The sequence below is a fragment of the Muntiacus reevesi genome, chromosome 4 (assembly GCF_963930625.1).
Source record: "Muntiacus reevesi chromosome 4, mMunRee1.1, whole genome shotgun sequence".
Taxonomy (NCBI): domain Eukaryota; kingdom Metazoa; phylum Chordata; class Mammalia; order Artiodactyla; family Cervidae; genus Muntiacus; species Muntiacus reevesi.
In genome coordinates this window covers 153,487,979-153,731,771 of record NC_089252.1, presented here as the reverse complement: position 1 = coordinate 153,731,771, position 243,793 = coordinate 153,487,979, and the positions used below count along the sequence as shown (strand labels likewise).

Here is a 243,793-nt window from a genome sequence, read left to right as displayed (position 1 = left end):
CTGGATGCCAAGCCTTGCCCTATCCAGGGGTGAGTACAGGGGATGCTGTTGACTGCTGGTTTTCCTATTGGATTCAGGTCTGCCCTCCCAGGGCCCACCAGCTTTCCCCACACCAGCACATGTGGGTGGCTCTGCCGCTATGCCTCAGGTACTATTTCACACAAGCTAGTGGGGCAAGTGGATGTGCAGGAGTCTAACGCCGGTCTGTTAATGATAGAACAGCAAGGCTAGTCAGAGCAAAATGAACGTGATCTGGATGTGTCTGAAGAGCTCTTGTTCAGAAAGGTCATTTGTTATTGATTAAGCATTTATTAAATACCTTCCGAAAGGTCTGAGATACCACTAGGACACTAAGTTAGGACTGAAACATAGGGCGAGAATGACCCATATCGAAGTACTAGCTTGTCAGTTCAAACCCAATGTAATTCCCCCTCGAAACAGAACCCCAGATTAACTTTAAGTAGCCAGCAGCACAGAATCCTCTAATTTAAAGATTTTAAAAACATAACCAGAAGGCCAACAAATGAGCTGGAAGGGGAGGGGGGTGAAAAGGAATCAACCTACAAAGCACTCTGCCACAGAGAGCAGATCCTTGTAGTTTTTTGGTCTCTTTCTTTGAGATAATCACTACCTTGCTGAAAACGGGAAAGGCACCCCCTGCCATCCCCAACGGGAAAAAAATATTCACCCAAACAGCTTCTCCTTGTTTTTAACCATATATTCCAGGGGTATGTGTGGGGAGATTATTTTTGTTTGTTTTTACATTTATACAGTTTACATTGCTTGACCCATAAATAACACGTGTAAGATTAATAGGGCCATAGTTTTAAAGAGTATTTACATAGCCCCACCATGCATACAGAGCCTTTTTAATGTTGAAAAATTGAAAAAAAAAAAAAAAAAGAACTTTCCATCGCTAGGCAATATAAATTTGACCATCTAAACTTATAAACCCTGACTAAGATACAAGCAATCATTTCATCCATAAATGCTGTTTCTGGTTCCCTAACAAATCTAGCACTGCAGTGTAACAAACATCTTACATTTCAGGGATATAAAAATATCAGCTTTAAAATCTGAACTGTACAGTATGTACATTAATATTTGCACCGTTAAATTAGGAATACACTTAAGTCTATGAAATACTACATTATAAATAGCAATGTTCTTTTCCATCTGTAGCTGGAGCTAATATGTTTACCTGGCTAATAAGGGCTGGAAGGGGATGAGGTGGCCTTGCACAGTGGGACGCACAGTGTTGGCTGGGTCACATGACTACGTGCATGCCACACGACTGGACAGACTGTCAGGACCTGGGTCAACCTGGTGCAGACGAACGACAAACACTACTGCTTGACAAAGGTGGCTCAAGTTCTCCTTGGCTGAAAATCAACACCCCCATCCAATCACCTCTCAACAGCTTCTCGCGGATCTCTCGAGGTTTGGAGACCAAAGCAGCTGTGTCAAATTGCGATGCACCCAACAGACACACGAGGTCATGTCTACCTGGCACCATCCAAGGAGGGTAAGTGGAGAAATCACACCTTCCAAAGGTTAAATCTGACACTGTAAACAGCAGTCGGGGTCTCATGTACATGGGCAAAGCACTTGAATCTATTTTAGCAACTTTCCTATGGAAGAAAAAAGATATGATTTAAGATGGTTAATGGCTAAGTTTAAATACAATCTCCGCAGCTACCACATTAAGAAATAATACAGTTTTTGCCCTTGTGTCCCTTTTTCTTCTTGGATTTAGTTGTCCTCTGACCAAACTGAGGCGTGGGGAGTGCAGAAGTTGGACTAGAAAGGTCGTCTGTATAGTAGGCGTATCTCTGTGGCCGGGGCTGAGGAATTGGTTGTCCAAGAAAATACCCTTCTTCTTCTGAGTCAGAGGAGGAGGAGGTGGAGGAGGAGCACCAGGAGTCGTCGTCCTCCCCGTAGAGGCCTAGAAATCGCGGCCCTCCCGGGTTCTGCAAGGCGTAGTCAGAAGTGGCGTGGGTGTACTGCCCATAGAGGTCAGCATTCTGGATGTAGGCCTGGATTTCCCGGGCACTCTTATTCTGGATAAACTTTTCATAGTTATCGGGGGTGTAGAGCCGCAGCCTGTCCTTGGGAGAGTATTTTCTTTCTGTGACAAGGTTCAGGGCATTGTCTGAGCGGGACTTCCTACTTCTGCGGCGATGGTGATGTGACCTGGGTCCTCTCTCTTCAAAATGGTACACCCGTCTCCGAGTTCTCTCACTCATTGGTGGCTGCCGGATTTCGATATTCTCGTAGCTTCCATTGTCAATGACATCATCTGAAAACTTGACCTGCTGTGGCCTGGACTGAGACTTGGACCTTCGGAGCACTGGCAGGTGAAGTGGTTTCTCCTCGGGCAGGATCTTTTCTGGACACAACTCTGAACTGAGGCTCTTCAAGGACTCTGTGCTCCTGTGCAGCATGGAAGAGTTCAAAGTCCCCATGTTGCTCATTTTCTCACAGTCTTCTGTCTCTATTTCCTCAAAGTTTTGCAGAGAATACAATGACGGCCTCGGCTTGCTTTCTCCATCCACTGACGCCCCTAAAAGAAAAGCCAAGACAAGACATGACCGTTAATAACCCTAACACTCTGACAGTTATTACCAACAAGCTTTAGAAGCATTTTGAAGTGAAGTTCCTTGAATTTCAATATCTGATGAACAATCACTGGGCAAAACCAACGGACATATATACTTAATCGAGAAGAGGTTATGAATTTTATCATTGAAACAAGAGGCCCAGTATCTCTTATGAGCCCCAGGCATTTGGGGGCCAAACATGAGTTACAGCCCATGGGATGAGCAGCCAAACTAAAAGCTCTTCATAACAGTTCTGTCATTAATTTATGAACATGTGAGACACACAGAAGCTTCTGTCTCTCAACCCATTAATGCCAGCTGTTTCATCTGAATCTCTCTCAAAGCAGTCCTTCCCTTTGCATGCACATGGCCACCATTATGGCTCTCTTCTTGAGCCAAGACTAGTCTTCTCTTATACCTGGACTGGTAGTCAAACGGCCCAAGGGCCAGATCCAGCCCACAGCCTACGTGTGGATACAGTTTCACTGGGCCAGATATATCTGTTTGCTTCTCTGCTGCTTATGGTTTTTTCACAGTGTAGAGTTGAGTAGTTACAACAAAGACTATAACGTCCCAACAAAGTCCTAGCTAGCCTTTTATGGAAAAAGTTTGCCAAACCCCTGACCCCAGGCCTTTATCCAATCTTCTGCTCTGTCAACCCATAAACTTCCACTTCCAGGTTAATTCTATTTTAAAACTTTGCTCAAAACCGATGATGTTGCGCTCCTTGTTATAACAGGGCTCAGACAAGTTAAGAGAAATGGACATAACCCAGCTGACATGTCTTAAGCAACAACAGGGAGTGCTGTGAACTGCTGTCAACTGGTGACTACATAGCTTCCCAATTTCTAAATAAAGCCTATTTTTGAGCTGATTGTTGTCAAGAAAAGTCAGCAATAACAAGACGTATACCAAATGTTGTCCATTTTTGATATTTAAATGTTGAAACACCTATCAGAGGGCCTAGCAAACAGGAGGCGCTTAGTATTTAGTCTTAGCCACCATTCCTTAAGTTCCCCTAAATTATAGGCTTTAATGTTGCCAAGCCCAACCAAAGTCAGGAGGGTAGCTGTCTTAACTCTCTGTGCCCAGCACCTGGCCTGGGGCCCTCCTGGCAGCTGCTCAAGCCTCTCCTGCCTATGTTACAATGTAATGTAACCTTTATGAAAGGACTAGTGTCATTGGTTGATCTATGAAACTAACCAAGCAACAATAGTACCCAAAAACTTGTGGCAAATGTAAGATTCAGGAGGGTTGGGTTCTAGGATCAACCTTATCTTTAAATACTTATATAAAGTTGGGCATTTAGCTTCTTGGTTTTTTTGGTGTTCTGGTTTTGTATTTTTGATCATGCCATGTGGCTTGCAGGATCTTAGTTCCTCAACTAGGGACTGAACCCGGGTCATGGAAATGAAAGCGCAGAGTCCTAACCACAGGACCGCCAGGGAATTCCCTAGTCTCTTGGTAATTGAACTTTCCACATTTGTAAAATGCAATAATATCCACTCTCTCAGGGTCATTGTAAGGATGAAATGTAGATACTGACACCAAAGTGTTTTGAAAACATTAAAGTGAAATTATTTTATAATCTGGGTTAAAAAAAAAACTTAGCTAATTTTGAACTGTCTATTGCCACAGGGCAATTCAGGAAAATAAAAAAATGTCCTGTGCTTATGGAGTATGCATGTTGATTTTAATATCTTTAATTAATACAGAATGATCCAAAGAGTCCAATATCTTTCAAATACAGATGTAGACTCCATCATCCAAATAAATTGATCTCTTCAAAACAGGGATAACAATACCTGTCCCCAAAGACTGTACTGAAAGTTTATTTTATATGTATGCTTACATGTATGCGAGTGTTTGCTTTGCTATCTGTTCTGTTCAGTCACTAAATTGTGTCCAACTCTGTGACTCCACAGACTGCAGCATGCCAGGCTTCCCTGTCCATCACCATCTTCTGGAGTTTGCTCAAACTCATGTCCATGGAGTTGATGATGCCATTTGACCATCTCATCCTCTGCCCCCTTCTCCTCCTGCCTTCAATCTTCCCTAGCATAAGGGTCTTTCCCAATGAGTCAGCTCCTCATGTCAGATGGCCCAAGTATGGAGCTTCAGCTTCAGCATTAATCCTGCCAATGAATACTCAGGATTGATTTCCGTTAGGATTGACTGATTTGATTTCCCTGCTGTCCAAGGAACTCTCAAGAGTCTTCTCCAATATCACAATTCGAAAGCATCAGTTCTTCGGTGCTCAGCCTTCTTTATGATCCAGCTCTCACATCTATACATGACTACTGGAAAAACCATAGCTTTGATGCTACAGACTTTTGTCAGCAAAGTGGTGTCTCTGCTGTTTAATACACTGTTGTTTTGCTACAGTGTTTAGCATTTAACTGAAACTCCTTCTTTCCCATGGTCTACAGTTTTAAAAATCATAGCCCCCCCCCCCCAAAAAAAAAACATAGACCCTACTGTTGATGAACTGTAACTTTTGGCATAAACTTTTTAGTAGCTCCTTTTTCAAATACCCCATAATCCCTAGATTACATACCTGTGATATTAGACAAAGCCAAAGAATCCATAGAATCCCGAACACTTTGCTCTGGTTTCAGGTCTGACAAACACTCCAGGGAATCTTCATACCACTGTGTTTGATCGTGATTGTATCCTGAAGCCCCATGGTCCAGATCCAATTCCTGGAGTCTTCGACTGCTCGCAGGGCCTGGGTGGCTGCCATAAGCAGAATCTCCCAGTCCATCTTGTGACTGTGCCCAATACATATCAGATTGGTATTTTTTACTTGCAAGGCTCTGGTTGTTTTGCTTTAACTCGGTCTTATTTTTAACCATGTTATCAGCTATCCAGTGCTCACTGGCTCGAATGTCCATCTCACTGGGCTGCTGCTGAAAGAGACTTTTATCACCAAACTTGAGGAGGAGCTGTGTCATATAATCTTCATGCTCTGCCCATTCTTCAGGGTCTTCTGGGGTTTCGTGCTCTACTCTGCCTTTCCAAAATTCTTCATTGACAAAACTTGCTCCTTGCCTGGAAAGGCTCAGATCATCCAGCTTCCGAGATAGGGTGTCGTCAGCATTGCCCGACAGGCCGGGAAACTTGTAGTTCAGAGCAGGGGACAGAAGGAGTGATTGACGACACTGATCTGCTGACCGGCTGCTCTTGCCCATCCGGACACTTCTCCTGGAGTCTCTTGACCGAGCCGACTGGAACGCAGAGTCGGAGGAATCGGAGGCATGCACGTCTTCACCAAGGCTGCATGTCTTCGAGCAATAAATCTGGCCTTGTTTGGGGAGGAAGGGGCATCCCAGCAGAGAGGTTTTGCACTGGGCACAGGAAAAGCAGGCCTCTGTGGCATGCCAGTGCTGCCCGTCATAGGTCATCTGCGCGTGGTCTACACCTGTTTCGAGAAAGGAAAGAATCACAAGTTATGGTTCCGCCCTGACACAGAGGAAGAAGAAAAGACAGACTATGGGCATAAGGGAACCTTTGAGGGTGAGGAGACTGTCCTGGATCTTGACAGAGCTGGGACTTACACAGGTGCAGTTCATTCTCATTCATAAATTGATCTATTAAATTTCCTGTTAGCTCCAAAATCAATCCTTGCAGAGTCACTTGCAGACATGTGCAAAGTGGCCAAAAATCTGAGTCAAGTGATGCTGCTGCAGCCCAGCAGAGGTGAAAGGGGGGCCTCCTGTGTCAGTGCTCACACCTCACACAGGCCCGTTTTCTTTCCCACGTCTGTACTTTCTCTTAGTGACTTTGTTGTTTAAAATGGCCCGAGTGCACAGCTGAATGCTCTCTAGTGTGGCTCAGCACAAAGACTGTGATGTGCCTCACAGAAGCAACCACGGGGTGGATGAGCTTTGTCCAACCAGGTGGGACAGGGCTGTTGACTGGGAGTTCAATTTAATGAATCAACAACATATATTAAATAAGTGTCTTTAAACCAAAATACACAGGAAATAAGATTATCTGTTTGACTGCTTTATGACACTGTTTCAACCAGAGGCTCACAGGAACTAACTCACTGTATCTCCAGGAGCAATGGCTAGGTATTGGATAATCACGTTCATGGGGACTTAACAGATCACAACTGCCAGGAGTGATGAGAATCCAATCTACACCCGTTCATCAAAATTCATCAAACCGAAACACTTAAATCTTTCAGACTTCACTGTACATAAACTATACCTCCATCAAAAACAAAAATAAAGAACAAAACACTGGAGAATCAGAGACAGAGTGACGGCCGAGTGACAAAGCGGCAGGCTGGGCCACAACGCACCGATGTGCTCCCCGCACGTCTCGCAGTACTCCGCATAGAGGGACTCGAAGCAGCCGCAGCAGAAGGGGCGGCCGTCCTTCATGATGTACCTCTGTCCCCCCAGGACCGTCTCGCACTCCAGGCAGCAGAAGTGTTTCATGTGCCAATGACGGCCCTCAGCTTCCGTGCACTCGTCAGCAAAGATTATCTTTAACGAGAAACAAGAAACCACAGCATGAAGGAAAATCAATGTGAATGATTTTAAAGGCCAAGTAACTGCGTGTTTTCTGGGCAACTGACAGGCACTGGATCTTTGTTTCTTACAGCCTCAAGCTTACATGTAACTTGGTGTAGCTACAGAACAAGAACAGAGATTGAAAACATTGAATAAGAGAAAATAAGTGCATGCTAACACTTTAAAAGAAAACACAGAATTCTGCATTGGAGGTAATACACTTGGTCATATTGCTGCTCCCCAATCACACTTTGTAGGCATAATGTGGCAAAGAACACATTAACCCTGAAGTAATTTAGTGGCCTGTGCACCTTTTAATAGTAAAAAAAAAAAAAAAGAACTTCATTAAAGTGGCTGTGAGTCACCAGTTACAGCGATCTGGGGGCTGGACAAGTGAGCAGCACTTAACGCAGATGATGCTTCCTCTGACCTGATGGCCATCTCCAGATTAAGGGCTTTTTGATTTTTCCATATTTTTGGTTTCAAAAACTTTTCAAATAGCACATCATAGAAGAAATTTAAATATACAAAAGTAAAAAACTGGAAGTTTACTATTACTGATTGAAGCAGACTAGGGAGATATAATGCAAAAATGCAATGAGGTTCCTTGGATGGGGTGTCAGAATAAAACACAGACATGAGTAGAAAAACTGAGGAAATCTAAACAAAGTCTATGATTTAGTTAAAATATTATAACAATGTTAATTTCTTAGTTTTGATGCATATACCATGATTACATAAGATAATTAACAAGCTAGGAGAAGGGTATACAGGGACTCTCCGTGATATTTTTGCAACTCTTCTGTAAATCTAAAAATTCCTTAAAAATAAAAAGCCTACGGTAGAAAAACTTCATTTTGCACCACCAGCCCTTCCCACACATGCTCCAGGATTAACCACTGTGAGCTCAGTATACATCTTTACACGCTGTTTCTGAGTGGTTACAACTATGTATACAGTCTTGTTCTTCCCCCCTTTTAACAAAAATAAGATCAATCTTTACACACTCTTCTTGCAACTTGCTTTTTTCTCATAATCCATCAGTGCACAAAGATACCAGCTGCATTTTCTTCATTAGCTGCATAGGATTCCATTATACCAGTGTACAGGGTCATCTTAAAACTACATACACACAGCACATGCAGTGGAGATTTCTATTTGGCTGAGGTGTGAACAGTGGAATATTGGCTGACTAGAAGCTTATTTTTCCCGGTGTTAATGGGTGAACTTTTTTACCTCATCACATGCTGAACACCGGGGTTTGAGCAGCTCAGCATGGTGCCGGCCACAGTGAATTTTTCCATCCTGATAAAAATAGATGAGGTCGACCAGCAGCTCACTGCACGTGAAGCAGACAAAACAGGATGGGTGCCAGCACACTCCCGGGCCCGCTCGAGAGGCAAACACTGCAATTTCACCTCCGTTTATCTTCAGCCCACACTAAAAACAAAAGGATTTAGATTTAAAACGATGCTTCTTCAATGACTGCAGTTCTGCCTTTTCCACTTAACACCCAATCCCAGATCTATCAGGGAGACTTTCTGATCCCTCCTGCTAGTGGTTAAACAACTCTTCACTGTGGAACTGTCATTCTCCACTGGAGTGAACACGCCTCGGCTTTACTACCTACCACGCTGGACTGCTCGCTGAGAACACTCGAGGTGGTCTTCCAGGGGCAGGCTCCTGTTGGATCTATTCTTGCTCTGAGAATGACCACTAAGGCCCTGAACGTCTGTATCATGTCCCTGCGTTTCTGAACATGAGGCACACCCCAGCCGCGCCCTCCATGCCAGGACCTCAGGATTTCACCCCATGTTTACTTAAGGGGCTGCCTCCCCCATACACACAGCAGTGTGGCCAGTTACGAACAGGAATCCCCATTTAATATGAAGCTATGTTGCTTTTCTTATAGTTTTTGGAGGTTTTTAGGGCTCACACCAATGCTGGCCTGGCCATCCGCTCCCTCCCACCTCTCCCCCTCAGCTGATCCAAGACATCACCACCCTTCCATCCAGAACTCGCTACCTGCTCGCACACGGCGTGCATTACTGCTCTGGACAGAAGTTTAATTGTTCCTCTTCCTAGCGCTTCTTTCTTCCGCTGCGCACTGAACACTTGCAGTTCTTTTTTCTCCTCCTCACTCAAAGTCTGGCAGTACCGCACCTTCACAGAAGGAAACAGAAGCACCCTCTGAGGCACACAGCCTCCCTCACCAATTCTTTATTTCCAGAACTGAGTTTCGGGAAATAAAACAGCAAGTGTAGCTGGTCTGCTCTCCTGAATCCCCAGTTTAAAAATGACCCCATACCTTTAAAAAGACACAAGATCTTGCAGCCTCTCTAGCAAAAGTGAAATGCAATCTGAAGGAATAGTCTTCCCTTTTTTTGGCCACACCATGCAGCACGTGGGATCTTAGTTCCTCAACCAGGGATTGAACCCATACCCCTTGCATTGGAAGCATGGAGTCTTAACCACTGGACTGCTACAGAAGTCCTTCTTTGTTTTTAAAAAAAAGGATGAAAAGTTTAAATTTTATCAACAGAGATGCTAAAAAAAACAAAACCTAAGGCATTAACCTTTCTTCAAAAGGCTTAAACTGGTTAACTGCCACCTTCATTATACATTCTACAGGCCTTCAAGCCCACTGCAGGCCCAAAGCCCCATAAAGCTCTGACTGGGCGGAGGGGTGGAGAAACTGCAGGAACCTGTAGGTTCCTGGTAACTGGTGGGTGGCTGCAAACACTATAAAAAACCAACTTGTGTTAAGTTTATTGCACTGACACCCTTTTCTCTCTTCAAGAATGGAGAGCTGTATTCTCCAGCCCAATTTTACCTGAAGAAAGGCAAGAGTCTGAAGTTTATGGGAGGCATCACAACACTGAGGGTGGATTTTTTTTTTCCTAATTAGCCTTCTTCCTGTTATTTTACCTCATTATCATGTGGTGGCAACTGGTACAAAAGCTGTTTAATTCGGTGCTTCTCTCCAGGGCTGTTAACATAAGGAACCTTTTCCTCTGGTAAGCAAGCAAAATAGAGCTGGATCTGAGGGAGAGAGGGAGGAGGACGTCAGCACACAGGAAGCGAACACTTCAGCTCAGTCCATCCCGAGAAGTTACCCTGCCCTTTAGGTAGGGCTCCAGCCTCTGACAGGATGTGGCTGCTGGCCACTAACGAGAAGAGCAGCTGAGCCAGGCCAGCAGAAGCGCAAACCCCCAGCTAGCTAGCACCCAGCTGCTAAAGGGCTCTCCAGGAATGTAATTTGTAGTAACAACCAGGGGCATCATAAATTATGCACCATAAAATATGCACATTTAATGCTACCATTGCTTAGTGATCTCCCTAGGGTCAGCCAAGAGAATTCTGAGTGAACTGGAAGTGACCACACAGGCTGTGTGACACTGTCCACAATCCAGCCACTACACAAACACCCTGGATTTGCTCTCTGAATTTCACACGTCGCAAAGACAAAAGCTGTTCTGTTAAACTTTGGAAACTCTCCCTTATCAGGTTCTCTCAAGCTTCCGCCTTCTTTGCTTCCATGGGTGCTGTTTCCTAAATACCTGGAGTCAATTTCCCCCAGGAAACTGGAGGGACACTATAATGAGCTGTACTTAGTGCATTTTGAAAGGAGAACTCAAGTTTTGTTTGAATTTTTTTTTTCTTTCTGTTTTATCTAAAGGAAACCCCTTAATGAATACTGCAAAGGATGCTGCAGTGCTGAGGAAGAATGAAAATGATTCAAGCAATGAGAAGACTAGAATCTGGGGCCTGTCTGCTTCAATATTTCAAGATCTCACAAACCAACTCACCAAAGCTGCAGGAAGGGTTCTCTCTTAAAGGTCGGTCGAAACACGGCCTTCCTACCTGGAGCCCAGGTCCTCCCCGTGTCCCACTGTATCGGCCACCGGAGCTTGTATGGTTGCAAATGCTAAACACCAGCTATGTGTGCCAGGCGGTGGGTGAGGCCCAGGATGAGTCGGAAACCCCTCTTCTCAAGGGGTGCCCACCAGACGGGAAGCACAACCATAACTCAGGAGCCCAACGGCTCCCCTAGTTTCAAACTACCTTGGTCCTTGTGTCTGTCACCAGCAGTTTTTTAACAAGTTCATCATTGTAAGGATATTGGGAAGATAAAAACAGGCACACACAATGTTCTCATCTTCCTTAAAATAACAATACAACAAAGCACAAAACTGGCTCTTTAATTTTTTTTTCCGATTCACATGGTGTGGTGACAGACTCTTTCCTGTGCAAGGTTATCAGAGATCTATCTAAGCAGTGGCACTGAAATGGTCTCAGAGCTCTGTCTCCTCTCTCCCAAAGCCAAGGCACTGCAGAGAATTGCCACAGAAACCTTCCCCTTTCATCACCTTTTTGTTGTTACTGAAGTTTTTCAAAAGGTTAGTAAGTTCCTCCCACTCTCTCCAAAGGGACAGCTAAGTCAGAAATCCATATAACAAAGGCAAAGGCAGCACTCTGGGTTTCACTCATCAGGGAAAAAATAGCATCCTTCTGGACCCAAGAGTATGAAAGTGGCTGGAGACTTTCACTGAGAAACTGTGACTTAAAAAAGCAGAACCATCCGAAGAAGAGTAAGGCCTGAGGACACAGCATGTCACTGAGGCAGTGATGTCTGATCACTAAAAGACAGAACACCGAAGACCTTAAATCACGCTGAAAACCAGAAAGGTGGACGATGTGGTTCCCACCTGCTCGGGTCTGAGGCCTGGGGGCACCCAGGCGTACTCCTCCAGCGCGCAGCCCGAGTCATCATCCGATGTGGAGCTCCGCTGGCATCCAAAGGCAAGTTTGCTCATTTTGGGCTCCATCTCCAAAGGCATCATAACAGAGTCAACAGCTGGCTTCTCAGTCACAGGACATCAGACCGTGGCTGCTGTGGACAATATAAGACAACCAAAGAGAAGAACCTGAAGTCATGAGTCTTACCCTCCGAGCGCTTTTATTGAACACATACGTACACACATCGGGGCCCGGAGAAAGGGGCCAAATGACCAGTGTCACCGCCCCCAGGCCCCGGATCTTAAAAACTAGGGCTGTACCATGCAGAAAGGGGCCCGTTAGCAGCTAAGCATTTGAGAAAATGCCACCCAAACTAGTTTATCTCCAGATGCCTTTAAAAGGTACTTCTCTACACACTGGTCATTACAAAAGTTCTCAAGAAAATTGCGCTGCTAACTTCCCGCAAATGAAATCCCTGCGGAGCCCCAGGAGTTGTACGAAGAAGCTGGGCTCGAGCCTCCCGCCTTGTCCACGCCTATGTGCTGTGAAAGGATTGCTCCAGTCACCCGCGTTGGTCCCCAGCATCTCCTGACCCATCTTCCCAGCGGAGGCATGCTGCCTGCCAGTACAAGTGGGTCGGCTGGGCCACACTGCTTAGGTTTCAGGTTTCCAATAAAGTCCGAGAGGCACTGAACTTCGTTTACTCAGGGAGAAGAAACACCACAGTTAAGTCCTTACACAGCACATTAAATTCACAAGCCTTTATATCCATGGGCTACAGGCGGCCAGACATTCATTAATGAGTTCCTTCATAAGAAAGTCACTGAATTTGAGCATTAGGTTAAAATAAAATCAAGTGCAGTGACTATTAGCATTGAACTGTGTTAATGGCAGGCTTTCAGTGAAAAGGTCTGCAGTACCTGGAGGCTCATCAGTAAAGAATCTGCCTGCCAATGCAGGAGACCTGGGTTCAAGCCCTGGGTCAGGAAGATTCCCCTGGAAAAGGAAATGGCAACCCGCTCCAGTATTCCTGCCTGGAAAATGCTATGAACACGTGGTGGGCTACAGTCCACGGAGTTGCAAAAGAGTGGGACATAACTTAGTGACTAAACTACCACACCACCACCCACCTCGTGTGTGACATGCTCTCAACCTGCTGCTGGACACAAGAGGTAAAAACCCAGCTCTGAAAAGTTTCATCCGATGAAAGCCGATGAGTGTTTAGACAATAGTCCTGACATACAGCCTAAGAACTTTGTTATCACCATGCATGTTCCTTCTGAGTTACTTCTGGTTCTTAAAAATCATCCCCCGTTCCCAGTCATGAAGGCAAAAAAAAGAAGACTTTCAGGATCAGATGCAGCTTTTTATACTTCCCTCCAACAAAAAAAAAAGAGAGAAATTTACAGATAAGTTCAGTTGCTCAGTCGTGTCTGACTCTTTGCGACCCCATGGACTGCAGCACGCCAGGATTCCCTGTCCATCACCAACTCTTGGAGCTTGCTCAAACTCATGTCCATCGAGTTGGTGATGCCATCCAACCATCTCATCCTCTGTCGTCCCCTTCTCCTCCTGCCTTCAATCTTTCCCAGCATCAGGGTCTTTTCCAACAAGTCAGTTCTTTGCATCAGGTGGCCAAAGTATTGGAGTTTCAGCTTCAGGATCAGTCCTTTCAGTGAACATTTTAGGAAATGACTTGCCCAAGGTCACACAGCTAAAACCCAGAGTCTAGTCACACTGCAGCATGTCTAACACATCAGACTTTCGAAAATTCTTCTGCTTTAAATAATCCTCTCATTTGCTTCAACAGGTAGGAAAAACACTGTCAGCCCAATAGTCATGTCAGTGACTCTCTCAGTGCAATGCTAAATACTTGAAAGTGTTAGAACATGTTACCTATTAAGTTCTATGAGCACGAAATCTTATGACTTTTCTTTGATGAATCAAAGGACACTAAAACTTTAAAATTCTAACAGTTCACAAAAGGGGGGCCAAACATCCAAAAGCTACAATCTTTACTAGAAAATGGAGTAATGCCACACAGAAGGTAGTATTCCAACTAATAAACTTAACTTTCATTCACCCTGAACAAAAAGTAAAGTTGACCTCATTTCCTGCCTCACCACTGGGGGGAACTGACCTTTTACACAAGACATCATTTCACGCAGGTGCATTTCATTCATGTCTCAACTGAGGGGAGGCTTTCAAAACATTGACACATTTCTCTTACTAATCAATATAAAAGGATGTGTTAATGAAAGTCAGAGCACTTCTTGGATCTACTCTTTCCCTTTTGTTTTGAAAAAAAATTACACCTGCATATCGAAGGGAGAAAAACAGAGGTTAAGAATTTAATTCACAACTCAAACACCCCCACCAGGAGAAAGGGTGCCTTCAATGCTGTTGAACCCAAATCATGAAATATACACGTCTGTCCTTTGCCAAGTATGGCTGAAAAGGGAGACTTGAAGGTACCTGCTCTGCACAGACTTTACCAAGAACATAAATATTAAGCAGAACCTAAAAATTAAATGTCACTGTATTTTAAAACAAGAGAAAACACCACAAATTAAGGCAAATGAATTTTCCATGCAAGCACAAAGATGCAGATTGCCAAAGAGCTGAATTACACTTATGGCTACATTCCTGGATCAGCCTTTGGTGGCAACTGTACAGTAAATGCCTATACTAAGCAATCAGCACTGGATGCCATGGTCCCCGTGCTCCCAGTCACCTGGGCGTGCTGGCCGTGTCTCCGGCCGGCACCTCCCACAGCCATATCAGCCTCGCCTCAAACTGTGCTGCAAACTGTCATTCCGCACTCACGGGTGAAGTGATGCGCTGAAGAAATGCGAGTGATATGGGTGTGGCTTTCCGTGTCCTTTGCTGGCACTCTGACAGCTAACTCACTCCTCTGCACCCAGCCTGGCATGATCAGTGATGTGACATCTGATCACCACCACATCAAACAACCCCATGAGGGCGTATCTGCTGAAAACTGAAGGGCAAACCGAGTCTCAGAGTGATCGGCCATGGGTCACCTGTCCAAGGGCAGCTGCCTTAGAACACAGTTCATCTGTGACCTTAAACCCCTGCAACCCCGCGCTGCCTCCTGGGCAGAACTTTTTCATTTGTGAAGTAGTCAGACATGCCTGATGACACCGCCGGGCCCATCCACCTCCCCCAGAGAGGGCGTTTCAAGGAGAACGTAGAGTCAAGAGGATCATAAAAATTCAATGGCCTCATGAACTGTTGCTTCAGAGCTTTTAATTTGGAGAATGTCTTTTTCCTTTATATCAGAGGATAATTACTTAAAATGACAAAACATGACATGTACTAGTAAGTTCTAAGAGCTGTCAAAAAACAAATATTAAAAAAATACAACTTAGCCAGGTGACCTCCTACTTACCAGTCAGTGCTAGAGATGCTGTATTGCCATAGCTCCTTTTTCTCTGCTTCACAGTGTAACAACTTTAAGTCAGATTTGTCTTTTATAAATGACCTGCGCTTGTCAGCAGACCCAGAAAGTGTACTGTTAAGTATATCACTGTCTCAGACTACAGCACATGTAAGAAACTGACTGCTGAGGACAGTTCTTATACATATAAGAATATATAAAATAACAAAAATCACAGAAATGTGATCGCATAAATATCCCTTATGTAGACATTTACATTACTGCATGGTATGTACTTTGCAGCACAAAAGAAGGAAGCCTGGCCATTGCTTATGCTCTGGGTGATGAGCAAGGGTCTTCCAATGACATCTTCATGTGGTTGCATTTGCTTTTTGCCAAAATACTATTAAATATCTTTTAGGCCAAACATGAAACCATCACTGAATTAGATCTAATAGGAAAATCCTATTCAGTCTATTTCCAGGTATTGTCTCTTAAGATTGATCATGTGAAACAGAATCAACAAATTAAATCTGCAAGTAAGTTGAATAATAATTGAAATAGGACGTTCCTGGTGGTTAAGTAGTTCAGAACTCACCTTTCAATGAAGGGGATGTAGGTTCTATCCCTCGTAGGGGAACTAAGATCCCACACGCTGAGCTGCACAAGAAGACCTGACAACTAAGACTCGACACAGCCAAGTAAATGAATAAATAAATATTTTTTAAAAACTGAATTTTCAGGTTTGATATAAAGTGAAACTTTTTTTTGGCAGAACCACAGTTACACGGACAAGGCTGGCCCTATCCTGTGTCTCCTATTATTTACTTTTGTAAATTTTTATATTGATGTAATTTCAAACTTCAGAGAAGTTGTGAGAAGAGTAAGGAACAAACTTGCTGCTGCTGCTAAGTCCCTTCAGTCGTGTCCAACTCTGTGCGACCCCATAGACGGCAGCCCACCAGGCTCCCCCGTCCCTGGGATTCTCCAGGCAAGAACAGTGGAGTGGGTTGCCATTTCCTTCTCCAATGAGTGAAAGTGAAGTCGCTCAGTCGTATCCGACTCTTAGCGACCCCATGGACTGCAGCCTACCAGGCTCCTCCGTCCATGGGATTTTCCAGGCAAGAGTACTGGAGTGGGGTGCCATTGCCTTCTTCGAAGGAACAAACTTAGGCAGTCTTTTACCCAGACTCATCAACTGCTTACATTATGCTTCATCTCCACACACGTACACACATGCTTTTGTGGGAACCATTTGAAAATGTTTTTTACATTCTCTTACTTAACCACAATTAAACATGGTATCTTAAAGTTTATTTAAAAAAAATAAAACTATGTGCAAGACACCACGTTAGATGCCAGAAATAAACTGAATAAGAAGCCAGAATAGCTCAAACCATCAGTATTCTGTGCTTATTCTGAGGCAGGTTTCTTGTCCTGGTCTTGAAACGCTGCAATAAACGGAATGAACTCAATCACAAGTGAATGGCAATCGTGCATTAACCAATTCTGCGTCAGGTTTGCCCCTGTTAGGGAAATGAACCGGTAGCGGCCCTACCTCTCCAATGTCTTTATGATTCTGGATGTAAATAAGTCTGATCAGGCAGAGAAAAGAAGCAAAACAGTGAGTCTGACCATGAAGGAAATGTGTAGGGGAAGCAACATCTTAAAGCTAATAACACGTCAAAGAGGCCCGAGGCTGGGTAAGGAGAGATGAGATGCTTATTCCTAGAAAGATGAGGATTCTAAAGTGGAAGAATCCCATTTCCCCTGCTTTGTCCTTTCTTTTCCTTCTTCCTTCAAGGTAGTTGAATAGCTACTGCTCACCATTTAAAAAGATTCAGAGACAAACAGCTCGCAGATGTCTGACTTCTCAATCATCATATAGTTGTCAAAAGAACACCTGACCCCGGGGACAGGAGCGGAGCTGAGGGAAGGCAACTTGTTGCCCCGGGCATTCAGAAAGCGCCTCCCCCAAATCCCCAGGCTATTGTGGGGCCTGGTTCTCTCAAACAGCATCTCTTTTCCTTCCAAAGATGGCCTAAGGACGAGATAGTTTTAAAGAATAAAATAATTAAATAAATACAAAGAATTAAAGTTATCACCGACATATGCCAATTGGTACTTTCACTCTGATTACATACACCTGGAAGCTGACCAGGACATCCAAAATAAGAACACGTTAGTAACAAAGGCTGAATGCTGACAGGGGAGTTTCATCTTCTTTCTGAGTTCAGGGCACTCCAGCCTCCTGAAGGGCGAACAGTATTAATTATTGGCCACCATTCTCAGCTCCCTTGGCATGAGGTCGGAGTAACCAGTCCCTCCATAAAACCTCTGGCAGGCAGACACTAAGACAGAGACACACACACTGCATGTGTAAGCAGTCTATGGAACATGGCAGGATCTTTCCAGATGTCTTACACAGAGCAGAAATTGGGAGCCCCCAATGGTGCTATGAGGCTGTGAGCTGGCACTTGTTCCCCAAATTCAATCATTTAAGGAGGAGTCCCTTATGAAATTTATTTTCCAGATTCACTTACTCCACTCGTTCATTCATCCTTATATTTAAGGACCATTATTGAACCGTTCTGAGAAACATCAAAAAACAAGGCAACTGACATTCATTCCATTAAAAGCTAGAACTTTTTTTTTTAAGTACCTGCTGTGATAAGAATGTTTCCAAATTTCATTTGGAATTTCCTTGCTTTCTTTAATAGTGGTGGTGTGTGTAAACTATGTATGATTTAGCCTTTGGCTGATCATTTGTTTTCATTTTGAGTAGAAGATGAACAGTGTAAAGAACACTGGCTTTAAGAGTTTAAAACAAAAGGAGTTCTAAGTCAGCCATCCAGCTGGGAACAGCCTGGGAACCATCCTCAACGAGAAGCTGAGGACTATCTCACAATGCAGAGCTGATGTCCAGAATTGCATGGCTCCATACACATGACTTTAATTTGTTGCTTTCAATATTCTATAAATTAGGCAATTACAGTTTGAAAAGTTTGTCCACAGGTATATAGAATAATTATGCTGTAAATTATTATTATTATTATTATGCTGTCCATTATTATATGGACAAGGGCTTAAGCATTCCTCCCATAAGCACAGCAATCACTGTTTAAGATAACATACAGTATGTGAAGGTGTTATTCAAACCAAAAAACTGCCTTATTATTTTACTATGCTATTTTGGCCACTTGGAGATCATTTATTTTCTACTGAACTGTATGCTGCATCCAGGATAGTTAAGGATTATTATTTTGATTCATCTTGACCTATACATAAGTGAGCCTTTACTATTTTTCCCTAAAAATCTTAACAAGTCAACATAGTATATGAAAGTCTAGAGGCAGTAAAGGGTCAATGTTTTGCTGAAAGAGATATTATTCCCAGATGACAATGGTACCACTGAATAATTGCATATCTCAAGCAGAAGAGATTTTGGACTGAACTCTATAGGCAAGGAAAAGAACTAAAGGCAGATAAGAAGGAAGGTTCCCCTCCTGGTCTTACAATTAATATGACAGTGATGGTCAGAAAAGAGAAAAGGAACCTGGGAGGGCCCTACTAGCCCACTGTCATCAAGAGAGCCTAAAGGTAGTGGCTTGCGAAGAGAAAGTAAAAGGAACGATTAAGAAAGAGGAAAACTGGGTCAAAGAGGGTTCTGAGTCCTGGGCAGTTGAAAACCGATGCACCAATATGGAAATACTGTCTAGGCAAGTCAGCAGGGAGTGAGGATTTGAGAGCATTGAGATGAATGAGTTCAATCAGATTCACATTGAGGTTATAACTGTACATCAGTGCTGGTATGGTTCCTATTAGTCATCATTTTCTTGGACCAACTCAACGAATCAAATCAAAATCATGCAAATAGAAAACAGAATAATTTTCAGTGCCAGCCATTGACTAATGAAGTCTAAGGTCATACCCTTAATTACAAATACTTTTCCTAATAAAATTCCACTTTAGTTCCTATGAGAAGACTACCCGCAGCACTGCAGGATCCTTAGGAAAGAGTTATTTCTGGTGTGGACATGCCCAGGAAAGTTAGAAGTCCTTTGATCACCAGAAACCAGAACAGATACTGATTTGTGAAGTCAGTTGGGCTAACATTCCCTAAGCGTCCCCTGCCGCTAAGTGTCATCCTGTGGGCCACAAGCTGCTTAACAGCTTCTTTGTTAAACTGCTTGTTAACAAGGCCTTTGTACATAGAAGACTGGGGTCACACACACCCACTCAAGATCTGCTCTAATTCAGCCAGGCTAAATATGCAGGTGAGTTAAATTTAACTACAGACTCATTTGGTAGTAGGGAATCCTGTAACACTTCCATTCTTTACACACACACACACACCCAAGCACGCTCATGCGTGCGCACACACACATATATATACCCTAGTTTTATGGTGTCCTTAGCTTAAAAAAGTCAGAGGTCTACAAAAGCCACAGGTCTCAAAACCATTACAATCAAGATTTGAATTTCATAGCAAACGTCACTAAACTGTAATCTCTTTAAAGTTTTCACATAAAGAGCACTCAAGCCTATTGTCGGCTAAAGACAATAAGCAAGTCCTGGCCAACACAGCCCAACCCAATTGTACTTATTCTGAAATGAATCACAATAACTGTAAAATAAAAACAATGAAGATATTTGCTTATGAAACATTCCTTGACTAAAAGGACTTCACACCAGCAATTAGTGACATTAGGCCATGCGCCCTTTGGCCTTTTCTGTATTTTCCAGGGAAGCCTCCATCCAGCTGGTACATTTTCCGACAGCTGAGTGGCCCGACAGGCACCACACCATTGCCAAGCAGTTATCTATTTTTCCAAGAGGAAATGTGGAACTCTGCAGGGTTTCAAAGCAGGCTAATTTCATGCACAAATACATTCCACGACAGTAAGACAGACTGCTTAACAAAAGGAGGAAACCTGATGACAAAGCAGAGTCCTTTGCCAGGGCGGCGCTTTGGGGGCAGGTTACTTGGCTGTAAGCCGGCCTGCGAGGCGGAATCCAGAGGGCAGGCTACGGTGTGAGGCTGAGGCGGGCGGCGCGAGGCGCTGTCTCATGAATTCATTGTTTTCCATAATGGGGGACGCAGATATTTTCTCAAAATCGTATTCAAGTCTCCTATTGACTTTCTGAATTTCCATTTTCAACGGCGGCCCAAGGAAACGGCAGCCAGACTTGACTCCAATGTACACACAGACTCGGGTTTCACCCCGTCACCTGTTGGCTCCTGAACAACACTCCTCTTTGTGAGACGCACAGCCCTCATTGGAAACAAGTTTCCAGAGAAAACACTTCAAGAAAGTGTTTGAGAAGTCACAAGACTCGAGTTGTAAAAACAAATTCCACACATAGCCTGGCTTATACGGACACAGATTAATGCGAAAACCCGAGGTTTTTAAAAAGGCCGCGGGAGAGGAGTCGAGGAAGGGGTATCACCCCGTCCTTCCGAAAAACGCCGCGGGCTAATTCGAGGTGGGCCGCGGGGCACGGGCTGCGGGGCTCCGCCGGGCCCCCCGCGTCAGCCTCAGGGACGCCCGGAGTCGGAGCCCGCGCCCGCGGCCCGCAAGCCCACCCTCCGCGCGGCGCCGGCTGCTCGGGCCGCCAGGGGGCGCCCGGGCCGCGGGTCCGCCTCGGGCCTGGGCTCCTCCGCCTCCGCGGCCTCCCGCACTTAGACGCCCAGCTCCAGACCCCGAGGCGAGGAGACGAGCCCTTCACGGCGCCGGCGAGAGCCCCGCGAGGGCAGCTCCTCGACGCCCGGAGCCTTCGAGGCCCCCGCGCCGCCCTCGGGGCAGCGTGATCTTCTCACCCGCACTCGCTCCACCGCTCGACCGCCGGTCCCCGCGTCTGTCCCCAGATTCCAACGCGAAACCCTCCCCGTAGCCTCAGCATTCAGTCCCCGCGGCCCACCGCCATCGAGCCCCGGAACCCAGACGGCGGCTCCCCACCTGCGGCCGCGGGGCCGAACGCGGCCTGCAGCCCCTCCGCGGAGCCCTTGGCGCGCACTCGCCGTCCCCAGTTCTGCGACCGGCCGCGGCTAGCGGCCCGGCGCGGGCGCTCCCGCAGGAAAACAGGGCTGGGGGTCCCTAGGGTCATCCGCGCCCACCCCTTTCCGGACGAGACCCCAGCAGGACGCGCGCCGAGGGGCAGGGGCAGCGAGCGCGGGGGCCCCGTCGCCGCGCAGTGTCAGCCCCGCCCGGCCAGCGAGGGGTCGCCCCCGCCCCGCAGTGACGCGCGGTCCGCCGGCCGGTCCTGTGAGTCCCCTTTCGGTGCAACGCGGCGATCCTCAGCCGCGGCCGCCGTCTAACCTGCCGTGAGGGGGCCGGCAAGAAGTCCCCCAGCTTTCCAGAGACCCTTCGTCCCCGCCGGCGTCGCCGACTCTGCTCCCCAGTGTTGGAGTCGCCTCGCCCAGGCCACCGCATCCCCCACGCCTCAGCTCCGCGTCTCTCCAGGATACGCCACCGCGGAAAGAAAAAACCCGTCTCCCCTCTGCTCTTGGGCCCGCGATCTTCAAAAGTAACCAGAGCCCGCATTTAAAAAAAAAAAAAAAGAAAGTAACCATTTCGCTTCCTGACGGTCCCACCCTCCCTGCGGCGCTGCGGGCCGGCCGCCGGGCTGGCGATCCCCGCCCAACTCCGCTCCCCGCTCCCGTCCGCAGGAGGAGCCTACCCGGCCAGATCCCGCTGCCACCCGCTTTCCAGGAACTGTCACTGCTGACCGTGCGCCTGGCAGGTCTCCACAAGGTCCCGCGCACGAACGATTCCTCGAAGAGTTACCCACCCACTTGGCCAGCCTCGTGGCTCAAGCTCCTACCTCGGTCCGCCCGCTCCATTCCTGAGAGCCCTAGTGAGTGTTAAAGCCGAGATGCAAATACCCCAGGACGCTTATGTAAACTTCCCCCTCCCGCAGGTGCACGCGCGGGCCAGAAAACGCTGGGAGCATGTGCAAGGACACCTCTCAGAGAAATCATCTCCTCTCTGCCCATAACAATGATGTCAGCAAATGGCACGTTTAACCAAGTTCTCACTTGGAAGGGCTCATTAACATATGAATTCTCCTCTTAGGACTTGCCTTGCATTTCGGAGAGGTTCCTACTGCTTTTAGCGCAGATTTATTTTTATCAGTAAATAACATCCAAAGAAACCAGGTCATCACGGGATGCACTCAATCAAGTACATGAATAAGAGTTGTTAAGTGAATATAATTATTCAAACACAAGAACTATGCTCATACTCATGGCTAATCTTGTTTCTGAGCTGTTAATATTTCTAGGTACACTAAGGAAAGTGAAGCTTGGCATTAGTTGCCTACCGATAGGACGAAGAGAAGCAAAAACAACCTCAAGGCAAGCCCAGGAAGAAACTACAATCTGCAGCAGAAGACTGAGTCACTTCAAAACTACAAACTTTAATTTCTACAATAGCCTCCTTATCACAAGGCAATATGCCAAAAGAAGAGAGAGAAAAAGATGCAATATTTAAGAGCTTTATCAGTTTATAAAATGCAACTTAAAATGGTCACCAGTTCCTTGGGTATCCTACCTCTTTTTCAGGTTATATTAGAAAAAAAAATCCTTGTACCATCAAGATTCCTTGGAAGTAATTTGCAACATATATGTTTCTACAGTATACAACTGAACAATAGCCCATTGTAACTGTGATTTAAAAATACACAAACAAGTTGCTATAAATAGAGCAGTCAAGTGAATAACTCTGTGGCCAATTTCTGTTATCTCTGCTGCAAAGCAAGGCAGCTGAGAAGCTGCTTTTTTTTAAGTTACTTTTTTAAAGTGGCAGAGGCCCCCCCAAAAGGTAATGGCTCTGCTGGTAGACTAGCTTGGAAACACTGCAACAGGATCTGTTATTGAAATATACTCTATGTTGGTAAATCTAGAACACAAGTTGTGAAGATGGTTCCCAAACAGTTCTAATGTAGATCTCCTCTGCCTTCAGGTTGTATGGAGATTGGTGAGAGGGCAGGGGTGGACTTCAAAGATGACCACTTTCCTCTGTGGAGCTGTGAAATGAGTCGTGAATACCTAGGTCAGATTTCCTTTTTCCTATTTCATTTCTGTTTGGACTTTCTCACGGAAGTCATCAGCTGACAGTGTGCAGTCCATTACTGACTTAAATCAACCCCCAAACTATCATATCATTATAATGCAGAGTATCAGCAGGCCAATGCTTTTTGCCAGGTGGATCCTTTTTGAAAGCTTTTAATGGAGAGCTACACCTTAGCCAAGGCCCCAGAACCCTCCCAACTACAAGCCATAGCAACACTTAAAAGTATTAAATGTCTGCCATTCTAAGTGTGCTTCTTCTCATGCAGTTATTGGTAAATACTGTTTGTTACATTTTCAACAGTTACTGTCCGCTTTATTGCCTATTGTGTTTTCAGTGATGAAGTGGGTTTGGAGACAGTTAAAAACTTCCTACTAAAGTTCAATCTGAATGTAACAAACCTTAGTGGGGTCTGAAAGACATTGTTATTGTCAAGGGTGAACTTATGCAGGATGGAGAGCAAGGCCCCCAACCAGCATCCTTTTGTTTTAGCGGGGAGGAATATTCATTGCCTGGAAATCACACTTGCCAGGAGGCTGAGAAAGGAAGCCCAGAAATTCACAGGACTTGGTTCCCTCTAGCCAGCAAGGTCTCTGCTCTACTCTCATTCAGAGTGGCCTTTTCCAGCTGCCCATCCCAAATATCACCCACGTCCCATCCCCCCCCCCCCCACCGCCTTATTTGTGTTGTCTTCACAGCACTCTTGCTTGACATTCTATTTGTTCATGTTTGCTGTCTGTCTTCTTCCCTAGCCTTTGGGGGTTCATTACTATACTCTCAGCACTAAGATTCATGCCCCGCACTTAGTAGACAAGTTCAATAAGCAGGAGTTGAATGAACGAATGATTTTTGGACATTCTCCTCAGGCCTTCATTGCCATACCATACCTGAACAAGGGACTTTGTTTCTAACCTAAAGCCAGACAGAATTCCAGTGTCTTAATGGAGGAGACTGAGAAAGAAAGAAAAACGCCAAGGGCAGAGAAATAAAGAGAGAGCATTTTGGTTGTCAAATGCCTGTCAGCTTTATTGGGTCTGGGAGAAAGAGATAAACGTACAAAATATAAAGCACAACTGAGTTCTATTCCTTGGTTCTCCTATGATTTGTATATGGTGACCTTGAGGTCTTTTCTGCTCCTTGCTTCTATTTTTTCATTTGTTAAACAGACCTACTTTACTGAAGAGTAAGAGTTGCTTTTGGTCTCAGCTATGTGGAAGGATTTATAACTAAAAGTCAGTCATCTAGGAAGAGTCTATTTAAATGATTGAATGTCTACGTTTCTGAATAGAAAAGAGAGATCAAGGACTCCGAAATTCATCAAATGACATTTCACTCACTAAATTTAAGGGGCGATTGGCATAGGGAATGTTAAGTAGGGTGACAGTTTTCAGGACAGCAATTGGGTAGTGCTGACTATGTAGAGATAGGTAACTAAAAGAATCACAACATCTGTAATGTTGGATGCAATTTCTAATGAAAATAGCTTAAAAAATAAATCAGAGTCAGACAATGCTAGAGTTGACAACAACCTGTAGGATTCTACATCTTGTCCAGAAAAAAACCAAGGTCCAGAAAAACAATAATAATCATAATTCTTCAAGTCTGTTACCAAATTTGCTACCACTAAGTACTTATGTAAAGTGTTTTACCTTCTTTTTGACTCTAACATTGGTGTTGTATCTCCGATTGGGCAGTATATCCCGATGGCTAACTGATCACGTGCAAATTCTAGGGTCAGCTGAGTCCTCAGCAGCCCCAGGGAAGGGCCTGAAGGCAGTATCAGCTCTTCCGAGAGTTAATAGGCTGGATGTTGTTTTATAATAGGTTGCAGTTTCTCTAGGTCTCCAATTACTTTCTTTCCGCCTTTGATTATATTTAAAGCGATGTGATTAGACAGCACTGGTTCTTTAACATTTTCTACACCCAGTCCCTCTTTAGATTTACAACTCCGATCCTCCCAGCCAGCCATCCCCTCCCCCAACTCCTAACTCCTTTGAGGGTAAGGTAAATCCTCTCTGCAAAATATCCCCGATGCGCTGGGTTTGGAGTTAGGAGACTTAAAAGTCTATTCTCCGTTAACTATTAGGCTCAGGGACAAATCACTTCTATAAGGTATTAGGTTGTTTTTTTTTTTTTTTTTTTCATTTCTAAAAATGCTATGTCAGTGGTTAGAACCTCTAAGGAGGGAACACAGTCTATTTTTCAACTAAAATAGGAATCAGTATTGAAACTGATGAAAGTAAAACTGCCCTATTGAAGTCCTGGGTTGGTTTCTTCCCAAACCCTTCCCACAATTACTTCCTCAAACCCAGTCTTCCAACTTGGATCTCAGGCTTCACCATCTCAAACTAGATGCTTCCAGAGACTCCACCAGTTCTAGTATTTTTTGAGTCTCTTAAAATTTGATAGCTGGTTGTGACAATACCAGGCAGGTGTCTTGAGTCTATAGCCCAGGCTGGGTGGGAGAATACAGGGTCAGATCCTTCCATTTGACTCTCACTCAGAGTTACGACTTCTAGTAAAAACCCACCACTCACTCCCTGCTGCTCTGAAATAACCCTTTCCCAGTCCAGGAAATGTCTCTTTCCATGGAACAGGTAATTAAACCAGTATTTCTTCAGAACGTAAACTTTCCTTAAGTTGTTCAACTTTCTCTATTCCTGTAGATCTGTGGTTTAATACAACATACTTCAGACTTCATTGCTGAAAAACTGCCAACGTGTTAAAAAATAAAGAGTAAATCTTCCAATAAATATTGGGACATCTAGGGGGCTTTCCTGGTGGCTACGTGGTGAAGAATCTGCCTACCAGTGCGGGAGAACAGGTTCTACTCCTGGTGTGGGAAGCTCCCGCATGTCGCAGGGCAACTAAGCCATGTGCCACGACTAAACCTGTGCTCCAGACCCTGGAAGCCGCAACTACGGGAGCCTGAGCGCCCTACAGCCCATGCATGTTCCACAATGAGAGAGACCAAGCACCCAAACTAAACAGTAGCACTGGCTTCCACAGCTAGAGAAAAGCCCTCGCAGAACATCTATAAATAAAGTTATTAAATATTGAGAGATCTATACATGAAAAGATAGGATAATATGGAGATGCAAATCCCAATACATAGTATGATCACATTATTATAGCTAATAATATATGGGTTAATGTATGCATAGCAAAACTACTTAGAGGAATATAATTACTGAATCATTAATATGATTTCTAGAGAAGGGCAGATGGAAACTTTCACTTTTGAACTTACAGGTAACCCTTGAGCAATGTGGGGGTGAATCTGTGTGTAACTCCCTATCCTTGGTTCCTCTGCATCCAAAGGTTCACAGACAGTGCAGCACTGTAGCACTTTTTTTTTTTTTTGGTAGGTTTTTGTTGTAGTTTTTTGTAGTTTTTACTTTCAAGTGTAAGTGAACCTGTGTAGTTCAAACCTGTGTTGTTCAAGGTCAACTGCTTATTTGTAAAATAATCGTACCTTTGTATCTTCACACTATTTACAACCTTTTTCTTTTTCATAATGCTCATATAAAACTTTTATAAAAATGGTTTAAGAAACATTAAAGAAAATATTCTACAATGTTAATATAAGGAAGAAAAGCTCACAAGCAGAAAATGATTTCTTGATTTGTTATTAGTTGATACAGAAAGATATATGAATACAAAATTCCTCCCCGTGCTATCTTCTGCTCATTCACAAACTTGAAGGGTGAAATCTCTGCTGCAGTCACCAGTCCCACATTTCCATGGAGCCAGACATATTGGAACAAGAGCTGCCTGAGCTGATGCTTCATGAATTCATCCATTGATTTACTGATAGATTCTTTGGTTAAATCAAAAGATATTTAATTCAGAGCAGCTCTATTAGACCTACACCCTCCCCTTAAGGACTTCATAGAATATGAAATTTAAATATGAAGTCCTAAAGGGGAGGGTGTAGGTCTAATTTAAATTTCATATTCTATTTATATCTTGATAAAATAGAAGGCATAGGAAAACACATAAGATGAGTGGGGAAAATTAACAATTGTTCTAATTTTCCAAAACACCTAAGAAACCATGGTATGTTGTGATTATACTACAATTGAGGTATGGCTAAAATTCTAATATAGGAGTATGAGGAAATGTTGATCGATCAATTCTGGTTAGAAGATGAGAATCCAGGAAGGTGGGGTGACACCTGAGCTGGGCCTGAAAGGATTTGAAGTAGGTGATCAGGGTAATCAGAGGAGCTGGGAGTAGGATCCAGGGCCCAGGCTGGGCCCGTCAAAGCCTGAGGGCCGAACGAGTGAGCTTCCCTTAGAAAACCCACAGTGATGTGCTGGAGCACAGAGGGGAGGCAGGTCCAGACTCTAAATGGCTGTGTGTGCCAGGGCTGTTCAGCTATCCCAGGGCTACGGGGAGTCACAGAGCCTTCAAGAAGAGCGAAATGACTGTTTCTTTGCCCTCATTAGACGGAGGGCAGAGAGAACAGTGCAGGGAAACCAGATGGAAAGAGCCTGAAAGCCATTCCGGGAGTCAAGGGCAGCGTGTCTGAGGGTGGAGAGACTGGACTGCGGTGGCCCAGCAGGGACTGTGAGAGCTGAGGGTGCTGGCAGATGGGGCCACCATTTCTTAAGTCAGCATTCCCATGGTGTACTGGAAAGGCAATCAACGATTCAGCCCTGATATGAGAGCTCCAGCTTGAAACTGCAGATATTTTTCACTGTCCATGAAAGATAAAACTCAAGGTAACCCCAAGTGTTGATATTTATGTTTCTAAGTTCAAACTTTATCTTCCTGTTGGAATCCACTCTTAAAATATAGCATTGGCATCCTCCAGTGTTTGAGCTCAGAGTCCATCATTATGGAAGGAGACAGGAACAGGACACTAAGGTTGGAGGATTATGTAGAACTACCCAACCAAGCCTGCTGCAGAGATGAAACAGAAAGTGGAAACTTCGTGTGTTAGGTGAGGGCTGCAACCTCGCAGTTTGTATTCTGTGCAAAACATGTAAATAATAAATACTGTTTTGTCTTCAAAATGAAAATTATAGAGCATTTGCTGCTTTGCTTCATGAACTACATGCTCAAAGCTATTTAGCTCACCTTTGTATTTTTCATGCTATCTAAATTCTCCACTACCTAGGACGGTTGATTTTCCACAAGGAAAAATCTGGGCCAACGAAGGCGGGCCAGCTTTTAACAACTACCATGTACAATAACGTTCTTACAGAGGTGTCAGCAAAGAATTATTTCAAGCAGCCTGTTGCCAAAAACAAAAGGTCGGCCAAGCTTTCCATAACGTTTCTTTACCTTATCTAAGATACCACGTCCCCTTCTGGAACTGTGGGAATTTACACAAGGTGATTTTGTAGTGGGGACTGGTTTACCAGCTTTCCTAGGTTGGGCCAGGGCCAGGAGTTGGAATTCCAATTGTTATATTGGATCAAATCACATAACTCTAAGTTAGTAACTATCTTCTGACGAAAGTTACTTTTAATATTTCCTTTGTCTTTTATGCTTGGAGGGCTCATCTCTTCAGCATTGTATCTGCATTGAATTATAGAGGGGCTAAGGGAAGGGATGCTGCCTATTTTGTTTAGCAATGAATCTATCCCAAGTGCTTAGATACTCAGGCCTGCCTCATTGGGTACTTTGCCTGCTACATAGAGTTTTCTCTAGGAATTTGCTGAGTACTCAGTGACTGGTTCACATGTGACCCTCCACAGACCCTGACTCAGACCTTAATAAGCACTCTTATGTTATCTCAATTATCAATCCATTGATTTTGTTTTCTCTATTTTTATTTGGATAAAAAAGTGAGTCAACTAATTTAATGTTCAATTCTCTAGTTTTAATATGTAAAGGAACCTCATGAAATTTATCTTTTACATTATTCTTTTTAGCATGTAAGATCTGATATGAACTTAAACCAATTGGCTAAAGTGAAATCTCTTTAGCAAGCTCAAATTGCTAAATGATATGCTCCACCCACCTCCAGACCAACAATCCTCCTTCCTCTCTTCCCGGTCTGTTTATGGTACCTACCGCCCGTGCTCCCAGTAAGCCAGATGCCTGACCATCAGAGGCGCCTCCTTCACCAAGCGCCCTTCTTCCTGCCTGCCCTCATTCGGGGACTTACTGCATCTTTGCATCTTTTCCATTTTCTGTCTCACCCTGTCCCCCATCCTGGGATGCTACAGCAGCCGAGCCTCGGGGCTTCTCTTCCCTACATACCCATTTTCCCTCACTTGACCACTACAAACCTATATCATCCTTCTACTTTAAAAATCCCTTCTTCAGTTTTTCTGGCACCTCCATGGGATGAGTGAAGGTCCTTCATTTCCAGCCCCCATTGATCCCTCCGACTGTATCTCCATCACTTGTCATACCTCACCTCTGGCTCCAGAACTTGTGGTTTCCAAGTATATCACGTTGTTTCATGACCCTTTGCCTAATCCTGCTGTTTCCTCTACGTCCAACTGTCTAGCCACACATTTTTATCTGCCTGGCTGACTCTTATTTCAGGACTTCATTTGGGATGGATCCAGGAATGTTCCATGAGGTCCCATTACACCAGAGGTTTCTATGCTGCAGGTCCATTCCTCCAAGACTCTCCACTAGCCCCAGGACTTCCATCTTATTCAGACCTCCACCAAAATTACTGCCTATTTTCTTTCTCAAATAGAAATCCTTTTAACTTAACAGACAGCTTCTCTTCCTCTGTGCACAGAGCTTTCGGACAGCCCAGAAACTCAAACTTTCCACTTGGCAGTTACACCAATAAGGATAAGCTACAGTCACTATTTTGTTTAATATTAGTGATTGGAAGAGATGTATTTTGAGAAACAGACTTTCTGATGTTTCTGGTTCCTTAAAAGAGCTTTCTCAAGCAAAATGCAGTGATATGATCCCATGATGATCATGGTGAGGAAGCTGTCTGTGAGGATAAAAGTGCAGTCTGGGTGGATCTGGATGTAATGAGCATCCTAGTGTCCTTTGAGGAAAGAGTACACTGTCTCAAAGCAGGCCACCCAGTACCGGATACAGGGCCTTCCTTTCAATGAACATGCAGTGACCTAAAGACAGGGGTGGCATCAGCATAGAATAAGGGGTCAAGTATGTATTAGCATTGTGCATCATCTTGGACATATAGCATGTTACTACATTTTATTTGGTGACACGCTAAGAATATAATAATGCCAAGTGAACCTCCATCACTATTATTATTGCTATTATGTAGCTATAACATCTGGAGTACTTGTAGGCTAGGCCTTGTGTTAAATCCTGTATATTAAAAAAAAATTCTTATAACATGATAGTGTAGATCTTATATTCCTCATTTTACAAATGAGACATGTTAAGTTGCTCCATCATCTAATCATTAGCTAATTAGTGCAAGAGTCTGGATTCAGAACTAGGTCTGACATCAAAGCCTATGGTCTTCTACCACTATGTTATTTGCTTTTAAAGCAGAGCTTCTTACAAATAGCAAAATAACATGCTTTGCTTGCCCCAGCTGGTGACTCAGCAATATTACCAGGAAGTAGGAAGGATAATTCTAGAATTTTCATACCACATTATTTCATCTAGAAATGAAGCAATGCACTCAGTGACAACAAACTGGCTGCCCTGACCTCTAGGACCGAAATGTTGCACGGCTCAAAGGAGTGGGGTCACCCGCAGCTCCCAATCCTGGCGGTCCTCAGACAGATGAGGCACTGAGCTTTTGGAAGCAGTTCACTGCATTTTTAGCTTCCATAGATACAAAGTCATTTATTGTCCAAATACAACAAAACTGGCCTGTATCTGAAGATCATTCATATAACAGTTGCTCTGATGCAACTATTCATTATTAGAGTATCAGGGTGTGCTAAGCTCTTACTCAAGTAAGGGTATCAGTCTCAGATGGAGCCCAACCATCAGCTCCTCGATTTAGAGGCAGATTATGCTGAACAAAGGGCAAACCACGAGAATGGTTCGGTTTATAGCTTATGTGTGACCCATTCAACTGAATGTATCTCACGTGACATCCTGAAGGCAAAAAGGCACTGCAGTAATAATGCAGCCATTAATAAGCCTGTCAGACAAAATTGATTACAGCTCAACTCCCAGGACCATAATACATTATTATTGTTGTTTTACTAAGGTCCTTCAGTTCAGTTGCAGCAAATGAATAAAAAGAAAAAAAAAAAAGACAATAGACTTAATAGTCTGGCAGCATTTCTTGGCTATTGTAATTGCCAAAATATCCCCCAACAAAAATCTGTTGCAGATGAGCTCAAATAAAAGAAACTATTAAGACTCATATAATATCACTCATACCATATAATATAAGCAGGCTTGTAAAAGACAATCTGCTTCTTACAGAAGGGCACACATATTTTACTTATCACAAACTAAGATTACTGACTGCATTGCTGCTAATACAATAGAACAAACCTCATTTCCATTATCGGCCATTTCTAAAGTCTTTAGCTTCTCTTTCAATAGATTCTAACAAGATTCCAGGAATCTCTGAAATGCTTCTCTCCACCTTTTGGATAGGTATGTTTGGGAGCGGGAAGCAACTTAGTGAAGACTGAAAATATCATTAGAAAAATAGTTTTATGACATATCATGCTTTTAGGATCTAAAGAGTCAAAAATTTTGGGAAAGAATCCAATGACATGGGTAGATAACCTCTTTAAATGGAGTCACCATTCAAAGGATAGAAGAGGAGGGCCAATTCCTACACAAGCAACATTTCTAATCATCTTCTTGTCTTTTCCTATTTTATAATGACTTTTCTGAATGTACAACTATCTGATTCCTAAGAATACCTTTTATGAAGTGCAGCTTTTCTTTTCACAATCAGACAATTGAAGTCTACAAAAAATGCTTGTCACTCTATAGGAAAATATTTCTCATGCCTAATTAAGAAAATTCTTAGGGAGAATAAATATGATGTTCATCTACATAAATATTTGGGATCCTTGAAAGCCTGTAATAGGAACATCTGGGCATTTTGATGCTGATGCTGCGTAATAAGAAATTTCATTTGTAGTGAAATTATTAGGGGAAAAATAAAGTGACCTCTACTGTGCTAACTAGGCAGCACGTTTTCTGTGCATTGTGAGGAAAACATTCACTGTCCATTAACAGCACTAGGACAAACTGGGAAAAAGTGGGCTAGGGCCTCTGCCATGTCACTGCCAGAGGCCTGCCGGCAAGAATGGCAGCTATGACCCTCTGCGTAGATTCTTGGTTGCAGTTTTTGTTTTGAGTAGGGGAGGAACGGAAAGTTAAAGAATGGCTTGGGAATGCCTGGACATTTACAGATCTGTTCATTCCCAGATAGTTTTATGCTTTAGATAATTCTTAAAGAGCAAATATAGAGGCTACTTACTCAAGGTACTTAATAGGTATGATTTTTTTTTTTTTTTTTAAGTATTTGCCTTTCTGCTCCTTTATACTGCCAACCATCAGGGACCCACATTTTATACTGGAATGTATTTTCAGGGCAGATGGGGAAAAAGGGCCAAGTTTCAGACATCTCTTTTCTCTGTTTCTTTCCTTCACTGTAAAGTTTGCTTTATGGAGCTTTCAGTCTTAGGTTTCCATAACCTCCTAATGCAAAACAGGCTAAGAAGAGCCATGAATGTAACAAACCACATGTTGCCTTGCTTTCCTTTTTTTTTTGAGGAGTAAAAATTCAGCTTACAAAAAAAAAGAATATGCAAACTTACCAGTTCACCAAAATTAAAGATGTTTTAAAGGTTTCTTAAACTCAGTCTTGGCCATCTTGTAATACTTTAAAATATAAATTAAAACATATGATTGTGATAAACTCTGATTTTACTGAAAAGCGAAAAGAAGATGCTAAGACCATGGATAATAGTCTACAAAATTAATTTTGACTTATGGGGCGATCTGAATATTTTCACCTCAACCAAAGATAAGTCACACACACACACAAAATTAACTGTAAGGATTTCATTGTGAAATCGGACACTAGCACTTTCTGCATCCTGGAAACTTGCATAAATTATTCAAAAATTTTACGGCTCAATTCAGCTGTCAAAGAGAAGAGCCTTGTGACAACACCTCACACCTGTTACTCATCTGGAACAGTCTTGGGCTTAGTGAGTCCCACCTGGATGAGCATGCCCAGACGTTCCTCACACTCATTTTACACAGGGGGATGGATTCTTTGCCATGCTGGGTAGTAAAGAAATTAAGACACACACTAAAATCCCTGGAATTTTCCCAAATGGACTATCACGATACAGATCTTAACTAAAGTAACCATGGAAAAGAGCACAGACCTTACAAAATCATGAGACGTTCCATTTAGAGCTCTTCCATGGAACATGACCACAAAACACAATTAAGGGCCACAGACTTCAATATCTGTTGTTAGGAAAGCACCATCCAACCAAAAAAAAAAAAAAAAAAAAATAGTAACAAATTATGAAAGCTGGTTTTTCTTCTAGGTCTTACTGTCATAGGAAATGCAAATGTCCCAAATAAATTCTCATCAGAGTATTCCCTGCCTCTGGGGTAATTCCCAGCTGTGGAAATCTTTATCCCCACACCTTCTTCCTTCCCTAACTCAATTCGCATGATAAAGGGACAAAGCCTAAGTCAAGTGTGAGGTTCCTACAGCCTCCAAAGTCCCTCCCTGTGGTCCTCCCATCGTGAAGCTGCATGCAATTCAAAAAGGGGTCTTGGTTATTTAATTAAGTGACAAAAGGGATTCTTGGGGAAAAGAGGTCTGAGACAAACATTTAGTTTAAATTTTGCATCTGTGGCAAAGACAGACAAAACCCCACTTCCTCACAAAAATCATACACGAATTTTAGAAGTTCTAAAATCTGCTGAGGGTTTTTAAAAAAGGGAAATGAAGAAAAGTGGGGTCCAAGGAAAAAAATAACAAGGGTGCTTAAAAAGCAGGGGATGTTAGACACTAAAGGCAGTTTTCTGAAAACAGAGCCAGAGAAAGCTCAGGGGTGTGTCTCCTGGACAGGCGTCCTGGGAGTGGAGCCAGGAAAGGAAATTCTTGTTCAGGGAAATCTGGTGGGCAGAGTACCGGGGACTATTAGCTATATAATTCAAGGGTCTTGAAAAGAGAATGTCCTGACGATGAACAAAAGTGTTTTTGCCTCCAAAATGGGCATATCTGGGCAGAAAATCTGAATGGGGTCACCCTGGACCGATTCCACAGGTGGGCTCCTTCTCCTTTCCTCCTTGCCTTGTGGTGGCATCCAAGGGTGCTAAGTACATCAGGGAACTGTGTTGTGCAAACTGGGCTGAGTTGAAATAATGAGGTTTGTAACAGGACTATTTTGTAAGTAACAGAACCCAGACTAATTTAAGGAGAAAAAGGGTGGGGAATGATCATTTAACAGATGGAGACATAGGCCTGTGTCTCAGGCAACACACAGCGGGACTGCAGCTGAGCTTCAGAAAATGACCACAATTCAGTAAGAGAAAGACTTAGAAACAGACAGAACCCTTTCCTCCCCTAGCCTTCTGCCTGATTCTTTCTGGTTTAACACTTTGTGCTTACGTTCCTGCAGACAGGCCTTTGTGACTCCTCAGTCTGTGAGGTTAAAAAACAGCCCCCTCCCAGGGCTGGGGTTGAGATCCAACATCACCGCCAAGGGCCCACTCCTTGACCATATATCCACTTAGTCAGATGGATGAGGGCTTCTGTGTTTTACAGGCTATAGGCCAATAATTCCCAGTGAAGGCGGAACTGTTTTGTCCTGCAGAGATACTCCAAAAGTGTCTATTAAATGAATTTTAAAAATTCTAGTTGTACAATGGGGTAAGAACTTGCTCTTAGATATTATGGATGGGCATTGTCCCTAACAACAGTTAGCCAAGAGCAACTGATGCTGCACTGGTTCTCAGGGTAAGAATCACTTACACTGATTCTCTCCCACCAGAGAGGGACTTATCCAGTGGTCCAGTGGTCCAGTGGTTACGATTCTGCCTTTCAATGCAGCGGACTCAGGTTCAATTCCTGATTGGGGAACTAAGATCCCACATGCCTTGGGACAATTAAACCTTCGAGCTGCAGCAACTAGAGTAGCCAACACACCACAACTACTGAGTCCATGTGCTCTAGAAGCTGTGCTCCACAACAAGAGAAGCCCACACCTGCAAAAAGACCCAGTGCAGCCAAAAGAAAAGAATCACCTGGAAAGTCTCAGCTCAGCTCAGCTCACTCGCTCAGTCGTGTCAGACTCTTTGCGATCCCATGAATCGCAGCACGCCAGGCCTCCCTGTCCATCACCAACTCCCGGAGTTTACTGAAACTCATGTCCATCCAGTCAGTGATGCCATCCAGCCATCTCATCCTCTGTCGTCCCCTTCTCCTCCTGCCCCCAATCCCTCCCAGCATCAGGGTCTTTTCCAATGAGTCAACTCTTTGCATGAGGTGGCCAAAGTATTGGAGTTTCCGCTTCAGCATCAGTCCTTCCAATGAACACCTAGGACTGGTCTCCTTCAGGATGGACTGGTTGGATCTCTTTGCAGTTCAAGGGACTCTCAAGAGTCTTCTCCAACACCACAGTTCAAAAGCATCAATTTTTTGGTGCTCAGCTTTCTTCACAGTCCAACTCCCACATCCATACACAACCACCATAGCCTTGACGAGACGGACCTTTGTTGGCAAAGTAATGTCTCTGCTGTGTGTGTGTGTGTGTGTGTGTGTGTGTGTGTCTGCTTTTTAATATGCTGTCTAGGTTGGTCATAACTTTCCTTCCAAGGAGTAAGTGTCTTTTATTTTATTTTTTTGCGTCTTTTAATTTCATGGCTGCAATCACCATCTGCAGTGATTTTGGAGCCCCAAAAAAATAAAGTCTAAAAACATATAAATGCCTGAACCACATCCCTATAGATTTTAATTCAGTAAGTCTGAGTTAAGCGTTTCCCTGGTGGCTTAGTGCTAAGGAGTCCTTCTGCTAATGCAGGAGATAGGGGTTCAATCCCTGGTCTGGAAAGATCCCACATGTCATGGAGCAACTAAGCCCTCGCACCACAGCTGCTGAGCCTGGGAGCTGCAATTACCGAGCCCACATGCCGCAGAAGCCCCAGTGCCCTGGAGCTGTGCTGGGCAACAAGAGAAGCCACTGCAATCAGAAGCCCATGTAACCGCAAGTGGAGAGTAGCCCCCGCTGGCTGCAACTAGAGAATGCCTGTGCAGCAAAGAAGACCCACCAAGGCCAAAAATAAACAAAAATTTAAAAAGAAGTCTGAGTTAGGAGCCAGAAATTTACATTTCATACAGTTTTCCTAGGTAACTGCAACTTCTAACTGGGTTTAGGAACCATGCATTGGTCTACAGACACAATTCACTTTGGTTACTAGCTCTCCTAAGACAGTGATAAATTTGTGTGAGGAGAAAGAGGAGCTACTTCAAGTTTTCATTGAGTAGCTGGTCAAAGCAAAATTCTACCCAGACACTCCAAGGTCTTCAATATTGCTTATGAAGCAGGCATGCTGCTAAGTAAATCCCAGATCTCTTTCATGAAAAGTTCTAAACGGATAGATGTCATTTTGGGGATCTGACCTATGTTGGTTAAGATATCTTGCTCAAGTGACAGTGAACTTCTCTTTTGTTACATTAGGTGAAACTATTCTTTGGATGTGGCTTTGTGGTGCTGGTTTTAATCCACAGCACCTTTGAAAACATAGTTTTCTAAGTTTTCTCATGAATTGTTAGAATAGGTTTTTAAAAAAGCATGAAATGAGAACTGTAGAAATCAGAGCCATTTAATACCTAACATTTAAACCCATTCAATTTAAATTTAAATTAAATCGGGGGCCATGCAATGCTTAATTTTAATTATGCACAGTTTGTCATTTCAGCACATTTCCTCTGCAAAGGCTCCACTTACAGGATGCTTCTGAGGCAAGTGCTGCTCCCACTGATTTAAAGGAACGGCTGTCCTGCTGGGTAAGATTGCTGGAACCTGAAGGCTGCTGGGCATCTGCTGTCGCCCTGGGCTCTGAGTGTTCTTTAGCTTCCCAGAATGTGGACACAAAGCAAGCAGATGACATGTCGTTTCGGGGGTCAGGGGATATTTACTGAAAATACTAAGAAGATCAAGGTGGGACTTCCCCTGGTCCAGTGGTTACGAATCTGCCTGCCAATGTAGGGAACACAGGTTCGATCCCTGTTCTGGGAAGATCTCACATTCAGCAGAGCAACTGCTGAAGCCCGTGCACCCAGAGACCATGCTCTGCAACAAGAGAACCCACCACAATGAGAAGCAGGCACGACCGCAGCTACAGAGTCGCTAGCCGCAACTTGAGAAAGCTCAAGAAGAGCAACAAAGATCCAGCACAGTCAGGGGGAAAGAAAAAAAGATCAAGGTGTGTGTAGACAAAGCAGAAAATCAATAAATCACGTGACTCTCAAAGACATAAGCTGGGAAGGTGTTTGAACCAGAGGATAGAAAGACTTCCCCTAGCCCACAGTTTGCTGTTGTTCCAAAGTGACAATAAATGATTCAATCTGTTTACAACTGTATCTCTTGCTCTTCTCTGGCATAGGATTAATACTTTCTTTTCCTTCTCACACCAGGTTTTTTCCTGTTTAGTCTTCTCATTTGCTTTATTGCATGGAAGATTTTCCCCCCTCCAGTTATTATTAATATTACGGTAAGAAAGAATTCTTGGGGAGGAACTAACCTCCAGTCCCCATTACACCATCAATGAAGGCTACACCGCACTGAGCAGACAGCAGAGCCTAAATGAAGCTGATGGACATTTCCAAAGCCAACACATCTGTGTTGACTTAATGCAGGGAAATAGAAGATGACCACGGCTAGTCATGTGACAGATGACATAGAAGCTTATCACCAGGCTGAATCGCAGTATTGACAGGATTAATTTTTCCTCATTAGCCAGAGAACAAGATAAATACATATCTGAGGATACAGAGTAGGATAGGATTACAACTCCTGTTCCTGTGTGATTTTTATCAGGATGTGAAATGCAATTACGTCAATCTTATTTGAATTAATCTATCAATTTGTCACTTTGGGGTTTTACAAAAGTTAACTGTATAAATAAACAAAAGTGAAAATATATTTTAATGACAACTGAGAACACTGCTTTCACATTTTTTCAAAAATCATGAAAAGATATTCATCCTCCTTTTGTAATGGTTAGAGTGGAAAATGAAAAGTATGAAGAAGTGGCTCTGCAGAGGAAGGAGGGAACGGGAAAAGGGGAAGGAGGTGGAATGTTCCTCCTAGAGTAAGTATTTTTATAAAGGATCCTCCACACTCATGCAGCTTAAGGGCACTAAGAACTTTACTATATGGCAATAATCTTAGCACAATGTACTTTCCTGTTAGAATATCCTGTACCATGGACTTTTCTGGCTGAAAACTGAAGTATGCCTGAACATTATGTGTAACGTAATTCCCACAAATAAGCTACTGTTTGGGGGAAAAAAAAGGCAAATGGTAATAAATCTGTAAATCCCTACCGCAGTTTTCAGGATAACCTTTATTGGTCTGGTTTCAACAGTTTTATACACGGGTATATAACATATACTAAATTAGAAATTCATCAACAGAATTCATTGATAAAAAGCTGTTGCATAAATAGCTTTATTCTTTAGAGTTTTGTTTATTACTTAGAGAGCTATATAAATAGCATTATTATTTTGTTGTTTAAAGAAAAAAAACATGGAGAGACGTTTGGGTTAGGTCAAATGTGGGAAATAGCTCACAACTGCGTGACTTCAAACACAGATGGGCAGAAAGGTCCTGGAAGTGGTGAGAATGGAAAGGCGAGATGGAGATGGATGGAGTGCACTCTCGGGGTCCTGGGAATGGTGGTGTGGAGCTGCACTCTGGGTGTCGGATGGAGAGGAGGGCAGAGCTTGTCATGGTGGTCCTGCTTCTGCCAGTAACTGGCTAGAAGACCTTTACTCTCTGGGCCTTAGTTTTTCATCCACAAAATGGTAGATGATCTTTAAGGTCTTGAGGTTGTGAAATCCTCTAACTCTTTGATTTCTTCAGTCTAGGAAACCCAGGAACAGAGGTCGGCTGTATACACAGGGGCCCTTTTAACCAAAGGCTGTCTTAACATTTGTTGCCACCCCCAGGGTGGTGGAGTAGACTTGCTGTCCTGGGGAGGGCAGCAATCAGACAGAGAAGTCCACCCGCATTGATGAGCCTGATCACCTGGGCAGCCACACAGACCCTCATCTCTCCGGGGTTTAGACAGTACAAAGCTTCCAATGAAAGTTCCCAGGCATGTACCCTAAATTTGCCATCTCATCTGCAGCTCCTTAGTCTGAATGGAAAGTTCTATTCTGGGAAACCATCTGAGATGCATTCAGGCTAACCTGAAGGAAAAGTTGGAAAGCAAACTCAGACATAAAACACAAACCCTCAAAGAACTTTAAAAAGGGGAAATGAGATTCTTTCTTTAAAGCATCCTCCAAAATAAAGTTCTAAAGGAAAGACTGAAGAAGAATGTTCCACAGCACCTGTCACTTCCCACAACCTTCAGCTCACTCTTCAGTCATCCGTGTGATGCTGGGGTCTCTGATGGGCTGGAAGACTCGTGTAGACGGACAGCGAGACAGCCTTGCTCAGTGATGCCCCCAAAAACGAGCCTCATGCCTGTCACACCATCAGGACTCACAAAGGATTGTTGAGTGACTTAATGCCAGAATGATGCATACTGTTCATTTCAGGAGAATATCTGAGATGTGGAACATCTGGGATATTAAAATAAAAATGATTACCATGGAGCCAATTTTTCTACTTTCTGTCCTACCAACGACCTTTATGAAGAAAAGTTGTGAATGCCATTTGGTCTGAAAGATAATCAAGATCATTTTTAGTCAGAAACTTAACATTTTTCTTGAAAAAGTCTTTTGAGTTTCATTTGCATTTTGCTCCTGGTACAATTAATCTTTTTGTTCTGAGTAAATCCCCCAAATTGATGCTATTTCTCAAAAATCTTCATTGAGATAGGCAATTGGAAGGTCTGCTTCGTTGTCAAAAAGGAGCCTAAATCCTAGTCTGTGTCATTACTGAAGAGCCTGAAAAGCTTTTATTTACCTGCCTAGCAAGGACACTAACCTGTTCCATTCAGAGCACTAATAAAAAGTGTGATAAAAACGACAAGGCTTGCTTATCTTGAAAGATTCTTCCTAGTTCAAAGGGTCAGTTTCACACCAGGGTCCCAAGTCTTATCAGCTGGCTCTTCAGAGCCTTGCCATTGTAAAACAAAGAATTCCTCCCACTGGCATGACAATGGTACAATCCAGCAGACACTTCAAAAGGAGCAGGCACTGCACAGAAGATGCCCCAGCTTACCCCTCACTGAGATGTTTACACACAGGTTCCAATGGCTCATCCCCGGCACAGGCGGGATAGTCAAGGGCATCACACCCGCAGCATAGTCAAGGACTGTGTTTTACCAGTAAAGCAGGGAAAACTTCAGTTTAAACAACATTTACTCCCAATACTGAGTTCTCAAAAGTCAGGGTCTCATTATTTCACTGGGCGAGGAAGCTGCCAAGGGATGGCAGCTGTGGCCTAGCAAATAGTCAGAGAGAGAGAAGGAGAGAGAGAGAGAGAAAGAGAGAGAGAAAGAGAAAGAAGTGTGTCTGCAAATAACCCAGGATCATCTGCAGGCATCCACATGAAATTTGCAGATGAGGATAAAAATAAGAATAAAAGCCCATAATGGCTCTGCAGGATGCAAAGAGAAAGCCTTACAGGTACTAAGTTAACAGGAAAAAAAAATTTACTGAATTCTCTCTGAAGGTCTGACTTGTGATGGGAGCTCTGATCTGTTGGCCTTATTTGCTTAACTTCACTGAAAATCAAACACCAACTTTCCCAAATCAAGTTCCACAGGAAAATGAGTATGGAAATGATTGGAAAACTTACCTTTGAGGTTCCCCAGCCCTTTCTTATAGCTGTGCATTAGAGACATGTATAAATAATATTATTTCAAAGAAATCCAGACACTTAGATATGGAAGCAGGAGGCCTAATAAGGAACAGCTTCATTTTGTTGACATCAAACAGTAAGTTATAAGGTTTTCTTTATTTCTCAGAGCCTGTGCTTTATACTTCCTAGGATATCAAGGATGTTTTTAAAAACAAGCAAATAACCTCCCATTATTATAGGGAACCCTGTCTACTTTGCAGTGAGCCTGGTGGCCTTGCTAAAGACCACTGTTCTGTGGAGTCTGGGCAGCCAGGATCTGAATCTGATCCTCCTCTGTCATCGCTCCACCCCTCACCAGGGCAACCTCACCGGAGTTCTTTTCAGGTTCCCGTCTTTGCTCCAACTGGGTGGAAAACTGTGTGTGCTGGACACTGGGCTATAAAGAGGAGCTCAACAGCTCAATAACAGCTGCTCTTTGCCCTGAAGCAACTCACTATCTATTCCTTGTATTTATATATATACACACACACTGTCAATTCTTTCCTCATTTTTTAAGTCTCTCTTAAAGCTTAAATGTGTCTCTATTACAAAATTATAATATTATACAGTAAGGGGCTTCCCTGCTGACTCAGGGGTGAAGAATTCGCCTGCCAATGCAGGAGACATGGGTTCGAATCCTTGAAGATCCCACATGCCACACGGACTAAGCCCACGTCCCACAAGTACTGAGCCTCTGCTCTCGAGCCTGGGGGCCACAGCTACTGAGCCCACGTGCCCGAGAGCCTGTGCTCCAGAACAAAAGCCACCACGGCGAGGAGCCCGAGCGCTACAAGCAAGGGCAGCCCCACTCTCCGCAACTAAAGAAAAGCCCACGCAGCAATGAAGACCCTGCACAGCCAAAATTAAATAAATAAATAAAATTATTAACCAAACTTATTACACAATAAAAATGGGTATAATTTCATTGTATATTAGGGAGAGGTTCCATTTAGTATACACAGGAGCCCCAAAACTATTCCAATATACATTTGTTGCCTTCAAAAATCCTTTGAGGTGTCTTCACTGCAATAAAATGGTCCAACGGTTGTATGGTATACAAATATATCCCCCAATCATGAAACATTAATGATCTAATAAAAGCAATTCGTTTCAGGTTGCAGCAACTGAAACTATGTCTTCTGTTTTGGGGTTTCAGATCCTTTTATTTTCTGCATTTCATATTTTCCAGTGTGTGTGCTGGCAAACTATTAAACCCCCTACCAGACATATCTCTTACCTTATGGTTATTTGGGGGAAGAATGATCTTTTTTTTTTTTTTTCCTTTTCTGAATTTCTTGCCAGTGTTGTTATAAGAAGTAGACATCCAAATACAGCTTAATTTTTGTTATGAACGAACGACTGCATGCAGACCAACAGAAATGCCTTGGGAAACTCGTGGACTAATGAGCTATTAAATCTGAACCATTTATCTATTATCCATTGTCAAATGAATAATAGATACTGAAACTGAAAGATCAACGTTATCAAACTAAAATGGAAGCAAAGTTTCTTTGCCCATCCTGGCCTGTTCCATTTTCCAAGTTTCTTTCTTAAAATTTCATTTCATGGAAAATATACAGTATATAGTTTAAAAATCAAACAATTCTAAAATTCTTTTTTTTAAATAGCTGTTGTCATGAAACATGTTTTTCTTCCTCTCTGAAAAGTTATAGGACCTTTTATATTTCTAGCATTCAAAATTCCCTGATGATGTCCTTCATATTGACTCTACTTTCCAACACTGCACAGGGTATTTGGTGGGTCTTCCAATCCAGAAATTCATGTCCTTCAGTTCGGGAAAATTTGTGGAATGATTTGTTTGATGATATTCTTCCTTCTGTTTTCTCTTCCTATTTAGATGTTGGCTCCCTGGACCTGATTTCCCATTTCCTCACCTCCTCTCTCATATTTAACATTTCTCAGTGTTTTAAAGTTTACATTCTAGAAGATTTTCTATTACTACAACTTTCAAGGCTTCTAGTGAATGGTTTTTCATTTCTTCTTTTTAATTTTCAAGAGCTGCTTTGTTTGCCCATGAAAGTTCCTTCTTTTGTAGCATTCTGTTCTTGTTTACTGGGTACACTAACTTCTCCTTTCTCAGATAACACTAATTTTATATGTATCTATATCTATATCTATATCATCTCCCTGGGTAGTATCTATTCTATCTGCCCTCCCTCTCTATGTTCACTTCATAATAGATATTTCTTTCGATGTCAGCTATCTGTTCATTTTTCAGGTGAGAAACTAAAAAGCTGACTGGATGCTGTCTATATTTCAGAGAATGAGGTCCAGGGAAGGAAGCTTTTTGACTCTGTCCTCACTCTAGACTAACATCATAGAAAGTCAAACTAGTTATCTCTAGTTTTGTTTTCATCTTTTGTCTCCTTTTGGCTAACTGCATTCTCCAGAGAACGCCTGCCATCTGCTTACAGGGTGATACCTGGCTAAATGATGCGGAAGGCAAGTTGAGGCATGTTATCTGATTCCTCTGGTTCTGGTCAGGGACCCCTGTATGGTCAGGCCATCCAAAATGGCTGTTCCCTTGCTTTCTCTACAGACCCTGCTCCACCAGTATCTGCTTTAGTGACACCCTACTCACCTGACTGACCTTCCAACATACTTGCCCCCAGTCCAGGTGGTGACTGTCCTTATCAAAGGGGCAGTAAGGGCTGCACCCCTCTGCCAGTTCCCCTGGCAACCAGTGAGACAACCTGATGTCAATTCCTTGATAACTGGTAATTGCCCCTTCTCCCCAGTAGCGAAGACAGCCAACAAGATCTGTCCATTGCCCGCTGCACACAGTGGGGTCTTGCTTCAGATGTATAAGCTGCTACTGTAGACTAAACTACTGATGTTTCTGTTGCTGACTCCCAGCTCTTTGTTCAGTCTTGAAGCTGGGCAAGCACAGGCCTAGTGGGCCTGTGGGGTGCAGCTCAACAGCCCTTCCCTCAATCGTGCCTGGCGCCCCATAGCTAGAGCCTCTGTTCTACTGTCACCCAAGGATAAACCTTCTTGAGCCTTTTGGGAGGTCTATGGTACAACTCAGCCTGCATCTCAACTTTCTCTTCTACTAGATTAGGATCTACCTACTTGGGTCCTCGTAGTCAGCCACCAATTACAGTCATCTCTTGGTGTCCGCAAGGGACTGGTTCCAGGACCCCCCCTTCCCCAGAACCAACATTCAAAGATGCTCAAATCCCTCATTGTCAGCTCTCTGTATGCAAGGATGCAGAACTCATGGATATGGAGGGTGACTGCAATCCTGCCTCCAAAATATGTTATTTTCTTATTTTCCATTCTCATCTTCATGGGTTTTCTCCTTTTAAAAAGTAATTTATTTACTGTCATCTTAGTGAAATTCTGAAAGAGGATAAAGCTAAATGTGCATATTCAATCTGCCATCTTTAACCAGAGGTTCTTATTTCATTTTTTCCATTTTTAAGGTCATCCTCAAATACCAGCCTCACTGTCTCCTCCCAGCTCAAGGCCACCTTGCAGCTCCTGAGGTCTGAGTTTAAGGCAAAGGAGAGGAATTTCAGTTGATAAAAGACAAATGTATCCTTAAGTACTTAGCTGGACACTTAACAGGAAGAGTGGGGACTTTAGTAGTCTGAAAGATGTTTTTCTCTACATAATAGATAGGTTTCTTTCTGCACACCAGAAAGATAAGACTTTCTGGAGCATGAAGCGGGAACTAAAAGGTCTCAGGATGTCTCTTTTAGATGTGAGTTTATAATTCTAAAAATAAGAGAATTAAAAACCCAGCCTAATTCAATGCCTTCATTCCATTAGCAAGAAATCTTACTGTAAAATTTAGCTAAATTAAAAGCATCAAAAAATTTTAAGGACAGGTATCTTGTTTAACACTATGATTGCTTGCCTGCTAACAACAACTTTTTATACACCTGGAGAATGTCTCATTTTTTTTCAACTCATGTGCCTTTCCCTAATAAGCACAAATAATAAATATACAATATGCTGAAATCCATATGTTGTGGATTTATTTTTTAATGAAGCAAAGTTATTTAAGTTCTGACAAAACAACAGCTGTCAAGTTAATTCAAAAATGTTAAAAATAGCTCAGGGGTCCTTAATTTTTCTATATTTGTCCTGCATCTGTCTTCTAATTTTAAAACAAAGGCACAAGTGAATTCACTCATATAAAAGTTATAAGATGAATTTTAATCCCGTTTTTATTTAAAACTGAACTGTATTCAATATTAGCATCCAGTTAAATGATCCTGAAACTTATTTGGCAATAATTACTTGTTGAAACAGGAAAAATACATCTTATATTTCTCAAAAAAACCCTAGCAATAATATCCCTACAGTCTTCCAATAGACTATAAATTGCCCTTATTAACAAGATAACCTTGGAGCTTTGGTTCCTATGACAGCTTTGCCACTCACTGATTGTGCTGCCTCTCTTTGCCTCTATTTCCTATTCTCTAAAATGGGAGCAATAATAGCACCTACAGCACAATGGTGTTGATGTGGGCAACAAAAATAATTCATGTCAAGTACCAGGCCTTCCATGGCATCATAATTGATAAACTGTGCTTTACTTAGGAAAGTTAGTCAGACCTGAAATGTTGAAAAGAATGGTTACCTTATTTCTCTCTCATATACATAACCCTCAGAAGTAATCACTGTCATCTTTAATACTGAAAAAACGTCTTCAACATGAACAATTGTTAAATAGCACTCAGGGAACTAAACTACTGCCTCCGTTCTGGTTTTTGGGGTTTTTTTTGTTTGTTTTTGTTTTTAGTTATATCATGTGGCGTAAGGGCTCAAAGTTCCCTGAACAAGGATTGAACCCGTGCCCCCTGCAGTGGAAACGCAGAATCTGAACCACTGGACCGCCAGGGAAGTCCCTCCCCTGTGTTATTAATAGGCATTTTCTGAATTTTTCAGCTCTAGCTTTAGACTTTTAGCAAAGAGAAGGAATACTTCAGACTTTTGTGGCTTAATGTACCTGATCATACCAAAACAGCATTCCGACACTTAGTAAAATGGCCTATTCTTTTGATTAACCCACAGCTGGATGACCATTTACAAAAGAGTGCTTTACAGAATTCTAGACCAGTGATGGGGTAGGTAAGAAAACACCTCTGAATTGCCTAAAAGGAGTGGAGAGCGGGGAAAGTTGGGCAGTTTGAAAACAAAGCAGAACTCTCCCATGGCTTTGAGTATTTTAATCCAGTGTTTACTCAGCAAATTAAAGTAACATTAAAAAATAATAATAACATTAAAGGAAGACCTCTGTGCTTGGCAGCACAGGCATGTAATTTTAAAAATCATTGAGAAATACTCCTCTAAACCAGAATTTCTCCATCTTCTTTGTCCTGAGATGGAGTATTTCAACCTACAGCATTGCTTCCCCACACTCCTGATACAGCACGCACACACACACACACACAGCACACACACACACACCACACGCACACACACACACACCACACACACACACACACTGCACACACACACACATACATACACACACATGCACACACACACACACAGCACGCACACACACATACATACACACGCGCACACACACGCACACAGCACGCACACACACATACATACACACGCACACACACGCACACAGCACGCGCGTGCACACACACACACACACACACACACACCCTGCAATGCTGCTTTTATGTACCAGAACCACAGACCCCATTTTGATTTGGAAAATCTTAGTTCGTGCCTCTTTTTCCATGTACAGTTATTGACAGCAATTCTTTACTCCTCTTAAGTGATGGGTTTGGATGAAAAATGATATATCTACGGGTTCCCAGATCTATAGTGAATGTGGAGTCCTGGAAGTAAGAGGGTGACATGGAATCTGCAAGAGATTCCATGAGTGCAAGAGTGCACGGAGTCTCAAGAGAACAGAGTTGCCGATACACCCTGGCAACTAAACCTGTCACCAGGCTCTTCCAACATAACCAGCCGAACATGTGGCAGAGAAAGACACAGGGCCTTGCTGGGCATTGTACATGAGGAAGAATTTTAACAGACAATGGGCTCTGCCAAAGGATAGCCCTGAATCGGACTGCCGCCTCTCCCATTTTGCGATGGGGGCAAATCATTTCATGCTCTCTTAACTTCATTTTCTTCCACTATACAATGGAAATGTAAAATTTCCTTCATCAAGTTGTGATGGGGATTAAATGAGATGATGCATGAAAAGTGCTTAGCACAGTGAGGAGATACTGTGACTAAGATCCATGCCAAATAGTCCTTTATACTGTTTTAATTTGATTAAGGCTTCACTTTATGTGTTGTCTATATAACCTAACAACACGCTTTTAATTCAAAAGGTTTTTAACTTAAAAAAAAAAGTTGTTTAATTTAGGCAGAGCCTCAAGTTGTTGACTGAATTCAGCTGGTTAACAATACCCACAGTGAGGTGCTGCAAATCAGAATGTAAGCTTCAAAGAAATTTCGCTATGTGCACAATTTGAATCAGATGCAGTATCATTGTATCATGACGTGGGTACTGTATATGTACCTCTACTGATAGAAGGATAAATGAGTTAATCGAGGCAATTTATATTGCATTAATACAAATGTTGATTATATAATCGAAAGTCAAAATAGTGATGGCAAAAAAACTTTAAAACCTTCTTTTGAGGAACATTATATCTCTTTAATAATTACACAATTAATGGATGAAGAGAAACACTTTTAAAATCACAGTGTAATTCAATTTCAAAATGGCTGTGAATGGAATATACAGTCAAAAGTGATTAACAGTAGAAATTAACCAACCAGTCAAAATTCAAAAGAAATTGTCTTGTGCAAGCTGTTCCATTTCTCCTATGAAGAATGTCTCCTATGAAGACACTACCTGTATAAACCAACAGTGACGAGTGAGACAACTACCTTCAGCACAACCTAATTTGGTTTTAGTTATACAAATATTTCAAGTCAAATCAGGGATTTTTTTACTTTGTACTGCCATTTTCTATGTTGCTTCTACAACTAGAATAACGTGGAATTAAATGACTACAGTCCTTTTGCAATAGAACCAGATCAAAGTAGACAAGTTTTACTGAGTTTTACTCAGATAATGCAAGCTGTATTTTGGTCTTGCGATGTGCCAATTTGGTACAGTAAACCCTTGTTTCTAAATTATACCACAGCAAGTCCACAGAATTACCATCTAATTGTGACATGAGAAAGTATATGTATCTGACAATGTATCTTGTTTTAATACATGTAGCAAACAGTAAAAAAAAAAAAAAAAACAAACACCTAAATATCTGGAAATGAGAGCAGTGTACATCTGGTGGGGTTTGGGTCTTAGCCACAGTAATGCTCCTTTCCTTAGCACACCACGTGGCATTTTGCCATGGGAAGCCCACCACTGCACCAAGCAGGGTTTATTACTGTGGTGTCTGGGCAAAGTTTAGTTTTTTTCCATTAACAGAAAGAATCTTTCTTTAGCACAAGATACTGGCAAAGTTATTTTTAAAGTGGATATGTTACATAAATTTGACCTTAAGGAATCTAGGAATTTTCAGTGAACTCTCATAAAGAAAGCAAGCTTTGTGATACTCCATCCATTTTACCCTTTAGCCTCCTTGATATAAAGGCTGCCCATGTCCCAAAGCAGTTCATGTTAGCTGAAAGGTGATTCTAAAAAAAGGTGGTTTTTTTTTTTTTTTTTTTTTAAGTCCCTTTGAAACTTGGAGTAGGCATTTAAAGGTTAATCAAGATGCTCATTTTCAGAATTTTCCTCTAGCAAAGCAGGTGGGGGGGGGGCACCCCTTGAATTGTGAACAAGACACAGGGAACTAGGTCTTTTAATGGCTACTTTACAAAGAAGTCACTGGGTAAATAGTTCAGTAAACTATTTTTCACACAAATGCATCTGTTCCCAACCTTATTTGAAACGATAGATTGATACTAATCACCTTTATTGACTCTTCAAACAACCAAGAAAGGAAAGAAAAAAGACAGGGAGAAGCAATGGATTTTTTCATGCATGTCTTTTGCGTCCTCAGATGGCTCAAGGAATTTCCAATTATAAATATGAACCCTGTTGGCATTTTAAAGTGTAAGAATATGGGGGTTACATTACCTAGCATAGGTGGAAATACATCTACAAACAATGTCAACACAGGTGATTTGTATAAACTTGCAACTTTTATCTACATGCAAACTTAACCAGTAGGACTCTCCTATCCTGTACTTAAATGAAATTAAACCCTGTCAACCACAAATATCAGGCTAAAGATCTTTGATGTCAAACACTATATTCTGAAGCAAATTTTTATTAACTATGCATTTTGTAAATAACATTTATCTTCAAAGTACCAAACACAATACTCATTTCCAGGTAAATAGCAAGTGCCAAGGAACAACTGTGTTGAGTTAATTTATGAGCCTAAACATTCTTTCCTCTGAAATATATTTTAACACTTTAATTGATTTGACCATGGCTTCATTGAGCTAATAAAAGGCACTTCCTATCTTTAAGCTAATTTTATTTCCATTAAAATGGCCTAGGCAACACAGGTAATTCGAAACAGCAAGTACATCTATAATACTACAGCTCTGCAAAATGTTGTTTTGTATAAAAAGTTTGATTATGAAAATCAAGGCTATTCTGAAACACTGCAAATTATAGAAAAACAAAGGACCAGTAAGTTCAAGCACCTAAATTTTAGTTATGGAACCCTTTTAAATTTTTTCCCTACTAACCCAATAGTAGATTTAAAGTTTTCCTGAAATAAAAGAAAATTAAAGTTAAAATTATTGAATAAAAATTATTGGTAATAATTCCTGTCAAAATTTTTATATTTATCTTAAAGTTCACCCACATCAGTTATGATCCTTTTTTGAAGAGATGTTTTTTGTTTGGAAGACAGTGAGGCACAGAAGTTAAGAACACGGCTTCTAGAATCATCAAGACTTGGTTCATATGGCAGCTCTGCCACTCACCACTGAAGCCACCTCCCTGGCCTCCACTCCCTATTCTCTAAAGCTGGGACAATAATGCACCTGCTTCAATAGCACCAATGAAAGTGATAATTCATACAAAGCGCCATGCCTGCGACACAATAAGTGCTCAACAGATGTTAAATGTCACCAATGGACCCAAGTCCGTCACAAAGGACAGTTAAGGGATGAATACCTCTTGCAAAGAAATCCGGTTGTTCTCCTATCTAGAGGGCAGTGAGAAGCTCTGGGGTAAAGCAGAGAGTGCAAGTGCAAACTCATGGACAGAGAGGTCTGCAGGGTGGGCTGGGGCCACTTTGTAAGGGCCTTGCATGTGAACTCTTGTGAGGAGTGATCCATTGGTATATTTCTGCAGGGCCAGACCATGAGCAGAAGTGCCTTGTAGAACAGTGGCCACTGACTGCAGTGTAGAAAATGGCTCTAAGGGATGCAGACAGAGGCTGAGGCAGAAAGACCAGCTGGGAAGCTGTTCTGTAGTCACGGTGCCTAACGTGTGGGGATGAGAATGAGAGGAAGGCTTGGATTTCAGGGTGAGTTCCCAGGGAGACCCAGCAGTTTGTGGTGCTGCTTTTTATAGGAGCCATTGTGAGATGATCTTGTCAAGGATGATGTGTCCAACATCAAACATGGACCAGCACCATCATCTCCACAGATTCAGATGACTAAATGGTAAGAAAGGAGAAGTGAGGAAGTCAGATTGGGTTATTGGGAAAACGTAGAATCCAAGGGTGTGTTTTCCTAAAGGAAAACTGCCTCCTCCTCTCCTTCCAAACTCAAGATGCAACTCAAGACTCATTAAGCAGGCAACAAGAACTACAGGAGGGCCCATCTCATGACCAGGACGACTTGTCATGAAAAGACTTTACTGAAAGCCCACGAAGACATGGCTGGTGTCTGGCATGCAGAGGGCACAAAACGTACATCCATTGAATTTCACAATAGGAAGTGAATAGAACAGTGGGCTGGGTCTCAAAATCACCTAAATCTTCTAACTCTTGTGTTTTGATTTTCTCATTTATAAAATGGAAATGAAAATGTTAGGTATTAAACAAAGAAAATTCTTAAAAATAAGTAAGGCATGATCAAGAAGTAGTGATGTTGGGAAAGAATAACTGCCCAAGTTCCATATCTAATGATCAATACAATCTATTAATTTTAGAGGTTTCCTTGGTGGCTCAGTGGTAAAGAATCTGCCTGCCAATGCAGGAAACATGGGTTAGATCCCTGATTCGGGAAGATCCCACATGCCATGGGGCAACTAAGCTCATGTGCCGTAACGTTAAAGCCTGCATACCTATAGCCATGCTCCACAACAGGGAAGGCCACCGCGATGAGAAGCCGGAGCACTGCAACGAGAGAGTGGCCCCCTCCCTCCACAACTAAAGAAAAGTCTGCACAGCAACGAAGACTCAGCACAGCCAAAAATAAATACATAAAATTATATTACGAAAAGAAATCTGGATCTATAAAAAGAAACAGAATATGAAAAATGTTAAATATGTGGATAAATACAACTAAAAAAATTTATATATACTCTATACTCATGCGAAGAGCTGACTCATTGGAAAAGACCCTGATGCTGGGAAGGGTTGGGGGCAGGAGGAGAAGGGGATGACAGAGGATGAGATGGCTAGATGGCATCACCACCTCGATGGGCATGGGTTTGGGTAGACTCCGGGAGTTGGTGATGGACAGGGAGGCCTGGTGTGCTGCGATTCATGGGGTCGCAAAGAGTCGGACACGACTGAGCGACTGAACTTTACTAATACTCTTTAATGTCTATCTAAAATGTTATTGTCTATCTTTTTTGCCGTAAAGCAATTAAGCAAATAAAATGAAGTGTAAGCATTCTCAAATTTACATGAGAAAGCTAAATTTGTGTGAAAGTTTCACTGTGGCAAGGAAAAAACTCTGTTTAAGGAAAGTTCTTCTTCACAAACTTATGGTTACTAGGGGGGAGGGATGGGGAAGGATAGTTAGGGAGTTTGGGATTGACATGTTGTTGTTGTTTAGTTGCTAAGTCGTGTCCAACTCTTTTATGACCCCATGGACTGTAGCCCGCCAGACTCCTCTGTCCTTGGGATTTCCCAGGCAAGAATACTGGAGTGGGCTGCCATTTCCTTCTCGAGGGGCTCTTCCCAACCCAGGGATTGAACCTGGGTCTCCTGCTTGGCAGGTGGATTCTTTACCAATGAGCCACCTGGGAAGCTGAGATTGACAAGTTGTATACACTGCTGTATTTAAAATGGATAACCAACAATGACCTACTATGAAGCACAAGGAATGCTGCTCAATATCCTGTAACAACCTAAATGGGAAAAGAACTTGAAAAAGAATAGTTACATGAATATGTATAACTGAGTCACTTTATGGTACACCTGAAACTTATACAACATTGTTAATCAACTACACTCCACTATAAAATTTAAAAAGGTCATCAAAAGAAGAATTCTTCTTCAGTTTTGAGAAAAACATTTGCAAGAAGTCTTCATATTTTTAAAGGTAAGAACATAATACTTAAGCTTGATTTTACATCTATCTTTAAATGTCATTTCATAATAAAATATCACTATTTTAAAAATCTTGGGTATTATGAAAAATTCTAATGTATTGAATTTGAATTGCTGGAAATGTTTATATTCCATCAGTCAGGCAGGATTTGATATATTTAGGAATATGACAGTGAGACTCTATTTGATATTCTCACAGTTGCTCAAAAAATATCCAGTGGCATACTTATTAGAATGGCCAAAGTTCAGAACACTGACAACACTAAATGCCACTGAGGATGTGGAACAACAGGAATGCTCAATCATTGTTGGCAGGAATACAAAACGGCAGAGCCATTTTGAGAGGCGGTATGGCGGTTTCTTATATAACTAATCATACTCTTACCATAGGATCTAGCAATTACCCTCTTTTGGAATTTGCCCAAAGGAATCGAAAACTTGTTGTTCAGTCGCTCAGTTGTGTCTGACTGTTTGTGACCCTATGGACTGCAGCATGCCAGGCTTCCCTGTCCTCTGCCATCTCCCAGAGTTTGCTCAGACTCATGTCCATTGAGTCGGTGATACCATTCAACCATCTCATCCTCTGTCATTCCCCTTCTCCTCTTATGCTTACACAAATATGGATGTGGATCAAACCCGGGTCTCCTGCATTGCAGGCAGATTCTTTACCCTCTGAGCCACCAGGAAAGCCCATGGATGTTTATAACAGCTTTATTCATAACTGTAAAAATTTGAAAGCAACTATGATATCCTTCAATAGGTAAATGCGTAAATAAACTGTGGTACATCCAGATAATGCAATATTATTCAGTACTAAAAGAGAGGAGCTATGGGGCCATTAAAGATATGGAGGAAACTTAAATGAATATTACTAAAAAGTCAATCAGAAAAGTCTACATACTGTATGATTCCAACAATACGACCTTCTGGGAAAGGTAAAACTTTGGAGACAGTAATAAGGTGAGCGGTTGCCAAGAGTTGGGGGAAGGTGGAGCACAGATCTTTACGGCAGAGAAAATACTCTGCATATGACAACGATGTATGGTTATATCCCATACAACGTACAACACCAAGAATGAGCCGTAATGTGAACTATGGGCTTAGGGTGATTATGATCTGCTAATGTAGGTTCATCACTTGTGATTAATGGATCATTCTGGTGAGAAATGTTGATAGTGCGGGAGGCCACGGATGTGTGGGGGCGGGCAGAAGGTATGTTGAAAATCTGTGTATCTTCCTCTCACTTTTACTGTGAACCTAAAACTGTTCTAAATTTTTTTTTAATCCACTGAGTATGGATAAAATCAAGAAATAATAATCATATACCTAATATGGATGTGAAATCCATATGATGGATGTGTGAATGAGCTGTGTTAATTTTTTAAAAGGACTGCATAGCCTCTTCTCTCTCACAGAAAACAGTCCTTGTAGCATCTAAAATCTTCATGTGGGAACCCGAAGATGGCTCTTGGCCTCTATAGTACCACCACTAAAGGCAACTTCCCTTGAAAACAGCCCGTCTCCCTCTGTACCTCTTTTAAGTGAATGGGTGTGTCAGATTTAGACTTTCTGCTCTGGGGCACTACATATGGAAACACTTACAAAATTACACTAAGAAAATGGCAGTTTTTTTTTTTTTTTAATTAGGAAAAATTTCTAGTCCTTCAAAACTAGATATCTGATTTTATTTGTAATCAAAATATTTCTCTGGAAGCATTTTCTGTAGTCTTAATTACTTAATTAAACATCTTCCTATGGGACTTTTATATCACCACTGTATGATAATCCTGCAGATGGCAAAGATTTAATGTGGAATTAAACTAAGCTATTAATTATATACACAAGTTAAAAGAAATTTAAATGAATGACCTTTAAAAATGTTTTTCATACTTCTAATGGGCAGAATGGCAGCTACTTTCCTACTTAACTGGGAGAAGCAAGAGTCAATCCAGTCAAGGACGAAGCACTTATACTTTGCTACTTGTTTTTATGAAATAAAATACTAACTTCTTATTTAAAATGCCACCATGGGATAAAAATGTGACTCTTAGAGAAGCCAGGTCATTTCAGATCTTTTACTGATATATCTGATCAAAAATTGACAACTATCCCAAGCTAGTACATGGTGTGTTTTCATGTTTGCTCAATGAGAGGCAGACAGAGAAGTCTCTAAAAGATGGTCTTCACTGAAGACTCATTTTAAAGTAAATAAATGGAGAACCTCTCTTTTGCAATCTGATGGCAAGATGGAAAGTGATCACTCCAAGTTAGAAATAATTGTTATGTAAATATTTTATCTTGGATGATCACCTCCTCTGGAGGGAAGACAAAGCGACTAAGTAACAATTCAAAATGTACAAATAGTAGAGTCTTACATAACATTATCTTCAGGAAGTAAAAACTCATTTTTTTTGTAGTTTTGAATACTGTTCTAATGAAAATCTGACTTTTCTTCTTCCCTCACTCATAAGGAGAAAAATCCAGCTTGGAGTTTCTGCTTCATGGAGGTAGGGTTAGGGCTACATCTTCAAATTCATTAGCTCCAAATTTAGGAAAAAGAAAGAATTTGCTAAGCTGGATTAAATTATGGGTTTTTATTTCTGCTTCTTCAGTTGGTACACAATGTAATTCATTATTTTAAATGAAACACTGACAGAGAACCTGAAAGTCATTATTTTATGTTTTAGAAACACCATGAATCATTCCCCCTAAATTATATTCAAGTCACTGTTTAGTTCAATAAATCCTCAATAATGCTAACTTGCCTAGTCAAACATAAGTTCTCTTTCTTGAATTGGCATTTTCTTTACCATTCCTCTGGGGAAACAAAATAGAGTTCAGTAGCTCCTGAAGACTCCTGACATTTTCCCTAAAACTCCCTGAGACACTAGAGAAAAAAATACAACATGCAAAGATCCTAAGGAAGGAAGGCTTCACAGAGGATCTACTGGCCACGTGATGGAAAAAAATTCAGTGTATTTTGTCCACTTACTATTACAAGAAAAGCACAACTGTTTTCATTGAAAATATGTCATATTGCTAAATATCCTAAGGCTTCGTTTTCAATGTACAATAAATAGTGTTAAGGCTTCCCGGGTGGCACTAATGGTAAAGAACCCTCCTCTTCTGCAGGAGACATAAGAGATGTGGGTTCAATCCCTGGTTTGGGAAGATTCCCCGGAGAAGGGAATGGCTACCCACTTCAGTATCCTTGCCTGGAAAATCCCGTGAACAGAGGAGCCTGGCAGGCTACAGTCCATAGGGTCACAGAGTCAGAAAATGATTGAAGCAACTTTGCATTCATTGGGACAACAAATAGTGTTAAATAATTGTACCTTTCCAGCAATGATAGATCAAATACTCAGGGTCTCTGATAAAGGATCTTGTAGGCTCACAGCCCCTTCCCCCTTCACATCATGTAGTTTTACAAATATAAATCAGAAAGGCTTAAAAATCTATACATTGTTAACTTTTTCCATTTCATGATTGTCTACAATCAACAGCCGAGAAAGTGTACGTGTTTTAATTTAGGAAGAAGAATAATGCTGAGTCCAACCCTTAACCCTTTGCAATCCACAAAAAACATGAAAATTCAGAGGTGACTTTTCAAAGACAATTCAGTCATAGTTAACGCTGATTTATCTGAATATAGTTGACATGGCGTTTTTGATTCAAGGCAAATGGTTAATAATCAGAAGCATATCTTTCTCTATAAAGAGAATGATAACACAGTGAGAAGCAAAAGCATTATTTTTTACTTCTTCATTTATTTATAATATCATTTCTCATTTAAAAAGTTCTGTTCTCCCAGGATTTCTACTTCTATCAAGAAATCCTAAGGAAATAATCACAGATGTGTAAGAAGATTTATATACAGGGTATCCAAAGAGTAATTTTTAATATTGAAAAACAAGAACCACCTTAAAGATTCAACATGATGGGATCAAGAATTGGTTAAATAATTACAAAATCATGTGGTATAAAATCATGCAGCTATTAAATGATGCTATAGAGCCAGTGCTGTCCAACAGAAATAAGAGCACAAGTGATATTTGTAAGTTTAAAAGTAGATGCATGAGAAAAAAGTTTTTTAAAAAGTGAAACTAATTTTATTAATATATCTTATTTAACCCAGTATTTCATTAGGTAATCAATATAAAAATCAATAATGAGGAATTCCCCCACCCCTTTGTGTTTGGTACTGCCTCTGAAATTTGATGAGTTTTTTGTGGTTACAGGATATCTTAATTCTAACTAGGCACAATTTCAGTGCTCAACAGCCCATGCTGCTGTGGTGACAGTACTGAACAGTGCAGTTACAGACAATATTTAGATTTAGAAAGTAGTTAATAATGTACGAAAATTTAAAAACGAATTATATGACATATGTACAGTATGATTCTAATTGTATGCTTTAGAAATTCATGAATGGGAGGAAAAAACATAGGAAGGTACATGACAAAATGTTTACAATGCTCTTCTAGGAAACAGGATTATAGTTGTTTTATTTCTTTTTTCTTTTCTGTATTTCCTAAGTGTTTGAAAATAAACCTGTATTATTTTGAAGTTAAATAAATGATTCTGTTAATATGCTCCAATCAGCACTGATTAGATCTGTGATGACCTTAGACATTCAATTATTTCTAAGAATTTGATCCCTGAAAAGTAACTGTGTTTGTCTTTGTTTCGTATTTCATACTAGTGAATACAAATTTTATTGTCCATAGAGAAGAATTCACATTTCAAACAGGACTTATATTTTGAACATGAACTCTAACATTTGCCCCTTAAATGTGGTATGTGTAATTACAGTATAATAACTGTGAGTAAATTATTTCATTGTCTATTAAATAACCATTTGTTAAGTCTAGATAACAATCATAAATAGCCATTACTTATAAAGTTTCCATTCAAAGTACTCAGGGGATTGTATTATTAATAGACAGTATCTATTATCAATAGACAGTGTGACCAGTACCTCCTTGCACCTCCAAATCACACCACAGAAAGAGAGAGAATATATAAAATTGACAAAGATGCTAAATACAGACAAAATCCACTTTGAAAAAGTGAGACTAAACTGAAATGAATGTTGCATGCTTGGCATCCACCTTCATGGAGCAGACAGCTTTTTCTGCTCACCCTTTTCATCACTGTACCTCCGACTCCCCACAGAAGGCTCTTACGACAAACCAGCTTATGTTTCCTTTTCAACCATCTCTCTCAATATTCCCCATCACTAGCTCCATACTGTCCAGCTCTCTGGCATTCATTGTATCCTCAACAAAATTACTATGACCCTTAAGTAGGTCCAGAAAACATCTGACATTAATCTCTTTTACTGAGAAGTATTTATGAGCTCCTACTTACTGCCTAAAGTGGGGCTTACATCAGTTAGGAGAAATACACAAAAACATAAAAATACAAAAATAATTTAAAACGGTGTTAAGGAAAATAAAGGAAGAGAGTGCTATGAAAGAAAATAATAATTGGGGCTTGGAGCAGGAAGGGTTGGTGGTTAAGAAAGGCCTCTCCAATGATGAAGGACAAAGTCATTGATTCTGAGATCTGATGGATGAGAGAAAGTGGGAAGAAGTGCCTTCCTGCAGATGTGCCTGTCCTGGCCCCGGGTAGATGGGGGGTCAGGTGAATTCAGGAATCCAAGGTTGGCTGGGTTAGGGTTAGGGAAGGGAAGAAGGTTGGAGCCACTTCAACTCATGGGAGGCTAGCAGAGGGGCCAGCAACAGTGTGTAAGCATGATCATCATTATTATTAATAAGAACAGCAACAGATAAAATGTATTAAGCATTTTTGATGAGCCAGGTCCATGCTAAGAGCTCTGCGTACAATCAGGGACTGACTCCTCACAGCAGTCCTGTGAGGTGTGGATGATTAAGCACTTGAGAGGTTAGTACCGGTAGGAAGTGACATGACTTTATAAAGCCCAGAGCAGGGTCTGGGGACACAGTACCCTCTGTGATGAATTGCCTCTCCATCCATGTTCTGTCCCCAGATGTCCACTGCCCCCAGAGTTACGGGCAAAGGCACAGTATTTTGGAAGAGGATACTGGAAAAAGACAAAGAAACACATGTCTGTTTCTAGAAGGATAAACCTACCTTATGAACACAAAAGACCAAATTCACTCATGTCTAAACCATGGAGGAAGGACAGAAAAAAGTACATATAGCACACTATGGTAGATACCTACAGGTTTTGTCTTCCTGACATGCATTTTCATTTTTTTTTCTTATAAAAACTGTTTTCTTTAGGCAGCTCTCCCTCCCCTCCCCTCAGTCAACAGTGGTTTTGGTAGGACAGACACTACTCCTGGCTTTAGGACCGAGCATTAAGACCCTTTCACACCCTGGCAACTGGAATATTTCATTTCCTTGGCCAGTTTCTGGCTCTGAGATGGTGTATGACTGATGGCATATGAGCTCCATCTGGGACTTTTCTAAATGAGAAAGAGGTAAAGTTACAACTGTTGGTGTGCATACAGGTCCATAGTGAATGATACTGCACGGGAATGAACCCACCAAGGAGAAAAATATGCCAAAAGATGAAGAGGTAGAGTCCTCAGGAATCACTGAGCACAAATGTTCAGACAAACTAGGAACAAGCAAGACTGCAGATTCACTCCTAGACTTTCCGGCTGAATGAACCAACAAGTTCTCAGAGAAGCTATTTTGAGCTGGATTTCTCAACCAACAAAGAACCTAGTAAGGATCAGAGTCCAAGCAGACTGGAGAAAAATGAGGGCCAGAGTAAGGTCAGTATTAGACATAATGGCACATGCCCACTGAGATAACGGAGACATTCAGAAGGCTGGAGGAAAACGGCCCCTCCTCCCCGGCAGCAGGCAGCCATCTCAGCACAGCTCTGAGATGTAGGTGGAAAGAGTTAGCAGTCAATAAAGAGCTATGGGCTGCTTGAGGTGCACCAGACTCGGTGCTGGGAGCAGGAACATGCCAATTCCCGAGACACAGCCCCTTTCTGCCTGGGCGTTCACAGCTACTCCAGAGGGCAAGAGAAGGAAGCACAGGTTAGCAAATCCACATCATAATTTACCTACAAACTGAACACAGGCAGTAAAAGAGCATCTGATTAAAAAGAGTCCTGGTCTAGACATAAACATCGTCCAGTGAACTATATAATGAAAGGTTCAAACGTGCAGAGGCCAAAAGACAAGGAGACCGGGACGATGAGACCAGCATGGGGAGGAGTAGCAGCTATGGGCAGAAAGGCACAGAATCAGGGCTGTGGGAGTCTAAGTGAACTCTGGTCTGTTTCCAGAAAGAAAGATGCTGAAGAAAGAAATCAAACTAGGAATTGAGAAAAGAATGTTGGTGGTGGGTGGTGCTCACCACAAAGAGCCAAGGTGAAAAATGCCTCCAGCTGCTACAAACGACAGAGCCCGGCAAAATTTTCCTGGCCTTTACCAGCCTAAAAGATGATGTTGTGAAAGTGCTGCACTCAACATGCCAGCAAATGTGGAAAACTCAGCAGTGGCCACAGGACTGGAAAAGGTCAGTTTTCATGCCAATCCCAAAGAAAGGCAATGCAAAAGAATGTTCAAACTATTGCACAATTGCACTCATCTCACACGCTAGCAAAGTCATGCTCAAAATTCTCCAAGCTAGGCTTCAATAGTACATGAACTGAAAACTTCCAAATGTTCAAGCTGGATTTAGAAAAGGCAGAGGAACCAGAGATCAAATTGCCAACATCTAGTGGATCATAGAAAAAGCAAGAGAATTCCAGAAAAACATCTACTTCTGATTTATTGGCGTTTTTGTGAAACGCCAAAGCATTTCACAGTTTGACAAAAAACTGTGAAAAATTCTTAAAGAGATGGGAATACCAGACCAACTTACCTGCCTCCTGAGAAATCTGTATGCAAGTCAGGAAGCTATAAGTTAGAACTGGACATGGAAAAATGGACTGCTTCCAAATTGGGAAAGGAGTATGTCAAGGCTGTATATTGTCACCCTGTTTATTTAACTTCAGAGTACATTATGTGGAATGCTAGGCTGGATGAAGCACAAGCTGGAATCAAGATTGCCAGGAGAAATATCAATAACCTCAGATATGCAGATGACACCACCCTTATGGCAGAAAGGGTAAAGGAACTAAAGAGTCTCTTGATAAAAGTGAAAGAGGAGAGTGAAAAGGCTGACTTAAAACTCACCATTCAAAAAGCTAAGATATTGGCATCTGGTCCCATCACTTCATGGCAAATAGATGGGAAAACAATGGAAACAGTGACAGACTTTATTTTCTTGGGCTCCAAAATCACTGCAGATGGTGATTTCAGCCATGAAATTAAAAGATGCTTGCTCTCTGGATGAAAAGTTATGACCAACCTAGATATCATATTAAAAAGTAGAGACATTACTTTGGTGACAAAGGTCCTTCTAGTCCAAGCTATGGCTTTTTCCAGCAGTCATATATGGATGTGAGAGTTGGACCATAAAGAAACTGGAGTGTCGAGGAATTGATGCTTTGAACTGTAGTATTGGAGAACACTCTTGAGAGTCCCTTGTACTACAAGGAGGTCAAACCAGTCAGTTGTAAAGGAAATCAGTCCTGAATATTCATTGGAAGGACTGATGCTGAAGCTGAAGCTCCAATACTTTGGCCACCTGATGCAAAGAACTGACTTACTAGAAAAGACCCTGATGCTGGGAAAGACTGAAGGCAAGAGAAGAAGGGGACGGCAGAGGATGAGGTGATTGGATGGCATCACCGACTCAATGGACATGAGTTTGGGTAAACTCCAGGAGTTGGTGATGGACAGGCAAGTCTGGAGTGCTGTAGTCTGTGGGGTCACAAAGAGTCGGACATGACTGAGTGATTGAACTGAACTGAACTTACCAGCCTAGCTCATCTCTGCTCTGACCAATTACTATATTTACCTGATCAGTTTCACATCTGACTCCCTCCTCATTGAGGCTGGACATGAACTGTCCTCCTGAACACAAGATCCAGGGCCCCAGAACTAACCCAGAACTCCCAGCTTCTGGTTTCTCACGTTCCAGTGTTTCCAGCCTTCAAATGGGACCTCTTCCCAATCTGCAGTGCAGGTGTATAGGTTTTTCATCCCATTTGCTATGAAGACTCATTAAGTTTCATGCCCAAAATCATGGATTTAACTCATATTTATTGCAGATAAATGTTCTTAAATTAACTGTTTGGTAAAACTACATGTAGTCCACCTAAAGAGTTATTTTGGTCCTTCTCCATTCTTGTATACATATTCCTTCTATACACTCCACTCCTATATTTATAAAATCTCAGCATAAAGATCCCATTTGGGTGTTACCAAATCAAAACAACTCACTCAACACAAATATGACCCTTAATTATCTGTTTTACATTACATAGGGCCTGAGGGGAAACTATTCTTGAATAAATACACCAAGGAACAACAGAAAAAAAAACCCAGTAACACAGAGCAAGTAAATGGACTTGATACCAACTTTGGAGATTTGAGGAGACATTAAAGCATCACACTGATTCACTCGTGCAACAAATTTATAGTGTTTACTGTGATGGCATCACCAACTTGATGGACATGAGTTTGAGCAGGCTCCGCAAGTTGGTGATGGACATGGAAGCCTGGCGTGCTGCTGTTCATGGGGTTGCAGAGTCAGACATGACTGAGTGACGGAACTGGCTGGACTGTGATGGGGCTTCCCAGGTGGCGCGAGGGGTAAAGTCTATGGTCAAGTCTCCGGTGCAGGGGACTTAAGAGACACAGGTTTATCCCTGGGTTGGGAAGATCCTCTGGAGTAGGAAATGGCAATCCACTCCAGCACTCTTGCCTGGAGAATCCCATGGACAGAGGGGCCTGGCGGGCTACAGTCCGTGGGTTGCAAAGAAACAGACACAACTGAAGTGAATGAGCATACAAGCATTTGTATATCAGACAAGAGATCCAGGCTCTGGGGATAAAACAGGACAAGTTGTATGTGCTGAGTACCGAACTATGCTCTCCTCCTTTGAGGAACCCACCACTTGATAAACACATCTTTCCTTCCTGCTTTGATGATTCCGCCCAGGTTAAACTCTTAAAAATGGCATGTCCACTTCAAGATTCAGTTGTTCAAAGAAACATTCTTTCAACAAAAGCAGTCTTGTGACAGTAATACTAAGTAACACACATAAAACCGCACCAAAAAACCCCTTCAAGATCATCTAATTCAACTCATCACCTACAGATGACAAAACTGAGGCAAAGTAAATTAAGGGTTCTTTCCCACCGTGGTCCATATCATTAGTGTTGGAACAAGAATTAAATCTTTTGTTTTTCATCCAGTGCTTTCTTCTCCTGCACTGTCCAATACTTCAGCCACTAGCTTCATGTGGCTATTTAAGTTTAAATTTAGAATTAAAACTTTAGTTCCTCAGCTCTACTCCCTCCATTTTAAGTGCTCAATAGTCCTACAAGCTCAGTTCAGTTCAGTTCCTCAGTCGTGTCCAACTCTTTGTAACCCTACGGATTGCAGCACACCAGGCCTCCCTGTCCATCACCAATTCCTGGAGTTTACTCAAACTCATGTCCACTGAGTCGGTGATGCCATCAACCATCTCATCCTCCCCCTTCTCCTCCTGCCCTCAATCTTTCCCAGCATCAGGGTATTTTCAACTGAGTTAGCTTTTCCCATCAGCTGGCCAAAGTACTGGAGTTTCAGCTTCAACATCAGTCCTTCTACATAAGCTAACGGCTCCACATAATACAAGTGGCTCTTGTATTAGGCAGTGAAGAAAATAGACTATTTTCAACATAGAAAAGTTGTTGGACAGTGTTGTAGGGTCTAAAAACACACTGCCTGCATTATTCCAGCTGAGCACTTCTCAAACTTCAATAGGTGTAGCACTCCTCTGGGGATCTTATGAAAATGCTGATTCTGAGACCATAGGTCAGGATAGGGCCTGACATTACACAGTCCTCATAAGCTTCCAGGAACAGAGCTGCTGCGCATCTGAGGATCACACTTGGGGGACATAGTATCATGATTCTGGCTCATTACTGCAGTTAAGACAGAAAGGGCCAGTGTCCTAACAGTTTAATGTGTATGATGTTTTTATCTTTCCCACGAGATTTTAAGTCCTTTAGACAGAGCACCTGGAGAAGGAAATGGCAACCCACTCCAGTGTTCTTGCCTGGAGAATCCCAGGGAAGGGAGAGCCTGGTGGGCTGCCGTCTATGGGTCACACAGAGTTGGACACGACTGAAGTGACTTAGCAGCAGCAGAAAGAGCACCACATCTTATTCTTCCCACCTCTTCATGACTGCAGAGCGTAGCGTTACACCAGGAGCAAGTTCTCTTACCTGTAAGTGCATTACATTTGGCTTAAGTTACCACCATGCTCTCCAGTATTCTTGCTGAGAAAATTTCACGGACAGAGGGGCCTGGTGGGCTACAGCCCATGGGGTTGCAAAGAGTCAGACAGGACTGAGTGATTGAGCATGCACTGCAATGCTACACATGAAGAGTTTCTTTCCCGCCCACCCCCTCCTTTTTTTAAAACCACACCATGCAGTTTGTGGGATCTTAATTCCCTGACCAGGAATTGAACCCGGCCTTCAACAGTGAGAGCATGGAGTCCCAACCACTGGATGACCATGGAATTCCTTCCTTTTCTTGTTATAAGACACCACATTCATTGTCTCTGATCTCTCAAAAGTGAGATACTGGTAGTTGTACTATGTCAACTTCAAGAAAACACATGGGAATTAGTTGTGCTTTGTGGTTTTAAAATAAACTGTGAATTTTACTAAAGGATACATACTTAAAATAATATTTAAATTGTTAAGAAAAAAGATATAAGGTATTTTGATAGCTTGAAGGGACGCTAAATAGTACAAATATTTGAATATTCAAATTCTATCATTAGAAAATGATTAAAATGTTTCCAAAAATAATACAATCAGAAATTTTTATCTGTATCTTTATATTACTGTGGTCTTATTTCCTGCCCTGGAAGCAGAGCGCACCCTTTCTTAATGGGACAGCTGACAGCTGTCTTGGTATGAGCAGGCACCTCTATAATCCTTATCATAGTCTTCCATCAGCAATTTCCATTTTCCTAGAAATTTCCGTGATTACTCTATGTATGTAGTCAGTTATTAAGAACTTTGCATTAGGTTTAAGAGATCAGTCACTTTTGCATCTGAAAGTCACCTATTTATACATTACGTTTTTAAAGAAATGAGTCCTTTGTGCCTTTCTAAATGTATTCCTTACAGAGCAACAAGAAAAAAAAGTTTTATTAATGCATAAGACTGAAAGAAATGTCAAGTATGCTAGAGTTCTGGTTTTGATTTTGGACTTCAGAGGAAGCAAAGAAGCAGTGGAACAGAAGAGCCCTTTAATTACAATCCAACGTCCTAGAGAAGAATATTTGATATCTCTTCCAGTTGGCAGTTGAGCCGGGGTAAGAAAATCAACTGCAATGAGGACAACATAAAACCATCCCACCTCGTCAAGTTAATCAGAAATTACATCGTATGTCATAAACCTCCCTGGGTTTTGTTTAAGACATTCTTGGACACATTAAAAGATGGAAATGTTTCAAGAGTTAAATCAATAAATTTATTTACACAACCGAAGCCAATAAAAGTTTGTTCTAAGATTACTCAAACTCCACTTCACTTTGGAGAGGGTAACTAAAGGAGCATTTTTTTTCTCCCAGGACAGCAGACTGTTCTGACAGGAAGATGGCAGCAGTCTGATGGTTCAGAGTCTGAGTCTGGAGTCATTGGCTGCACATAGATTCTCTACTCTGCCTCCTCATCGTGTAGACCTTAGGAAAATTAGCTCTCTCTCTAAGACTCAGTTTCTTCATCTGTAAAATGGGAATAAGAATAAGATTGTTGGGAGCATTTAATGCAGTACTGATCATATGTCACTTGACATAGTAACTAAGCATTTAGCACAAAGTATGCTTTAAATGAATGTCAATTATTTTTATTAGTTCTGAAAAGGATTTATCATAGCTCAGTGGCCATGAAATATTTTCCTTCACTCTCATCAAGCTCCTTTAAGGCCCCTTACTTTGTGTTTGTATTTAGAAATCTTCCTTTAAGACATAAAAATATCTGTTTATGAGAAAAATAAAAGAGATATTTGGGGATTTGTTTTTTAAAAACAAGTATGTTATCTCCTCACCTGGAAATGTTTGATAGCCCCCATTCAGAGATAAAATGACTCAAAGACACGGAAGTACAATATCAAGAAATATAGTATTGAATCAGTAACATTAGATTCACTTTTCCAGAAGAAAACTTTCAGTCATGGGGTTGCTGAAGTGAGGTCCAAGTAGCTTAGAACAAAGAAGAAGCAGACAATTGAATATGTACTTTATATTGCATAGGAGGAAAATCTGACTTACTTCGTAAAGAGGACTGTTTTGGTCCTTCGTTATCTAGTTTGATTGTTATCTACACAAAAACCGGGCCAACTCCTCTGTTCTCTTACTAAGCGCAGAACGGACTGAGGAAGAACAAGAACCTTTCTCCTCATTAGGGACAAGAAACCGTGATGCCAGAAACAATCACGCAGGCTGAAGCTCCCGTCACCCCAAAGGGCTTGTGCACCAGCACAGCCCAGGAGAGCAGGAGCCTGATGGGTACAGCCTCTGCAGCAGGCTGACCGTCCTCTGCAGGGACGGGGTGGAGACAGCCCCATTTAAGACGCTGATGACAGTACTCATCAATAACAGAACCCAGGCTCCCTGCCGTCCTGGGGGTGTGTGGGGGTGGGGTGGAGCAAGGAAGAGAAACGGGCTTGACACCGCCCCATGCACACAGCACTGTCCCATCCACAAGGTCAAAACAGAGCCCACTGACCACAGTCCTCATGAAGCTGCACAGTTATTTATCTTATCAAGAAATGCAGCTCTGAAGGAATGATGGCGTGCCCAGGAAAACCAGCAACACGGCAGAGGTGGGAACTCCATCCATGTCACTCATGGGCAGATAGAGAGAAAAGAGGGGAGCGGGATCACTGAGAACTCAGCTGTGACAGCCCTAGGCTTCACCAAGGCAAGCTTCCTGTGGCCTTTGGTTTTCTCTTCTATGAGGTCAAAGTTAGTAAGGTAATAAAATGAAGGTTTTTAGTAACATAATTTTTCATAATATCAGCAAGTATTTAATCTCTATTCAAAGATTTCAGTTTGTTTTTTAAATGCTTTTGCTTTTTTTTTTTGGTGGGGGAGGGAGGGATTTTTTTTTTTTTTTGGCTGAGCTGCATAGCTTGTGGAAGGTCAGTTCTCTGACCAGGGATTAAACCCAGGTTATGGCAGCCCACTCCAGTCCTCTTGCTGGAAAATCCCCTGGATGGAGGAGCCTGGTGGGCTGCAGTCCATGGGGTCACTAAGAGTCAGACTCGACTGAGCAACTTCGCTTTCACTTTTCACTTTCATGCATTGGAGAAGGAAATGGCAACCCACTCCAGTGTTCTTGCCTGGAGAATCCCGGGGACGGGGGAGCCTGGTGGGCTGCCGTCTATGGGGTCGCACAGGGTCGGACACGACTGAAGCGACTCAGCAGCAAGACACTGAAAGCGCCAGGTTCTAACCACTGGACTGCCGGGGAAGTCCCTAAAAGGTTTTAAAAGCAGCTTTTCTCCCACCTAACCAGCATCCAATCAAAGTGGTACACTGCTTTTGATCACTAGGTTCCTTTAGCCTTTTTAGCCAATAGTAGTGTCCTTACTATTTTTTAAAATCACATTGGCTTTTTAAAGCATCATAGCTGTTGTCTTGTGGAACGGCCACATTCTGGATTTGGTTTTTGCTTACATTGTCTTTTAACATCTTCTGCTAGCCCCTCAATTTCCTGTAACCTGTGTTAGGTTTGATTGGATTCAGGTTAATTATCCTTGGAAAGAAAATTTCGCTGGCGGTGGTGTGTACTTCATATTGTTTCACATCAAAAAACATCAGCTTGCCCCCCTGTTACTGAATTTCAGAGTGATTACTAGTTAAGCCAGTGAGCACCATATTTCTCCATTATAAAAGTGGGTTTTGTTTTGATCGATGGTTAGTATATATAATTTTTTGGTCCTGTGTCTATATGTATAGTATATTCCTCAATAACTTCTCAATTTTTGTAGCTATTTTTTATGTCTATAAATCTATCGTGTTTTACTAATTAAAATTTCCCTGGCAACATTCAGTTTTTGGGTTGGGAATCTGGTGAGGCCAGATCTCCCCCACTCCCATCTCCCAGTTACACTGATAAACCAACCCCAGATGCAGGTCTTTTTCTCCACCTGCCAAGTGAAGATGGTGGGCTCCACCCTCTGCAGGGCAGGACAGTTCCATCAGGATTCAGACAGAATTCAACCACTACCCAAAGCTCTAAGAACCATGCTAACCATCAGGTAAAATTTGTTATCACTCTGAAAATGGTTATTTTTATCGACATTATATATAAAAATACACACACACACACACACACACACACACACACACACAGATTTTTTTAAAAAGCAAAATAGTGCTGAAAGGCTTACAACAGCAACAGTAGTCGTTTGGCCACCCTTGGCCAACAGAGTCATCCACTTTTAACTCTTGCAGTTATTTCTTCTACTACTTTAGATCTCTATATTTTCATATAATATGCAGAACCGTTACATTTAATTTAAAAATTCTAGTCATTATCTCTGACTACTTCTTACAGAAGGTGAGGATTAGCTACTTTTCCTACTTCAAGCTCTGGAGGAGAAGTGAACATGAACTCCTAGGGCTACTACACTGAATTTTGATAGCAACCAGCACAGGGTAAGTGGGCCTTAAAAACACTGTTGCATGTCACTGGATGAATGACATAGATATCCAAATGCATAAAGTCAGGATGCAGCATGCAGTCTCATAGCAAGTATGCATTGAACAGAACGTAGGAGAAATACCTAATCTCCCCAAATCACATACATTGTTTATCTGTATCTTGTTTTAGTATGTTCTTAGAAAATATTAAAATTCAACACATTAAAATAATTTTAAAGGAGGAATGTCATGAAACTAATTCAAAGGACTCAGTAAAAAATAATCTCTGCACCCCAAAGATTTTTTTCTTCTAGATATTCTTAATTGGCAGTAGAGAAAATAATCTTTCTTACTTCATATGTGAGAAAGTAATCTTTTCTGAACAATGATGAGCAAACACTCTTGAAAATATATGAGAGACCTTCTCTGGAGTCATGTGGACTCAGAATTCAGCCCTTTGCCCCACAGAATTTAAAGTCTGATGCTAAGCCAAAAAAAGAAAAAAGGTCTAAGTTATGAATACCCTGAAAAGACTCCCACCTCATTAATATGTCTCCAAACATGTTGCTTAAGGGTAAAGTTAATTAAATCACAGTACGCATAAATTTGAAGTGAACCGGTAATCAATCACAGGCAAAATTATGTTATACAGAGACAAAATGGGCGTAGTGGACATTAATATAAGTTAAATGAAAACAGAGTCACACAATGGAAGGACGTTTCCACCTGACTTGCTGCTGCTCTTTGTACTGTCCAACTTTCAGGAATATCTGAGGCAAACTGATGAAAGAATTAAATATTCTTCTTCACTTGGAGCCCTTTAAAGTGGTAAATCTTCCATCCAGTACTCTAGGGGAGTTTCTCAAGCTGACTTCAACGAGCATCAGATTTTCTAACAATGAAATAAAACCCTTAAATTTACTGGCTGAATTATGTAGCTTTGTGAATTTCCCAAGAACTCTGTGTTCTGTTGTTGTGTGTCTTTGGACCTTTCGTTTTTACTGCATTTCAACTATTTTGCAAGAAGGGAAAAGAAAAGAAAGAAATTCAAACCAGCCATTTTGACTACTTGTTAACAGTTCTCACAAAATATACCCTGAATTGTTTTTCTGTAACTAACTGCAGGTGACAAATATTCATGTATTATTATTAACAGGAGCAATTCGGAGAAGATTTCATTTTCTGTAGCTGCAATAATGTCTACCCCCTGTAATATTACTTCCCTTATATGCCTAGCTTTTACAACATTAAATCTTAGACTGGGGAGGTCTTAGAATGAGCTACTTTCAAAACTCCGCCTGAAGCATATTCCTAGCAAGTGCTTATAACAGGAAGTGCTTCATGGTGGGCAAAAGAGTAAGGGACTGGCAGACAGTTTTAACCATTTCTAATCGAGTCTAACGACAGATATCCAGGAAGTACTTGAGCAGTTATATAATGTAACACACACTAGAGTTAGTAACAGTGCAATGGACAGAACTCCAGGATCTGCAGGTGGAGTTTTGTTTCGGAACAGGTTATCTATCTTCTCTAAGGCCCAGTTTCCCCATCTATCAAATGGAAAAAATAACACACCTACTTCACAATGTTATTTTTCTAAACCAAATGGGATAAAATGCATGAGCTACCATTATTGGAACAATTTAGATTATAACTGGGAACTAGATAAACCTACCTTCAAGGTTCTCAGATTAACAGTATTATGTACCTAAAGAAGACAACTATGTTTATAACTGACGGTTTTAACTTATGAGAGAAGAATATGAAGGTAAAATTTCACAGTACATGTAGTAGAAAAAATATCTTGTACATATTAACACAAAAATACGTATGGTGGTTTCCAAGCATAAGCGTAATATTGTTATTGTTGTTCAGTCGCTAAGTCGTGTCTGACTCTTTGCAACCCTATGGACTACAGCACGCCAGGCTCCTCTGTCCTCAACTGTCTCCCGGAGTTTGCTCAAATTCCTGTCTACTAAGTTGGTGATGCTATCTAACCATCTCATCCTCTGCCACCCCCTACTCCTTTTGCCTTCAATCTTTCCCAGAATCAGGGTCTTTTCCAATGAGTCATCTCTTTGCATCAGGTGGTCAAAGTATTGGAGCTTCAGCATCAGTCTTTCCATTGAATACTCAGGATTGACTTTCTTTAGGATTGACTGGTTTGATCTCCTTGCAGTAAAAGGACTCTCAGGAGTCTTCCCCAGCCAATAATTTGCAAGCATTAAGCATAATATACAAGAAACAAAGAGGACAATCCAGGGTGCTCCCCCAAAGACAGTCCATCAAGAAGCACACCAAATAACTAAGTACACAAGACCATATGAGCTGAATGGTGAATAAGAGGTCCGAATAATAAATTCCAAGGAGCAAGGGCTGGCGCCCTTTCAGGAGGCGCAGTCAAAGTGGGAGAAAGGGGAATTTGAGCTGGTCCTTAAAGGCCCATATTCAGAGAGGAGGCATGGAAGATGAAGGTTATTATTTCAGACAGAAAGAATGTGCTGTCCTGTCCAACCCCCACCTACAATTTAAACTAATGATAAAGCTGCAAACCAGAGTCTCAGAAAGTTCCACGATTTGGAGTAAGAAGAAGTGAGGGCACTTGGACCACTTATAACTTTCTAGATAAGGTCGCCTCTCCCCATTGGAAGTTAGAATAAAGGTATGAGGAGTAATGTTAAGCAACAGTTGGTACCCATGTCAGTCTTCCTCATGCCCCAGGGTTCGCAGGCCCCCTCGGCATCAGGTGGCCCTCCTGAAGTTGAGTCAGGGTAAGAACATACATCCAACAGCCGCAGCAGAATCACACTAAATTGGGCTTTGTGAGAATGCAAAATAGTGTAAGAAAGACAAGGGGTTAAAATACTTATTGTTGTTAAGTTTATCATAGTTTCACGAGTCTACAGTGTCTCAAAGTCTCCTTTATGCACTGGGGCCATGTAATGCCCTCCCTCTCCACCATCTCCTCTTGGGCTCAAGGCACCCTTTCCCTTCCCCTTTCACAGTTCCCCTTCTCCTAGGATGTGCACACCTCCTCCCAACAGTGCTGTGAACCAGAAACTGAAGCTCCCCATGGACTTCTGTCTCTTCCCAGACTCTGTAATGGAGGGGTCACCATCTCCCCAGTCTGGTCTCAGTTCATCTAATCTGTCCATTCTCTAGACTGCTGCCACCAAGAGTATTAGCTGTAGGATAAAAATCTCAACTCTTCTTTAGCGAGTTAGAAAAGGGCATCATTATCTGGCCCCAGCCAACCAGTCTGACCTGAGCTTCCAACACGTCCCTTGAAATTTGCATCCTGGCAACATCTAATTACCGGAGAGCCCAGAATCCATTCTGCTTTGGGGCCTCCCTGAGTTGCACACACCCTTCCCTCCCACTATGCTGACAACTTGGAACATTTCTATTCAGCCTTCTAGCCTTGGCTCAAGTCTTTCTCCGCTCTGACTCTTTCCTGACACCTGCCCATATGCTGAAGTGCTCCCTATCCATGTATCTGCTAACACAGTGATAATTCACAATGTCTTCATACCTGCTCTGTAAGCTCCTTGAAATTGATCAAAAGTCTTTTTCCTTCCCGCCCTAGCATCTTGCACACAGTAGCCCACCCAAACAAAACTTTGTTAAGCAAATGTCTAAATTTTAAAATGAAAGAGAAGGAAAAAAAATAAAAAATAAAAAAAATGAAAGAGAAGAACTGACATTACATAGTTAAAATCAACAAATTTGAAGAAATTCACTGCAAACATTAGTCAACTTAACTGGGGGGGGGGGGGGGCTTGCATGGGAATATTCCTTATATCAGTTTTATCTTTCTTTTGAAACTGCCAAGCCAATGATATAGCCTCTCACATGTTGTATGACAGGGCAAGGAAGCAAAGAAGCATTAATTTAAAAGAAATGACCTCTGCGGTACTACCTGAATTTACAGAGTTTGGGAACTCTTTTTCTTCCCTCCAGTACTCAAATTTATCTAGAATATTTTCAACCCTTTGTCCACTACCAAAACAACAAAAATAGGCCGAAAAGTATACCACAAAAATTTAGAACCAGCCAGTCAATAGAGATTTAGCATCAGCTTAGCTTTGGGAACCCTCGAAATTACTTTTAAAGCCTCCCTATGAAATGGGAGATGTTATGAAATTGTCTGCATCCCCTGAAACAAACGGTGACACACAGACTTATGCCAGAGGTCACAGGACTGAACTCTAAAATCCTCCAGTTTTGAATATTTGGTTAATTGCAATCATTTACTTTCCTTGGGAATTAACAGAAACCATCTGCTTAATGATAAAGCTGAGCTCTGCAATTATTTGAGGAAAAATGTGCCACAGTCAGCATAAGAGAGTCTTACGGAGGAAGCCTGCTAGGCATACATATTTCTTTTCAATAATTAAAGCCAATCTCATTCATTAACTAAAATTTTTTTATTTATCAGCACCCTCGTTAATATACACCTATGCAACCTTCAATTTCAAACTTACAGTAGGTTAAGTAAGCATAATTATTAAATAAGCATAATAATAAGTACAGATGGCTGCTTTCATACACCAGAAAGTTGAGGCGATCATGAGAAAAAATAGAGATGAGAAATAAATGTCTGCCCTGAGCCACATATCCGGCTCTGGGTCTCATACCTGTATGCCACGGGGGATGCTTTCCTCTCCCAGCAAATAGAAAAATGGCTGGGAGTGCTCCAAACAAAATGCCTTTGAACTGGCCATCTCTCAAAGCTTCTGCTAATTTTAACTGCAGTCCTGCCAGCAGATGTGAAGAAAAACAGGCAACTTTTGTTACACGGCAGCCTACAGAATGGGTAGAGTCCTCTGAATGGCTGTAAATATTGATCCACCTGTGAAGAATAAGGGTGCCATCTCTGTATGGTGGCAAATAAATAAAGCAGGGACAGGACATGTTGGAAAGGGAAACACATGTTGGGCCAACAGCTTCAAGCTTGTTTCTTCTCTGTGTGTGTGGCCCGAGGGAGGAGGAGATGTTTATTTGGACATCCTCCCTTCCGAAAAGCAGCCAGCTGACTGTCTGCTTTTGTATGAGTATGATGCTGGAGCCCAGTTATTAATACTTTCATAAGCAGAAGCCATCCAGTTTTAAACCAGTGTTATGAAGCATTTGAATTTTTAAAGCCAGTTGGTAAGAAGCAGCTGATTCTCACCACCCCAGCCCACCAAAACCCCCACTTTGGTTCTACAATGTTTAACTAGTTATTGTTGCTTAGTTACTCAGTCGTGTCCAACTCTTTGTAACCCTGTGAATGTAGCCTGCCAGGATCCTCTGGCCATGGGATTTTCCAGCAAGAATACTGGAGTGAGTTGCCACTTCCTTCTCCAGGGAATGTTCCCGACCCAAGGACTGAACTCATGTCTCTTGCATTGGCAGGCGGGTTCTTTTACGGCTGAGCCACCATTTAAATAGTAATCATTATGGACTTTAAATTACAGAACAGCAGAGAGGTTAAGAAGACAGGTTTTGCAAAGTGTGAGAGATACTGATTGAAATCTCTATTAGCCATTCACCACCTGTATACATTCAAGAAAGTTACTTAATGTCATTATAACTATTTCTATAAAATAGAAAAAGTAATAGTGTCTACCATAGAGGGCTGTGAAATCAAATAAGACAGTGTATAGAAAGTGTTTAGTCCAGGGCCTCGAACAGAGAAAGTGCTCCATAAACGTGAGTTATCTTTGTTATTTCCATTCTTATCATTATGGCCAGCCTCATAGTAGAAACTAGAAGGAAGACTCAGGGGATCCGGAATATTCCTGAGGAATCTCTGCCAGGGGGCACTGCTGCCAGGAAGAAGGCATCCTTTCTTTTCTTTTGAAAAGGAACCCAGACAGGGAAGAAATTAAGAGTTGGGCTTGGGTAACTCTGAGCAGTACCGTAAGCAGCCATTCTCTCAGAAATGTGCACCCCAGTTTTAAAGGTGAGCAAACACAACAAGTCTTCTGGCAAAGAGGGAAGTGGTGTTCTAGAATATGAGTGTCTGTATGCCACCTTTGGTTTCTTTTTTAAAAATTTTCAAACAAGTATGTTCACTGCATTATGCTACTGAAAGGTACACAGGCTCTAGAACCAGAAGAACCAGAGTGCCTCCTCATGCCGCCATCTACCAGCTTTCTCACCTAGAGCAAGTTACTTAATCTCTGTCGGCTCCAGCTTCATCTGTGAAGCAGAGATAAGATCAGGCAATCTGAATGGGACAGAAGGAAAGATATCTCCCCAGATATGCTAAAGAGAATGGGTTACACCGTTGTACCACCTGGGTTCAGGCCTGGCTCTGCCACTTACCCAAGAGGACCTGGGGCAAATCACTTGAATGTCTGCCTCAGTTTCCTCCTTTGAAAAGTGATGATAATAAATATACTCATCAAGTTATGTAAACATTAAATAAGTGGATACTACAATGGGTCCTAGAACTGAATTACTTACTATTGTAAAGATTAAAAGAGATAATGCATGTAAGCCTTGTATGTATTAAGTGCTCATCACCTCAGTAGTTATCATTCTTACTATAAAGAAATCAGAAGAAAAAAAATCAGAAGATACAAATGAACAAAAAAGAAAAAAAGTAAAAGAACTCAATTTTTAAATGGAAACTTTTAGAATTAAACAGTAAAAAAATACCCAGAATTGTGGCTGGAGAAAGACACTTTTTCTAAGAAAACCATGGAAATTTATTCCCCAATTATCTATTAAAAAGGAGTCTGGACGAGGACATTCCAAAGCTGGTGGATGACATCTGTATTTCCCTTTAAGACACATTAACAATTCACAAGTTGTTCAATAGAGGGACTAGAAACCTGTAAGACAGAAAAAGCATCACACAGGGTGAGGCAAGTGCCTATTAAAAAGGGCAATTTTTAGGTTCAAAAAAGTCTTTTAGCAAAACCCAAGAGAAGAAGAGGAATGCATTTACTAACGCCAACAAATCCAACTTCTATTCAGGGTGGAGATTTTAAAACAAGGAACTTTTCCCTTAAAACTCAGGTTCAAGTTCCCTTCATGAACTTTTTCCCTAAGGCACTGAACAATAATGGGTATTAATATGAAAGTTCCTCTAGTCTGAATCACATAGGATGGAGAATGGACCTAGATCCTTTTTTAACCCAGAGTACCATACTAGATGGGCTTCCCAGGTAGCACTAATGGTACAGAGCCTGCCTGCCAATACAGGAGATATAAGAGACATGGGTTTGATCCCTGAGTCAGGAAGATCCCCTGGAGGAGGACAAGGCAAACCACTCTAGCATTCTTTTTTTTTTTTTTGCCCCAAAGAGCATCTTTATTCACAGCGAAGGACCTCACCATAGCAACACACGTCAATTCCCTGAGGACTCTTCTCTTATCGTTCACTTTCCTAGCTGTCTTACAGAAAGAAAAACAGAAGGCAAAACACACCTCACTGGTCAGGTGTGCTGAGCTGGGCTGGGAGGAGACAGGTTCTGTGATGGAGGTGGGCAGGGAGGGACCAGATATCATGACACAGAAATACACAGAGTGTTAGACATTTCCATCAGCGTTAACAACAAAGATTATCCCAAATTTGGCTTCTGCTTTTTCTGATCCACAGAAAAGGTAACACCTTCCCCAAGCCCCACTCTAATATTCTTGCCTGGAGAACCCCATGGACAGGAGTCTGGCAGACTACAGTCCATGGGGTCACAAGAGTCAGACACGACTGAAGTGACTCAGCATGCACGCACCATACCAGACAGCGTTAATACAGACACCTGGATGGGATGGTCCACTTAGAAGTACTACTTTGGGTGAGCAGCTTTAAACTTTTTTTAAAAACTTTTTTAGAATACACAAATTCCGTTAGCCTGTAAAGGAAAAATAGAATAAATTAAGCCCAAATATTCTGGGAGGTTTTAGCTGTACTACTGTGTTTAAACATGCTGAAGACAATAATCATTCTGTGGGAATGTAAAATCAGTTTAGAAATGTTTCTTTGCTTTTCTTTTCTTATCCCCATCTCTAAAATTTTAAAGCTTTGACAACATATATTTACAACAGTTCTTGCTCAGTCACTTCAGTCGTGTCCGACTCTCTGCGACCCCATGGACCACAGCCCGCCAGGCTCCCCTGTCCATGGGATTCTCCAGGCAAGAATTCTGGAGTGGGTTGCCATTTCCTTCTCCAGTGACAGTACTACATACATATAATTATTTTCTAAATAAGAATGTACAGAAATAATTATTTCCAATGTATTTTCAAGTTTCAAGTGACATAAGAGTTCAGGGTTGAAATTTTTCTCATGGTTTTTTTTTAATGGTTTAACAACATAATTTTTAAATATGACAAATGGATATTTGTAAGTTATAATACATTCTAAATATTTTAATTTTTAATTTTAATTAAAAAAGAGGAAATAAAGCTAACTTATTAAAGAACAGCTTTTTAAAACCATTCCTCTAGAATATTTCTAGAATAATAGGAATATCTATACAGTATTTTCTTTATCTGTTACTTGGTTACTCACAATTAGCAACAACCTTACTCTAATTCCCAGAGCATATAAACCTTTCATTGTTCTTGGGAGCCCAGGAAGTAAAAAGAATTACACCTTTTAGCATTTAATCACTAAATTTGATTTTCTTTACAAATAGCCTGAAGGTAGGTCTGTAATATCATGTATCTCTTAATTCCACTTGGAAGGTAAGCAAACACTTACCACCCCACTTGGTTCCTGGATACAATCTGTATTCTTTTCTGTGGTTCAGACATAAAGCCCTATTGATTATATTCAAGTGGCTACTTACAATGGTGCCTTAAACAAGTGCTTGTTGAATTCACTGAAGGAGGTTCTCCGGCCTTGGCAGAGGCAGAAAGCTGCAGATAGACTTCATTACCACCCTCCCCCAGCTTTAAAGGTTTTGATGGCTTCCCAGGGAGGAGAATGAAGCCCCAAATTGGGAGACTTGGCCTTCTGACCTGTCCAGCTTCATCTCACAACATACTCGCCTTTGGTCTTTCTAATAACCACCAACAGTAATAACTACCCACACAGGATCTGAGCACTGGATACAAAGTAATTAATTTCATCCTTACAACAACCTTTGAGTGGAGGGACTAATATTACCCCCACTTTCAGAAGAGGTTAAATGACCTGCGTGAGATCATCCAGCTAGTAAGTATGGCAGCCCAGATTCAGACAAGAGCAGTGTGGCTCCCGGTCTGAGTTCTCCTATCTGAACCCTGACTCAGAAATAAAGTCTGGCACAAAGTAGGACCTCAATAAACCTTTATTAAATGACTGGACAAATGACTTCTACAATTAGTCAAGAAGTCAATACAGGCAGTCTTGACTTCTTTAATATCTACACACAACTGCATTCTGGGTTTCAAAGAAGGATTTAAATGGATACACAGAAATTTTTTCAACAAATATTTCCGAACACCTACAAGGTGCCAGACCCCCAGGCTAGAAGGAGACACTGGCCCCCAAGGACTGACAGCCCAGTGTAGGACACAGTCCAAGAACAGTGCACTAATTTCACCAGAGTGGGGACTGCTGGGTGCTACAGAGTCACAGAAAATCTTGTCCAAGCTGCACAGAGCTAAGCCTTGGGAAGAGTACAAGACAACAGTGAATGTTCTATAAATAAAGTCAGTTTATGCAACACATATTCATTCTGCTTTAACCTTCTGTGAGCTGGCCCAGCACAGCGCCTGGGCTGAGGAGCAATGCAACTGCTGTTTACGAAGTGGATGAAGAAAGGGACAAGTGAAAGAAGCAAGCCAATTGTGACAGGTCACATAATTTGTCCTGGAAAATGTGTTTCAGAGTCTAACTAAACTTGCAAACTCAAGTAGCTTAGGTCTTTCATGACCTAGGAGAGGAGCCACAGTTTGCAAGCTCCTGCCCCCCTAAAAATGGGGGTGGAGGTGGTGTTAAATCAATAATCAAAAAGGCAAACAAACTCCAGATTTTATATCACCTATTCACATACCACCCTCTCTTCCTATCTGCCAATGCTTTTTTTCTTTTTTTTTTTTTACCACGTTGAACAGCTTTCAGGATCTTAGTTCCCTGAAGAGGGATGAACCCAGACAGCTGTAAATGTGCCTACTCCTACTGGACCACTAGGGGATCCCTCAAATGCTCTATTTTTTTTTTTTTTTTTTTTTTGCTTTTTTAATGTAGCAGCTTTACTGATACATAACACATATGCCATTAAATTCACTCAGAGTATACAGGTCAATGGTTTTTAGTATTAAATATATTCAGAGTTGTGTAACCATCACCAAAATCAATTTTAAAATACTTTTATCATCCAAAAAGAAATCCCTTCAGTGGTCATTTTCCATTCTTCCCCAACACTAGACAAACACTAATCAGCTTTCTATCTCCATAGATTTAGCTATTCTGGACATTTCATATAAATGGAGTCATATACATTATATTGTTTTTTGCGACTGGCTTTCTTCACTGAGACTGGTGTTTTGAGAGTTCATTCATGTCATAGCATATATCATTATTTCATTTCCTTGTATTGCTGAATAATAGTCCATTATAGGAATATAGCACATTTTGTTCATTCATCAATTGCTGGACATTTAAGCTGTTCCTACTTTTTTTTTTTACTATAATGAGTAATGGTGCTATGAATATTCATGTATAAATTTTTGTGTGAATGTAAGTTTTAATTTCTCTTGAGTATGTATCTAAGAGTCAAATTACTGCATCATATGATAACTATGTTTAACCTTTTGAGGAACTGCCAGATTTTTTTCGAAAGTAGCTATACCATTTTACATTTCCATTAGCTATGCATGAGGGTTCAAATTACTCCACATCCTTGCCACCATTTGCTATCATTTATATTTTTTATTATAGTGACAATTTCTAATTTAATAGTATCTAATTTTTCAAATTCATCAGGGAAAAGTTCAGCTATTGTACCTTCTTAATGCAAAAAGTGAAAGATGGGAAAAAAAGTCCATCTTGATTTTTTAATTCAACTCTATTGAATTAAGAAATTATATCTTACAAAGATGATTTTTTAATCTATATTGATAAGAGTATCTTTTTATTATATCTGCCATTCTTTATTATCAGGAAACAGAAGGTAACTATTACTAAAGTCAGGAATTTGTGTCATGCTTTTTCTTATCTCTGATGGTTTATTTGAACAGTATTTTTTGCTTTAGTATATGTTTGAAATGATGTACTTAAAATTCATGTCTATATGTGGAATTCTCACTTTTCTTTTTTTTTTTTTTTTTTTTTTCAGTGGGTTTTGTCATACATTGACATGAATCAGCCATATAGTTACATGTATTCCCCATCCCGATCCCCCCTCCCACCTCCCTCCACACCCGACTCCTCAGGGTCCTCCCAGTGCACCAGGCCCGAGCACCTGACTCATGTATCCCACCTGGGCTGGTGGTCCGTTTCACCATAGATAATATACATGCTGTTCTTTCAAAACATCCCACCCTCACGTTCTCCCCCAGAGTTCAAAAGTCTGTTCTGTATTTCTGTGTCTCTTTTTCTGTTTTGCATATAGGGTTATCGCCACCATTTATCTAAATTCCGTATATATGTGTTAGTATGCTGTAATGTTCTTTATCTTTCTGGCTTACTTCACTCTGTATAATGGGCTCCAGTTTCATCCATCTCATTAGAACTGATTCAAATGAATTCTTTTTAACGGCTGAGTAATATTCCATGGTGTATATGTACCACAGCTTCCTTATCCATTCATCTGCTGATGGGCATCTAGGTTGCTTCCATGTCCTGGCTATTATAAACAGTGCTGCGCTCTATTTTTAAAGATGTTGATGTTTGTTTAAAAGGTGCTTTAGGAACTGGAAGGGGCTTCCCTCATAGTTCAATAGTTCAGTTGGTAAAGAATCTGCCTGCAGTGCAGGAGACCCCAGTTCGATTCCTGGGTCAGGGAGATCCCCTGGAGAAGGGATAGGCTACCCACTCCAGTATTCTTGGGCTTCCCTGGTGGCCCAGCTGGTAAAAAATCCACCCGTAATGTGGGAGACCTGGGTTCGATCCCTGGGTTGGGAAGATCCCCTGGAGAAGGGAAAGGCTACCCATTTAGGAACGGGAAGGGCTAGATCCCTCCGAATATCAGCTATGACACACAATTTGTAGAATACTTGAGTTATTACAATTCTGAGCTTTCTGTGGGAGTCATTTTGTTTTTATAAAAACTAGCGAGTCAGAATTCTAGGTTTCATGACTGTTTTATGGAACCATGCAGTTTTTCTCCCCATACAAAAAAGGCTCCTCTCATACACTAAATTACTTATTCCAAAACCATCACAATTTTTTTCAATCAAAAAGTGAACAGCTTTGACATTTTAAAATAAGAAACTGTCACTTTCAGAATTTGATTAAACTATTCTAATAGCAGGCTGGAGTCATTAAAATTGGCTTTTAGAGAGATACTTCACATGCTTAGTAACTGGCATATTGTAGTGATGACAGTCTCCAAATCAAGCTTCCAAGTAAGACAGTGTCTCCGAAGACTGGATAAAGGCAGGTCACACACAAGCTACTCATTACAAGTGTGTTTCAATCTTGTTTAATCAGACAAATGCTATATGTTCATAATAAAGCAACGGGGTTTTACAAAAATAAAATGTTTATACTTTGGGTGTTGTTTAGTTGTTAAGTTGTGTCTGACTCTTTTGCGACCCCATGGACTGTAGCCTGTCAGGTTCCTCTGTCCATGGGATTCTCCAGGCAAGAACACTGGAGTGGGTGGCCATTTCCTCCTCCAGGGGATCTTCCCAACCCTGGGATCGAACCTACTTCTCTTGCGCTGCTGAGCCACTAGGGAAGCCCCTAATATTTATAATGTAGTGCACACATATTCTTATGTAAGAAATGGAAAGATATTCTGCAAAATATCTATACCACCTTAACTCAAAAGTAACATCCAGGGACCTCCCTGGTGGTCCAGCAGTTAAGACTCCACGCTTCCAATGCAGAGGATACAGGTTTGATTCCTGGTCCGGGAACTAAGATCCCACATGCTGCAAAGCTCAGCCAAAAATTTTAAAAAATGAATAAAAAAATTAAAAAGGTAACATACAAAAGAGCATTTCATAATTCTTCTCTTTGTCCATTGTTACCATAATTCTTCTCTTTGTCCATTATTACCATTAAGGGTGAAAAAGGGAGGGAACACCCAATAATTTGTTAATGGTTTAGGAGAGAAATTAATTAAAACAAAAAAGGCACAATGTTTCCTAAGATTTACTACCATTTTATTGAAGGGCAAACTTTCTTTAAAATTCCAGATGTGAAAGTGCCTTAGGAAAATTCCAATGCTGTTGTGGAAAATGCAGTGACGGTCTCCAACAGGACGTGGCTTGTCTGGGTCCCCAGCAGCTCTCCTGGGGCCAGCAGATGCCAGCCGGGGGTGGGAGCTGGACCACAGGCTCACAGGACAAGCATCACTGTTGCCTTTAGGTCACTAAGCTACAAAGAAACACTCTGTTTTAAAAGTCCTCTTATAGAAAGTAATAAAGTGCTATTTCTTGGCTTTTATGACCTTATATTCTTTTAAAGAACTTCATTTTCCCATAGAGGAGCCAGAGTTGATGTACATGGTTGATATGGTATGAACCACAGCCAAGGGAAGCTGTGCTGAGAAGGGAGAATACGCCGCTGGCAATGCAAGTATATTGAAATAGTTAATTTTCTTAGCAGTCTAATAGCTACCAAACAGACAGGATTTCTTTCTTTCTTTTTTAATCTGATACCTAACCAGGCATACTGAATTGCATGATTTATTTTATACATTTTTTTTTTCAATTGTGAGATGTCCTAGCTTTTAGGTTGCAGTGTAGAGGATACATTTCTATAGAAAATTGAGAAATTGTGAGCAGTAGAGTCTGAAAAAAAAAAAAAGAAAATCAAAGGACAATGAGTTCAGGCCTCTGTGAAGTGCTAGACATGCACTGAAACTCCTACAAAAAAACCACTTTTTCTTCTTTGTCACTAATATCATCTCTCATTTCAACTCTGTTTCCTAGTGACTTTTAGAAAATAACATTAACCTACATAATCCATTTAGCTGTCAGAGATCTTTTAACCTGAAGAGTTATTTTGATGTCAAGATGTTTAAACGCTCCTTCCTAATCAAAATGCACCAAAATAAAACTTACTTAAGATTTTTCATGTGAAGGGAAAGATCTTGATCTCTCTTCCCTCAGAGACAGGCTACCAACCTGCCTTTGGCTCCAGTATTGATTCAACCTGATTTGAGTGATCACAATTAAACAGGTTTTTCCTCCATTCTCCCAGCAGGGGAAGGACACTCCAGGTGCAGTCTGGAGTCTGTGCTGAAGGCATTCTACAAACACAAAACATTGGCGAGTAAAACAACTGTATCCATGCTCCCTAAATACTGCTTCACAAAATTAATGTGCTAACCAATAACAGGTCTATATGCTCTGGAAAAGAAACAAATAGGCACAAGTTCTTCAAACAAAGTATAGAAGTAAAATTTTAGATACCACAGATAAAACAGGAGATCATTCAACATTTAGATATTCTTGGTCTTTGACTCAATATTTAAACTTATTTAATACCATTTCTATTGTCTGAGACTCTTTGTTGAAGAGTGCAGGAAAAAATGCCAGAGACAGAAAGTGTGGGAGACAGTAAGTGATCCAATTTTCCATTAAAAGCAAGCATCTGTTATTTCTATATTTTATTTGAACTAGGCAGTTATTTAGTTACATCTGCCCTTTGCCTTGGCTAAAGCCAGCAGTCCCAACCCCGGACAGTCATTTCAGACAAGGCCACTACTGTTCACAAGCAATGACAGGCAAGAATGAATGTGCATCTGATTCTGGAAAAAATACCCCTTCATCCTGGTAAGTCAAAGGCACCATCTTTATGCAAGAAACACATGTACCACTGGCAGTCCCGAAAATCAGTAATAATATTGCTAATTCATGTTAATAGTAAAACAATATTAATAGAATCCTGTCCCCTAGGAGAACAAAAAATGTCTTCCAGGATCTGTGATGCCTGAGATGCTATAAATCTCTGAAGACAGGTTATATCCTTCCCACTTCCCTGAGGCATTTGTCACATTGCCAGACAAGATTAGAACCAGATAAGCCTCAGACACTTTTTGAAGATATTAGAAAGATCATGTTAGGGAAGTGGCTTAGGGGTTATACTTTATCAAACCAACATCCTTCAAATGCCTCCTACTAATAATAGAGTGTCATCTGCTACAGCAAGATGGCGGTCACTGAGGCAACAAGGGGACTATATATTTAGTAATAACCTTTTTTCCGCTTTCCTTTGGTGTGTGTTTGTGAGGGAAAGATCTATTAAAAAAATAATAACACAATAGAAAAGTCTCCAGCAGCCAAAGGCATTTTTCATTATGAAAGCCCTTTTTAACCACTCCCAGTCACTTCTCTTGACCTTCTTTTTTCTACTAAACTTTCCTGTTACTCCACCCAGATTTTTCTCCTGAATACTATTTTTTTCCCTACCCCATTAGACTCACAGCTTTCTAACACTCATAGAATAGCTTACTACTGGCATCTATTAATATCTTCGGTGAATATGTGTCTCAAGTGCAATATTTACAGTAGAAAATTAGCTCTGTTCTAAGAATTAATGATCTAATTTGGTTTAAATGGAAAGATCATACTTTAGAAGTCCACAAATGTTTTTGAATTGCAGGTAAATACATATGTTACAAATCCTCACTAGAGATTTTATCAGGATACATAATGAAATTCATCTTATTTTCCATTTGAGATATCTGTTTTCAGAGAAAATGATTCAACATGTATGTAGAATAACTATGAAAATGTATGTAAAACATGTATGTAAAATAACTAAGAAAGGTCAAGATATATTGCTAATTCAAAATCACTGTGAGAAATTTATCAGTCATTAAACTGTCATCTTATGGCTGTTCTCAGACAAATAGGTGAAAATGTAATGTCTCACTCCCCATTTTCAAATCAATCAAAAGGCAAAGATATCTTATCTCATTTATTGTATTAGAAAATTAAAATATATGTGCTAACATGGTGAGATTACAAAGGGAAAGATTAAGAGGGGGAGGGAAACCTCACTAGAGATTGTCTAAAAGAGTGAAACCCATTTTGAAGATGTAAAAGATGTTGATAGCAGACAAAGTGTATTATACACATAATAGAGCTAAAGGAAATTAAGAAAAGTTGCTAGTGTACTTGAAATGTTCCTGAAATCAGCTGAAGTTAATTCTGAAAATAAAGCATCTCTGGAAGATACCTTAAAAATAAATTTAAAAAAAAGAAAAAAAAAAAAAAAGAACTAGCAATGAAAAAAATGAGAAGTGAATAAATGAATGAATATATGTAAGAAATACCAAAGGTGTAAGGATTCACCATGAAATGGATGAGAAAGAACCAAGGCAAGACAAAGACCAGCAGATAAAACTTAAATATCAACTTCATGATGTGGAGAAGAGATGGGAACAGAGTGACTTCAGTACCCTAAATCACAGATGGAAAAGAGAAAAAAATGAATGATATACCGGTGGAAGAAACTTTGCTGCTAAGACAGCTGGTGGAAATCACTGGCCAGAAACACTGGATCACCAACAAAGATGTAACTTGCATTCCAATTTTAGTGGATTTAATTACAATCTTAAAATTGTGATCCAGACAGTTTCACAGCTCTGGAAAATACAGAGCTAAGTTACTGCCACAATTAGAAACTTGCCTGTGGCAAGCCAAATTCAAGCAGGGTGAGTAAGAATACTGACTGCTTCTTTCTCAAACTACATTTAAATATTGGGGTTTTTTAGAGCCCAGTATTTTTTTCCCCCATTTTTCTGAAAAACTTAATTACAGACAAACAAAAATCCCAATCAATTGTTTGATAATTAAATAAAATCAGTTAGGAGAACCTATGATTTATCATGCAAATCAGGACACTTTTTGAGGGCAATTAATAACAATGTTGGGACAACATATATAAACCGATATGCACAGTCACGCTAAATACAGCACAATTCTAAAGTGAGATAACATAAAAAAACCTTGAACTCATCACCTCACCCTTTTCCCAATTTCCACTTTTGGAAAGGGAAAAATGTACCTTTCCAAAATACTATCAAAATTTTTCTGGAGGTCATATTTTAAAATGTAGGAATAACATTTCCCAAACTTCACAGCAGAATTCAAAGAAATATCCTTGGAAGGGCTGGCTGTAAAAGGATTTAATTTTTGTCACTTTCAGAATTATTTGGATTCCAAAGTCCTAGTGGAATGTAAACAAAAGCAGAAGGATACATTTACTGAAATGCGTCCAGATGTAGAGCTCCATGTCACTGGTAATAAAGAGTCATAATTCAATTATTACAAAAAGGATTAGCTTGTATTTAGTTTGCATTTATTTAAACACATTTTTTGGGGGGGGGGTAAGAACAGGAACACTAGAAAACTGAAAGTAAACAAAGAATCCCAAAAGGAGTTAACAGTTGATACCACCTGCTTGGAAATATCATTCATAAATATCTGAGTCAGTGCGCTCAAGGTCAAATACAAATACTACCATCTCAGTCGGGGTTGCCAGATTCAGGGACATCTGGGTTGCCGCTGGATATCACCAGCTTTCTGGGAACAGCCGCTCTCTTGGCACTGAGGAACATTCAAGTTGCATAGCAGGACTCAGAGGAGAGGCCATCAGCGCAGCAAGTTTTTTAAAACGGGATCCTTCCTTCCAGACTCTCATCAACCATGCAAGCTGGAGAGAGGTGGGAGGGAAGGAAACCAGCGGGTGGGGTTGCCTTGAGAACCAGAGGCTCTGGGAAGTATCCAGAAGGGGTGTGTTCTAAGGGTGGATAGAGCAGGGGCATGGGGAGTACCTGGCCCACCTCAACCTCCCTCCAGACCCCACCCCCAAAGTGGTACTTTTCCAGATGCCGTTTATAAAGACCCTGGACTTGGCATTTAATAAAGCAGCACAGAATGTAGGATGGGATCCTTCAGGGACACAAGGACAGAGAAAAAAAGGTAAAAAGGGAGTCCTTTTCAATGGGTTTCCTCCCCACCATAGCCAAAGCAGCACCTCATCTTTAGTGGCAGAGCCTGGCCAATGTTGTGGAGGCTCTTTTTTTTTTTTTTTTCCCCCGGCCATAGGGCTTGGCCACAGGAATTCCCCAAACCTGCAGTTTTATCCATTTGTTCTGTATGTTTGTTTGCATCTGCTTTTTTTGTTTTTGTTTTTTTGGCTAGTTACTTTTCAACCACAGCCAGTTTCCCTAGTTTCCTTTTTTCTTTTTTTATTTATTTTTATTTTTTTATTTTATTTTTTTCCTTTTTTAAACCAGCACCAACCTCATGATCCCAGAAGCTGGGGAGAGGAGGGCGCTGGAGAAGGACTGGGCTAAAGGAACTGATAGAAGAGCTACAACTCCCTTCCAAGGTCTCTGCTTTGAGGCCTGATTCTATGGCTACTATACTTACCTACAATGAGCCAGAATGAGGATCTGGGGGTGGAAGGAGGAAAAATGTGGCTCTACCCTGGAAAGAGACCACCTGTGTTGCTAGATGGCTAAAGGCAAAGGAGAAACCCTACAGATATGTTTACAGGGTGGGCTCAAGAGCCAGCCCATAGAGGAGTCACGGGAGAAGCACCATTTGAATGAAGCGGATCCCTCTAGTAATTTCCTGGCGGTGCAGTAGTCAGGACTTCACACTTTTACTGCCAAGGGCGCAGATTCAGTGCCTAGTCAGAGAACTAAGATCCCACAAATTGTGCTCACGGTGTATTCAAAAAAGGAAAAAAGGATCGCTCTGCAGTGTGAGGGAGGAGGACGAGTCCAGAAACCTGATGATGGATTAGTGAATGAAGACGAACAAGTGAACCTTGGAGAGAAAAGGATGATGGCTGTCTCAGAAAGGTCTGAGAGGTAAATGAGATGGGACTTGTGGTTGAAGGAATGTGAAAAAGAGGAATCAAGGATAACATCCAGGTTTCTAACTTGGACAACTAGGTGATTTTTGAAGTTACTAACTTAGCACATATATGGATGGTGGCGAAGGTTTGAGGATGCACAGTGGCCAGCAGAGCGGCCGGCCGGAGAGGTGACAGGGGTGTCTCAGCTCAGATAGTCTGTGAGCTGGCCTCCAGCAAACTAGGGCAGAGCGCACTGGATCGTGCAGGATGTCTGGATTCTAGTCTGGTGCAAACATTTGGTAACTGTGTGACTCACAGTGATTCTCTGAACCGTATGGAACCTGATTCTGCATTATCAAATGAGACAACTGACCCACAGTTTGCTACCAGGATTAAAGGAGAATGTGTGTAGAAGTATTTTCAATATCGAAGCTTCAATTAAATCTAAGAACTCTTCCAACTCTCCATAGCCACCCAAATTCATCAAACATTTGGTACCATTTTCAGCCAGGCACCAGAGGTACAGAAGTGGCCAGTGATCTCATGGGGCTGACACAGTCCTCAGGACCTGGGGCCCCAACCTTGGCTTTTTGCTTGAGAAACATTTATTTATTCATCAAGTAAAAAATTTTGAGCCCCTGCTTTTAGCTTATTCTAAAAATAAAAACATGAGTATCAATTGTTTTCCTTAAGGCCCCCAAACTTCAGGGTGTAGAAGATAAACTATCCCAAGTTTCAGGGTGCAGAAGATAAACTATAAAGAGATGAATTACAATATGTGCTCAGCACTGTGTAATACAAGTTTGAGGCTGAATGAACAGGACGCATTTGCACACTGTCTTTGCCAATTCCAATTTCTGTATATGAGGGGCAAAAGGATTACTATTACTATTTTGTTTTAATTTTTGATTGAAGTATAGTTGATTTACAATCAACCAGGGATTGAACCCATGTCTCTTATGTTTCCTGCACTGGCAGGTGGATTCTTTACCACTAGCGCCATCTGGGAAGCCCTCTTAGAGATTATACACTTAATAAAAAAGTCTTTAGAGAAGTGTTTTGGTGAGGTCTAAATCTGTTGGACATTTCATTATGTTGATGCCTACAAGCCAGTTAGCTTCACTGCAAATAATAATTTAAAATACTAAAATAGTAATAATATGGAAGAAATTACCGACCCAAATGATTTGTTGTATACTAAAAATGCCCTTGATACACATAGTCAGTTGATGAACAAATATGTATGGAATACATTTTCTGTATTAGACATTCTATTAAGTGCAAGAAAGACTTTATAATAATCTGTAATGCAAATGGTGACTGTAGTCATGAAACTAAAAGACACTTGCTTCTTGGAAGAATAGCTATGTTAGCTATGTCAAACCTAGACAGTGTTTTAAAAAGCAGAGACATCACTCTGCTGACCAAGGTCCATATATTCAAAGCTATGGTTTTCCCAGTAGTCACATATGGATGTGAGAGTTGGACCATAAAGAAGGCTGAGCGCTGAATTGACACTTTTGAACTGTGGTGCTGGGGAAGAGTGTTGAGAGTACCTTAGACAGCAAGGAGATCACACCAGTGAATCCTAAAGGAAATCAGCCCTGAATATTCACTGAAAGAGTTGATGCTAAAGCTGAAACTTCAATACTTTGGCCACCTGATGCAAAGAGTGGACTCACTAGAAAAGACCCTGATGCTGGGAAAAACTGAGGGCAAGAGGAGAAGGGGGCAACAGAGGATAAGATGGCTGGGTGGCATCACTGACTCAGTGGACATGAGTTTGAGCAAACTCAGGGAGATAGTAATGGAGAGAGAAGCCTGGTGTGCTGCAGTCCATGGGGTCATAGAGTCGGACATGACTTAGTGACTAAACAACAACAACATCTCCCAAAAGTCTAAACCAGCAATCTGAAACTGTTTTGACACCAGGGACCAGTTTCATGGAAAAAAATTTTTCCAAGGACAGAGAGGGGGAGGGATGGTTTTGGAATAATTGTCATAGGAGTCAGCAACATAGATCCCTCGCATGTGCAGTTCACAGTAGGGTTCACGCTCCTATGAGAATCTAATGCCGCTGCTGATTTGACAGGAGGCGGAGCTCAGGTGGTAATGTGACCAGTGGGGAGCAGCTGTAAACACAGATGAAGTTTCACTCACTCCTTGGCCACTCACCTCCTGCTGTGCAGCCTGGTTCCTAACCAACCATCAACCGGTACTGGTCTGTGGCCCAGGGGGTGGGGGCCCCTGGTCAAACTGACCCCTTCTGAATGGAATTGTAAGCCTTTGTGAGCCTATTTTTAAAAAGCTATTAGAAGACAATCTGGTATAGAAATTTTCAGTCTTGCCAGACTCTTGCTGGGGTATTTCCCAAAGAGAAACACTTGGGGATATTTTTATTTTTTAAAAAATACTTCACCTATTTTTTAATCACACTTTTTTTCACCTCATAACAGATAATTAACTTCTAATGACATCATTATCCAAGACAGAAAGGTGAGAAGTATAAGTGTTATTGTCTTTAGGTGGAATACACATTCCTCTTAAAATACACACACATACACACACACATATACACAAGGAATAGCACAAAAAGAAACTCATTACAACCCCTGCAAAGCTTCACCTCCAATCTTATAACCCAATGACGGCAATTTCTAATAATACTTGATGTATGGATGGATCTTTGGAGCTTAATTAGTTGTGTTCATTGTGAATGCAATCTGGCCCAATATAAACACAGAAACTTTCCTTCAGATCTGTGTAAAGTTTGCTAGTAAGTATAGCATAATTTTCACTATACCTTGGAACATGGGAACATTTTTTTGGTAATATCTTAAACAATGAAAATCTCACAGTATAAATATTAGGTTGGTGCAAAAGTCATTGCAGTTTGCATTGTTGAACTTTGCCATTTGATGCTGGAATACATTCTTGAATGTCATTATGATATACATCATTTTAATGTGAATTTCTTACTTTATGTTTTTTGCTAATGAATTATTACTTGCTGTTTATTTTCTATGTATTTTAGACTATGGAAATGATGTTAGACAAAAAGCAAATTCGAGCAATCTTCTTATTTGAGTTCAAAATGGGTCATAAAGCAGTGAAGACAACTCGCAACATTAACAAAACATTTGGCACAGGAACTGCTAATGTGCGTACAGTGCAGTGGTGGTTCAAGAAATTTTGCAGAGGAGATGAGAGCCCTGAAGATGAGGAGCATAGTGACCGGCCATGGGAAGTTGACAACAACCATCTGAGAGCACCATCAGGGCTGATCCTCTTACAGCTACACGAGAAGCTGACCAAAACTCAGTGTCCACCATTCTACTGTCATTTGGCATTTGAAACAAATTGGAAAGGTGAAAAGCTTGATAAGTGGGTGCCTCATGAGCTGACCACAAATCAAAAAAATTGTCGTTTCGAAGTGCTGTCTTCTCTTATTCTATGCAACCACAAACCATTTCTTGATCAGATTGTGATGTGCGATGAAAAGTGGGTTTTATATGAGAACCAGCAATGACCAAGTCAGTGGTTGGACAGAGAAGAAGCTCCAAAGCACTTTCCAAAGCCAAACTTAAACCAAAAAAAAGATCATGGTCACAGGTGATCTGCTGCCCATCTGATCCACTACAGCTTTCTGAATCCTGGCAAAACCATTACATCTGAGAAGTATGCTCAGCAAATTGATGAGATGCATGGAAAACTGCAGGGCCTGCAGCTAGCATTGGTCAACAGAAAAGGCCCAATTCTTCTCTGTGATAACGCGTGACTGTACATACAAAATTTTGCGTTATCCACCATATTCATCTGACCTCTTGCCAACTGGCTACCGCTTTTTCAAGCTTCTTGACAACTTTTTGCAGGAAAAATGCTTCCACAATCAGCAGTATGCAGAAGACGCTTTCCAAGAGTTTGTTCAATCCTGAAGCATGGATTTTTATGCTACAAAAATAAACAAACTTATTTCTCGTTGGGAAAAAAGTATTGATTGTAATGGTTCCTATTTTGATTAATAAAGACGTATTTGAGCCTAGTTATAATGATTTAAAATTCAGGGTCAGAAACTGCTATTGCTTTTGCACCAACCTAATACTATTAACCTTACAACACGGAAAAGCACACGAGGTAAGGTGGAAAATACACTTACAGAAAAAGTGAAGTGACAGTTAAGTAGTATTTTCAAGAAGCTCATCTTAGCTTAGGGAAGCAATTTTACTCTACTGTGTGCATTTTTAAAACTATTGTAATGTTCATGGCATTCGGCTCCATTACTTCATGGCAAACAGAAGGGGAAAAAATGAAAGCAGTGAGAGATTTTATTTTCTTGGGCTCCAAAATCACTGCAGACAGTGACTGCAGCCATGAAATTAAAAGACACTTACTCTTTGGAAGGAAAGCTATGATAAACCTAGACTGCATATTAAAAAGCAGAGAAATCACTTTGCTGATAAAGGTTCATATAGTGAAAGCTATGGTTTTATCAGCAATTGTGTATGGATGTGAGTTGGTCCGTAAAAAAGGATGACTGCTGAAGAACTGATGCTTTCAAATTGTGGTGCTAGAGAAGACTCTTGAGAGTCCCTTGGACAGCAAGGAGAGCAAACCAGTCAGTCCTAAAGGAAATCAACCCTAAATATTTCCTGAAAGGACTGATGCTGAAGTTGAAGCTCTAATACTTTGGCCACCTGATGTGAAGAGCGGACTTGCTGGAAAAGACCCTGATGCTGGGAAGGATTGAAAACAAAAGGGGAAGTGGGCAGCAGAGGATGAAGTGGTTGGATAGCATCACCTAGTCAATGGACATGTTTGAGCAAACTCCAGGAGGTAGTGGAGGACAGAGGAGCCTGGCGTGCTGCAGTCCGTGGGGTCACAAAGAGTCGGACACAACTTAGCAATTGAACAACATCAACAACAACCACAAACTAAGGTAAGTGCTCTGAGCATATTTAAAGTAGGCCGAGGTAAGCTATCACATCCAGCAAGGTAGGTGAACTACATGCATCTTCAACTATGAAACTGTCAATTTACAAAGAGTTTATTGGGTTAACTAACCTTTAGATTGAGCAAGATTTATATATAGAATACTTTTCCATATCAAAAGCAAAATTTTATAGTGGGATATTAAACTTCATAATGCCCCTGGATTTTCACGTTCCTTTGAACAGAAGTGACTGCTTTTAGGTAATGCATTTAAGAGAGGAAACATCATTTCAAGTTTGTTTAAGACTGCCATCTAGTGCCTCCTTTCTCCCTACTGGATTCAGAGTTCTCTGTGAGCAAGTCAGTTTAGAGAGGGTCTATATTGAACTTTCTGGACGGGTTAACTCAGGGTTTCAATAGATAGCAGTCACCTTTTCCAGCCTGGATGTCATTCTTATGGTACCAGCTATGCAGAAACTGATTGTCCTGCTGGGCAGCCTTAGAGAAAAAGTGAAGCACAGACATGAAGCAAAGTAAAAAACAGTCATCTATTATTCTTTGCTGACCTATGCAATTAGACATGACCCTCAAAACAAGACAAATTAACTCCTCTGTGGTGATGCAATCCCTGGAGCAGATGGATCGGTGATGGAAACATGCAACCCCACCAAGGTTCATATTTAACATGAGGAGTATGGCACTTCTGCACTGTGTGAAACTCTGCTCTGGCCGGTGCAACTGAAAGATTATGTCAGCAGCTGAACGGCACAGATTCTGAAATCGGATTCCCACAGAAACACCTGGTGGAGACGAGACAGTCGCCGTGTGACCCAATGTATTCCTCTGTGAATCGGTGTGAAATCAATGTCCCAGCACGATGCTAGGTGGAACTGCGCTAACGGACAAGTAAACTAGTCAGGGAGATACAGCAAAGAGATCTCAGCTGTATGAGATCATTAGCCAATTGGAACTGGAATAGTTCCAAGACACCTGGGTGGTTGTGTCCACCTACCTGAATTACCCTGGAAGTTTCAACTGGATACAGTTCCTTCTATGAGTCATAGATTATTTGTTTCACTATGCACTGGTAAACAATTGTCATATTCCATGTTGAAATGGCTGCCTTCCAGATGGGGTGTGAGGTGACTTTTGTGACAAAATTCACTGGAGTCCTAATGTATGACTGAAGTGTACAGGTTTTTGATAAAATTCCATCTGGCAGCTCAACTGATCAAGACACTGATTTGATTTCAACAGTTCACAGAATTATAATTAGGCAGTTATGAATGGTACCCCATATTTATCTAGAAAACATCTAGTTTACTCATAAGTTAAATAAATCTTTAAGGAAGTCCCTTTATATTTATTTCAGTGGCTTTCCAAATATAAATGTGCAACCTTAATAAGTTAAGTTCCATATTCAGTGAGTTCTTGAAAAGTATTATATAAACTTTAAACTATATTGTCAAAGAAGAAAATATTTAGCTTTATTTTGAAGCAACTATTTTATATATTGGGGAGATTCTTTTCTTTTTTTTTTTTTTCCTTCATTTATTTTTATTAGTTGGAGGCTAATTACTTCACAACATTGCACTGGGTTTTGTCATACATTGACATGAATCAGCCATGGAGTTACATGTATTCCCCATCCCGATCCCCCCTCCCACCTCCCTCTGGGGAAATTATTTTCTCAAGCATTTACATGTAAGGGTCAACAATAACTAATTTGATGCAATATGCAATAGTCTGTGTGAATTTAACCTTAATCACAAAAGCTGTCTTAGCAAATATAAAATCTTTAATTTCCTAGGTTTATCAAGAAAATCCCCTCAAATCACCTGTCAAATTCTACCTTCATCTAGCTACTGAAAAATGTACAGCAAAATGTAGCCTATTTGAAATGTGAAAGTAAGTACAAACATCAAGAATAGGTTATTTTTTGCACATGTTAATATCAGAAAAGAAAGAAATACAAAAATTTTAGGTTTCTCCATCTTATAAACTTGGTATGAGTTTCAAAGTCAACAAAAAGACCAGTAAAAGGGAATTTTATGAAGAGGCTATTTCCTTTTCCAAGAGACTTCAAAAAGAAGTGGATAGGAAAAAGAAAATGTCCCTGTGACTTATATAGTTGATCAAAAACAAAATTCCTGGAAGCAGCTTGGTGGGGTGGGGTGTGAACCGATCCAGTACAAACCGAGTCTGCAGTTAGAGCCGGTGGTGAGAAGCAGAGGCATGCTGGAGTCTCAGGCCTTGTGTTTGGAAACAAGCAGGGGTTCTGGTGGCTTTTCAGACCCAGCTCCTGGGATGGGAGCTTGTTTGTTTATACGGTCCAAGACAATGAACCCCCAGCAGTATTTGGGTGACCTGGGTCTTCAGGGATTGATGTGAAAGTCATTTTCGCTCACTCTGCATCAGAGGGCTTATTTGCTAACTGAGGGCAAGCATCTTTCCTCCTGCATGAGTGCATTCCACAGTCCAGCCCTCCACATCGCAGAGCCCTGAAGGATGGAGTGGATAGGTCACATCTTTGGATCTTTCTTTCCTTTTGCTTCCACTAATCACCCCCTTTCTTGTTTTGTATAGGAATATGTCTCTGTTTCTTGAGTAAGTATATGTTGAATGAATAGAACAGATGGATGAATGAGAGATAAATTTTAAGTGTGAACAATTTGGGTAGATTTAATATTTTTTTTTTTTGAATTTTTTTTCATTTATTTTTATTAGTTGGAGGCTAATTACTTTACAATATTGTAGTGGTTTTTGCCATACATTGACATGAATCAGCCATGGATTTACATGTGTTCCCCATCCTGAACCCCTCTCCCACCTCCCTCCCCATCCCATCCCTCTGGGTCATCCCAGTGCACCTTCCAAGATACATGCATGCTAAGTTGCTTCAGTTGTGTCTGACTCTTCACAACCTGTAGCCCATCAGGCTCCTCTGTCCATGGGATTCTCCAGGCAAGAATACTGGAGTGGGTTGCCATGCCCTCCTCCAGGGGATCTTCCCGACTGGGGGATCAAACCTGCGTCTCCTCTGTCTCCTACATTGACAGGCAGGTTCTTTACCACTAGCATCACTTGGGAAGCCCCTCAAAGATACAAAAGTATTTGAAAATAAAAACTATATACCAGATGATCTTCATCTATACTTTAGAACATTTAAACACGGAAACAGTTATGGGCTTCCCCTTCCATGAAATATTCAAAATATATCAATAATGCTTATTTTCCTTATTTAAAAAGTAACACAATGACAGCACAAATTATGGAAAAAATGAAAAGGGGACACGAAATCATATCCATTTCTAATCTACCCACCAAGAAATAAACTATTACTAATATTTTACTGATACAAAAATGTCAGTAGAGTTAGAAGGTCACCCATGCAGGGCATCAAATCCAAAGCACAGGTCTGGGGAAAGGTCCTTAAATTCTTGTATATTTTTAAAAGATTTCTCATCAGTTAGTCTAGGGATTCCTCAAGCACTAAAGGATTGTTTCATCCTAAAGAAATTTAGTGCCTTCTGATCACTAATGAGACTCTACTCAGTTACACTGAGAAATACAATGCCTGAACACATAAGAATACTGCACAAAGGAGTCAGCTTGAAAAATGAGAGTAATAATCTGGGGGCTGGTTTAAAATATTGGAGCAAAATAACTGAACTGTGTTACCAGGTAATATCCTCCAGCCAGGACCACTAAGACATGTACATGTCAACTAGACCAAAGCCAAGGATGGGCCCATGCCAGGTACTGCTCCCTTGGGGGGCTGCCTTAGAATCAGGCTCACAAGCTCCCACCCATTCTTCTCCTTATGTGTGGACTATTTGGTCAACCTGCAATTCTGATTTACCATCAGTTCTGCTGCTTCTTAAACTGCTGACTTCTATACATAGCTGACTTGACAAACATTGTTTCCAAAGACTGGGAGATTGAAGTATTTTACCCTAAAAAACAAGAAAGGCAAAGCAAAGGCAATAATTCTTTACAACTGGTGGCTCAGATGGAAAAGAATCCACCTGCAAAGCAGGAGACCTGGGTTTGATCCCTGGGTTGGGAAGATCCCCTGGAGAAGGGAATGGCTATCCACTCCAGTATTCTGGCCTGGAAAATCCCATGGACAGAGGAGCCTGGTGGGCTACAGTCCGTGGGGTTGCAAAGAGTCGGACACGACTGAGCGACTTTCACTCACGGAGTGTAGCAGCGGTACATGGTCACGTAAATTCTCTAACAAAGCCAAGGAAGTGGTAATACTTCCTAAATTGGACTGAGAAGAAAAATGTATTATTAATTCTCTCTGAGCATTTGTACAAATTTCTTCTGTCTCTTCTATTTCTTCCTAAACTGTGTGCAAGGAACCAGGACTCTTACCTGGCCGAGGATACAGGGGCGTTGAAAAGGTGGACTAGAAATAGGAACTTCGAGTTGTCAAGTAGAATGTAGGATGCATGGTTAAAACTGAATTTCAGACAAACTACCAATTATTTCTTTTCTTTAGGGACATGTGTTGAGATGCACTTACACTAAAAATTATTTTTTTACATTCTTTTAAAAAAATATTATTTTCCATTATGGTTTATCATAGGATATCGAATATAGTTAATAGGACCTTGTTGGTCATCCATCCTATATATAACAGTTTACCTCTGCTAATCCCAAATTCTCATCCTTCCTTCCCCCACCCTCTCCCTCTTGGCAGAACCACAAGTCTGTTCTCTACATCTGTGAGGCAACATAAAAACAATTCTTAATTGTTTACCTGAAATTTAAATTCACCAAGCAACTTGTGTGGCTTTTTTGATAAATCTGGAAGCCCTATCACAAACTCCTTTTCTTCCTCTCAAAAAGAGCAATTTCTACTTGATAGGCTGGAGTTCTGGATAACCTTGTGTTTGAGAAGAGTGTTCAGCTATCCAAAAAGTTTGTCAACCACTTTGTTCAATGAATCTGGGCAATGCTCTGAACTCCACTGTCTGTGGACTTCTCATCAATAAAGTAGAGTGCATCTGGTTGTTGTGAAAATTAATTAAAGCTTATAACGTGCCTTTTGCAACTGGCACGTTCAGTCCCATATGCTACAAAATATTTATCACATGCCAGACCGCCTGAAAACATACTGATTGCTCAGTGAACAATTAGAAGGCAGAAATTCTGAAAGATGTTAAATCACATCTTAATCTCACCACACTTGAGAACCACATATTGAAACACAGAGGGCCTTCCAACCTAAGAAGTGAACTTATCTTTGAAAAACAAACATAACATGACTTGCTTTTAAATAGTACAGTACTCTAAATTATATTGTTATGGATTTTTTTTCAGCTGAATCATAGCTTTTGAAACAGGAGATCAAGAAATAACAATCAGGAAATGAAAACAGTTCATCTCCTACACGTCTATTGTCTGCTATTTCTGCTTGGTAAGGTTTTTTAAACTTAAAAAAAGTTTTCATGAAAACAAAACAGAGATACCAACACAATAAAACACATCTGGAGGCCACTTGGTGACATTCAGGCTTCTTTTTTTCCCGACCATTAGCTTTCATGGAAAACTCTTACAGTACTAAAGCAAATGTCATAGAAGTGTAACACTTATTATAAATGTTGTCTAAACACTTGAGGCTGAAATTGAAATCTGGCAGTGAAACTGAAAAGTAAATAAGTTTAGATTGTACCAACATAACAAGGAAAAGACACAAGTGTAAATAAATACCTGGTGGGTTGGCCAGGCTAATGCAACATTTAAGGAGGAGAACAGAGAGCTCTTATTCAGAAGTTTAAAGTCAATTACAGAGAAGAAAGACAGGGTTACAATGCAAGTTGTCAAAATTCATCTCTTATTTTCTCATTGAAACTGAGGTGTTAAAAAGGTAGCAATAAGTCCACGACTAACAGCATAATTAATCTTAGAGCCAAATATAGAGATGTGTAATTCACTAAGCATCATGCTTGTCTTGTTTCCTGCATTTGCACAAATTTTGCTTTCTGCCTAAGACGAGTCATTGTTCATTCTAATGGCTTGGCCAACTCCTATTCGGTCATCAAGACCCAAATCAACTATCTCTTCATCCCTGGAGCCTTCCTTATCAAGTCACACAGGACAAACGACTCCCACTTTTGGCTTTGTGCCACTACTGTATCTGGTACATTTCTGTATTCGTGCCTCCACCACAGTATTTCACAAGTGCTTAAATGCCTTCCTTCCCTATAAAATGGTGAGCTTTTTAAAGAAAGGAACTATCCTCAATTGATGTCTGTAGCCCAAGAGTCTAACACAGTGCCTAACAAACCACAGGGCTCAATGAAGGTATGCTGAGTGAAAATGATGCCCCAAACTGAAATAAAAATTGAAAGCTTCACATTAATCGGTTAACATGAATTCGTAAGTGAAATTGTTTCTTACTTTTCAGAGGAGAAAAAACGCAGTGGAGAATATTCAAAACAGCTACATCACTTTGAAGTGAATAAATGGTCAGGAAAAGAGGCAGAAGATGAAAGGTTCTACATATCCATTTAAGAAGCTGGAATAAGAGACTACTGTGAACTGTTCAGAAAACATCTCTGCAAAAGTGTGCCAAGCGTAACCTGGAGGGCTGGCCTCCAGACCAAGGAGCAGATGTGACTTTATTTCTATCCCTCCCTTTAGCTGTCTGCTGAGAAGGCCCACAAAGGTGCCATTAAGAGATGGAACGCTTCCCTGCAGCACTTTCACACACTCATTACCAGCTGATAGCGTTTGATCTTTGAGTCATGGCTGAAGTGACCCAGATTCAAACTGGTGATTATTAATGTCACATTTCTATAGGCCTTCTTATTGGAACAGCACTTAACAGTCACTTGTGAATCTGCTGGGATCTGGGCCATGGCTCATTGCTGTGTTCATCCCAACAACTCACAAACTCCATCTTCAGAGATAGAATATAAGTGGTACCCTGCCTCCCGGTGGGCCGTCTGTAACTTCAGCCTAATTAGAATGTGAATAAGATCCAAGAGCCTGAGAATTTGCTTAAAAATCAGTGATTTAATTAGTTACAGTGCTAGAAAAATGGACTAGCCAGGGCAGTACGTATGGTGACACAGGCCAACATATATTAAGATTAATACAGAAAGAGTTTCACCACTGACTGTATATTTACACCAGCTTTTACTGGCAGAGTTGGGAGATAAGAATTTTATTATGGTTTAAAAAATATTAGGAATGCAACTAGAATGGATCCTGGGCTACACTTATTTTCCAGCAAACCCTCTTCAAACTTCCCCCAATTAATTCCAATTTGGTCAATGAACATTTTAACAAAATTATAATCACTATGTGATTTACATAAGTAAGTGAACATACTACTTTGAGTTCTCCTTTATACATTTTCCACATTTCCCATTTATAAACACAGTGCTCACATTTGTAGCTTTCAGTATGAATATAAGTAATGCCATTGCTGTAACTACATCAGATTAATAATTTGCTCTGAATATTAAGGCATTTCAAGCTCCTCATATTAAATTACAATGTAACCTATTAAACCAGACTTTTGGTAAGGGGAAACCAAACCGGACATTCTCTTAGGTCTTTAAAATACAGCTACTGTTGAATTTTGAAAAGGCTGCACTGTAACATGAATAAAAAGGCCATCTTTAAAAGATGCACCTGGTTAACATGAATAATTTTGAGTAGACTGCTAAATAATTCTAACCAGGGATATAGGTAATGATGACAATTAATAATAATAACATCAGCTCCTATTTATTTATTTAAATATTTATTTATTTGGCTGCAACGGGTCTTAGTTTTGGCACGTGGGCTCTTCACTGCATCACACACACAGACTCCCTCTAGTTGTGGCACCTGGGCGTGAGTAGTCGCAGAACTCGGGCTCTCTAGCTGCGGTGCACGTGCTTACTTGCTCAGAGGCACATGGGATGTTAGTTCCCCGACCAGGGACCAAACCCGTGTCCCCAGCACTGCAAAGCGCCACTGGATCACCAGGGAGGTCCCTCAGCTCCTATCTATTAACTACTTCCCTAAAGTTACAGCCTCCAAGCCCAGTGTTTCAGAACCAAGAAAAATTTGAGCCTAAAAGGTCATCAGGCCTCTCACTTTATCATTCAGGAAACTGAGGCATAGAGTGGGTAAGGAGTCCAGAAAATTAAGTGACCTGTCCAAGAGTACATGCAAGTTAGCAGTAGTAGAGGCTATAGTTATCTCAAAGCACTTAATGTAGAACAATATACACACAGAAATATTTACAAAACAATAAAACATTGTCAAACAATTTTAGACAGATTGTAACTGCTTGCTCATTTTTCCCTCTTTCTTTTGTTTCTTTCTAAAAATCCAAACCACACTCCTTAGGAAGGTGCATCTTGAACTAAAAGGCAGCTTCTTCATCAATAAATTGGGGATAACCTTGGTTAGACCTCTATGCAAAGATGCAGTGAAGGTAAATGAGATGAATCTGAAAGTGCTTTGTGTACTTCAGAGGTATTAGCCTTATTAGCAGTAAAGAACCCCCAAGTTAAAACAGGATAATTTCTGGACAAATAAGTTGGCGCAGTGCCTTAATAGGAAAGCTGACTCACTGCCAATTTAGCCCTGGAACCTGAGACATTAAAATAATAATTTTGAGCAGCTAGGTTTCCTACTAAGCTGGCTGAAATCACTTAGAGGATTAGCTTTTCACCTCTGGAATTTAAGTCAGGATTTCTTGAGTGAAAGATGGTCCATCACCCTTATTTTAACATATGAGGCAATAACACAAGTCTGTCTGCAGACACTGTCTCTCCTTTTGTTTTAAGGTTACAGAGAAGCAGTATGAAGGGGGATATCATACAGCTTCCCTGTTACCGATATTTCCTCTTGTTTCTATTAATATGGCATCAGTTTGCTATGTGCTTCCATATCATTGACCACTTTGTGATGGAGAGAAGGGAGGATGGGCATTTGATCAGTCTCTTTCCTCATACTCAATCACATTTCTCTGGCTTTATTCACATAAGGGAGGAAACAGCTCGGAAACTCCACTGTAGTTGCCAACTGCCCCCTGTCAAAAAAATAAATAAAATACCCCCCCCCCCCCACCAAAAGACTCAGTTCTGGAACTTTTCAACTTATTTTCTGTGTTTCCTTTATCTTCGTTTCTGTTTTTCCTTTATCTTTCACATTAAAATGGTCCCCAAATGCCTACCCTTTAAAACAAGGGTGGCCATTTGCTAACTTTATGGTCCTATTATAAGAAGGAGAATATAAGAGTAAACTCTCTAACTTGTTTATATATATTAGTATACATATTATTAGACTGGGGAGGGGATGCTCCCCAAATATTTGGGGATAGTCCCCAATTCGGATATTCCCCAAATCTGAAGCTCCTTAAATATTTGCAGTCATTCATTCTGCAGGTATTTTATTAAGTACCGACTATGTGCCAGGTAGTACTCTTAAGACTGGGGGTCAAATCACAGACCAGACATCACAGAAATTTCTTTTTGGAACAAACAGCTATAATAAGGAGACATCTGCCCAGTAGTGACAAGGGCTATGGGGAAAAGTAAAGCAGGTTAAGGGGTTTCCAGAGTGGCTGGGGGGTGTCTCTGCTATTTCATGTAGGGTGATTAGGAAAGGCTTCCCCAGTATCAGATGACTTTTTAAGTTGAGACCTGAAATGATGGAATGACCCATGATGACACCTGGAAAAACCCAACACATGTACTTTTATACTAGCTTGAAGTCCAGAACAAACAAGGAGATAAGCTGTGAAACTTCAGGAAAGTGAAACCTACAAATAATAAGGCTTATACAATACTTTGAACCAGCCCTCAGTTTATCTCCAATGATTCTGAAACTCTGTTTAGTGACTACTTAATCTTTTACCTAACTCAAATGTCTTACAGTAGTATCTCTTCACATACTGACTAAGAGGATTTTCCAGTTAAGTTGTACAAACAACCCAAGCAGATAACTCAGGTGTCAATGTCTACTCTGAGGCTCTGATGAGTTGATTTGTCAGTGGGCGTACAGTAGGGGAAAAAGAGCTGACACTAGCTGATTTTTTTATTGGCCGTGCTTTCACAGTGAGAAAATTCAAAGAAAACTGGACAGTTATCCAGGTTTAGAAAGGTCAATTTTTAAAGTTCTTTTAATTAAAAACAAAACAATACCCTCCCTCCCCTCAAGAATGGCGACATACAGCAGCAACAACAAAATCAATAAACCAGGTAAGGTTCAAATGTCTCCTTCTGTTCCTACTAAGTAAATGTCATCAGCAATTATACCGATAGACTTGTCTGCATGTGCACTAAGTCACTTCAGTCCTGTTTGACGCTTTGTAGCCCTATGGATGGACTGCAGCCCACCAAGCTCCTCTGTCCTTTGGATTCTCCTGGCAAGAATACTAGAGTGAGTTGCCATGCCCGCTCCAGGGAATCTACCAGACCCAGGGATCAAACCTGTGTCTCTTACGTCTCCTGCATTGGCAGGCAGGGTCTTTACTGCTAGTGACACCTGTGAAGCCCCAACTGATTGGTTTCTTTTTATCTATATTCTACAGTAATGGTAATAACAGATAATGATAGGAAATAACTCTTTTTAAAAAATAGACTGAAGAGCCAAGAAACAAAATGGGCAACAAACTCTTTTAATCCATTTCCACAAAACTATGCAACCAAGAATTTTCCCCTGCTTGATAGCAAAACTTTCAGATGCATCCCAGTCATTATGAGAAAAACTGAGTGTGAGTCTCACATTTTATTGAGATTTCTGATTTATCTGGTCTAAAACAATATATACATGTGTGTACATATACATATACATGTATACGCATGCTGTGGATATGGACAGTTTTGAAGCAGTTTATAGATTAAGAAATACATGATGTGGAATCATGTCTGTAAAAGGATACAACATAATTGCTGGCTATAAAATAACAGTAATTAGCAATCTATTAAAAAATTTTGACCTTTGTAATCTGAAATATGTTAAAATAAGACTTCAAATTATAATAAGGTTGTAAATTTGTCATATAAACTGTGAAAACTTTATAGCAATTTGATTGGGTTACACTTAAACTGACACACACAGATGATGGCAGAAAATTGGAAAATCATTCATTCAAGGAGGAGTCCAAGAGATCAGGATACATAAGGCAAACTATGGTGTTCACAGGATAAACTGTTTTGCATAAGGCATTAATTACACTTTAAAGTAATATGCTTGGTATCTTTTTTTGTCAGTTTCCAGATACCTTTTCAGGTGAAGCATCTCCACATTTAAAGCAATGAGACCAACTGCTAATCTGGGAAAAATATAATCAGTACACTACAGAGTATCCCCAAAGTCTGGAAACATAAGGGAAATAATGTATTTATTATGCTATTTTCCAGAGGAACAATTATATCCATTGCTTTAAATTTGGAGACACTTTACTTGAAAGGTATTTGGAGGTTGACAAAAACAGATTGGGCATATTATTTGACTGGGCATATTATATGCCCATGTTATTTGGACATAATATTGGGCATATTATTTCATTTTAATTTATCTTTTATTGAGGTAACACTGGTTTTTAACATTATATAAGTTTAATGTGTACATTATATTTATACTACTGTGTACACTACAGAATAATGGCCATATTATTTTAAAATCACTAATATCACATTTTCTGAGTTTCCTGACTTTTTGGGCCCTCTGTAGCTGTCGAGTGTCTGCTATGTGCCAGGCACTGTGTCAGGCGCTGGGTGTGCAATGCGGAACTAATATGGTTCCCCTCTTACATCAATTACCATCTACTCATAGGAGCAGAACATAGGTCTTCCTGGAACTGGGTTAAAATGTCTACATTTTGACAGTGACATTAGGCATGAACATAGCTGTTAAGAATGAATGAACAAATGAACAAAAGAGAAAGGAAGGAAGGAAAAACGTTCAGTCCAGTAGGACTAGAAACATAAAATTTTAGAACTGGAAGGAAATCTTAGAGATCATCTAATTTAGTGGCTCTTAACCACAGCTGGGCATCAAATTACTTGAGGAGCTTTTTCAAGTTAAATGTGCAAAACCCCACCCCAAACCCACTCCCTTAAAAAACCTCTGTGCATTTGCTCCATAGGTGTTTATGATTCACATCTCTGGTTAACATGTACTGACCTGGACTAAGTTCCTTACTTCGCATATAAGGAAATTGAGGCCCAGAGAGGCTGAGTGGGCTGACTAGAAATCACACAGCTATTGTACTACAGTCCAAATTTTCTGATTTTCAGAAAATGAAGGTAAAAAAACTTCTGCACTATTATACCACATCACCACTGTCTATTCTTGAATTTCCGCTCAAGAAGAAATCAGGATAAATGTACAAGAACTGTACATCTGAACTGTGGTGTTGGAGAAGACTCTTGAGAGTCCTTTGGACTTCAAGGAGATCAAACCAGTCAATCCTAAAGGAAATCAGTCCTAAATATTCATTGGAAGGACTGATGCTGAAGCTGAAACTCCCATACTTTGGCCACCTGATGCGAAGAACTGACTCGCTGGAAAAGACCCTGATGTTGGGAAAGATTGAAAGGAAGGAGAAGAGGACGACAGAGGATGAGATGGTTGGATGGCATCACTGACTTGATAGACATGACTTTGAGCAAGTCATGTTGGGAGCTGGTGATGGACAGGGAAGCCTGGCGTGCTGTAGTCCATGGGGTTGCAAAGAGTCAGACACAACTGAGTGACTGAACTGAACACGTACTTGACCAAAAGTTCCTGAACCAAAGTAAAAAAGTCACTGTGTACAGGCAACATAAAAATATAAAAAATAAAGACCCATCAAGTACCATGGTAACCTGCTTGCTCCCTGCTTAAACAGCCAAGTCAAGCCAGTTTAAAACACTCCCACACAAATATCATTATTCCCATCAGGTTCCATTTCAGCACTGCAATGAATAATACTTTTGGTTTTCGTGGGTAAGGAGAAGAAGAGAGGGATTTCTTTTCTGGTTTATTTCTAAAATTTAGAAGGTTTAAAAAAAAATATGTTTCCAGGGCCTCAATATAAAGAAAGCCTGGTTTGCTTTTAACACGTTTGGCAGTACTTGAGGACATGTTTTTGGCTATTAGCCTGACAAGCTGTTTAAGCTTATAGAAGACCCACAAAGGGAACTTATATGATTAAGTTAGTTAAACACAAACATCTTCTCTGTATATTTTATTCCCTCCCTTCATACTCACAAAAACATAAAAGGCTAAGGCATTTCAGAACTGGGTGAGGGGGCAAGTTATTTATCACTTCAGTCCTCTTCTCAAGGCTTGTATAAATAAGAACTGAAGCAACTCAATGAAATTATTCATACGACCCTTGCGGGGAACAAAGCTCGGCATCAGAAAGGAGTTCAAAATTCCGACGAAGCAGATGCATTTTCTTACAAGAAACATCTGTGATATCCTAATGCACTTCAGACCTAACTTTATCTCTTTCTAAAAATTATGTAACAGGCACATACTTCAAGCACTGAACATACTTATTAATTACATAGTCACAGAAGAATTTAAAAATGCAGTCTCCTTTTGACGCACATTATAACAAGTATTCCAACACCAGAGCACTAAGGAGTCTTCTGACATAAAATTTAACAGTTCCTTAAATTGTTTGGCAGATATTTTGAAGCAAAACAAAACGCCACACTATCTAAGTCTTTTCCAGTTCCTAATGACGGAATTTACATTATTCAAGCATGTAAATAACAGAGTTGGAAACATCAATTACAGTTAACAAGTTATGAGTTTCTTTAGAACAATACCATATTATTCACTTATCATTGAGATAAAAGACAGAAAAATGGAAAGTGCAAATGCCTTTGGTGAAACTATACCATGATCTACATCAGTTTACTATTATTAGATTGAAAGAGGGTTGGTTGTATATGTGTGTGTATCCAGAATACAGCAGTGCAATGAGGGCAGAGGAACTGGCCAATATATAAATAGGTTTTAACAGACTTTCCAGTCCAACCATAGTAACTATATTAGGTTCTGTCCCTACAAAACCACATGGGCCTGGGTGGGCTGAGTATTTGGCAGGCTGGGGTGCTCAGCTGGTAAAGCAACATAAACCTTATTTTACCTTGAGTTGAATAAATTTCCTCTGAGACAGTTTGCTTAATTGAAAGAGTTTTCAAGGAGAAAGGACAAGTCTAAGTGTTGGTTGGTGGGCGCTCCTTACCCTAAAGCTAACCTCGCACCTTCTTCCAGCTTTGATCAAAGGCCTCCACCATCATTCATTCGTGGTAGCACTCTGGATGCAGGCAGTAACCTAACCTCCAGGATCTAACAATCCCTAGCAGCCTGGGTTAATTTCAGCTGTCTCTACAAGGGCTACATGAAACATGGCATTTACAAATTTGGATTATACAGCACTATTTATTACGTGATGGAAGATTTCCAAAAATGCCAGAAGAGATGTTGGCACTTATGCAAGTCAACTACTGTTCAGCCCAAAGAAGCACTATATTCTATAGGATGCTTTTGCCAGGATTGAAAGAGCCTATGTGAAAACACCCTAATTGGGACCATCTTAGCACCTCAGCTATTGGATACCCTCTGGCTCTAGGTGTTATGTTTCAAATGGGCCAACAAACCATCCTAGAAACAGAACCTCCCAGTCCTGTAACTAATCCCTTCACTCCAAGTCCTGAGAGTGTATATTTTCTTATTTTCAGATTTAATAAGGCAAGTATATCTGGTAGCTATTAAAAGATTTAAGCCATTGCTGTTTTAAAAGGTTTCAGTATTCAGAGATTTCAAGCCCATAGAGGGGGCAATGTGGCAGGTTTGGATGCTATAGAATGGTGAAATTATTTCCCTGGTTCTCTTCCTGTGCCCCCTTCCCCCACCAGCCCACTGTTTTAAGAATGTTCTTATTGACCTTTCTCTACCCTCTTAATGTGTCTTTAACACATGTTCAAGGGTTCACAAAAAGAAAACTAGAAGAATCTGAAGGAAAGACACTGTACCAAAGAATCTTCAGTGACCTAAATAGACAATTACAATGACAGATCCATAAAGAAGGAGGCAGAAAAATTTGAAACATTGGCTACTTACAATACAAGGTCAGATAATCTTTCCTTCTTTTCTTCTTTGGGGAAATCCAAACAGTTGTACAGTGGTTCTTGAAGTTTTTCTTTATTGAACAGTCCTCATGCTTGTGCAAAACCAAGAGCCATCCTAGAAAACCAGGGCCGATATTGTATCACATTAAGTGGTGGCTATTTTATATCAGACTTTTTTTTAAAGGTGACAAAAATGGGGTTGGTGGGGAGAAGGTGGTTATAAAAAAACTTCACAGGAAACCAAATAGCCTTTATTTAAATTAAAAGCAATCACAGGCTGATTCTTGGAACATACTTGGAAATGCTTTTTGGCATGCAGCTGCTACATGCCGCCAATATTGTGTGTAATTGGAAACATTTCAAACAGAATTGTTACCAAAGTCAAAGACCATAATTGCAAGCCGTGGGATCTGCGTTGCAGATAAAAGCAGGGCAGCTCAGGGAGAGCATGCTGCACCCAGGGTCCCTTACTGGCAGCGTCTGACTACAATATTTTCACTGTATTATCGACGTCTCTTTCTTTCCAGATCCCCAATGAGACAAGAAGGAAACACAGCGAAGTGTACACAAAGCAAAAACTGGTAGGTGCTATAAATCAGTGGTCAGGACAAAACTCTTAGAAAGGAGTACATGACTTCAGTACTTGAACAACTGAAATAACACTTTTTTTTTCCCCCCTGAAGTGTAATCCACTAGAAATAAAAGGCTTCTCTCCCAAGAGTTTCCTTCAAACTTACCAGTGAGAAAAATGCAACTGCAGTCAAATTGGTCAGTTGTTTTTTAGGATCGCTTAAGACCAAGTTACAGCAAGAGGGAAAAAACGTTAAGTCCAGGTAAATGACAGCTGCTTGCTAGTTTGTGGCTCTAAGTTTTAGAATGTTTACACTGGCTTCTGCTCTGCTGACATCTTAATTTTTATTTTACTTTTAAAATCTCTCTTCACAGGGAAATGAATCTGGAAAGGTCTAATCAGTTCAGGCTGGGCAATCGCTCTTGTTCTGCAGAGGTCTCTTCAAAACTGACCAACATGCATTTTAGAGTTTAGTCTAAACAAGCATACAAAACAGAGACACAGGGAGGATTTTACATTCTCTTTGAGAGGTTTGAACCCCCAGGGGACTGGAAATAGTCAGAGCCAGTGGACCACTGGCTCAGGAACGGTTCTTGGAAAAATCATGTCATTCTGGCACATGGCAAAGGGTCCGATTATTCTGTCACGTCTCCGGGCCAGGAGTGTCATGACATCAGCGGGCTCCAACCTGTGAAGCCTGTCTCTTCCACCATCCTGCCTTCAGGAGAGAGGGGAGTGAGGGAAGCGGGGAGTGAGGTGGATCCCGGTGCAATTTTGGGCCGGGCCTTTTCCACTGTTCATAGACGTTTCTCCAGCAACACACACGTGGTTAACCTCTGCGACTTCAGCTGTGCCCGGCAGCAGACAAGAAGGGTGGGTACTGGTTCCTGGCAGCGCTGGGGGCTATGCTGGCGTGCGTCCAGAGATGGAAGAGCCCAGAAGTGGGGCCGCCTGGGTCCTGGCACTTGGCTCTGGCTCCGCGTGCCACCTGAGGTTTCGAGGAACAACGTCGAGGCAGGACTTGGCACCCGGACTATTGTCCTTTCCTCTCCCAGCTCATGTGCTCACAGAGACCTTCTAAAGATACCACGTACAACACACTACCGCTTTGTTCTGAGACCAGACAGCAAAGCAGGAGCGGACCCTCAAAATCCCAACAACCTAGAAACAACTCACTCCCTTTCCTAACTCTCTTTATTGTGAAATAATCAGACCTGCATTTAAGCAAACTGAATATTCTCACTTGAATGAGTTAAACAATTAGTACTATTTTATGTAACCCGGAGGGAAAAAAAGAGCTATTTTTCTCCCAAGTGGCGTCTACCCTAGTCCATTGGCATCTTTAAAATTTTTATGCACAGATGAGGATCATTTTGACTTTTAAAATTACTTTCCTTCTTTAAAAGAAAAAATTTACTCTTTATAAACTACTTTAACCAAAAAATTAACTGCAGTAACTAGAATAATCTTTTCTGAAAACCGTTTCCTGTAACACGGGCATTCTCAACTACTACGTATATACCATTAAAACAGGTACACTTAATTACTGGAGAATCATTAAAAAAATTCCTGATCCGTTTCATGAGTATTATGAAGAGTCAGTCATAATACTCAATTCCCTTTTGTTTGATTTTCAAGTAATTATAAAAGCTTTTAGAGAAATTATCTCACAATGTCACTTTTTAAAACTTAGATTTCAGCTTTTTAAAATTCTAACTTAAGAAATTTTACATTGTTACCTCTTTTCTTTTGTGTCTTTTCAGAGTTATCATAGGAGAGGTTATTAGGAGTAACCAGACTTTTACCTACATCTGACTCTAAACTTTATAGTTTAGCTATTAACTCTAATAAGGGTCTTTTCTTCATTCAGCTGATATTAGCTTTTACTTGGGTGACCCAAGCTGACTCATTACAACCTCCTTAATTAGAGAGACAAATGGTGGTTCCATGGACCCTGATTTTAAAAACATGATAAACTTTTAAAGGTTCAGTGGTATTACTGGCAGAACTGATTGAATCTGTCATGTGAGTAAAATATATCACTTTTCCTTAAAAACCTGTGAGCCAACAGGGTCACTCAGTGATAAATCACAAATTAGTAGCAGATTAAGAATGGAAAAATTAACTTACAAAACCAATTTGCTTATGTCAATATGGCTCCCCCTATGTTCCATCCAGTCCTTTAGCCCTCCAGAAGTCCCTCCCTTTCCTTCCTTCCTAGGCTTAGTCATGAAAAGTCACTATCATTAGCCATGGTTTATTAAAACAGATTTTCAAGTTCATCAGCAGTGTGCTAACTTCCAACTGTGGGTAATGTCCATTTATTTCTAGCACCTTTTAGTTTTAATATGTAGAGCACATGCATTGTTAACCTTTAAATCCTTTGTATAAACATTTCTGGAAGGGCTTTAAAACATCTCCTCTGTATTTCCTGACTCGCCAGTTGACGGCATTTAGGAGCTCCCTGGTACCAGCAGGTGCTGTATTTTGCTTTCTTCAGGTTCCAGCTGGGCTACAATGACAGATTCCTGTCCCAGGCCCGGCCCAGCCACCTAGGCTGGGACCACATGGAGGCAAGCTGAACCGGGCCCCACCAGACAGCAAGATAAATGACTGTTGTTTAAGTTTAAAATCCCCTGGTGGGAGTAAATATTGTTCCAGAGAAAAAGGCTTGACAAATATTGCGTCATCCTTCCAGAGCTGTCTTGATTAAAGCAGGATCTTTGGATTAAGTTGGTGCTCAATTCAGAATGTATCTGTCTTGCTGTCATGGGATTTTTTTCCCCCCCTTCCTAAAGTCTGAAAACAGACATATTGTTGGGGATGGTCAAACAAGGCTACCGCCTCCCAAGCAGCTAGAGTCCACTCTGATAATAGAAGGCGACTGAACACTTCACTGAGGATAATGGAGACAGCAGAGGCTTAGTGGGAAAAGGCCAGTTGTCACCTAAGTGACAGGCAACAGCTGAGCTCACACATCTGGAGCCAGACCAGGGCAAATATTCAGCAACCCTCACCCGTCTACACCTTGGGTTTGTCTGAAGTAACAGATGGAAGTTCCTTTCACTCCACAAGCACATTAAAAAATATCTGACAGTGAACCACACCGATTACGTAACATCAGAAGCAAACACCCTTCTGAGGAACTGGTTAAAATTGGGAGGTAGGCAAAACTGTACCGCAGGTACACACCATTTCATTACATATAACCTCTTCTGCATAAAACCCATCCTAAGAGCCACATAAATACACATGCTTTTTATAGCACAAATGCAACTGAATTCCTTGGGAGAGGCAAGATCCTTCCATGTTCTTTTCCTTTAGGCAGTTCCCATGCTGTGTTCTTCACCTTGCTCAGGGCCGCAGCCGCTCTGCCTCCCATACTCTTCAAGAAATCAGCAACCAAACGTGTTTGGCTTGTGATTCTGAACCCTCCTTAGGCAAGCTGGAACGCAGAGCCAGAGCGGTGCCAGCCGTCCGCCCCCCACCCCCACCTCCTTCTTCAGCCTCCTGAAGACAATCTGTGGACAATTTCCCCAAAGTCCCCAAAATAACACGGCTCTGCCAACAGTCACCGGCCATGCCGTTTGTTTTTCTTAGAGGGCAATGAAAATTTAACAGCTTTCTGCTGCATCCTGAGTCCAGGTCCTGCTAATTATTAACATGCCCAGTTTCTTTAACTTTTTCTGCCTAAAGGGAAGTCGACGCTCCCATTCCTTCCCATATTCGTGTTGCATGCAGAAAACACCACTGCTGGGGCGGGAGGTAGGGGGCTGACGCACCCAGGAAAAAAGCAATCGAGCCTTTCCCCGGAGCGTTAGGGGAGAGTCGGCACCCTGCCTCCGGACGCCGGTAGGTGACAGGCGATCCTAAGCGGCGGACACAGACCAATGCGCCCTGGCCTCCCTGCGCCCCGCAGCGCCCCAACTCTGGGGCCCCTGAACGGGTTTCCACGCAGGAAAGAATCAAAGGAAGAGTTGGTGGTGCTGCAGCCAACAGGAGCGGTGCGGGCAGCCTATCTGAAGCCCTCTGGGGCCGCAGCCCCAGTATCTGCTTTCTCGGTCTACACAGCCCAACAAACCGGTTATGCCCATCTCCCGCATTTTCTGCGACACCGAACCACTCTGAGTGTCAGATGCCCCGCAGTGACGCGGACCCTTCTGGCCCCTACCCCGCGGCGCTAGCCCCCCACCGCCGCACCCGCAGCCCCTCTGCAGAGCCCACTCACCCCAGAGAGGGAGCGGGACTCGGCTGGACGGTCGTCGGCTCTGCGGCGGGTCTGCGGACCCGCGGTGTCAGCGACGGGCGAGGGCGGGCAGCACCGGAATCATCCGGAACCCGGGACGTGGCCGTGCCGGCCGCGGCGCCCCTCGCGGAGGTCAGCGCTGGCGGCGCGAGGCGGGCACGCTCCGGAGCGCGCTGTCTGGCGCGGCGGCCGCGGGAGGCGGCGCTCGCGGGGCTGCAGGCGGAGTGCGCCCGGCTCCCCGGCCCCGTCCGCGCCGCCGCGCACCCCGCCCTCGGCCGGCCGCCCGGCGCGAGCGAAAACGCGGAGCGCGGAACCCGCCGCGGGATCCGGGCCGCGCGCGCCCACGCGCCCCCGGCTCGGCTGCGAAAGGCTGGAGGGTTAGGCGGCGGGTTCCCGCGGCCGAGGGCGCGGGGAGACCGGGCTGGTTGGACCGGCTCGGCGCCGCGGGAGGGCTGAGCTGAGCGCGGGCAATCTGCGGGATGAAGTTCGCCTGGGCGCAGCCGGGGTTCTCAAGTGCAGTCGGGTCTTCTCTGCCCCGCCCCCAATTATACGCTTTTTTTTTCTTTTTTTTTTAAACCAAGCATTCTGATGGATGGAAAGGCAGGAAGGGTGAAGGAGCAAAAAAGACAAACCCAATTTCCTCTGATCAAACGGTTTCGGGGTTGCCTATTTGGGTTTCTTTTCCTTTGGCGTGGTCGGGGCGGGGTAGTTAATTAAACTCTTACTTCGATTCCTTCCGGCGCGCCTCGCCTCGCTGGGGACTCGATTGTACTCGATCCTATCTCTTGTAATCCCACAGGCTGGGCTGTCTCCACCTCCGAGCAAGAAGCCACAGATTCAGCCTTAAGTCCGTTCCCTCCCCTCCCCGACGACCTTGGTCATCTCAGTAAAAACTCAAGAAGTCCGAGGAGTGCATGTGAAAACCTCAGCTCATCGCAATGTCCCGGCCTGGGCCAAGTTAGCGTGTTGCACTTAAAGTCGTATTGAAAATATTAATTTCATCACGATGATCATTTTCCATTGGCCAAGCTACTTTCCATGTTTTCGGTCTGCCCAGTTTCCAGGGCTGGGCTCTCAGGCGCAATTTCTCAGATGAAGTGGAGCTCCGCCTGTTTGAAAGTTCTGCCCTGACATCTGGGTCGCCTTAGAACCTTAACCCTTCTCACTCGTTCCAGTTCCAGATCAGTGGAGTTTCATTCCATGGGGGTACTGTTTCCCTCGGGGTTGCAGAAGGTTGCAGACAGCAGCTGTTGAGCCCAACTTGTCAGGTGTCTCTGCAAATCTAGGGCTTCCTTGACCTCTCAATCCCTTCTACAACCCTCTAGGACACTGTAACATCTTCCTGAAAGATGAGGGTGTGTGCATGCGTGGGGGGGGGGGGAGGTGTTAATTGATGCATTTTTAAATTTCTTCAAGAAAAATCAAAACAGCCAATTTCAGAAATTTTCAGAGCACCATATCTCTTCTATTTTTAACTGGGAGTAAAATAAGGGAATACTGAACAAATTCGAAGTTGATGAAAAAAGGATATAAAGCGATAACATTTAAGATAAAATGAAGGGGATACAGTACAAATCTAAGGAAACGTTTGGCCACAGCCCTGTGCTCTGCAATTCTAAATCTGATTTATATCTCCCTGCACTGTGAAACTTTCTCACCTCTAGATTCACCCCTGAGTTTCTAAACCTCTGAGCACAGATCTTTCGGGAAACAAGACTGTTGCTTTTGAAGTAACTCCACTTTTTCCCGGTTTTTGTAACTGATGGGAATCTGGGGGAAAACAACCTAGGCTGTCTTGCTTCTCAGCATTTTTTTGGAATTGTGTGTGTTTATCTTAACAGGGTTACAAATGCCCCTATTAAGCTGTAGACTTTTAGCTTCTACCTAAACTCCAGAACTGCCAAGAAGACTGACAAAATGATTTATTCCACCATAGAGGTTGTGAAAACCAGTACTTATAAGGGCAAAGAGTCCACTTTCCATCTGTGGGTGCCTGTCTATGGTTTCAATGGAGACCTTGAAGTGAAAGTAGTTTTCCAACAAACTGAATGACACAGTGGGATAGAATCAGTGGAGGATGGAGTGGAGGAAAGCGTCACCGAACTCCTGCAGCTGCATCTTCATGAGAAAATCCTCTCTAATGGACTAGTAGGCACTTGGGGCCAGCAGAGTTGGGTATGGAGAAGCTCAAGAGAAGGATATTTATGGAAGGTGCAGTTGAATCTCGCTATTAATTGGAGACAATGCTACTTTCGTATGATAAGAAATAAATCGATAAATCAATCTGATATCAGAGGACTTACAGCTCTGTGGTGGCCTCACATTTGTTGAGCACCTATTGTTTGGTAGCAAACATGTTGGGCACTGTAGGGTATTCACAGTTGCCTGTTGAGGGATCACTGTCTCTTTAGACAGTGCACTGAGCAGCATCTTTTGGAACAAAAGATGAACACAAAAGGTGAACACTTGGTCTTCAGCCAGGACTCCCAAAATTACTTTGGAGGGTACATGTGATAACTTGTGGTCAGAGAAATTTGAGTTCAAATCTCAGTCCAGCTGCTTACCAAATGCAGCCTAGAATAATGTAGTTAGGATTAAAGTGGTGCTTAGGTTCTTCATTTGCAAACGAGGATGATAATATCCACCTCTAGAGAGCTGCTGGGAGGATTGAATGCTAGGCATGCAGAAACGACTCAGCAGCTGGAAAGTTTATACAGTGCTGGTGTATAAGGCATTGTCGCACACCACCCTTCTCTACACCAGCCTCCAAGCAAAGTCCTGTAAGTTAGGAAAGAACCAATTTGGACTTAATCTGCAAAAGTATTCTTCATTGTGGACTATTCTGTTTCTTCTGGGTCTTTTATCCTAATGGTGTTATTTTCTTTGTCTACACAAACGAACATGGTACCAAATCGTTTTCTTTTTTTTAGAAATTTCCTTATTATTATTTATTAAGCACCAGTTTAATACTGAAGACATTTCAAATCACCAGTCAACAGCTCATTCTTCCCCACCCCAGCCCACCCCAAATTCTTGATAAAGAGCTCTTCAAGTAAAGACACACTCTCTTCTCTTTTCTGTATAAAACTTTATGAAATAAAGGCAAAGAACTGTGCGCGTCTTGCTGTAAATCCTGCCCACAGCTGTGGAGAGTGTCTGTCCAAGGCGGTGTTTACTGTACAGGTCCGGAAAGACTCTTGTTCATGAATTGTCTCTTCACAAAGCAAGTCCGCCACTTGTTGGGTTTATCATTCTGCTGGTCAAAAGTCTCAGTCCAGCCTCTTGCCTCAGCTGTTGTAAGTCGGCCCTCATCACTTCATCTTCCTGTTTGTTTGCAGGTTTGGCATAAATGGCATTAAGTGGAAAACCAAAGGCTTTCTGGGAGTGGGAAAAGTAGTGATTCCCAGTGTATACATTTCTTTCTCGCCTTGGCTTTTAGAATTGCACTTTTGGAGTTTCTTTAGACACTCAGAAATGTAGAGAGTTGTATATATCAAAGTCCTATCAGCTTCGTTCTTAATTTCATAGTTTTTGAAGAAGACATTGGCCATAAAGTAATAGATAGCTTCATCCACAATATCTGTATCTTTTGTCTCTCTAAGGGCAGGTCCTTTGAACTGACTTCTGATAGGCAACAGAGCCACGTTTCCAAAGAGTTTGGTGGCAGGGTCTATGAGGGAAGAGTGGTAAGCTGGCATCTTGGAGGCACCCAGGTCTCAACCCCAATGAAGAGGATCTCCAAATCTTTTATAAATAAATCATTTCACTTAGGGAATGTCTATTTTTCTTTTAAAGCTTTGATAACAAATGCATATTTTTGTAAGTGACATCTTTATACACTGAAGTGTGTCCTTCAAACATTCATGAGTTGGGATCTTTACTTCCAGTATCTCAGAATGCAATTTATTTGGAAATAGGATCTTTACAGAGGTAATCAAGTTAAAATGGGGTTGTTGGGTGAGCTCTAGTCCAGTATGACTGCTATTCTTCTAGAAAGAGCAAACAGACATGCACATAGGAAGAATACCCAGTGAAGAAGGCAGAGGTCAAGGTGATGTGTCTTACAGATAAGCCAAGGAACCACCAGAATCTCAGCATGAGACTTGAGCACAGATTCTTTCTCATGGTCCTTATGTTAGGAGAAGAACACTGACTGAAGCCACCCACCCTGGTCAGGCACCATAGTAACCATTTGCGCTAAGTTATTTTACAACAGGGTACTCTACTAAGGAACACGGAAGTAATAAGCCATCACCAACCCAAAGAGTTCAGGAAAGGTCAAATGGAGATGCCACGTGTCCAACCACCTCCCAGAATCCTTCTTGCTGGCATCCATCTTGGCTGAGCAATGTGTGCGCCACCAGGAAGGACCCTGAGTCAGAGTGATTGGCCAGAGAAAACCCGGGAACCAATCCCATCACGATAAAACCTGAGACTGTGAGCCACGTGGCAAAGAGTTCTCCTGGGTTCCCTTACCTTCACACTCTCAGCCAGGGCACCCGTTCCCAATAAAGCCTCTTGCTTTGTCAGTACGTGTCTCCTCAGACGATTCATTTCTGAGTGTTAGACAAGCGCTCCCTTTTGGGCCCTGGAAAGAGTGCCCCTTCCCGTAACACTTAGAAGGCCCCAACCTTGCTGACACCTTGATCTCTGCCTTCTAGCCTCTAGGGCTGTGAGACAATACATTTCTCTTGCTTAAGGCATCCAATTTGTGTACTTTGTTATGGTAGCCCCAGCTAACATACAATTCCCCACCAAGTCATGTTATGAAGGCCGTGGCTCATGGAAGAATATTTTCACATGAAGATGAATAATTCCCAGTGGTTTAGGCCACAAGCTTGGAATTTAAAAAGCAAGAATCTGATGATGTTGGCAGGCTCTGTTTGGTTCCCAGGTCTGCTGGGTTCCTAGGCTTTCTTGGTCCCTGTTCCTTGTGTCTCGTTTGCCCACATTTGGGACTCTTTCCTGACCTGCAGACTCAGCCCTACTTAATGTTTCCAGAATGAATCATCCTGACCCTGTGATGACCTGCATGGACTTAGCCGAAGGCGTGTTTGCCTGCCTAGGAATCCTACATAGGCTTCCCAGCAGTTTCCGGATAGATTGCACCCTATTTGGTTATCCTAAAAGGTCTTTGATATTTATACTCTGCTAATCTTTCTAGTTTCTCTTTCTTCCACCCTCAATCCTTGTTTGCGCTTACCGTGTTAAGTTATTTAGAGTTCCTCGAAAGCATCAAGCTATTTTATGCCTCTGTGCTTTGAACACACCTAGAATGTTACCCACTGACAAAGGTCCTCTTTTTTTTTTTAAAGGTCCTCTTTAACTAACTCTTGCTTATCTTTTAAAATTCAACTCAGGCATCATCTTCTTGATAGTCCATTGACATGCATATTTGTTTTTTTTTTTTGCCCACCCAACATTTCTTTCCTCTTTGTAATGCCCCAGAATTCCTTCGGGGAACCACCTTCCTTCTCTGTGAGTGCACAAGGTTTCATTGGAGACCCCTCCCTGGTTTGCTGTTGGGATCATGTGACCCAGGCCTGGAAATGGGGCACTAGATCCTCCTGATCAAAAAATTGGTTCAGGGAAGGGCATGTGATCCAAGTCAGATCTGGGGATTTTTGTACAAGATTTAGGAATTCTACAACAAGAAATTCAGCAAATCCATACTGAGCACTATTGTACCAGCTACCTTTTTTGCTGGAAATTCAACAGTAAACCAAAGTCTCTACCCCTATGGATCTTCTTTGAGCCTCTGGATCAAACCCTATCTGAAAACAACTGTCACTGTGCTTGTCAAATTAAATCAATATCTTGTTTTTTTGTTTAAGCCAATTAGGGATTGAAATGGGTTGAAATTAAAGAATACTAACTGATACCTTCTTCCCCCATATATATTCCACTTTGTTCAACTTTCTACTCCTTTATCACTTCATTTATTTATTTGATTAATTAAACCTGACCTTATTCCATCAAAGTTTTGTTCACTTACAATTATGCAACAATAACATGCAGCAAGCTAACATGAAATTGTAATTTGAAAATAGGTATGAAATGTGAAGCAGAAATGAGAAAAATTCATAAAATTCACCCCATAAAGAATGGGGCACAATTTATTGTATAGGTTTATAGCAACCAGTATAACAAGGGTTACATAATCCTTACACAACTGATAATGTATTTAAGATTAAGGAATTGTATCAAGAGAAACACAACTATTGCTAAATCAAAGAGCAGAAAATGGCACCCTCACCCCCAGATCTTCATGAAAAAGGCTCTAGAAAAATGATAAACAATGTCCTCAACAAAATCTTCACAGCAGCATACAACAGTATGTCTCTTGAGGTTGTTTCTCAGAGTATCCCTCAACTCATTCTTCAGAAAATCCATGTTTCAGAAGGAGCAATTTAATTTGCTTCATTTTGTGACAGACACTCCACAGAGTGTATAGCAATTACATTAAAGTGAGAGGTCCAGAGTGTCTGGTAGTACATAGCAGGAGCATACTACACAGCTGGAGGGGACAGAGGTAGAGTCATAGACGTTTTCTTGGAAGAAGAGGCACCTGAAAGATGAGCAAACCTAGGGAAAGATGTGTGTGTGTGTGTTTGTGAGTATGTGCATGTGTGTACAGGTATTCAAGCATTTTAGGCAGAGGGAACATCACGTGTAAAAGTGAAGTGTGTGCGCATGCTCAGTAGTGTCTGACTCTTTGTGACCCCATGGACTGTAGCCCGCCAGCCTCCTCTGTCCATGGGATTTCCCAGGCACTGTGGTGGGTTGCAATTTCCTCCTCCAGGGGATCTTTCCAACCCAGGGATCAAGGCTGTGTCTCCTGCATCTCCTGCTTTGGCAGGCAGATTCTTTACCACTGAGCCACCTGGGAAGTGAGATGGTGAGTGTAAATATGGCAAGTCTGAGAAACTGAAGCATGTCCCGTCTGCTGCAGTCTGAGGTGCAGGGGGCAGGGCAGTGGTGGAGGTTTGGATATGAGCCTTGAGAGATGGGCAGAGGCTGGATCATGAATGAACCTAAAAGCAGGAACAAGTTTGATGGGGACGATTCAATTTTGGATGACAAGAGCAAATAAACTTCACATTGACTTAAGAAGTTAAGTAGGAAGGAGTTAGGGAGAAAGTCGTGTGCAAGACTTCAAAAGAAGAGAGTATTCCCAGAAGAGAGGAGTACCTACCCTCTTCTGCTAAATTTTAGATTGTGCAGAGCAAGGTATGTCCCACGGAGCCCTAAGAGTTCTCTCAAACCCCTAAATTGAGAGATTTGATGGAGGTCCTCAGAGAGAGTTGAGCAGTTTATTTACATCCTCAAAATGGACCAGCTAATCTGTGTATCCTTTAGGCAGTTCAGTTCAGTTCAGTTCAGTCACTCAGCCATGCCTGACTCTTTGCAACCCCATGGACTGCAGCACGCCAGGCTTCCCTGTCCGTCAGCATTTCCTGGAGCTTGCTCAAACTCATGTCAATCAAGTCTGTGATGCCATCCAAACATCTCATTCTCTGTTGTCCACTTCTCCTCCTGCCTTCAATCTTTCCCAGCATAAGGGTCTTTTCCAATGAGTCCTCCTTAAATAAATGTGCATCAGGCTTTGAGGAGTTCGGCCAGCAGTGACCCTGAAATTATAATCTGTGGGGAAATACTGAACTATCCATGTTGCTCATTTTAACAGGAATTATATTTCAGTTGTGCGGTAGTTTGAGCATTCTTTGGGATTGCCTTTCTTTGGGATTGGAATGAAAACTGACCTTTTCCAGTCCTGTGGCCGCTGCTGAGTTTTCCAAATTTGCTGGCATATTTGCTGGCATATTTGAAGGCAATCCCAAAGAATGCTCAAACTACTGCATAATTGCACTCATCTCACATGTTAGTAAAGTAATGCTCAAAATTGTCCAAGGCAGGCTTCAGCAATACGTGAACCATGAACTTCCAGATGTTCAAGCTGGTTTTAGAAAAGGCAGAGGAACCAGATATCATTTTGCCAACATCCGCTGTATCATCAAAAAAGCAAAAGAGTTCCAGAAAAACATCTATTTTTGCTTCATTGACTATGCCAAAGCCTTTGACTGTGTGGATCACAATAAACTGTGGAAAATTCTGAAAGAGATGGGAATACCAGACCACCTGATCCACCTCTTGAGAAACCTATATGCAGGTCAAGAAGCAACAGTTAGAACTGGACATGGACCAACAGAGTAGTTCCAAATAGGAGAAGGAGTATGTCAAGGCTGTATATTGTCACCCTGCTTATTTAACTTATATGCAGAGTACATCATGAGAAACGCTGGGCTGGAGGAAGCACAAGCTGGAATCAAGATTGCCGGGAGAAATATCAATAACCTCAAATACGCAGATGACACCACTTTTATGGCAGAAAGTGAAGAGGAACTAAAAAGCCTCTTGATGAAAGTGAAAGAGAAGAGTGAAAAAGTTGGCTTAAAACTCAACATTCAGAAAACTAAGATCATGGCATCTGGTCCCATCACTTCATGGCAAATAGATGGGGAAACAGTGGAAGCAGTGTCAGACTTTATTTTTTGGGTCTCCAAAATCACTGCAGATGGTGATTGCAGCCATGAAATTAAAAGATGTTTACTCCTTGGAAGGAAAGTTATGACCAACCTGGATAGCATACTTAAAAGCAGAGACATTACTTTGCCAACAAAGGTCCATCTAGTCAAGGCTATCGATTTTCCAGTGGTCATCTATGGATGTGAGAATTGGACTATGAAGAAAGCTGAGTGCCAAAAAATTGATGCTTTTGAAGTGTGGTGTTGGAGAAGACTCTTGAGAGTCCTGTGAACTGCAAGGAGATTCAACCAGTCCATCCTAAAGGAGACTAGTCCTGGGTGTTCATTGAAAAGACTGATGCTGACGCTGAAACTCCAGTACTTTGGCCACCTCATGGGAAGAGTTGACTCATTGGAAAAGATCCTGATGCTGGGAGGGATTGGAGGCAGGAGGAGAAGGGGATGACAGAGGATGAGATGCTTGGATGGCATCACTGACTCGATGCACATGAGTTTGTGTGAACTCCGGGAGTTGGTGAACCAGGGAGGCCTGGTGTGCTACAGTCCATGGGGTCGCAAAGAGTCGGACACGACTGAGCGACTGAACTGAATTGACATATTTCAATTGGAATTGGGCTTCTCAGGTGGCTCTAGTGGCAAAGAACCCACCTGCCAATGCAAGAGATGGAAGAGATGTGGGTTCCATCCCTGGGTTGGGGAGATCCCCTGGAGGAAGGCATGGCTGTACTCTAGTACTGTTGCCTGGAAAATCCCATAAACAGAGGAGCCTGGTGGGCTACAGTCCATGGGGTTGCAAAGAGTCAGACATGACTGAGCGTCTAACACCTCACCTCTTCATATATTTCAACAGTCAGCTGATCCCAGTTGATCATCTCTTGTAAAAATTGTGTGTGAGAATTTAAGGCCATTTCAAAGGTGAGTGGGAGGAGGATGCCAGGTCAGGGTGCCTCCTCTGTCACAGCAATCTTCGTGGTCTCTGATTTGCTGTCCCTTCCACTAGTCTGAGCCCAGAAAGCAGAGTGTGGCCTATTTCAATGTTGTGACTGCAGTGTTTTGCACAATGACTGGAACAGAGTAGGTGCTTAATATACACAGTATGATGAGTGAATACTGGGACCTAATGGAGAGCTGCTGGGCAGGAGGGAGTGAGGTGGGGGCACGTAGGGCTCATCTGCCAAGCCCTAAGGCGACCCAACCAAGGCTAGTGCAGTCCACAGGACCACAGGAGTTCAGCGCCATGCCTTTGGGCAGTAGAGACTCCGTTGATGGGGAGGCATGTGCTAGGTGAAGCAGCCGTTGGGGTTTAGGGGCAAGGTCTAACAATGTTCAACCAAAGGATCTGAGGTTCAAGGGTGGACCTGAATCCCAGTGGCCACATTAGAAATCAGGTGAAGTCCAGTGTTGTCTGTATGTGATAGGGGTGCAGCTGCTACTTGGAGAAGCCCCATAGCAGACCCCCAACTTTGGAGAACAAGATGAACTGCAGACCTCCACAATCAAAATGGGGGACTGGTCTGGAGAACAGATTGATGTTTTGGTTCTATGATTCTGGCTTCCTTTGCTATCCTTCAAACCAGACGACCCTATTGATTTCACATACCTGTGAGTCTGAGAAAAAAATCACAAAGAAGAAATATAAATGTCCTTTCACTTACAGCTGTTGACCCTATCTATTTTATTTCAGAGGTACCAAGACTAATTCTTTCACTTTGACGTTTACAAAGCTTAAGACAGTGGCATAATGGCTGCTAATGACCTTTCTGGAAATATCCTGGGTTGAATGGTGCTTTATTTTCTCTTTTTCTTTTTATTTTGTCTAAAAGAAACTGTGGTAATTGTAGTTGAATCGCTGAGATTGGCTTCTCTAGATCTTAGATATTACTATCTATTCTCTCCTTTTTACAAAAAGTGGTAATTCCTGCTTCAGAATGTTGCTTATGCTTTTGGCCCCCAGGCTTAAAGATCTCCTATAGATAGCGCATGGCGTTCCATAAATGTCTTCAAGTATGACCTGCAATGTCTGAATTAGCTTTTCTCCTCATCAGAGCTTTGACTGGGACAGAAGTTTGTAGATGTTGAAGTTTATTTATTAATAATTCCACAACTCCTGGTCATACTTCCATCCCATGCCCCAGCTCCCACCCTGAGCCCAGAATATGTGGGGTATTAAAATAAAATGAGGCTCAAGCAAGCATAAAGAAAAAAAAATGACATACTCAATAGTATGGTTATGGGCTCTACATGGAAAAAAGGAGCAACTTTCAAATGGAGCTTGCTAGATTAACACCCATTTTCTTTTGGAGTTTAAGATGGGAAGGGTATAATTGTGGGGTGCTGGCTGCATGCCATTTCATGAGAAAAAAAGGAAGCTGTTGGCATTGCTTGCTGCTGCTGCTGCTGCTGCTAAGTCTCTTCACTTGTGTCCGACTCTGTGCGACCCCATAGACGGCAGCCCACCAGGATCCCCTGTCCCTGGGATTCTCCAGGCAAGCACACTGGAGTGGGTTGCCATTTCCTTCTCCAATGCATGAAAGTGAAAGTGAAGTCACTCAGTTGTGTCTGACTCTTAGCGACCCCATGGACTGCAGCCCACCAGGCTCCTCCGTCCATGGGATTTTCCAGGCAAGAGTACTGGAGTGGGGCGCCATTGCCTTACCAACCCTGAAAATCCAGAGACAGCCACAGAGTAGAAAGAGGGTGCGGGCAGCATTTCTGATCCCTTGCAAACTGGCTCCCAGGCCGGCGCGTCCACCAGGATGTGGTTTTCTGGTGAGTGAGAGCCACTGATGGACTTGGAAATTAGTCTTTCATGTTAGTGTGCTGACCACGTGACTCTCCATTACTGTCTGAAAGCATTAGCAAAATAACCTGTCACTCGCCATGTGATTGAGAGAAATGTACAAAGGAAATGAGTTTACTAACTCCATTAGGTTAAAAGGCAAATGGGAGACTGAAACAATAATCAAATGGTAATATTTTAATTTTCAGAATTAGTTATCTGACAGGGCATTTCTCTTTTAATTTAGCATTCTATATGGCGAAATGATGAAGTTTAAGGAGCTTAATAGAGAAACAGAGGAAATGAGGGCGCCAAGCAAATCAACAGGCTTAATCTTCTTTATAGAGGTTCAGAGTTACAAACCACTCTTGCTAAAAAGTACTATTCTAGCCACCCCAGCAGAATAAATCAATATGAGAAAATGGGAAGAAAACTCAAACCCCACAGGAAAAAAAGCTGAAAATGAAATCAATGAATTTCCCCAAATGAATGACTCATGATGCTGAGATCCTAGCCCGTGATTCTGCATGGTGCCTGAACTTCAATATTTGCAAGTTAACGTGCAATCTCCTCTAGTCTGAAACTGGAGTTTGCCTGGAAGCAGCTATAATTCTCTTACCGTCTCGTTAAATAGGTTAAAGCAGGCAGGCAGTCCTGTCAGCAGGGCCTGGGAGAAATGTGAATATAGTGGGAAGTTGTCTTTGCACATTGATTTTCTTTGCAAGAATCAGCAAGTGTGTGGGTGACAAGAGGAAGGAGGAAAGCAGGAGAAAGGAGGAGCAATTCTCAAAACGCCGCCAAATGAAATGAAGCTCTTGTCACAACCATGGCAGGGATATATTGATACTATTTTTCCTCCACAATTGAGGTTTATGTGAGTGTCAGGGAAGCACTCTCCATGGGAACAAAGTCCTCCAAAACGGATCCAAGTCATCTGATTTTTCATAGTGCAGATGCCCATCACTGGACTCAGTGACCAGTGCTGGGCAAGTTGCTGCTGTTACTCTCATTGACATTATTTGTATTAGAGTCTTGGGGGTTAATACAGGAGGGTGAAGTTTTCTTCTCACTTTTCTGATTTGATGCTGAAATTGTTTTAAAATGTCTAAATGAAGCCTTAGCTTATTCATTGACTTACGAGCATCACCGTAAGGATGGGAATGCGAGCTGCATTGTTGTCAATAGTTAAGTGGATCATTCTCTTCCTATTCTGTTTATGAGTGAGGTTGCTGACATAGCAGCCAGGTGGTGGCAAAGATTTTACCATTTCTCCCTATCACCTGGTGCTTCGCACACTGCTTTCCTCTTAGTTGGCATGGATTGTGTGCATTAAAGCTCCACCAACTAGATTGTTGGCCCTTGGAGGGCAAGGCTTGTCTCCAAGATTTCTTTCTATCCCTCACATACACCTATGCATGTGGGACTGTGTCTTCACATCGACCATGTGCTGGTCGATGACTCGTATTGATTAAGTGTGTATTTCTACATCCTCCGTGCGCTCTGAACAGAGAATCACAAAAGAGCTGTGGGAGATTCATTTTATGGAAGAGGAAACTGAGAAAAAAGAGGAAAAATATACTCACAGCACAGGGTCCAGTGGGGATCAGAACTCAGCTGTCAGACCTGTGCCTATTTCTTTTGTTCCTCCCCAGTTGGAGAAACTGGGGTCGCTAAGTAAAGTGCAAGAGACCAGGGTGAGTGGGAGAACAAATTCACGGCACACAGCCGGGGCTGCTCCGACATCATTCTCAGTCTTGAGCTTTATGCTGTTTCTTAAGCGCAGCACAGGGCGTTCGGCACATCTCTCAGGACCCAGGGCTTTGGCAAATGCGTCTCTGTCTTGACGCAGGGCAAAGAGAATGTTCCGCTAAGCAGGAGCTCCCAGGCCTGAGTCTAGAGAGAAAGAAGGAAATGTGCAGCCAATAGTGTGCCTGCTGGCTTTCTTACCCGAGGCCTGGGCTAGCTGGTTTTCTGAAAGGTTCTTTTTAAGCAGCTATTTCGGGGCCACTGGCTGTGGGCAAAACATTCTTTTCTTTGACCCCAATCCAAAGGCAAGCATATAGGAGGGCTTCCCCACCCCCACCCAGGTTGGCATCCCAAATAATGGCCTCCTTTCCTCCCCTCTCTCCCTCTTTTCCTCCTGAGAACATTTGTTGATTACCTACTATGCGCTGAGCACAGTGTTGGGCAGACGATGTAGAGACAGTTATGAAAAAATCAACTGTCTTGTTCTGGAATGCAGGGTTTATTAGGGAGACGAATGTCATCATTATTTGCCTGGCAGTGAGATAAACACTGAGGAGGCATCTACAAAGTGGGAGCACAAAGGAAGAGGCAACTAAGGACATCTGTGGGGCCAGGCGAGTGTTTTCGAGGCAGTGGCACTGAGTCTTTATGGAAGAGTTATCCGGTTGGGTGGTTTTGGTGGAAGACGGAAACCTGGCAAGAGGGGACAGCCAGTGCAGATGCAGGAAAATGCAAGAAACCCACAATACTTGGGAACTCAGAAACAGTTTGCAGTGGTAGAAAGTGAGGAGTTGTGTGTACGTGGGAGTGGGGTGGAGCTGAAAGCCCAGGCAGGAAAGTAGAAATCCAAAGGACACTGGATGCTGTGCTAAGGAGTTTATATTTTAGCTCAAGGTAACGGGGAGGAAAGAACCAGCAGAGCAGAAACTGACTATACTAATGTCCTTTTCCTCAAAGTAACACACGTTGCTGAATATAAATAGCTCTGCTAAAGAAAAAATAGACTGGGCTCATTTCATTTTCCTATAAAGATGAAAATTAGTTCTTGGAGATGCCTTTTGCTTTTGCAATTATTAAACTTTTCCAAGTGGTATGCAATAGTAGTTTTATAAAGCAAATCATGTTTTTCATGGACTTAAAATGTATTTTCAAAGTTGATGGAAAGGGCAATGGACTGGGAATTGTCCTGAGACCTGGGTTCTGGATCTAGGACCCCCATTAACAGAGGGTGTGGGAATCCCCTATACTGGGTCTTTCTCATTCATCAGGTCAGGGGATGGGAACAGCAGCTCTCCAGGGACCTTTTAGCATTAGGATTGGAGTGTGTAACTTGTGTGTGTGGCATGTGTTTCTGTGTATTGGTGTATTTATATCTAGTCTAATTCCAAGAGGAATATGAGGCAACTGAGTATAAAAGCGACTGATTCAATGAGTCAAACTCTTAAGGCTGTCACAAAAATAAACAAAGCAAAGTGAAACAGCCTACTGATTCTCACCAAAACCAGAGAAGGAATAATAGCAGAATAAAGAACAGCCTTCTGAGTTGCCATCATCATGCCATCTTAAATTTTATTAATTTTTTGGATAGATAATACATTCATAAGTTTCACAATTTGAAAAGTAAAACGTGCATACAATAAAATTCTCCTTCTTGTCCCTTCTCCTAGCCACCCAGGCTTGCTCTCACCAGGCAGGCACTATACTCTTTAGCTGCCAAGATAAGGTAGGAAATAGAATGGTTTGCAAAGCTCTTAAGGATCAAGATTTATTACAAAAGAAAGGCACTTTTTTTTTTTGGAGGGAGGAGAATTTTAAGCTCTTAAAGAAATTTCTCAAAAGGATACCTACACAACAAAGGCTCTTGAGTAAAATCACAGAAAATAAACTCAATAATATCTATGGCAGTGTAGAGGATTTCATTTCTGAGCTGTTTCAGAATTTAAAGAAACACTTTGTTGAATTTCCTACATTCTGTCCCATTAAAAAGTCAAGAGGAACAGACTTTGACCTGGAGTATTTTGAGGGAAGAATTTAACTAAAAGCTCATTTATTTCTGCCCTTGAGGTATCTTAACTCCTGAATTATGTTTAATTTGGAAAAGGACTACCACCTGATTGATTCCAGGGTAATTCAGCCCCCAAATGAAGTCCTGTATAACTGACTGGGGAAAACTTTTGGCTAAAATTGTTTAGTGTTGTCCATTTATCTGCGACAATGCAATTGACGAAGGAATTTGGTTTGACATCATTATTATTTCGCGGCTCTTCCAGGCAGGAATTGGTCAATAGGTTCAACTGCTTTTAGACGCCACTCCTGGAATGTGAAAGTGGTGGCATGTGATCAGCATTAGAAGGGTCCTTTTGTTGGCCAACATAGGTACCTTGGATTTGGAGCCAGAACCCAATAGTCCACGGCTTGGCTCAGTGGGTAAAGAATTCGCTTGCAATGCAGGAGAAACGGGAGGTGTGGGTTCAATCCCTGGGTCAGGAAGATCCCCTGGAGGAGGTAAATGGCAACCTACTCCAGGAAATCCCATGGACAGTGGAGCCTGGCAGGTTACAGTCCAAAGGGTTACAATGAGTCAGATGTGACCGAGTGAATATGAATGCACCATTCCAGGTACAAGTTAAACTGAGAGGGGACTGTGGGTGACTCCTGTATGTGCCACTGAAATGATGCTAAATTTAAATGATTCTAAATTTTGGCTAAGTTGTCAGAAAGTGAATGCTGTCAGCTCTGATTCCCAGACTAGTAGGAAAACAAATGCAGTAAAGGGGTTAGATCTTAGATCAATGCATATTATGTAATTTGGCCATAAATCATTGCCTCTAGAGTGAAAGACTGGCACCAGATCAATAATTGCCAGAAAAATTAAAATTTTCATTAAGTGAAACAGAAAGCAACGGTTGAACAGTAAAACCTCAAACAAGTCTGCTTTTCAGGTGGGATAAGAGATGGCACGACCCAGGCCTGGACTTTGTTGGGAAGAACTAGCCTAGAATTCTAAGGAAATGAGAGGGAATAAACTGGGTCTAATTTTTGTTTTTAATGGTGTTTGGGTCCATCTAGTTAACAGAGGTACAATTCAATTCAATTCAATTCAATTCACAGACTCAGTCATGTCCAACTCTTTGCAACCCCATGGACCATAGCCAGTCAGGTTCCGCTGTCCATGGAATTCTCTAAGCAAGAATACTGGAGTAAGTAGCCATTCCCTTCTCCAGGGGATCTTCCCAACCCAGAGAATGAACCCGGGTCTCCTGCATTGCAGGCAGATTCTTTATCATCTAAGCCACAAGGGAAGCCCGAAGTCAGACCTGTTAATTGCAGTAGGTTAAAGAACCCCGGGGACCCTTCTCTGGCTTAAGACTTGGGTCAGAGAGTGTTCTGGAGCCACAACAATAGCCCTTGTCCCAAAGCTGCCGAAGCAGAGCAAGGACCTTGACAGGTTCCTCCTGTCACAGACATGTGACTGTTAACAAAGTCCAAGCCACCAAGTAGTCTAAGGGCCAGGCTCCCACCGAGGCCTGTGGGAGACCCTCACCCATCCCCTTTGGCCATGGGTGAATCCATACCAGCTTTCTCAGAAATACAGGAAAACTATGTACTTCCTTGCTAGTGTGCCTAGCTTTTCTTGGTTCCCTAACGGTTCCTTCCCAGACTCAGGGCAGAGAAAATAAGGGGTCGGATTCTCCACCGGAGAGCTCTGTTTCCAGGTTTAATTGATCTCTAGTCCATGGTGGCACTGCTCTTTGGCTCACCCTGGCCTCATCTCATCTTTCAGCCAAATAGTTAATGACCTGTAAGCAAACAAACAGCTGTTCAGAAGGATCCAGATATTTCAAAAGCCCTGAGGTGAATCTTTTTGTGAAGCAAAGCATCTTCTGTGATGCAGAAAAGCTTCTTCTAATTCATTTGTTTTATAGGTTAGTGCGCCGTAGGGGTCTCCAACCATGAAGGTATCATTTGTAGTTGTAGTCAGAAGAATGCTGATGAAGTTTACAGTTAAATTCAGATAAAATGAAATCTGATTTCCTTACCATGGGACAATGGCTGTTACATTAAAATGTCTCATTCCAACAACCCATCTTTTAGCCTGTTCTACATTAAAGATCAGTGTTTTAATTATTTTGAGTGGCAGAAATAAGACGTGCCTCCTCTCCACCGGGGAGGTGAATATTCCTCCTGCTCCTTTTGTTGCCTGGTGCGTAGTTGCTCTTGGCAGACTCCTCAGTCTATGGGATTCTCCAGGTAAGAATACTGGAATAGGTTGCCATGCCCTCTTCCAGGGGATCTTTCCAATCCAGGTACTGAACCCGAGTCTCCTGTGTCTCCTGCACTGCTGGCGTGTTCTTTATCCGCTGAGCCACCCGGGAAGCCCATAGCTGCCTGGAGAGGCAGACAAAGATCCTTTGCAGTGAAAGCAATGAACTTGGAGAGAGGAGCTTCCCAGAGGAGGTGCTGTACTGCCTGCAAACTGGCAGACAGTGCCAATGTCACGGCTGAGTCTATTGGTCTCCACTTGGCTTCCAAACTTCCGAGAATGCAACGTATTGTTGGAATACTTTATCTTCGTTAATGGAATATTATTCCACAAGGAGAAATATTATATAAATACAAAAAGATGAACAGGCTGTTTAAAAAGGAGTAGTGTTTGGATGACTCTCATTCTATGGTATAGATGTGAGAGTTGGACTGTGAAGAAAGCTGAGTGCCAAAAAATGGATGCTTTTGAACTGTGGTGTTGGAGAAGACTCTTGAGAGTCCCTTGGACTGCAAGGAGATCCAACCAGTCCATCCTAAAGGAGACCAGTCCTGGGTGTTCATTGGAAGGACTGATGCTGAAGCTGAAACTCCAGTACTTTGGCCAACTCATGCGAAGAGTTGACTCATTGGAAAAGACCCTGATGCTGGGAGGGATTGGGGGCAGGAGGAGAAGGGGACGACAGAGGATGAGATGGCTGGGTGGCATCACCGACTCGATGCACATGAGTTTGTGTGAACTCCGGGAGTTGGTGATGGAAAGGGGGGCCTGCCGTGCTGCGATTCATGGGGTCGCAAAGAGTCGAACACGACTGAGCGACTGAACTGAATTGATGGTTTGTCTTGTGCTGAAACAACATGCTTATCACCAAAATTTTGAAAAATATAGAAAAGCCCAAAGGAAATGTATTTTCTGGTCTTTTTTCTTCTGGGCATACATATATACAGAAACTGATCACACTGGACAAGTGTAACTTGCTTTTCAGTTGACATATAATGAACATTTCTTCATGTCATTTGATATTGTACAACCATTATTTTATGGCTCTATGATGTATTTGTTGGACATTAACATTAAAATAATTTTAAATAAATTTTCTTTAACAGGTGATAAGCGTTCTTTAGCTAAATCTTTGTGCTCATTCATTATTTTCACAGGATAAACTTGTAAAAGGATTTCTGTTTTCTAAAATTGTATTCACCCAAAGTGAAGGGAAGAAGACTAACTGAGCCCTAACTGTCAAGTGCTAATATTGGGGAGCAGTATTTTAAAAGCATGGAGATTTGCAGTCAAATTGCCCTCATTTAAATCCCATTTCTACCTTATGGATGCTCAGTTTCCTCATCTATAAAATGAGGGTAATAATGGTACCTATGTTTTAAGGTTGCTGGGTGATATAAATGACTAATACAGAAGCATGTATCTGATACATTATCGTATTTTCCTTCTTTAGTTCCATTCATGGCTTGGTTAGATGGATACCATTGTGGCCAAATTGCAGAGGAGGAAATAGATGCCCAGAAAAGAGAAGCAACTCTCCCAAAGCCAGATTCTGTGCATCCAGTTCCAAAGTGTATTCTATTCGCTTTTATACAATAATTATTAACTTAGTCCATGTAGAAACAATAATGAAACATTAACTCTAGAGTACAGATTTTCAGTTTTGCTCTCGGTCTCTGCCAAAGTATCACAGTCCCAGAGAGGAGCAGCTGCCCATCAAGTCACTCTGTGTTTCCTTCAAGCCCGTGTCACAACTCTCATGATCTCTTAAACTCAATTTCCTATTTATTGTCTGTTTTTCCTGTTGGAATGTATGCTGAGGGCGGGTTGTGTCTTTTCAACGATGCAGCACCAAATCTGGCACCAAAAAGACTTTCTTTGATAAATGCATCTTATCATTCAGATGTGAACATAACCTAAATTACCACATTATTACTATTTTCTTCTGCTTATGCAAAAAGTTTATATGTATCAAATTATCTGGATCATTTTCAACTTACCTTTCACTTTTTACTAAAAGCATCCTTGATTTTTAGATTAAAAAGCAACCAAATAATAAATACGTTGAAAAAAAATCTTAATAGGTTTACAAAACTTGACTGAAAGTGGTAAACTTCTGCTGTCATACCAAATACTTCTGCGAAGTCTTCTTCGAGCAGATAAAGGGCTCAAATATGAAAACAGTCCTAGGAACGCTCTCATTTCTTAAAGCCCAGAGTTTAATTTGCCTGGTACGGGCTGTGTATACAGGCATAATCACCTTGTCTTGCCGGACTGATCCATCCAAACAACTGAATAATTCCATAGAGAAGAATAAGTTAAAAAATCATGTTTCACAGGGTACTCAAAGCCAATGCTTTGGGACAACCCAGAGGAATAGGGTGGGGAGGTAGGTGGGAGGGGGGTTCAGGATAGAAAGACACATGTGCACCCATGGGTGATTCATGTCAATGTATGTTAAAAACCACCACAATACTGTAAAGAAAGTATCCTCCAATTAAAATTAATTAATTTAAAAAAACTCAAAAAAAAAAGTGGAAAATTAAAAAAAAAAATCATGCTTCAGTCCTTTTGTTCTGATTAATAGGCTGTGTTGCCTTTTTTCTTCTGTCTCTTAAAGAATTCCCATTTATCCTTTGCGTCTTCATTTGAAAATCTATTCTATCTAAAGCCTTCTCTTATTTTCCCTATGCCCTGAGAAGGAATTCAGCTCTCTGTTCTTGGTGCTCCCATGACATCTTGTATAGAGTATGATATGGCTCCAAGGGCTTTGTACTTGTTTTTTTAAAAATCTCATGTGTCCTCATTTGGACTGAAATTCTTTAATGCAGTGATCATGGCCTGTGTTCCCACGGCCTAGAACGTTACACAGCATGTTGTAGACTTTGCTGAATGAATTAACAAATGAACCAACTGTTTGTGTGAGATGTGTATTTAGATTTTGTTATATGAGCAACAAGGTGCCAAGTGAGATCTCTATTTTTTTTTTCCTCCAGCTTTGTTAAGATGTAAAGCATAAGTCGTGTCCAGCTCTTTGCAATCCCATGGACTGTAGCCTGCCAGGCTCCTCTGTCCATGGGATTCTCCAGGCAAGAATACTGGAGTGGGTTGCCATTCCCTTCTCCAGGGGATCTTCCCTATCCAGGGACTAAAACTTGGTCTTCCGCACTGCAGGCAGATTCTTTACCATCTGAGCTATAATTTTAAGGTGTATAACATATTGATTTGATACATTTATACACTGCAAAATGGTTATCACCATCCAAAGAAGATTTTTAGGTAAAAGAGTAGCAGGATCCAATTTACGATTTAGAACTACATGTTTGATTTAACTCCACCCTTGTCCTGGCATTCAGCCTCTTAGGCACATGTGTAATCGCTGAAATTTACTCTTTCTATCTTACACATTTCATTTAAAGACATTTTGTTTCATTTTTTGATACCTCTGTAGACTGGCCCTTCTTTCTGAAGAGTGTAATTTGTTTACTTTTTCCACTAGATTTTCTTCCAATGATGGATGATACTTTATCCTGATATTTGGTACTTCCTTGATCAGAAAAAGTAATCATTTCCAGCACTGAAACCATTTGACTGTGGAGAATAGGTGGAAAATGTGCCATAGCCTGCTTGAATAGGGTTAGAACTTTCAGGCAGGATTGCCAAGTTTCTAGGAGACTGCAGGCAGGAATATTGCATATTGTTTCTCTCACGGTTTTTCCTCCACCCACTGAAAGCCCCTTAAGAGTAGCATGCGTGCATGCCAAGTCACTTCAGTTGTGTTCAACTCTTTGTGACCCCTTGGACTGTAGCCCACCAGGCTCCTCTCTCCATGGGACTCTCCAGGGAAGAATACTGGAGAGCATGGAGTGGGTTGCCATGCCCTTCTCCAGGGGATCTTCCCGACCCAAAGATCAGACCCACATCTCCTGCCTCTACTGCGCTGCAGGGGGGTCTTCACTGCCGAGCCACCCCCAGGAAAGCCCCCTTAAGAGTGGTGCAGATGTCATTCATTGTTTCATCTCCAGGAACTAGTACAGTGCCTGGGGTATAGTGAAATGGTGGTGGGGGGGCAAAGTATTTGATAGATTAATGAAAGACTGACTGATTGACAGATGGATGGATGGAAGGAGTGAGTTTTTTTGGACAAAGAGCTGGAGTTCACTGGATTTCAGTACCAGTGATAGTCCTCAGAAGGGCAGAGGTGACAGAAGCTAACATTTTGTAGGTTTGTAACAAAGCCTTTCCCCTCTTGGAGATAAATGGTCCTAGGGTCTTTGGAAAACTCTTTGGCAAGAAGTCAAGTAAGCCCTCAAAATTCATCTTCTTTCAGATGAAATTTATAAACTCTATAGCGTGTCTCTCCTTACCAAACTGACTGGTAATGTTATTTGTGAACTTTTGGGAATTAGCAATCACAACACCTTCTTTTACTTTGAATGGGTCCGTGTTTGCCCTGGTCCTGTGGATTCCGCCTTCTTTCTCTCCTGTTGTCTCAAATAACACGTTCTGTGAGACTGAAGCTTCCAGGAGTGGATAAGTGAGGCAGAGAGGGCGAGGCTCTGTTGAGACCGGCGTCTTTCTCCTGGAGGATGAGTGTTCTGCTGGGGCCACTGGGAGGAAGGTGACCCATCGGGCTTCTGCTTCCCGCGAGCGGGCCGCAGTTGACGTGGGCGCACCGGCAGCCTGCTCACTGTTAAGCTCTTAACGCAGCCGGCTGTTTGGGGCCTTCATGTTCATTGCTCTGATTCAAATGCAGGTATTCTAGGATGGACTCCCTTTAATACAAGTCAAAGGTACATTGTTAGATTTCATGCTGGTTCTTTCTAAGGCCTTTCGTACCTTCCAAAAAAACCCTACCCACAAGAACTTGCCCTTGTTAACAGCTGGGTTCCCGCCTTCGGGTTCAAGTCCGGGAGGGTCCCTTAGGGGATGTGAATGTGAGGTGACCGCCTTGGAGAGTACATTGTACATCCTTCCCCTTTGCAAAGGCACTTCATGTTCTCAACATTGCGTTTATCTTGGGGAGGCGCTGCTGCCATGATAACGTGTGATTGACATACAGGAATTTGACAGCCCTGAGTGCCCGGTTCTGGGTCTGGGAGATGTTGAACAGTGGAGCTGTCTATACCAGAGTCTGGTTTCGAACTGTTCTTTGCTTTATAAACTGAAGGAACCACAGCCAAAGAAGCAGGTGGAGGTGGAGCTGACTGCAGAGGACACGGGCTTTTCCATGGCTCCATGGAGAAGCTCCTGCTTCTGTGGTCTTCCAGGCAGGGTGGAGTGGAACGCTGTGACACCCTAGCCAAACGCTTTCTTCTCAAGCTGTCCCTCTGTGCACTCAGCCTCCTCCCCACCAACCCCAATCTCCCACAAAGTTTAAAAAGAAAACTGTCAGAGTTTAAGAAGCCTCACTCTATGTCAACTGCAATTCAGGGGGGATCATTTTCCTGGGGATTTCTGAGAAGGGCTGAGAAATGCTTCCTCTTAGGTCACCCAAGTTACACGTTTCTTCTTTCTATTATGTTGAATTCTATCTGCTTTACACTTATTTAAGGCTTGTCTATCACAAATGTATATATTTTTTCTGATGGCTAAAACAGTTTTTCTTTCTTATCACCCTGACGCCACTTCCTGGTAAGTTTTCTTGATTCGATCACCAAGTAGTTGCTTTTCTTGTGTCTGTCCAGCATATCACCGACCCCTTAGGCCTTCTGAAGGGCGGGCCTACAGCAGTTCCTGGGGAGACGACTCCACCCTCCCCTGGACCATTAATTAGGCCAAGGGTGTGCGGTGGAACCAGTCAGAACCTTTTTTTGTGGGATTCTGAGTGTGTCTCTCTGAGAGACTAGAACTTTAATATTTGAACTCCAGAGCAATGTGTCCATTTTATATACACTTGGTTGAACAAAGTAGCATGAGGCAGAAGAGTCTGGAGGAGAGGCGGAGAAATTCTTGACCCCATTCCTTTCTTCCCTGCTCTTGTCCTCCTGAAGCCCAGCCGCAGTTTTGTCTTGGGGTGTGTGCTCACCTCTGTATCATTATGATAACTCTCCTATTTTTTTTTTTTTTGCTTGAGCAAGTGTGAAGTTTTCTTCTGTCACTTCTAATCCAAAGAGTCTTAACTACTCCGGATTTACTAATCAATATTTCCTTTGGCACAGACACGACTCCAAGAAGTAGATTAAGGTAGAGGAAGAGAGAAAATGAATAGTTCACCATCAAGCTGGGAAATGGGAGACTTTCTTCCTCTCTTCTTCTCAGTCATAGACGCCCTCCTTGAGGGGAATTTTGTGGAATGTGTGAGAGGTTGGCACCCAGAGCCCAAAGCAACAATAACAGAGCAGGAAAGTAATAACGTTTTGAAAGACAGGGTCCAAGTTTATAGCTTCACATGTGTGGAATGTGTGCCCGACAGAAAGATCCTGGTCCTCTTGGGCAGATCAAATGTTGACTCTTGGATACCTTCACAGGACACATACCACTGGCAAGAGCCAGGAATGAGTTGATCTTGAAGGACTGATTACAATGCTTTGAAATTTGCATATTGTCATTAAATTCGCATTCTGGGGGAACTAAGAGGGCCTTGAAGTTGTTCTGATAATTACCACTCCCTTTCCCCACATTGCACATAAAAAATCCATATCCAGTTATGATGTGACTAATTCATATATGGTTATTATTCAAACATAAATAGTCTTGTATTTTCATTGCTAGAAAAGAACTTTCTACTTGATAGAGCCAAGTTATGGAAAAGTCAGCATTGTCTGTTTTTCATAAAGCACATTCTTTCTCTGCTTCTTGCCAAAATTCTGTCTCAGTTGAAAATAAAGTGGAAAAATCTTCATTGTGGTTGATGTATAGCTTTTTTATGAGAAGGGATATATTATGATTCTAGCTCTAAACTTTGACCTTCTGTTCTGATTTAAGGTTACATGAGTAAAATATTTAAAAATCAGAGAGGCTACTTAGAATATGGATACAAAAGAGAAATGTTAGGTAATTTTTTTTATTTTGACATTAAAATATTTTATATAGTCAAAAAACTTAAGGAAAAATCTTCCATGGGACCATTTTTACTTTTACTCAGGAAGATCAAAGCAATGTTATTTATAGATTATATCAGGCAGAGGTGTAAATTTTGTCCCCAACCAACTTCATTAAAAATGTTGTCTACCACAAACTTCTCTTTGCAAAACTCGATTTCAGATATTGAATTTCAGTATTATGTACACAGACTGGAATAAGGGTGTTTCTCTTACTAATCCAGGTGGTTCTACTTTCTGTTTCATGTTAACTAGATGGCTTAGAGTAGACCATCTTCCATTTTTGTATTCCTCCCCAACCTGAAATGAGCAAATGTTGCATGAATTTTTTCCTTCTTGCTTTGGTTTCCCCTTGTTGCACATTTTGCCAGATGGCTGAGTTTCATTTAGAGAAGAATTTTCCATCATAGCATATCACTTGCTCCTCATGGCCAATGGTCCCACTCCCCACTGCCATCTGCAAGAGCCACGGAATGGAGGGAAGTGGCAAGTGAGTCAAGCCGGGCAGAGCCTGGAGGAGGGAGGGGAGCGAGGCACCAAGGAGAGGGAGGCTTGGATTGCGCGAGGTGGAGGAAGAGCCTATCACAGCAGGAGCTGAGTGGGGTTGTGGTGGGGAGAAGGGGAGACAGAATAAAAGGGAGAAAAGGAGAGAGAAAGGAAGGAAGGAGGGAGAGAGATTAAGAGAGAGAGGGCAAACCACATGCACATACTCAGGAGGAATTGTGTATGTAAGTGTTTTGGAGTGTGTAGCCGCTGGAGGGGATTTTGACAGATGTGGAACACGTGTGGCTCAACTTTGTACAGAGGAGGGGAGGACTGGGGGAGAGAAGAACACTGCTGAGCTGCCGAAGGAGACGAGGCCAAGATCCTGGGTGTGCAAGGGAGGGCTTCGTGAGGGAAATGGTATTAAGAAGGTTGGACAAACTCATGTTGGGCCATTTCCTGTGTTTGCCAAATTTTAGTCAGAACTACAACAAAGAAGAAATGAAGCTCTTTACCTAGAGCTTGAGTTTACAATACTCAGAAATTGCAAGACCGAGGACTCTGCAGACAGAGTAACTATTACATAAAATCTAAACAAGGGGCCAGAACCTTCATTCTGCCCAGTACAAATATGGTCTTCAGTGAGACTGGTGTTCATGAGAGCTAACTTTTGGATTTAGTGACTTCCAGCAAATTATGTAACCTCTCTGAGCTTCGAGTTCCTCTATTGAAAATGAAGCAGTTGGTCTAGAGAAGTGTTCTCCAAACTATTCTCTACATTTCTTCCTAGAGAGTGCCTCTCCCTCACTTCCAGGGTTCACAGTTAATAAGGCTTTTTTTGCTTATATCTTAGTCCTTCAAGAAGGCATTCTATAGATTAAAAGGAAAAAAAAAAAAGATCTGGGATTCACCAGGTTGAACTCTAAGCTTCCTTCTGGTTGTTATACCAAATAAGTTCACCTTGGTGATGATGTGAACACATTCTGACCCATTCAGTCAACAAATATCACAAAGCATCTATTATGGACTAGGCACAGTTATAGGCATCGAGAGTACAGCAGGAAAGGAGACAAAGTCCTTCAATATTCCAGATGAAGGAAAGATGATGAATGAAGTGATTACAGCTCGTGCTTGATGTGTGAAAGCAGGGTTAGGATGCAGAGAGCTCCCCAGAGTGAGTTTGAACAGACACCTGAACAAAGCGAGTGAACGACCCTAAGGATGTGGGGGAGAGCATTCCAAGTAGAGGGAACAGTGAGCTGAAGACCTCATGTGGATGCACGACTGCAGATGTATCTTCCCACATGACCTGATCTTGGTCTCTAGGCTCCACGCTCCCCTGGGGAAGGAAACAATTGCTGGTGAAAGATGTTGGAGTCTCTTCTGCTTTCAGTAATGTCTGTGTAAGGGGTTCCTCCTTGCCCTTTTCCAGGGGCTCCTCCAACCTTGCTCACACAACACGGTGCTGACTTCCAGTGGAGAGAAATGTCTGGTTCTGCCCATCCTTGGGGCTCAGCCTGCTGAAGTAAACGCAGTGTATTCTGATCCTGTTTTCCTCCTCTGCACTGGAACCTGTTCACCCCCACTGATGACCATTGGCCTCCCCACTGCCCTGTACCCCAGGACCCCAAGCCCAGCAGCCTGGGGCTTTCTGTTCAGACCCCAGGTCTCTTTGGTCTTCTCAGGCCTGTTCAGTCTTGGAGCTGGAGGGGATGGGAGAGGCATTAAGAATCCAAGCTCCTGAGCCTCAGGAGGGGAGTCTCTTCGTATTTTCCTCTTTGTCTCAGTTTTTCAACCTGTAAAATGAGGGTGATCATGATGGTACCTCTACCGTAGATGGTTGTTGTCGGGTATAAATTGACTGACATATTCAAAACGCTTTTAGAAATGCATGACATGTAGTAAATACCTGGTAGGTTTTTGGTTTATGACAACCCTAGACAGTGCCCCAGGTTCCTTGCTCAGCACTGCTGTTCACCCAACGTGTAGCCAATAGAACTCCCATTTCCTGAGAGGATCAGAGTGCTCCATTATTAGTTCCTGTGGTCCAGCCTGTCTCCCTCTGAATGGGATACTCATTTAGAATTTCTCGTCCAACCACAGACTGTACTTAACCAAACATTTTCACATGCATTATTTTATTGACTCCTCAACCTGCTATTGTGAAGTCTGAATGATCAACCCCATATTACACATGAGAGTTAGAGAAGGTTGTAACTTGATCGCACAGATCAGCAGCAGCTAAATTCATGCTTTAAAAAAGAAAAGATTTCTGCTTACAAAGTTCCTTTCAGTATACCTCAGCTGTCTCTAAGAAAATCTTTGGATAAACACAGAGGTCAGAATATTAGGCAGATGAACTGGGCTAAATCCAAGTATAGAAATAACCTGTCTTATCAAATTCTTGCTTCTTTGTTTTCCCACACTATTTTTCATGTCATTAGTTTCCCTTCTCCTCAGTCACTGGAATGTCATCAGTGAAGATGGAGTAGAAAATGTAACTTTGAATTGTTTTTAGTACTTTTGTATTTTATTTTAAGAATCATTTAAGTAAGGCTCATCAAAAAAAAAAAAAAAAAACAACTTATTGGAAGAAATCCCTCTTCCCTTTTTATTTAAATATAAATTGCAAAATAAAATCACTAAGTCAACTGATTATTCATCAGAGACTTGTGACAGGTCAAGAAACCAATTATTTATTTTAATTGTGAGAGAGTGGTATATGGAAAGAATAAAATAAAATTGCTAAGAGAAATACTGTTGGGTTTCATACCAACAATTCCCTTTCAAATTATGAGTTTTACAATTCAACCACAGTGCAATTAAAATGTGAATGAACTGATTACACAAAGTGTCCATCGGGGGAATCCTGGCCCCAGGCAGTGAAGCCAACACTCCACACTGGCTCTTTTTCTGTGGCCATGACTCCTGTCAAAACCCAAGTCTATTTCAGTAATTATGGTCTTTTTCTTTTCCTTGCAAAGATCACATACAGTTAGTATTCTGTATATTTTGATAGACTCTCTAATTGATAGAATACCTATGGTTAAAAGGAGTTCCAGAGAAAGCATTTTAAATTTATAACACAATCTTAGGGGTAAAGCCTATGTTTTATTGTGTGAGAATTTTTTTGACTCAGCCTTTCAAAACCAGTGTCTGAGTTTTGTCGACTATTAGAAAGCTGCTATATATAGTTTTGAGAGTAGGGCTTTGGCTTGGACTGTGTAGCTGGCTTTTGAGAGCCTCGGTGGGAATCCTTGTTGGGAGAGATCCTAGTTCATGCCCTGGCCAGCTCTTGCAAAGATTGCCGTGTGGACTTGCTACTTATGGGTATTGCTAACCTATTCGTTTCACCCATGATGGTTGGAGATGACGCCCCCATGGTATCCAGGTAGGTCTACATTGCAATGATGCAGCCTGAACTTTGGCCAGCAGCTTCCATTTTCTCTGTCTGAAGCGTCCATTAAATCATGTCAAGAATTTCAAAGCTGAACTCTTTCTTTTCTTTTCTCTCTAGAAAGCTTGCCAAGTGCATTCCTGCCTGTGTATGAAGGGAACTGGGGAGTCACTGCAAGAAGGTTCAGAAGGATAAAAGGAACATTCCGATTTCCATGGTGTTGATCAAGAATTGTCGCACACGTTAGTTTTCAAGGGGGATCATGTAAGTCTTCATTTTAATATGTGTCACTGTTTGTGGTGGGAAACTGGGCCTGTTCATGGCTCCTCGCTTTACAGGAAATCTCTATAGGCCTTTTCCAAGAGTCTGTGCACCCCCTCTAAGAGGAAATGCAACTTTCTGCTTTATTTATGCTTACAAGTCTGAGAGGAATACTGTATTTTGAGAGCACCACATGGAGCATTCCTAACTTTAATTATCTGCTTGAGGTGTCAACAACTAGGGAAACTGAGGAAATCACAATTTCTGAGATGACGGGGGCTTTTCTGGTAATGCTAAGAAGTTCAAAAAGGTACCTTACCACTTTTGTGAATGCAGTCTCCCAACCGTTGTTTAATTATCTGTCAGTTAGAACACACAGAAAGAAAGCACTGAGATAGCTCAGCTTGTTGGAGAGGATAAAAGAATTCATTTACTTTCTGGTGAAATAGCTAAAATTCAAGCTGCTTTAAGGCATTAAGTGGGGAAAATTGATTTCAGTTCATTTTCTCTCTGTTGTAGTTTTTCTAGGTGACCAAGAGCAAATTATTTAAAGAGAGGGTGACAATTATGCATAATTGCCTTTTAAAATACAGAAACCAAGTTTATTCTTACTGGCAGATTGATTTTTATGCGTGTTCACGTTGGGCTGGGAGATATAGCCTAACATGGCTCCATCATCTTCAGGCTTCCATTTCTAGGAATGATCAGTCCAGAAAGACAGGAGTTTTCTTCTCAGTTACATACCACTATCCTCTTTCCTTGCACTCAGCCTCTGTCTCTATCTTACTCTGTTAAGATTATGATTATTGTCTTTTGGACACCAGGCCCACTGCATAGACTTGCCTTTCACGGTCTAACAGCGGCTTTGCACTCTGAAAGGTCATCAGAGAGAAAGTTCACCTTCAAAAGGTTTCTTTTCACAATGTTTTTTGAGGGACAGCATGCCAGGTGATAGAGCACAGTGGCAAACCCAGTGGAGAAAGATCCCTGCCCTCAGAGCTTATGCTCAAGGGAAAGGGAGATCAGTTTCTTATTGAAAATCGGCTGATATTTATATGGTATAAGCTGACTTTATATCTTCTGGAGCTTTCTCATCCCAAGATGTGTATTGGCGCAGTTTATATACATTTTACCAAGGTCAGGACAGAACTCTTATTAAGAGAAAATTGTACGCAATGTTAGTGCGTTAGTTGCTCAGCTGTATCTGACTCTTTGTGACCCCATGGACTGTACCCTGCCAGGCCCCTGTCCATGGAATTCTCCAGGCAAGAATACTGGAAAGAAAAAGTGAAAGTGAAAGGTCGCTCAGTCGTGTCCGACTCTTTGCGATCCCATGGACTGGATAGTCCATGGAATTCTCCAGGCCAGAATACTGGAGTGGGTAGCCGTTCTTTTCTCCAGCGGATCTTCCCAAACCAGGGATCGAACCCAGCACTCCTGCATTGCAGAATACCGGAGTGGGCTGCAGTTTGGTACTCCAGGTGATCTTCCCGGCCCAGGGATGGAACCAGGGTCTCCTGCATTGCAGGTGGATTCTTCACTGTCTGAGCCACCAGGGAAGCCCCTTTACTGTATGAAGCCTTCAGTAATTCGGAACCAAGATCATTTGTTTTCTGCTATAGATGTATCATTCTGGTCACCAAGATCATATGAGAACAGAGGGCCTGAAAGACAAACTCTGTCCTGAGATCCTTGTTTTAAATTTAAAGGCGAAAACAATCGAGAAGCAACACCAGAAAAGACAAAAAAAAAAAAAAAATTCTTGCTTTCACACAGCTTGCATCTAGTTGAGGGGGACAGAAAGCAAAAAATAAATGAGTTAACATATGTTATTGTGTTAGGTGCTGTTGGGTGATATGGAAGCACTGTTGGCTACAGTTTGCAAAGTAATCTTGCAAACACCCTTCATTGTTTAACCAATATTTATTGAGTATCCAGTATGTAACAGTCACTGTGCTTGAAGCAACTACATAATTGTTAAGCTATTATCCAAATTTTAAGACTGAAGTACTGAGGTGGAGCTATATTTCTAAGGTAATGGAGCTGGCAAATTGCAAAGCCAGGATCAAAACTCACATTTTCAGTTTCCAAGTCCTCTTTCTGATGCAATAGCTGTAATTTTAAAATCTGGACCTTGAAGCAAATATTTCTATAGAAGCGTCCTTGTTTCTTCTTTCACTCCTTCACTTACTACTTAATGGCAAAATAAACATGTTTCTAGAGAAATGGATTTCTACCTTCAGGGGTTCCTTGCCCTGGGTGCTGCTGGATACTTTATCTTCAGTTGATGAATTTGGTAGCCTAAAATTTCATTATGACTTGCAAAAGAAAAGTATATTTGTGTGTTTTAAAATTTGCATTTATAAACTTTCTTTTAAGTGAATTTAAAGAAATTCATTTACTGTAATCTTCCCCTCCCTGTTTCACAGTCTTTAGTTAATTTTTTTTCTTCAATTTCCTCTGGTTAAATAAATTCTAAGTTCAATCTTTTGACTCTTTTCTAAACTGTATTTGGAAAGTCTTTCAAACCTCAGTTTTTGCTGAATTCTAAAAACCCATGGCTTTCTGAATTCATCCGTTACTTGAGAAACAGGAGAAATTTTTGGAAATAATCTGAGTCGAAGTCTATTTCTACTGTTTTACAAAAGTCTCCTGAAGTAGGCAGTTTAAAATAAAATTAGAACAGTAGTGGAAAAGTCAGCACAGAGCTGCAAATTGTAGTATTTGCAGACCAGAGAAACCAGACTTCTTTTACTGACTCTTTACACAGGAATTTTCCTTGAGTTGTGTTTTTAACCCTCTTCTCATTCCTTTTTTTTTTTTTTTTTCTTTTTGCCGTGTGATGGATCCATCTTCGGTAAAAAGTTTTCAACTGATTTTATACCAGAATGAACGAAGTATTGAGGATGTGAAGAAAGTCAGGACATTGCAGTGGACAGAGCACAGCAATTTAAAAAAACAGTTGAGCAGCTTGTATAATTGATAATCTTTAAAAAGACAAAATTAATAAACTTTAAAAATATAATAGCAACTTTTGTTTGATGTAGAGATTACTACTGTTGATATCCTGGTATGGCCTATCATTTTGGTCATGTTTTCCTCCTACAAAAATTTGTAATCATATATTATGGACTTCTTCTGTGTCAATTTTTTTTTTCTTTTTGGTCTGCTTCATTTTTATGGCTCTTTAATGGACTGATATAATTCCTCTATTTGTCTACCACTAAGTTATTTCCATTTTTCACTCTTATTAATAAGGCTATAATAAATATTCTTAAAGTAAAATATTCAAGTTCCTTAAACTAAAACTTCACAGAAGTTATTAGGTCAAAGGGTACACAAGATTTTTAAGGTTTTTCCAGTGGTCATGCATGGATGTGAGAGTTGGACTGTGAAGAAAGCTGAGCGCTGAAAAATGGGTGCTTTTGAACTGTGGTGTTGGAGAAGACTCTTGAGAGTCCCTTGGACTGCAAGGAGATCCAACCAGTCCATCCTAAAGGAGATCAGTCCTGGGTGTTCATTGGAAGGACTGATGCTGAAGCTGAAACTCCAATACTTTGGCCACCTCATGTGAAGAGTTGACTCATTGGAAAAGACCCTGATGCTGGGAGGGATTGGGGGCAGGAGGAGAAGGGGATGACAGAGGATGAGATGGCTGGATGGCATCACCGACTCGATGGGCATGAGTTTGAGTAAACTTCGGGAGTTGGTGATGGACTGGGAGGCCTGGTGTGCTGCGATTCACGGGGTCACAAAGAGTCGGACACGACTGAGCGACTGAACTGAACTGAACTGAAGGCTTTGTTAGTTTTGTCAAATTTTTCTCAAAATTCTTTATTTTTACTAGTAATAAATGGTGAGCTAAAACATTGAATAAGAAACTTTAAAATGTATAAAGTATAATATACAAATTTAAGAAGTAGATTTCAACAACTAAGTATACTCTGAGTCTTTATTTTTTGGAGATTTCCTATTGGACAACCTTCCTAAAGAAAAAAACAGGAACACTATTGTAATTGAGAAGCTCTGTGGAGTGTGCTGAGGGCAGTCAGGAAATTTGGTCTCTAGTCCTGGCCTTGCTATGAACTGATGTGTGTGACTCCAAGCCAGCCAGTTAGCCTGCTGGGGCCTTAGATGCTTTATTTGTGGTTCCAGCACAATAATTTATAGCATCTTACTTTACTCTCAAAGTGGACCATAAATCCTATACTTTCACTACTTACCTATTTGGGAGGCATTTTACCTGTTGACATGGATGTCTTTTGTTTTGGCTGCCTCTCCTGTTTCTCTCAGTATGTTTTGTAAAACCACTCTTTCCCATGTCATAGACTCTTTCCCAGCCTACACCTTGCAATCTAACTTCATCCTTAGGCACATGAACAGGCTTGGCCAGTCAGAGCACCACCTCCCTCTGCCTCAGACATGGATCTAAATGTGGGCATGTCGCCCAAGCTAGGCTCCCGTGAACTACCTTGGATTTCTGATGGAACTGGCTCACATGGCCTGCAAGTCCTAATTTCTAGGGATTTTGCAAATCAGCTGTTAAATATAGCCATTATTAAAAATTAGATTATATAAACATAATTGTTATATCAAAATACAGCAACTCAAAATTCAAAGCTTTCTAATTATTGTATTATATTTTATTATTATCTATTGTTTTAAAGTTATTTATGTGTGTTGTACCTGTAAGCATGGAGGAAATGCTAAATGATCTGCCCTCTGTATTGGAGGGTTCCATATTCTCAAATTAAACCAATAGATGACTGAAATTGAAACTGGATAACCCTGGATAGGAGGACCAACTATGCTACACCATTTTATATAAGGGGCTTGGACATCCATGCATTTTGGTATCTGAGAGGGTGGTCCTGGAACCAATCCCCCAGGGATACGGAGGGTTGGCTGGTTGTATAATGGACACATCCTTTCCTAACTCCATGTTTAGTGATGTCAAGTTAGTAGGCTGAAATTGACCAGGGTAGAACTACTTACATCATAAAAATCAGCGAATGCCACAAACCAGCATTTTTTTCTCCAGAAAGCCAGTTGTCAAACATTTACTTTATTCTATTGGCTGTATCTATTGGGAGGGGACATTTTGCTTTTTTACTTTGTTGCTATGCTACTAAAATATAGTCCTGAAGTAGCCAAAAGGTTGTTTTGGTCATTTGTGGAGCGTTTGTCCCAAGAATAATGCCCGGGAAAGCAGAGCTGAGGGGTGCAGAGAGACCAAATTCTTCAGGAGGTAAGCATTTGATATTTTAGTTGAATGAGAAACAGGTTCAAACCACATTAGGTTTCTACACCTTATAAATGAAAGCCTTTTGATAATACAGATTCCATGATCCCTGCAACTGCCTCATAGCTTTAATAATACAATTCATAATATAAGATTCTTAAACTATATGAAAGGGTAACTCCTTAGCTAGATTTTGAGTGCCCATAGTTACTATCTTTGAAAAAAGTCAAATAAAAATAGTCTCTAGTGAACTCACCCAATCTGTCCTCACTCAGAGTAGCATTAAGTTAGCCAATAACTTAATGTTGACTAAATTATTAATTAACATTAGCATTAATGTTAGCATTAAGTCTTATAACAATGTTAAACTCATAAGATAAATGAAATAAACTTATGTTTTTAATTTCAGTTCATTTTATCAGAATTTTCTCCTTCCTTTAAAGTGAAATGTGTTTATTTTAAATTGATACTCTTTCAAAGATTTTAAAAATGTACTTTTAATTATCTTCAGATAATTAATCTTACCTATTTTCAATCTTAGCACTGTTTCCAGAAAACCAATTAGAACAGAGTTACTCTGCATTTTAATAACACTGAACTTTCCCTCTTTGAATTATTGATTTCATTTTACTGAAGCGCTTCCTGCCAACGTGTACCCCGAGGTACTGTTTCTTAATTAGAGACCGAGTCCAAAGTAGGTCCTACTGAGGTAGAAGGAATACTCTCCAATTTGACACTGCTTCAGTGTATATTTAACACTTAATTCCTGGCTCACTGCAGCTATGACCCATTTCACATATTGTTGATTCAAAAGAATCAAAATCCCATTGGTATGTTTACTTTTTGGTACTTGACTGTTGATAACTCAGAGGTGTTAGTGGTTAATTGTCACCATTCACAAAAACCCTGGGACCAAACCTGATAATTTGCCAAATGCTAAGATGGTTTAAATTTACCACTCACCCCTGCAAATATAGAGTTCTCCTTTTTCTCTGCCTTTAAAAAGATGTTGAAGAAAATGTTTAGATTTGGATCACCCAAAAAATAAACTCAACATAGAAAGCCTTGACACTGATACTGTTAGCTCTGCTAGAATTACTTCTGGATGTCAGTACTTCTGGATGTCTTGTTGCTAATAGCTGGCTGCCCTCTCTCAATTCTATTGCTGGTTTGCCCATTACTTTTCATTAATGAGGTCATATCGTGCAACTATAAAAAATGATTAAAATTAATATGAAGGAGAACCATAGTGTAGTGGAACAAATCAACCCTCTCTTTGACTAACTTTGAGTTAGTTCCCTACAATAGCTTTTGTATTTCCTCAAGTGTATTCTGATGTTGGGAAAGATTGAAGGCAGGAGGAGAAGGGGAAGACAGAGGATGAGATGGTTGGATGGCATCACCAACTCAATGGACACAAGTTTGGGTAAACTCCGGGAACTGGTGATGGACAGGGAGGCCTGGCATGCTGCGGTTCATGGGGTCTCAAAGAGTTGGATACGACTGAGTGACTGAACTGAACTGAACTGAAAGTGTATTCTGTGGAGCCTAGTTAGGGGAATAGTCCAGGTCAGAGTTTCTCAACATGCTGGTCTTCTGCATCTGAACCACTTAGGGTGTCTGTTAAAAAAGAGACTCTAGGGCTGTTGTGGACTCCCATTTTCCGGGAGATTTTTTAAATAGTTCCTCAGGGTGATTGATACATCCTCTGGGAATAAGGATCTAATAAATTTGTTAATCACTTTTCTTGAAGATTTACAAACCAAAGTAGCACATTAAAGGCACTGAAAAGTCCTGTAGTAGAGAGACTGCCTAACTTTTTAAACCCAGGATTTCCCCAAATTATTTGATTACAAAAACTCTTGTTTTAGGGAATATCTGCTATTTGACCAAATACTATTGGGAAAGTTTTCTCTAACTAATCACATAAGAATTGTAGATTGTTTCAGGTGCTTTCTAGTTTGATACTAAAGAAGCAATGTCATATCCTTGTATGAACTTTGGACAGGAGGTGTGAATCCTTGATTTGGTACTGTTAGCTCAGCTGCTGACCAGTAATGTTCCCTTCATTCCAAGAAAGATGGGATAAAATCATGAGTTAGCATCAACGAAGAACCATTGGTAGAAAATTAATTTAAACAGAAAACTGCTTCTTTGGTAATGCCATCTTTTATAAAGAGCAACCCATTAATACTTATGGGAATATACTTTGTCCAGACTTTCTACTTCCTCATTACACACCCAGAGGAAGAGATCTGGTTACTATTTTACAGTGGAAGATATGGAGAGAAGAGAAAGGAGCTATTCTAGAGATGCCAATCAAGCTGAACAAAGGCAAAAAGAAATACATTTGAACAGGAAATTGAGTGGAAGTGAAAGAATTCTTTATCCTGTAGCAGCAAGGGAGAAAGGCGACCCCACCCTTCCCACCCTTCCTCTTTTTTATTAGCTGGAACAACACGGGGACTGGAGAGAAGCAGGGGGTAAAGAAATGGTAAGTGAGGATAAACTGGGGAGTAGCCTTCTCTCTGGGTAGGGCTGCCTTTTGCTTGGCTATAGAAATAGAGGGTGCCAAGATGAGTACAGACAAAGAAGTAGGGGAGAAAAAGAAAGAGATCTTGGGGTTTCCTTTCAGATTGCTTGGGCTGGTTCACTGGGGTAGAGGGGGAAGCGAGGTCTTGAGCACGTTTTGCCCCCGCTTCTGCCCCCTGACAGGTACTTCATATCCCCATGACTTCGCACTTGCTGTCTCCTTTGTTTCAAATGCCTTTTTCTCTACTATGTGTTCATGGAACTTTGCTGATTTCTGCTAGTTTAATCCCATAATATTATACTAATGGTGTATGGTTGAATTAGGAGCTCTTTGAGGGCAGGAATATTGTCTTCTTTATTTCAAATATCTTGCACTAGGCACAGCTCCTGGCATGAAGAAGCATTTCAATACATGTTTCTTGGTGACAGCCGGGGGGACCTCAGAAACCTGAACTGGAAGCCCCCAAACAGTGCCCTGAGTATTTGTCTGGAGCTCCATGGATGCAGAATTTTAGAACTGAAGGCTGTCTAGTAGACGTTCATCATTTTACAAATAAGAAATTGAGAGATTACACAGGAAACAAGTAGTGACTCAGGACTCAAGCTCCCTAGTTCCCAGGCCAATGTTATTTTGACTATTCCAAGGTAGTGTATGTCATTAAAGAAAAAATTTCTTATACTATACTACCCAATGGTGGCAGGATTTTTTCTGAATTATGGTAAAAACCAGCATTTAAATTAATATTTGCATGAGTTAAAAATGCACAATCATTGAGCTTGAAAGTGATTTGAGGAGGATATTCCACTTCCAAATAGAATTTGTTCCATCTCTTTTTTTCATTCCTTGGATTTTTGCATCCCATTGTGTTCCTTTGGATTCTTGGCTTCACTTGGAAGTTACAGTTAAAAACTGCTGGGTGAGAAGCTATTCTCCAGGTACTTTCAGCTTTATTGGAAAGAGAAGATCTCATAAATCACATAAGGGAACTGGGCCTGTGGGATTGCTTAGTCGCCAAGTGAATTCTGATTGATTGCTTTGGAAAATATGTACATTTTCCAGGAGCTTATCTGAAATAAAATAAAAGATTCATACTTTCTCAGACTGAGCTCCCTCCCCACCAAATTTCAGTGACAGTCTGGTCATTTTAATGCAGTGAAAGGGCAGTTAAATCAACTTTATAACCATTAGATGTTTAGTCAAAAACTTGGAGAACAGAGCACAAATGTTATTCCAAATGGAGAAAGGTGTGGAACAACAAAGTGTCCCTAACTAAACAGAAAATCAGAACCAGATTCAGGTTATAGGGCTCATGTTGATTTTATCAAACTGATTTCTAAGAATTATCAACATAGAAGAAGAATTGCTGGGAAAATCAGATGCAGCTATATCACTTCCATATCAGGCAGTGGTGTGAGTTAGGGTTTCAGGGGAACTGAAATCGAGTATGTCCAAGAATAGTGAGATAAGTCGGAGGAAGGCATTTGGATTGTAATCCTTTTAGGTCACAGAATCTGTTGAAATTTCTAAAAGCAGTGATCTTTCTCCCTGGAAAAATTCACAGAGACATAAAAGCCTTCAGGCTATTATTTCAGGGAGTTCATAGACCCATAGAAACCCAGGAATGTGGGACCCCACACGAAGAGCCTCTTACTTAGCTATTCCCCCCCAAAGTCCCTACTTTCTTCATGGGCAGCTCTGCCTGGCTGGCATCTGTGACTTCCAGTCCTGTTACACACACACACATACCCCACAGGGCCAAATCTTAGCAAATGGAAAGGACTGAACATATGCTATGAGGCTGATTCAATTTTATTCAGAGTGAACAGAAGTGGCCTTAATCCCCCACAGATTTCCTTAACTTTGTTGTATGGTGAGATCATCTGGGGGAGATTTAGATTTCTCTTAGCATTTATTTATACTTCCCTTTATAATATGTCTGAAAGGAAAATGCAAACTTTTAATTGGACTGATTTGGTCATTTGGCTCAGTGGTAGATTAGGTTTAGAATTGTGTCTATATTTATTCACTGGATGATCACAATTCCCATGGGTAGCAGGATCCACTTGATCCTGCAGATATACAGTTCACAGGATTTTCTAGTCTTCAATCAATTCCATCTTATTGAATTCACTGTTGAAAGGAACTCTTTCTGCATTATTAGCCTAGCAAACATGGTAGTGAATCCCTGAACAGACATGGGAAAGGAGGGTGGATAATAACAGTCTACAATCCTTTTTGTTTATCCAGAAATCAACCATCCCCAGGAGGTTGACATATAATCCCATCCTTAATCTGTCATCCATACTTTATGTAATAACAATAATAATGATAATGATAATCATTTACACTTATATAGCTACTTTCATCTAGGGAAACTCAACGCTTTACAAACACTAATTAATTCTCCTAGTATCCCTGTGAACTAGGTGAGGTCCATTTTACAGATGAGGCAATTGAGGCACAGGAAGGAGGAAGGACAAGTGGCTTTCACAAGGCCATTGGGTAGCTGATGACAGAAGCCTGGAGAGCTCTGTACTGTTCAGGTGCCCAGAGCCAGCTGCATCTTGTGGGTGAGAGCGTGGGAGGGACCACACCAGAATGAAACTCTTGCTCTTCTGGACCTTGGTTACCTAAGCCTCAGCAGTTCATAGAAACACAGGGCGGGTTTCCAAAGCAAACACTTTACCATCCCCACATGACATGTGCAGTCTGTGAGGGGTTGTTTTTGAGGTCTAAGTAATAGAGATGGAGCTAAAATTGGCTGTTGTACATGTTTGGATAGAAAGGAGTGGAATGAACTTGGGTGGAAAATTGCCTTTTCATTGGATGCTGCTGAGAAGCATTGCTCACTCTATGCCAAATTGGAGCAATTGTGACCTTGGACCTGTTTTATTCTGTTCCACCCTATGAACTTTCCAGTATGTACATAGCAAGGATGAAATAATTCAAGAGGGCCCCATATGCAATTTTCTAGCGACCAAGTGGAAAATAGCTTCTCACTATTTACAGGTTTTTCAGTTGTAGAAAATACTGGAGTGGGTAGCCATTCCCTTCTCCAGGGGATCTTCCTGACCCAAGGATTGAACCTGGGTCTCCTGCATTACAGGCAGATTCTTTACCATCTGAGCCACCAGGGAAACCTAAAAAATTCTTAAATTTCCCCAAACAGGTGGTGCTGAGTTCCAGGTAATATGATGGTGTATATGAGTGCTTTTCAAACTTTAAGATGCATACAGATAACCTGGGATCTGTTAACGTGCAGATGCTGGCTCAGTAACTCTGGAGCGGGGCGCAGGGTTATGACCCACCCCATCGACTGTAGCCCACCAGGCTCCTCTGTCCAGGGAATTTTCCAGGCAAGCATACTGGAGCTGGTTGCCATTTCCTACTCCAGAGGATCTTACTGACTCAGGGATCAAACTGCAATCTCTCGTGTCACCATATGCTTGGCAGGCAGATTCTTTACCCCTGCGCTACCTGGGAAGCTTGAGACACTATGCCACTATCTATCGATCTGATAGGTTCATTCCCACCTTCTGCTCTGGAGTAAGTTTTGATCTCTTAGAATGAGGCATGGGCTTAGAGAACTAACGCCTTGGTTTGAAAATTGATTAATAATTACATATTATTAATAGCTGAGAGATTTGGGACACTAAACCTTTCTGAACTTCACTTTCCATATCTTGAGTGGATATAATGAATCCCTCCCTCTTAAGGTTGAAAATGAGTAAGATAACCCAACAGGAAAAGTCTGTCCTAGGCTGAGACTCCAAACATGTCCCTTCATTTCCTGTCTCCCCAGTTCAGCCTGTCTGTCTTCCCTAACAAATACTGAGGAGTTTCCCTCTATGTCTGACAAAATCACCAACTGCATTTGCTCCAGACTGCCTTTTTCGTATAACTTTATACGAGTTTTCTTCCACATGTAAAAGCCAGTATCAACTGTCAACTCGTTTTCATTTTCAAATGCTTTCCTTGAGCTAATTTCTTGTCTGTTTAATGACTCTAAATGTGTCCCTGCTTTCCTGGGTTCTCATTTGATCTAAGCTACGCAATGGAAGTGAGATTTTGGGTATTCATTTTAGTAGGTAAATACTTATTGAACATCTACTGTGTTAGGCCCTGGGTATACCACTGTGAATAAAATAGACATCTTTCTTTTCTTTCTATTGTTTTTGTAGCCTCTGTTTCCTATTCTATTGTTTTCCTCTATTTCGTTGCACTGATCACTGAGGAAGGCTTTCTTATCTCTTCTTGCTGTTCTTTGGAACTCTGCATTCAAATGGGTATATCTTTCGTTTTCTCCTTTGCCTTTAGCTTCTCTTCTTTTCTCAGCTATTTGTAAGACCTCCTCAGACAACCATTTTGTCTTTTTGCATTTCTTTTTCTTGGGGGTGGTCTTGATCACTGCCTCCTATATAATTTGCGAACCTCCATCCATAGTTCTTCAGGCACTCTGTCTATTAGATCTAATCCCTTGAATCTATTTGTCATTTCCACTGTATAATCGTAAGGGATTTGATTTACCTGAATGGTCTAGTGGCTTTCCTTACTTTCTTCAATTTAAGTCTGAATTTTGCAATAAGGAGTTCATGATCTGAGCCACAGTCAGCTCTCAGTCTTGTTTTTGCTGATTTTATAGAAATTATACAGTATACAGAAGTTAAAAGACGCTTGCTTCTTGGAAGAAAAGCTATGACAAACCTAGATAACATATTAAAAAGCAAAGATATTACTTTACCAACAAAGGTCTGTCTAGTCAAAGCCATGTTTTTTTCAGTAGTCATGTATGGATGTGAGAGTTGGACCATAAAGAATGCTGAGTGCCACAGAATTGATGCTTTTGAACTGTGGTGTGGGAGAAGACTCTTGAGAAGACTCCTTGGACTGCAAGGAGATCCAACCAGTCAATTCTAAAGGAAATCAGTCCTGAATAGTCATTGGAAGGACTGATGTTGAAGCTGAAACTCCAATACTTTGGTCACCTGATGTGAAGAACTGACTCATTTGAAAAGACCCTGATGCTGGGAAAGATTGAAGGTAGGAGGAGAAGGGGATGACAGACGATGAGGTGATTGGATGGCATCACTCACTAGATGGACATGAGTTTGAGCAAGCTCCAGAGTTGGTGATGGACAGGGAAGCCTGGTGTGCTGCAGTCCACGGGGTCACAGAGAGTTAGACTTGACTGAGCGACTGAACTGAATTGAACTGAGCCTCTGTTTAATTTTCTGGACCACAGGGAAGTCTTCTTTTAATTCTTCATTTGTTGATGGCTTTAGACATTTCTGTATTCTTCTAGTTTCATGTTCTCTATTCTTATTGCCCATGCTAATGCTTTGGCTCTTTTTCTCTGAATCTATCAGGCTGACTTAAAGCTTCTTTACTAAAAATTTTATAAAAGCTGTTTTGTGTGACTGTCTCTGTGTAAAACTGCTTTTTTTTTTTTTTAAATACCAACACTGAAAGTCATGTATAGCTTTACATACGAAAAAGTCTGGAACAACACACACCTCAGGGTTAGCACTATACTGTGAGAGGGAAATCTCAATTTCTTCTTTATGTAATTTGGCATTTTTGGAGAAAAATTTCCCCCTTTCAGTCAGCAAATTTTATCCTATAACACAGGAAAAAAAGTAAGGAGAGAAAAATTAACTGCATGGATTAATGGATAACGCAAGGAAAGATGAAGAAACAGGAAAATAAAACTTGTGATCTTCAAATCTTCCCACATTCTCACCTGTAGTTTTATGACTCAATTTCTGGGTCTGTCTTATTTAAGTTTCAAGTCACTGGTGCAGAACTCTGTCTTCCAGGGATTACACAGTGTCAGGAACACTGTTGGCATGAATGCAACACTAATAGCAAAGCAACAGGAGGCATTTTTACAGGAGAAAGCACAACCCAGATGGATTTTGATAAGGTTGGTATGCGCCCCAAGAGGTCATAATTACCCACATCAAAGAAGGAGTGGCTTCTTAAGCAAATGGACTTTATCTTGCCATCTACCAAAAATGTACCAAATGCTCTTACTTTGTTGAAAAACATCTGCACTCTTGAAACCAAGTCTTCACAGTTTTGGACTGATGAGCAGGACTGAAGAAATACTTTGATTACTGACACGCTTGACCTCCCAATCTTTATTTGGCACTTCGTTTCTCTTATGTCCTCCTAGTTTAGACACATCATCTACAATTTGCCTAAATAAGATAGTACTGTGTCATGGCTGAGTTGGAGAGAGAGAGAAGTTATCTGATAAAAAAAAGTGCAGGAAGAATTTAATTTCCCCAGCTCACAGTCAATTTTCACCTACCAGCTGGTATGCTAGGCTGAGTAGTGGTCAGGTGGCAGGCTAAACTGTATTAGAATTTAGCTAGGACTCAATATGGCTTCTTATTAGATTCTAGAGAGGCTGTTTTATTTGGAGAGCTTGATTTAATCAGCCAAACTTCAATAAAAACAACAAACAAGTCAAAACAAAACAAAACATCAAGCACAAAACCCCATGACTTTCCAAGTGTCTGCTGGGACCATAAGAGGTCTCTGAACAGCATGGTGTTTAATTAGATACCATATACTTCTCCAAAGAAAGACTGAACACTTCTGAACTTCATTCTGTTCTACAACTTTTGGTTTTATGCACAATGGAAAAATAATTGGATAGGCAGAAAAATAAATTAGAATAGCCCAAGAATATATTGAACATTTATAATTATGTTTAAGGTTATTTAATATATACAAAACTCTACTACTACATTTCTTTACAAATAAATCTTATTTCTTGGTGATCACGGTTTAGTCGTTAAGTCGTGTTCAACTCTTATGACTCCATGGACTATAGCCCACCAGGCTCCTCTGTCCATGGGATTTCCCAGGCAAGAATACTAGAATACAACCCACTCTAGTATTCTTCCATGCCCTTCTCCAGGGGATCTTCCTGACCCAGGGGTTAATCCAACTCTTTGGCACTGTAGATGGTCTCCTGCATTACAGGCAGATGCTCTACCTTTGAGCCACCAGGGAAGCCCCCAAATAAGTCTTATTTCTTAAATATTACTTAATAAAGTATTTTGCCTATTGTTTCTGCAATAATTGTTAAATTATCAGTCTTAAAAAAAAACAATAAAATTGTGTTTATCCTCACACAGGAGCTTCTGCCTTTGGGGTAATTTTAAGCTTTTTCCTGCTTCTCCTTTTTAGAAGTGCCATATTTGTTAGATTTTCCATGCATTTGATAGAAGTGTTTGAGGCTAATTTTTATGCTTAGTGGTGTTAATTCTCTTTCCTTGTTTTCAGTGTTACTTGGGGGGTATATGCAGCTGTGTTGTTTCCAACTCCACCACTTTCCAGAAAGTTCTGGGTATAACACTTTAGAAGGTATCCCCATGGAAGATAATCTATATGTCAAAAGACCTGAAGACCATGCTGGTGATTCAGTCACTAAGTTGTGTCCAACTCTTGCGACTCCATGGACTATAGCCCACCAAGCTCATCTGTCCATGGTATTCTCTATGCAGGAATACTGGAATGAGTTGGTTGCCATTTCCTTCTCTGAGGGATCTTCCTGACCCAGGAACTGAACCCAGGTCTCCTGCATTGCAGGCAGATTCTTTACCAACTGAGCTACAAGGGAAGCCTGAAGACCATGCTGAGTGATGAACATTTGAAGGAAATACAGTCAAATGTCTTAGAAAAATTATAGTGTGAAATTGTAAGGTGATGGCTTCCTTAGTATATTTGCTTTCTTAATGAACGTTTTCTTCCTTAATTAAAGAAAACCTAGATCCTTCAAGGTTGCAACCCTTGTTCCTTGATGTGCAACTTCCTTTAGGGCAAGGATGGTACTCATCATTCATCTGTGTTGCTGCTCCCTCTTCATATTCATGATCTATAGCAGTGATTGATCAAAGCATTCTTTTCTGTTGAATCTGGACATGGCCTCAGAGTCTTTCTCAATAGTACTCCAGACAGCCACTACTAACTGATTGCTTTTGGCATTAAAGATGATGCCTATTTGCAATCCCCACCTTAAAGGTCTCTTGCTAAGTACTGCAGCCAGGAGGATAATTCTGTCCTTCAACCACCGAAGAGGCTATATGATCCTTATTTGAATACCCAGAAAACAGTTGAGACAAGATTGGAATATTTTCCTAGAACTGCAATCAAGGCCAGGTGAGTAGCAGAGTGGGAACAGAGTAATGTAAAACCAGACGGTCTAGTCCATTTTCCTCTACCCATTCTTAGCCCGTGATCCCCTAGAAAGATACATCCTTGCATAGTGCCTGGTCTTCCATGAAGGGAAATCATTTTTAATTCCAACTTTCTGGGAATATATTTTGTGTCTTCAGGACTTCAAAATTTAGACCCAAGTAAATGAAGCTCTGAGAGAGAGAGAGAAAGGAATTGCTCTGTATGTTTCCTTCTAAATTATAAGTTAATTGTTTGACATTTCTCTGAATATTGGCAACAGAATGTTCAAACAACTCATCTTTAAGCAAAACCACTCTTCACTACCATTCAGTCATGATCTCAAAGTCCCAACATTCTTTTAGGAGATTCATACATGTCAAGGTTATAAACGCTATATTCAAATATTTGAAGAGCTACTTTGGAGAAGAGGGTGTAGGGTTGTTTTATATTGCTTCTGAGGGTCAACAAGATCAGTGGGGAAAGACTAGAGGGGGGCCACCTTGGGTATGATAGGAGGTTTTATTTTCTATTAATAAGAGCTTCCCTCACGCGAATAAGCTGTCTAATGCTATTGAATGCTTTTAGTCACTGGAACAATGTAGGCAAAGGCTGGATTGCCCTCTGCAAGAGACGAAGTTCAATGGAATCCTATTTTAGATGGAAAATTGAACTAACTCTCCTTTTCAGAGGAAGGCTCTGGTAAGCTAGATATAACTAAGCTATGCAGTGCAATATGTGAACTTGTATTGAGGTAGTCCACAGACCTTTTGGCTTTTTCTATTTTGACACCTGCTGGCTAGCACATGACAAATCATAGGTCAGGATGATATATCTGCAACATATGAATAGGAAGGTCTTTGAGTGGGAACTGAAAAGGCAAGGTGATGGAAAGATAAACTTGATATTTCCAAGGTGATGGAAAAATAACCAGTGGTAATATATGCTGGCACAGGTTTATAAGTAAATACAATACAATTGCATTATAACATATACATGTATTCATATATAGTCTATAGTTACAACTTTATGTGAATGCAACATAGTTTTAAAACATTTTAAACATAATTTTGATCTTACAATTATGAGATGGAATATTATGTAACCTGAATAACACTGCTATGGAAAATATGTAACAGGGAAATAATACATTCCCTAATAATTATTCCCTGTGAATAATAATTCACACAATACAGAAGAAAAGCAGATCATACATATAACACATGAGTATGATTTCATTTGATCAGGAATAACCTATATTTGTATTTTAAAAAACAGATTGGTTAAAGGTGTGCTTTAATTTTGTAAGAAAAGACTAGAAGAATATACTCTGAACAGTTAATAGTGGATACCACAGGATAGTAGAATTCTGGGTGATTTTTGTTGCTTTTTAAAATGTTTCCCCAAATTTCCAAAATCTTTAAGATAAACACACATTACTTTGGTGGTGAATTAGTTCTGTATTGCTGCCAAGACAAATTATGAGAGATTTAATGGCTTAAAAAAAACCCAAATGTATTAGTTTATGGTTTTGTGGGTTAGGAGTCAAACATAAGCCTCACTGGGTTGATATCAAGATGTCAACAGAGCTGCTTTCCCTTCTGGAGGCTCTGGGGGAAAGTCCTTTCCTCACCTCTTCCAGCTTTAAGAGGCTACTTGCATTTCTTGGCTTGTGGCCCCTTCCTTCATCTGCAAAGACAGCGGAATTACATCTCTCTGACATTCTTCCAGAGTCACACCTCCCACAGACTGGCTTTAGCTGGAAAACATTCTCTGCTTTTCAGGATCCTCATGATTAGATTGGCTTTACTTGAATAATCCAGGGTAATCTCTCCATCTCAGGGTCTTTAACCCTAATCACATCTGCAAAGTCCCTTTTGCCAGGTGAGGGAACATATTCACTGATTCCAGCAATTAGGCCATGAATATATTTGAGGGGCATTATTCTGCCTTGAGCAAACTTTGGGAGACAGTGAAGGACAGGGTAGCCTGCTGTGCTGCAGTCCATAGGGTCATAAACAGCTGGACACAACTTAGTGACTGAACAACAACAATTCTGCCTACCTCAAGTGATGAGGATAAAAATGATTCTGTAAAAAAATGCACTGAACCCCTACTGAATTTATGCTGCACTTTCCAGTAGACGTAATGTCTTGCAAGAGGACATGCCATCAGAACTTGCATGACCTGCGTAAGAAGATGCTTCGCTCTTTTAAGTACTTCAGTATAAGAACACTGCTGAGACTGTTTGACACAAAACCACAAATGACATTTTTCTTTTTTTCGAGAAAAAAAATATGTTCAGAGTTCTCAAGAGGATACCCCTTCCCCTGTCTTCTCAGCGTGTCCCCCACGTATCCTTATCATTGCCTCTCTCCTGTCCTCATCTGTTTGCAAAGTGTGAGTAGGAGACTCAAGTTCTAAGCGTTGGTGGCGGCTGCCATGGTCTGTGGCATGGACTTGAGCAGAGTCGGGGTGGGGAAGTGAGGGACAGCAGAAGAACAAGGTGACTCTGAGGGAAGGTAGCTGAGGGAGTTTTTCCTGGTGTAAATTAAATCTCTAGGGTTATCCTATGAGGACTCTGGGTCTCTCCTTTAGTTCTCCCAGGGGCCTTGGCTTACCTACTTTTTCTTAGCTGCCTCTGCTAGTCTCAACAAAGTTTCTCTCCTTATTGGCTCACTGTGGAATAAAATATATGATTGTTCACACAAGGCCAAGCCCTTCTGGAGTTTTCTGAGAGGTTTTGTTTTCAGCAACTAGGGGAGAAAAACAGCCCTCTCCCCTGCTCCCTTCTATTTATTTTTACTCATGTGGGGATCACACACATAGGTGCCCATGAAGGACGGCCTTGGAAGGTGAGGAACACAGGAAGGCTCTGCAGGGGCTCTGAGGCAGGAAAGGGCTGCGTTCCCCTCACAGGGCGGGTGTGAGGGGAAGGCCCCGGTTGGCTAGTGCAGCCCCACATGATCCTGACCAGCGGAGCAAGTGTGACTCCTCACAGCCTTCGTAGTTAGTGAATCTATTGTCATTTCACTTCCTGAGCTTCTCTGCAGTTCGCTGAGGGAGTGTCTGGAGGTTTGTTTTGGAGAAGTTTCTTCTTTCGGGGGGAGTTAAGGTGGACATGGCTCCTGAATGGGATCCAGGGCTCACTTCCCAGTGATGATGGTGATGATGCAAGCAGTGGTCCCTTTGAACGCTAGTGTCTACAGACATTGTCTAGTCAAGTCCTCACTGTAATGCTATGACATAAGAACTAATTTATCATTGTCATGTGCCAATGACTTCACAATTACACAGGAAAACATTTAAAACTGTGTACTAAATTGGCGCAATGCATAAGCCACTCAAAAGTCATTGGGAATAAGATACATTGAGTAAAGCACTGAAGTCATGGAAAGAGCTTAGCTTGGCTGTGCCAGGCATGGAAGAAGACACATAAAATAAAATGTGGGGTCTGACCTCTCCCCCGCTGCTGCTCCTTGACTGGCTTTTGCTCGGCCTGCTATGGCCACACCAGCACTCTTTCTGTCTCCTAAACACACCAAGCTTGTAAGGAACTGAACAGTGTGCCCCAAATTCATATATTGAAGTCTCCTCACCCCAGCACCTCAGAATGGGACTGTATTTGGAAAGAGAGTTTTTAAGAAGGTCATTATTTAAGGTAAAATAGATCATTAGGCAATTTCCCAGGTGGCTCAGTGGTAAAGAATCTGCCCACCAATGCAAGAAACGCAGGAGATATGGCTTTAATCCCTGAGTCTGGAAGATCTCCTGGAGGAGGAAATAGCAGCCCACTCTAGTATTCTTGCCTGGATAATGCCATGGACAGAGGAGCCTGGCAGGCTACAGTCCATGGGGTTGCAGAGTCGAGCACGACTTAGCCACTGTGAATGAGGTCACTAGGGTGGGCTCTGATCCAATGTGACTGGTGTCCTTATGAGAAGAGATTAGGACATAGATGCCCACAGAGGGAGGGCCTTGTGAAGGTATAAAGACAAGGCAGCATTCACCAGCCCAGGACGGGGTCTCAGAAAAAACAACCAACTTTGCTGACACCTTGATCTCAGACTTCTGGCCTCCAGAACTGTGAGGAAACATGTTTCTGTTGTTCAAGCTCAACAGACTGTGGTGTTTGTTATGGCAGCCCTAGCAAGTGAATGGAAAGTCTTCTTCATGTCCCAGGAACTTTGTGCTCCGTACCTTCTGGCTGAGTTCTCTGCCCCCAAGTTCAGTTCAAGCATTCTCCCCTCACAGAGGTTGCCCCACCTGTAGTTAGTAAAATCAGTGCGCTCAGCCTTCACAGTTAACCCCACGCACCTGAGCCTTTTCCGAGTTTTTTTTCACCTTGACTAGCACCTGGGATTCTTACCTGTCCGAGTGTTCGTTTCCTCTTTGTAGAATTTAAGCTCCTCAAATTTCTTACTCTTTTCCAACAAGTAACGCTTGGGAAAGGGAATGTTTCTGAATGCATTTGTGTAAAGTCCAGGGCATCGTGGTTATCTGCTGTCTTCCCTCCCATGACATCTGCAAATGCCCTCTGCCGGCTTCCCCATCAGCCACTATAGCTGCCTGGTAACCGCAGGACACCCTCACCCTCCTAGACTTTCTGGTCTGCTTCTGGCTTTCCTTATGCTTTTGTTTGCATGTTGTGCTAATGGACTCAACATTCTGTGTGTTGTGGTACTGGGAGTGGGGTAGGAATCCCCCTTTGACAGCAAGAGCTACTGTATGCTTAGAGTCAGAACTGAAAATAGATTTCTTCATTGGGCAGCAGTTTGGATGCCCCTACCCCCAGTAGCAGTAGCTCAGGGATATTATTATTTGAACAATATGGTGATGACTACATATCCACAGGAATATACGTATGATAGAGTATTAGAAATGGTGGGAAGTCCATTTATTGTGTAACTAAATGGATCTTGCCAATCATTTACCGGTCAGGTTAGCGGGTCTCACGATTTCAGATGGATATATTGTATTTAAAGATTGATGGTCTTTCATAATTTAGTTCCTGGCATGGACAAACAGCAATCTGAGAGTGACTAGATAAAATAAAGACCCGTGATAATCTATTTTATTCTTGGGGAGAAAAATGAAGCTGGTGCCAAAGGACAGATCTGCCTGCTAACATTTTGGAAAAGATCTTATTGAGAATGAATACAATTTCATGAAAATTGCAATGGTGTTTAATTTAGGTAATATTCTTATTATTGCTTTACAGAAACAGAAGTACTTCACTATATGACAGGTTACTTTTTACACTTATTAAATGTGTCATAGGAATTTTCAACTCCTGAAACAGGACAGAAAATATAAAAGTATGCCTTTTTTTTTTTTTTTTTGGATAAAAAGAAGCAGAAAGCAAAGCAAGGTACAGGATGTTGACCATACAAATACAGTACAAAATGACAAAGACCAAGCTCAAAACACTGAGGGTAACAATTTGCTATTTCTGAGATTATTGGTGCATTAAAACTATAGACAAAACTGTGATCTACTCCTCTTTATGTCTCATAGTTCCAGATTGACCACTGTCATCTTCCCATAGCAGAGGGAGGCACTTATTTTTTTCTGGTTTTCAGATGTTGAGCCTGCTCAATGAGCACCAGGGAACCAGGTCCCTGATGTGAACACAGATTTACACTGCAATGGCACAAAATCAAACCTCATTTTTGGACTTTGGTCTAAAGGCAAAATTTAACCTCGAGGTACTGATTAAAGCAAAACCTCCCTGTTTCAAGAGGTTTATTCATTAAAAAAAAAACAACCTATTAGGAACTGAATGAGTTTACAGTTCTGAATACCTGTATATATGGTGTATAGTAAACAACCTGAATAGCCGTCCTAAATGAGTTCTTTATATTCAGCTTCTAGAAACTTGTAATTACATTGGAAGCAGGATATGTGATATAGAAGATGTAAAGCTATTCAGCCCCAACTGCCACTTGAATTCAATGCAGGCAGCCCAGCGAGATCAGTGAACACATGAGAAAATCACTGCAATTAATCATCTCTTAAAGTTGAACTGAGGAAAGCTTTTCCTTAAAAACAAATAGATTTAGCTCTTTTTCATTAGTCCTGGGCTTTTAAGATAAATTGTGATGGGGTTGCATTTTCAGCAGCAATTGATCTTTCCCGTCATACATTTTCTATCTTTCTCGGTCATGTTAGAAAATTAAAAACATAAATACTGTCATAGCATTTCAGTTTGAAAAGTGGAGGTTTGAGAAGAGAGTTAGAAAAAAAGGATACGTTGATTTTTCAACAACTCTGAAATCAAATGTGGGGCTACTGCAAGAATTTCTCCCCATTTTGAACTACAGAAGCACAACCTAAGAGAAGACATATATGCCCAAGGGAATTTATAAATTTAAATATTAACAATCTTTGAATAAATAAATCATGTTTTAAACATACTTATGTTAAAAATATGGCAAATTTGAAAGAATTGCCTTTCCAGGCAGACTGACCAAATATCTAACAGTTTGCTCATTACTTTAGTTACTTGCAAAAATTTGATAGACTTTCTCATTCTTCCCATCATACATTCATTATTTCAAAAAAATATTTGTTGAGTTTCATTCAGTTCTATGTGCTCAGTCAGTCAGTCATGTCTGATTCTTTGCAGCCCCATGGGCTATAGCCTGCCAGACTCCTCTGTCCATGGGACTCTCCAGGCAAGAGTACTGGATCGGGGTGCCAGCCCCTATTCCAGGGGACCCTCCCAACCCAGGTATCAAACCCGCATCCTGTGTTCCTCCTGCATTGGCAGGTGAATTCCTTACCACGAGTGTCACTGGGAAGTCCTTCGCTTAGTTCTATTGCTAATGGCAGTAAGCATTAAGGGCCTGAAGTTTCTTATTCATATTTAGGAATATACAATCAATTTATCTTCTAATCCTTCAGATTAGGATTAGCTCCAACCTAATTTCTTTCTGATCTTGGCTCTCTTAGGCTATGTCAATTACAATTGAAGCCAACTGCGATGATCAGCATGAGCTGATGCTGGCGATCCATGCAGAGGAGAGGAAGAACCACGAAGAAGCAGTGTGTGGGCGGTGTTGCCATCCCAAACTAAACCATAAGCTGCCCATATAGGTCACAGCTACACAACTGGACTATTCACTGTTCTTTAACTTGGCACCTAGTTCACTTGTTTGAGATGCTGGCACATGCCTTTTTGTCTGCTGTTTCCAATTTCAGTGCTTTGAACTTTTAACCACTCTATAAGATATAACTCAAATCATTTTCCTTCATTAAAGCACCTCTAGTTTATCTTCTTCATTCTCTTCCCAAGATACTTTCTTCTCTTTAAATTTTCATTTGTTTGTATTTTTCTTTTGGTTTGAATCTAGAAGTGCGTATGGTTAGGTATTTTCTCCCTTGTATTCCTACTAGACTGTAAGTTCTTTGAAAATAACATTTTTTTTTCTTGTTTATCATAGTAGCCCCTGAAAAATTTTGTTTGTCCTTTAAACAGAAGATGCTTACTAAATATTAATTGACAGAATGGGGAAGAATTGGATGCAGTGTTGGCGAGATGTATCTGGCATATGGGTTTTACTTTTACCTTTATTTTCTCTTCCATCCCCATTAAAAAAAAAATCCTCATATCAAGACTCCATGTATAGCCAAATAATCCTTGAATTAGAGCGAAACAACAGAGGCTAGAATTCAACTCTTTACATTATATTTGTGGCACTAATTCTTCTAGTGGCTGTTTGGGAAGTCCCCAACACAGACATAACGTCATTGCAAACCAGGAGGCCGAGCAGAACGGTGGGAAAGAGAGCCCATGTTCAAAAGGAAATATCCAAAATAATAGAATGGAGGGTCTAGAAAATCGCCATCATGAATGCCTTTTTTGTGGTCTCATTTTCCCCAAGGTTGCTCTGGTATGAAAGTCCTCTTTAAGGAGATAACATGAAAAGAAGTAAGTGGTGGCAAAAAAAAAAAAATCCACTCATGTAATGGCCTTGTGTTCTTTGGCTATTTCAATGTAATGTTTATCTAATAAATAGCATTTCAGCAGCAAACAGTAGACCTGTGTCTGCACTCCTGGGCCAAAAGGCTGGACCTCCTTCAGGTCTTGCCAAGCGCTCACTGCTGAAAAAAGGTCCTGTTTTAATGAAAAGAGATACTATATGCCTGGAGCCAGCACTAGTGATGGCTGTTTAATGTTTTCATGCTTCTGTGTAGCGTTTAAGTCTTCAAACAGAATCACAATTTCATGTGTGTATGCATACATTCATGAAAAAATGTGATTTTAATAAAAATGCATAGTCCTTCAAGAATAAAAATCACCCAGATAGTGCATTTTAAAAATATTCTATACAGTTACTTCTTGTTCTAAACTATTTGAGGGTGTCTGTGATGTGATTGGTTCATTTGTATAATAACAAAAGTGAATATTTTGATGTCAATGTTAAAAAAGAAGGAAAAAAAGAAGACTAATGTGTGGTTGTGAAGTTTAAAAAAATACTAATTCCAGAAGAGAGAAAATGAAACCTATGTCCAATTACCTACCTCAACCTTTAGACAGTCAACACATCTAGATAGTATCTGAGTCAGAGAAAATTCTAGAAATGTAGTTCCTGACCTTGCTATTCTCCAGTGGAGGGAAATGTGTTTTGAAAAGAGTTAGGTAGATTTCCATCATGGTGGAATGAAGAGGTGAATGGGAGAGGGTAGGTGTGCTGGAGATGGACATTAAAGAGAATAAAATGTAGTGCATTAAAAATGACTGCAACCACAGAGAGAAAATACATGATTTTTTCTTGTTTACTTAATCTGTCTCTGTAAACTGAGAAGATGTTTATGTGGTTCTAAGGCAGCATTTCTACTCTGACACAGTATATGGATTTGGTTTATGGACCAAGGAGTTTCAGGCAGGAAAATGGGAAAGAGAAACTTGGAGGGGCAGTTGGTTAAAGTGTTCTTATCATCAGTCTGAACTTCTTAATAAACCCTTACATACTCATTCATGCATTCCGTTCATTAAAAGAAAACTATTAGGCGCTTTCTGGGAGCGTTAGAAAGGGTAGCGATGCTGAAACAAACAGGTCCTTCCCCTGAGGAGTTTAAGATTAGGTTTAAATTATGGTACCAGTTAGGCATAGTCTATATGCCTTGCAGCTCATTTTGTTTAATTATTTAATTAACATTTTGGGGGGTGGGAGGGTGGTTTTTATTTTGACCCTGTAGCACTCAGGCTCCAGCAGTCAGCAGGCTATTCCTTGCAACGCTGGCATTGCTGTATAGTTCCACCGCAAACTGAATATTCACATATTCATCAAGTGTTTCCTACATCCTCTCATTAAATACCTGCTGACTATGGGCGGGTACAGCTCTAGACACTGGGCAGAGTGAACGAACAGTTCAGCATTTATACCCGCTAAGCTTTTATTCTTGTGATGGAATAATGCTGTGAGCGAAACTTGCTCAATCATGTCCAACTCTTTGTGACCCCATTGACTATAACCCGCCAGGCTCTTCTGTCCATGGAATTCTCCAGGCCAGAATATTGGAGTAGATAGCCATTACCTCTCCAGGGGATCTTCCTGATGCAAGGCTCAAGCCCAGATCTTTTGCATTGGAAGCAGATTCTTTAGTGTTTGAACCACCAGGGAATCTGGGATAATGATGCATGCATGTGTCCTGAGTCACTTCAGTCGCGTCCGGCTCTTTGTGACCTATGGACTATAGGCCATCAGGCTCTTCGGTCCATGGGTTTCTCTAGGGAAGAATACTGGAGTGGGTTGCCATTTCCTTCTCCAAGGAATAATAGGCCCCAAATGATCAGCCCACAAAGTATAAGAGAAGCAGCTTTTTAAAAGAAAAGTCAGATGCTCTATCAGAAAGAGGGAAGGGGTGATGGGAAATCAAAAGTGTTAGATGTCTGGTATAGTCCTCACCTAATATTCAGCTTGACACATCTCGTGTCTGTCACCCAGCATTTGACTTTAGACCCTGCTGTTTTCTTCTTCCTGGCCCAGTGCACTCCTGGATAACAGCCTCGTTGCTTTAACCCAACCCCGAGATCTCTCTTTTCTACACCCTGACCCGGTGAACAGTCCCTGCTCCAGGGCGTTCTGGCCATTAGGGCAGGACGTGTACATGAGAACCAGGAGGCAAGGTGTGGGGCTGACAGCAGCAGGGGGAGTGGAGATGGGACTGGGGAAGGGAAGAATTCACTGTAAAGGGTGAGGACAACTTTACAAATAGAAATGACAAAGTACGATAAATGCAGTAATGCCAATGAAAGTTAAATCAGCTTAAAGCAGGAAGAAATTAAGGGAATACTATTATTTTAATAGAGAAAAAAATGAATCAAATGACATGAAGGAAAGATAGGGGAGAAAAGTCCACTGCAGTGTTTCTCAGAGTGTAGGCCCGGGGATCACATCATCGGCATCACCTGGAAGTTTGTTTAAAATCTGCACTTGTCAGAAATCCTGTGAATAGAATCCCCCAGATGAATCTGATACAGCATATTTTTCAGGCCTTTTGTTCTAGAGGGTGATGGATTCTACCCACTTGGTGATCCATTATTCTTTTAAAATAAAGTGCTGATATTTTGGCCCCCTGATGTGAAGAACTGACTCACTAGAAAACACCCTGATACTGGAAAAGATAGAAGGCAAAAGGAGAAGTGCATGGCAGGTGATGAGATGGTTAGATACTGTCACCAACTCAATGGACATGAATTTGAGCAATCTCAGGGAAATAGAGGAGTCTGGCGTGTTACAGTCCATACAGTGGCGAAGAGTTGGACACGACTTAGTGATTGAACAACAACATGAAGGAGAACGACAATGATATTCTCTAGGTCCAAGCATGTTGCTGCAAATGGCATTATTTCATTCTTTTTTAATGGCTGAGTAATATTGTCAGCTTCCCTGGTGACTCAATGGTAAAGAATTTGCCTGCCAATGCAGGAGATGCAGATTCAATTGCTGGGTTGGGCAAATCCCCTGGAGAAGGAAACAGCAACTCACTCCAGTATTCTTGCCTGGGAAACCCATGGACAGGAGCCTGGAGGACTATGGTCCTTGGGATCGCAAAAGAGTTGGACACAGCGACTAAACAACAGCAACAACAGTCTTTTAGCAACTTATAAGATACTTCCTTTCTGATCTCTTCTTTCTATTCCTTCTTCCTTATTTTCTGTAATTTTGATCTGTAGCCCATGAGCATTACACAGATTGTCAAGGTGTAGGTCAATGAGCATAGATAGAAAAAAGAAAAAGACAAAGAACAGCTTGCAAGTTCTTAGGAGAAGTCACATGAATCAATTCAAACTTCAGCTTGTGACCTGCTTGTTCACAAAAATGCATGTCATTTATTTGAGCAGACATGTAATGGAGAATGGGATTGTACAATCTTTGTTGTACACTATCTCACACATACACAGAGTCACTTGCAAATATTGTAGAATTCAAACATCAAGCTTTCCCATCTAACAGTTTTTAAAATATGTATTTTTCTGCAAATAACATGTTAATGCTTTAACTTGGCAAATGTGCAGAGAACATGTTCAATGTGAAGGAAAAAGACATCAGTTGCAAAGAGAACAATAGAAAATAAATAACAGTGGACAGTTTTAAATGATATTAATATTTAGAGCTTCCCTGGTGACTCAGAAGGTAAAGAAAGCACCTGTAATGCGGGAGACCCAGGTTCGATCCTTGGGTTGGAAAGATCTCCTGGAGAAGGGAATGGCTACTCACCCCAGTATTCTTGCCTGGTGAATTCTATGGATAGAGGAGCCTGGCAGGCTACAGTCCATGGGATTGCAAAGAGTTGGACAGGACTGAGCAAGTAACACACATGATATTTATGTGCCAGGTCTTAAGTACTTGACATATGAATTTACTCAGTTCTCACAATGGCCCTGTGAGTTACGTGCTGCCAGCAGGCCCATTTTAAAGATGAGGATGAGGCCCTGAGAGGCACAATCTTGCTAAAGATCACACAGTCTGGATTTGAAGCCAGGGAGTAGAGACCAAGAAACTCAGTTCTTAAGCTCCATCCTCTGCCTTAACCTCTGCTTCTAACCATTCTTCAATCCTTTCCTTGGGCATTCAAAATGCCATGGTGCTCCATGGTCCTCTACCAGGGTGCAATAAGAGCATCATTTTGTTAGGCAGGAAGTTAGCTGAGAGCAATGAGAGATGACCCCTTCAGCTAAACATCCAGTGGCTATCTAATTCCACCAAGCTATTTACCAGTCCTGCCCCAAATATGTACCTATCAGTACTCCAAACTAGTTAAGGGGCCAGAAAAATCCCCCACTGACTGGGGATTTTCCCTACCCTGGCACATGTGCATGCCTCACTATCCTATACTAACGTAACCTTTGGCAGTCATTGGGCTCATTAACTGCTCATAAATAGTCCATCAATACCTACATCTAATTATAATAGATTGAATTATGGAAAAGATATGTGCAATAGAACATCTTGTTATATCACCTGCAGCTGTCAATCAAGACAGTCAATCAATGACCTCCTGGATTATGCAAATGAGGTTGCCTAAAAAGCTCTTGGCCTCCCTTGGCCTGGCCCACTTCTCCCTTGAGGTATTCTATGCTCTTTCTTTTCTTATCTTCAATAAACTTTCCTGTAATGGGTAAGACCTCAGATTCTTCTTTGCATCCTTACCAAGAATTGAGGCCCATGAGAGGAGGGGTCTCTAGACTCTCCTCCACTAAGATTTTAATAAAGAGCTTGGTATCAGCATCCTAGCACAGACAGGAGAGCATTCTTTACTAAAATTAAAAAGACTGGAATCCCGAAGCAATGTCTTTTCATTTTGTCTCTCCACTCTACCACATCTTGTGTGCTTTTGCGACTTAAATATCAGAGACACAAGAGGCCAAGATCGTCATTCCCTGACCACTCATAATAAGTTCCAGCCCTGCCAGGGGGGCAACCCAGAGGAGGGTGTGAGCTACAGAACACTGTTTTAAATTGCCTTCAGAGGACTACATAAACCTACTGAGAACACAGCTGAGTTCAACGCTATAATAGCAGATAACGCAGCAGTAGCCTCCTGTTTGGCCTGTGGACACTCACTTCACAGTCCCTTAGCTGCTCAATGCAGGCATGTGGGGGCCTGGTGTCGCATCTATCTGATAGGCCTGGGTTCTTTAAGGTCTTAAAGAATGTGATTTAACAGGGACATAGAGAACAGCCTGGTGGTTGCGGAGGTGGAGGGGGCTGCAGGAGGAATGGAGTGGGAGGTTAGGGTTAGAAGATGTAAGCTTTTATATATAGGATGGATAAACAATAAGGTCCTACTGCACAGGGTCCCTAGCACAGGGAACAATATTCAATATCAACAATGTAAAAGATAATTAAGAAGTGCATGTATAACTGAATCACTTTGCTATACAGCCATAATTAACGCAGCATTGCATTTCAATTATACTTCAATTATAAAAATGTGATTTAAGAGTCAGAAGGATAAAGACAAAAAAAAAATTCAGAAATATTTTGCTTACTGCCCTGAGAAGTGAGAAGTCTCACTTGCCAATGGATTGTCTTCTAAATAAGAGCCAAATGCAAGGCTATCCTCAATTCTATGCCTCACATTCCAGTGTTCCCCAAACTTACTGGATATCAACAATCACTTCGAGTGCTTATTTAAAGAAAAAAAATATTTGCCAAAAGTGTATTCTGGAGCTTCTGAATAAAAAAGTTTAAATGGTGCTGAGGAATCAATGTTTGTTCTCCGTAGGTACCCGCACATACACAGAAGTAATTCTTTTGTTTTGACATGTTGGGGAGGCACTGATGTACCTGAGGCATCAGTTCAGCTGTGTTTATTTGTGCTCACTTTCCATTCCTCTCCTGTTCTATACTTTACATCCCATAGCTTTACATGCTAACCTCTAGCTCCCTCAACTTCTGCCCACCAATACTATCTACTCCTACTGAAATGCCAGCTACTCTTCAATGAGTAGTATTTCTTGACCTCCCCTGTTGAAAGTTTCCCTGGTGGCTCAGAGGGTAAAGTGTCTGCCTGCAATGTGGGAGACCTGGGTTTGATCCCTGGGTTGGGAAGATCCCCTGGAGAAGGAAATGGCAACCCACTCCAATATTATTGCCTGGAGAATCCCATGGACGGAGGAGCCTGGTAGGCTACAGTCCTCGGGGTCACAAAGAGTCGGACATGACTGAGCGACTTCACTTTCATTGAAAATGGTTTCTTCCTCACTGCTGTTACAGGCAATTTGGTTGGTGTCTGTCTTGTAGCGCTGTTCACATTCTGCCTTGGATTGTGGGTAGAGCACTTGTAGCTCCTTTTTACTATATTGCAAACTTGTTGAAGGTAGTAATCATGTCTTCAAATAGCCTCATATATATAAAATGTCTGGCATAGTGCTTGGGACTTTGTATCTCATATTCTCATTGTATCTCATCCCTTCCCTTCCCTTTTCCTTTAGCAAGATATTTTACTTATAGTATATGTTTACTAAGTATATGTTTAGTAAATGAGTAACTGATATAGGAATTGTTGGAGGCTTTTGTTAATTTGTATTACTTTTTGGTCTAGATAGACAAACTTAGAAAAAAGTTCCTGGAGGCACTTAGAAGGCAGAATGGAGATGTTTTATCTTTCTTTGTCAACAATCACAATGCTAAGATCTTGACTGCTTAGTTTTGGGATATTTTTAGAAGAAACAAGCATTTAATTGAGTATATAAGGGGCACAAAAATGTTTCCAGAGAACTAAGGAAGGACACAAATGGGACAATGTTTTTCTATTCTCATCAACTGGTTTCTTTAAACATAAGAAATGTTATCTTCTAACATAGCTCTAACATCTTTTAATTGCTTCAAATTTCTGTTTGATTCTGTTTGTTCAGTATATCTTTAGATCAAATACAGCTTTACTTCATAACTGTAATTCCAAGGAGATCAATATTTTTCATCAATTTTTATAGTGATTTCCCTTAGTGACAATTTCATTCTATGAGTTTTGCTTGTTTTAGGTGATAGGGTTATCCTATGAATCTTTATAACCCTTTGGATCACTTTCCAGTTCCTTGAATTGAGATTAAGTTTCCTTCAATTCCATTGTGATGTGTAACCTTGGCTTTGCAAGGTCCCTCCTGTAAAACATCAACTTAATTGGATAATGATCACTCATCCATGTAGTTTTCTTATAAACATCCCTTATACAACTGGATGCAATTTCTTCAGAAATCCAGGAGGATTCTACCTGGGAAAGAAATCTCTTCCAGATATACCTTTGAGATTATGTTCTAGTATTATGATATAAAACTACAAAACAGTCATGTTCTGATGTTGACTAGGCAGCCATGGCCACGATAGCAAACATAAACTCACATTAAAAAACCCCAACTTTAAAAATGCGTTCAATTGTCCAAATGTTTCTTAACATCCAGATGTTTGGCATTACCAGAACAAAACATCTGGATAGCAATCAAATGTTTTTAGTTTTCACCAGCATATTTTGCTTCCTATAAGACCCTATAAGAGTCTCAAAGATATTATCAAATTTTTCTGATAATCACCTCCACAGTCAATGTAATCAAGGTCACAGAAATCTTAAACACGAATTGCTTCCCACTTTTGAACAACGCTGTCTGTTGTGGGCTCTCAACCAGAGTGAATGTATAGTGTGTACATTTCTTCTGAATGCACTGCATTCCAGTCTCACAAGTGGGGACTTTAAATAGCAGCTTATCATTATGTCAAAATTCCTTAATGCTTTTACACCAGAAAGAAGGCATATAAGGAAAATAAGAAATCGAACTGCTCTCGACCATCACACTGCTATTTTTGTGGTTCACACTGTGACCTCTGAGAATCATAATTGTTCAACTATACAAGACAGCTGGTACATTTAAAAGATGAGTTCTTTAGAAATTGGTTAAACAAAAGGATTCATTTGGAACTAGTGCTAATGGCTTTCTGTTACATAATATCAGATGTGGAAAACTTCTATGCATATGCCCTATGGCATTATATAAAAATAGCCTCTCTCCGTGCAGCTTGATCATCAGGTAACGTTACAGAAGGTAACAAGTAACAGTAATTTGTGGCTATGCAGCTTTAACAACGGAATCACCCCAAAAGGCAACCTAGTGAACTCTCTTTAGTTAACAATCAAGCCCCTTTCATTCTTTTGAATTATAAATTTCCAGAGGCGAAAAGAGGGAAAAGACCCACAAATATTTTGCCTCAATTAATTTGAACAGGATGCTGGAATGGATGTGTCAGACTTGACCATTATTAAACCTGGTATGTAATTACAGCAAAACATCTTGTAGGATCTTGAAGCAATCATTTTTATTTTTCATTCCTATTTGGTGACTAAAAATTACCATTTCAAATTTCAATGAGTAATTCACACCAATTTTGCATACTTAAGAAGTCACAGAGACCTAAAGATAGAATAAAAATTTACAAAAGTACTCAGGTGGAGCTATTTGTGGTTTTTGACTAGGACATTTCAAAGTTAGCACTACTTTATTTTGAATAATGCAAAGTTGGTAAATAGAAAAATATGTATCCTTTATTACTCCTCAATTTCATATACTGTATAGTACCTTTAGGGGAAGGAGAGAGCATTTCAAATGAGGGTGACCACAAATACCCACCTACTATTTACATTCTAGAGAACTTAAAAGAAAGAAAAGAATGGAACTCCTAGCCCTGGTTCCTTTTCAGAGGAGGGAGAGGGGAAAGCAGAAGTAGGGAGAAACTTCAGGACGGCTAGGCAGCTGTGTCTAGACATTTTAGGGGAGGGGTAAGGTACTAGACAAGCTGTCACTTGGTGATAGGAGTGGCCACTTCATTGTTGGGTTTTAGCTATTGTAGGATCTCTAAACTTCTGATTTCTGGTAGGGACCAGAAATGCTAAATATCCTGAGAGAAGGAGGAAATCATATTGCCCTAGGAGTTCCAGTTAAGTTTTTCCAGACTGCAGAGACAAAATGTTTGCCTGAGCAATGAAACTTTTGGGTGGTCATCCAAGATAGGCTGGAAAGCCTTCTGAGGTTCTCCAATTGCTACTTATCATTCACCATAATTCTTATAATTATAGGTTTGTCTGATATGATCCTTGATCCATTATGCCCTTTACATATATATCAATTTTTCTATTTTATAATTGTCCTAGGAGTGATTTAAAGGTATGCTATTATAGAATTTAAATTGGAAAAATAAATTTAGAGAAGTTATAAAATGTTACCTCTGAAATATACATGTATCCTTTATATAACTATCATTCCACTGGGTTTAACACAGTGGGATGTGTTAAAATACTGTAAGTAAAGTGTGACTTTTTCTGTGATTAGTGGAAAGTTTTTCCTAGGATTTGGTTAAACTCTTGTGTGCAATCGCTGATGGGTTTCATAAGAGGGTGGGTTGGATGCTAGCTAATTTTAATTCTCAAAGATTCAGACTGCAGGGATTGTTTCAGGTGCTCAGACCCATCAGAAGAAAAGAACCAACAAGCAGAAGTACTAGAGGATTATCATACTTTATCTGCTTCTGTTTCCACGATACAGTTTGGAAGATCAGTTCAGGTGTTGTCCCTGCTAATTGCTTCATGCATATGCAGTGCTGTGCTGCAGAACCTCAGGCTTAGGCAGAAAGCCGGCCAGTCTCCCACTGCACCATTCTAGGCGTTGCTTAATGCTGTGAACCCAGATAGTGCTCCAACCTTAGCCGTCTAAGCCCAATACAAAGTCAGCCCAACTTTGGTATAACAAGGCACAGAGCACTTGCTTTCCCCCAGGGTGATTTCTCACAGCTGGGGGAAGGCAGAAACACTGAGTAAAACAAATTATTAATGGCTGCTTCCTTCAGAAAAGGATACTCTTTTGCTTTGCTTTTAGATGTGTCAGCTCTGAGGCACTAGAAGAGCCATTTCCATAGCATCACTTGTTTTGGAGTAATGGAAAATAGTTTGGCAATTTCTTACAATTATTTTTATTTTATATTATTTGATACATTTATCATAGGACTTGCTATCCCTCTGTTAGGTATTTAGCCATGATAAGACTTGAGAAAATGAAGTCTCTCAATCATGTCCGACTCTTTGTGACCCCATAGACTGTAGCCTACCAGGCTCCTCTGTCCATGGAATTTTCCAGGCAAGAGTACTTGAGTGGGTTGCCATTTTATGTTCACACAAAATAGGGGACACCTCTATTCATAATCACCCATCATGGCAGACACTTCAAATGCCCTTCCATGGGTGAATGAGTAAGCCTCCATTCAAAGGAATACTACTTAGCAATAAAAAGGAACAAACTATTAATATATACAGCCACTTCGGTGAATCCCAAAGGCATTATGCTGAGTGATAGAAGCCAGTCTCATAGTTGCATAATTTATGATTCCATTTATATGATGTTTTCAAAAATATGTATTTATAACTATAGCAACAGAGAATGGATCATTGTCAGGGGCTGGGTGTGAGGGATGAGGATTGACTGAGAGTGATGGAACTAGTCTATATTCTCACTGTGGTGTCAAAACACACTGTTATAGACATAGGGAACAGACTTGTGGTTGGTTGCCAAGGGTGACAGGGCTGGGGGAGGAATGGATTGGGAGTTGGGGTTTAGCAGATGCAGACTATTATACATAGGATGTAGAAGCAACAAGATTCTACATGCAGCAGAGGGAACTATATTCAATATCCTGTGATAAACCATAATGGAAAAGAATATGAAAAATAATGTACATATATGTATAACTGAATCACTTTGCTGAACAGCAGAAATTAACATTACATTGTCAACGGGGGATAATGAGAACACCTGTCTTGTGTGCTAAGGTTTCTACTGAGAGAACACACATGAACTGTTTAGAATAGTGTCGGATGGTGGTAAGTGATGTGTTTACTCAGATTATTACTGTAAGAACTCAAAGTTTTTCAGGCAGAGTAGCTCATGTAAGGCCTGGTCAGGGTGACTTGTCACTCGTGAACCTGTGACGTCAGGGGCGCTATTATGAGCCCTTCCTGAAGCCTGATATAGAAGGAAAGAGAGAACCACTCTCCTTTGGAAAGTTCAGGAGCTAAGATCATGCACCTCAGGTCTTGCTGGGGGGAGAACATAGACTTCCTTTTGGAGAAAGCAGGGGAGGGAAGGAGAGAGAGAGAGACTGGGAATTCTATTATTATTAAATCTCTGATTCTAGCCATGCCAGAAGTCAAACTACTATTAGAGGTTTTAGTTCTATGAGTCAATTAGAACTCTCTTTCAGTAAAACTAGATAAATTAGGTTTCTGTCATTTGCAGCAGAAAACTAAGTCCAGAAGGACATAAAAGATGCTGTTTTGTTACTGAGTATTCACTTAATTGCCTTCTCTTTGGTTTTCCTTTGGGAACCCATGCACCTCTCCACTCTTTAAGTCCTGGGTTGTGGCACTTGGCTTGAACAATCAGTGAATTCCATCTTCTTGGCTACAATGATTGGTTCGGGAAGTGGCACAAGGCATAATTCATGTCGGAGAGAGTCCATTTGGGGGTTTTTATGGGAACTATTGGAAATATGAAACTAGATTTTCTCTAGAGTTACAATGCCAGAGGTTGCCAGCCCAGAGCTCTTGGGGTCATTATGTGAAAAGGGCCTGTCTGGAAGCAAAACCCACACAGAAAATTTGAACATGGAGAGATCAAGACTGATGACATCAAGGTTCAGAACAGCTGAGGTTAAGAAGTTCAGGAAGCTTAAAAAGCACATTAAAGAGAGTTGTTAATCAGCCGCAGAGCACACGTTTAGAATCTTGCTAAATCACGGTCAATTTCAGCAGATTTTCTCAACTGGTTTTTTGATCCAAAAGAAGACTTTGGACTCAGTGTTGGCCAAAAGAGAAGTTATTCCTGCCATTTGCTCCATTAAATGGAAAGGTTAAGGCCACTTTCATTGAAGTAATGATAAAATCAGAATTTCAAACCTGAAAAGGAGGGACCCTAGACTTTATCTAGACTGGTGGTTTCTGAGCTATGGGCCATATAGTCTTTTTTACAAGTGGTCCTTGAACCCATATACATGATAAATTTTGCCCTGTAGATGAAAGAAAGCACAAACCTGGCATGCATACACGAATTATACTTTTTCAGATGTACATAGATGATACTGCGATTCATTCTAAGATAAACTTAAATCTGGACTGAAAGTGTAGTAATTGTTTATCATTCTATTTTCTCAATCAGGATTGAGTAAACACATCACCAATATTTGGTAAGGAGGAGGGTCAGAAGATTTTTCAACACTATGAAATTTCATGTAACTGAAAAGATTTTAAAACACTTCCCTTGGCCAAAATGTTGATTTCTATTAATTGAAGAAACTAAGAGGTTGCATGACCTGTCTGAACATTTGTCTGTGATACTTTTGCTACCCATCATGGCTATTGAAAGGCAGCTACCTAAGTGACATGGTACCCATGAGGCAAATGGGGACGTGAGAGTCTTATGGACGGTTACAGCTCCTCAACCCATCTCCTACCATCACAAGCCATGTCATGCAGCTTCACCCCAATCATGTTGTACCCTTTCCGCCTTGCTCTCTGCGCATCTGTCTCATGAGTTTCTTCCCTTGTTTTGGAAAGGTTGTGCTTTCTCTTATCCCAGTGGTTGCCTCTGTCTGTAATGGTCTCCACCCTCTGCCTCCTCTCCACCCTCTGCCTCCTCTCTTCTCCCGGTCAGGGCAGCTTGCCCCGGCTCCTTTGCAAGTCAAGTGCTATGTCATATGTCTTCCATGAGAGCATGGCTTTCTTTCTGACTGCTCTCAGCATCTCACTGTACTCTTGGGCTGTGGGTGGAAGTATCCTGAGAGTAGGGACTGTCCATTTTTTTCTGTTTCTGTCTTTGCAGTGCCCGTACCTGATAAAGTCTGTTGCACCAGTGAGGCAGGCTGTGAAGGTGTTTTAAGTTCCCACTGTCTGTGTCCCTCTGCCTCCATTATGCCCCTTTTTTGTATATCTTTTTGGTCTGCTTTCTACTTTTTCTGTCCCTAGACCTAGTCTTGGAACTCTTCAAGGGCAGAAACTGTATTGGATTTATCTTTCTATCACCAATACACATATCTATTTTTATCCAAAATGTGAATAGAAGGCACACCTGCACAGTTGTGACATAACCAGAAAACTATGTCCTATATACAGCCGTGTCCTAAAAATAGCCCGGCACATGCTCTGGTTTAATCTGACTCAGATGCTTCATACCAGAGCATTTCAGGAATAGGCCTGTTTTTATACACTAGTTAAAATCCAGGAATTGAGTTAGTACCTTCAAGCCACTGCTAAGATAAGATCAATATATTACTCCTGGGTTTAACTGGAAGCAGAGGCTCCTTCAGCCTGGGGCCTTCTGTGGCTTCACAAACACCCCCCTCTCTACTCAGTCTTAAGTGAAAGCTATGGGAGTGAAGGACACGTGGCCTGGGAGACCACCCAAGAACAGTGCCACATTTAGCGCCTCGTGAAAGCTAAACTTGCGAGTTACACACCCTAGGTTTGAACCTAGCTTTGTTAATGAGCAGCTGTGTGGCCTTGGCTGGCTACCAGTTCTCTCTGAGTGTTGTTTCCTTCACAGCTAGGTGGAGAGGACAATAGTTCCTACCCCGACGGGCTGTGGGGAGCGTGGCTGAAACCCTGAAGGTAAAGTGCTCTGCCCAAGGCCAGATGGAGGTGACTGCAATCACCTGAGCTCAGTTGGGGTGCATGGGGCTACTGGGTGTAGCCTGAGTGGGACCAGTATTCTGGATTGGGGAAAGTCTGCCAAGTCTTTTTCTGCAGTGTGGTCAATGGGCGAGGATTAACAAAGATCCTGGGGAATAGAGAACAAGCCAGTGGTGACCATTTGGTCTTTTTGGGGGAAAAGTAGAGGAGGTGGGTGTGTTGGAGTGTGGTAACTTGAGGATAAAGATGGAACAACCGATAGATATTTGGGGACAGCAGGAAGCTTGCTCCGATAAGAATAAAGTCTCAAAAGACCTTGAGGGAAGAAGACGGAGTAGATACATGTAAAATACAGTTCAGTGCAGATCCTCTGATAAACAGCAAGCGCCTCAGAGCTTCCTGGCAGCTGCAGACTGTTGGTATTTTTATTGTAGATTTTAAGTGGGGGTCGGGTTTGTGATGTTTTCTTTGTGTGATGCCTCACTTACATGCTCATTTCCACTGAGATCTGATGTTTAATTATTGCCTTTTTAAATGGTGAGGATTCAGATTCGATAATGGAGTGAGAGTATGTTATAAAGTACAACACAAATGTGAAGAATAATCATTAAAGCTTTCTAACTCCAACAAACTGTTTCAATCAGTTCCTTCTAATCCATTCTCCAGACTCATTTGGGGCTTATTCCTGAAACACAGTCTGCTCACATCTTTCTCTTACTAGTAGTCCCTCTGTCTCAATACTTAGAGCAGTAATTGTCATTTTCCTGAAATTCTTAACTTTTTGTTAAATGGTTGAAAACAGCAAATGGTATAGAAAAGCAACAAACCTTTTCCTTACTTCTTCCTTCCCCAGTCCTGCTCCTCAGAAAAAACAACTTTCAATTCTCTTAGCTCTTCAATTTCTCTTTGGGTTCTACATAAATACTATGCTTACAATAGTATTTGATTTATCAATGTTTTTACTGTATCTGTTGACTTTCAGCATACCCAGACACAAAGACACAGGACTATTCTTTTTTTCCCCTGAGTCATTTGAGAACTGGCTGTAAATATCCTGCTCTCTTATTCTTTAATACTTAAGTGTATTTCTTAAGAACAAGGACGCTCTCTTATGTAATCACAGTACAGTTATCAAATCTAGGAAACTGCACATTTGTAATGTTATCTAATCTGTAGTCCATTTGCCATTTTTATCAATTGTCATAGTAGTGTATCTTGCAGACTCTTTTTTTCCCTCCAGTATAGGATGTAGAACCACAGATTGTATCTTGGGGGGGGGGGGGTTACATTTCTTTAGTCTATAATTTGGAATAATTCTTCAGATTTTCTTTGTTTTTTCCCAACGTTGGATTAAGAAAAAAGAATTATAGGCCCTTAGTTTTATAGAATGTTTCTTGATGTGAGTTTTATGATATTTTGTCATGACTGGATTCAGTTGTACATTTCCAGCATGGATACTACAAAAGAGGCACTGTATCCTTCTCAGGGCATCACATCAGAGGCTTGTGACGTTAATTCTGGTCATCTGACTTTGCTATTGTCCAGTTTCTTCCTTGAGTGTACAGTTACTATTTTTCCTTTGCAGTCCTTGGAAAGACACTAAGAATATGTGCATATCTGGGTCCTCATCAAACTTTCTCCCCTAGATTGAGCATCCATTGATGAATTTTTATTAAGCCAATCTTTACTATGATGATTACAAAAATGGTGATTTCCCACATCCATCACATCCTCCACTTTTATTAACTGACATTTCACCAAAAAGGAAGAGCCCTCCTCCCAATTTCCTCTTCCATTAGCCACCCCTACCCTTCGTTGTCCCTCTGTCCTTTCCCCAGTCTGAGAGCCAGTCTACTTGAAGGGCTGCTGCTCACTCTTGGTGGTGTCAGGTCAGAAGGATGGAGGTGATGGCAACCAGTCTACTTTAGACATACTGCTATATGTATGTGCATGCACACACACACAGTTTAAAGGGATAGCTGAAGAATAAAAAAAAAAAAAGAATTCATTAATTTTGGTTGCCTGGGTCTTTGTTGCTTTGCATGGGCTTTCTCTGGCTGAGGTGGGCAGTGGCTACTTTTTGCTGCATGCACAGGTTTCTCATTGCGGGAGCTTCTCTTGCTGGGGAGCAGGCTCTAAACTCGAGAGTTACAGTAGTTGCAGCATGTGAACTAAGATCATGGCATCTGGTCCCATCACTTCATGGCAAATAGATGAGGAAACAATGGAAACAGTGACAGACTTTATTTTCTTGGGCTCCAAAATCACTGCAGATGGTGATTGTAGCCATGAAATCAAAAGACATTTGCCCCTTGGAAGAAAAACTATGACAAACCTAGACAGCTTATTAAAAAGCAGAGATATCACTTTTCCAACAAAGGTCTGTCTAGTCAAAGCTATGGTTTTTCCAGCAGTCATATATGGTGTGAGAGTTGAACTATAAAGAAAGTTGATCACCGAAGAATTGATGCTTTTGAACTGTGGTGTTGGAGAAGACTCTTGAGAGTCCCTTGGACAGCAAGGAGATCAAACCAGTCATTCCTAAAGGAAATGGGTCCTGAATATTCTTTGGAAGGACTGATGCTGAAGCTGAAGCTCCAATACTTTGGCTACCTGATGCCAAGAGCCAACTCATTAGAAAAGACCCTGATGCTGGAAAAGATTGAAGGTGGGAGGAAAAGGGGATGACAAAGGATGAGGTGGATGGATGGGGTCACTGACTCAATGGACATGAGTTTGAGCAAGCTTTGGGAGATGGTGAAGGACAGGGAAGCCTGGCATCTAAGGGGTTGCAGAGAGTCAGACTTGAATGAGCAAATGAACAACAATGAAAGAAGGAGATGGGTAGCTCATGCCTTCAGTTCAGTTCAGTTCAGTTCAGTCGCTCAGTCGTGTCCGACTCTTTGCTACCCCATGAATCACAGCACGCCAGCCCTCCCTATCCATCACCAACACCCGGAGTTCACCCAAACTCATGTCCATTGAGTCGGTGATGCCATCCAACCATCTTATCCTCTGTTGTCCCCTTCTCCTCCTGTCCTCAATCTTTCCCAGCATGAAGGTCTTTTCAAATGAGTCAGATCTTCACATCAGGTGGCCAAAGTATTGGAGTTTCAGCTTCAGATGAACACCCAGGACTGATTTCCTTTAGGATGGACTGGTTGGATCTCCTTGCAGTCCAAGGGACTCTCAAGAGTCTCCTCCAACACCATAGTTCAAAGGCATCAATTCTTTGGCGCTCAGCTTTCTTTACAGTCCAACCCTCACATCCATACATGACTACTGGAAAAACCATAGCCTTGACTAGACAGACCTTTGTTGACAAAGTAATGTCTCTGTTCTTTAATATGCTGTCTAGGTTGGTCATAACTTTCCTTCCAAGGAGCAAGCATCTTTTAATTTCATGGCTGCAATCACCATCTGCAGTGATTTTGGAGCCCCAAAAAAGAAAGTCAGCCACTGTTTCCACTATTTCCCCATTTATTTGCCATGAAGTGATGAGATCGGATGCCATGATCTTAGTTTTCTGAATGTTGAGCTTTAAGCCAACTTTTTCACTATCCTCTTTCACTTTCATCAAGAGGCTCTTTAGTTCCTCTTCACTTTCTGTCATAAGGGTGGTGTCATCTGCATATCTAAGGTTACTAATATTTCTCCTGGCAATCTTGAATCTAGTTTGTTCTTCATCCAGCCTGGCATTTTGCATGATGTACTCTGCATAGAAGTTAAACAAGCAGGGTAGCAATATACAACTTTAATGTACTCCTTTCCGAATTTGGAACCAGTCTCTTGTTCCATGTCCGGTTCTAACTGTTGCTTCTTGACTTGCATACAGATTTCTCAGGAGGAAGCTCAGGTGGTCTGGTATTCCCATTTCTTGAAGAATTTGCCACAGTTTATTGTGATCTACACAGTCAAAAAGCTTTGATGTAGTCAATGAGGCAGAAGTAGATGTTTTTCTGGAACTCTTCCTTTTTCTATGATCCAATGGATGTTGGCAATTTGATCTCTGGTTCCTCTGCCTTTTCTAAAGTCTGCTTGAACATCTGGAAGTTCACAGTTCACACACTGTTGAAGCCTGGCTTGGAGAATTTTGAGCATTACTTTGCTAGTGTATGAGATGAGTGCAATTGTGCAGTAGTTTGAACATTCTTTGGCATTGCCTTTCTGTGGGATTGGAATGAAAACTGACCTTTTCCAGTCCTGTGGCCACTGCTGAGTTTTCCAAATTTGCTGGCATATTGAGTGCAGCACTTTCTCAGCATCATCTTTTAGGATTTGAAAGAGTTCAACTGGAATTCCATCACCTCCACTAGCTTTGTTCATAGTGATGCTTCCTAAGGCCCACTTGACTTCACATTCCAGGATGTCTGGCTCTAGGTGAGTGATCATACCATCGTGATTATCTGGGTCCTGAAGATCTTTTTTGTACAGTTCTTCTGTGTATTCTTGCCACCTCTTAATATCTTCTGCTTTTGTTAGGTCCACACCATTTGTGTCCTTTATTGAGCCCATCTTTGCATGAAATGTTCCTTTGGTATCTCTAATTTTCTTGAAGAGATTTCTAGTCTTTCTCATTCTATTGTTTTCCTCTATTTCTTTGCATTGATCACTGAGGAAGGCTTTCTTATCTCTCCTTGCTATTCTTTGGAACTCTGCATTCAGATGCTTATATCTTTCCTTTTCTCCTTTGCTTTTCACTTCCCTTCTTTTCACAGCTATTTGTAAGGCCTCCTCAGACAGCCATTTTGCCTTTTTTGCATTTCTTTTTCTTGGGGATGATATTGATCCCTATCTGCTGTACAATGTCATGAACCTTGGTCCATAGTTCATCAGGCACTCTGTCTATCAGATCTAGTCCCTTAAATCTATTTCTCACTTCCACTGCTCATGCCTTTAAAACTCCCAAATTCCCTGAAGAGTTTCAGGGAAGTATTTTTAAAAGCAAGGTGAGGGAGTGGTTCAGGTTTAGCTGTTGCAAGCTTCTTGGTGTAGGAATCCTTTGTCCACTTGGATCAGGTCACGGGTGTTCCTGTAAACCTCTACGAAGAGACATGTTGTTCTCTGTTTTGCAACTTTTATCTCCACTGGATGGAAAAATGCTACACTCTGAAAGGCCAGAGCTTTGAGAATGGGCTGTCCTGTATATTTTAGGCCATAGGCAATATTCTTAACTCTAAGCAAAAGCAATAGAATACAAAGTTTAAAATCAAAGAGATGGATATGGAGTCAGTATTTGTTCTTCCTTATTCCAGTGTTTTGAGGATCCATTTATCTCAGGATTTGCCTGAGATTGCAAAGTAAAGTCTTGGGGGCAAACCAAACCAGACCCCAAACAAAAACAACCCTGCTATGATTTGAAGTTCCTAAGCTATCTGAACCAGGATTTTTCTTGATTCTGCACAAACTAGAAAATACAGAAATCAGTTGAGTGCTGAAGCTGCTATGATTGCAACTGTTGCCTATCAATCTCTGTTTTAAACTGTGTACCTATACTTTTATATTTGTTTGTTGTTCAGTCACTCAGTCGTATCGGATTCTTTGTAACCTTATGGACTGTAGCCTGCCAGGCTCCTCTGTCCATGGAATTCTCCAGGGAAGAATATCGGAGTGGGTTGCCATTTCCTTCTTCAGGTGGGATCTTCCCAATCCATGGATCAAACCTGGATCTCCTGAGGGTGCAGGCAGGTTCTTTTTACCATTGAGCCACTGGAGAAGCCCTTTATATTTGTATTTCTATTTATACCATATGTTTACCTAAACAGCCTAATTTTTCCACTGTTTGATCTTAAACTGAATTTGAGCATATAACATCCATTCTAATTTTCTATATCAAGGGCTTGTTCTTTGGGTTTCCTCATAATCCAGTTAGAATAGAAAGATTAAAAAAACTCAAACTTTTGGAATCACTAACTGAAACCCAAGCTCCTTACAAGGACACACAAGGGTCTTTACGATATGGTTTCTTCCTAACATTCCAACCCCATGTCCTGATCCTCTCTCCTTCTTCCAAACTACTTGGCACTCCTTGGCTATGCTGAGGTTTTCTTGCTGTCATGTCTTTGCCTGATGGTTCTTGCCTGGCGTGTACTTTCTTGACTTGCTTACCTGATGAAATTGTATTCATGCCTTCAGACTCAGCTCAGAAGTAGTGTCCTTGGGGAAAGGTCACAGCGAGAGTCTGTTCATCTCCTCTAGCTGCATCTGGCCCCTTGTGCACCCCATGACCCAGGGCGTGCTCATTCTCAGCATCTACTCCTTTTTCATGATTCTTTGTCAGTGGTGATTAGAGGGCTTGGGCATCTTGCCTCTCTTTATTCCCTGTGCCTACTGTAGTTGGAGGCATGTGCCAAGTACACAGTGATTGTAATTATTTGACCAACTGTATGATGGTATGCTATTTTCATGAAATACGATCAAATGCTGCCTTCCTGTTGAGAAACACATTTCCTGTTGAAGAAATCGAGTGTCAAAAGGTATGGATGGAGCTACTTCTTTAGCAATTTGTAAAACTGTCTCAGTGTTGAAGCTCTCAGGACACTCTAAGGCATTGGTGGTGTTCTGAGGACTTTAAAATGTTATTTTAAAAGTAGAGCTGGGGAGGGAGCTTCATGAGGGTGGGAACATGTGTATACCTATAGCTGAATCACGCTGCTGTACGGCAAAAACCAAAACAACATTGTAAGGCAATTATCCTCCAATTAAGAACAAAGTTCAGTTCAGTTCAGTCGCTCAGTCGTGTCCAACTCTCTGCAACCCCATGGGCTACAGCACGCCTGGCTTCCCTGTCCATCATCAACTCCTGGAACTTGCTCACACTCATGTCCATCGAGCCGGTGCTGCCATCCAGCCATTTCATCCTCTGTCATCCCCTTCTCCTCCTGCCTTCAATCTTTCCCAGGATCAGGGTCTTTTCCAATGAGTCAGTTCTTCATACTCCTTTCCCAATTTGGAACCAGACTCTTGTTCCATGTCTGGTTCTTGCTTCTTGACCTGCATACAGATTTCTCAGGAGGAAGCTCAGGTGGTCTGGTATTCCTATTTCTTGAAGAATTTGCCACAGTTTATTGTGATCTACATGGTCAAAAGGTTTGGTGTAGTCAATGAAGCAGAAGTAGATGTTTTTCTGGAACTCTCTTGCTTTTTCTATTATCCAACGGATGTTGGTAATTTGATCTCTGGTTCCTCTGCTTTTTCTAAATCCAGCTTGAACATCTGGAAGTTCACAGTTCACACACTGTTGAAGCCTGGCTTGGAGAATTTTGAGCATTACTTTGCTAGCGAATGAGATGAGTGCAATTGTGCAGTAGTTTGAACATTTTTTGGCATAGCCCTTCTTTGGGACTGGAATGAAAACTGGCCTTTTCCTGTCCTGTGGCCACTCGTGAGTTTTCCACATTTGTTGGCATATTGCGTGCAGGACTTTCACCGCATCATCTTTTAGGATTTTAAAGAGCTCAACTGGAATTCCATCACCTCCACTAGCTTTGTTTATAGTGATGCTTCCTAAGGCATTCCTTTCTCATTCCAGGATGTCTGACTCTAGGTGAGTGATCATTGAGGTTATCTGGGTCATGAAGATCTTTTTTGCATAGGTCTTCTGTGTATTTTCTTAATATCTTCTGCTTCTGTTAGGTCCATACCATTTCTGTCCTTTATTGAGCCCATCTTTGCATGAAATATTCCCTTGGTATCTCTAATTTTCTTGAAGAGATCTCTAGTCTTTCCCTTTCTATTGTTTTTCTCTACTTCTTTGCGTTGATCAGTGAGGAAGGCTTTCTTATCTCTCCTTGCTGTTCTTTGGAACTCTGCATGCAAGGTATAACTGTATCAAACCACTTTATAGCAAGTCGGTAACCAGAAAGGGAAAATATGTCTTTGTGTTTATTGTCCTAACAGTACCAAAATTTACTTAAGCATTTCCACATTGTTGGCTGTTCCACCAATAATATAATTATTCTATTAATTTGGGGACATTTAAATTGTTTCCAATTCTTGTTACTATGAATAATATTATGGAAAGCATATTTCCCCACATTTTTAAAATTATTTCCTTAGGATTGATTATCCAAATTACAAAATCTGTGCCAAACAATACAAATATCTTTTGTTTTTGTATCATGAATCATGATATTTATTACTGAACTACCATCAAAATTGATTTTACCAGTACACTATTCCTCTATTCCTGCCAGAAATACTACTGCCCTTTTGCCTCACTCTTGCTGTTTTTTTTTTAAATTCTGACTAAATGATATTTCAATCTAGGTATTTTAATTTTGAATTATCTGTAAAGTTTCTAATTATTATTCTTGATGGGAAACTTACTGAGACAGAAAATTTAAAATTCTGCTTTTAAACTTAATTCCCTTTCACAGTTCAAAATACTGGAACTTGACTGCTTTCCAACTCATAATTATCAAATTATCAAGTGATCAAAACGGGATATGATGAGTTCTAGCATCATTTTTTCATAAATTTTGTATTTCTTCTTTGTTTCACTTCCTGAAGCTTGTTGCTATAGTAAAAGTCACTGTGAATCACACGGCATCTATCCTGTGTTGGATAAGAAATAACTTCATCTCTGCAGTTGTCTGGCACATTTTGACTAAATATAAAGAGAAACTTTGAAGTGTCTCAAAGTTTTCTGGTTCCAAAATTTAGTTAAAAACTGAGTTGTTTGCAAAAGCAGGCATGAAAGGATTCATTTGGTATTAGGGACTTTAGGTTCTTTGATTGAAAAGTATGTATGAGGGAATGGAAAATATCCTCATTTCAATGCAATTAAAGGCTTGATGTCTTTCCCTCTTTGTTCACTAGAAGAGATTGATAGTATAGTAAATGGAGATTCTAAACTGACTCTCAGGCATTGTGTCTACATGATGCCAAGTTTTACAAGTGAACTGTAAATTTTGTTCTCAAACAGTTGCATGGATGGCTGATCAAATTGATCCACCTGCCTTAATGGATCATTGTGTAACAGGGTGGAAAAGCAGGAAACTTGATTGAAGCACCGTTTTGATCAGAGACTGAAATCACATGATGTGAGTGCTCAGTCATTACGATGTCCTTCAGTAACTCTGTCCTGTGTGACTTCATCTCATTGTAGAGTCAGGAGTTCTGCTAACCTCACCTTAGTCATGCTCATGACAAATAGAATCACTTTTCATGGTCTCAACGTTTCATGTCACTGGACAAAATGTTCAGTTTTCCCCAAGACATGTAATACATGCAATACATTTTTGTTTTGAGAATTTTGATAATTTTTCCATGTAACTTTTGAAAGAGGAGAATATATGTGGTTTTCTCAAGACTGAGAATTAAACAATTCTCAACAAATCAGAATTTGTTGTGAAAAAAAAATGCATGTTGATTTTATAGTTTATCTCTTTACACTCCTAGCTCATTCTCAGCTTCTCCATCTACTTACTGGCTTACCTACTACCTCATCCATCTACCCACCCCACCCCAGAACTTGGCCAACCCCTCGGGAAACACAAGGTGTCCTCTCCCTGCTAATGAGAGGAGTTTGGAAAGCATCTTCTCCTATAAGTGTTATTCCTTAAACAGTTGTTTCATACTATTCTTCAGGGTTAAATAAGGGAGCTGCTATAAACAACCAACCAGTTAAGTGAGTGACTGGTCAAACTGACTCATCTGCATTAATGGATCATTGCAGGCATGCGTAGTCATGTCCAACTCTTTGCAATGCTGTGGACTGTAGTCTGCCAAGCTCCTGTATCCATGGGGTCTTCCAGGCAAGAATATTGGAGTGGGTTGCTGTTTCCTTCACCAGGGGATCTTCCTGACCCAGGAACTGAACCCACATCTCCTGAGTCTCCTACATTGGCAGGCAGATTCTTTACCACTGAACCACCTGGGAAGCCCAAATAACCGTTTAAAACAACAATAACCAACCACTTTTGCATCTAAACTCTAGGGCTGCAGTGCCTGGAGGTCAGCCATATCTTCCCTGCCCACGTGACAGCTTCCTGAACCAATCCTTATTTGGCGAGGAAATTGGGGGTGTAGTGGGGTCTGAAGGTTCAGAGTTGGAATGTTTGGTCTCCCTCTGCTAAAATCTTTATCTGGGTCTTTTAGTTATTTTCTTTCCAAATTTTGTCTCTCCTTGACACTACTCCCGTGCCTCCCACCACCCTAGCATAATTAGCCTGTCCTTTCTCCTCACTTGCTCCATCACCTAAATCTGTTATTCAGAGGCTTCCTTAGTTCAGTTTCCTTGAGGTGGATGTGTCTCCAGAATTATTTACTGTGGGGCTTTGGCAGAAGCCAAGTTAGTTACTTTCCTCATGAGGGCTGTATCTCAGCTATGATAGTTTCTCCCGATTCTGCTGCCCTTTCACCAGGCTGTTCTCTTGTCACTTTCCCTATGTTAGGCAGTTAGGGCTGCGTTGTGAGTAGATCAACCTTCTCTTAGGAGGTCTTTTGACATTTGCCTTGGTCCTTTGGATTCTGGGCCCAGATGAACCCCCTCTGTAGTCTATGTAGGTAAATGACTATGTCAAAAAGTGGTACAAACAATGATGTGAAAATGCACATTTGGATAGTAAAGCCATTATAAATATGAATTATATCATTGACTTCTTAATAGAAACAAAATTTTCTGGCAGCAGGGAGTAGAAACATAAATTTAGTTTCTGAAGACTCATGACTTGATAGAAAATGTTCCATTTCAATATTTGTAAACAAACTTAAACTGCAGTTTCTTCATTAATTCTTTCATTTAGTTAGAATATATTAGTTGAGCATCTTTTACGATGTGGGTTATGCACTAAGTAATGGAGATACAAAGACGAATAAAATAGTTCCCACCCACAGGGATGTAACAGTGTAAAAGAAGAGACAGAAAAAGAGGTCATCTGAAAATAGCATGATTCTATAAACAGGGTATACACAGGGGCTTAGGGAGAGTGAATAAACGAATAATGGAATAAATCAATGAATCTAGTTCCTTTAATGTAATAGAAAGCAAGTAATTCAATTTGTTACTTACTGGATATGGCAGTATGAAAGTAAGTCTGCAGTCTTTTATTTTTTTTTTTTAACTTTTTTATTATTCTCTTTATCAAGGGGTGGGCTTTAACATGCTTTCTCTTGAAGCTGGGCAGGATTTTTGACTATTTGTGATGGAAGTGATGCTATGTGACTTCCAAACAGAAGATGTTAAAGAGGATGCAGGAGCATCCTTGCTTGCTGAAACACTCATGCTGGAGCCTCAGCTGCCATCTTAGAGGAAGCCCAAGTTAGCCCTTGCATAGAGGCTTCATGGTAAAGCCCTAGGGCTGAGAGAGAGAGAGAGATGCTTGGCCAGACCCCAGTTTTTCCAACACCACACCACTATTATTCCAGTTTTAGCACTATTTGACAGCAACCACATGGGAGAACCCAAGCCAGAATCACCCAGTGAAACCCTTCTCAGATTCCTGACCTGCAGAAACCATAAGACATAATAAAACACTTGCTGTTGTTTAAAGTTGTTTAAAGACACAAAGTATTGGTGAAGTTTATTATACAACAATAGGTAAATGGAGCAGATTTTTGTTTATGTCTTTTAAAAAAGTTTTTAGTGAGGTTCTGCAGTAACACAAACTTCAAACATATGGCATTAGCTTTGGGCCTAGGCAACAGACAGATGCTAGAAGAGCCTTGAAGAAATTGTTAGCAGAAGCTTGCTGGACCTTGAGGAATCTGTTGTAAAAGTTTAAAGGAAAATGAGAAAAACTTTATTGAAAACTGGAGGAAAGCAGATCTTTGATAGATGGTGATGGGAAGAATTGCCACCTAGATCATGTGGGAAAGAAGAGATACCAAATGAACTGATGGAGCCGGCTGAGAAAATTTTCAGGGAGAATGTCAAAAAGGCCAAATGCTTTCCTTCAGATGCAGGGGCTAAGATACAAATAGAAAGAGATAAGAACAAAATGCAACTGGGCAGTTTTCAATAAAAATTTAGAGAAAATATTAACATGTTAAGATTCTCTAGGCTGGAAAATAAAACTGTTTCTTATTTGTAATTTAACTAGATGACAAGAAACTCTCAAATTTAGTAATAGTTTTAGAGTAAAGATCAAATTCATGGCAGTTCTATGATGTCTTTGGTTAAGACCTGAGAAAAATGTCAGGTGGTACCTCCTAGATCCTTTCAAATAGACAAAACATCTTTTAAGGATCTTGAGGGCATACATCGCAGGCTCCCTCTGTTTAACAATGCATGCTATACTAAATTACTTCAGTCATGTCAGACTCTGTGCGACCCTATGGACAACAGTCCACCAGGCTCCTCCATGCACAGGATTCTCTAGGCAAGAATACTGGAGTGGCTTGCCATTTCCTTCTCCCCTATTGTTTAACAATACGGCTTTTAAAAATCCCACACCTGGGCATATACCCAGAGAAAACCGTAATTCAAAGTGATAAATGTGCTTCAGTATTCATTGCAGCACTATTTACTATAGCCAGGACATGGAATCAATCTAAATGTCCATCAACAGAGGGAAGATAAAGAAGATGTAGTATACACACATTATCCCCTATACAACGAGATATTACTCAGCCACAAAAATGAACAAAATAATACCATTTGCAGCAACATGGATGGACCTAGAGATTTTTGTACTGAGTGAAGTCAGTCAGACACAGAAAGACAAATATCATATGATATTGCTTATATGTGAAATCTAAAAGAAGAGCGAACAAGTGAACTTATTTATGAAACAGAAGTAGAGTCACAGACATAGAAAAGAAACATATGGTTACCAAGGAATATGGTTGGGGGAGGGATAAATTGGGAAATTGGGACTGACAGAGACACACTACTCTATATAAAACATAACTAATAAGGGCCTGCTATATAGTCCTGGAGATTCTGCTCAACACTCTGTAGTGGCCTATATGGTAAAAGAATCTAAAAAAAGAGAACGGATATATGTATATGTGTAAGTATTCACTTATACCTGAAACTAACACAACCTTGTAAATCAATTATACTCCTACAAAATTTTTTTTAAAAAAGAGAGAAAATAAGGCAAAATTAAAAACAATAACAACTGGAAAAAAAAAACTTAAGGGAGTTTTCCAACAGCAACTTCACAGGAAGCCCAAGGTAGAGAAGGTGGCTTATCTTAAAGAGATTTGTATAGCTTTTGTTCAATGGAGTGGTTTATGCATTCATATACAAAAATCCCACAAATATTTTAAAGGAATTGTATCAGCTTGAACTGAAAAAGACAAAGACAAAACAAAATGAAAAGAGGCCTTTGTTCAAACTAGTATAACCAAGGAGGAGGCTGAGAAAACTACTCTGCTGCAAACAGGTTGGTTTTTATGGTAAAGTAAAAATGACTTAGAGGGTAAAACCAAGAGTGTAGGGAGTGGAGCCAAGAACCACAGGGAAACACTCCTTGGTAGAAGGATTGGGCCTCAGCTAGGAATTGGCAACACGTGCCTAACTGAATTTCAGAACTGCATGGACCAGAGATTATGTTGGGCTTCTTTCCTCCTTTATAAATGGGAGCGGCTACAATGGTTATCCTATACCTGTCCCACCACTATGTGTTAGGTATGTGGGACAGACAACTCGCCACTCTGTTTCATAGTTGAGAAAATTTTTTGTACGTTGAAAGGGATTGTACCCAGAAACCCACGTCCAAAGAACTGGACCCCCAAAATATCATCACACTTGGATTTGATTTAGATGAGAAAACCTTGAACTTCAAGCCTGATACCATAATGTAATGAAAACTGAGGGGTCTTGGGAAGGGAGTAAATGAATTTTGCTTGGATAATTGTGCCCAGAAAGTGAACTGCAGTGGTTTAAAAACACATCTGAAATCACTTTGGCACTCCTTCTGTCCAGAGAATTTTAGAAATCGTTTTGACCAATCGAGTAAGGAAGAGGGATGTTGCGTCATTTCTAAGGTAGATCATAAATGGTAATGTAGCTTCTGCTGGAACATTGCTGGAACATTGCAATGGGGCCTTTGCTGGTAGGGTAAGCCACCTGAGTGCCCTAGGGCCACCAGACGTGAGGAAACCCAAATGGCCCACCTGTGGAGATTATATAAAGGAGCCCTGAAGCAATACTTCTGTCTATACATCTCTGTTTCTGTATTTTTATCTATCCTCTGTTTATCTATCTATCTACAAATACACAGTCATCCCTTGGTATCCTCAGGGTATTTGTTCCAAGACTCCCCACAGATACAAAAATCTAGGAACGTTCAAGTTCCTTTTATAAAATGGAATAGTATTTGCATATTTGTACATCTTCCCATATACTTTAAATCATCTCTAGATTGCTTAAATACAGCATAAATGCGATGTAAATAGTTGAGGTGCGTGACAAATTCAAATTTTGCTTTCGGAACTTTTTAGAATTTTTTTTTGGAGGAGGATATTTTTCATCCAGGGTTGGTTGAATCTGTGGATACTGAGGGCTGACTGTTTAGAGAGGTGCTTGGCCAACCCCTTGTTGCCCCAGACCTTCTGTTCTTCCTGTGACGGCACCTGCCCCCTGCTCCTGACTGGATGAGAAATCCTGAGCTAGAGTTGCCCAGAAGAATCCTTCCAAAATACCTGACTCACAGAAACTAAGTTTGGGGCTGATTTGTTATAGAGTCGTAGCTAGTCAGAATGCTGGCCATGCATACTTAAGAGTATATAACTTACATTTCCAAGTGGGAACAAAGGTATTGATTTTTTTTCTTTTAGTCTTTACTTTATATTAGATACCTTGTAAGCAATGTGTTGAATGACTGAATCAATGAATACCCTCATTTTAAGGTGAGAAAACTGAGCCATTGAGAGATTAAGCAAATTAAGGTTACAAGGTAAGCAAAATCACACTTGGATACGAAACATCCCAAAAGCCATTTAACAAACTTTATTCAACAAATACTTCATTGTGTTTCGACTATGTGTCAAGCACTGTGCCAGACAATCGGACTATAATGGGAAGCATGAAAATGATAGTTCTTGCTTTCAAGGAGCTTGCATTCCAATGAGAAACCAGCAACAAGCAAGAAGTAATTATTCAGTTTGATAACTGCAGAGAAGAAATATAAGAGCATGCTCTGATAGCTTGCATCAGGAAATGCTTACTCTAGAGAAGGTATCCAGGAAAGTTCTCTCCAGGGAGGAGGTGTTTGAGCTAGATCTTGAATGCTGAGCCAGTCATGTGAGGGGAACTCTTAGCATGTTTTGGGGGAAGTTGTGAGTAAAGTTTTCCACCCAGTACCTTGGCGTGTGGCTGCCCTTTCTGGAGCCTCAGATGATGGCTGCCCTTTCTGGAGCCTCAGATGAGTAGAACTTGCAGTGAAGATGCTGTGCAGTGGGCGTTCTGTCTGGCGATGGTTGTCTAAATTTTGCACCTTTGGCATCCCTCCCAAACCCTAGTCCTAGCCATTCTGTGAATTTCCACATTTAGGTCTGACTGCTTATCAAGTTTAAGACTCAATTAATAAAATGAAAGAATTGATACAGACAGACTCACACAGCCACACATACCTAGGAAAAACTCAAAGCAAAGCACTCTTAAAATTATGATGTTTTAAAATAGAACTAATGGAAATCTTATGAAAGGTAGCGGGAGAACTGGCTCTTACATTCAGGGGTGGGACCAGCTAAGTAAGGTACAAGACTGGGGTAACACTGTGGGGTGGGCTGTCTCCTTACACTTGTAATGTCTTAGTACCTGTTCAGTGATGAACTTGTCAGCTCCAGGTGGATAAAAGGCAGTGATAGCTTCTGAAACAGAGAGAGAGAAAAGCAGTGTTGAGCCCAGGAGGCACTGTGAGTGCCACTCCAGCAAGGGACTTTTGGAAAATTTTACTATGCACAAAGTACTCTTCTGTAACACAAATACCTGTTTTGGTCAAATTCTTAGAAACTCCCTCCTTCAGCGATTCCAAGAACAGGTATTACTGCAGTAGGATTCAGAATGTATCATGGCCAAATTGAACTGAGAGGCTCTCTTCATCAGTGGATTCATTACCCCTTACAAGTTCTAAAACATTCTTGGGACGCTGAAGATAGTAGCTGAGGTGAAACTATGTGACTTGCAGACTCACAGGGGGAGGTGGTGCTGAGCAACAGACCTGAAACAAATCTGTACTTTGGGAAGAGATAATGTGTGTCTGCTCACTTCATGCTTTGTTTTCCAAGTATTTTTTTTTGATATAAGCAACTTGCTTATCCTATCATTGTTCATTTTTCTTTTTGATTCTTTGAGGGATTGTTTTTCCAGAGGAAAATATTGTTCAAGGTCATTCATTTCTAATTCCCTGTATTTGTTACTGTTGCGCTATAATGTCTTTTTACTCTATGTATACCTTTCACCCCCCTTCTGTCTATGAGAATTTTATGCACATAACTTTTTTCTTTACACATACTTCCTATTTCAGGTCTCACTGCAGCCTAATGAGGCCCAGGACTCAGAGGAGGCTGAGGAAAGCTTGGATTCTGCTCATCTGAAAAGCTCAGGCTAACTCAGGTTTATAGAGTAACTCCTTGAGGCAGGCATTGTCTCCTGGGAGTTGGAGATCTAGTTTCACGCATCCCTGGGAGAACTCACAATCGAATGTAATTACCTCTTTACCTAAATGTCTCTAGTAGAGAGGTAATTATAACACTGATGTTGGGACTGAAGCTCCAGTACTTTGGCCTGCTTTCACCTGCTGTGAAGAGCTGGTTCATTGGAAAAGACCCTGATGCTGGGAAAGACTAAGGGCAGGAGGAGAGGGAGATGACAAAGGATGAGATGGTTGGATGGTTTCACTGACTCAATGAACATCAGTTTGAGTAAGCTCAGGGAGATAGGGAAGGACAGGGAAGCCTGGCGTGCTGCAGTCCACGGAGTCATGACAAGTGGGGTACAACTTAGCAACTGAAGGACAACAACAACAATTAGAACACTATTTATATCAGGTATATATATCTGATGTAGATATAGATAGATAGATCAGATATCAGAAAAACATAGAGTATGTACTTGGAGTGAGCTGCTCACTTGTGGGGTGATGCTGAGCACTCTTTTGAAGGATAACTTTGAGTTTTCTGAGTGGACTAATAGGGCATTCCAGATAAGGTGATTAATTAGGTCATTAGTTTTTTTCCTTTCTCTTTCTTTACTTCTTCCTTCCTTTTTTCTATTCTCTCTTCCCCTCCCTCCCCTCTTCCCTACTTCCCTTCTTTCCCTCCCTCTTTCCTTTTTTCTATACTTATTATGTGCCAGATATATTCTAGATGGTAGTCATACAAGGTGAATAAGAATGGTCAAATACCAGAGATAGTTTTAGGTACTATAATAGAAGCCTGGACATGCACGATAAGGGGACAAGGGGAGAGCTAATTTCTCTTGGGAGAGGTTTCAGGAAAATTTTATAAAGACAGTAATGATTGAGGAGAATGTTAATAGAAAAGGGATGGGTTACCAGGCTATATGAAAGTGTGAAGGGAAGAGAATTTTCCAGGCAGGGCATGCACAAGGGCACGGAGGCTTGAAGGAACTTACACATTTTGCAGAACTGCAAGGAATTCAACCTGCTTGGAGCTCCAGCTGTTTATTTTGGGGCCCAGGAATGGAAGAGGTGAGATGGTGCACAAGGCCCTTACTGGAGGACCACACACTCGTAGAAAGGCGAGGCGCAGGGAGGTTGCTTAGAGACCATAAGTGACTTGGCTTGTCTGAAGGAAGAGAAGGAGAAGAGACTAAACGAGAAAAGGGCGTGCAATCCTGGCCTGAAGCAAATGGAACTTCTCCTTGTCAGAGGTGAGGGGCCATGGATAGATCAAAAAAATAATTGCTTAAAAATTTTCATTTGTAAAAATTCACATGTAGTAAAACCTGCTTTTCTTGGTAAACAGTTCTATGAATTCTGACAAATGCATAAAGTCTTGTATCAGCCCTCATGGACAGACATGGAATAGTTCCATCACCCCCCACCAGAGTCCCCCAGACTGCTGCTTTGGAGTCAACTCTCCCCCATCCCAGGCAACCACTGGTCTGTCGTTTTCTGTTCCTATAACTTTGCCTTTTCAAAAGCATTGTATAAACAGAATCAGATAATGTATATGGCTGGCTGCTTTCACTTATTATAATGCATCTGAGATTAATCCATTTGGTGTAGGTATCAGCAGGCCATTTCTTTATTGCCGGTGGTCTTCCATGTATATATATGTTCTGTAGATTGTTTATCCATGGAACGGTTGGGGGACATTTGGGTTACTTTAATTTTTTGGCAATTATGAGTAAAGCTTCTATAAATATTCAGATGCAGACTTTTTGTATGAACATGTTTTCATTGCTCTTGGTAAATACCTGGGAGTGGAATTACTATGTCATGTGGAGAGTATAAACATAACTTTGTAAGTAACTGCCAAACTGTTTTCCAAAGTGCTCATAATCTTTCATGCATTGGCAATGTATGAGAGTTCCAGTTGCTCTGCATCCTTGTCAACTCTTTATGTTGTCGGTTTTTTTTTTTCTTAATTTCAGTCATTCTCTAGGTGTGTAATGGTATCTCATTGTGTGTGTGTGTGTGTGTGTGTGTTTACATTTCCCAAATGACTAGTGATTTAAAGATTTTTCATATGCTTTTTCCCAAATGACTAGTGATGTTGAATATTTTTCATTTGCTTTTTGCCATCTGTATGTGTTCTTTGTTGAAATGTGTCTTCAAATCTACTGCCAAATTAATTTTATTGGGTTGCTTGTTTCCTTATTACTAGAGAGTGTTTTATATATTCTAGGTACAACTTATTTATCTTATATGTGTTTTACAAATATTTTCTCCCAGTTTGAAGTTTGTCTTTTTATTTTTTCAAAGATGTCTTTGGAAGATAAGAAACTTTTCATTTTGATGAGTCTAGTTTATCAATTTTCTGTTTTAGGGGAACGTACTTTTGGTAGATTTTCTAAGAAATCTTTGCTTAAGCAAAGCTTTATGAATTTTCTTCTATATTTTTTCTAAAAAATTATAGTTTAGGCTTTACTTTTAGGTCTATTATCTATTTTGGGTTAATCTGCATATAGTGTAAGAGTTATAGGTAGAGGTTCATTTCTTTTTTCTTTCTTTTTGAAGACAAGACAATTTTTAAAGAGCAGTTTAAAGTTCACAGCAAAATTGAAAGGAAGGCACAGAGATTTCCCCTACACCCCTGCCCTCACACATATGTTATTGTTGTTTAGTCGCTCAGTCTTGTCTGAACGACTCTTTGAGACCCCATGGACTGCAACACTCCAGGCTTCCTTCTCCTTCATCAACTCCTGGACCTTGCTCAAATTCATGTCCATTGATGAATGGTTGGTGATACCATCCAACCATCTCATCCTCTCATCCCCTTCTTCTCCTGTTTCCCATCTTTCTCAGCATCTTCCCCATATACATACACATGCATAGCCTCTCTTATGAATATCCCCCTTCAGAATGGTGCATTTTTTTATAATTGATAAGCCTACACTGACACATCATAATCACCTAAAGCCCGTGGTTTACATCAGGGTTCACTCTTAGTGCTGTACACTCTGTGGGTTTGTACAAGTATACACGGATGTGTATCTACCATTAGTATCATACAGAGTAGTTTCAGTGCCCTAAAAATCCTCTGTGCCCTGCTTCATTTCTCCATCTTGCCCTGCCCAACTCTAGAAAGCTTTGATTTTTCTGCTGTCTCCATACTTTTAGCCTTTCCAGAATGCGATATAGTGGACTCATATAATATGTAGCCTTTTCAGATTGACTTCTTTTACTTGGAGGTAAGCATTTACACTGTCACTATGTTTTTTCATGGTTTGATACCTCGTTTCTTTTTATTACTGAATAATATTCCCTCATCTGGATGTACCACAGCTTATTATTCCATTCACCTACTGAAGGACATCTTGGCTGCTTCAAGTTTTGGCAACTATGAATAAATCTACTATGAATATGAAGTTCATTTCTTCTCATTCAAGGTTGCATTTTAGAAAGCTTACCCTGAAACAATGTGGAAAATATGTTGAGGGACAAGAAAAGTTTGGGTAGAATTTTTCTCAATTAATTTATCTCTTACTGTTCCAGGACAAGTTGCTCATAATAAATAGATATGTAGAAAAAGCACTTCCAACACAGTGATTGCTAGCATACGTGAAGCAATTTAAATGATTTGACTGAGAGGTAAAGTATTTTAAAAACATACCAATCAGTCTACTGGAGTTTGACTCAGTGACTTGGCCACAACACAGCCTGAACCTTGTTTGACCTTTTCTTTAATTGCTTAGTGGATATAAGGAATTTAAAAGGAAGAATGTGCTCTCTTTTATGTCACATAATTATATATCTGAGTAAAATGATTAGTAGAGGCTTCACCAGTGTTCTGGGTGCTGTCATATTATGGGAAGATGGATTTACTTTGATTAATGGATAAAAAAGTCTTAAGAAAATCTAGATGTTGGCTTATGAGATCAAATACCTGATGAGACTAGTTGTTATTTATTCTGTAGACAGCAAAGATAGGAAGATGCAGCTCTTTCTTTTGCCCATCTTGAAGTTTCATTTTCAGTGAATGAATAAAGTCTACGTGTTTCTTAACTTGCATTAAAATCGATTCAGAAACTGTCAAGTGGGAGGTACAATTAGAGAATAGGAGTTTAGGCTGTGGAACTTGACTCCTCAGGCTCAACGCTGAGAGTCACTAACTGTGACTTCTGTAAAGGCACTTAAATACCGTGACCTCGTTTCCTCCTTTGCAAAGTAAGAATGATATTTCCAGTACTTTTTTAAGGGTTCTTTTGAAAATTAATAGAAATAATATGTTAAAATACTTAACTAAAACTGATATATAATATGTGATCAATAAATACTATGCATAGTAAACATTAACAAAATTAAGAGCTTACTTTAAGGCATTGTGCAGAAATAGCATGATGAAATGCCACATAACTTCGGAGTTTGCAACTTGCAATCTATTTGGAATGGCAGATCTGTTAAGAACTAGCACTTATAACTCAACCAGAATGAAGTAAATGTTGTGTTATTTTTACAAGATGAGGGGAAGCTAAAGTGGTGTAGGCTCCCTGGGAGGATGAGAAGAAGCGTCAGTCAAGGACAGCATTTGATCTGAACCTTGGAAGAAGATGAGGAGTGTTATAAATGAAGCAGAGAATGACCCAGACATGGGTCCAGAAAGGATTTAGAGATGGAGTCTCTTGAGCTTATAAATAGAAAGGGTAAAGGGTGATGGAGAAAGAAGCGATCGGGAAGGCAAGAAAATAGTAGATTACAAAGGGCTCTGGATTCCAAGAGGAGAGGTGGGTTTGGTTCTAGTTATTTTCAATACTTTAAAATTTTTTCATGTCAGTATTCTGAAAAAGCCAGCTTGGAAGAGAATGCATGCAAAGTTTTATTTCCTTTCCTTTGGAAAAAAAGCCCCCACCCTTGTAAATCATTAATGGCCCATTTAAAAAGGAGATTACAATTGTAAGAGTTACTATTTTTCTGTTCAGCAGAGAAATAAAAAGAAGCATATTGAATTATGTGAAATATGAATTGGTCTCTGTGCTCCAGTACTTATCTAGGACAGATGTATAAATATAAAATGATATAAATGACCATCATTCAGCTCCTTTAATGTTTTAAAAAAAAGCTTTTAATGCTAAATCAAGGGTACTGAAAGAGAAAGTTTTAGGGAAAAACAGTTGTAGTCTGGAAATCTTAAGGTTATTCTTATTTTCATCTGTGTTCACTTATGTCTAACCAGCATTTGAAGATTTTTAGCTTTCTGCCTGCTCTGCCAATTCTTAAAACACTTGAGGAATTGAGAATTTACATACTCATTTATTTGTCCCTAAATACATTTTATAAGAAACAGTGAGATCTTAAATTGTTTTATCACTTTTCATTGCATAATTCATTGCAAAAGAACTAAAATTCAGATAACTAATTTTCAAGAAATGTTTAATTAGTTCTAAAAATGACAGAAGATTGCTTTCCTCAAAAGTTTAATCCAATGTCTCCTGGAATAATACTGGGGAGTAGAAATTGTTTCAAATTCTAGGTTAGGCAAGCAATGCTCTAATCAGTAGACTGCAGTGGAAGGAAAAATTGTCCAAAAAATAAAACATGAAAACCAACTCTTTCAGTGTACCAAGGATAGTTAATTCTCTTAGAGAGGTTAACCTATATCTCGACTGGGAATTATTTAAATTGTCTATGAAATCTTCAAGTTATTATTGAAAAGAAAAATAAAAACTCCTTCCCTCAAAAGCTTTGTAGAGGAAAGTTTGGAAGCACTCACAATTTTATTGTTCGCCTTTACCTATTCCTCCCCAATTTCAGAGTCCAGATTGGCTTTAGGAGTTTTCTACTGTGGTATTTTTTCAGGCTTACCCTCCAAAGGAATTTTCTTGTTTTATCAAAATTAAGCTTAGCCATTTCCTTGGCACTCTGATAAATAATTGCCAGTTTGAATCTAGTGTTTATTCATTTGTTCATTTAGTATTTATTGATTTCTGTGAATGTATTTATCATCATCTATCATAGATACTTTTTCACTTACTTAAAAGGAAGCATGAAAATAATAGAGACTTTAGAGTTCAAAGTTCTGAGGTGAAATTCTGAGTTTACCCTTAACCGCTCGGATGTCTCAGCTAAACTCATGTAATTTCCCTGAACTTCAGTTCTCTCATCTGCAGAAGTGAAGTGAAAGTGGCTCAGTCATGGCTGACTCTTTGCGGCCCCATGGACTGCATAGTCCTGGAATTCTCCAGGCTGGAATACTGGAGTGGGTCGCCTATCCCTTCTTCAGCTGATCTTCCCGACCTGGGAATTGAACCGGGACCTCCAGCATTGCAGGCTGATTCTTAACCAACTGAGCTTTGAGGGACTCATCTGTAGAATGGTGTGAGAAAAATTCCCACCACATGGGGTTTCTGTGAATACCATAAAAGAGAGTTGCAAATTGTAAAGTGCAACATGAATGGTATTTTTAAAAATTAATAACTCCTGCTGAGGGAACACTTGATCAGCCCAGGATACTCTTTTGATTATGTATGTTTCAGGCACATAGGCGGGCAGATGCAGGATAGACTGGGATGTATGGCAGATGGGTGTGCTCTTAAGATGGCTGCAGCAATACTCCAATCCTGTGTGTTCTTCTTGCAGTGTGATCTTGACACAGCTCCCATTGAGAGATGTGGCTGTGTCTCCTGTTGGACATGGAGACGCTGTGACTACCTCAACCAAGCAAGTATGGCAAGACTGACATTATATGACTTCTGAGGCTAGATTATGCCACGCCATGCACTTCTGTCTTGTTTTCTTGGGACAATCACATTTGGAACCCAGCCTCACTGCTGTGAGGAAGCACCTGTTGACACACAGGGAGAAGCCACATGTAGGTGTACTGGTGGACAGACTAGCTGAGGTCCCAAGACAGCCAGGATCAACCAGCAGTGACTGAAGAGGTCTTCAGATGATTCCAGCCTTCCTTGGGCCTTTGAGTCTCCTCAGAGAGTAGAGATATACCATCTATGCTGTGCCCTCTCCAAATATCTAGCCTACCATAATCCTTGAGCAGAGTAAAATAATTGTTTCACATCATCAAGTTTTGAGGTGATTTGTTACACAGCAATAGCTAACAAATAACCTTATAAATAGCTGTGAATAGAAGAGAAGCAAAAGGCAAAGGAGAAAAGGAAAGATATTCCCATCTGAACGCAGATTTCCAAAGAATAGCAAAGAGAGATGAGAAAGTCTTCCTCAGTGATCAGTGCAAAGAAGTAGAGGAAAACAATAGAAAGGGAAAGACTAGAGATCTCTTCAAGAAAATTAGAGATACCAAGGGAACATTTCATGCAAAGATGGGCTCAATAAAGGACAGAAATTGTATGGACCTAACAGACGCAGAAGATATTAAGAAGAGGTGGCAAGAATACACAGAAGAACTATACCAAAAAGATCTTCATGACCCACATAACCATGATGGTGTGATCACTCACCTAGAGCCAGACATCCTGGAATGTGAAGTCAAGTGGGCCTTAGGAAGCATCACTACGAATAAAGCTAGTGGAGGTGATAGAATTCCAGTTGAGCTCTTTCAAATTCTAAAAGATGATGCTGTGAAAGTGCTGCACTCAATGTGCCAGCAAATGTGGAAAACTCAGTAGTGGCCCTGGAATGGAAAAGGCCAGTTTTCATTCCAATCCCAAAGAAAGGCAATGCCAAAGAATGCTCAAACTACTGCACAATTGCACTCATCTCACACGCTAGTAAAGAAATGCTCAAAATTCTCCAAACCAGGCTTCAACAGTACATGAACTGTGAACTTCCAGATGTTCAAGCTGGTGTTAGAAAGGCAGAGGAACCAGAGATCAAATTGCCAACATCCTCTGGATCATCGAAAAAGCAAGAGAGTTATAGAAAAACATCTATTTCTGCTTTATTGACTATGCCAAAGCCTTTGACTGTGTGGACCATGAAAAACTCTGGAAAATTCTTAAAGAAATGGGAATACCAGACCACCTGACTTGCCTCTTGAGAAACCTGTATGCAGGTTAGGAAGCAACAGTTAGAACTGGACATAGAACAACAGACTGGTTCCAAATAGGGAAAGGAGTACATCAAGGCTGTATATTGTCACCCTGCTTATGTAACTTATAAGTAGAGTAGATCATGAGAAACGTTGGGCTGGAGGAAGCACAAGCTGGAATTAAGATTGCCAGGAGAAATATCAATAACCTCAAATATGCAGATGATACCACCCTTATGGCAGAAAGTGAAAAGAACTAAAAAGTCTTTTTGATAAAAGTGAAAGAGGAGAGTGAAAAAGTTGGCTTGAGGCTCAACATTCAGAAAACTAAGATCATGGCATCTGGTCCCATCACTTCATGGCAAATAGATGGGGAAACAGTGGAAACAGTGTCAGACTTTATTTTTTTGGCTCCAAAATCACTGCAGATGGTGATTGCAGCCATGAAATTAAAATATGCTTGCTCCTTGGAAGAAAAGTTATGACCAACCTAGACAGCATATTAAAAAGCAGAGACGTTACTTTGCCAACAAAGGTCTGTCTAGTCAAAGTTATGGTTTTTCCAGTAGTCATGTATGGATGTGAGAACTGGACTATAAATAAAGCTGAGTGCTGAAGAATTGATGCTTTTGAACTATGGTGTTGGAGACTCTTGAGAGTCCCTTGGACTGCAAAGAGATCCATCCAGTCCATCCTAAAGGAAATCAATGCTGAATATCCATTGGAAGGACTGATGCTGAAGCTGGAACTCCAATACTTTGGCCACGTGATGCGAATAACTGACTCCTTGGAAAAGACCTTGATGCCAGGAAAGATTGAAGGCAGGAGCAGAAGGGGACGACAGAGGATGAGATGGCTGGATGGTATCACCGATTCAATGGACATGAGTTTGAGTAAATTCCAGGAGTTGGTGATGGACAGGCCTGGTGTGCTGAAGTCCATGGGGTCACAGAGAGCTGGTCACGACTGAGCAACTGAACGGACAGCTGAACTGAATAGCTAACCAGGACAAGATCAGAGGATTTATCTATTCTAAACCTATTCTTAATATTTTAATATGGTTGTAAAGAAAATTGAAACTGCCTTACCTCTTTAATTTTAATAGCTTTACCCTGTGATAGAAAGCTGTAGTTATTACTTGCTGGAACTCCAGAGCGAAACAGAGATTTAAAAATATTGGAGTTCTTACCTTTTCTCAAGTGGGACCAAATATAATGATGGTAGTTACCAATAGTCACCCGTAAGACCACTTCCTTAACTTTTCAGTGAAGGGCTAGGGTATTCTTGCTTGCTTGTTTCCACCCTTCCAAGGAATGAAAAGTGAGCCTCTCCATCTCCTTGAATCTCTTCAGGTGGAATCCAACAAAAATTTGTTTTTGGTGCTATCAACTCTGGCATTTCATCTTTCAGAATAAGTGGCAAGCAGAAAGCAGACACTCTGTGAATAATTTGGGAAGAGTGGAGAAGTATTTAATTTTCTTTGCAGCTTGATAAAGTACTTTGGACAATAGGCTTTTCCTGATCTCAGATGTCTCAGTTCTATAGTTCATCTCCTTCATCTGTTCAAGAAAATTATAAGCTCTCTCTAAACCTGTGGGCCTTTGCTCAAATGATTTATCCTAGTGCAAATGACTCCCTTTACTTTAAAATCTAGTAGAAATTTACTTTCTTCATGAAAGTTTCATGAGTTAGAGGCAGCCCTGAAACCTTCTTAGCAGTTTGTTGGCACTTCTCTTAGAATTCTTAACACCGCCAGTGCTCGTTTCCCTGATTAGATTTCAATGCCATTCTTGGCAGGGTCACCATCTTGTTCTCCTTCATGACCTCTACTGTGGTTTCTCAGGAAATGCTTGTTGAATTCCATAAGGCAGCCTGAGGTGGTGCCAAAATTGTGCAATCAGAGTCAAGAGACTTGGCTCCCAGTCTCAGGCCTGAGCCAGGCTTGTCAATAAGCAGATCCTGAAATTGGGGTTGTGACCCCTGAAGAGTCTTCACCTTTCTGGGCCGCAGTCTGCTCCTCTGGGAAACAAAAGTTTTAGAGTAGATAAGACATTCTCAACTAGGTATGCTTTCTCAACACGGGCTGGTTCATCTTTGGTTATACATCCTTGACTGGATAAATGACTTATAAGATGCCTTCTGCTTCCAGAAATGAGCAATGGGTTTTTGGATGTTGCTGTGGCTTATACAGTTGGATGGAAGGAAGTGAGCAGATTGGGATCACAGGTTAGTACTTCAGAGACATAGCAAAACAGAGTCGAGTTAACTTTCTAAATGCTAATAGCTAACATTCATTAATCCAGGCCTTTTGCTAAGGGCTTGAAATGCATTCTCATTTGATCCTCATGATACCCTTAATGAGGCAGGTCCTATTATTACCCCCCACATTTTATAGATGAAGAAACTGTGGCTTAGAGAGGTTAAACAATGAGGCGGGTTGCTAAACTAGGTTACTAAGCACCGGGACTGATCAAACCTAAGTTCTCAGACTCCAGAACCTGCATTTCTACACACCCCCAGCTGCTTCTCTCTTAGTTTTCGCTTGTGTAGTAGGAGATATGCTCATATTGTAGGGAGTTGTCTTATGATTCTTAAAAATATTGACTTTATTAGTGTATATAATCCCTTTCTTTCACTGGTGGCTGGCAAGTGAGGTGTACACTCTTAAGTATAATCATTTTTATGAAGACAGGCCATGGAGATATTATCAGGCTATTTAATTTTTGCAATTTGCAGTGTGCCACTCCAGATTTATGCCACAGTGGCATCTTTTTATCCTGTCATACACACCAGGACAGACTGTTATATGAAAAGAACTTGCTTTCTGAAAGAAATGCCTGGAGTTGAAGGAAGAGCTGGTGTTACAAGATCACCAAAGACCAGAAAACGGAACAAATCTTGTGGAAACTCACCCAGAGTTCTCATTAGAGGGGTGGGAAATGCTGCTCTGTAACTGCATGGATAGAACCATGATGACCTATTTCCATTTGCAAAATGTTTCACCTCCTAGCATGATGGAGCACTTAGCACTCATGGCACCCCAGACATTGTACCTGTTTCTGTATGAGAATAACTCCCAGATTGACTTTTTTACCCCCAGTTTCCCTATCAGTTCATCATTTCTAGCTTGCCTCGGTAATGCCTCTGCCAGCTGGAATGGTTCTTGGCTTCTGCTGAGCATGACTGGTTTTCCCCTCAGGTATCTTGAGTACCCAGTCTCCTAGTCTTTGTGGGCAGAACGCCTTTGCATTCACCTGATAGGTACTTTGCTTTAAGGTCATTTGGGCTCCTAGCCATTTATGCTCTACCTTCCAGTCGCTGCTGCCTGATCTCATGACTTGCACCTTCATGGCATTTCTAAAGTCTCTTCCCACACTCTCCTTTTCTATAGGATTATGATCCCCTGTCCCACACCCACAGTGGTCCTCCTCCACCCTTGACCTCTTAACCTCTGAACAGTTAAAAAAAAAATCCTATTACAGACTGGTAAAGTGATCCTTTCCCTTCTAAAGTCGGTGTGAAATAGTGTAAGTGGTTCTGGTGTGACCAGTCCTTGTGCTTGAGGCCACAGGAGGTGAAGGAAAGACAAAGAAATTGGAAAGGACGCCAGTAGGGTTGTGGAGGGCTGGTTCCAGGTGTTGGGCAAAGTCCCCTGGCTGCCTGCTCCTGGGAACCTGGCACGTGATGTCAGGGCTGGACATGCAGCCCTGGCCAAGAGGGGGCTTGAAGACTTGGGCAACTTAGTCACTAACATCTGGGGACTTCAGTCCCTCTACAGGAGAGGTCTTCCTGGTGGCCAGGCTCCCTTCCTTGTATTACTGGAAGTGACAGAGTGCCTCACCAAACAAGTGCATTTCCCAGCCTCCTCGGCAAGAAGTAGAGTCACACGTGTTTGCCATGAGATCTCAGGCAGCTCCATGAGAGTTTAAAGTAGGAGGTAATTGAGTGGGGAAGGGCTCCTTTTTGGCCTTTCCTCCCTTCTTTCCTGCTACCCCCTGTGCAGATATTGGAATTTCAACAGACCCTGAGGTGCTTGGGAATAGAAGGTATGCCTATTGTATTAGTTTTCTACTGCTGGGTAATAAATTACTACAGACGTAGTGGTTCAAAGCAACACACGTTTATTGTCTTACAGTTTCTCTGGGTCTGAGGTCTGGGTAGGAGCTAGTTAGATTTTCTGCTCAAGGTCTCATGAGGCTGAAGTCATTCAGCTGTGTTTTCATCTGGAACTTGGGCTCCTCTTCCAAGCTCATTCAAATTTTGGCAGGATTCAATTCCTTGCAGTGGCAGGACTGAGGTCTTTCTTTCCTGCCTGGCGCCTAGGGGCCACTTGCAGGTTCTAGCCACTTGATCCTCTCACACAAGGCAGCGTTCTTTTTGAAGGCTAGCTTGCAAATCTCACTCAAGAAGGTTTAAAAGCTAGTTTTTTTTTTTTTTTTTTTAGTACCTTTCATATTTGTAAAAGCTAGCTTTGAATATCTTCCTTTAAGAAGATCTCAGCACCTCTTAAAGGTTCACCTAACTAGGTCAAGCACCCCAGGCTAATCTTCTTTTTGATTAAGTCAAAGGCAACTGCTTTGGGACTTTAACTGTATCTGTGAGATCTCTTCACCTTTGTCATGTATTATACCCTAATCATGACGGTGAGAGCCATCAGATTCACAGCACTGCCCATGCTGACAGTGAGGGTGTTGTTCTGGGCATGGACACTAGGGGCAGGAATCTTGGGACCATCTTGGAGTTCTATCAACCAACAAAGAAGGCAGTGGAGATCCATCCAACAATTACCACCATGTACGGGGCTTCCCAGGTGGCGCTAGTGGTAAAGAACCTGCCTGCCAATGCAGGAGACGTGAGACAGGCATGTTAGATCCCTGGGTCGGGAAGATCCTCTGGGGGAAGAAGTGGTAACCCACTTCAGTTTTCTTGCCAGGAAAATCCCCATGGACAGCGGAGACTGGCAGGCTACAGTCCATAGCGTCTCACAGAGGCGGACAGGACTGAAGGGGCTTAGCACACACTCACAGAGTATTGGTATGCAGAGATCCTGGTTCTTAATGACCTTGGTGTCTCCACCACCCATAGACTGTTCTTTTTAAAATGGACTTCTTTTAGATGAGAGACATATTCTTGGTTTATTGAAGCCACGGGATTCAGGCCTCTTTTATCAGCAGCTGAGAACAATTCCTGACTAATTCAGTGAGGGAGCTGGATCAGATAGTTTTTTTTTCGTTCTCTGGAGAAAAGAAGACGTGGAATTTGAAGTCAGAACACCTAGCTCCCAGCTTGAGATTCTTCATTTATTAGCTTTGTAACCTTGAGCAAGTTACTTCATATAGTTGAACTTGAGAGTCTTAATTTAAAATGGTGATTATAATCAAACTTGCCTTGCCAACTGTACAAGGCTGATATGAGGAATAAACAGGAGCAATGTGTGAAGGTGTTTTGAATATCTGTGAGCATGATAAACCTGTGAGCAAATGTTAATGACATGCCATAACCCACCCTTCCTTCTTTCCTTCCCTTCTTCTTTCCACAATCATTTACTCTGCACCAACTATTTGTTCAGCATTGAAATAGTGCTAGACAATAAGACTTGTCAGAAAGAGTTCCTGGTTCCTGCCATCATGGGACTCAATTCTGTGGGAGAGACAGACATATCAGCAGTACAGTGTGAGACTTGCTATGATAGAGGAGAGTATGAGTTAGTTTGAAAGCCCCTGACCTAGACCTAAGGACCCAGGAAAATCTTTCCAGAGGCTGTGGCAAATAATAGATAACCAGATGAAAAAATATTAATAATAACAATTATCTCCAAGTATATAGTATTGGTATGTGTTAGGAACTGTTCTAAGTGTGACATATATATATATATTTGTGTATGTATATATCTGTGTATATATGTGTGTGTGTGAGTGCTCACTCAGTTATGTCTGACTCTTTGCAACCCCATGTACTGTAGCCTGCCAGGTTCCACTGTCCATGGAATTTTCCAGGCAAGAATACTGGAGTGGATTGCTGTTTCCTCCTCCAAAGGATTTTTCTGACCCAGGGATTGAACCTGCATCTCTTGCATCTCCTGCATTGGCAGCAGATTCTTTAACACTAGCACCACCTGGGAAGCCCTAATAACTCTATGACATACGTACTATTATTATAGTCTCCGTTTTACAGATTAGGATACTAAGGCACAGGGTAACTAAATAGTTTTCTCAAAGTAACACAGCTAGTAAGTTGAAGAGCCAGGCTCCGAATCCAGGCTGTCTCATTCCAGAACCAGAGTTTGTAACTGATATTTATTGATAAGGTGGGTTGGGCACTTCAGGCAGATGTAACAAGAGAGCCTGTTACTCTGAGAAATTGCAAGAAGGTCACCAGGGCTTGAGGAAAACCAAAGAGTTGGGGGAGAGAGGGAGGTAAGATTACAAGGACACAGAGAGATAGGACAGGACAGAATCTGGAGAACTTCGATGTTCTGCCGTGTAAGCTTTAATATGGTGGCTGCAAAGGGATCCTGCATTCATCCATTCTGCCAATACTGACTGAGGCCCTACCATGTACTAGCTACTCTCTGAAGTGCTGCAGACACATTTTTGTTCAAAACACACTAAAATCCCAGTGTTCAAGTTTGCATTCTGGTGGGAGGACTCAGATAATGAAATAACTGAGTAATATAATGAAATGAAATATAAGATAATGAAATAACTGAGGTAGAATATTAAAAGTTGGTAAAGGCTTAGGAAACAAAGCACACGCAGGAAAGAGTGCTTGGAGGAGTGAAGAGGGGCCTCCCTGAGAAGGTAGAGATCTGAGCAAAGACACAGAAAGAGATATGAGAGAGTTGTGCAGATATTGGGAAGAAGAATACTCCAGGCTGCGGCTCAACTGCAAAGGTCCTCTTTGCAGAGAAAAGGGTGGGCCTGGCTTCTCTGAGCTACTAAGTGGCCAGTAGTCGGAGGTAATGTCTGAGTGGTAATGGTAGGGTGCGTGGCACGTTGCGCAAGGCTTTTTTTTTGATCATTTTTAAGATTTCGGCCCTTTATTAGGAGTGAGATGGGAAATCACTAAAAGATTTAGAATAGATGGCTGAACCATGCTGGCTCTGTCTTGTCAGCTCCATCTAGGCCTGCTGTCTTAACCCTGCCCTTTCTGTGAGATTGAGATTTAGCCTGACTCACAAGGAATGCACCCAGGCCAGATAAGTTCCCTATCAACTTGCCTCCATCTGATATGAAACCTGGAAGAATGCCTTTTGATGACACAGATGGTTAACGGTCCTGAGAACCCCCCGGGGGAGAGAAAAAACCCCCAGTTCCTGTTGGTGTGGACGTGCCTCTCACCTCGTTGTCAGATTCCATTTTTAGCTCTGGCCCCTCTAAATCTCCCTGTACCTCCTGCATTGGAAGGTGAAGCTTTAACCACTGGACTGCCGGGAAAGTCCCTCTTTTCACCTCCTGATGCTGCTAATTGCTGGACTCACTGGTTCTTATGTACTTTTCAGCTCTTATAAAGCCTTTGGAGCTACTTACCATATTAAATTCTTAATATTGAACTAGCTGGTATGGACTGTTTTCCTATTTGGATCCTGACCGGGACATATATTTATTGTAGAAATTTGGCCAAAGGATAATTTTGTAGAAAATACAACAAAGAATATGAAGTTACCACTAACCTGCTATTCCAAGGTACATATGGTTAACCTGTGTTACCCTTTGATGTGTTCCCTTCCAGTTTATTTTCATATGCATATACACATTTTTTTCTTTCACAACTTTGGAGTCGTACTGTATTCTCTGTGATCATCTCTCTCTTTCCATTTAATCTATTGAAAACACTTGTCTCATTCACTAGGTATTCTTATAAAATATGATTTTTAAATAGTTATTCATGTGACTTCAAATGGGCATACTGGAATAATGGATGTATTTAGCCATTGTTGGTTATTTAGATAGCTTCCAATATTTTGCTACTGTAATAATACTCTATGCTAACTTTTGGCTTATATTTCTGACTGTTTCTTTAGAATAGATTAAAAGTGTAACTACTATGAGAACAGGGGTTTTGTCTGGTTTGTCCAATAATGAATTCTCAATTCCTTCTTGATGGTGGGCGTTCTTGGTGTGATTGAAGTAGGATGACTGCATTATGGGATATTAAGGGACATGTGCAATCTGGGAAAGACTGAAGGCAAAAGGAAAAAGGGGCAGCAGACGGTGAGACGGTTAGATTAGATAGCATCACCGACTAAGTGAGCATAATTTTCTGAGCAAACTCTGGGAGACAGTGAAAGACAGGGGAGCTTGGCGTGCTGCAGTCCATGAGGTCACAAAGAGTTGGACATGACTTAGTGACTAAACAACACGATCTAGAGATCCCATATGCCTTGACATACTTCCCTTTGAGGGCCAGGGCTGATTCATTACACAGAAAGCAGTTGGCTCAGAACTGGCCAGCTGTCTGATAAATTGTACAGGATGGAGTCTCGAGGCCACCACAGCTGCTGGGGGTCATTCAGCTGGTGGAATTTGCCTTGTTGCAACTGGGAACCAGCTGGACCGAGAATGAAAGCCAAGGCTGCGTGGTTTCCTGTGAAGTCCACTTCTGCTCCCCCCAGGACAGCCTCTGGCTGCTCTGGGAAGGCTGTTGTAACTGTGCTGTGCTGAGTCTCAGGCTAACCTCAGCTGGACGAAGGCAGGGGGTGGGGGTGGGTCCTTCTGGTCCAGATCCTTGTGATGGAGTTCTCTGTTCTCCTCAGCCCTGAACTCTTTTATGCAAAAGTGAAAAGTGAAAGTGAAGTCGCTCAGTCATGTCTGACTTTTCTCGACCTCATGGACTGCAGCCTACCAGGCTCCTCCGTCCATGGGATTTTGCAGGCAAGAGTACTGGAGTGGGGTGCCATTGCCTTCTCCGTGGGAGAAGTTAACGGGTTACCATTTGTGTGTGGAACACTGCTGGGGACCTGGGACATCCACGTTGTTATTCCGACCCCTCCTCCCCGAGGGGTGGGGGTGGGAGGTACTGGGGGGCATTGGTGTGTGTCCTCTGTATGGGCAGGGACTTTCTAGCTTCCACCTCTTTGTAACTTTCTGACCTTGCTTGTGGCCTTTGGTGTTCCTTACTAGTCTGTCCCTCATCTGGGGGTTGACGCAGCACTAGGCTAAGTGTCGTGGGAGACAGAGAATTCCAAGAAATGGTCTTTTCCTGATATGCTGGGACTATGAAGGTCAAAGACATCTGGCCAAGGAAGGGATGAGCCTTAGCTCAGAATGCAGGCTTGAGTGTGGGGTCCCGAGTCCCTGTCCTTAGAAGGAGTGAAAGGAGCCCTAACCTCAGAGAACTGCACAGTTGCTAGAACAAACCTATGTACTTGCAGAAAATCCAGCCTTTTATCCACATTTAGGATTGTTTGGACTCCATGCCTTAGAGATAGCTATTGAGCTCTTGCTGGAATATTTCTTTCATTTATTCATTCACTCAGCCACTCCCTGGACAAGGAGTGTTATGGGGACTTCATTACCTGTCCTGTCAACACCAGAAATCCACCCATGCAACTTCCACCTGGTAGTTCTTACTCTGGTTTTGCAAAAAACAAGTCAAATTTATGTTTTATGTGTTTAACGACACACATTTTCTTCCTAAATCTTTTCATTTTGGACTCATCATGCCATAATCAGATCATTCAGTAGATATGTCATGAGATGAGTGCTCCATGCTCTGCCATTCTGATTGCTTTCCTTGAGAAAAATCTCAGTCTGGGAATCTCCTTTTTAAAATTTGGCATGATGATTTAGTATCAGCATACCTCTTGTACACTGAGTCTCCGTGTTGCTCTACATCTACTAATATAACCTAAGACTGTTCTAACTTTTAAAGAAAAATGTATGTAAAAATCATTATCCACTCAACTTTCTTCCACCCTATAGTTGTGTAATTGGTTTTGTGAGCCTGAACGCAACTTTTTACATGATTTTATTATTTTTTTACAAGAATTTATTTTAAATAACTACAGCTCACCTATCCTTTGGTGTAATTTTGAATTTGTCAGTTAGAGGCATTTGTGCCACCTGTAATTTTGTTGAGCATAGAGTGAATAAGAAAAGGGCAATACCAGCACACTTCAACACCCCACCACACATTTATTCTGAGGTTTTACCCACCTAATAATCAACACTCTTTGCCTTTTGGATTTAACCAGTTGATTCTTCCTACAAACTGGAGTCAGTCCACAATCTGAAGCTCTTCATTGATTAGCAGATCAACACTGGAGAAACTATGGGACCTCACCAAACCTCAGTTTCATTAACTGGAAAGTGGGTAAGTATCTACCTAATAGAGTTGCAGTGAGGGTAAGATATATTAGGTAATGGGATTAGCAGAGTAAAACAAATGGTAAGCATTTAAATGTCAGTTATTTAACATGTTATTTCTTTTCTCCATCATATCAGTTAAATATCACAAAGACTGAAATTTCATTATTATAGTTATAGTATTTTCTTATCTTTGCTTTTATGAATGAGAAGCCTCCTCATTTTGAAGACTTTTAAAGGACTAATTGGCAATGATCTTGAAATGAGCTTAGAGAATTGTTTAAAGTAGCAACTGAGAGCAATTATGACTTCCTATAAAGCCCTAAATCAGCCTAGTGACAAATACAAATATTATCATTAGTTATGTGTGGAGGAGACGGAAAGCCAATTTGACTCCAAGAGGTGAGAGTCAGACCAAGAAGTCAGACAAAAGGGTTTTTTTAAAAAAAAAATTAGTTATACAGAAATCAAAGACAATAAAGGGTAATTTTTATTAGCTTAGATTACAGAACATTTAGCAGGACTCAGGGGTTGCTGCTCAGAGTGTGGTGGCTGATTGCTGCTTTCATCTTGGACACTTTATCCAATAGCATGATCGTGATTAAGCGCTTCTAGGGTCAGACTGCCCTGACTCGACCGTTTATCCCCTCATCTAAGATCGAAGCTGAAACCTTGTACTGAGTCTCAGTTAGTATATCATTTGGATGATGTTAAGAATATAAGTTTGATCCCAACAGAACTCTGCACATGTATTCCTGAAAAGGCATGTAATAGAATGTTCAAAGCAATGGTATTTATGGTGGTGCTAAATTGGAAATTATAGAAAAGACTATAACAATAGAATCTATGTAGAGTTATGATATATACATATTCTGTAGCATTGGAGCATTGAGAATAAACTATCTACAATTATTTAAAAAAAAAGAATATAAGGTGGTTTGAGGAGGATGAGAGATAGGGCATCTAAAGTGCTTGTGTTGGTTCCTACTGAGTCCATAGTCAATACTCAATAAATGGTAGCCATGATTTTAATTATGCTGAGAGAAAAAATTTCACAAAGGAAGTGCCCAAAGAACACCACTGATTTGCAACTGAAAACTATAGCTGGTGCCTTTTCCAGAATACTTGCTTTTTTTTCTGATCAATTGCATAACCTGTGACTGAATGAGAGTTCTTTCTATCAGCAGCCCCCAGATTTCTCTTTCACTGGAATTCAGCTTATTAGCTGCATGGCCAGGTCCAAGAGCCAAGAAATACATGACGCCATTGTCAAGCAGAGGAGACAGATGTTTCTCGGCTTCCCCTTTCTGAGACTTAATAGCTGTTGAAGGTTAACCCTTATTGACTCATTAAGCCATGTCCATCTGGGGGTCAGTGGTGGCCTAGCTTGTGTTAACCTTGACAAGCAGCCTTCACTGGGGCTTTAAGAAGGGAGATGTTGCATTTGGGAGAAAGACAGGTGATACAACACACACGCCATCCTCAGATGGCTGTGGTTCCCTGCAGATGAGGGGAAAAAAATATGTGTTTTCTTATAGGATTAAAAAAGAAAAGCCTTTGCTTTTTTTCTGTGTAGCTTATCGGTAGGAGATCTCAAAATTCAATCCCTTGTTCTCTCTCTGCCTTTAATCTGTTTGCTAAGGAGGACCACTCGCATCCAGCATCTACAATGGTGAGCGTCTGAGAGGAAGAGTGCTGTGGCCACTGCTGGGAATGTAATGAAACCCACTGGGAAAGGAGGGGAAAATGATGTTATTCTCTCTTGCAGTGAAGCATTTAAAGTAACTGGTTTTATTTTTCTCTTTTCTCTCTCTGGTGTCCCATGTATACAGTGATGGAAATGGAAATGATTCCACTTGATGTTCTCAACTGAATTATTCTGAATCTATTCTGATGTGCTTCTATTTTTTTTTCTTACTGAGTCTGGAGCTACCTAATTTATATGCTGTTCTGCTAGTTCCCCAGGTGCAGTTCACCCTTCTTCTCTTGTGAACCCCTTGGAATCCAGGCTGTTTCTGGAATAGAAGAAATGCATGGGTAGGGTGAAAGTGTGCTGCCGTTATCAACAGAGAATATTTACTGAGTGATTGGACAACGGTCCCTGGAGAGGGTCCCATGACATTTTCTTACTGAGCCAATACTGGCTTCTGGTGAGCATTCTTTAGTAGAAATCAGTTCTGTAACAATCTATTCCATAATAGAACTTTGTTAGGCTTAAACTTTATGATAGCGTGTACATTTCTGATTATCACCTCTAATAATTTCTCCGTAACTGTAGACTTCAATTTATTTGAAGGGAAAATACTCATTCCCTTGGGTTTCTGGTCTGTTTTGTGTGGTTCACTCTATGTTTCATAATTTGAAGAACCTTTTCTTTGGTGGACAAATAAGGAATAAGTTTCCTGTTGGTAGTAAAGAGAATGGTCAAAAAAGTTGGAGACATAGATGGGGTTAGAACTGTGCTTTCCAATATGGTACATGTGACTAGTGGCTACCATCTTGGATGGGGAAGATACAGAACATTTCCATCATCACAAAAAGCTCTATGGAACAACACCAAGTTAGAAGGGCAAAAGAGTAAGACCACCCTCTGCTGGCTTGGAGGTCATCAGTAAAAGTCGAGAGTGCTGTAGAATTCTTCAGGTTCCACCCCTCCCCACCTCCCTGTCAACACATACCCTCTTTACCTCCTCTGTGGCTTTGGGACCACCAGGACTATTCTCATCATGCCATTTATCATAAGAAACCCAGGACTGCCCAGTCATCTTCATCCCTGAACACCAATTCCCCTATGATTCTACGTCTCCTCTTTAAAGGATTTCATGGGCCCTTTGGAATTTTAGGTCAGTTGTCAGTGTAATCCCCCATAATCTCAAGGCTTCACTGAATCTTCTCTTTACCTTCTTGCTCTCCCAAGATACCACTTCCCTACAGCCCTCTTGGGAGATTGCTGTTTTCTCTTCCTTCCATGTTGCACTGCTGGACCTGGAGGTGAGGAGGTAAATTCTTTTACTCACTTCCTCCTCTGGACCATACCCTCTCTCTCTCTCTCTCTCTCCATCCTCAGCTTTGAATGAATCTCTGTGATCAGCTTAATTCACCCATTAGTCTTCACTCCCTCATTGTGGTCAATTGGTACAACCTGGACCACTCAACCTGCTTTCTTGAAGACGTTACCTTTGGCTCACTGCCATTCCCTCATCACTCTTTCTTTACTGTTGGCAATTTGAATAGACAGGTAGAGGATTCTTGACTTTCTCTCCTCTAATTATCTTGTTCTCTGTCCTTTGTCAGCAACTCCCTCTCTTAGTCAGTCACAGTCCAGTAGACCTTGCTCTTATCCTAAGCCTGGATCTTGCCAGAATCTTGATTTCAAATATTATACTCTCTGACCACACTTTTCATCTTTAAATACAACTCACTTCCTGTAGCCCCATGACTGCAACGGGATTTCCAACTTAGGGTGTCCACTAGTCAAACCCCAAAGGCAGCCCTTCTGAGTGGATGAATTAAAAAGAGGTGTCCTCACTGGGTGACACAGCCCATGACTTGGGACACAGACTGGATTTCAGTCCCCCTTAACCCTTTTCAGCCAGGCACTTCTGTGCAGTGTACAAGCTTCACAAGTGTACATGAAAGCCCTGTTTCAATCTATTCTTTCTGTCACATTTTAACTGTTCCTCACCAGTATCCCTAGGATCTCATTTCCCTCTTTACCTTGTTTAAATTCCATGATGAATCATTATTATCCCCCCATTGTGTCCACCCTTGACTCCCATTATTCTCCTTTGTTTTATTGTATTCTTTTGGCTGAACTCTAGCCCTGTTTAAATCCAGCTCATTATTTCCCTTCATGCCTACATTCTGCCATTAACATGGCTAAGGAAAAACATTTAACTGTGCTTGCCTGGCATACCCTGTGACTCAGCTCCTAAAGAATCTGCCTGCAATGCAGGAGACCCAAGTTCAATCCCTGAGTCAGGAAGATCCCTTGGAGAAGGAAATGGCAATCCACTCCAGTATTCTTGCCTGGAGAATTCCACACAGAGGAGCCTGGCGGGCTACAGTTCATGGGGTCACAAAGGATCGGACACAACTGAGCAACTAACAACCTTAAGTGGGTCCTAACTTTATCAATTGTACTGTATTTTCTTACTTAACATAATTTTCTATTTTCCTAGACAGTCCATCCTAAAGGAGATCGGTCCTGGGTGTTCATTGGAAGGACTGACGCTCCTGAAACTCCAATACTTTGGCCACCTGATGCAAAGAGCTGACTCATTGGAAAAGACCCTGATGCTGGGAGGGATTGGGGGCAGGAGGAGAAGGGGACGACAGAGGATGAGATGGCTGGATGGCATCACCGACTCGATGGACATGAGTTTGAGTAGACTCCAGGAGTTGGTGATGGACAGGGAGGCCTGGCAGGCTGCTGTTCATGGGGTCTCAAGGAGTCGGACACGACTGAGCGACTGAACTGAACTGAGACAATTCTTTGGTTTTATTTTCCTTCTCCTTAAGATTTTAACACCTCCTCCCTCACGGAGTTTCAGCTGGTGACCTTGCTTTCCACTTCGCTGAGGAAACTGAAGATGTCAGAAGGTGCCTCCCCAAGTTCACCCCAGTGCCCCACCCTCCCTCCTGGGCCTGAGTCCACAAGTGCGGCCTGCCCTTCTGTGTGATCCCTTGACTCATGTACCAGCTTCCCCTGCTCTGTCCTCCTCAGGGATGCTCCCGCTCTCTTCTGTGATCCAATAATGCCTTTCCACTGGATCCTTGCTACCAGAATATAGACTTGATTTCCTTCCCCTTAAACCCATCCATCCAGAGACCCCATTTCCTCGCCAGTTACAGCTCCACTTTTTTGTTTCATTTCACAGGAAAATTCCCTGAGTGTGTGGTCTCTACTTGAGCTCTTCATGACTCTGGTCAGGCTCTCCCTTTCCCACTCCACTGGTACTTTTGCTGAGGTCACCAGCATCACCCACATTGCTAAATCCTCAATTAGCTAAGTGCTCAATGATCATTCACCCTCTCCTTGGCCCATTAGAGTCATTTACCATAGGAATTGGAACTTCCCTGGGGGCTCAGCCATAAAGAATCCACTTGCAATGCAGGAGAGGTGGGAGACTTGGGTTTGATCCCTGGGTTGGGAAGATCCCCTGGAGAAGGAAATGGAAGCCCATTCCAGGATTCTTGCCTGGAGAATCCCATGGACAGAGGAACCTGGTGGACTACAGCCCATAGGGTTGCAAAGAGTCAGACACGACTGAAGTGACTTATCACAACATAGTAAGTGGGTGTTTCTTTCTTGGAATGTTTTTTTTCACTTAGCTTCTAGGATGCCTGCTCTTCTGGTTTCTTCTGACCTACTTTTCTCCATACACAGTGACTTAGCCTTGACTGGTCTTTCCTTCCCTCTAACCTCTAAATATTGGAATGCCCCAGGGCTAGTCCTTGGTCCTCTTTTCTGTTGTTCCTTCTGATTTTATCTGGTCTCCTAGCCTCAAGCAATATTTTTATGTTGGTGATTTTGAAATTTGTAGCTTTAGCTCAGATTCTCCCCAGAACTTTAAACTTGTACTTCACACCTCAACTGCCTACTTAGCATCTCTATTTGGATATCAAATGGGAATCATAAATGGAACAAGCTCAAACTGAGCACTCAATATGCCTCCCTTCCCCATCCTGAAATCTGCTCCTTTACCTCTATGACGAAAATCCCATATTTTTAGTTGATTAACCCCCAAACCTTGGATCTGTTGATTTATAGTTTTTCTCAGAACATCAACAAATCTTACTGGCTCAGCTTTTAAAATATACTCAGAATCTTATCACTCCTCACCTCCTTTACTTCTTCCACCCTGGCTGAGCATCCCTCATCTCTTATTGGATATTTTTAGCAGCCTCCTAATTAGTCTCTCTGCTTTCACCCTTGCTGCATTTCTGTTTTCCACAGAGCAGCCAGGCTGATCCTTCTCAAACACATCATTCCCCTACTTATAACTCTGCAATGGCTTCCCAGGTCATGCAGAATGAAAGCCAAAGTCCTGTGCATACCTGACTGCATGATCTGGCTCCCAGTTACTTCTATGCCCAATGTCTGGCCTCCTATCCTACTAGTCTTCCTCCCTCACTTTCAGCTACACTTCCTCCTTGAATACACCAGCCATCCGACTGTCTCAGGACCTTTGCACCTGCTGTTCCTATGCCCCAAATGCTCTTCATCCAGGTGACAACATGGCTTATGCCCTCACTTTTTTCTTCATCTAAATGTCTCAGTGAAACCTTTTGTAGAACCCCTATCTAAAATTTCATTCTCCTGTGCATACTTTCACTCTCTTCCCTGCTTCTCTTTCTTTGCTTAATTTCTTATTACTGTTAATATTTATTACTATCTAATTTAATGGATATTTTATATTATCTGGCTCTCCTATAAGAATTTAAGTTCCACAGAAGCAAAGCTTTTCATTTGTCTGTATTTGTTTTGCTTACTTCAGAATCTCCAGTGCTTAGAAAAGTGACAGCCAGCTAGCAGATAGTTAACAAACCTTTGTCGGTACCTAACTGATGGTAAAGAGGAACTGGCCAGTACTGCTTCTCTTTTTTGAAGGAATTATAAGCTACTGCTAAAGAGTGGGGGTTCAAAATCCCACTTGTGTAACCTTGGGTAGGTTACTTTATCTGATTCCTCCTTTGTAAAATGGGGTAGTAAGTGTTCCTACAGTGGTTGATAGTAAGATTAAGTGAGAAAATATATGCAGGGAAATCCATGGAAATTAGTTCTGCAGAGATGACACTTGCAGAGTATGTGCACAGTAGATCTTCATTCTCACCATTACTGTTGTCCTCTGCAAACACCATGTCACCTTCCCATCTTCCCCTAACACTTTCCTCCTAAACTCTTTAAAAGTACAAATAAACGCATTCATAGGGATCCCAACTCTGCTGCTCATTAACTGTGTGATTTAAGGCAATGTAGTTAATTTTTCTGAACTTCAATGGTCTCACCTTTAGACTAGAGATAATACTTTGCAGAGTTATGGAGAGGATTAAACACTGTGTCAAGAGCAGTTTGGTATCTTTCCCTGACACATAATAAATGCTCACTAAATCATAGCCGTTAACTGCGTTGTGGGAGTGCCCGCGGCGTGGAAGAGGCATTCTGTTTGGGGAGGCATGTGCCGGGTTGTGGAGCCTGCTGGACTGTCACATTCAAGCTCTTCTACACTTGGAACTTCTCTGAGAGCTGCCTGTGCAGTCTTTAATTCAGTTCTTCCTTTTACTCATCGAGATCACTCCAAGTGGTTTTTTGTAAGTCAGGGATTGTGATTTTTAAGAGTTTCTTTAGATGTGTTTCTTTTTATAGCTTTTTTCCTCCGTAAGCTCTTTTCTCTGATTTTTAAACATCCTATGTAAAGTCTAGGGAAAAAACATTTCTTCTTTCTTTGTTTTTGTTCAGCTTCAAGGAACACGGTCATTCCCTTCCAAGGTTCCAGTCACTTCTGTACCACTAACCAGTCCTTCTTTGTTATTGGAATCACAGACAGCAGCAAATCCACTTGTTCCTGCCTCTACTATTTAAGCATCCAGCAATGAGACTGACATTGTTTATAGATTATAGAGCATGAACATGTCTACGCTGACCTGCTTTAAACTAATGCCCCCTCAAGCCAGACTTAACCATGCTTAGTACAATTCTGAGAATACCAGGTAAACTGATTATTCAATACCACCCACTTTCACCCTGAAACATCCTTTGGTATTGTTGCCCAAACTCATCTGCTGTCCTGTTTCAGAAGGAACTCCATGAATGGAAGAATCCCTTAGGGGACAAGAGTGAGAGTTAAATCCTACACTAAATACATGAGCTCATCCTTTTAGAATCCTTCACAGCAGAAACTGGAATTCAGCCAACACTTCACATTGACCAGGCAAACTTTCAACATGGTCTATTTCCTTTCTCTTACAAGGATTAACTATCTTCAGAAAAACCTGCTCAGAAGCTTTGGCAGAGACAGACTCCCCTCATCCTAGTCATGCTCTAATTTTTAAAAATTGAAGTACAGTTGATTTACAATGTTGTGTTAGTTTCAGGTGTATAGCAAAGTGATTCTGTTATACATTCATATGTATCTTTTTTTTTTCAGATCCTTTTCCCTTATAGGTTATTACAAAATGTTGAATAAAATTTCTTGTGCTATACAGTAGGTCTTTGTTGGTAATCTATTTTACATATAGTATGTATTTATATTAATCCCATGTGTGTATGTGTTAGTCGCTCAGTTGTGTCTGACTCTTTGCAACCCCATGGACTGTAGCCCACCAGGCTCCTCTGTGGAATTCTCCAGGCAAGCATACTGGAGTGGGTAGCCATTCCCTTCTCCAGGGGACCTTCCCATCCAAGGACTGAACCCAGGTCTCCTGCATTTCAGGCAGATTCTTTACCACCTGAGCCAAACCCAAGGCCCTAATTTATGCCTCCCCCTTCCTTTTCCCCATTGGTAACTATAAATTTGTTTTCTATGTTCCTGAATCTATTTCTGCTTTGTGTGTATGTTTATTTGTATCATTTTTTAAAAAAAAGATTTCACATATAAATGAAACCATTTGATATTTTCTTTCTCTGTCTGACTTGCTTCACTTAGGATCATAATCTCTAGGTCTATCCATGTTGCTGCAAATGATATTATTTCATTCCTTTTTATGGCCACATATTTTTTTTTCCAGTGGTCATGTATGGATGTGAGAGTTGGACTGTGAAGAAAGCTGAGCACCAAAAAATTGATGCTTTTGAGCTGTGGTGTTGGAGAAGACTCTTGAGAGTCCCTTGGACTGCAAGAAGATCCAACGAGTCCATCTTAAAGGAGATCAGTCCTGGGTGTTCATTGGAAGGACTGATGCTGAAGCTGAAAATCCAATACTTTGGCCTCCTGATGCAAAGAGTTGACTCATTGGAAAAGACTCTGATGCTGGGAGGGATTGGGGGTAGGAGGAGAAGGGAATGACAGAGGATGAGATGGCTGGATGGCATCACTGACTTGATGGACATGAGTTTGTGTGAACTCCGGGAGTTGGTGATGGACAGGGAGGCCTGGTGTGCTGCAATTCATGGGGTCACAAAGAGTTGGACACGACTGAGCGACTGAACTGAACTGAATGTTCCAGTATATAAACATACCACATATTCTTCATCCATTTATTTATTGATGGACATTTAGGTTGCTTCCCTGTCTTGGCTATTGCAAAACAGTTCACGACTCTAGTTTTAAGTGAGTAGGCAAAATGACTAGGAACAGAGAAAAAATTTGAACACAATTTTTAAAATGAATTTTCCCCCAAGTAAAAATGTTGAGATTGGGTGGTAACATAATTCTTGGAGCCAATAAAGGACTTTCCAATTGTGGAATAATGCATATTTAGTAATATATTTTGTGCCATAGTATGACACAGTTTTGAAGAAACTGAACATTATTGCTAATTAATTTATTTATGAAACAAAAATTTCTTCAGCATTTTGTTGCATGGATAAGTGCCCTTCCATGCACAGAAGTGAAATAAAATACTAATTGAATTGACAGTTTTTCTTTTAATGAAGCAAGAACATGTTAACATCTCCCCTTCAAATCTGTCATTTACTTTTTTTGTAATTCATAATTACCCATCCTGATTCCATTTCTCCCACATCCTTGCAGCTCTTGAAAACAAGCCAAAAAAATAAAGATGGGATTTTTGAAGTGGTTTTGCTCTGTCACATTTGTTTTTAAAGAACAGCTTTAAAAATCAATTCATTTCTTCAGAAACTTCTTCTAGCAGTGCCTGTACGGGATGAGGTGTGCCATGAGAAGAGGTCAGACTTTTGAAATCAGGACACATTTTTTTCTGAGATACTGAGAATGTCAACAGCGTTGGCAACTCGCTGCTCAGTCAAATGGCTTGATTCATAGGGGAAATATTTTTAGTTCTAGCATTTTGGCACCAACAGGTGAATGGCTTTTTACTCTCTTCATATCAAGCTCAAAAGGGAACTACAACAGCTCCAGAACCCCATTCAATGCACTCCCAAAGTACTCAGCTTAAGCCTTAGATGGATCTTGCCCTGTTTTCTCAAAGTTTACTGTATTTTTTTTTTTACTTTTTAATAGTTTAAAAAGAGGTATAGTTGACATACAATATTGTATTAGTCTCAGGTGCACAACATAGTGATTTGACATTTTTATACATGGAAAATTGATCACCAGGTTAAGTCTAGCAACCATCTGTCACCACACAAAGTTATTGCAATTTTATTGACTGTATTCCCTATGTTGTACATTACATCCCAGTGACACATTTATATTATAACTGAGAGTTTGTACCTCTTAGTCTGCTTCACCCATGTCGCTTACCTCCTTACTACCCCCAACCTTGGCAACCACCAGTTTCTTCTCTGTATCTATGGATCTGTTTCTGTTTTTGTTATATTTATTTATTTATTTTAGGTTCCATGTATAACTGAAATCATGTGATGTTTAGCTTTCTTTGTCTGACTTATTTCATTTTGCATAATGCCCTCTAGGTCCATCCATGTTGTCAGAGATGGGAAAGTTTCACTCATTTTATGACTCAATGATATCCATTATCTGTAGGTATGTATAGGCATATATGCATGTATATATATATATATATATGATAGCTTCTTTATCCATTTGCCTATTGATGGATACTTATATTGCTTCCATATCTTAGCTATTGTAAATAATGCTTCAATGAACATAGGAGTGGAGTGCATATATCTTTTCAAGTTAGTTCATTTTCTTTGGATGAAAGAAAGTGGAATCATTGGATCATATGGTTGTTAGTTTTTGAGAAACCTCCATACTGTTTTCCATGGTGGCTGCATCCGTTTACATTCACATCAACCAATGCACGAGGTTTCCCTTTTCTCTACATACTCACCAACACCTGTTTTCTGTTGTCTGTTTGGTAATAACCATTCTGACAGATGTAGAGTGCTGTCACTGTGGTTTTGATTTGACTATCCCTGTTGATTGAACACCTATTCTTGTGTCTGTGGGCCATCTGTATGTCTTTCTTGGAAAAATGTTTATTCAGGTCCTTTGCTCAATTTTAATTGGATTATTTGTTTTTTAAATATTGAATTGTTTGAGTTTTTAAAAAGTATAGTTTGGATATTAATCTTATGTTGGCTATATCATGTGCAATATCTTTCCCATTCTGTAGGTGTCCTTTTCATTTTGTTGATGGTTTCGTTCACTGTGCAAAAGCCTTCTAGTTTGAGGTAGTTTCATTTGTTTATTTTGCTTTTGTTGCCCTTGCCTCAGGAGAGACATCCAAAAATACTGCTAAAATCAATGTCAAAGAGGGTACTGTCTATATTTTCTTCTAGGAGTTTTATGATTTCAGGTCTTAGATTTAAATCTTTAGTCCATTTTAGGTTTACTTTTGTATGTGGTTAAAAAATCATCCAGTCTTACTCTTTTGCATGTAACTGTTCAGTTTTCTCAAAATCATTTATTGTAGAGACTGTCTTTTCCCGTGATATATTCATAGATCCTTTGTCATAAATTATTTGACCATATAAATGTGGGTTTATCTCTACAATCTCTGTTCTCTTCCATAGATCTATGTATCTGTTTTTGTGCCAGTTCCATAGAGTTTTGATTATTATAGTTTGTAGTATAGTCTGAAGTCAAGGATCATGATACTTTCAGCTTTGTTCTTTCTTAGATTGAATTGGCTCTTAAGGGTCTTTTATGTTTCCACACAACTTTTAGGATTATTTGTTCAGTTCTGTGAAAAATTTCATTGATATTTCAATAGTGATTTTACTGAATCTGTAGATTATTTTGGGTAACGTGGACATAATAATCCTCCCATTCCATGAGAGCAGTGTATCTTTCCATTTATTTGTGTCATCTTCAACTTCTTTAATCAATGTCTTATAAATTTCAGAGTACAGGTCTTTCACTTTCTTGATTCAATTTTTATGTCATTGCAAGAGGGATTATCTTCTTAATTTCTTTCTTTAGTTCATTTTTAGTGTATAGAAACACAACTGATTTCCATATATCGATTTTGTATCCTGCAACTTAACTGAATTCACTTATCAGTTCTAGTAGTTTTTTTGATGGCGTCTTTAGGATTTTCTGTAGTATCATGTCATCTGCAAATAGTAAGTTTTGCTTCTTCTTTTCAAATTTCGATGGCTTTTATATCTTTTTCTTGACTGATTGCTGTGGCTAGGACTTCCAATATTATGTTGATGAAAAGAGGTGAATGGGCATCTCTGTCGTGCTTCTGATCTCAGAAGAAAAGATCTCAGCTTTTCAGAAATTACGTACTATATCAACTGTGGGTTTGTTATATGTGGCCCTCATTATGCTGAGGCTTTCCCCCTCTATATCAGCTTTGTTGAGAGGTGTTTTTTTTTAAAAATCATAAATGGATGTTGAATTTTGTCAAATGGTTTTTCTGCACCTATTGAGATGATCATATGATTTTTATCCTTTGTTTTGTTAAGGTGGTGTATCACACTGATTGATTGTGGCTATTGAATCATTTTTGCATTCCTGGGATAATGCTAAGGGTTAAATCTCACTCATGGTGTGTGATTCTTTCAACATAATTTTAAATTCAGTTTGCTAATTTGTATTGAGAATTTTTGCCTCTATGTTCATCAGGAATATTGGCTTGTGGCTTTCTTTTTTGTAATGTTTTTCTCTGGTTTTGGTATCACATTAATGCTTCCTTTATCAAAAAAGTTTAAGCATGTTCCTTCAATTTTTTGGAATAGCTTGAGAGGGATGAATATTACTACTCATTTAAATGTTTTATAAAATTTATCTATGAAGTTTTACGGTCCTTAATTTTCATTTGTTGAGAGTTTTCTTTAAATTACTGATTCAGTGTCATCGCTAGTGATGGGCTTGTTCAGATTTTCTATTGTATGTCTGTAGGAATTTATTAATTTCTTCTAGGTTGTCTTATTTGTTGGCATATACTTGCTCATAGTAATCTCTTATGGGCCTTTGTATTTCTGTGGTGTCACTTAACTTCTTTTTTATTTCTAATTTTAATTATTTATTTGGCCTCCCTGCCTCCCAAGTCTGGGTAAAGGTTTATCAATTTTGTTTATCTATTCAAAGTAGCTTTTAGTATCATTAATCTTTTCTATTTTTTTTAGTCTCTATGATCTTATCTTTACTTCCTTACTTTTTAGTAACTTTGGGCTTTGTTCTTTTTTTTTTTCCTGGTTCCTTTAAGTGTAAGGTTAGATTTTTTTATTTGAGGTTTTTCTTGTTTCTTGTTTCCTGAGACTGTGTGGTTATAAACTTTCCTATTAAAACTGCTTTGCTGTGTCCATAGATTTTAGAACATTGTGTGTTTCTATATTGATTTGTTTCTAGGTATTTTTAAATTTTTTCTTTGATTTCTTCCATTGATCCATCTTGATCAATGATCAGTGATCATTGTGTGTTTCTATATTGATTTATTTCTAGGTATTTTTAAATTTTTTCTTTGATTTCTTCCATTGATCCATCTTGATCCATTGATTTTTTAGAAACATTTTATTTAGCCTCCACATGCTTGTGGTTTTCCCAATTTTATTCTTGTAGGTGATTTCTAGTTTCATAACATTGTGATTGAAAGGATACTTGATATGATTTCAATCTTCTTAAATTTATTAAGACTTGTTTTGTGGCCTAACATGTGATCTATCCTGGAGAATGTTCCATTTGCATTTGAAAAGAATGTGTATTCTCCTGGTTTTGGATGGAATATTCTGTATAAATCTATTAACTAATGTGTCATTTAATGCCAATGTTTTCTTATTGATTTTTGGTCTGAATGATCTATTCACTGATGTTATAGGATGTTAAGATTTACCACTATTATTGTATTATTGTCATTTTCCCCTTTATGTCAGTTAATATTTGCTTCACAAGTTTAGGCACATTTTTGTTGGTTACACAGATATTTACAAGTGACTTATTCTTTTGTTGGATTGACCCATTTTATCGTTATGTCATGTCCTACTTGTCTCTTGTTACAGTCTTTGTTTTAAAGTTTATTTTGTCTGATGCAAGTGTTGCTACCTCAGCTTTCTTTTTTCTTCCATTTGCATAGAATACCCTTTTCCATTCCCTCACTCTCAGCTTGTTTGTGTCTTTAGATGTGATGTGAGTCTCTTGTAGGCAGCATGTACATAGTTCTCAGTTTTTCTATCCAGTCAGCCATTCTAAGCCTTTTGATTGGAATGTTTAGTTTATTACATTTAAAATAATAATTGATAGATGTGCACTTCCTGCCACTTTGTTAATTGTTTTCTAGTTGTTTTGATAGTTTTCTGTTCCTTTCTTCTTCTCCGTTCTCTTCACCTGTAATTTGTTGACTATTTTTAGTGTTATATTTGTGTCATTTTCTCTTTATTTTTTGTGTATACATTATAAGCTTTTGGTTACTATGAGGTTCATATACAATAACCTGTGTATATAAGTGTCTATTTTAAGTTGATGATATCTTAAGCCCAAATGCATTCTACATTTTATTCCTACCTCCATATTTTATGTTTTGGCATCATATTCTATACCTTTTAATTTGGGTGTATTCCTTAATTAATTTATTGTACATAGAGATAATTTTATTACTTTTGTTTTTTATACTAGCTTTGCAAGTGATTGATCCAGTACCTTTATCATATGTTTGCCTTTACCAGTGAAAATTTTTTCTTTCATAATTTTCTTATTTCTAGTATTGACCTTTCCTTTTCCATTTAAAGAAACCTGTTACATTTTTTCTAAAGGTGATTTAGTGGTAATGAACTCCTTTCACTTCTGTTTGTTTGGGAAATTTTTTATTTCTTTTTCAATTCTGAATGATAACCTTGCTTGGTGGATATTCTCAGTTGTACTTTTAGTACTTTGAAAATGCCGTGTCACTCCCTTCTGTCTTATAAAGTTTCTGCTGAAAAAAGCAGCTGATAGTCTTATGGGGATTCCTTTGTATATAACTTGTTATTTTCTCTCAATGCTTTTAAGATTCTCTTTTTTTTAACGTTTCACATTTTAATTACAATGTGTTTTGCATAAGTTTCTTACCTTCATCTTGTTTGGCACTTTCTGTTCTTCCTGGACCAAATATCTATTTCTATTGCCAGGTTAAAGATGTTTTCAGAAATTATTTCCTCAAATAAATTCTCTGTCTTTTTCTACCTCTCTCTCCTTCTGGGGTCCTCTACAATGCAAATGTCAATATGCAAGATATTGTATCAGAGGTCCCTTAAATTATCTTCATTTTAAAAAATATATATATATATTTTTTTGCTGTTCTGATTGGGTGATTTCTACTACCATGTCTTCCAAATTGCAGATTGTTCTATATTGTTTAATCTGCTGTTGATTTCATTTATTATATTTTTCATTTCAGTTTTGGTATTCTTCATTTAAGATTGATTGTTTTTTATATTTTCTATCTATTTTTTGAAGGTCTTATTGAATTCCTCCATTCTTCTCCCCAGTTTGGTTAGCATCTTTATGACTATTCCTTTGAACTATTTATCTGTTTTTTTTTTTTTCAGTCCTTTTGCTGAGGTTTTGTCTTGTTTGTTCATTTGGAAAGTATTAATTTCCTCTTCATTTTGCCTAATTTTCTGTGTTTTTTTTTTAATGTATTAGGTACATCAGTTATATCTCCTAGTTTTGAAAGAATGACCTTATGTAGAAAATGTTATGTGGGGTCCAGTGGAGCAATTCCTCTAATCACCAGAGCTAGGTGTTCCAGGGGGTATCCCCTATATGGGTTTTGGGTGCCCATATCTTGTGGTTGGGTTTGTTTGTTGCGGGTGCACTCATGGGCATGGTTTGCTCTCAGGCCAGCTGGCTAAGAAAACTGCTTGTGACTGTAGCAGGCATGCTAATGTGTGAGGCTTGTCCTCAGTATATCTGGTTGTAAATCCAGGCTGCAACTCTAACAGGCAGGCTAGCATTTAGGGCTGACGGACTGGAATGGGAGCCACTTTAGAAGGACACCAGTACAGGTTGACATAGCCTGCCAGGTAGAGTGCGGGCAGGAACTGCTTTGATGGAGCCACCCATGGCCAGTGGGCTGGGGGAAGTTGGTCCTCAGGAAATGCCAGTCTGGGGCCCATGACATTAAGTAGATTGATGGAGAATGACAGAAATGTACACACCAGTGATCTGCCACCTAGATGAAAGGAGAGTAAGATAAATGGCATGTTCCAGTGCTTTTGTTCCTGGAGAAAGTTCCACCAGATACCTGCCTTCGGGTACATGCCCTAAAATTAGCTAATAAATTTCTTTCTCGTATGATCCAGGCTCTTTTCAGCCTGCTGCCTCTGTGCTGGGACTTGGAGTAAGTGAGTTTGTGCACCTGCCCTTCGAAAGCAGACTCTTAGTTTCCTATAGCCCTCTCGCTCTCCTGAATGTAAGCGCCACTGGTTTTCAGAGGCAGACAGCATGGGGGCTTATCTTCCCAGTGTAGATCTCCCAGACTGGGGGGACTACGTGGGGCTCACCCTTCATTTCTGAGTGTGGGGAGCTGTGTGGTTGTGATATCCCTCCCACTTGTGGGTTGCTGTAGCAGGGTGTTGGTTCTGACCAGATTACATCTTTGACTCTCCTACCTATCTTGATGTGACCTTCTGTTTATTTCCTTAGCTGTAGAAAATCTGTTAGTCTTCAGGTCTTCCTCAGAAGTTGTTTTATATTTAGTTGTAGTTTTGGTGTGTCCACGGAAGGAGGGGAGCACAGGATCTTCTTCCTTTGCCATCTTGATCTGGACCCCTCAGGATTTACTTGTCTTATCTCCTAAACCAGATCATCATATCTCACCTCGTGGGGAGAGACTTAAATTAAAAAAACTTTTTTTTTTTTTTTTTTTATTCAAGTGAGCTTCTCTGGTGGCTCAGATGGTAAAGAATTTGCCTGCAATGCAGGAGACCCAGGTTCAATTCCCGAGTCAGGAAAATCCCCTAGAGAAGGGAATGACTACCCACTTCAGTACTCTTGCCTGGAGAATTCTTTGGACAGAGGAGCCTGGTGGGCTATGGGATCACAAAGAATTAGACACGATAGCAACTAACATTAACACTAACTATAGTTTATTTACAATGTTGTGTTAATTTCTGCTGGACAGCAAAATGACTTGGATACACACACACACGTGTGTGTGTGTGTGTGTGTGTGTGTGTGTGTGTGTATGTATATATATATTCTCTTTCATATTCTTTTCCATTATGGTATATCACGGGATATTGAATAGAGCTCCCTGTGCTATACAGTAGGACCTTATTGTTTATCCAACCTATATATAACAGTTTGCATCTGCGAATCCCAAACTCCCAATCCTTCCCTTCCCCACCCCTTCCTACCCCTCCCCCTTGGCAACCACAAGTCTATGGAAGAGACTAACTCTTAACCATCTTCTTTCAAGGTGGATACTTTAATGAGAGTTTCTCAAAGTGTCATCCTCAATATCCTATGTCGAAACATCTGGAAAATCTAACTAAAAATGCAGATTCTAAGGCCCCACCTGTCTTCCTAATCCAGTATTGGCTGTAGTGAGGATTAAAAATATGGGTTTTAACAGTGTCCCCAGGTGATGCCTAAGCATGCCAAACTCAGAACCACAGCCTCATAGGCACAAGGCGCATATTTGCTGACTGGCTTCACTGACACCCATCGGATACTCTCAGGATAAGTCTTTGAAGGCCACAGGGATCAGCAGGCTGGGCCTAAGAGTAGAATTTGTACATGCGTTCATTTAGCAATCATGAGCTTACTAGGCTAGTTATGGGCATATGATGGGGAGTTAGATAAAAACAGTCTCTGCCCCAGTGGATGTATAACTTCAGATCCTTGAAATAGTCCATTCCTCAGTATTTTCTCTTTATTTCTCTTTTTGATTCCTCATATGCTTTATGGGTATCTTTTATTAGTCAGACTGTGTTCTATTATGAACATGACAGATAAAAGAACCTTCCCCTCTTACAGAGCTTACATTTCAGAAAGGAGAAAAGGAAAATAAACAAGTAAACCCAACCCCCCCCCAAGTTAATCACAGATCGTGATAATCACAAAGACATAAGTAAACAAAGTAAAGTGTGGAGAGATTGACTTTAAAGAATGGCGCATTTGAGTTGAGAATTGACGGATGAAGGTCTTTGGGTCATGACTGCAAACTGGGGCAGACTGATGAGTCATCTGAAGCACACAGGCCTAAGACGGAGTGATGATGATGATAATAATGACAGTGATTACTTCTTGAGCATTTCCTGTGCATCAGACTGTGTATTAAACATTTTATGTGCTCTATTGTATTCAGTCTTGACGGGAAGCCTAGAGATAGGTGTTATTACTCCCACTTTCAGATGAAGAAACTGAGGAAGCCCGGAGATGTTAACTGTGTTGTTTGGGTCAAACAGCTATTAAGTGGCAGATGGAATTAAATTAAACTTAGCAATTAAACTTAGCTCTGTGTGCTGGCAAAGCCTGCACTCTTTGGCACTACACCTTTTTCCCTTTTGGTGGTACGAGGCTGCTGATGCTGACTGCAGAGGAGCATGACGAAATAGGAAGTTCACAGGCTTCTTATGACGATAAGGACGGCTCATATTAAAACATTTAACGGTAATAATTTAGCACTGTTGAGCATCTACTCTGAACAAGGCACTGAGCAAAATACCTTGTGTTTATTAACTTGTGTGATCTTCAGAACAATCCTTTGAGATACAGGTGACAAAATTGGGGTTTAGAGAGGTTGAGCAACTTGGCCAAAGCCACTCAACTCATAAGTGGTAGAACCAGAGTCACACTTCACAAGGTCTGATCCTGAATATCGACTCTCTCCCCTCTGCTTCCCTAATGAAAGGAGCTAAGGTCTGTGCAAGGGCCTTGGACACGCTAACGCAGAGCTTCCCAGGCAGCACTCGTGGTAAAGAACCAGCTTGCCAATGCAGGAGATGTGTGAGGGACTCGGGTCTAGTCCCTGGGTTGAGAAGATCCCCTGGAGGAGGGCATGGCAACCTACTCCAGTATTCTTGCATGGAGAATCCCGTGGACACAGGAGCGGGCTATGGTCCATATGGGCCCAAAGAATTGGACACTTGAGGAGAAACACGTGAGGACTAACACGGCTGTCTTAGCACACACACAAAGAGGGAAGCTCAAAGTAATCAACCTCCCCCAAACCCGCCATAGCTGTTTTTCTTCTGGCCTGGCTCCTAGTGCCTGCGACCTCCTCTCTTGTCACTTTGGGACACTTTGCTTCAGAATCACAATGCTTTTCCTCGCCTGTGCTGACTTATGAGAGTTGACTGTTATTGGCAAGTACCTGGGCATGTCACAGGGGAATTTGCCACTGTTTTCTATCTTTAGAATGAATGCTGTCAATCCAGCATTAAATTACCTTCAATCATTAGCAAGCCAGCATGGGTTTGTCTGTCACCATCTTTACACAAGGGTGGGACTGCTGAAAGCCGAGTGCAGAGGAGTGAGTTGCATTAGGGGGAGGCTGCCTGCCTGGTTCAGAGGCTCGAGGAGTGAAGTTGTAGTAAAGACTCAGAAAACTAGGCTGGAGAGGACGGTGGAGTCGTCCAGGGTTGTGGTTTTCACCAGGGGGGCTTGAAACTCCTTGGAATGGAAGGTAGATGGAGAAACAAAAAGTAAACACCAGTGTGGTCCCTTCTGCTGGCTTATACTGAATCAACAACAGCATCACAATAGCTCCAGTCTTTTCTGTGTCTCTGTACAACAGCAATGATGGCATTGGATGGCGGTGAATATCCCGTTTGTGATTCCACGTTGTTGATTTTCTTTTCAATATCAGTTAAAATGTGAGACTTATCTCATTCCTGGCAAATCCACTACTTTGAGAGTTTTTGACCCATTCTGCTTGGGCTATTCTGTGGCTTGGATGGGGTTACATGTGGAGGATGACCTGGCCCATTCTCTTCACCCTTTGAGTTACTCTGGGTTGGGATTAGTGGGAGATGGCTTCATTCCCTGTGATTTGGGGTTGAGCTGGGTTGGGTTTGGGGGAAAAACTAGGGCTCATTCTCAATCCACCAACCCTAAATTTTCAGGTCCCTACCAGCGCGATTTCAACATTGGCCAGCTGGTCACACATTTCGGAGTTCCTGTTATTTTGTCAAACTTAAATCTAGAAAGATGACAGGATCTTTTGCATTCAAAGAGTGTAACCTTAATCTTGGACTTTGGTATGAAAATGTATTTATCATCAGTGTTCCATCTTTTTTTCTGTCCGGACTAATTGTATGTAATTAGCTATTCATATGACATGCATTTAAAACTGTTCATTGCCCCAAAAGGATTAAAAGGAGGTTTGTACAATATTTTACAGTACAGTTTTATTATTAGAACATTTTGAAACAGCTCTGAATGTGTAGGTGGCATCTCTAATGTGTAGAGTTGGAAGGAGCAGTAAACCAGGGGATCACTTACCTGGTCCCCAGTTCTTGCTTTGGCACCAACTGGCTTTGTGACAGTCGGCCAATGTCCTTGTCTTTTTATGTCTCAGCTTCCACATTTGCAAAGCAAGGCCACAGGTGAAGGGTGGAGGATGGGGAGGCTGTACTAGCTGACTCCTATGCATCCTTCCAACTATGGTTATTTTTTTATGAAAGTGACCTTTGACATCTATAAACTGCCCCTTTGTGTTACTGTCAGAGGCAGTGACTTGACTTGAATGTGTTTATATTTTAGCACACCAACATATGGTTTCTATCCTTATTTTAAAACCATGATGGAAATCTTTGCAGTGAATTCAGATGCCAGCCTGGCTTCACAGGCTCTGATTGCTTTGGTGTGGCACTTGGGTGAAAAGGTTTCCACTGATTCTTTTAAATTGTAGGACATGGGTTTTCAAATTGCAACTTTGAACATAATCTGTACTTCTTAGCACAGGCTTTGTTGAAGCCTTAGGCAGCAGATATCAAAAAATCAGCCAGCTTTATGCACTGACTTTTTTTCTTTAAAATCTTTTTGGCAAACTTCACTGTGCTTGTCTCACCCTCACACACAAGGGGACTACTTTCCCAGTTAATAGAAGAGCTAAAGACCAGGCTAACAGGTTTGCTGCCATGCTAATATGGAATAATCTCTGATAACTATAATTAACTTGTATGCGCCTGTCATAGGTTGACTCACCAGAACATTCACACCCTGCAGGATTGCTATTCCTCTTTGAGAGGCAAGCAGATGCTTCCACCAGCTATCTGAAGCCCCAGTGCTGCAGCCTCAGTTTTGTACGCATTTATCCTCGGCAGAAGCACCATCTATTTTAGGAAGGTATTTTGACATTACCTCTGGGCTACAGTTTCTCCAAAAATGCACTCAGTGAACAGAACAGCTCTCTCCCCCATGTGACAGTCAGCCCCGGCACGTGCTGTGGCAGAGGAAGCTGGCCTGAGACCAAAGCTGCTCGTCAGCACTGGGTTTATTCTGGGGCTCAGTTCCCCGCCATTCGCTGGCACTTCTGCCTGGCTTCCTCTGCTGGTAGCCCGGTCCTGTTGTGTAGAAGGGCTGGACAAGGTGCTGGGGAATTCTCACTAGGGTGCATTCATGACAATGAGGCTGTGGCCGGGCTTCCCGTTGGGTCTCTTCTGAGGACATTTCAAAAGGACAGTCTTTTCCCTGGTGATGCTGTGGGCTGCCTGGCTCCTCAGGGAAAGCTGTTCTTCCTTGTATGGGTTTAGGAGAACGCCATGGAGACTATCTGCTCCTTCCCTCTGTGGCAAAGGCGAGACTCAGGATGAGGAAGCATTTAGAAAACAGAAGAAATACACAGATCTATTTAATATACAAATAAATGTGCATAGAAATAAAAAATAAGGGATTTATATGAAACAAGGCCATGATTTATTTTCTAGATTTGGGCAAGGTAGAATTGCATCAGACAAGACAGATCTAATCCAGTGAGAATAGGTTAGTGAAGTCCGCAAAGGAATTAGTAGTGAGTGGGTGTTTCCAACTGGTTTCTTAATGAAATAAACTCTAAGGATGCTGTGATGGTTGTTTTTTTTTCCTGAACATTTTTTTTTTTTTTTTTTTGGTTTCCTGGAAGTCTATCTTCTTCATATTCTCAAACCCTAGCCCCCCAGCACCTAAGCCACATTAGTAGGAGAATCTGCTGCTGGTCGCTAGTGACATTTACCAAAAACACAAACTGCCTCAGAGGAAATAGAAGAGGAGTCTGTTCTTAAAGCTGTTTATAGTAAATATTTTTAAAATTACAGAGTAGCGGCTGTCAAGTTTTCTGAGGTAAAACAATATTTGATTTGTTTTCAGGCATCTTGGGAAAGTCTTAACTTGTTCTTTCTGAAATTTTCCTTCATCATATTTTCTTTCTTTTTTTAAGGATCATGAATTCCCCCCAAATGGTTTCTTATAAGTCAGTCATTAGAAGTAGTACAAATTTACGTGTGTGTGTGTCAGTCCATCAGTCATGTCTGACTCTTTGCGACCCCATGGATTGTAGCCCACCAGCCTCCTCTGTCCACGGGATTTCCCAGGAAAGAATACTGGAGTGAGTTGTTATTTCCTTCTCCAGGGAAGTACAAATTCATAAACTTCTCTAATATTATCCTGTGAAAAGGCAGGTCTCACCACAACATGTGTCTGAGTCAAGAAAGTTATACAGACTGTTGACAGGAAGGTCTGTGTGATCCATCACCTTGGCAAAACCAGAAAAACTCCCTTAAAACAATTATACTTCAAAGCCAGGCCACATCTTCAAAATTTCCCTATTTTCTTTTAGCCATTAATGATAGTCCCTATTTGTTATTCTTTAAAATGCTAGCATTTTCAGAGTGAATGAATAGGAATTCTTATTAAGGAGATAAGCAGGGTAACACTGCAAAGAAGACAGGGCATTTTCTAGACGGGATAATCTGTTGTTACTTTAATTACAATATTTTCAGTTAAATTGCTTTGATTATTGGGCCACTGCAAAATAAAATACAGTTTACATTTTTCTTCATTTTTAGAGTTTAAACAAAGCATTATTTTAAATGACAGCACAAATTACACTCCAGGATTTTCACCTTTAGAATTCCAATTTTGGTTTTTTTCTGATTAAATGGGATTTCAAAAAAAGTGTACCTGAGTATAAAAAGAAATATCTGGAATACAATTACTTAAAAATGTTCCATTTTTGCATTTATCATACACTTCAGAATGTGGAGTGAATACTTTATGCAAAATCTACTTTTGACTTGAAGATGATTTTATACTTGTCTCTACCCAAATGTATTCTCAAGAAGAATATATTCAGTCACCCATTGTTTTCATGTCCAAGCTACTGTCAGAAGAAGGGAGTTCTTGGTGCTGTTCCAAAAGTAATTTTTCCATTTGCAGAAAAGATGAATTAACATCTTTATGCTAATGTGGTATGCTCAGCTGACCTTTGATTCTTTATATGGTTAAGTAAATACATGGCATAATTTTTAGGTTTTCCTATGAAAATGAAAGTCTGTCACATCTATCAAGACTCGAAGGTTGGAAATTCAGATTTTGTTGAACATCAAGTATACACGTGGACTCCCCTCACAGTATCTTAGTTTTCACAGAAAATAGGTGAATGTGTGAGTGTTGTGGACAAAGGCAGAAATGTCTTGGCAAAGTACCGTTTGGCACGCAGCATTGTCTCTGCATGGCTCATCCTGCCCTCTTTTCTCTAGTTCCGTCTCCTGAGCTTGGTCTCTGAGCTCTCTCTCCTCTCTGGGCTCTGGTGGTGGGAAGGTTTGTGAGCTACTGCTTTTGGCATAAGGTTAACTGAGCTGAAACATATCTCCCACTGAGCCAGAGCTTAAAAGTTCTACCGCTCTCTGTGAGAAGCCGTTAAGTATCCTGCCAGTACCTGATTAAGGCAGCTAAAAGGTACTACTGTGAAGACCTGTTACCAAACACAAGTTCATGTGCCTGATGCACAGAGAAGACAAACATATCCAAAATGTCAGAGTATGGAGTAGAAAATGACTTATTGCAGGGCCTACAAGGAGACCATGTGGCTCATGCCTCAAAACCCCTGAAGCCCCTGAAGGGTTTCAGCAAGGCATTTTTAAAGGTAAGATGAAGAAAGGGCAAAGTTGGTTGTTGTAAACTTCTTGGTGTAGTAATCCTTTATTCTTGCAACATTCCACACAGGTCAGGTCACAATGTTCCTGTAATCCTATAATGAGACAAATGATATTCTCTGTTCTGCAACTTTCTATTGCTATATAAGTAGAAAAGTGTTACCCTTAAAGGTCAGAGCCTTGGGAATGGGCTATTCTATATATTTCTGGCTATAGGCAACATTCTTAACTTGAAGCAGAAGTAACAGAATACAAAAGTTTAAAAATGGGTCTAATATGGAGTTGGATATTGTTCTTCCCTATTATAGGCCTATCCTATCCCATATTACATGGGTTATAGGTATACATAACCACAGACAGGACTTAGAAGATACAGACTTAGAGTCATAGAAGATCAGGGCTGGAAGGAGACTTTGAGATCATTTTGGGCAGTGGGTTTCAGAGTTTCCCAAAGTGTGAATGTTGGAGAAGGGGTCAGAAAGGAAGGCTCAGGCCTTTTCAACAAGAACAAGCTAACTATTGTTTTATATATTGTGGTTTGGAGTAGTATTTCTTCAGGGAAGAAGTACTCTGCCATTTTCCCCACTAAACTATTTGAGAACCACTGAGCCTGTCTTTTTATAAGTAAGAAAATAAAGGTCCCGATTTATGCTGAGTGTTAATTCAATGTCACCTGCAAATACAGAGATTTTACCTAGGCTGGAAATTCTTACATAGCCAGTACATAATACATGTATCATTTTGATGGAAACTTCTTAGCTGGAAAGCCATGAACAAAATGTTTATAATGGCCCCTTTCTGGGATTGTTCCACTCTTGCAACAAACACCCTCAGCGCATGAGCATGTATGTGGCGGTGTGGGCATGCATATGCTGCTTGAATTAGGCTGTGGAGCCATTAATGCAACAAGTCTGCAGAACTTGGGGATTAGTTTGGTCCCCTCAGCAGCTGAGGGAGAAGTGCTTGGAACACTTCCTAGTTTTTCCCACAATATGGCAGGCACCACTTTCTGTAGGAATCAGATGGTAAATCCAATCTCAAATCCCTTGGCCGCCATTGTCACTAATGTGGCTTTGGTATTGGTGTTGATTGAAGACCTTTGGATGTTTGGGAGAGGTCATTAATTTAATGAGAATGTTCTGTTCTGGGTGTGGCACCCAGGCCCATGAGTGCACAGCGTGTTGGTGGGAGGGCCAACAGGACATGGTCGCTGGAAGCTGGTGTGGTAAAGAAGCCTATAGCCATGGTTACAATCTGATCAAAATTGTTTGTTCTAAGTTTTCAAAGTTCACCTCATGAAACTCGACATTCTGTTTCCTTCCTATGCACTACATTCAGTTCAGTCTGGCCCAGCAAACATCTCTACATGCTCTGTGCCAGTCATGGGCCGTGAACCTCATGTGAAGGATTCTGTGTTAACTTGGGCCAAGATATCCATATTTCTTTCCAATAGATCATTTAAAAATAGGTTTAAATGGGATTGATAGACTGATGGGTATAAGCTTAATGTCCATCAGAACAATATTGTAAATGAATGGAGTAGGGAAGTGGCAACACCCACCTAAGGGGTCAGTCAATTCCAGCCCATCATTGTCACCTTGGAAACATAGGCTTTGTTGTTGCCATATCATCTAAATTATATGAAGCAAGGAATCCAGATTTTTAAAATGCTGCATACCCTAGTTTTTAAACATTGGCAACTTACTTAAAAAAAAAAAAAGTAAACGCCCACGTCTGTGAGCTGTTCTCTTGTGCCCAGAAAGCCCAGTTTGTGACTAATGCTTTAAACTCACCTTTGAAGGTGATCCCCGCATTTGTAGTTGACTGTCCTGCTACGGGAAACATATTGTCTCCGAGGCTGTGATGCTGGAAAGCTTGCGCTGCACATATGGTTTTGTGGACATATTGTGGGCAGCCAATGAATATTAATCATCTGCAGCAGTTTTATCACCACTGTTATGCAAGCTTGAGAAAGCCATTGTAAAGCAGTTAGTAGCAAACCTGCAACAGTCATTGTGGGACTGCTTTGGAAAATGATGATCCAGAAATAGATCTCACTCACACATTTAAAAGCAATTATGAGCCGTGAGAGAAATATGATAGTGCAATGGTCCAATGGCTGATGTGTTTTAAAATAATTTCTATGGATTGAAGAACTGAGTACCTTGCCTTCCATGAAGACTTAGTATATATATGAAACTTGGTTTCATGGAAACCTTAAAATGTTCATTTGCTTGATTGGTATGACGGCTGTAGCTACTTCTTCTCCATTATTATAATCATAATCACTTACCTTCCAGATTTTACAATTGTAGAGACAAAATTCAAGAGATCAGTCCCTGGAGAGAATAAAAGATACATTTTTTATAAAAATGAGGTGACAGTGTGTACATTGCTCCTAACAAATAAATGCCCTTGATATAGACCGAGAGTTTGCATTTTCTCCAAATCATTTAATGGCATTTGGAGGTGGGGCCTCTGGGAGGTGATTCGGTCATGAGAATGCAGCCCTCATAAGTAGAATTAGTGGCTTTATACAAGAAACCCCAAAGAGCTCCCTTACCCCTTCTACCACGTGGGGACGCAGTGAAAAGATGGCTGTCTATGAACAAGAAGAAAGAACCTCATCAGATAACAGATTTATGCCTTGCACTTGTACGTCCCAGTCTCCAGCCCTTATAATCAAAATTCACAACTCCAAAGCTGCCCTTAATAGAATACTTGATAGCATCAGTATTTAGGACTAAGAACAATCTTAAGATGATCTACTTCAACCCTAGGATGCACAGAGAAGTCAAGTGATTGGCCTAGAGCCACACAGACAAGCAGTCTTAAGTCTCCAGCACCAGGTACAGGAATCTAGCACGTTTATAGTTTTAACACTTGTCGTTTCAATTACATACCTATGATCTAAAATCCATGACATGTAGTGTTTATAATTTTGCTGAAGCACGGATTTGTATGCATGCATGCATAGTGATACGAGTGCATTGAAATGAGTCACTTTACTGGTGAACGAGCCTAGCTGACTGTTTGGTATCTAATCTCAACCTGGTTGTGCTGTTTTCTGCTCTAAAGGGGTCGTTTAGATTGTTTGGTTTTACTTTATTGCCTGCCTGTAGCAAGATTTCAATAAGATGCTTCTTAAATGAAGGAATGAAGGAAAGACTACCATTTTATGGAGAAAATTATATGTTGTAGAAGCATTTGCAAATACGAGTATTCACATTTTCTCATGCTGTTAGTCTTTGTGAATGTTAAGGGTCAAATGTAGTTTGTATTAATAGAAATGATATTCAGATAAGGAGGTAGAGTCTCCAGTGGTTTCTCCCAAAGGAATCTAAACCAGTCTCATGAATTTGTGGGGTTAAAAGGTAAGACTAAAATAAAGACTTAAAAATATTGAATCAGATTCTTCTAGTTCTAAAACTGGCCTCTGAGATTAAGTTAGGGACCTATGAAAGCTACATCAGACATTCCAGTAAATCTATGTACTGTTTGATAAATTATTGCCTTAGGGATAAAAAAATGTTATGCCTAGATGTTGAATAGTGTCATATGATCAAAACTCCCCTTCTGAGTATATATGTTTAACTTGGGCAAGGCACTCAGCCTTTCTAATTCTTGGTTTCCTCATCTATAAAATTGACAATGACACCTGGGCCAGAGGGTGTCTGGGAGTTCAGAGGGAGCCCTTCAGGAAGGTGTGTTGGGTACTCTCTGGTGTCTTTCCTAGCAGGCTGCCTCTCCTTCCTTTGCTGAACTGTAGTCACCTGCTTGCTTGTCTGTGAGTATTCACATTAAGCTATTATTTGGGAGTGGGAGATGTCTTGCTGCCTTTTGTATCCCGTTCAGTAAACATTATTGAATGACTACAGGGCATAATGCAAATGCAAGGACCTATTAGAATTCCATCTAGGAGGTCTGGTTCTTTTTAAGTTGATGGTAGCAGGTATTCCTGAAGACACCCCTGTTAGTCCAACCAATGTACTCTGCTCAGTGGAGAAAGGTGGGAAGGTTGTGTGTGTTGGGGGGGAGGGTACATGGTATACAACAAAGAGGGGTCCTTTCTTGGATTTTGCAGTGGGTCTCATTCAAGCTTGTTGTGTTACGTCACTGCTGCATACTGTAGCAAGATCATTGTTTCAAAGACTGGTTTCTTTTGCTAAGCAAAAAAAAAAAAAAAACAAAGATAGAAAATTATAGAAGCAGAATTGGGAAAGTCCATGGCTCTGAGATTACATTTAATGCAATAATGTGTTTACTTGCTGTAATATTTTATGGTTTTGTTCTCCCCAAAGCACAATTTACAATGGTTTTACTAAAGGTTTCAAGTCATCTTGGTACATAATCTTTTGTTTATGTGTGTTTTAATTACCCAGATCGGTTTTTCCTTGACTTTAGCTCATCTTAAAAATTTTCAGAGGGCGTGCCAGGATAGCTTAGGGGGCACCAGGTTTCTTGCTAGACAGCCAGAAAAACCACTATATATTTGTTCTGGGGAATCATAAAAAAATTAAAAGGTGTAAGGGAGTGGTCTTTGTAATCATACACTCCTCTTGAGCTCCAAACCAGTTGTGTGCTCTCTCCTGAGCCTAAGCCCAAAGCTATATATGGTACTGGTATGAAACAGCATCATGCTAGAGATAATTATGTCTGTCTTGAGGACCTGACCCAACCAGACTGACACTTCATAAGGAAAGTCTTGTGATGCTGGCATACTTAGCATTTGCCTGGGGCGGTTTGCAAACCTACTCCATTAAAGACACAGGCCCTTCTAAGGGAAATGCTCTGTGCTTGGACCTCCTCAAAACTTTTCACTTTAAGTTAATAGCAGGCTTTCCTGTGGGCACAGAATCAAGTACATATACATTTAAAATGAATTTCTGATGTCCAGTCATAAATGTATTATGTCTGGAAGACATAACATTTTTGGAGAGCAGAGATCTGTGACAAACACATGTTCATAGTTGCTTCATTATTGTTAAAATTTGACATGAAAGCCTGTGATATATGTCTCCTGGGGGAAAAAGTACTGAACTCCATTGTTCTATCAATTGTAGATAATCGAATCCAGTTGCATTGTGCAGAAGAGGAAGCAAGAGCCCCAGAGCATACCTTGCTTGGTGTCCCCCTGAACTCTCTCTGCTCTGATCTCTACCCTCTGCTGTCTTCTGTAGCTGCTCCCTCCAGTTCAGCCCAGTCCTGGTCTCTGCAACCAGCCTGACCCCATGCAGAAGCCTGAAGGAGTTCCACCCAGACCCTGAGACTCCATGGCAAGTCAGTGTTTCTGCTGGCCTGGCTTTGTGTCTGGCTTCGCCCTGGGTCCCAGCTCTGAAAGCTGCGTTTCTGATCTGTCTTGTCCCCATGTGTCTGACTCCTGATCAAAGTCACCTAGAGCCCCTGTCCCTCTAAAGCTGAGTCTTCTGCTCCTGCTGGTTTCCTTTCTAGTGCCTGGAGCTTTCACTGTCACAGAACAAGTGACAGAAGCCCTGATGATGATGAATTTATTGTTATATAAAATATCATGTTAATAATGGACTTCCCCATTGGCTCAGATGGTAAAGCGTCTGCCTGCAATGTGGGAGACCTGGGTTCAATCCCTGGGTCGGGAAGATCTCCTGGAGAAGGAAATGGCAACCCACTCCAGTACTCTTGCCTGGAAAATTCCATGGACGGAGGAGCCTGGTAGGGTACAGGCCATGGGATTGCAAAGAGTCAGACACGACTGAGCGACTTCAATGTCATGTCAATGTCATGTTAAAAATAATAAACAATATTAGGCACCATGCTTATTGCTCTACATACATCATCCTTCTTAATCTTTGTGGACAATTTATAAGGTAAATTTATAAATTGATAACATTGAATTTATAAAGTAGATAATATTAATATGCCCGCCTCCTCAGTCAGGACCAGTTTCAGTCCAGCCCCATTCAGCCTGCCCTGTTCTGCTACTGTTGATTCAGCTGAATCCCTGGTGTGATACTCAGGTTGCTAGTGACTCAACTGGATGGTGGGAAAACAGATGGGGGTTTGACTGGAGACCAACATTGAGACTGTACAGAGGAAAAAATACCCCTCAACATTAAATGAGTAGTTTATTTGCATTTTAGGAAAAAATTAAACCTCTGATGTAACTTTTGAAATTCAGGAACACAACTTCATAAATCTTTATAAAGATCTTCATAAAGATATCGTTCATAAATATTCAGGGATAACCTCATACATTTTTCAAAGTTGATTATATGGTAAAAATGTTAATCAGTCTGTAGTACTTGTACTTTCCTCAGAGTAGACATGGTAAAAACTCATCCCTTGACTTTCACAGTACATTTAGCTCAGAACCACTTAAAACTGAGCTCTCGGTTCATTATTGATGCTCTCATTAG

General features: G+C 41.0%; 1 protein-coding gene and 1 pseudogene across 3 annotated transcripts; both read right to left on the bottom strand.

The window, feature by feature from the left end:
- Positions 1-1,592: 1,592 nt before the first annotated feature.
- Positions 1,593-113,145, bottom strand: PRICKLE1 (prickle planar cell polarity protein 1). 3 transcript variants are annotated; one of them, XM_065934592.1, is made up of 9 exons: positions 113,024-113,145; positions 107,474-107,596; positions 11,833-12,017; positions 10,052-10,165; positions 9,149-9,286; positions 8,360-8,563; positions 6,910-7,096; positions 5,158-6,021; positions 1,593-2,563 (listed from the first exon to the last, which is right to left on the bottom strand). In XM_065934592.1, the coding sequence occupies exons 3-9, from the start codon at positions 11,965-11,967 to the stop codon at positions 1,704-1,706; spliced, it is 2,502 nt and encodes an 833-aa protein (XP_065790664.1). In that variant the 5' UTR covers positions 11,968-12,017; positions 107,474-107,596; positions 113,024-113,145; the 3' UTR covers positions 1,593-1,703. The 3 variants fall into 3 exon arrangements, with proteins under 3 accessions (XP_065790664.1, XP_065790663.1, XP_065790665.1); XM_065934591.1 differs by lacking the exon at positions 113,024-113,145 and adding an exon at positions 112,281-112,509; XM_065934593.1 differs by lacking the exons at positions 107,474-107,596; positions 113,024-113,145 and adding an exon at positions 21,581-22,043.
- Positions 113,146-115,470: 2,325 nt separating this feature from the next.
- LOC136166126 (actin-related protein 2/3 complex subunit 3 pseudogene) lies at positions 115,471-115,996 on the bottom strand (annotated as a pseudogene).
- Positions 115,997-243,793: the final 127,797 nt, after the last annotated feature.

Coding starts and splice junctions, on each gene's coding strand:
- PRICKLE1 (XM_065934592.1), bottom strand. CDS start 11,967: ATGATGCCTTTGGAGATGGAGCCCAAAATGAGCAAACTTGCCTTTGGA. Junction 8,564..9,148: donor TGCACGCCGTGTGCGAGCAG/GTAGCGAGTTCT, acceptor TTTTGTTTTTAG/TGTGGGCTGAAGATAAACGG. Junction 2,564..5,157: donor GGCTTTGTCTAATATCACAG/GTATGTAATCTA, acceptor CTTTTCTTTTAG/GGGCGTCAGTGGATGGAGAA.